The 264069-nt window shown below is 40.2% G+C and overlaps 17 protein-coding genes and 2 non-coding genes across 23 annotated transcripts; 8 read left to right on the top strand and 11 right to left on the bottom strand.

The window, feature by feature from the left end:
• Positions 1–36918: 36918 nt before the first annotated feature.
• On the top strand, positions 36919–50669 carry efna1a (ephrin-A1a). Its single transcript, XM_053334454.1, has 5 exons — positions 36919–37083; positions 47888–48183; positions 48699–48764; positions 48888–48989; positions 49106–50669. The coding sequence occupies exons 1-5, from the start codon at positions 36986–36988 to the stop codon at positions 49231–49233; spliced, it is 690 nt and encodes a 229-aa protein (XP_053190429.1). The 5' UTR covers positions 36919–36985; the 3' UTR covers positions 49234–50669.
• Positions 50670–57304: 6635 nt separating this feature from the next.
• On the bottom strand, positions 57305–58802 carry dpm3 (dolichyl-phosphate mannosyltransferase subunit 3, regulatory). Its single transcript, XM_053333967.1, has 2 exons — positions 58764–58802; positions 57305–58527 (listed from the first exon to the last, which is right to left on the bottom strand). Exon 2 carries the CDS (start codon positions 58486–58488, stop codon positions 58210–58212), a length of 279 nt encoding a protein of 92 aa, XP_053189942.1. The 5' UTR covers positions 58489–58527; positions 58764–58802; the 3' UTR covers positions 57305–58209.
• Positions 58803–71067: 12265 nt separating this feature from the next.
• trim46b (tripartite motif containing 46b) lies at positions 71068–84118 on the bottom strand. Its single transcript, XM_053333966.1, has 12 exons — positions 84056–84118; positions 80851–81112; positions 80508–80697; positions 79443–79641; positions 78417–78563; positions 78019–78114; positions 77180–77433; positions 76134–76255; positions 75564–75902; positions 72648–72877; positions 71655–71722; positions 71068–71527 (listed from the first exon to the last, which is right to left on the bottom strand). Exons 1-12 carry the CDS (start codon positions 84113–84115, stop codon positions 71068–71070), a joined length of 2427 nt encoding a protein of 808 aa, XP_053189941.1. The 5' UTR covers positions 84116–84118.
• Positions 84119–88628: 4510 nt separating this feature from the next.
• s100a10a (S100 calcium binding protein A10a) lies at positions 88629–90475 on the top strand. Its single transcript, XM_053334292.1, has 3 exons — positions 88629–88770; positions 89920–90079; positions 90211–90475. Exons 2-3 carry the CDS (start codon positions 89939–89941, stop codon positions 90370–90372), a joined length of 303 nt encoding a protein of 100 aa, XP_053190267.1. The 5' UTR covers positions 88629–88770; positions 89920–89938; the 3' UTR covers positions 90373–90475.
• Positions 90476–94407: 3932 nt separating this feature from the next.
• On the top strand, positions 94408–96586 carry LOC128374095 (ictacalcin-like). Of its 2 annotated transcripts, none has more exons than XM_053334347.1 (3): positions 94408–94467; positions 95823–95968; positions 96284–96586. In XM_053334347.1, the coding sequence occupies exons 2-3, from the start codon at positions 95831–95833 to the stop codon at positions 96425–96427; spliced, it is 282 nt and encodes a 93-aa protein (XP_053190322.1). In that variant the 5' UTR covers positions 94408–94467; positions 95823–95830; the 3' UTR covers positions 96428–96586. The 2 variants fall into 2 exon arrangements, with proteins under 2 accessions (XP_053190322.1, XP_053190323.1); XM_053334348.1 differs by having other exon boundaries at positions 94416–94463.
• A 3206-nt stretch (positions 96587–99792) lies between these two features.
• Positions 99793–112140, top strand: snx27a (sorting nexin 27a). Its single transcript, XM_053334376.1, has 13 exons — positions 99793–100125; positions 103070–103295; positions 103485–103677; positions 104060–104124; positions 104913–105017; positions 105239–105317; positions 105623–105786; positions 107355–107444; positions 108282–108431; positions 108651–108779; positions 109099–109158; positions 109349–109397; positions 110378–112140. The coding sequence occupies exons 1-13, from the start codon at positions 99815–99817 to the stop codon at positions 110446–110448; spliced, it is 1692 nt and encodes a 563-aa protein (XP_053190351.1). The 5' UTR covers positions 99793–99814; the 3' UTR covers positions 110449–112140.
• Positions 112141–128660: 16520 nt separating this feature from the next.
• On the bottom strand, positions 128661–142624 carry chrna11 (cholinergic receptor, nicotinic, alpha 11). The gene is made up of 12 exons (XM_053334286.1): positions 142573–142624; positions 140578–140717; positions 140111–140155; positions 139653–139762; positions 139469–139548; positions 136395–136562; positions 136108–136302; positions 133257–133343; positions 130917–131026; positions 129247–129398; positions 129088–129150; positions 128661–129003 (listed from the first exon to the last, which is right to left on the bottom strand). The coding sequence occupies exons 1-12, from the start codon at positions 142622–142624 to the stop codon at positions 128661–128663; spliced, it is 1545 nt and encodes a 514-aa protein (XP_053190261.1).
• Positions 142625–147738: 5114 nt separating this feature from the next.
• On the top strand, positions 147739–153841 carry LOC128374019 (small conductance calcium-activated potassium channel protein 1-like). Its single transcript, XM_053334240.1, has 9 exons — positions 147739–148590; positions 149146–149241; positions 149774–150061; positions 150705–150826; positions 151582–151723; positions 151846–151956; positions 152405–152532; positions 153398–153467; positions 153614–153841. Exons 1-9 carry the CDS (start codon positions 147739–147741, stop codon positions 153839–153841), a joined length of 2037 nt encoding a protein of 678 aa, XP_053190215.1.
• A 1020-nt stretch (positions 153842–154861) lies between these two features.
• rps27.1 (ribosomal protein S27, isoform 1) lies at positions 154862–157617 on the bottom strand (the record flags this gene model as incomplete). Its single annotated transcript, XM_053334533.1, has 4 exons — positions 154862–155092; positions 156335–156445; positions 156846–156954; positions 157576–157617. Coding segments are annotated over 4 exons (291 nt in total), but the record flags the coding sequence as incomplete, so codon positions are not given.
• On the bottom strand, positions 155371–155500 carry LOC128374788 (small nucleolar RNA SNORA35). Its single transcript, XR_008323044.1, has one exon. It is a non-coding gene; the product is annotated as a small nucleolar RNA SNORA35 (small nucleolar RNA).
• Positions 156610–156739, bottom strand: LOC128374787 (small nucleolar RNA SNORA35). Its single transcript, XR_008323043.1, has one exon. It is a non-coding gene; the product is annotated as a small nucleolar RNA SNORA35 (small nucleolar RNA).
• A 1079-nt stretch (positions 157618–158696) lies between the features above and the next one.
• lrrc71 (leucine rich repeat containing 71) lies at positions 158697–164019 on the bottom strand. The gene is made up of 17 exons (XM_053334080.1): positions 163947–164019; positions 162647–162682; positions 162412–162546; positions 162038–162145; positions 161503–161578; positions 161325–161411; positions 161085–161153; positions 160810–160969; positions 160636–160719; positions 160438–160512; positions 160254–160358; positions 160087–160150; positions 159917–159990; positions 159780–159806; positions 159560–159668; positions 158925–159016; positions 158697–158816 (listed from the first exon to the last, which is right to left on the bottom strand). The coding sequence occupies exons 1-17, from the start codon at positions 164017–164019 to the stop codon at positions 158697–158699; spliced, it is 1494 nt and encodes a 497-aa protein (XP_053190055.1).
• A 1102-nt stretch (positions 164020–165121) lies between these two features.
• Positions 165122–196069, bottom strand: ash1l (ash1 (absent, small, or homeotic)-like (Drosophila)). Of its 3 annotated transcripts, none has more exons than XM_053333932.1 (26): positions 195861–196069; positions 190834–191636; positions 185625–190050; positions 181858–182527; positions 181510–181683; positions 181274–181368; positions 180667–180740; positions 180459–180504; positions 180113–180218; positions 179731–179937; positions 179389–179535; positions 176898–177006; positions 176625–176774; positions 176062–176129; positions 175176–175342; positions 174875–175027; positions 174085–174139; positions 173599–173731; positions 171665–171931; positions 171341–171427; positions 171086–171176; positions 170603–170741; positions 170289–170461; positions 169995–170161; positions 168938–169424; positions 165122–167626 (listed from the first exon to the last, which is right to left on the bottom strand). In XM_053333932.1, the coding sequence occupies exons 2-26, from the start codon at positions 191437–191439 to the stop codon at positions 167535–167537; spliced, it is 8889 nt and encodes a 2962-aa protein (XP_053189907.1). In that variant the 5' UTR covers positions 191440–191636; positions 195861–196069; the 3' UTR covers positions 165122–167534. The 3 variants fall into 3 exon arrangements, with proteins under 3 accessions (XP_053189907.1, XP_053189906.1, XP_053189908.1); XM_053333931.1 differs by lacking the exon at positions 195861–196069 and adding an exon at positions 194812–194892; XM_053333933.1 differs by lacking the exon at positions 195861–196069 and adding an exon at positions 194812–194892 and having other exon boundaries at positions 168965–169424.
• A 2163-nt stretch (positions 196070–198232) lies between these two features.
• Positions 198233–203585, bottom strand: rnf115b (ring finger protein 115b). The gene is made up of 9 exons (XM_053333934.1): positions 203455–203585; positions 201988–202046; positions 201809–201866; positions 201512–201723; positions 200690–200758; positions 200498–200576; positions 200205–200298; positions 198965–199080; positions 198233–198727 (listed from the first exon to the last, which is right to left on the bottom strand). The coding sequence occupies exons 1-9, from the start codon at positions 203530–203532 to the stop codon at positions 198605–198607; spliced, it is 888 nt and encodes a 295-aa protein (XP_053189909.1). The 5' UTR covers positions 203533–203585; the 3' UTR covers positions 198233–198604.
• Positions 203586–204724: 1139 nt separating this feature from the next.
• scamp3 (secretory carrier membrane protein 3) lies at positions 204725–214288 on the bottom strand. Its single transcript, XM_053334200.1, has 9 exons — positions 213841–214288; positions 213469–213549; positions 210632–210745; positions 210044–210164; positions 209812–209940; positions 208715–208874; positions 207770–207871; positions 207089–207206; positions 204725–205670 (listed from the first exon to the last, which is right to left on the bottom strand). Exons 1-9 carry the CDS (start codon positions 213892–213894, stop codon positions 205521–205523), a joined length of 1029 nt encoding a protein of 342 aa, XP_053190175.1. The 5' UTR covers positions 213895–214288; the 3' UTR covers positions 204725–205520.
• A 5771-nt stretch (positions 214289–220059) lies between these two features.
• Positions 220060–223120, bottom strand: crabp2b (cellular retinoic acid binding protein 2, b). The gene is made up of 4 exons (XM_053334367.1): positions 223018–223120; positions 220646–220824; positions 220246–220362; positions 220060–220128 (listed from the first exon to the last, which is right to left on the bottom strand). Exons 1-4 carry the CDS (start codon positions 223097–223099, stop codon positions 220078–220080), a joined length of 429 nt encoding a protein of 142 aa, XP_053190342.1. The 5' UTR covers positions 223100–223120; the 3' UTR covers positions 220060–220077.
• Positions 223121–227512: 4392 nt separating this feature from the next.
• mrps21 (mitochondrial ribosomal protein S21) lies at positions 227513–229543 on the top strand. Its single transcript, XM_053334369.1, has 2 exons — positions 227513–227612; positions 229063–229543. The coding sequence occupies exons 1-2, from the start codon at positions 227530–227532 to the stop codon at positions 229241–229243; spliced, it is 264 nt and encodes an 87-aa protein (XP_053190344.1). The 5' UTR covers positions 227513–227529; the 3' UTR covers positions 229244–229543.
• A 2883-nt stretch (positions 229544–232426) lies between these two features.
• Positions 232427–237008, top strand: ciarta (circadian associated repressor of transcription a). The gene is made up of 6 exons (XM_053334363.1): positions 232427–232650; positions 234922–235272; positions 235367–235442; positions 235572–235650; positions 235762–235909; positions 236133–237008. Exons 2-6 carry the CDS (start codon positions 234922–234924, stop codon positions 236514–236516), a joined length of 1038 nt encoding a protein of 345 aa, XP_053190338.1. The 5' UTR covers positions 232427–232650; the 3' UTR covers positions 236517–237008.
• A 3129-nt stretch (positions 237009–240137) lies between these two features.
• On the top strand, positions 240138–256413 carry rprd2a (regulation of nuclear pre-mRNA domain containing 2a). Of its 2 annotated transcripts, XR_008322963.1 has the most exons (11): positions 240138–240538; positions 245628–245757; positions 246016–246167; positions 246366–246418; positions 246607–246733; positions 246873–247048; positions 247596–247938; positions 249286–249486; positions 250929–251117; positions 251227–253286; positions 256333–256413. XR_008322963.1 is itself a non-coding variant. In XM_053334353.1 (10 exons), exons 1-10 carry the CDS (start codon positions 240382–240384, stop codon positions 252936–252938), a joined length of 3240 nt encoding a protein of 1079 aa, XP_053190328.1. In that variant the 5' UTR covers positions 240138–240381; the 3' UTR covers positions 252939–253617. The 2 variants fall into 2 exon arrangements, 1 of the variants encoding a protein (XP_053190328.1); XM_053334353.1 differs by lacking the exon at positions 256333–256413 and having other exon boundaries at positions 251227–253617.
• Positions 256414–264069: the final 7656 nt, after the last annotated feature.

The following is a 264069-nucleotide window of genomic DNA, read 5'->3' as shown; positions in this document are numbered from 1 at the left end:
GTAATACAGGACAACGTAGGCTGGCATTAATCAGATTACAATGTTGTGCTTTTTTAATTTATTTACTTTTCAAATGTATTTATTTTAACATTAAAGTATATTATTTATCTACCTAATTTATTAGTGTGCATTTGTAGGCCTTTGCTCAATAAGCTATTGTGCCATTTTTTATCATTTTTTTCAAACGGTGGAATTTTTACTGCAGCATTTGCTTGTGTAGATAAATAGTCAGATGTAATTCAGCCTGACAAAACAAGACAAGAGGGTTATTGGTTATGACTAATCAGTAGGGACATACACTCAGTAACCCTACTCTCATGTAACAGATACTTCTAACCAGATCATGTTGCTGAAGAGCATGTCATAAACTAACTGTGAGTGCACAGACAGAGCTGATGTTGATGGAAGGGCAGCATTCCTCAAGTGCTGTGCTTGCGAAACGCAGGAGTCTGCATTGTAATGTATATTTATAATACATGCCGGTTATGGAATGTGCGTGCACAAGCGTGTATGAGCGTGTGTGTGTGAGGCTTTATCTGCCTGCTTTTCTGCGTGCATGTGTGTGTGTATGTGCGTGTTTGGGAGCGAGCAAGAGTCAAAACATATGTGTGCACATTTGTGTGCGTATGTATGTAGAATGTGTTTGTCCGCGCTTTCTGAGTATGTGGCACTTAGAAATTTCGTACCTGTTAAGGAGTCGTTTGTAGGATCTGAATATGCAAGTGTGTTTGAGAGAATGTGCTCTTCTGTAATGTTAATTACGGGGTTTGGGAAGCGGGCGAAAAGCATTTACTAATGTTGAGGACAACCACAAGAAAATGTGTTTACCTTTGACAAGAATGAATTAAAAAAAACTGTAAATTGAACCAAGAATGATTAAAACAATGCCAATTAAAATCTTTTTGCAAATTTACTTTTGTGAACTTATTTAAAGGTGCATGTCAGTTTTCTTTGCATGGAAATAACACACAGCCATCTTCTACCTGCCTCCATCTGCCCTTTCTTTATGTTAACAGTGACTCCTTCACCTTCATTCACCCTGCACTCACTTCTGTTTGTTTTTCTTGAGCGCTACTTGAAGGCAATACTCTCTCTCTCTCTCTTTTTCTCACCCTTCACTTTTAGATACATTGGTAACAAGCAGACATGTAAACACAGTCCTTGTGCTGCACATACTCTTGGTGTTTAACTATCACTCTTTCTCACATGGCCCATCCTTACAACATCTCGCTTCTTTTGCCGTAAAACATAATGACAGCGTGCAAAGAAAGTCACGGCTCCACATCTCCCACTCTATCCATTTTCTTTTTCTCAAAAAAAAAGAGAGAAAAGAAAAACACCTGCAAGCCATTCATGTCTGCACAAATCTGTCTCCCTCCGTCACTCTCCTTTCACTTCGCCCCTGTCAGCTTCTTTCTAATCTTTCTACGCAGAACAGAAAGAAGCTGACAATGGGGAGGGACGCATGTCTCAGATGCACTAATGTCCATGTCAGAAGGGACAGAGGGGGCTGATAAGATTTTGTCTTTGATGTCACACATCAGGGCTGAAATCACATGAAAGAGAAAGCGAAAGAAGTAGAGCAGATTCTGCTGTCGGCTGTTGGCTTGTACTTCTCACTTCCAGACCTGGGTCAAAGAGTATTTGCGTGTGTGTGTGTGTGTGTGTGTGTGTGTGTGTGTGTGTGTGTGTTAAGGCGTGCTGCCAAGAAATGTAGTAGTTAATTTAATATAGGTTATGTGATTGACAATTAACTTGACATATAGTGAGTCATACTTAACCAGGCAGGTTACAAGGCAACACAATCACATCTATTAATGTCTATTTCACAGCTGTCGTGAGAGTGCTACTTCTGATTCACTCTGACATTTGTGCATTTAGCTGAAAGTCTGATAATTGCTGAATATTACAGTAGGTCTAGGCTTACTGTCCTCTTGCTTACTTATAGGTTTGGACTTGCACATAAACGTTCAGTGTTTTGACACTGAGTGAACAGGCGAAGGGTTTTAGCTTCTGCTCCGGGGCCTGAGTTGACAACTTAAACCATCATTTTTGCAGTAAATCGGCCAGCTTCACGTTTTGGCAGCGAGGATGTGTCTGGTTAGGCATGTTAAGAGAATTAATGCTGTCATATTTACACCTTAAATTCCTGGCTGGAAAAGCTTATGTTTTGCCTGTGCCTAAATGAAACATTAATTGATCTGCTTACTGTTCAAATAAGAGGATCAGGAGTGTTGCCAGCAGATTAAAGATGCCTACCTTTCCCTGAACAACTGACATAGAGCCTTACATTTCTGCCATGAAATAGATAGCTAACAAGTGCTCTGTCCAGAGTCTAACTAAGGAAGACATTCCATTAGCAAAAGGAGATGACCTCTTCTCCGTTTGGAGGCATATTATCGTTTTCCGAATCATTTACCGTGAGATAAGCCATCTGTAGCATGGGCAGGCCTGTGCCGTCTAGAAGAATTCCCCTGACAAGCTGCACCGTCTGGCCTAAACAATGAAACAGATGCCTCCTCCTCAGAGAACTTGTTATAGCTCAGGACATCAATGAGACAATCACTGAGACGAACGCTGCCTTCAAGTACTACTTGGAATTTTCAATTTTAAAGTTGGGAGTAATAAAAATGAATTGTAGCTCATTCAAATGCATCAGACCAGAAAATGATGATGATGATGATCTAATTGACAAAAGGGTTTCGTTTTGTGTTGTCTTTTTTGTTGGTGGGGGGATGAGGGGGGGTTGTTTAGGATTTGCACTACACGAGAAAGAAAACTAGCAGTTGCTTCTGTCAAAAGCATTTTCCCTACACATTCACTCAGGTTGTTCAAAGATTTTGATGTGAAGAGGAGGAACCTGGAAATGAACTACATATTCTGCAGTTAATGAGCAACCTGAGAGCCCACCTGAGATATTTCTTTGCAGAAAATGCACTGTGATCACTATTGGCACAGTTTTTGTTGCCAAAGCTTGTATGACGTACATTTCACAGAGTAAAAATGAAAACATGCTCCAGTGCCAGCTCCAGCTCCAGTGTTTACCTAAAATGTTACTCACATCACAGTCCACTTTCTTTAGTTCTCAGATTGTATTGGTCATATTTATATTAAGTAAAATGCCTTGCAATCACCAATCCAAGCCCCTTTTCAGTGTTCTGTATGTCATTCACTGCCTGTATTTGTGCACTCTTTTTATATTTTTCAGCAGCTCCCCGTTTTTTTGTGTGTGTGTGTGTGTGTGTGTGTGTGTGTCTGTGTGTGTGTGTGTGTGTGTGTGTGTGTGTGTAACAAGATGGTTAACAATTTGATGTGTGTCAAATGCCAAAAACAACATCTCTGCCAGCTGACATGTTGGCAAACAGCAGATCTTACGTGGAATATTTTACTAATATCAGTGTGTAACCAACTAAACTACTTTCCACCCATAGGTGTCGCCAAAGCTTTCTTTCACTCTGTGTTTCTGTTATTGAAGCTGTCATTGAGCTCCACACAGGACATCTGAAAAACATTGTGCAACAGATTTCCTGTAAGTATGTCAACATATAAGATAAAGATTGAATTCATAAAACAAACACTGGGTTGGTTTATGTATTATGCGGTCTGTGTAGCCTGAATAGATTTTGCTATCTCATGTAAGCAGGTCTAAATTATGGGTTAAGCTGCTGGAGTGCACTATGACTAAATACTGAACTCCAGCAGCTGTTTAGTATGACTAAAAAAAGAATGTTAAGAAAAATAAATCAGATTTTAATAAGGCCATCAAAAGCCACACCGTGCCAAATAAAAATAACTTCATAGAATATTGTCTCTTACGTAACAGTTGAAAGGATGTACTGACCTGCAGTACAAAACATTTTTCTTAACCCGTCAGGATTATATTAGTTCAGGGATGATGGCTGTATTATCATGTTATGTCTGTTTTCATGGAAATACAAGTTTGTCCTTAATTTTTCTATTCATCATCAACTGATAATTACAATTAATGTGGATGAACAGAACTTTGTCAGCGATATCACTCGATGCCCAAAGAAGCATTTAATAGGACTTTGTTATTTGCTATACTGATGTTTTTTGTAAATGAATGAATATTCTACATTCATTCCCCAGCCCTGCATTTTTCACTAATGGGATAATATCTTCATTCATTAATATATCAAGAATGGCATCTCAGTCCACTCCTGTGCAACGGTTTTCCTCGAACTACTAGCCACATCGATTAGAGAGGAAGAATTAAAGGAGTTTCTGAAGGCAGCAGGGAACACATTATTTTCTTTATGCTGATAACATTTTGGGGCTGACTCAAGATCCTGCCAACTCTAAAACAGTGCTGCTAGACGTTCCTGAAGTATACTCCAAATTATCTGGTTGCAAAGTTAATTGGCAGAAGAAACATACTATCTGCATTTAATTTTAAATGGTTTGCAAAATCTTTAAAATATTCAGGGATGGAATTGAACCCAAATAAAGGAAACGTTATCACCACTAACATGGAAACACTATTAAACAAAATTGAAGTTAATCTGGATAATTGGAGTAAGTTATGCTTGACGTTATGGATAAAGTGAACGCAATAAAGATATTTATAGTCCCACAGATAAATTACTTAACTGGAATGATACCAATATGTATTCCACAACAACTGCTACTAAGATATAACAATATGATTAAATACTTTCTTTGAGAGAGTTGAAAGCCTAGAATTCATGTGGACAAGCTCTGGCAGCCAAAGAAAGGAGGAGGCCTATTATTACCCAATATAAAATATTACACTATTTCTTTTTAAATGGATGAGCTTGCCAGACAACTGAGATGGAACAAATTCTTAATTGGATTGGATCCTGATTGGCTTACTTCTGCTTTTAAACCTATTGAGGCTCTAGCACAAATATTAAAAAGGGGAAAAATAATATGATGAATCCAGTTCTAACATATTTAAAGATAGCTTGGCAAAAAGTATGTAAAAAAAATGTAAGATCTCTCATAATAATCTAAAAAATATGCATCCATATGGTACACCCCAAAGTACAAATAAGTAATAATAAACAGACAATCTATTGGGCTCAGTGGTTAATACAAGGTATCAGAATCATAAATGACCTATTCAAAGAGGCATATAACAGACTGAGGGAACATTTCAATCTGGTCCATATTTGGAAATATTTACTAATTATATACAATGTATTAAAGGGAAAGTTCACTTCCATCAAGAAACAAACCCAATAAAGTACTACCTATAACTTCCAACACTGTTTCATAAAGCGTCAAAGTAGTATGAGATATGTCCCTGGGTAAAAAAAAACAATGGTTATAAAAACTTGAGGTTGATATGGGGAAAAGACCTGGGTTGTATACATTTGATGAAAAAACCTAGGAGAGGATTCTTCACAACAACGGGGAATATATCAGAGAAGCCAGAGGCACATTTTGTCAATATAAAATAATTCATAGATATTATTAAACAAGACTCAATAAAATGGATCTAATTTAAAAAAAACGTTTAAGTTGGCAATGTAAACAGAACACAGTACATACATACATGCACACATTATGAGAAAGAGTCATGGTTATTGAGTATATGAGTGAATGATTAGAGTGTGAACTGCCTAGATCACCAAAGTTTTGTCTCGTTGTCTCCTTGGAGACAAAACTGTAGTGCCATGGTTGAGTAAATGTGCATTTAGAGGATTAACAACTGGCTTTATAACCTGTGCTGCAAACTCCTACACTGAATATGAGCAGGGGCTAATTGGAAACTGATGGAAACTGTTGCATGTGAAAAGATGCTGGGGAGACTCAACTGGAAAAATGATATGGTTAAAGAACAATAGGACAGCTTTAGTGGGTATATGTCTGGAGGGAGCAACCTAACCTTGACAAGACTCAGATGGTTTGGTACAGTATCTGTAATTATTGTCATGCACTAATGCCCACCACATTATTGTAACCAAACAACTGCCTTGCTTGCCTCAATGTCTGTTTGATTACCTGCCTGTTGTTTCAGTTTTTGTTTTTTGTTAATAGATAGAACGACTTGGCCAAAAGCAAAAAAAAGCTTCTATGAGTATAAATACCCTTTTTCCTCTAAGCAATACTCTGCTTGAGACTCATATTTGAGTAGACAGTTAGAGGCTGGGCAGAGCTAGGAAGGAAGCATTACTCTTTGAATGTCCTCGTGCATTTGTAGTGATGGAGGAAACATTCAGATCCTTTACTTAATAACAACTGTACAAAAATATTCCTTTACTCCTGCATTAAATATTAATTAAGATTTAGGGACAGTGCATTATCATGATAAACCTAAAGTATAAAGAAAAGTACAGTAAGTAAGTAAATGGCAGTTTTAGTGTTACGTATTATATAATTATTTCATTATTACTGATGTATTCATATGCAATTAGTATTGTACTGTTGTAGCTGGTGGAGCAGCAGCTAGTTTGAACATATATATATACTGTTGGGTAATTTGTTTTTATAACAATGCTCCATATCTTTTAGACTCATTAAATGTCTTTACACAAAATCTTGCTTCATAGCAACAAATAATTGCAGTGGCATAAAAGTGCAATATGTTCCTCTTTTGTTCCTTTTTGGTGATGTAGAATATCAGTTGTCATGAATCTGAAACCTTCAGTAAGTAAAAAATACCTTGGATTTATACTTAAAGGAATAGTGTGAATAGTGTGCTTGCTGAGAAGTAGTTAGGGCAGCAACTAATCCATTCTTTTCATTATCCATTGAAGGAATAATAAGACATTGTTTTCTTTTCATGAGGTTGCTAGGCAACCAGTGGAGACTTCAGAAAGTCACTGTGCACAGTCAAGAAATAGCCTGTCACATAACCCCCATAAAACTGCAATTTGTTGTTTTTACACTCTGGGTTTTGTACAGATTAAACAAATGACTTATAAAATGTTGATTTGTGAGCTTTTGAGGATGATGGCAGATTTTTTTCGCTTTTGGACGGAGCCAGGCCTGCTTTTTCTCTCAGTTTCCAGACTTCATATTAAGCTTAATTGACCCTGGCCCGGCTCCTGCTTCATATTTAACAGACAAACACAAAATTGGTATTAGTCTTTTCATCTGACTGTCAGCAAGAAAGCAAATTATTTCTTGAAATGAACTATTCCTGGACAGTAAGCACAGTAATTGAGTACACATTTACATCCCACCATAGCACCTCTCCCCTTAATTTAATCTTCCAATGCAAAGAAGCAACAATCCAGTTCTGTTGATTCTTAGATTCAGCTGGCTAGAAGGAAGCAGCAATCTTCCTGTATCTTCACTGTCAGAGCATTGACTAAACCCTAATGATTTCCATCACATTAACATGTTCACCTGGTTGCAGGTGGCATCTCACATGCATGTCCCCTGCTCTGAAAGTAACCTAATGGGACCTCTTCTAATCTTAGAAGTCTGGATTTGACTTGACACTGCAGCTTTAGGTCCCTGTGAGTCAACTCTCCTCCTCCGCAAATGGAGAGTGACCCAGGTAGAGGAGTTTGCACTGAGATGAGGTGAGGAGACAGTTTGAGATCCAAAATGACATCATTTTCTCCCCTGGGAAATATGATGCCAGCTCCTGCAACAAAGATACGAGCAGAACATGGCAGGATGACGTGACAGTCCACAAGTGACATCATGCAAGCTATCAAAGCAGCTAATAAGTGTGATGTGTCAGTTTTCACATTATTATTTTTCACAGCTGCTTATCTGATATGTGCAGCGCTCATGATGAGAAGGATCTGTGGAGCTGGCATGCAATCTCATTAATAGTCCCTTTTGAGCTGATAATTGGCCCTCAGAGCAACGCAGGTCTTGTTAAAATCTAAATTTCTGTTTGAAAACTAGAATAAAGTAGTTTCCTTGTAAATGCAAAAACATGCATTTATTGAACTTTGAGCCTAAATGTAATGGCAACTTCTAATTTTACAATGACAGTCCACCAATTTAAGGGTTTAAGTGACAACATGTCCAAGACGTTCTTGGGCATGTTGTTGAAAGAGGCAGGGAAATGTGAATGCGCATCTTAATTAGAACAGCGTTAAGCATCCTAGAGGGCTTTGCTTTTGCGCACATTAATTTGGGCTCTTGCCAATCCTCCACAGATCAGTTGACTAATGTGTTGACAAGTGGAGGAAAAGTTATCACAGAATCTCAAACAGACCACATTTGCCGTCTGAAACAGCCTCTAGTACTTGCAGCAACAGCATGTGTGTGAAAATGCTTTGAATATTAAAGAGGGCAGGATATGACTGTAACCCTAGGCTAGAAGAAATAGAGGTAGATATGAGACTGTAATAGGACTTGGGATTTTATTCCCTGGTTTAGGCGGTCTATATGTATTTACATTCATTCATATCAGTAAAGCCCGACTCATATAACCTTCCTATTTCTAATGCAAACCATTATCAGTTTTTTCCATTTAGGCGGCTAAAGCTTCTTATGAATTATAGAAAACACATTTGCACTGTTACTTTGCAGAAACTGTTTTAGAAAGAAAACATCTCAGCCCTCTCCCATGTGTGATTATATTAATGGATGTGAGATTTAAGATGTTTTAACTGCAGCGTCTTCTTGCCGGCACTGACGCAGCCTCCTTTGCAGTCTAAGAAATCAATGAATACGCAATCAAATAAAAAACGACTGTGCGACAGATTCCCACCATGGGATAGTTTTTCTTTTTAACAGTCTTTTTTTCCTTCTCTCCAGCCTTTACTTGTCAAAGAAATTTCTCTCTCTTCTCTTCTTTCTCCATGTGTTCTCTCGCCTTCTCACATTTTCTCTAATTTTCTCTACACACTCTGCCTGTGGCCTCTAATCATTTGTGTCTAATCTTTCTATTATCAGGGTGTATTTCCTCTAACCCTTCTTAACACTTGTCTTCATTTTAGACAGTCTAACCTTCCCTCCAGTCTCCACGCTGTTCTCTAATCACTCCCCTCCTCCTCCTCCTCTTCCTCTCCCTCCAGATTTAGCTGTAATCCCTCATTTCTGGTTGCTACATCTGCACAGCACTCAACAGCTGGGGACCGACTCACACACAAACAGCCACGGACCTCATGCATGTGTGTGTGTGTGTGTGTGTGTGTGTGTGTGTGTGTGTGTGTGTGTGTGTGTGTGTGTGTGCAGATGTGTACATGTGCCCACACTTTGGGCATCTGGTCAAAACTTAAGTCCAGGAATAGCTAATGCTTGTCTCCAAAAAAGATGTTATGACCGAGTATTTATGTCATGCTGAGCGACTCAGGATGCTGCAGACGGGCACAAATAAGAATCAAAGGAAATAGATAATACCGTTTAAAATTTACAGAAAGCTCCAAAGAGAGAACATTTTGTCAGGAACGTAAACAAGCCTTTAAAAGGAAATCTGGTCTAGAGAGGATATGGTTTATTACCAGGAACTTGGATTTCTCACTTTTGATATATGACTGTAGACTCTCTTATGAAGTTAGAAACAGAAAAGCAGATAAAATAGCCATCAAAAGACAAATTCTTGAGCTTTTTCATTCACAGACAACATGAAACTGTCAAATTTCAGTTGTTGGTTGATGCCAGATTGTTTAATATTGATATAGACACATTTTTAGATAATTATTTGCATTATTAATGTCTTCCTTGAGACAAACAGGAATTTAACTGCATAAGACGATGTTACATAAATATCTCATGGTGGATTTTTGCTTGAGTGACACTTTGGTTTTAACACAACCAATTTTGGACATTTGAGCTGTTAAACTTCTCAGGCTGATGACAAGTCACTGATATGAAGGGTTATGTTATTAAAAGGTAAAGCAGGTTGTGTTTCATAGCAATATTTTGTACCTTGTGTGAGCATGTGTCAAATCCGCTTATATCAACTGACTGCTTAAGATGTCACAAGGCATCTTGACTCACTTCCCTCAGGGAATTTTCCCCAAAATGTCATATTGACAAACTAATTTTGCAAAGGTCTTTCAGCTTCTGGGTTTTTTGGGTGGATTTTTTTTTTTTTTTTTTGAGTTATTGCATTTGATGTAAAGTTAAGCAGACATGCTCTGTGGCTTTAAAGTACATTAACAAAATGAAACAGAGAAATATAGGAACCGATTTCATTCATGATTCCACAAACAATCTGTGTGTAAAACTTGTCAGTGTTTTCATCGTGTGTCTTTGACAGCTATGCATTGACTTCAACAGGAAACTATTTCTTATTCTGGAGTATAAATACTCTTTGAGGCTGAAGCCAAACGCCGCACATAAGACTCGTGCGAGCGCCACATGACACTAGCAGCCTACAAAGTTGTAATGGGCACAATGAGAGATGCCATGTTATTACACACTAATGAAGCATTCAGATGAAGTGGAAGAACAGAGGGACATCTCGTCGCCAGAACTTGAAAGTGTTGGAAATACTTGCATCACAAAGTTATTTTTTATAATCAACCATAAACAAAACATAACAGACTTTTCATGAGTAGAGTTGATGTTTTTATAGCAGTAGACGTACAAATGTTTTCATCTGTAGATTCAGAGTTTACAGACTGTGTAGCATACTGTGTGTCCCACCTACAAATGAATGATTTTCCCCAGTTGGCAGCTCACATTCACAGGAAATCCAACATGACATGAACGCAGCATGACTGTTGGTAGGAAGCCAGCAAAGGTCTAGCCTTTAACAAGCCGCACCTGTGCCTAATCAAACCCTTGCTTTTATATCTGTGAGTTTCAGTAAACACTGAGGGAGACTGGGACTGAAATGAAGAACGACTTTTACTTTACACACTACATGTAAAGCTGCGGCACATGTGGTATGTCTCATAGGGTAAAACCTTCCAAACTCAGCCACGGTGTACCAGAAGGCTTATATATACAGTCTATATATAAAAAAACCCAATAAAATCAACACAGATTCCTCTCGTTGAGTCCTTAACTTCCCATTGTTCTTTATCTTCACTTTGGAAAGATGGATCCACTCTATCATCCTATGTCAACGGGAAATACAACAAATTAAAGAAGACAGAATGGATTGGTTTGCAGGATGGTGCAGCTATAATGATAACTTGTTGGTCTGTCAACATATAAGGCACTGTGTGGGTGGGTGGGTCGTCCTACTCCCCTCTACAGCCATCCATCTTCCATTGTGAATTGGACTAAAGCTACGTTTCACCAGCTTGCAGTCTGAAAAGCCTCTTTTTTGATTTACGAACCTTTGCTCTCCAACCTGAAACACTCAGTAATGTTGTAGTAACAAACAGCTATATGTGCAGTATGGAGTGGGTGAAGCACTGAGATAATAACAATACCACAACGAAAACAAAAATTCTCCAGTACTCAAAATCTTATTATTGTAAAAAGTACTGAAGGGAAAAGTACTGTGTTTGCAAATTGGTTCCAAATTTAACAAATACTACATACATTATTGCAATATTAACACTGATTTATGGGCAGCATTTTAATGTTGTCATGGCAGAGCTCATTTTAATTGATACTGTTGGGTAGTCTAATCTGTAGCAATGCATATTTTATGAGATGAACATGAAAAGTACAATATTTTCCTCTGAAATACAAACTACCATAACATGGAAACACACAAGTAAAACACAAGGACCTCATAATTGTACATAAGTAAGTACAATTGTGTCTTAAGTACATAGCAATATGTACTTCCACCACTGTCAGTATCACTAATGGAAGCAAAGTATCGAAACACATAAAGGTTACTCATGTCATGGGAAATATACCAGCTGGTGATTTTACTGAGTATCCTCAAGGTAGGTCAGATGATAGAAAATATTTACATTTCTTTATAAATCTCTATTAAACACCTTTGACATCATATATAGTGTTTGAGTGTATTAGAGCATGAAGATACATTCTTGACCTTCTTGGCAAGTAAAAGCTAGTAAGTGAACTTTGAGTTGAGAATATTTTATCACTGATGCATGTACGTTGTTGTATTTCACTTGTTAGCCCTGGAGCATTGAGACTGTACTGGGAAATTAAGATGTAGCCTACACTATATAATGATATCTTACATGCACTAATATTGTATAATAAAATGGAATTTGTTGACCATAAAAAAGTGAGTGTTTTTCTCATTCATATAAGTGCTCACTGCTCAGTGTAGAATTTCTGTTAATTAATTTAGTAGCATCAGTGTGTCAAAGCTGTCAAATTAAGTGTGATAACTTTATATAATTAAACAAATTAGATCATTGAGGAGATGATTAACTGACTCTGTCTTACATAAGTTGTTAGTGCAGGTTGAAATTAAGGAAGCATTTCCCATAAACGACTTTGTTTCCTGTCACGGAGGACTTTGCTTCTTGTGCATGTGTGTGTTTGCTTTCATTTCACTGAAGACAATTAAGATTTTGGAACATTTTGTTCCCACTACTTTCACTTGTTCCACCAGCAGCTTTATTAGAAATCCTGAAAAGAAGTACAATCTCCAAAGTAATTTTAAAGATTAATTGATGTTAAAAAAGCTAGTTTGCACTTTTAATTAAGGCACTTGGCAATCTCTAATGGAGCTAGCTTTTTTTAACATATGTTATTTCACTTTTATGAAAGATGATAATGACTTCTAGTATTTCTTATTCATTATACTGTATGTCTAAGCCATTTGAATAAAAAAGGCCATTCACAGAAAGCACTGGATTTTTGTGGTTGGTTTCCCCTTAAATGACCCAGAACAAATCTCACTCCCACTGTGGCATCGAGGTCCCAGAATGGGCATGAGAGTCACTGCTGACAGACATTGATGACTTCCAGGCACAGCCTCAGTTTATCCCCATACCACTAATGCTTCTATCCTTAACTGCACCCTATTTGTGAGTTTGAGAGCAGTTTTTTTTAATGAAAACCTAGATATATAAATAGAGAGAGAGTGAGTGAGTGATTAAAAGACCTTAGCTGACCTCATAATCAACCTATAGAGAGGAAGTCCGCATTATGACCTCTGCCCTGATATGCATTGAGTTAAGCCCTCTTAGGCCAGCAGAATGTGTTATGAAATATTGTTGATTTTCCGGAGTGGGATCAAATGGAGGTAAAATCTACACATGCATCTTTACCACTGTGTGATGTGATGGAATAATCTATAAATTGATATTGAAAGTTGTAGATGTAGAATGAGTTAAACATAATGATGTGTGAGATGTGTCTGTGTCAATGGGGTCTTATCCGAGTGCAAATGTGTGTAAGTGTGTGTGCGTGTAGATACATGCTCAAGGCAGTAGTTATTCAACAGAATGAAAACAAGTCAGAACATGGTTACATGGTTCACCTGTCCCGGCAGAGCTGTTACACAATCCCTGCTGATAACAGAGTTTAAAAAAACAACACAGACTTTCAGCTGATATCTACACTGATATTTTTTTGCTTTATTAATTTTAATATTACTTTCACTTAATTTCCATTAGTAGGTGTAAATTGAGTTTTGTTTGAGTAGAATAGCTTTATGTAAAAACTGTATTCTGCCATGGATCATTTTTCTATGCTGCTGTTGTGTTTAGTGTTTTTACCAGAGTCACATTCAAACGACTTATTGATGTGGTCATTACATATAGATCTGAAGTTCATGAGTTGTGACATGTACAATACAGGTATTTTGAATGTTTTTCTTTTTCTTTTTAATCTTCTTTTCTGATGTGTAAATGTACTTTTTTACCACTATCTTTTATTACACAGTCTCCCAAAGGAAATTGCAATTTTGCCACTATAATAATGAATTTAGATTCAATCAATTCCTGTGATTTCTCTGCATTAAGATTTTGACTTCAATATAATCTTAAATTAAGGTCAATACCTTACAATTAGAATGAAAGACAATTGCAACAAGTCCATCGCTATCCTTTATTTTGTATAGATATTGTGTGAGATCAATTTGGATCAAGCAGTTCTACTGAGGATAATACAGCACAGAGTCAGCCTTTCCAAACCACACTTGCTTTATCAACAAAAATAACTTCAAATTCTTCTAGTTAACAAGGCTCTTCAACCTCTCCTGTCATTATCAGAATAAACCCCCATGCCAGTTGACCAGAAAAAACAGCAAATCAAGAAGTGAGACGGTTTATGAGAAATATAGTCTTCTGAGAATTAGGTTACGAATCGTTACCCTCCCCTGCATTAGTTTAATCAAAACAGTCATTGTGACACATCATCACATTGCATATTCAATTGATGTTAGGTGGTAGTTAAAAAATTTGCCTTGACTTGCAATTATTGCCAATTCCTGCAATTTTAAGACAAAAAATCACTCATGCACCACACTGTAATTTTTCTCCACTTTAATCTATTTGTTCTATTTTAGTTTATTTTATGCACAATTTAATTTTACTCTCTCTAATTCTCCTTTTTATATGGTCTTGCGTTTCCCTTTGAATTGGCTAATTGTTGAAAGGTGGTGTACTTGCTCAAATGTGTGGTTTAAAACCAAAGAACACCAAAAAAAATCCCCTACAGCTATTGTGTCATGCCTCAAACCACTTGAATACCAAACAAAATGTAAACTTGATCTCCAATATCAAAAAATACAGCCTCACAAGTTCAGTCTGAAGGCAATAAGACTGCAGGTTAAGCTACAAAACAACATTCCAGACAGCTTGTAGTAGTTGTAGTCATGGTTGTTTGAGCCCAGGTCCACTAAGACTCCTTAACCCTTTGTAGGTTTGCTCAACCGTTTGGTAGAGGTCACTTTGTGTCATGATATTTTGTTAAAAACAAAATCTATTAAATCCAAACTTTTTGGGAAATATTTACCACTTGTATGAGGTATGTTATGCACAAAAGCACCATCAGATTACGTTATGGTTGCTATATACAGGTTGTACTAGTATATATACAAATCACTGCTGGAGACATTTTTGAAGTTGTGTTCCATTTTCTCATCTTGTACACATACAGAATGAGTCTCTAACATTTGTGGTCTGAATGAGGTCTGTAGAGATCTTTAATCAAATTTAGGGTCAATGAGAAAAAAAAATCCATGTTTTATGTTGTCATGGCATCAAAGAGGTAAGCAAAGCAAAGAAATTATTCTTAAATAGAACTTTCTTGGTGTGACCTCCAAGGGTTAAAGGTTTAGGGCTCAGTCACACTAAGATTAAAAAACTGATAACATTGAAATATCAAATCAAGTAATTTCAATAAAATTGTAGTGAACAGTGGTATTGCTTGCAGTGGCACAGTGAAATCATAGAGTGTTTGGCACAAATTTGCACTGTTGACAATACTAAAAACGTCCACCGAGCAGATCCTTGAAAGAACAGTGGAAATTAGAAGAAGTTATGATATTATCTGTGATTCATAATCCACATGTAGTCACTACATTACCAAGCTTCAGTTACATTTCATGTCCATACGTCAATCAGTTCTGCTGTAACACTTTTGGATAGAACTAGGCACATTCTCACTTCACTACATGCCTTTATCCTGCTGCTCCAGACAACAGGACCTACTGCAGCGAGGTCACCAGTCCATTAACAGCAGATCACCAAGAAGGTCTATGAAAGCTTCACAGTACCAACTACCCCACTGAACAACATGGACATTCTGATTAATCCGCCTCTAATACGATTTTTCACTGGAACAGTCAAATTTGCCAATAGCAATGGGATGATTTAGAGCACCAGACTGGGCTGAGCCCCTCATATCTCCTGAGATGAACATAGCTTACTGTACATTCACTAATGCTCTGGTGAAGCCCATTGGTCAAAATCCAAATGAGGGCACATCATCCCAGATAGTATCCATATGTTTCAACCTCACCAAGAGGTCCAGGAGAGGCTGCAAACAGACCATCCAGCTGTTGTGCCAGTTGTGTGGTAAACACCGCAAGGATTAGCCCCTGCTTTTAAGCTAGAAGATAATGATTCCAAATGGCTCCAGGTCAGAGGTCGGTTGCATGTATCCTGTTCTGTGGGCGGCATAATATGCTCAGTGTATGCTGTCTGTATTCATAAATAGAAAGATCTCTGGTCTGGGTCAGTGCCTGAACATACACCATCACACCACAACTGCCAAATTCAGCTGAACATTTTGGAAGCACAGATATGATGAACTAATAAATATGGACCACGTACGTATACAGGCCAGCACACACACATACACACATACAGTACTACACAAAATTTGCACCTCTCTCAATCTTTTGACAAGAGAGAACTGCAGAGAGTGACCTCAGAGGCTCTTTCAATCTCCAGATAAAGCTTATAATTCACACCAGGTCATAAGAGGTCTTAACCAGTATAATGGACATTAATGAGTACTCTAATGTATGAGTACAGATCAGCCCATTAAAGTCAACTGATGAATATGACCTTACCTCCCCTCAAATATTAAATACTATTGCACAATATCAACAGACCAGAATGAATAATCTCTCACTACAGCAGTAGCAGCAACAACAGCAGCTGTAGTTATTTAATATATTTTCTAAGTTAAATTGCTGTGTTCCTGAGCAGGTCCAGAGAAATCCATTCAGGGTTATAATGCACCTTTGCAGGACAAAGCTGCGATTAAGATACTATAGCAATTGTTAAATCGTGGAAAGCAGAATTTTCCCAGAATAAAAAAGCCCTGTTCTTTAGTGCACAAAATCAATCAATAAATCAATCAACCAATAAATCAATCAATCAATAAATCAATCAATTGGTTGTATAGATCTAGTTTTTGCAGTTTGTTGGAGTGAGTCTCAAACAGAGCTGTTAGATTAGCTCTGCGCTGTCCACACTAACACTGAAAATATACATGTCAAACTATCCTGGATAGCTGTCAAGACCAAACTTCATTTCAGTATCATTATCATCATGTAATACTGAATTTATTTTGACCTTGCATAAACTGAAACCTGAAGCATTTTACAAGACATGCTACAGAGGTGAAAATAACACATCACTCAAATCACTTCATTAAGTTCAGTATGAAGATTTGTGGTCACTGACTCTAACTATTTTCAGTTCTGTTCAGTTCAGTTTCTGTTTGAACTGTTTGTCAATTCATTGCAAAACCAAGTACAAGACATGTTTTAGCTCAGCACCCACATGTGATTGTTTCTGTGACTTTGTCATCTTGCCATTTCAAGAAAGCCACTTTGGTCAGTAATGATGATTGATGATGGTGATTAAGAATACTCAGTCAAGCCCGAGGATGCAAAAGATTTGTTTGTTGATATACTGGACACCATCTCTACTCAAGGTCTACTTAGTAGCTTTTCCTCCTCCTCAGTGGATGATAAAATTAAGTCCTCCAACTAAACAAATTCAACTTCCTGATTAAGACTGACTGATGAAGCTGAGAGCTCGCTCTTTTAACAAGTAAGTGATTATTTTCATTATTTCAGACTACTATTTCTGAGGAGAGAATTAACATTGATATTTATATAAAACATATCTGACAGACAGAGCCAAGATTGAAACCACCACTTTTACTGACTCACATCAAATGTAAATAAAAGGAGATAAAAGTTGCAAGTGAAATATGTGGTAGGTCATAGTGTAATACAATTATCCAACTATGTAATTATGTTGTTGGTCCGTCTGGGTTATGTATAAGTTTCTAATAATTTTTTTAATCATTGACTATTTTTCACACTGCTATTGTTAGTCTTTTTTGTAGCTGTTAATGTCAACCCTGACTTTGAGTTATTTGTGTGTATTTATGGACCTCAAAAAGACTAGCAGCTGCATTAGCAGATGCTAATGAGAATCCTATAAGCAATAAAAAAGATATTACATGATCAAATTAAGATCTGCAAAAGGCAGACAACACATGGGAATACACCTCAGCAGCAGCGATGAAAAGTGGAGGAACAGATGAGCTCTTTGTCATCTCTGTCTTGTCCAGTCACTTTCTACTGAAAAACCTGTTCAACAGACAGGATTTGTCTGGCACTCAGCTCACACAAACAGCTTTCCTTGCACAAACATGTTTCTTTTTACAGAGTTTCCTTCTTGCCCGGGGAGGCAGCAAGTGAGCTTGCATATTTATGACGAATGCATGTATTGTCATGTTACAACGAAAGACAGGAAAGCATGTATCCCATAAACCTTTGTCTGCAAATCACTGCAAGGGCTTCTACAGACTAACAAACTCAAATGCATGATGCATAGTGGTGAGGATGCAAAGGAGGCCATGCAAAAGATAGACCTCGACAATAATAAATGCGTATTGCCAGCAGGAGAATGTAGCCTGTTTAAGAATGATAGCTGAAAGCCAAGCCATTTTGGGGGGGGCAGATCCATAATGTAGAAATCCCAAGGGGCAGCACCTGCCTGCTTATAGGCATGAACACACATTTTTTTCCCCAAGCACACACACAGAGAGCATGCAGTGCCAGTAGAGGCTGTTGCTGTGGACGGTGTGAGGTGCAGAGTGGGGCCCCTCTTGGGCTGAGGGTCTTTGTTCCTCTTTCATGGGCTCTGCTTCCCTCTGATGATGGGCCCATTGTCTGTGCTTCCAGCAGACCTGCACCATTCAGGCCTGCTGATAAAGCCCCCTTTCACAAAACCGAGGCAGGGGAAGAAGGAGGCAGAGAAAGGATGGTGTGGAAAGGCAAAGGAGATGGAAAGGCGGCTTGTAGCAGAAAGGGTTAAAGGCAAGAAAGAAAAAGTTGTGATGGAGGAGAGAGTTCTGGAAGGGTGAGCAAGACGGATGAGATTTTTAAAGGCAAGGCTAAAAAAAACATCATAGAGAAAAAAAGGAAAGAACAAAAGAACTACTGGACTGGAGTGGAGAATTTCAAGGTGGATGAAAAAATGAAAGGTTTCACTCGTTTCCCTCTTTCGGCTCCACATCTGCTGATCTGAGATTAGCCATCAGGCGAACAGGAGCTCTTGTCTCTCCAGTTGTTTCCAGCCTGTTAGATCACATACTGTGCAGTCAAAACCAGCATGTATCCAGTGTGCTTTGCATGACCCTGAATGTTTTTCCATCACTGCATGAAACTAAAAAAACTCCTAAGAAAGAAAAAATACACTCAATGAGCTGGAGCCGCTTTTTCTGAATTTCGAGGAGCGCTTTATGCCATCCTTAATGAGAGCTAACATCAGCGCTCGACTCGCAATACTCTTGGCTGCAGTTCAGCAAAACACCACTTATGTAATTATGCAGATTTATTTATTTATTGTGTGTAACCATGCAACTGAACCAAACATGCTCTTTTTTTGCTCAGAAAAGCAGGGAAGGAGGAAGAGAAGGCAAAAAAAAGTGGCCGCTGTCGATGTCATGCAGAGCCGGAGGGGATGCTGCTGAGAAAGTCACACAGCGTTCGGTCATACCAGCAGGGCTTGGCCTTGAGGCAGCCTCACCCCTTTCTCCTCCACAGGATTAGAGGAGTGAGCGGTGAGCACTCATCATGGTCATGTGTTTTTCACCAGTTTGCTACACAAGCACACAGAGGGAAAACGCACAAGCAGAACGCAGTCAGAAGTGGTAAACAGTAGCCAAGAGCCACAGGAAGACATGGATTGAGGCCATAGGCCATTGAAGGACAAGGAAAGAGTGAGGCAGCTGGTCACTTAAGATGGTTAATGATCCAGTCACTATTCACTCTGACTAAAAAGCAAGAGTCCAGAAATAAGAGTTGATCTGAAAGAGATATTAAACCAGATTTGCCCTTAAGACTTAATGAGACCTTTCACCAACAGAGATCTTTGTACTCAGAAGTCCATTTATCTGCTCTGAAAAGTAATAATCTAAAAATAGTTTCCCTTAACGATGAGAACGTGTCAAACAGATTCAGTGCACTATTTTAGGATAAAGCCTCGTGACGTGATGCGATGCAGTTGAGTTGGTCATCATAACATAATCTGTACTGAGCCTGTCCAGAATGCTCCATGTCAAAGTGCAATGGCTTGAGTTAAAACATCACATTAATGCAAATGTGTGGCCGCATAAACACACAAGTTACATAAAATGTTCATAGATGGGGCAAAGAGTCTTCAGAGAGCTAACTGCTCTGTGTTGACACATAGCATGAATATACCCTTGCAATTACTGTAAAGAATCACTTTAAAGCTGGTGATTCAAGCATTCTCATTTGGACTTTTAAGCCTTACATTTCAACCACATGTGTGAGAGAAAACTAACAAATTGCTTTGCATATCCTCATCAGAGGGAGCTCATGACGCCTGATGCGTCACGGCATTTAAGGTCAAACAAGAAAGTGAACTTTGTGAAATGTTAAAAATATTCACCAATGATTACAAAGCACTGCCAAAACCTCTGAGGGCACATTAGTGTGCCAAAGCAATGAGCCATTTCAGAGGTGGAGTGTCCACAGAGTTTGTACTTTAATTTTGTCATTTTAATCCAGTGACTGAACCCATTACATGTCTGATATCACACTCTCGTGTGTGTGCAGGGTCATTCAGAGGGCTAAAATAGATTTAACAGGTATCAGGAAGCTGAGCTGAGCAATTGTGTAAGCAATGACACCCACTAAATGAGCATTTGCATAAATCCTTACACAAATAGACATTCTTTGAAAAAGGCTAAATCTCTGTCGCTCAGACTAAGATAAAAATACTCATTTTGTGAATGGAGAGGGGGTTGCAGATTCATAGGTTACGCTGGTAATTACAGGCGGGCAAGTTGGGGAGACAGGAAGCGCTGAAACTGAGTGGCGAGTAAAGCCACAGGGAGGATATGTTTTTAGAGGAGACATGGATGTGTTCAGGACTTCCAGAGTAACAGGCACAGGGACAAAACAACAAGTCGAAAAAACAAGAAGGGAGGAAAGGAAAAAGATGAGGAGATGGAGTGTGAGAGGAAGAAGAAGAGAAAAACAGAGCATGGAAGAGCTCACATGTTTTGACTTCAATTTGTCATCCTGACATTTATAGTACTGCATGGTGCCTGAAATCTAACTAAATCATATTCAACAAATCCCGCCTCATTCAAAGTCTATTTAAATTCAATGAACCAAAGCAAAATTAAGAATGCAAAGCAGAGACAGAAAGATTGGTGTCATTTGAGCAAGAGAGGCGTAGCAAGTGATGGGGGTGAAGTTAAGAAGGCGGAGGGACAAAGCAGGAGGGGTAGGTTAAGTACAAATTTGGAACCACACAAGCCAACCACACACTGAAAGACTGTAATTTGGATTTTCCCAGAATAGCCAGTAAACGAGGGAGAGAGGAGGGACGGAATAACATAAACTCTTTAGCAGCACGCAACACACACAACAACAACACACTCTCCAGGACAGTCAACATGTCACACACATACACATGCATGTAAAGTATCCATTATAGAGAGCTACACTGGTAGCTAAAGACATATAGTATTGCACATATATGTATGCATATGCCCACATGGCACACCACATTCACATGTACAGGAACATAAGTAGAACTTCATGTGTGTGTGGTACAACTTTCCTCTCTTGACTGAAAACATTAAAGGACTAGTTTGACATTTTGGGTAATGCACTTACTCACTTTCATGCCAGGATAAGAAAATTGATGTCATTCTCACATTTGTGTATTACAAAATAAAGCTACAGCCATCAGCCAATTAGCATAGCTTCACATAAAGACTAAAAAAAGGGAGAAACAGATAGTCTGTCACCCTCCAAAGATAATGAAATCCACTTACCAGCACCTCTGAAGCTCAATAATTAACACATCAGTTTAATCCAAACAAAAACCAAAGTGTAAATGTTGTGGTTTTACATAGGGTTATGGGTGTGATTTTTTTGGCTGGTGACTTCTCCCCAGAAAGTCACCTGCTCTCTAGAAGGTCACCACAACTTGCTATTTTTTCATCATAGACCCACTGAGGCATTTATGTGTATCTTCTGAGAACCATAACTCCAGCCTAAGACATTTCTTTGGCTTTTGCTCCAAAGCTAACAACACACTCCTATTTCATGTTGTTTTTTCTCCTTGTTGCGGTCATTGTTGTTTTTTACTGACATAAATCTTTTTCTATAACCAATCACGCCACTTCTACAAGTGCTAACTAATACCTCTAATACTTCCCCTAACAGCTGAAACCAATAATTTCATCAGCAGTAGTAGTGTCATGGCTGATTTATGACTTTGCATTTAACACTTAGAAGCATGCCTTTATAGGGCCGCACACAGTGCGCTCAAGATATCCATCTCCGTGGAGGTTATGTCCTCATCAAGACACCCTAAGCTGCATGTCAGTTGTGCAGACAATGCACAGACACGCATGGCTTCCATCAGCTGTCTATCAAACTTGCCGATAATTGTAAATATACAAGTATTCTGCATAACTGGATACAGATGTTGTGAAAAAACTCGGCAGTATCTGACATGCTGTCTAAAACACTAACAGCACAGACTGCAGAAAAGAATAAACAGAGTGTCATTCATCAGACAGCATAGAAGTTTAAAGTCTAAAAATCAGTTCTAATATGTCAAGTCTTTCCATAGCTGTTCTACACGCACTCTTACTTCATTATCATTTATCATGCAGGCAGGGGAGGTTATAATAGCACGATTCTGACGAGAAGATAGCTGGTTTCAATTCTAACTCTGCTGGGAAAATGTTGAAGTGGAATTCTAAATTCCAATAAAAGTGCTCACTCAGAAGAATATATTTTTCAAAAACAAAATCTGTCTTAAACAGCCTGTACTTATTACACTGAGGTTTATGATGAAACTCATCATGCCAGTCTCGATGATCCATATCTCTGAGTATTAATGCATTTGGGCTGATATCTCCAAGATCACTCATTAGATACAAACCACATTCAAGATGAAAATTATACTGTCTTGTCTGTGTGGGCTTCATGTACTGTCAGGAATATTTTCTGCTCAACGTCACTTATCTCACTGGAGTAAAACCTTTTATTTAATTTCAACTTGTCTAACTTATTGTGCATTAACATCTGATCACTAGCTCGGACAGAAAATGAAAACAGCGAACAAAGGCGACCGTAGCAATGCCTCAAGCCCTCTGCACCACGTTCTTTTTCAGCAGGTCAAGCGGAAGAACTAGGTCAGCCGTTGATTTAAAATAGGTCACGTTGCCCTATTGCTGACGGCCTGTGGGTATTAAGTGTATTCTGTCCTCATTAACAAACAATAATTTTCACTCCAGGATGATCATCCTGTTATCCTTGTTGATGACTTAACCAAAGTGTCATTTTGACTGTTAAAACTTAAGACTCGCTCAAGGATGGATTTACATTTCATTTACATTTTTTTCCAGATTTGATGCATTCAGCAGAAGCTTTAAAATGCATCACCACAATAAGCTTCAATTCCTAGATCAGCATAATAACATGCAGCCAGGAGTATTTGCTTACTTAATATTCTTGTAAGAATTGGCATGAACTATTTATCCAAACACATCTCAATAACTATATATATTTCTTTGTAATTATTTTGGGAAGCTTCACTGAATTTACTATCTGGATTGCCCTGACATAAAAACTATCCATTATCTGGTACTGAAAGTAGGGTAAAGAAATAATGGTATTTTGGGAAATGCTTCCTTGCTTGACAGTTAGATGAGAATATCGATTCCAATCTCATTTCCGCCTGGTAAATCTGAAGCTGACATCAGCAGTCGATGGGTGTTGGTGCCTGGTTCATAGCTAAGCAGTTAGCTCAGCTTAGCACAAAGATTGGAAAGGGAACAGCTAGCCTGGCACTGCTCTAAGGATAACACCCTTCCATTAAACTACAACCTGATTTTTTCACAAATTAATCGGATATAATCTGTCAATTAGTGAGCTTTAGAGGTGTTGTCAGATTTTGCCACCTGTCACTGCTTCCCATTTCCAGACTCCTAAGCTAAGCTAATCAGCTGCCAGTTGTAAATTCATAATTATCAGACAAATATGACAGTGTTGCCAGTCTCTAATCATCTATCTCTCAATAATAAAGCAACAAAAAGCTTATTTCCTAAATGTCAGACAATTCATTTCACACGTGCTCTAGAGGAACAGTTGCAATGACTATGTGGACAGTGTCTGCCTTGAGCTGTCATCAGTTTGACTAATATATTTAATATTTTCTTTGCACTCCAGTTTGTTGTTCAGATGTCCAACAATGGGTGACTTTAACCACAGAGGAAAGCATAACTTCCTGTGGGGATAGTATTTACTTGCTTAAACACATTTGTGATTTTATTGGCTCAGAGTGTGTTATTACTGCAATGTTCTTCTTTCCTATGGTTTCTGAAAATGCTGCCGGGAGAGCTAGTCACTGCTGAGATGAGTCAGCCCATCAGAGAAAACCAGTATCACCACCAGTCATGTGTCATTATGTATTTTCTGAACTTCCCTGTCATAGCTCTGCGGCCGTCCTTCATGATGTTTCTATATTTTGGAAGGCATTCAACACATCTGTGATTTTCCTCCTTTATCAGGTAAGGCAAATAACCTAAAGGTAGGGCACAGCACTAAACCCTAAGATAGCGAAGCCAGATATGCTTTCCCTTGTTTGGTTTAATATGATTTGAGATTGAATTTCTTATTCTGGGTAAACAAGCTGGAGGCCATTCTTGACATCAGAGGGAAAAAACCTCTGTTGTCATGAAAAGTCATGGAGATTTTGTGGTTTGATGGCATTGTTTTGCACAACGCGTGGGGCATCATCAGCCAAAATGTTGGCAGGAAAAAACAATATCGTTCTTCCTGCTCTTCTGTTCGGCTCTGCATTTCAATGATGATTGCTTGTTTGCCATGATGCCAAAATCAGAGAGGGTATACAGTGGGAAAGGCTAGATCATAATGGCTGTCTGTTAGTCATTTTGGCAAGCTACATTGTACATTCAATAGGGGTGACATTTACCCAAATTGTTACTGAGGACATTTTGTATCCATGTGGGACAAAATTCTCCACATGTAGAATTGACCACATCATTTTGCTGTCTGTGTTATGAAGTGACATTTTGTACTCCAGCTAATGCAAGTCCCCCATATACAACTAATTATTTCAGTTCCCAAGGTCATTTCACTGTTCAGTCCAAAAATAAAGGCATTTTGGCAAGCCCTGAACCACACTTGAATGCGAATAAATCATTCTAATGGTGCACACTGACAGTCAGGATCTTTTAGTGGCTTTCATGCTGCTTTGAGCCAAATGTCCAGGCTAATTATATTTGATCCAGGGATCTCCTCATCACACGTTTCTCTCCTCTTGAAGAAAAGGTGAATAGGGCTTGATGAAAGATTGTTATCACCAAGCTAAATGTGCTCAGGTGTGTTTGTTCTGCCTGCACAGGTGCTGCAGGTCATAAACACGCCCATCAAACGTACACACAAGCACACAAAGCGACATTTAATCACACAAGATCGGCATGCGTGTCCATACACATGCCTGTACGCACACACTCACACTTGGTCTACATTACGTTGGAGAACAGGATTTATTAGCGTCTCCCTTTTTTTCAAGCATGCACGATTATAGTAATAAACATACTGTAGTTTTCAGTTTATTTATGCTGCTTAGCTTGATGTAATTCTATCCAGATTATTCTTGGCAAAAGGAAAACTCCACTCAGTTTTCCACAAAACAAATATTGATGCATCACTTCCAAACTGTGCGTAAAAGTTACGTCCGGTCTTGCTGTAAGTGATTGTTGGCTCTAGTTACAGTCACACCCAACATGCTCCCCAAATCAAAATTGACAGATGAATTGAACCTTTTTTTTTCTGGAACACTCTTTCCCATCGATTTTTACTTTTGCTCACTCCTAGCCCCAAGCAAAGAGTACTTTTAAACTAATTAATATATTCCCTGTCATGTCAATAACGTTTTTAAAGGGTTTAAAGAATAAATCGCATCCTGGCAAGCCTGTGGGGATTCTCTGTGTGAAAAACAACAAGAAATTCTAGGAAAATGCTTTTAGTTCATCCATAAAATCTGTACAAAATTATCTCTGGGCTGTTGTCCTGTTTTCTAAAAAAGACTGAACATGAACTCTCCAGTAATATTCCAGGAGATTCAGTTGGTGTTTTGTCTCCTAGTGACTGTATTTAGATAAGTTGGTTTGCAGTGTTTTGTGGTCTTTTGAGTTTTGTATTACATTGTGAGTGTTTGTTTGAGCATTTGTATTGTGGTCTGTGCTCACATGAGAGATATGTCCAGTAGATGGAGTGGATGGGGGTTCATTGAGAGCGTGTGAATGTAGAATCTAACTACTACTGCACAGTTTGCAAATACAGACTGAACGTAAATATTTGTGTGCATTTTTGTGTTTTGGTTTGTCCAAAATGTATGTGCCCATACCTTTCTAAATGCATGTGTCCCTGCAGTTCTGGGAAGTTCATTCTCTTTGAAATTTCTGCATCTAACTGCATTTGTTTGTATATTTGCATTTGGAGAAACCTGGGAAGAACCAGTGTCTGGACGAACCCGGCAGACAGACGGAGGAACATGCCAAAATGTGACCAAGAGAGAGGAAGGCAACATTAAAAACAAGGGAGGACAAGAGGAGGAAAAGGCAGAGAGAACTCAGATGGTGGAGAAAGTGGAGAGAGACGGGGCCCCTGACCTGACCACACTGACACACTCAAGTCTCTCTCTCCTTGCCAGCTGTGCATTGTGGTCGACTCGGAGAGGACACACTCGCACACACATATACTTATCTACGCATGCTGGGGATGAGGACATACTTGGCCTGTGTGCATGTGTGTGTACGTGTGTGTGTGTGTGTGTTTGTATGTGTGTGTTTGAGAGTGTTTTTGGATGTGACAGCCTATCCATGCGTGCTAAAGAGAGTGCGAATGCCACCAAAAATCTCACCGTCTGTGTTTGTTTTCCTTCCAGCCTTTGTGCCTTTGTGTTCATGTCCCTGAACCTGTATGCACATCTGTGTGTGTATACGTATATTTACACGTCTGCTGGAGAGCGCTGGTGCTCATTTCCATCTGTTTTTCTTGCTCAGCAGCTCCAGCGGGCAGGATATTGGTGTGTAGTGTGTCCCCATGAAGCACTCCATCATCACAGCCTCTTCACCTTGTCTCCACATGTGTGTCACGTCTGCGAGCCATTAGCAATGTCGAGCACAAACGGAGTAATTAGGAATAAGTGCTCAAAGGTGCAATAGTTGGACCCCGCAACCCCCCAAAAGATCCCTTCCCACAATCCTTTGCCGCATTCTGAGGCCGCCGTTCCCACCACTGGAGCCTGACTGTTGCCCAATGTGCACGTCTCCTCAAATAGAAATGGTGCTGCTAACAGGCGATGTGGGCACCCTGTGTTTTCAGAGCGGGCCCCAACGAGTGCTGACTGGCTCTCGGAGGAGTTATTTTTACCAACTGTGGAGTTCCGTTGGACTGGCAGGAGTGTGAAGTGCAGGAAATGCAACATGGTCAAAGAGTCATAAAGGGGAAAGTTCCCTCTTAACACAGCAGTTTGTCTTGTCTGTGTATCATTTTGTGTGTGTAGTGCACATGCTTATGTTTATGTGTATCTGTGGGTGTGTAGGTGTACATTACACTGTAACCAAATGCGGGTGGGCTTTTACAGTATGTGTGTTCTGTGTTTAGTTGAGGATAACTGTCCGTGTGTTTGTTGTGTGTGTGTGTGTGTGTGTGTGTGTGTGTGTGTGTGTGTGTGTGTGTGTGTGTGTGTGTGTCTTCATTTCTAGGAAACAGCCTTTCTTTGGTAGAGCAGGCAGCCAACAAATCCTCTGTAACCTCTGTCACCCCCACCCACCACTACCATCACCACCACCTCCACCCTTCCTCACCCTGCAGGAGAGAAGCTGGGAATCAATACTTTGCAATCTGAGGCAGTGAGTGCCAACATCCGTAAACTGAGGTTTGGGCATGGAACAGTCGGATACACGTGCATGTGAACATACAAACAATTACATATAAACACACGAGCATGCAAGCGCACACACTGCGCACACATGTTCATGTTTGCGTGGAAGCGGGGACTTCCCATTCAATCTCATGACATCTTAATTCAGCAGCACCAAGTGCAAAATGGAGAGAAAAACGAATGGAAAAACTGCATTGCTCCAGCTGAGGTCAGTTTTGGAGACAAAACCCTTGTTGAGTGAGCAAAGTAAAAACCTGAAATATGTGCCTTAATCGCTGTCCTCACTCTGCCCTCCAGTGATACGTGCTTCTGCCTGAGTCAAACAAAGGGCGAAGAGGGAAATCAGCACAAACATATTTGCATAAGCTCACAGTTTACTCTTGAGCGAGTGCAAATGTTGTGTTGAAAATGGATCCAAATAAATGTAGGTGCAGTCTAATTAAGATAACGCTTTTTCCATTGGTTCTAATCAGTTACACATATAAACAAATCTGTTTGCTATGCATAGATTTTATGGATAAACACACTGACTTACACACACACACATGCACAAGCACGCCTACACACAAATGTAAACACACTGGGGCCACCATAAATTACAGTCATCCCATCTGGGAGCATTAAGAAGCTGTTAATGAATAGGGTGCTGGAGCAGCAGCCACAAGTGGAGCGAGGCAGCTGGAGGAGGGAGGGGTGGTGAAGGCAGGGAGAACAGGGGGGTGGGTAGCATCTGGGCAGCAGATATGTGTGTAATCATGTAAAAGAGGTTGTGGTAACAGTGCACGTCTTGGGGGAGGAGAGGAATCAAAAGATCTGTTTTGAAGCCAGTGCTCTCTGTGACCTGCCTGGTAGAAAATGCACTGTATTAATGTATCAAACTCAAGTAAAACTCATAATAATAATCATAATCATCTTTCTTTCTGAAATATTTCTATGGAATGTCAAAAGTGAGTGCTCACATTTTAAGCTCAGACATGTATCATTGCACTACCAAGATCAAAAAGCCAGATATACTTAGTTACTCTACACACTCCACGTACTCCTCTATGGGCTGCAGGGAAAGGGCAGTTCAGCCCTAGACTAATGACTTTGCCTTATCTATGGGAGGTGTCGGAGGAGGTGTGGCAACAGAAGGGCCAGTTATCTTAAGTGACCTTTTAATACCCTCGGCCCTTTCACAATGCCTCCACTGGCGGGCGTTCAAAGTGGACACATGGGCAATATACAGAGCAGAAGTGTGCCTCAGAAGGAGACAAAAGATACCACCTGTATGCTAATGTATTGTGAGGCTTTCAGAGAGGGCAGCGCTGCAGAAACAGAAGGATGAAGTGTGCCGCTCTTTTGGAGTAGGCTTGGGGCTGTAAAATGGAAGCAGAGGCCAAAAATTGATTTTGGCCCCTTTCTTTTTTTTGAACAAGTTGAAAGGGAAGAAACAAGAAAAATCTGAAGTGTGCCACTTTATGGGGGAGAAGGTGCTGTAAAATTGATTTTCTCCTTCTTTAAGGCTGCAAAGGAGAGAGACAATAAGAGCAATGTGGATGACTAACTATAGGATGGTGCTGAGGAGAGAAGAAAGGGCATAGGCAGTAAAATTCATTTCCAATCTTTGTGTTAAGTAATGAGAACGCAGGAGAGTGGCGGAGTGTGCCACTTCAGATGGGGAGGGGGGATGTCTGAGGAGACAGATAGGACCAAAGGCTGTAAAATTCATTCATTTTCCTTTCCTCTCTTTAAGTAATGGAGGAGCAGAAGTCGCTGAGGGTGAGTGTGGTGCCTTTGTCAATAAGCAGAGGGAGGGAAAATGGGGCAGTAAAATTCATTTCCTCAGTCCTTATTCCCTATTTTCTTAAGCAAGAGAGAGGTTTGACTAGCGGAGTGTGCCGTGGCAGAGGGACGCCTGTTCATATGGAAAAAAGGAAGCGAGGTCAGAGGCTATAAAAGTCTTTCTCTTATTGCCTCAAGTAATAAGGCAGAGAGACAGCATGTGCCTGTTTGAATGGAGGGTGGAGTAATTACTATTAAGCTGATTTTTAGCATGGCACACATGCACCCAGACAGTCCCTCCTTTTGCAGCCGTGGACCACACATGCTATACTCTCTGCTCATTCATAAGCAGAGTTATGTAAACACATCCTCAGCATGCACACAGGCACACCATTTGTGTCAGTTGGATTTACTGCTATCTCTGTGCTCCTCCAGACTTTGCAGTAGCAGCTTTTTTTTCACACTATCTTGCTTCAGCTGAAAAGCCCGGAGCAATCTATTTACCACTCTGTCTCTCTGTGTATACATCCAGACCTTTATGCTGCATATTTTTCACACCATCTATTGCTATGTTTCAGCTGCAAAAACTCAAACCATCCTCAATTATATAACGCTCTATCAATGCATGTATTTCTTTTTTCACACTATCAGCAAAACGAGTTGCAAAAAGCAAGTTCAGAGTTGGAAAGTTATACTGTCAGCAGGAGTCAGTAGCAATGCCGCTGTAGCTGTTGCATGTACGTGCACATGAAGTACAATCTCTTGTTAGCAATGGTGTCACTTGTTGTTGTTGTCAACGTGACAGTCAGGATGGCAGTATTCTGGGCAACCCTCAAGGCTCCCCAGGGTTTATCAGTGCTGGAAAGGTCTGGGCACTTTGGACAGATCACTGTTCTTTAGAGGAGGGCAGAGCCTGTCATTTTCATTTCAACATATTTAAGGGGGTAATAAGCAAACAAGGCTTTAGCATCTTTGAGATTGACAGTGTGAGTACATGCTGTTCCCTCTCAAATCTAGTTATGCTAAGTATTCACTGGCATCAGGTGCACGTAGCCTGCAACTTCTCCCAAAAAATAAAAAAACATGGCTCTGCAAATACTGTCATTACTATTCAGCCTCTCCTCCACCTATTTCCTCTAGAGAAAGGTACTCAGCTGGCCCCTCTGAGATTGTTAGCACATTCTGTTGAAAATCCCATTCTATAATTGTAATGTGGTGCTAGGTTGTTTACCAAGTGATATGATTTTGGTTCCTCTTTCACATCAGTCTTGTATGTGTTCAAATGGTGTAATTGTGCTTTGGTGCACCGTAGTAATTTAGTGGGCAGGTTATTCACGATGAGCCTCTCATACACTCTCAGGCTGTTGTGTTGTTGTGTCAAGGAAAAGCAGGGAATGGTAAACAGAGCCTCTGGGTGGTCCCCTTTCTCTGGACTCAGACTCCCCGGACACACTGTAAAGTCTGCTGAGAGGAGAAGAGCTCTTTCTTTTCAACACAACCTGCGTTGCTTCTCTCTCCTCTCCTTTCTGTTCTGTCGCTTGTTTGTGGCTGCCAGAGTCTATGGAACTGCCCTCATACATATTGAAGGGGCTTTTGAGGAATCCACCAGTGTGCGGCTTTTTCATCCACTCTTCCCTCCTCTCCCTATTTACATTTGAGTGTCAATCTCTCCCTCCCTTTCTTTTTTTTCTCTCTTTGCATCTGTCTGTATCTCTCTAAAAAAGTACTTTTGCATTCCACTATTCAATTTCTGTTTTTCTCACTCTCTTCCATCTGCCCACTTCCCTCCCTTTCTCACACCACTTAGCTCCAAATTTTCCTCTGCCTAAATTTTTTTGTCTTTTGTTTTGAAGATTAAAACTCTTGTGAGCCTCACTTGAAGTGTCGCTACCTTAACTCACACACCCCTCCAGCTTTGTCTCTCTTTCAATTTCTCTCCCCACTCCAAATGTTTATTTCAGCATATTTCTGCCTTTCTCACTGTCTCCTTAAAAACTCTGCTTGAAAATTATACCTTTCATCCATCCTTCAAAATCCTCCTCTCTATTCCTGCTCCACATTTCCGCTAGTAAATACAGTAATAATCTATTTCTGCTTTTCTAAATCATAATCACTGCCTCTTCTATTTTGTTCCACCTTTCCAGCTTTGCTCTCACCTTCTGCTTCCCTATCTTTGTGTTTGTGTGTTACATCTCATCTGAACATCTTATTACATCTTGTGCTTCTCCTCTCTCCCTCTGTCCCTCTCCTTGTTTGTTTCCTGTCTATTTCTATCTTTCTCACTCTCTTGCCGGCCCCCTCTTATTCATTTGGCATCCGTCCCTCCTTCCGCTTCTCCTCTGCACTCACTTTCGCCTCAAATAAATGTATGTGTGCACGTTAAGTCTCCTCCTCACCTTTATTTTAAACTTTCATCTCTCATATCACCTCTTCTTTATTAAACTTCTTGTAAATTTCCGTCTCTCTCCTACAAGTCTCACATAGAATTTTTCATGTTTTTGCACTGCCTGAAACTGAAAGGGATGGATGGGGTGGCCTGCCATCTAGCCTTCTTCTAAATTACCCTGCATCTCCCCAGAGAGAGCTCTGTATTGTTCATTTGTTTGTCTGTGAGTCACCTGCAATATCTCAGACACCACTTACTGAATTTTGACAGTCTAAGGGAAATGATGCATCACACCTCTAAAATTTCAATTTGCCCTCGGGAAAGAGCCATAATTACAGATCAGTAGGTAACATGTTTGCTAATTACTGGCCCAAAGGTTGCCTACATCATTTATTGGTGAAAACATATTTATTTTAGCCTCATGGTCTATCCCTCCTTTGCCCTATTTCTACTATATCTTTTCACTTTGCATATTGTCCCTCTTAAGTCCATCTTTTTTAAGCTCTTCACTCTCATCTCGCACACCTCCTCATTTTAGCTTTCATTTTTGGTCTTACACTTTCGTTATCTAACGTTGTGTTTGCATTTCTCCTCAGTCCTCCTCCTCCTCATCCGCCTCCTTCTCAGCTGCTCTTTGTCTCTCAGTTTGGCTTGTACGGTGGATTTGCAGGCGTACATATTTGTGCGTCTGTGTGTGCTTCTCTGAATGTCTAAGCACAGCGACTGTCTGACTATCACCAAGGCCACTCACTCGGATGTCATCTTAATAGTCTTACCTGAACTGTCAGCCAACACACTGATCACTGGTTGTGGCTATGCATAATCAAGCACCTCTCTGTTCGCCTCTGATAATTAACCACGGTTAATTAAGAATCGGCCACCTACCACTTCATCTCTCCTCACTGTAACGCTAGGCTTACTTACTGATTACCTTTGTTTTGCTTTAAATTTGCTCCACCTAATCATTAACTCAGCGTTGCTTTCTATTGCCTCAGGAAAGTCAAAGGAAAATCAAGATCTGTGCCAGCACAGGCAAAACCAAGACCATGAACAAACTTGTTCTTCACAGGCAAACTCCTGACTGAGGGATGGTTAAGCTGTATTTACAGAGTCTCTATTTCATAAGAGGAGGTAAACCTGTGCAATGCTAATTACAGGAAACACTTCACTTCCATTGTTTGCAGAGAAAGAGCTCATAGTTTCAGCAGCAACTCCTGCAGAGAAGCTGCACTGACTAACAATAGAGGAAACAAACCAAGGAGGCCAATGTAGTGAGACACACACTGGACCGAGCGGTGCAGTTCTCTTATGTAAATAGATGTTAGGGTGTTGTTTGGGGATGGGAACAAGAAGACAGTCTGTCATTAAACGTCTCATTTGTATTCACAGTGAAGGTACTCACCACTTCTCCTTTAATGGCAATGTTGGAGAGCAAGGAAGAAGGCAGTGGTAACAAGTTTCAGCAGACGACAAGAAGGCAACTCACTGAATATCTGTTACATACAACAACAACAAAAAAGGAGGCCTGCTTTGGTTATTGAGGTGGACTGGAAGAGCACAACAGTTCAGACATGATGGTCTGAGAAACATTTTAAGCAAAGTTGAAATCTGCAATCATGGGTTATAAGAACCTCCCCGAACATGGAGTGTAGGGTTGTTTCTGTGCAGAGGTATTTTAGTTTTCATAGATTTTGGAAGAAAAAAAACCCTTCTTGTTGTGATTTATCTTCTCAGGATCATGGAAAGTGCAATTCTATGACATCATCTAATTACTTTGGTTTGAAATGGTTGAAAAAAACAAATTATGGACAGTTAAGTTCCCATGCCTACATGAAACGGTTTCCCTATCATTTTCCTATATCTTATTTTCATGCCGCAGAACAGGCTCAGTGCAAATTCCATCAGGATTCGAGGTGGATAGGGTAGTGTTTATATGTGTGTGTGTGTGTGTGTGTGTGTGTGTGTGTGTAGTGTGTGTGTAAGTGCGCCTGTGTTGATGTCTGTGTAAACGTGCAGGCCTGCAGGGACCCATGCATGTGTGTTTTTGTCTGTCTGCCTTCTGTAAAAAATATGTATATATATATATACGTACTATATCAGGCTGCAGTTTTGTTCCAATTCATCTTTCTATTTACTCATTCCACAATTCAGGTTGGTATGAAATTAAAGGTCTTCTTATTTGGCTCCTGATAGAGTTTTGACATCTGCATTGTGGTGAAAGCTTTTCCACAACAATTTTCGATTGCAACGCAAATGACAATTATGTTGGCAGTCCCTCTCACCCTCTTATCTTCCCACCGAGCCAGAAAAAACAATTGGACTCTAAAAAAAATTGATCCACCGGGATGAGTGCTCTTCGTGAATACAAAACACATTACTTAGGATGACCTGCTTGACACTGAAAAGCACACAATTACCATGTATATGTGCCTTTCTGCATTTGCACTGAAATAGTTTGTCAGTTTGGACAGGATTTTGAAATGCAGATTGCATAAACCGAATACTCAAAACCACTGAGCATGGAATATATTGTCTGCAATATATAGAGGACTCCTCTTCACAGGTTTTGCTACATAAACTACATAATAAAAAATAAAAGCTTTATGTAAACTGCTTGACAAAATGATAGTGTGGGTGTCTGATAATGTGATTATTCAAAGATAAGGACTATACAGAAAAGAGACAGACCTGGGTTAACAGGAGATGCAGATAGATCTTAGCATTTGCTTTAAGCACCAGATGAGTGGGATGTAACTGAACTGTGATGATACAATTGTCAGGTTGTATGTTGATTTACCTGACATTTTAATTAGCTATGTTGTGAAAATATCAGGCTGACTGTAAAACAAAAAAGAAGTCAACACACTGCAGCTCCCAATGCAGGTGTTTATTTGGATATCACCAGTGTGACGCTTTGAGAACAAGTTTAGTCTGAAGAAGAGCACTGTTCTCGACACATCATGCTGGTGATAGTCACATAAATACCTGCATTGGGAGCTGCAGTGTGCAGACTTTTTCCTTGTTTTTCATTTGATGTTTGGTCTAGCACCTACTTCATTCGTCCTATGTATCTATGCATGAACCACAAACTTTTTTGAGGTTGACTGTTAAAGCCAGAACTTCCTCTAAATGAATTAATTTTTTCATGTGGCTAATTCAATCTAGATGAGATTAATCCAAACAATATATTCTTAAAGGGTTCATCTCAGGTCTGAATAGAGCTTGAATGCCCCAGTTTGACTCTTTTTATGTGGAGCAGGAAACCTTTTATATTAAGTGTTACATTCAGGTTACATCAGGAGTGTACCCTACACTCTCTGCATTCCGTCACTCCTTTTTTAAAACATGGTCCAAATCCCTGCAGAGTGTAACTGATCGCATCCCTGAATCTTATCCATATCCTGAAATAGAGCCAAGCCTTCTAGCTGTGCAATTATTACATTTTTTAAATTATTATTCAGAATTGTTGCCCTTCTTTTAACTTATTTTTCATTTTTGTTGTTTGGTTTGTTACCTTTGAAAGCTGATACGCTGCTAAGCAGCCATGGCAAATAAAGTGCCATGTCAAGCAGAAGCAGGCTTGAAAACCCCCTCTGGCAATTTGGCTCACCAGGCTGAACAAGCTGCTCGCAGTCCAGATTATCCATGTCAATGGAACCGAAAATGAGATGGATGTATGCTTTGTATCTGACAGCATGGAGGTTATATGTTTCCAGTTAGATATACAACCGTTGCATCCCAATTTCTACATTTTTGATTTTATTACTTCAAAGACTTGCTGGCAACTTTGACAAATCATATTCAAAGTTTATATTATTTTACTTCCATATCACAATTGTGCACCCTCAGATTAAATGTGAAATTGGCAAACAGTGATAGTGGCCACTAATGTTCTGATACAAAAAAGTCGGTTGGGTAACTGCAAGATAAAAACATCAACTTCAGTGCAATTAATCTCTATGCAAACACATCAGATGTTGCCCAACCAGTACTCAAGTGTGGGTGGTGCACTCCGGGGATAGATAAGAAATTCGAAGGAAATCTTACAATTTGATCACATTCGAAAGTGGATAAACCTCCTAAAACAACCGTACAATGTAATGCCACCCCCTGTGCTCAATACTGTTGGGACACTTGTATTCAGGCCACTGTGTGTTGGTACTGTGCCAGAGCTGTTTATTTAAGTCTATATTCTGTTGTTTTATTGGATTGGATTACATTTTTTGTCATTTGTCCACATTTCTTGTCTTTCCCTTGTAGGAGACTGATGCAGATTAAACTTTAACAATAGAGTATGTTTGCAAATACATCGAAAATGTTTAGTTTACTTAAAAACAAGATATCTTAAATTTAAATATATAGATAAAATTATGAACAAATTAAATGATTTGGTGCTACTTAAAGTATTTAAACATTATCTGCAAAATATTAAAGGGAATGACTTTCAATATGGTTTATAACTGTAGCTATTGTATGACCTTTACATTCCTTAACGTGTGACTTTACAGGAAAGATGAAACAAGCATAGGCAAGAACGGTAAAAAAAAATAGAAGAAAAAAACTAAATACTAATATATTCAGTATAACACATCATCATGCATATGAGCGTGATACCGTAAAAATGTTGTCATAGAAATTGGGAAAATATTTTTAAATGTTTTGTTGTGGGTTTATGCAGACAAACTGCACTCTTTGGAGTTGCAATTACAATACGTAAACATACAGTAAAGTACATCCAGAGAAAACCCCCTCGCGTCTCTCGGACAGCCCTCTGATTGGTCTCCTGTGGTACACGAGGCGGGGCTCACGGCTGTGGGCGTTTCACAAAACCAGCCTCCACGCAGCTCAAGCTTTCATTCACTACGGATTTGTTGGGCTAACCTGATCTCTTCACAGTTCTCATCCCCCTACCAATCTACTTGCTTTTTTTTTCTTTAAGAGGTACACGCGTAAATTGTTTATTTTTGTGCGTGCAGTCTCCGGTTGCGCAGCCATTTTTTCGGCAAAGTTTTCTTTTTCTTTTTTTTTTTCTTTTTGCACAATCTACCTGAGTTGTGTGTCTTCCCCCCCCTGTACGCCTCCACTCCTCTCCACCATGGATTTGGTTTGGATTGTGGGCTTCGTTGTGAGCGTCTGCGCCTGGTTTGCTTCAGCGGAGCGACACAGCGTCTACTGGAACAGCACCAACCCAAAGTAAATATCTGCTCTCATATTTGTTTTTACATTTTAATTTTGTGCACTTGAACCAAACCTCGCGTTATTTTGTTCATCAATCAATGACTGACTATTTGGCATCTCAAATATAAGTAAACTTTACCCATATTCTCAGCGCAGATTAGATCATTAGGATCCATATTGCATTTGAATAGTTGCAACTCATGCATATTCAACGAGGTTGTTGTGATGAATTTGTGATGGAAGCAACTGGCTGCTGTTGTCATGATAATGCAAAACGGTTGAGAGCCCCCCTCCTCCCCCCCACTGGGCTCAAACCTGTTGTTACTGTTATGCTTTTTACCTGTAATACTTTGTCTAACCTGTTCAGATTTAATCCGTTTCGCAATCTGTGTACCTTTGGAACGGGATTAGTTATATCAGGTTATGCCATCTATTTATCTTTCTGTGCTGACAGTGAGCTAGTTAGACAGCTCGTACTTTGGAGGGAAGAAAGCTGCTTTAAATGGGTGAAGGTGGGGGGGTTTGTGAAAAGAGTAATGCAGGAAAAGATGGTGATTTCCTTTTTGTGTTGCTCGGGTTTTCATTTTTGGACATTTAAAGGCCTGCTCTGTGAATGCATCTCATTATTTAAAGTATTTTGTACATGTGTTCCTTTTTTACATTTTTCTAAGTTAAGTTATTTACAGAACCACTTGCAGCAGAAATGGAATGTTGTGCCTTGACACAACACTGTTAAAAATGAGCAAATCTGAGCTCTTTTCTGTCATGTTGGTGCTCTATTCATGAGGTGGAATCCTACAGAGGATTGCTTAAAGTTTTCCCTGGGAAGGGTTGTATTTTTTGTCTTGCTTTTCCAGGTCTGACTCACAGCCATACATGTTGAAATATCTGTTGCAATATCCTCTCCATCTGACAGTGTCCTAACCTCTGTGTGGAGTGGGAGGTTACTGTATCCCCTAAATCAAGAGATATCGCATGGGGTTTACGTGGCTGTCAGGGAGACATAAGGGTGTTCATATTTCAGGTGGTAAGACGAGTATTAATGGTGTATGACAGAGACAGAGGAGGTAACTTGAGGCCTGCCCAGTAGGTCACGCTGTGGGAGAGAGATGGATTGCTCAGGGAGGAGAAATTGGAGCTCAAATTGTCAAGGTTAGGGGCCATTCGGGAATAAGTGGGGGTCAATTAGAATTATGGTTGATGATGGCTGGGGTGAAATGGCTCGGAGTATGAGCGGGGTTAGGTTTACATGCCACAAATGAACTTCTTCATGCACCCACAACTTCTTCATGCAACCCACACCCAGGTACACACGCAGGCAGGCAAGCACAAACAGAGACTCCTGGCAGACATCTACTCAATCAGCAAGTAACGCCATCTAAATCAATCAATGTTGGGTTCACACACTCTGCTGTGTAAACACTCAGATATTCGTTTATTCTCTCACAATCTTCAATTGTGTCCCTCCTGATCTTCCCTGTGGTTGAAAGTTCTGCATTTACTGTTCTCAGAAAGGCCATAATTACAGAGACAAAGTCTTTCACTGAAAATCAGAATGAAGTCCCAGATGGAAAGGCGTTTCATTGTGACCCTGCCATGGAACGACAGTGGTCGTTGATATTCCGTAATCCGTCCGTTTGCACTTGCTATTTTTTTCCGGATGACTGTGCTAAATCTCTGCCTTTGGCTACTCTTAATCCTGTATTCGCAGAAAAAGCACAGAGTTTCCAAGATGTTTTCATTTGGTTCTTTCATTATTTCCAGCAATCTGCTTTCCCCTTTGACCTGTTACTTGATACAGTGTGTTGACGTCCATCTCTCTCATGAGATTTTATTTCGAGCCCTGAGTTTATTGTTCCATCCCCATGGGTCGAAAAGCTGTCATCAATCTCATTGATCTCAGATTGATCACTTTGGTCCATGTGGTGCAGCCTCATTTCCTTCTAATCTGTGTGTTTGTTGAGGGATTTAGCAACAGACTCATACATATACATGCACTGTTCTGTTTCCCTGCTCACCACTAATTTGTGTAGCTATGTGTGTGCCGGGGGCCCTGCCGACTCCCAAGGTCGTATCTGCCTGTACTTTAACGACTACTTTGTTTCAGCATGACTGAATCTATTCCTGTCTTTTTTAGCACTTTATGACCTTTCCTTGTCAGGAAAATCTGTCAAAAGAGTGAACCTTTGTGTCTGATTAGCAACAGCTTAATCACCCACACGGCTTGATTCCCAGAAAGAGGCTCACCAGTGTGCCCAGTCAGCTAGGATCCCAGCATGCCAGTGTGTGTACGTGTCTTTTGTGAGTGGAGTGTCAGTATATGTGTGAGCCCTCACATCTTCAACACCGCAAGACCTGAGTCACTCACACACTCTGATACACATTAACCCAGTCAAACGCACATGTGTTATAATTGATGTTAACATTGTCCCCAGAGTCCACTGGACTACTCACCTCCAATGTGAGGCAATAATCTGCTCATTCACTGCTTCTTTCTCCCCTTTCTCTTTTCTCCCTGCTGACAGAGCATGAGTAGACCACCTCCACTACCACCGCCGCCCCCTCCTCCTCCACCTCCTCCTCCTCTGCTTTGTACCTGTCTCTCCCTCTCTCTAGCACATCCCTCCCCCTCTTCTTGGCCAGGTTCCCTTTTCCAACTTGGTTCTGTGGTCTCGAGTTTTTGTGAATCTGTTAACTGTTTCATGGCTGGCTCACACACACACACACACACACACACACACACACACACACACACACACACACACTCACATCTGTTTGAGCCACTGTTTATTTTACCATCATCATCGTCACCCTTTCTGTCATCATAACACATTTTTGACTTAATCCCTTCTTACTCTGAAGCCTTGTTGTACTATGCCTTTCTAATGAGCTCATTTAATTTTAGGAAAAGCCACAAAATAAGCTTACAGATTTCTTTTCGCCCACCACTGCTGGCTCAGTTCTTTAATTTATTTGGCTGAATATGTTTTTTGTGCTGTGTTAGCTCAAATGAGGGAGTTATTTAAGGTATGTTTCACCCACATGAAGGATTTTCTTGGTATTTATCCAGTCAATATGGGTGTTTTGTGGTGCTTCCCATACAAATTGGGGAATGGTCTTCACGGTGAGCAATAGAAAGAGAATAGTAACTGGTGTGACCGATTGAGGGTCAGAGTTCACTATGTGATGAAGTGGCACGGCCTCTATCAATCTGTCAGTCATTCTGTCACGGCGGTGGTCCCTGAATACTGGCTGCCACTCAGGCCAGCCCTTCTTCACACGGCCGTGGCTCTGCCTCTGGGAAACTCTCATTCTTCCCCCTCCTGTTTTTGGGTCCCCTTCGCTCCTTCACCAGCTTTTATCTCAACTTTACAAGCTGTCCCTTTTCAGTCTATTATTTCCTCACCTCCAACTCTGGCTCTCTGAGAACGGGGGAAGGAGGGAAGCATTCTAAGAGGTGTGGAATTTTTTTATCATTCTTGGCACCCATGGCGATCCGTCACAAGGCACTTTGCCCTTTCCTTCACGCTTTTTTTTTCCTCCCTCTGAGCTCTCTTGCTTAAAGCTTCCTCCTTCTACCTCCCTCTGAAAAGCCACTCTAGTCTTCCCAGCAAACCTGCTTCTTTTTTCTCTCTCCTCTTCCTGGTCTTTTCACATGTCTGTCCGTATATTCTTCTGTCATCTTGAGTGTCTTGCTGAAGTAGTGGAGGTGGTAGAGCCAGTCTGAGAACTCATGAAAGCACTGAAAGGACAGGGATTAAATGGCCCAAAAAAAGAAAGAAAACAAAGGTATAAGAAGGTGTACGTGAGCATTTTCCCTCCGTGCATGTGGGCGCATGCATGTTTTAAAGAGACGAAAGATAAGATCGGGTGGTCACATCAGCGGGTATGATTAGGTGGATGCAATAGATAAGGGATTTATGCAATTTCCAAGTAATCTGAACTGGAGCTACTTTCCTTGAAAAACATCCAGGTTTCCCACTTCACTTCACAATCCGGCCTTCGTTCTAAACCCACCACACCACCCCTCCCCCTCGGTGGGCATTCTCTTCAGTAAATTCCTAAGTCCATCTCCATCTTTCTCTCGCATTGTCTGTCCCTCTCCCATCCTACCACCCTTAATCTGGCCTTGTAATCTGTCTGGTGAATTCAATCTGGGGTAAAATACTCTGAGAGATTGACAAACGGATGGTAATCGCCTCTTATAGGCTCAATGATCATTGAAGTGTGTGACGTTTCCTATCTTTACAGTCTGTAATCGTTTGTAAGAAGACTTTACCTCGCGGACCATATTGACGAGAGCCAGCATTTTTTTTCCCAAAAACTCATCTTGTTCAATATTCCCACTTGTTGTTGCAGTGTCAGTAGTAGGAGGCCTTGTTTTATTGGCCACATTAGATAGTGAATCAGTCCAAAGGTTTTAACTTCCCGTAGACTGCCTGCTTGGCGTTACCAAAGTCTGCACGCTGTCTGCTGTGTGTTCCCCTGTGAAGTGCTGCACTTCCTGGCTACGTCTTTTCCCGGGAAAACAGCGTATCCTGTCTACACAATAAACAATACAGTTCTCACACACTTAACACACGCAAGACCATAAAAGTCTGGACTCAGGAGCTGATTAAATTTCCCAGGCTTGTATGAGAAATAAACACGTTTCAACTCCGGCAGCGAGAATAAGTACATTAGCAGTGATTAAAAGTGATTAATTGATTTTATGAGGCATGTACAACTGTCAAGCCTCAAGGAAGATTTAGGATCCGCCTCGCCCATCTTCCCTGCTGTCAAATCTCTGCTTGTCTTTGTTTAGGGTTCTCCTCTGATCAGTGTCACCCCCAGTCAACCCCACCAGCATTTCTCTGCCCCCTGCCCATCCTCATGCCTCTTCCTTATCTTCACAGCAGACTTCCCGTGCTCCTTCCCACCCTGCTCCTCTTCTGCTCTCTGCACTGCTTTACAACTGTTCAGTCCCACGTAGAAACACAGAAGAAGAAGGGCTCCACTAGTAAACAGATGTATGATTATAGTACAATTACAAATGGAGCCTGAACTTTCTCTCTCATGGTGTGTGTGTGAGGGTGAGATAGAGTGTGTGTGCGTGTGTCCTCCAGACTTATTTGTCTAGCTGTGGTGACTTTCAGTATATATGTGCTTGAATGAGGAAGAATTAGGCAGCAAGAGTCAGATATTATCTCTGGAAATGAACCATTGTGTTTGTTTTGTTGTGTAAATAAGGGTCATTGTGTAACTTTTGTTTTGTTCCTTTTTTTTTGTCCTGTTTGTTGGATGGCTGGATTTAGTGTCCCTGCTGTAAAAGCTGCTACCCCCTAGAGGCCAGTTTTATTATTACCATTATTACTACTAGATATCTGTAAGCAAGAGCTGCTACTACTGCTACATTAAATAAATTATGTAACAACTGTGACTTGTACTCACATATTATAAATTCCCCATTGAATTCATTAAGCTATAAGCCCAGACTGTATTTGCAGGAAAAAAAACACTGAGCTTGAAAATTTTATTTTGTGGAAATCAATTCAGCAAAATCGATTTTCTTGTACAGGTATTTGCCCCCTGAGAAATGTGATGTCAGCGGTGACCTTTATGTTCTGGCCCATATAAGATACAAATGGCTCTGGGGACAGTGTGAGACAGTTGGAAAGAGCATATGTATTCATCTAAGCCACCATAGTTCAGTGGAGTCAGCCAATTATTTTTCTCTGCCGGACTTAAAGCTTTGTCGCTTTGCTCAGCGGCAAAAGGAGCTCAACTAGTTCAGCCAAGAACGTTGGCAGAATGACCAATGATCCGGACAGACAAAGGTTGAATGACAGACAGAGAAAGCTGATTGAGATGGATGACAGAAAGTCACACAAAGAATGAAGGCTGGAATATTATGTTAAAAGAGTTGGACCATATTTGTTTCTATGACAACCCTCGACATAACCATGCAGCATTGTGCTCGCCTCTGCAAACCGTGGGTCAAAAAGTTGCATATTTGGAATACCACTAGGACAGGTTGTGATTGGTTCAGCAAGTCTGAGGTGGGGGAGGGACAGAGTTGACATGAGGATCTGGTTTGCTTATTGAGTGATGAAAGAAGGACAGAGAGTGGGAGGGGCTGACATTGATGGATGTAGAGACAAAAAGATGAAACAAAAAAAGAGTTTTGAGCAATAACATTAACTATGCCTGCTTAACTAAGCTCATAATACACCTCAGAAAGGTTTCACTTCTCTCTGATATGCTACCTCCCTCGTGGAGTTACAAAGCTTTTACAGATATATCTTAAAAGAAACAGCTCCCTGGAGTCCAGTGTCTTTCATTATTCTGTTAACACCTCTCACTTTCCCCTCTGCAATCATGTACACACACTTACACACACACACATACATAGTCAGTGTGTCTCTTTTTGAACTACACAACTCCAGTGTAAAGGAGTAATACCCCTTCTCTGTGTGAGAACAATAGGGGGGGGGGTGTCTCACCCCTTACTCTGTACCCAGCCCCTCGGCCCCTGCTCTAGGCCTGCTCTAAGCCCCTGTATTAAGCAGGGTCTGGTGCTGATGAATGGACCCGAGCTCAGCCTCTGCTCCACCCAGTAATCCAGGCTTGGACGAGCCGATTAGGTGGTCCCCACATTCCGGTTCACTCATCCGTGACATAGGCCAGTCACCTTTTATGTCACATTAGTGGCGTGTGTAAAAACATGGGATGAAAATAATCATGCTAATGTGGTTAGTGTAACTGTTTGGGCCCTTGAGAGACAGATCTTCACCTTTTGAGAGGTTAAGTAGACTTGAGCTCTTCTAGTCTGGTCAGATATGAGTAGTTCATCCTACAACAGCCTCTACGGACTAAAATAGATCTGAATCGATCTTTCAAGAGAGTATTTCTTGTCATGGCACCCGTGTATAGAAAGGCAAGTTAGAAAGGCACTTCTTGCTGACTGTCCATGTATAAAATTCTCCAGCGCTGACTTGGCAATAGTCCGACCTTTGATCCACGGTGCACCTTCTTCGCCTCAAAGGTCCAGCATTCCACAGGGCGATAGAGTACAGAGATGAGAGGGTGATGGATGGATGAAAGGAGGGGGGCAGAGGTGGACAAGAAAGCAAAACGCTAGCAACAGAGATTAAAGAAAAGAGATTAGACTCCTGCTCCTGAAGAGGCTCCAATAAATCAGGAATTCCTTCTTAGGAGAGGAGGACGAGTGTCTGGGACAGTCTGTAGTCTTTTTTTCACCAGATTGCACGCTAGCATACACACACACTCACGGATTTGACCACTTGACATTCCCACACTGCTATCATCGCCGTTCATTACTGGCATTCATTATCCACCTTATCATGACTGAAACACACTCCCAGATTCCTTAGAGCTCTATAGACACATCGCACACACACAGACCTCAGACACAAACAATAACACATTTAAATGTCTCGGGCTTAGACTAACACACACGCGCACAGTCTTAGCTGCATATCTGCCATAGTTCCACAAATCATCCTTAAGTAGACAAAACAGCAGCAACTCCATACTGCTGAAGCTCTAAGCGTCACTTTCATTAAAAGAGAGCATCCAGGGATAAACAATGTGAACAAAAAAAGACAGCCCATTGACACGTCAAGAGAAACGGTCTGGAAGGGGAAAATAACAAGGGACACACACTGAGGAAGACAGAGAGAAAGAGGATTGTGTCTGCCAAAATGAAGGTGGCATGACTTGACTTTGTTAGCTAAACCTTTTCACACATAGGCCGATGTTCTCTTTGAAGTGCGTTACTCCAATCAGTTAATTAAGCTGATGATGTGGAACGTTTCAATGCTGGGGCGTTAGAGGGAAACAAAAGGCAGCAGATAATTAAAACAATTTGCCATTAATAAAAGGCGCTAGCCAGCCTCCCCGGGTGTGTATTCAGCCTCTGTTCTGTCTGCTAAGTGAAGTATTCCATCAGCGCAGGCAGATTGTGAATAGAGACACTGTATGAAACAGTGGCATTGATAAAGCAACTGTAGCACTCACATAGAAACTTTTACTGAGAGAAACTTCAAAAGCTATTCCCAGCTCAAGCCCTTTGACCCCCCCTGCCTACCCCCGCCCACGCTTTTCATGCCCTCTGTCTCCCCCCAAACTCTCTCAGCCTAAAGGGGCTGGGAAGTGGGGAGCAGGAGGGCATAATTAACCCCCTCCAGGGCAACTTTAATACCCTTTTTTGTGTTTAATTGCACCCCCCTTCAACCCTCTTTTGATGAACACATTGGGACCATACCACAACCAGTTTGTAATCAGGGCTCAGAGAAGAGAGGAAAGGATTGGGTATAGGGAGTTTGTTTGTGTGTGTTTTCAGTATTTGCAGGGAGATGATAACTGTCAGGAAAAAGCAGACAACAGTGTTTGTTCAATAGTGCTATCGATTCGACTGGAATTGGAAGTTGCAGGGGGAAAAAACACTTTACCGCCAATCTGGTAAACAGAGCATGGCAGGCAAACTGCAGATAAGCACTAAGCTGTCTGGACCATGGCAAAATGATAATTGTTAGACACCCCCCCCCCCTCCAAAGTTGGCTGGAGCATGCTGTTATCACCACAGTTAGATGGAAGTTCCATCAGTATACTAAAAAGGTGCTTGTTTCCTAACAGACCCATGTTGCTGTTGTAATGGTGTGGCTGGCTAATCTGGTCATCAGTATTGAGGGAATGCAGTCAAGCGGAGAGGGGTAAAAGGACGAGGGGGAGGGGACCAGATAGGGAGCAGGAGTCGGGTCCCGGAGTTTGGAGCCACAGCGTCTATCCTGTTGCCAGGGGGTACCAGGGGAGACCCCTGGCAACAAACAACAACACCAGCTAATGAGCGACAGGGGCCTGCGTCTGTGCACTTTGATCGTTAGTCACACATATGGACCTTGTCACACAAACACAAACTCCCCAAATGCTACTTGTTACATTTGGGGTGTTTTACGAGAAAATGCCAGAGTTCTCAAAGAAAAGTTAACTTGTTGAAAGAAATGCCCTTTACTGCAAGATTTTGGGGGGACTAAGGGAGTCAGTTTGGTACCCTGTGGGCAGCTGAAAAGTCCTTTTAAGATCTGTTGATTTGGGTGCTGTGGTGGCCTAATGCTTAAGGCACATACCATATAACTGCAACATTCACCATTGTTACCAGTCACACCCCTCTCTCTCCTTGTTTCCTCTGTTGCAACACTGATCCTCAAATAAAGGCAGAAAAACCCAAATTATCTTTAAAAAAAGCCACAGTTAAATAGCAGTAAGTAACTTGACTCACACTGGCTGCCTCGTTTTGGACTGTTGAAAGCCTGACGAACCGTGCATGTATTCATTGCAAAAGCAACAAAACCCTATATTAGACACACATTCTCAGTGTGTGTTGTGAAAATATTTAAGTCAGTCAAATTTCATCCATTCTCAGGGAACCCCTGGTGATACAGAACAGTAGGAGACGGTAAACTGATAGGCATCGCTGGGGAACTTAGTACCGGGGGAGGAGATGCGTGTGTGTCTCTGTCTGTCTGTCTGTGTGTGTGTGTGTGTGTGTGTGTGTGTGTGTGTGTGTGTGGGTTCGGTGGGTGCAAATAGTAGGTAGCTACTGCTTTAGGTTGTTGATAGATGGGAATTACTGGGAAGTTAGTGTGCGTTTGTGTGTATTGCTAGCGGCCAGCTACCACACCGGGCTGGTGATAGATGGCTTTGGCTGAGAAGAGAGCATTAGCTGTGAGCAGCCCCTGGAGCAGTCAGGGGGAAGGGGACAAAGCTGAAATACCTTTAGTGGTAATTCCCTGGAGATAAACTCATAATATCTCTGCAAGAAAAAAACAGAGGGGCAAGGAATAATTGGCAGTTGGGATAAGGTCAATTTAACCTGCCTCAGAGTTCAGCAACAATTGACTTTGAAATTCCTGTGTGTGGACATTTAAACAAATTAAAACACTGAGAGGTTTTCAGTGGTCACTCTTTGACCTAGGTTAGAGAAGAGAGGGAGGAAGTTTTGTTTACTTAAAGACCATCATAAAGAGGGTGGAGGAGTGAAGGGAGGGATGAAGGGAGGCAGACAGTCTGACTGTCTCTCGTCTCCCTCTGTATTTGTAATGAGAGGGAGTGTGGTGGGAGACAGTTACAGGCCGTCACCAGACTCATGTTGCATTTGTCAGTCTCTTTCTGGCATTAATGTATGGGTTAAAACATGTCTGACCTTTATTTTTATCCATTTCCCTATCTTGAGTAAACCAAGGTGTGTGCGCATGTTTTTCTGCTCCTGTTAAGGTGAATTTGTCATTATGTATTCAGCTTGTGTGGGTGTGGGTGTGTGTGTGTGTGTGTGGGTGTGTGGGTGTGTGTAGCCCTGCAGATGTCAATACTCATCTCCTGTCTTGACAGGCTAACTGACTGCTAATGTTTTTTAGTAAACATCATCTAGCTCCTGAGGGATACAGGATCAATGTACACTCAGTGCTAACTCTCAACACAGCTGCAAGCGGCAGCAGCTACAGTGGCCTCACGTTCATCCATATTTATGCACATGTTCTCTGCAGATCATTCTTCCCCTTATTGCGTTTTCCCTCTTCATTCCACTCCGACACACACATATATCTTCTTACAAGAAACACTCTCTTTATCCTGCTCTGAATCTCTCATTCCCAGGCCCCTCAGTCTTTCCTCTGATTTCCCTGTTGTACACTGGCGTGTAGCCGATCAATATATAATCACAGGTTTTGAGGCTTATATTTATTACCGCTCCGACACTATAACCATGGTTATCAGTCTCCTGCCACTTTCCTAACTGTCCTCCTCTGCCTCCCCCCCGCAGGTTTGTATGGGACGACTACGCTGTGGAGGTGAAGCTCAATGACTACCTGGACATCGTGTGCCCCCATTACCCTCAGGGTGAGGTGCCGTTGCTAGATGCCGAGCGATACGTGCTCTATATGGTGGAGCGCGAGGACTATGAATCCTGCAAGCCCCAGTCTTATGACCAGATGCGCTGGGAGTGCGGCCATCCATTTGCTCCTCATGCCCCTGAGAAGTTCTCCGAAAAGTTCCAGCGTTTTACTCCATTTACTCTCGGGAAGGAGTTCCGCCAAGGAGAAAGCTACTATTATATCTGTAAGTGTCACTACAGATTTTTTTTTCAGATCTGTCACTGTGTTTGCCAGGCAGTAGTGCAAATATTTGAAATAAAACTACCTACAAGGGCAAAGTGCTGTGGGTTTGGTTTGTTTGTCCGCTGACCCTGATATGAGTTTGTTGGACAGCTCTGTGAAACTTCACATGGGCACAAACTGGGGTGTCGGCTTATTTTGCCAAGTTTATGCATACTTACTCTGCTAGAGTGTAACCACAAAGAGCAAGCAATGTTGTCACCCTGACCATGGCTGTAATTAGATAAACGGCAGGACAAGACACACTTCGTCTGGTCACAGATGGCTTCCTAAAGCTTTGTGCCTGTGTCAGTCTGTTGCCAAGTGTTTGTGTGCCTCTCTTTGTGTGTGTGTGTGTGTGTGTGTGTGTGTGCGTGTGCGTGTGTGTGCATGCATGAAGGTGGATTAAGTGGCCAGAGGAGGATAAGTGCATTAGTTAGGATGTTAACGCCTGTGTTGTTTCTTCCCTCTTTCCTGTAGCCAAACCGTTACACCACCATGGACAGGAGTGCCTCAGGCTTAGGGTGGACGTAGTAGCTGCTGACGGTGAGTCTCACCACCCTCCTCTCCAAGAAGGAGAGCAGCACAATCAGTCAATAACAATCGTTTTAAACTATTCTAAGACCCAAGCAGAATAATTGATGGCATTTTTCTTTTCTTTTCTCTCAGGCTCACAAGAGGCCAGAGTGGCTAAAGGAGGCACAGGTGGGACAGGAGTTGGAGCTGGGGGTGGGGGTGGGGTTCACAACCCGTCCAACAGACTGCCTGCAGGTATGTTGACCAACCCTGTGTCCTTTCTAATTATCCCTGACCTTAAAACAATCCAGCTTTACTTTGGGGTGTAAATATGTGGTACTAATGTGTTTTCTTTATCTCCCATCTTCAAGCAGATGACCCGGTGGTGAGCCTGCCAGAGGTCCAGAAGAGTGTGCGGACAAACTCTGCAGTGGCCGCTACATCTCTCTCAATTCTCTCATTGCTAGTCCCATTTTCATTACTGCTATTGTTGCACTGAGAGCACATGAAAGAACTGCTGTTCGCAGACAATTTTTTCAGGGACTACAATGAAGACAGTCCGTGGGGAAGAAACCACTGACTCAAAAAGACAGTTTTCCATGCCCAGTGCTGGCCACAGGGCGAGACATTTGAAGCCTGTAAAGTACAGATGGACTCACTTGCACTAAATGTGCTCATTTAAGACGAAGTATGTGCGCTTCGTCTTAATTTTCAAAAGGTGACAGTATTTTTGCTTGGAATGATCAAGCTCTCCTTGATTTGTAATGTTTGGGGCTTTTTTCAACAACAAAAAAACACAACATGAACCTGTTTGGATGATAACCCCTCAAGAAAAAATGAAGAAGCTGAAGAGGAGGCGAACCTGGCCGAAGAACAATCAAGAACAAACACACAAGCTCTGGTTGAATTCTATAAAATATAAAATTATCCGGAATAAATCCACATTTTAAAGTAATCTACTACCTTTTGAGCCAAAGATCAGTCATCTCTCCAACTTGTACACTATTCCACCCTTGAGTATTGTGTACTATTTGTTGTATTGTTATTGTAATGGTATTGAGTGGCATTGATGTCCCAAGTGATTACTTTCTCAAATGTAGCAATGACAGACATGGAGGCTGTTCTCATGACTACCATTCCTTTGCAAACTCGACCATGTGCTTAAATACTGTAGCACTATTACTGCACAGTAAAAAGACGCCAACATACACTCCACAAGAGTACTGCACACAAACACACACATGCACACACTGACATCAGACGCTGTGTAACACATGACAGACACACTACATTGAACTGTTATATGTACATTCTGTGAAGATAATTTATAACATTGCAGCTGAGACGTTTTACTGTATATACCATGTGCTCACAAAATGAAATGTTTACCGTTGGCAATGGAGAGAGCTTTTTTTCTCTCCTAGTAGACTTAGTGCTTGTGTGAAAGGGAAGATATGTGTGTTACGGTGTGAGTAAGATAACATGCGCGAGCTAGGGAGCGATTGATTGAAAGAGCGATAAGACAAAATGTATTTCTGCCAAAAGCAAACACTGAGATGTTGTGTTTACCACAGAGACGCTGGACTTCTCTGTTTGTTGGATCTTGCCCCTGTATTGGATAAACTGTCCGACATGAAGAGCTGGTATCAAATCTTTAATTACAACAGGACCCCAAACCCTTGTGTATCATTGTGCTTTCCATTCGATTTCCAGTTGGAAAACAAGTGTATACATCTAAACACACAGCAAAGTAATCAGCTGTTCAGAATAATGATCACTGTTATTTGGAAAAATTCTTGTAATCAGTTCACAATAGACACGACACGGCATCAAACCAAGTTGCCAAGCGCATCTTCACCTGACAGACTGGCTTGAACAACAAAGCACAACAGTGTATGACTACCGTTGAAGTCAGTCTTTTTTTTTATCTGAATCCTTGTTTTGTACATGTGTAAGTAAGATAAGTGTATAATATGTATATATATAAATATATAGAAGATTATATAAAAGACCTGTTTGATAAATATGCTAAATGTGAAAAATTCATGTGAAATAAAAAACGATATTTTTGGAAAACCAGAACAGCTTCCTTGTGACTCTATATTTATATAGTTTAAGAATCCAGTTGGGTTTCTAGCATTACTGTAAAGGGAACACCAATTTTTTCCTTGAACCTAGTGTGATCTTGGTACCAGAAAGCTTTCAGGAAACCCAGCCCATTTTTATAAAGAGGAGCCAATATCACAGATAATGGTTCAAACACACTAATGTCACAAAAGTTGAATTGAATCAAGGCCAAGGTGGCCAGAGACGGGAAAAGCAACAATAGAACAATAAAGTAATACAGGAGAGAGTGCTATGTTGTTTACCATTCCCATTAGGACAACCTTTTGGTGTGGAGACAAAATACACAGGTGTGATCCTGCTACTGTCTTAATCTTAGCCTTCTGACAAGCCTCCACCCTGTGCTGGAACATTCCCCTACCAACACTCACACACACACACACACACACACACACACACACCTCTTTCATCCAACCACGATCCTTTACTCCTCTGCAAGTTGCATGACAAGCCATTGTTCTCATCTCTCCTTCTCTTGTCTCTCCCTTCCCAGGGGAGCTTTACGGCCGTGACAGTAAAAACAGCTGTAGCACCAAAAACTGGTGCCACAGCCCCACAACTCCCCAGTGTTTCCAAAGGGGCTGGTCATAAATTAAGGCCAGTGGACAGGCCTCTTAACCACACGACCCCTAGAAAGGGCCCCACTGAGTAGTATCTTGTCAAGAGGAGACAATTCTTTTTATTTACTTGCTCATTCAGCATACCAGCTTGAGTAAATGTGAACTACAAGTGTGAAACCTTTAACGCTGTAGTAAATGTTGAGGGCAGTCAGGAGATAAACAGAGCAAACATGAAGCAAGGAAAACAAGAATATCCTGAGGGCAATGTCGTAACAGGTTTATATGAGGAAAAACTCTATATGTTTGCATTAGATCAGAAGCATTATATATGAGTAGCAAGACCAGTGTGAATCAAAATCTCTGCATGTTGAGAATCAAAGATGGTGGACGTTGTTTCAATGCAGCATTTACATGTATAATGTATCTTAAATCTAACAGCAGCTGGTGCCTCCCATGTATTTCAGTCATGAAGCTTCTTTTTTTTTTAAAAAGAGAAGAAATAATCACCAAAATTTATAAAATGCAGAATATTGTTTAACAGCAACAAAAAAATCTAACCATCTGGGTGAAAATATGTCCTTTAAGCTGTTATCCAACTCCAAGTTTCGACTATATTTCCAGTTCAGGTAGCCAGAAATGACATATGGCCATGCTAATTTTAATATGGCATGGAAACAGAAGTGTATGAAAATATAAAACAATGTAATATTAACATAACTGATATAACTGATAATAAAACTTTACATTTTGTTTCCAGATGTACAATTTGAGCATGGACATAAAGTCATTTCCAGCTGCCATCATTGTTTAGATTAGGAAACAGTGGTGCAACTTGGTTAACAACCTTTTTGTTTTGTTTTATTATGCAGCATATGGAACATTTTTTCATCCAGATGCCTAGAGGAGTTTTTGAGAATTCTTGAAATACCTTCAGTGTTGTTTAACATCTTTTTTTGGTTTTTCAAAAATCTGGATTTGGGTATACTTAACTCTAACTCAGATGTGGCAATACATGAAAGACACAAACCTGGGTTTTATTAATTACATTTTTAATCAAATTCAATTAATTGGGCTTTACTAGAATAAAAGATTTGAAGAACAGTGTTGCCAAAGCAATCAAAATACCATTTGTACAATTATTTGGACAGTACAAAATAGCAATTATATGTCATCAATGATTTGAATCATATGCTATAGCCTTCACAGTCACCAGATCACATCACAGTTGAACACGTATGTTTTGAAAGAATGATGTTCATCCCTCCAGTAGAGATCAGAGACTGTAGAGTCAATGGCAAGGGAGCATTGAAGCTGTTCTGGTGGCACATGGCGGCCCAACACCTTACTAATACACTTTATGTTGGTTTTTCCTGTCTTTATATACACAGTACATCCTTTGCATGTATTTGTGTGTGTTTGTGTGTGTTTCCCAACAAGCAGAAAACCCAGGGCATTTACCAATTTATCATCAAGGGGAACTGAGCCAACAGTGTGTGGAGGCGGAGATGCTGCAGAAAAGATCCACAGTGCAGAGATGGTTTCACACGACCAGCTGGTTCTGTATCTCTGGACTGAGTCAGGCCTCCATATCAGCAGGACACATCCAGTCCCTGTCTGCCTGCTGGCATAAGTTAACATACTCGGAAGAGCCAGGAGTATCTGCCTTACAGGACCTTTGGGAGGTTACCTAATGATATTGTAGCTATTTGTGGCATTTATAAGCTTTCACACTGCCGTAGGATGGGAACCGTAAGTATCAAAGCAGCTGTTTATGAGCAGTGAAAGAACAATGCGCTGACCCCTGAGTGACTTTTTAGCCGTGTTCACATCATTTTTATACAGTGATGATGCACTGAATGTTCGGATTAAATTTCATTTTAATGTAGCCGCATGTTTGGAAGCTCCTTTATTCTCTCCTCTGTTTGAGTCCTGTAAAAGCTTTAAATGACAGGCGGGTCAGACAGGGATGATGGGAAGGAAACACTGGTTATACAGAACAAGCTGGAGCCTCTCGGCCAATCAGGGCACATTTTGGTCCCCTGCCATCGCCAGCGGTCGGGGTGTGGTCTCCTTTTCCCGAAAAAGCCTTGTCACACACTTACAGCCGTCGCCACTGCAAGGGTCATGCGTCTTGTTCCAGTTCATGCTTTGGTTTCCTGCCCGTGTCACTTAGTCACTCTCTCCATTTTTTTTTTTACTACTCATTCTCACATCCATACTTCTATGGCCTGAGTAACCTCTGACCAAGGCTGTGGTCAACTTGTTGGATAACAGGATAAGCAAATATGTAATGCATTTTATTTTAGATAGATAGATATATAGATAGATAGATAGATAGATAGATAGATAGATAGATAGATAGATAGATAGATAGATAGATAGATAGATAGATAGATAGATAGATAGAGACAGGATCAGTCAGGATCTAAAGGTAATTAATCTTCTGTGTTCTTCTAGCCTACACATCCAAAATGTCATCTGTTTAGACACACACACACACACACACACACACACACACACACACACACACACACACACACACACACACACACACAGTCCAGGTTCATGCAGTGAAATGATTTTGACTTGAACAGCCATCCTCCTGATAAATCCTGATATCCATCAGAGCTGTCTGAAAATTTTTACTTCAGAAGCTGAAAGTAGAAGCTGTGGTAATAAACTTGACAGGACAGAGAAAACTCTCCGGGGGAAATAGATTTAAACTTTTGGCTTTCGAAATAATTCTTTTAGATAGCTCTGATGGAACTCAGGATTTATCAGGAGGATGGCTGCTATACTTCAAACACGTTTACAGTATGAACTTGTGTGTGTGTGTGTGTGTGTGTGTGTGTGTGTGTGTGTGTGTGTGTGTGTGTGTGTTCCAATCGTCAATTTATAGACAAAAACAGAAAAGGCATGAGGAATTCAGTTTTTTAAAATTGACACGAAAAACAAGTTGAACAGACCTTTGGACCTTCTACCCACATTTCTTTCTTTCTTTCTTTCCATTTAATTTGTCCTTTTTTCTCTCTGTATCTATCTTATCTCCTGTTTTGATTTGTCCTCATGTCACTCTCTCATCCTGTCATTACTGCTGTCTTCACTCTGTCTCTGTATCAAATCTCCATCTCTTTCAGCTCTAGGCCTCGATTACTGACTCCATCTCTCTTTCTGTCCGTCTGTAGATGGGTTTGAGGTTTTGCTGTGAAATGTGTGGGTGGGTGAAAAAAAAGTCTTTTCTGTGCAGAAAAATGATAACCTATCATTTTTTCAGTCTTGGTTCTCAGCCTGTCGAGATGGATTTGCTCCCGGCAGTGTCACCGAGTGTCTCTAGAAATGTTTTTTTATAGTGTCTCAGTGGGGCCATGCTGCGGGCACAACCCTATGGCCTGCTCCCCTCACTGTCTCTATCCCCATTAGGTTTTTCTCCAGTTTTTCACCTCCTCTTCCAATTTATCCGACACCTCTCAGCTACCCTGTTTTGGAGCAGAAGGTGAAGAGTATTGTGTGCCTGTCTGTCATCTTTGTCAGCCTCCCCCTTACTGTCAAAATCCTCCCTCGCCAAAACCAAAGTAATTATGAAATTCTGGTAAGTGGCTCCAACTTTCCCAAACCCCCCCTAAAAAAAGAGTACCAAAGCGGCAACAACAAAGTTTTACAATCACCATTTAGGTATGTTACATCCCTAAGGGACAAGTGTACTTACCCAATAATAATCAATAATTTAGATACTTCAGAACTAGCTTCATATCTTCAGTATGAAAAACAACTACTGTGGTATACTGTATGAAGAACTTTAAGACATGTTTCCAGAAAGCTTTTAAATGTTTTCTATCAAGACTTTAGTGTCTGTTGTATGTTGGCTGAACAGCATCACTGCCAATGGGAACAGGGTTAACACATTTATTTTAAAAGGCTGGTTCTTTAATTGTTTTTGGAAGGCAGAAAAAGGGTAAGAGTTTAAATTATACTTTAAGGGAATCCCCTGTTTGGTGTTTTCACTTCATCTAAAATGTGTGTTGCTGAGTCACCAGTAAATTGCTCAACGGAACAATTTAGAAAGACTTTTGTGCTCACAGATGCAAAAATTTTGAATACGTGTGTTTGTTTGAGATATGGGATGTGTTTTCGACATAATTAGGAGTTTGGGCTTTTTTGTTTGGTTGGTAATTTTGTTTTTTCCAGATTTGCAGGTTTTTGTTGCCTGTTTGATATTGATCCTGTTTACAGATATATCTCTTCTGAGCAGGCTTCAACTGATTCATTGATCAATTCTAAATAAAGCCAATTTGGGCTCCTGATGTACACTAATATCCTCTTGGAGATTGTATAGTGTTTCATACCTCTGCTTTGAATTGTATGTTGTTCATCTATATCTAATAGAAGTTCTAATGCCTACTTTAAGGTCATGCAGTGAAATGTAATTCAGTAAAAAATATGTTTTTATACTTTTTGTTCAGTCCTCCGAGACAGCTCACTATAGAGGAATAATCAACAGCCCTGGACTCTTGAAGACACACCAACAAGAAACGATCATGAGCTCTCAGCTCCTTACTGCTGCCCTGCTAAAATGATGCGCCTAATAACAGCTCTCTAAGTTCACAACACCAAATCTTTAAGTAGCCCATTGAAATGCGAAGGCAGCACTCTGCAGCTTTACTCACCAGAGGCACAAAAACCTCTCACCTCCAAGTCCGAAGAGTATGCAGGCAGAGACACAGAATTACTATGCAATCATTATTATGGATTTTGCTCAGTGCTTCAAGTTACCACACTGTATCAGGTGCATCCTCTCTTGTGAACCTCTCACCTCATCTCACATTTGCTGCAAATTAAATGCAAGGAGATAAAAAAAAAAAAAAGCTTGAGTGTCTTGAGGTCATTTCTATTGGGTCAGCTTTCATACTCGCTATGCATCCGATTACACTTACTTACACTTGCTATTATGTAAATGTTATGGGCTATGTCTGGGATGAAGCTTATGTACTGTATGTTTGAAATAACGGATTAAATGGAAAAGGCACAAAAATGCTCACACTGTTCACATGCACTATATGGCCTATAATATGTTGAGCTTAATCTGATTCGTACTTATGTCAAACATCCTGCAGAAAAAGATTGAATAGACGGACGCCTTCAAAGTTAAATTCGGGGAGAGTGATGACAAAGAGAAGTGATTAACTATTTCACATGTGGCTACGAGTAAGAACATAGCCGCCTACTGAGGAAAGCATTTGGTGTAATTGCCAGAGTAGAAGGTTTTCTGGTAAATAACAGGTTGCCTTTCATCCAGTCTGCTCTAGCAACAGCTTGCAGACATTCATGGGGGGTGGCGTTGCAAGGCATGGTGGGGCTGCAGCCAAACGGCACAACAAGCAGAGCCTGCACAAAGAGAACTGCCAACTCTTTTGCATTTGTTCTGAAGTTATGAGAGCTTTTGAAACCCTATAATGATGCCTTTGGCCAGGCTATGCTTTGTTTATGCACAGCAGGGATTCGCCGAAAATGAGCATAGGCAGCCTTTTAAGGAGCACACAAAGGAACTGTACTTGCCAACATCAGATTACTTCACGACATACTTAGCTCACATTTTCTGATTAGAACAAACCTCTGTGAGGGAAGAAAAGGAAATGCTGCATAATGTATATTTCCTGCCGTTAACTAGAAAATGGGACAAAAGAGATCTGTGTCTTGCACAGAGGGAGGCATTGAACAGTTGATATAAAGCCCCTAAAGCCATGTGGGCTATGCTAGGAGAAGGAATGCATCGTATATACAAGCACTCATGCACATACTCGCATACCTCCTGGCCCTATCCAAACCCCCAACCTGCCTACACACACACACACACACACACACACACACACACACATTTGTAGCCAGAAAAACTGAAGAAAATAGACTCCAATTTAATTAGGTCCTAGCAATAGCTGCAGGGCACAGTTCTGATATTGGACAATGGAATGTACACGTCTTTACAGATAAAATCTAGTCCATTTACACTGACGAGCAACAGTCTCCAGACATAGACAAGGTCTGCACTGTGTTGTACCATTTTGAAGGCAGATTGAAAGCATCTGAGAATTCCCAGTGAAAAACCGACATTAGTCAGATTGCTCCAACGTGACCTTTGGGTTTCATTTGATGACAGTGATCAGCAACTGGTTACAGATGACAGTTTAGCGTAGCAGTGATATGAACTCAGTGGAATTTAGCAGTGTGCCATGGAGGGTTACGTGTGCAGTTAACAAAAAGACTGCAACATGTGTTTTCACTGTCTCTTTCATCTGGTTCAAGTTTGTGAAACGACCTGATGCAGTGTACTTTAAACAGAAACGTACATACACAGTCAAATCTCATTCAGTTGCTTTAAAAAGAGGTTGTGGTGGTGGTGGTGGTGGAGGTCCTTAAGTGACGGTGACAATGATGAACGTTTAACGAAGGTTCAAACTGTTCTGTTATGATTTTTGAGTGACCCAAAAAACATCCATTAGACCTAACGTATCTCATTACTGAAGACATGCCTGATCAATATCTAATTTTAACATGACAGTGAGTGACATTCTACAAAAGTAAACATAACTCCAAAAAATGATTGATGTAGATATCATGTCTGCTGGAAACAACATAGAGAGAGGTGTACATTCAGAGTTCAGCCACATTTACACATTCAAAAGATCCTCAATAGCAGACACACAGAACCCAACAAGTGTAGACACAGAGGGGAAGAGTGGTGGTCCATGTTTCCCTCCCAGTCTCTCAAAAGTTTCTACATAGTCTTTTCCCTAGCTCTACATCTTCAAGCCCTTTTTCTTCAAGTCCTCTTTGGCTTCTACTATCTGCTGCTGCAGCTCCTTCGCAGCCTCGTCACAGTCATTGAAGGTGGCCACTCTGTATCCAACCGTGGCCAGAGAGTAGCAGCCGAATGACACCAGCAGATACAGAGGCATGGGCCAGGCCACCTCTCTGTAGGTCTGCGGCAGACTCAGGTCCAACAGGTCGAAGGTGACCAAAGCCCAGACGGCGACCACGACCGACACACCGAACAGCCACTCCAGAAGTTTAGTCATGGTGATAAGAGCCACCGGCGAGGATTTCACGGAGACAACCTGAGAGAGAAACACACGGTTTGAACGCCTATTCAATACAGTTAGCTTAGCGTTAGCACAGCAGAGTAGCACCGTATCAACTATGTAGCCAAAACACACAGAAAAGAAAATGAGCTGCTCACCAGATGAATAAAATAATCACAGGAATAAAACAGTTGGGCTCAATTAAACAATTTATGTTTAAAAACGCAATTCGTTCATTAATAACTTTAGAAGAAATAATCCGATGTGTTTACCTCCTCTCTAACGCCAGCTCAGCTCTGCGCAGGTTTATGATGTAGCGACCAGTGATGCCTTCTGGGAAATGTAGTTAATAGTAGTCAATAAAATATTAAGCTGTGATCATTATGTCCATATCACAAACACCTTCTTAGTGTCCAAAAACAACACCCAATCCCTCAACAAAATTAAAACACATTATTACAATATATAAAATAATAGCTGTAGTTAAGTTTGATTTATTTGATACATTTTTTCAATAAAACTTAAATCTAAAATCTATCCTCTACAATCATTCACATACATATGTATTTTAAAGATATAACTTTTGCACATGTTTTGATGATGCATTTATTTTCACATTATTTATCTATTTTATTCCATTCTTATTTACATATGTATTTATATATTTGCAAATTTTATTTTATCATTAATAGATCATTGGTGAAGTGGTATATTAAATTAATTTGTATTGTATAAAGCGTGTTTTTCTGTCACTAGTTTGAAATAGAGGAGTAATTGCTTTTACTAACTTTTTTTATACATCTCAGTAATCTTAATGTTGCTGCTGTCTCTTCTTTCATTAAAACAGCTCTTGATAATGTAAAAAACAAGCACTGCATTAGATTGCCTGATGTATTAACACCACCAGCGCCCTGTCAGCTGAGAGAGAGAAAACAATTTGTTTCAACTTGGTCTCTAATGAGGTCCCCTGTCAGGCTTTTAACTCACATTAAACCTCTAACGGTTTCTCTGTGTCATCCTCTTAATTTAGAAAAGCCATTTTAAAAATTAGATTACCATTAAGCTTAAAGCTATCCATAAATACTAATGTTATTCTAAAGTGAGGAATCCAACAACAATTTCATTAGAGGCTACCGGGAGCACACTGTTGTTAGATCTTGGTGTCTCTTTAGGTGCTATGGGGCACGTCTGCTCATTCAGGGTGGTGAACTATCCAGGTGTAGAGGGCACAGACCTCTCCAGGGTAAAATCAGCAGGAGTGGAAGATGTAAACATCATTCACTTTGCTGGGGAGGAGGACACACCAAAGAGCCACTGTGAAATAAACATTATTCTTTGGGGAAAAATAGGGAGTTATTCTTAGGATGGCTGTGTTTATGTTTGTCTGCACCAGTGTTAATAGTGTAAGTGACGAGTTGCACGCCTGCCAGCTTGTTTCTTCTGTCTATACAGACAGTAATATGCAAAGTTGGAAGATAGTCAGCATTAATGTCTGTTTACAGAAAGTGTAAAATGTTTAAAACCATTAAAAAACAAAACAATTATCCATCCAAACTTTTTTCAACAAGAAGCAGCAGCACATGCCTGGTAGATCTGCAACTAATGACTAATTTCATTAACGAGTTATCAGTCAACTTTCTTTCTTTTTTTTTTGATTCATCGTTTAGTATATGAAATGTCAAAATACAAGGCTGGCCCTGACAATGTTGGTGCCCTAGGCAATATTTTAGAACTGAAGCCCTAAAATATTTGAATCAAAGCCCTCAAAAAAGTGGAAACTGCAGTCCAAGAACTTCAGATAGGAATTCACACTAAAACCAATTGCCACAATAGTTCCTCTAGCTCAGGCAAAGTCCTCACAGTCCTCTAGACAAAAGGGCACATTGGGGTCAAGGACTAAAGATTGTCAAGGACTTAAGACTGTCGAGTACATAAGACTGTCAATGACTTAACAGTAAGGCTTTGTAAAATCAAACCAGATGAAAATCCATGCAAGTTAATGAAGACAAAGGAAAATGTTAAGATGAAGATTATGTAGGTAGGCAATGTATGTCCAAAAGCAGCATACAAGCACCCTCCACCGCACACATACACACAATTTAACACTCATTTGGTGCCCTATGGCACAGGCCGACCCTTTCAAAATATAGGGAAAACCCAAGATGATGTCATCAGATTGCTTATTTTTTTCCAATAAAAAAGTCCAAAACCTGATAGAAAGTATAGAACAGCTTTTGATGAGCTGGAAGCAGTGAATATTTGGAATTTTTGCTTGATGACTGACTTAATAGACTATCAAAATTGTCATTCTTCACTTTCTGTTGATTACTGAACAAATTGCCTCAGCGCTAATGTCTATATGTAAATTTGTCTCTAATGGATTCATTTTGTAAATTAAAAGATAAAGACTCCACTAATTTTTTTTTATTATCTCCTAATTAATTTAAAGAGCACTTTTTTTCAATAGACCCTGGGATTAATTTCATATTGTAAACTGAATCCAGGTGGGATTACTCATCTCATGCTGCATCATTACATACATCATAGTGTATGCTGTGTCCTACTTGTGTTTCATCGCTATGAGCAGCAGTGTGAGAGTGTGTGACGCTCAGTGGGAACAGTCAAGCTGGCTTTTCTCAGTGTATCTCCCTGCCAGCTCCTGTTCCGTTCCAGTACTCAGGAAACCTGTGCTCCAGCCGAGAAGGTCTGGCAGACACAACACAACAGCCTGCGAGCGGGTGGGGCATTGAAATAGGGAGAATGAGAGAGAGAGGTAGAGAAAGAAAGAGAGGGAGAGAGGGACATGCGGAGCGAGACAAAAAAAGGAGATAAGGATGTGGGGTACCAGAGTGAGAGTGGAGTGAGGCAGTGGCAGCAGTTATTTACGTTAAAGAACCAGAAAAGAGAGAGGGATTTCATAGCTGACAGGGCAAGAGAGAGAGAAAGCTGAGAGGCCTGGAATGAAAAGAAGGGGTGACTAAGTGGACGAAAGAGGAGAGGGCAACAGAGAAAAGAGAAGGGGAGGGAGGGGAGGGAACAGACAGAAGAGAGAGGTTTTAGACAGGGGGGTGAAATCAGGGGATTTGCAGGTGCAGTTTGAACAACCAATGACCTTAATGGTGCATTAAATCCAGCTGTTGCTTATCCAGACTTTTCTTCAATCCCCCTAACACCTTCAGCTGCGAAATAGACTGCATGCAGCACCTCAGCCAGTTCCCACAATGAAGGGAGCAGGCAGAGGGAAAGAGAAAATGCATGAAGACAGTTAGAGACTGTCAGAAGCAGAGCAATGGCAGAGAAGATAGTTGATCCTCGAGTGCAGACGGAGAAGTGACTGTGTGACTCCATCCAAAGAGAAGAGATAAGAGGCATAGATAAAAACAGGAAAAGTGGTAATGGAGAGTTGTGTTGACTATCTCTCTGGTTTTGTCAATATTAGCAGAGTGAAAGGTCGAGATAAGGGTGTGTGGTACCAAAGAGCTATATAGGGATCGAGATTTGGCTAGATACAGTAATGATTGTGTAATATCTCAAGTGTGTGAAGCAAGTGCTGTAGAGGGAGAGAAAACCAGATAGAAAGAGAGAGAGCCAGAGAGAGAGTGTACTGTCAAAATGCTGTTCAAGATAACAATAGAGCTTGGAGTCAAAAACAGGAACCCTCTGTTTCCTGAGCTGGCGACCATCGTAGTGTGTTATGTTGTCATTAGATGCGTGTGTAGATGTGTTTGGGAAAAGGAAAGAGTGACTAAATCTGCGTCACTGTGTCCAGGTTCACTGCTGTTAGAAGTGCGAGAACTGATACCGAAGTAAAAAAGAGGTTAGCCTCGAAAAATACAGCCAAAATCTTTCAAGTTGAGGTTTTCACAATGAGATTTTGGTCTGGAAAGCATCAACTCGAATCAAATAAAGCCAGGCTGGTCAGCAAAATATAAGGGAATGGTTTAAGTGATTAGACAATCTCTTCAAACTCAGCAGGCATTGTTTTTAGATAAAAGCCTTATTTTGCAACCACACAGCCTATTTCTCATCATAGATTTATTCAAAAACGAACTTCCATTGTTAGTTTAGAAGAGATTTTACAATCTAACCACAGGTCTTGCTATGTTTTTCTAGTCTGAAAATTGTAAGAATTGACCAATGATTGTTTTAAAATGAGCATGTTCAAGTCAAATATTCAGTCAGTTGATTTAAGTCTATGTCAAATCTCAAGTCTTATCAAAGTCACTCTTGAACTGAGCCTGTGATACATATTACAATAAGCTAGCCAAACTCTGTAAATGTTACTGCGTTCCTGCGCATTTGCAGTGGCGTCTGCTGTACAAGGAATTGCTCTTGGGGGACTGAAAATGTGATTACTGTTGTATTCTTTGGGACTGTTTCTAAATCAACTAACGTACCCAAAACTATCTGTGGTGGAGGAACATGTAACTCAGTGCAGCGGTGTGGCTGTTTTTGGACAATAACGGCAGTCTACAGCACAGAAGAATATGATATATCAGATTTGGATACACACACAATACTTGTAAGTCGGATCAGTTCTTCGTTGGTTTGGCTCTGCACATGAAATTTGTTGACAATAGGAAAAACATAGAAAAGCACACGCTATATTCTTTAAGTCTCCAATCTGAATCCCATGCCACCAGTCTATGACTAACAAAAAAAGAAGTACATGCAGTAAGTTGTGCATTCATCCAACCGACTGGTAGCTGCATGTTTATATCTCTTTTTAATTGTTTACCTACTTGGTCAGACTACATTGAGCAAAGAAAAGTTTGTGTGATGACTTTTCAAGTTTAACAAGAGGTATCTCAGACAGGTGAGGTGACTGCATATCAAAGTAGAAGTGCCAGGGTGGAGGGCCCGAATCCCAAGCATGGCTCCTGAGAGTTTTGACATTGATAAGCTGACTTCTCATAAATAACTTTGGGCCTGGATCATTTAGTGACAGTGAGAGTCTACATTAAATTGCCAAGATAATAGTTGTGAGACCCCCACGCTACTTAAGACCCACTTAATGAAGTCTTGGGCTACTCAAGTGGGTGTAAGGTCAGAGTGTGGTCATGTGTGACCAGTCTGAACCATGTGAGAATAGCACTACTTGCCCTTAGTGCCCTTAGTAAAGAAACACACCTGTTTCAGCTGCGGCTGTGACGGCTGAAGTGAAACTGTGGAGGAATGTTCCCCCTCCTCCCCTTCATCCCCTCATCCCCTTTTTCTCCCTCTCCACGCTCTCAATGCTGTCCTAATGAATCTCATCACACGGCCTGTGTTTGTTCCACTAGTGCTTTGTTTGTTGACCTTTATAAGACGTCATTACTTATTATCTTCATGGGTTGTGTAATTCTGCCCCATAACACAGCCCCCTCAACCACATCCACGGGCCCGCAATATGTGTGTGTGTGTCTGATCAAATGCTTCTTGTCAGTGTAACAGCCATTAACAATGAGCAGCGGGCCTAAGCTTGATGATGTCTCCCTCCTCCCTCTATCTATCCACTCCTCTCACCCCAGAACACAATGTCCTTTAGCATTACCATTATTGACAGTGGAACTAATTGGCACATGGTCATGAAAGTTCCCCTGGGCCATTTTAAATTGGACTGCCCAATTTCCTCCAACATCTGATAGGCGAGTCCACGCACGGGACCTCAGGAGGTATTGATTATAAATGTATTAATGTGGGTCAGTGCAGCACGCTCAGCAAGGGGCGGATGATGTAGGGGTACATGTCTAGACTGGAATAAACTGACCTCATCTTGTGTTTATAATGGATGGTAATGGAGAAAAGAGGGGAAATCTGTCTACTTATCTTATCTACTCACTACATCGTTTTCCTTTGATAGATCTGATAGCTGCACAGTGTGTAGTAGCTACTGTAGAGGCAGCTATAGGTGATTTAAATCTAACTGATAGACGTGTACAGCTACACACACCTTGGCGGACAACATAGCTCTTTCCATTATCATATTGATTTCAGCCTAGACAAATTGCAAATGTAATTGACTCATTTCACTGATATAATGAGGTGGCTATAGAGAAACTGGAGCACCATAAAGCCAAACAGGCCAAACAGAACATGAAGTTATATACAAAAACTCATTAAGTCCATTCGATGGACGCAAGCCTCACTGACTGCATCCAAGATATTGCCTTTGGTCTCTCATTATGTAGACATTATGTCCTTTTCGTGTTCCACCAGATTAGGTTCGCTGGTCAGGGCTGAAGTCATGATCAGAGAAATCACGTGGATACAGCCTGAGTGCGCATCAATACACTGTCGATTGACTCTACAGAATAATTACAACGTGCTTTGCATTTAAACCAGCTCACGAGAGTTTAATTATTGTGCAGCATGTCATGTATAATCAATAACTGTCACTTGGAAAGCACAGGCGCTTATTTATTTAACAATTATGGATCATTTGGGGAATTGAAATGCAACCAATCACACAAATGCATTGTACATTTGTCAATGCCATTGTGGCTGTCATTGACTTTATGTTGAAAATGCGAAAGGTCAAGGATTCAAGGATTATGGATTTGTGGTGGGCAGTGGGTAATACCCTGAAAGCTGATTGTGGCTGCCCCAGTCAGGCGTGGCTGTCTGTCATTGCCCATAAATGAAGTTGATTAGGTGGGACTGCTGGTCTGTGGTCCCGTCCATCTCCTGCTCTGGACACTAGCCATATTGTGCCCCCCTCCCCACTCGTTCCACTTCAAGACCGTGACTGCTTGACCTCGTAGAAATCTGACCCTGACGCTCCTCTCACTGTTCCCCCAGGCACCTGCCAACCTTTCACCCCTTCACTGGGTGAGCATCTGGAAGGTGAGGAGGGACAGACTGGGACGCTGGGTGTGGGCTGTTGTGAAGTATTGACATGGTAACAGATAGGACTAGGAGTTGTCAGACTTCAGAGAGATGATCAGACTGTTTTTTCTCTTTTCACAGATGAAATACCAGCTCCCCCTCCTCCACTTCATGTTCTTTGTATGTCTGAGGGTATCTTTTGTCTTATATCAGACTCTTTCTGTCTGTTTCTACCTTTATTTCTACCTCCCCCTCTGTCTGTCTTTTATTTCTTTCTTTAACTGTACACACAGATCATGCAGACTATGATGTATGCACAGCTGGTCCTGACAGAGCTGCTCAGGAAACGTGTGGTTTACGAATCCCCTGTTGACATTCTGATTTGACTAGCCTTTCACTTTTCAGAGACCTGGAATTTTAACTGTGCAGGGGCTATTGAGGTCCGACTCAGCATGTTTGACCATGGTGGAAAACCACTCAAAATATCCAGCATCCTGGCTGACTGACAGACTGAATGGACATGTCACACAGTACATAAAATTCAATCAAAAATAGTGGTTTCTAACCACACGTGCAATGGTCACACACCTGCTCACACCATTTGTTACAAAGAATTTTGTATCATTAGTCTCGCCAAAATGCTATTCCACACCTTAGTTTTATGGAAACAATAATATCCTAGTTGTTAAGTTACAGACAGAACGTAAAGACATACATCTGATGTTACTCCAGCCTTAAAGTTACACCTTCAGGACCAAAAGCTATGCAATATGTTTTGGTCCACTTCACACACTTGATCCAAAAGACAGACTTCATAACCAGGGAACAGTTTCTTTGGGTGCAATTATTTGTAAAGGATGGGATAGACACATTCTAGGTTTCAGCCTGAAGTAATATTTCGACATTTTGGGAAATACACTTCTTTTCCAAAATGTCAACTGTTCCTGTCAACGAGCAGCCAGTTAGTGTAGTTTGACTGGAAAAAGGAGGAAACAGCAATGTGACAACCTCATATTAAAAACAAGACTCTAGGAAGTCACTGCTCCCAGCAAAGCAAACATACAGCCACTAAAACCACTAACTTATTTTTACACCGAAGATTTTGTAAAAGTTTAAACTGCAATATACTTTAAAAAGCATTTTCATTGATTTATTTATTTATTTCAATACTCTTTGTTCAGCTCAATATTTGCCTAATGATAACATGATAATATGCATATATTTTTTCAGTTAGTGAATGATGCTCCACACAGTGTAAATCTATCATATAAACAATAAGACCAATAAGATATAGAGATAGGTCATGAGTAACTAAGGATTGAATACAAGTACAGATATAAACAGATGCACATGTATGATTAGTGAGCTTTAGATGTACTGGTTGGCAGACTTACTGTAGTTACCTAAAGCAGAGCCAGGCTAGCTGGCTGGCTTTTCAGTGTTTATGCTGTGCCAAACTAACCACTGCTGGCTGTACTTCATATTTGAAAGAGTGAGGTATCAATCTTTTTATCTCACTCTCGGCAAGAAAGCAAATAAGCGTTTTCCAAAAGTGTCAAACAATTTGTGAAATGTGGCTTTTTGATGTCACAGAGGGCTCTAATTGTCTTCTTGTAGGTTTTATGCAGTTTGATTTATGCAATAAACTCCACTTTATTGCATAATAGTCATTGCATCATTAAGCAGAAAAAACAAAGTGCAGTACACAAATCCAATAGATTAGGATATGCCGCTGGAGTGTAAATGTTATATTGAATTAGCCCTGTGTCTTCTCTCACAATTGCAGTGAACTAGGTTACAGTATGTGGCCATATGGGCTCTGTCTAGCATTACTGTCACCCCTCATTTACTGTAGTGACGGAAGATGGCCCCGCTATGCCCCTCAAATCCTCTTAGCCAACATTTAGTTGATTGATTTTTTCTCTTTCTACCTTAATTCAGATTATCAATGTGATAAAAGCAGGAAGTTGTTTATTATTAATGCTATTCAGTCTCACGGGCGGATGGATGGACGAGAAAGAGAAACATAAATGTTTCAGCAACGGCCACGTCCGGAAGAATGATATCGAGGCAACATTATTGAATTTAAAGGCAGAGCAAACTGAGTAAGAGAAATGAATGATGTGAATGTGATTCAATCCCTTCAGCGAATAACCTGTTACATATGGAGAAGGAGAAGATTATCAGGGAAATTAGACTTGTCACTGTATGAGGAATGTGGAGTTTGTGCTCGTCAAGATTAATAATTCATTTACTTCTTCTTCAATCAAATGAAAATTCTACAGCTATGAAATTTAGGTAGCAACTGACAAAAAACTGAGCTTGCAGCCCAAACATATTAATATCCTTTTTTTATGTCACCCCCTGCCTACTTAATTCATACTGCTGGCCTCCGTCACAGAGTTTCACGGTAATGTTTTTGACTCAGTAGAATAGTATTAAACAGGTTGCCCATAAACAATGTTCCTCTTCAGGCTATAGAACCACATAGCGGGCTCAACAAACAAATCAGGTCTTTTGAACATGTGGTTTAGCTACGTGTTGTTTAAGACAGTTGGGTTAACGGATTCCAACAGACTCTCTCCTATGTGTTCTCCAGATGGCACCGCACACTGTCTTTCACAGATTGTATATAGCTCTGAGATCCCTCATAAATTCAGATGATTCCCCCCCTTCATCCTCTCCCTCTGAACTATACTAAATGATGATCATGGAGATTATACATTGGTAATTCCTACCAGGTCTTTAAAAGAATGCCCATGCTGTGTGCTTAATACTTAGTGGAGGGATTATGCAGACCCCTACATGTGGTGTTGTGGCTGCATACCTCCAGTCAGACTAAACCCAATCTGTTACAGATTTGGACTAAAGAAGTGAGGTGCAGCAAGCACATGAGGGTGGGTGGAGGGCTGTGTCGTGCTGTATTCATGCTTTACATTACATTCCACTTCTTCTATATCATGAGGGATCAGAGCTAAACCTCCCTTTGGAGGCAGTATTTTTATCTGTGTCTATTAGAACGTTAAAAAAGAACCTTGGCTTGTGTCAAGGCTATGCAATTTTTTTTCTCAATTCTCTTTTTATTCGACTTTTTTATTTTCCCTTTGTGGTTGAGGCAAACCCAAATCCCCCTACAGTTCCTCCTTGAATGTGGGTCCAATTAAACACATATGCGGATTTTCGTATTGAAGCTCATAAAAGGTCAGCTCCAGCAATGCATTACATTTGCATAAGGAATGCTAAGTACAGTACCTACACATGTGAGGTGTTAATATCCCTACCAAAAGCAGATGGTCATCACTACTCATTATTCTCACCTGACGTGTTTCATTGGGTAAGAATCTCATAGTCTCATATGATTGCATTTAATTAAAGAAGCAATCAGAGAAGGGCAAACATTTTAACATTTCGAGGTGCCTGCGGAGGTCTGCTGAGTCTATTTTAAGGAGTGATTATACAAAAGGAGGCATCCTTTGCACTTTGAAAAACAAAGGAACCATGTAGGACTAAGACACATATATTTTATATATGTGTGTGTGGAAATCATAAAGTTTGATTTACAGGTAATTCCTACACAGACTCTCATACACACAAATCCATATTTCTCTCTCTCTCTCTCTATATATATATATATATATATATGTAAGAGAGCATTTGGCAGTAAATGCTATTCTGTCGAGTTGAAGAACTTGGCATGACTCATTTGTTAAACTTTATGATGGTTGTCCAGATCAGCCAACATCCTAAAACTTTATTTGCTGTTAAATAAGTGACTTATTTCCTTGGCTATGGTGGCCAATGAAAGTAATAGATTAAAAAATATATATATATTTTGGCAGTGATTATAAATAGCTATTCTACTTATTCTACTTTTGCAGAGCTCCTAAGGGGACATTGGGACCTATCTATTTATTTCCCCAATGTCCTATTATGGGCTCTGAAGAGCACTTCTTCTTCTTGCATAGCACATTTTATTGCAGTTAAACAGCATTTTTCAAAGGAGTAAAATGAAAACATAAAAGTCAGATTTTCAATGAGCAGAGCCAGACACTGAACTGTTAATTGGGAATAAAATACCAAAAAAGCAGGTGATTAATAAAAGATCCATAAAAGAAATAGGCCCATAAAAACAAATCTATAAGAGATGGTCCCAGTAAGGGTTTTTATAGTTGCCAATTTTGAACAGCTTCAGAAATCTGTTGCTAATATCCTGTAACAAAGGACTATTTGTATGGAAAATGAGTCCAATTATTCATCTTTTCAAATAAAAAATACTCTGACCATCACAGTAGCTGCAGTCTGTGAGGTTGGAAATGGTGCTTTGCAATGTCTTGCTGCACCCTTGTGGTGAAACAGTGGTAAGGATTCATTCAGTGCAGTTGTTAATTATCATAAGGTGAAAAACCGGTTGACGCGGATTGAATTCTAATTAAACAGAAACAACAACAAAAGAAAACAGAAGGCTTTTTCATAATTTAAACAATTTGTATTTATTCAGTGTTTGTTTCCTTAATCCATTTTTTTTCTTTTGCAAACATTCTGCCAGCAGGTGAAATTTATGGATTAAATCTGCTAATCGTTTCATAAGAAGCACTGCTCATTAAATTACAATCAAGCAAGGTTAAAAACAAAAAAAAACAAGTGTTGTTTGTGTGAAAACAACTTTTTTCCAGCAGCCAATGATATCAATGCTGTTATCAGTTAAACCATACACGCATTCATGCGCATAGCAAAGTAAATACACACATGGTCACACACATATGAGACCATGGTCACTTTTGGGGACATTACATAGACTTTATTCATTTCTTGGAGAATTATCCTTACCTTAATTATCACCACTGCTTGCCTAACCCTAGCCCTTACCCTAACCATTGACCCAAAAAATCAGCCTTTTGCCAATTGGGGACACGGCTTATGTCCCCAATGAAACAAGCTGCCCCCAATTAACTGGTCTTAAGTCTGAAATCCATCCCCAAAAGTAGCCTATAATACACATGCGCGCACGCACGCACACAGACACACACACACACACACACACACACACACACACACACACACACACACACACACACACACATAGACTTGTGTATTTGAAGTAGGAAACACAAACAGAAATGCAGAAACTAGTGATTAGCTGAGCAGCAGAGGTATAATTGGAGCTTCTAATTATAGTATTGCCTCATTGTTCCTCTCTACCACTAATTTACCACATTTACATCCCAGAAAAACAATACCTTTGGTTGGGATCATAATGGGTGAAATACAAGAAAGTATTTGACAGGAAAGAAAATTCATCAACTGTTTGTGTTAAACACACATTTTGTTATAGATGCAATAAAGAAGTCAAGGCCTTTTTTTAACCCACATAATGTTCATATCTTTAAAACATAAACATTAAGCTTTAAACATTAACAGCGTGAGATGAGTTTCTACAGGAAGGACGACATTGTGTGATGCTGCATCTACATTAGCTTTATAAATGTATGCAAGATAGCCTGGCTACAAGTGCAAGCATTAAAGATATAATTACATAGTGAGTGTTGGATACACCAGACACTACTGAAGCAATAACTTTTGCAAAACTGCATATAACCAAAATGTAAGAAACTTAATTACATTGCATATTTGTTGCTATAGAAACATTTTCTTATACAAAGAAAATTAAATACAAAACAAAATCGCTGAGATGTCTAACTTTTTCGCTCTAGCTGAGTAAATACACTTATTAATAACGTTCCAATTTACCATATAACCTCACATAAGCCATCAGTTGTTATTTAAATTAGAGACACGGGTTTGGATGGTTACCCTTCTGACCGGAGTCTGATCTGCGCTGCGATTGGCTACCAACTCTTGCAGCTGCAGGGCCCCTCCGCCAATGAAACAGAAAGCTGGACACACAGGGCCGGAGCAATCTACATGACCCTCCCACAGAGGGCGCAGAGAGTGGGCATCATAAAAAGTGACGCGACCCTTCTCAAAGTCAAGGCACACACCGAGCCGAGGTGGCAGAGGGTAGGTGAGGCCTGTGGGCGAGGAGGGGCCGTTGCCGTTGGTGATGGAATCTCGGATACCGTTCCCATGGCTACTGTTGTGGTGGTGGTGGTGGTGGTAGCTGTGTTGGGGAAGGTAGATTTTGCCCATCCCCATAGTGAGGAAGCAAAAGGGTGGAGCAGAGTCCAGGGCATCCTCTGCTCCACTGTCATGACCACTGTCTGGGTCGTAGCTGGAGAGGGAGCACAGTTTGACAAATAATGATGAGACAGATAACTACTATTTTTTATCTTTTATTACATACCACAATTTCTTTTGTTTTTGTAAGTTAATTTCCTATTCATTCTCCAGCTACTCACCGGGGACTGGCCATGTCTTGTGGAAGATGAAACCACTCCTGCAGTTTGGATTCTAGGCCAACGCCGAGCTGTTCAAAAGACAAACAAGCAACTGATTTGTATGTAACCATAAATTAATCTTGCAGGAAATCTTTATTTATCCATCGAGTTGTCTATATTCCCAAGTGAAAATACCAACATCTTTATTTCCTGCCATGCAAATTTTGGTATGTGCAATGTTACAATCCACACATAACTAAGCTTACCAAGACATGTGTCTGTGTACACTGTAAACAAAAGACATCAAGTATGGAACTGAGCCAGGGAACATTTTTGAAGACCAAAGGCTCACTATAATGTTTCTGATTTGAAGGCATCACTTATCCTGAACATAACTGTCCTCGAGATGCGGCTACATTGGAAGATGAATAAATGCGGTAGCACATCACAAGGACTGGCCATGTTGCATGCAGTCATGATGATAAAGGCTTTGTTACTCAAGTGCTTTAAAGCAATGTGCTTTAAATTACCATATATCCAGTCTGAGCCTTTGAGCTCTGGAAGACACTATAGAGTCCCTGTGGCTACTAAAAATACATTTAAGAAATCCTTCATTCCGAGTGCTGTCAGCATCCTGCACACAGCAGAGTGACTGATAAGATCCAAGCCACAGATATGAACTTTTGTTAATGTGTAATGGGACCTTTTATGTTGTATGTCTACTTTTATGTTGTCTCATGTGTTTGGTGAGCCAAAGAAAAATTTCCAACGTGGTGGACAATAAAGCTTTATTCTATTATTCTATTCTAAATCTATTGATTTGTGGTTATTAAAGACAGATTCTTCCTTCAGCACAGAAGCTTACACTTGCTCACTTGCTTGTTCAAAAATCCTGCATGTTTTGATTGAGGTATGATCTCTATATCTACCTTCCTACCTAGTATCCACATGTAGTATATAGTATTCTGTACTATATACTACTGTATGTTAAGTCCTGACACAGCTTGTACTTGCCTTCACTAGGTAAGAACCAGGCTCCACTGAGCATGCCCAGTAGTGCCGTCCCTGTGTGATGGCCACATCTCCCACCAAGAGGTCTGAGGTCAGGTGACAGGAAGTGAGAGCGTGGTCAGCAGCCTGCAGCAGAGAGAGACCAGGGACGCTGCGGGCACAGCGCTGCTCCTTGCTGACCACCAGCCGGTCGGCATGGAGACCCCAGCGGGAGTCCAAGTAGAAGTTCAGCACTAAGAGAAGACAGGAAGAGGGGACCAGGGGGACACAGCAGTTAAAAGAGCAGAGAGGGAAGACAGAAAGAAAAGGGAGAGCTCAAGAAATAGAAGTGAGGGTAAAGAATAGACAAAGACGGGTGCATTCTTAAATGACTTAAAGGAAGAAGGGAGGCAACAGAAGGAGAGTGGTACAGATTTACAGTCAGAAAGCAGCAAGGAGAAAAGAAGTGAGGAGAATTGAGTGGAGAGACTACGAAAGAGGAACAGAGAGCAGGCATGCACCTCCTCCCAGCAGCACTGGAAGAGAAAAGGAAAATGACCTATACATTGATGACTCAGGGAGTAAATTACAAAAGGTATCGCAAAGAAGCTTTGGTAGGGGGAGGGGAGTTTTTCCATGGTCAAAACAATTTACAGAGGGAACATATGCAATAGCAGGAAGGAAAAACAACCTAAGGGTACACGAGGAATTCACCAATCACTCAATTCGACCATTAAAAGCCCTGGATCGGAATCCGATCCATGTTGTTAAGCCGCAGGTCTTAACAAACTGCAAACCTCATCAGCGTTCAGACAGATCTTGTTAAGAGGAGGTAGGATGGGAGGCAGACATGGGTGTATAGATGGGGTGGATGAATAGAGGATTCATGGGATGACCACAAAGAGAGAAGAAGGCAATAATTATGTAACATGGGGGTACAGAGGTATGGTCAAGAGATATGAATGCACTTCTTACGTTCCGTAGGAGGCATGTAGTTTGGCGGCGTGGAAGTAGCGCGGAAGAGGATGATAAGTACAAAGCTGTGAAATGTAAATAATACATGAAAGTAAGAAAGTGAGGATGAGTCGAAAAGTGGAGGAAGAGGTGGAAAAAATGGGGAAAAAAAGGAATGGGCAGAAAAGAAAGAGAATGAATTATTAACTGCTCACCATGGAAACCATTCTAATGCTTTTGCTGTGACTAATAAATAATAGTAGGTATGAGAAGACGAATGGGCCCTGGATGATAACAACTACAGCCAGCTGTGTGGTTATAATGAGATTTTCTGTAGCTGGTCACAAACTTGATTTGCTCAAGTTTATTTGATTTAGTCATTACCCAAAAATAGCAGAAACTCTTGCATAATTGGGTAGAATTTCTTTTTTTTCTTTTTTTTTTAAAGACATTTATATATGAAAGCATCACATTCATTCCCGACGTCTTTCTTAGAAATCTCATAGGAAAACTGAAGGATAATCCCAGTTTAATATGAATGAAGTCAGATTTTAGTAGTTTAGGACATCTTTTCTAATAGAAAAAAAGATAACAAAAGAAGAAGTTTTGAATAATAGCTCCAATGTAGTCAAAATTATTTAGAAGAGAAAAATACAGTAATGAAATACTGTCTATCTAAATATGCATCACAGTTTACAGATCAACTTCATAGGTCAACTTTGATATTTCAGAGATTCTCACTTACAATTTTACCTCCAAAGTAGTTTACTGGCTTAGATAATTTAGCTGTTGACTTGTGTACAAACTTTATTGTGTTTGAGTGCAAAGTTATCATAACCACTGCCAAAGATAGACAAAAATATGAAAATAATAATAAGAAAATAAGAAAATAATTTATCCTTTTCATCCCCCAGCTTTTACTTTTGGTTTATTGTTAGTTTCATATAATCAATGCTGCATTCGAGTTCACCCCAAAGGCACCATCAACTTCCTGATGAAAATCTTACTTAAAAAAAATAACAACAGACCGAACTTATTCAGAATCCAAGACTGAATTGAAGATTGTCACTGATGGCAGCTTAATGTCACTCCACTATGATGTGTGAGTGAACCTCTATATATTAAGGCATCAATCTACAATATACATCATGTTCTCATGGTGGATGTGTTAACTTTTGACCAACCCTGTGCCAGTACACCAGGGCACTGACACACCAACAGTACATGGAGTACCGCCATTAACAATGTTGTTAGTTACATCCACAATCCACAAAAAAACAGGCCTGTTGTAACCATGCATGGCCTGTCACTTCATGTTGTTTATGTAACAGTTTATCCTGAGGGTGGCAAATGTATTACCAGGAATCATCAGAGCAGAACACAATTTTCATCAACAGCCCATGGCTGATGTGTTTGAGCCCACTGCAAATTCATGTAGTGTAATGTAGATATGAGTGGTAGCATAACCCCTGTAGACAGCAAAAAGGTGCAACAGATGTCAAATTCTGCTGTGATGTGCTTGCACTTGATGACCTCATGTTCCACATTGAGAATGATTTGATGAGGTGACCTGTGTTGATGATTGTATGACTGACTGATTGTACATTTTTGTGATCACAACCTTTAGACGGCCTTGATGATGCTCAAACTCGTCCTCTGGATACAATTGTGCCTTTTTTAAAAGACTGACTCACAGACTTTGTTAAAGCACCAAAGAGCGACCCAAACTTTCTAAACTGATGTTTACAAACTCAAACTCTTGCATTACATGATTCCATGATCAAAATAGCATCTTATTAAATCTGTGTAAGAATCATTTTATTTTCATTCTGCTTTCTCTCTGTTTCATGTAGTGCATGTATGAATCATAATCATGAATCAAGGTGTGTTTGTTTTCCCACACATTGTGCAGTTTCCCTTTGACAAAGTCAAAATCTGTTTACTTGTTAATGAGGACAGCCAAAAAATGTCAGCGTGTACTCTCACCTGGTGCAGGCGGGGTGTGAAGGTACACCTCCTCACTGTACTCCCCGTAGCCTGCCTTGTTGCAGCCTCTCACCCGCAGCACGTACACGCTGTCCATCTCCAGCCTGTCAATGACAGCGCTGGACCCACTCACTTCATCCAATCGCTGCCAGCCCCAGCGAGCAGCTGCCAACCCCCCTCTAAACCCGCCTCTGGATGCTCCTCCTGGTACCACACCCCGACGGCGATACTCCACTGAGAAGTGCCAAGCTGGTGCAGAGTCCGGGGGCAGTCGCCAGCACAGAAAGAGCTGGTCATAGGCCAAGGTACGCTGGGTATCAATCACTGGAGCTAAGGGGGCTGTGACAAAAAGGTTTTTTGGTTCTCATGAATAACACACTCAAACCTAGAGGTTTAACATGTCATATTTGTACTTATATTTCATGGTATCTGCATTAAGTTTATATCTATGGTATAACGGTAAAGTAGTGTGCTCTGAAATCATCAAAAAGCCTCTATTTTCTTCTCTTATCTCTTCCCTTCTACTTTCTCCTTCTCCACCCTATCCCATCCTCTAACTCCCCTCCTCACCTTGGATGAAATTCAATTCTGTGAGGAGTTTGAGTTCTTTGGAGACGTCCAGCTGGAAGTGTCTGAAGGATGGATCGGCAGCCAGAGTGAAATGCTGGAGATTATCAATTGCTTTACTGAACCTGGTGCAGGGAAATACAGGGAAAGCAGCATTAGAGGAATAAAGGAGGATGGGTGTTTACATGATGCTTCCATTAAGAGTGGTGGGAGGGTGAGAAAGACTGCTGAGGAGGGGGGAATGTCTGATGATTTTGAAAAGATAAGGCAGGAGTTATTTTATACTTTTCTTTATCTTGCTGTATTTTACACAGATCCACTTAACAAGTTACTCAGATTAATCAGGTTATCACTCCCACATACTGTAAGTGAAGAGCTAGACAGGTAAAAAAATAGTTAACTAAACATCTTTCTATAGAGAGAGCAAGTAGATTGACTGAGAAGTGCTAATTCACATATAAAGGTATCAAAAAACAGGTGCTCTTTGGATCCACGGACATATCATGAGACCAAAAAAAAAAGAGAGAGAGAAGTTTGACTTGTCTTTTGCTTTGGGAACAATAAGTCCAACCAAAAACCAAACCAAAAAATATATATAAAAAATCTCAAGGCTTAAACTTAAAAAGCCTTTAATAATGAGCTTAGCACCGACATGTTTTTAAACTTCAAGTCTTTAGGGCAAAAAGTGACAGCTCACAGACACAGGCAATCAGAGAGGCACTGGATAATTGAAACAGGTACAGTCAAGAAAGCGGGTGTGTACTTTATTAGGTTAATTACAACAAGCCACCATCATCTTTGAGCAAATAATCAAGGCTTAAACTTAAAAAGCCTTTAATAATTAGCTTAACACCTACGTGTTTTTCAACTTCAAGTCTTTAGGGCAAAAAGTATGGATGGATGGATGGATGGATGGATGGATGGATGGATGGATGGATGGATGGATGGATAGATAGATAGATAGATAGATAGATAGATAGATAGAGAGATAGAGAGATAGATAGAGAGATAGATAGATAAATCATGACAGAGATAAACAAATGGAAAACCTGTTATGAGTCTGGCGAGCAGCCTGCACAAAGCAGGGCTGGTCTGTTTCTTTCAGCAGCTCCTGGGTAAATGCCATGAGCCCTGCATGTTCCATCAGGCCCCGTCTCTCCGTCACTTGAGCAGCCAACGCCTCCCCTCGTTTTTGCCGCGCTGCCTCCAGCGCCTGGGTGAGCGAAGCGTGGCGCTCGGCCAGAGCAGCCGTCAGATCCCTGATGCTCTGAGCCAGCTGCTCTCTGGCTGACACGCTGTTTACCTGGTGATGAAGAACACAGACAATAAAAGTTCAAACACCTGCCAAACTAACACCCACTTGATGCTATCTTATGACACCTTTAAAGGATAGGTTCACAGATTTTCCAGTGTGTCTTAAATCGACGGTAAGGTACACATATGAACAATGAAAGATGTTTTGCTTCCTGTATTTATTCCCGTTTATTCTGGACATGAATTTGCGTTCGATTTAAATGATAGGGGACCAAATCCACAGTCCTAACTGTGCAAAAATGTATTTAAAAGTTCAACTGAAGCTTATATGCAGTCTAAATTAGAATAATGAAGTGGGTGTCATCATATTGGTAGAAAATATTCCTTTTTTTAATTTCCATGCTTAACTAAAGTGAGACTGTAAAATTATGAAAGCTGTAACATGTAGCTTAAGCTCTCTGATAAGTCTACAACAGGTTTTTTTTTTTAAATGTGGATTCTGTGAGTTGGCTGCCTGGCAAAGAAGCTAGTAAAAAAGCCAACAGACAGGAGGCTCAACTGTCTTTAGAGTCTTTAGCAGCTGGCTGGTGTTAAATCCATGTTCAACATTTTGTCTGCCCGAAGCAATAATCACCTCAGTCTGAGTAATGGCACTCTCCAGCTGTGTAATCTGAGCCAGAACTGTGTCCTGGTTGGACAGAATGTAGTTCATCTCCTTCGTAATCTTCTCCTGTCAAATTAACAGCAAAAACACAAAAAACAGTTTAAGTTACACTCAGCATTAAACCATTTACTGCACTGTTTTACACTACTGTGCTTGCCTCTGATATAACATTTTTCAATTATGCAGATTTTATTTTGTTCTGTTTCAAGTATGACTTAGGCAACAAGAAATCAAATTTGAGAGTAAAAATGTTGTATTATTTATATGCACATTGGTTGAAATGAATGAAATCTTTCAAATCTTTAATTTTCAGAATTGTCCTGTGAATAAAACCTCATGCAACTCAGAAATTCAGTCCAGAGTCATACCTTCAGGGCTTGGTACGCCTGGGCCACCGGCAGGATTTTGTGCCCAGTATGGACCCGTCGCAGTTTGCAAAGCGGACAAAGCAGCCGCTGACAGGACCTACAGTAGAACTGCAGCTTCTCCTGGTCATGCTCTGGGCAAGTCAAAACCTGAGGAAAAGAATCAAATTACATCTAAACCCACTTATTTGAAGAATTTTCCACTCAAGGATAGAGAGCAGAGCAGTGTGGAGAGGTATTGTAAAGACATTTGTGTGTGTGTTGTGACAGAGAATCAAATCAATCACAGACACAAAGCAAGTGTAAAGGCACTTTTATCAATTTTACATATATACATATTATACAGAAACAGTATTTTGGTTACTGTTTGCTTGACTACAGATCAGATAAGAAAATGACATTAGATCTGAAAATATAAAATATAACAAATAAAAAAATAAGATCTGTGCTTCGTCACAAGAGCACAAAAACCTAATTTGGGCAAGATTACTTGTAATATGAACACAGGAGCGCAGTGTTACATCTTTACATACAATATAACGGTTTGATGCCACTTCCTAATAAGACACTGTTTAAATAAGGTATATAGAAGTTGTAGATAATGTCTTTGTTAATAACTCATTTATTAATGCTTTATGGACAGTTGTATATCTTTTTTTGTGGTTTGCCAGGTTGTGAAAATAATTAATGGGTTACCAAAATTCATAACAGTATATCACAATAACATATAGAAAAAAATCAAAAAATCAAAAAATCTGACCTGGCAACCGAAATGTTGTTTTTTATTAATGGTTTATATCTGGGCTATTAAATATAATTAAATATAATTCATTAATAAATGTTTGTTAACCATTAATCTAGCCATTGGGCTTGCATAAGAGGTGCTATGTTGCAAAGTGGCATTAAGGATTAAAATAAATGAATAAATAATTGTTTTAATACTGGAAGTATGTGCTATGAAAATTGAGTGTATCATCTCTTATTATTAGATATGTAGATCAACTTGAAGTGGGTGTCCCTGCTTCCTACCTTTGGTCTGAAGTTGAGTGTGGGCAGGATATGCTCATGTTGTGCCCGTGGTGTCCCCCATGGGTGATAGAGCTTGAAACACTCATTACAGAAATTGGATCTGCAGTCAGCACAGCCTTTGGTGGCCTCCAGAGCTTGAGGAGGTTTACAGAACTGGCACATCACTGCCACGCTGCCCAGGCTCACTGTGTGTCTGTACCTGGTGATGGTATAAAGAAAGGTAGTTTTAGCCTTTAATTATCTGGCTCACAGCAGCATGGTTTCTTCATAAAATGAGATACTGCTTTCGTTTTAACACAATCCTTTTCATATTATCATGAGATCCTTTTCACGGTATAACAAGATAGTTTTATGTTACTTTTCTTGTTATTACTAGATACTTAATTATGCTGTTTTGCCAAGAAACTCTTGTAATAACAAAATGCCACCATCATGTTACATCACATAACATGTTACATCACATAACTTATTATTACTTGCTATTTCACAAAATTAAAAAGTACTTTTCAGCTGACATTGGCTACAACATTGTCTCTTTAGGCACTGGCAAGATCTTTTTCTTCTTTTATCAATATATGGAAGGTACTGTTATAACAACTAGCCAACTTATCATGTTATAATGTAAAAACTCAAATAATGAGTCATAACGGGAAAAGTATGTCATTAGAACACGTAACTATCTTGTAATAACGTGAAAAGGATTTTGTTAAAATATGAACTTTCAATTTATAACAAGAAACAGAGCACATTTTATACTGGCTTCTTCCATTGTGACTAAATTTGATTCAACAAATTACATGTATAAAAAAGGTTGTAAAACACATAAAATAAGAGGGCAATGGGCCAAGGGTGATAGAGTGTGACATACAGCATTAAATAGCTGATTAATTAAACGAAAAGCTACTAGAGTGGAAACACAGTCAGCCAGAGTAACTACAATATGTTGCAGTGGACGCTCTGTATGATTCTTCAACACTTCAGCTGCTGATGAATAATTATATCGTGCTTTTACAAGTGTGTGTGCGTGTGTGTGTGTGTGTGTGTGTATATATATGCTATACCCACCTCTCCACTATACGCTCCAAGGTGAGGTTGCGCAGACAGTCAGTAAGACCCTTCTCTCCCAGCTCCACATCTCGACCGCAGGGGACACAGGGGAACATCATCACCAGGGGTGGGCCCTCCTTACGGCGCCGCCCTGGATACGTTCCATATCCTGGAGACCGGGGCATGGATGGTGAAGGCGGGTGGGGACCTTAAATCAAAAATGAAAGCCAGTTAAGAGCGGATGGAGACAGAAATGATAGAGAAAGGTCATTTTTTCTGAGCATAACATTTCAACATTGATAATGGTTTGGTATTTAGGTCAAGGGATTAAATTGATATGCAAAATGAAGTTATTCCAAACCTGCTCGCAGCACACGGTCAATGGGTCGCTGTTCAGCTTTAGGTGTAGGCCTGCGAACTTGTCGGGGTGAGCGGGTGTTAGGTGTGGAGGCTGGAGAGTTGGGCTCTGGGGGGAGCTCTGGAGGTGGGTAGCCATTTGCCACCAAGACCTCGGAGGCACACATGAGGCAGATGCTGTGCAGGCATGGCAGGACCACGGGCTGTTTGACTATATCCTTACACACAGGACAGTGCAGCTCATGCTCCAGGCTCTTCATGTTAGACTGTGGGAGGAAAAGAGGGTGATGTGTTATGATCTACACAGACTACTAAACAAACTTCTTCACCTCTTACAAAAGAGTTCAAATACCTCCAGGCTAGAAGCTGTTTGTGTAATAAAAACGCGTTGGAACATGTAATATGCCAAGAGGAACAATTGTACACAATTAGCCTTTAAAGATATAAAGTTAAACTTGTTTGTGTGGTTGGGAATCATTTGAATATTTTTACTACTAGTGCCAATCTGATAACCAATAATATTTTTTCCTACAAAACCTTTTTTTTAATTTAACAAAAGTAGAAAAACTCCCTGAATGTTAGATATGGCCTATATCCTAATCTCAAATTGGTAACATTTTGAAGATTTACAGAAGATTACAAATTGGACCAGGCAATTGAAGCCAATTTTTCTTGCATGTCAGTTTTTGATACTCCACAAACACATTGTGGTCAGGCTCTAAAACAGTACTGAGGTTTCATGCCCAGCTAAACTTGCAAGAATACCCAAGAGGAGATACAGTATAACTGGAAATGAACAGGCTGAATGGAAATAGAATGGACAGAGGAGCCAATGTGAAACGCTGCTCCAGACAGGCGACATGGGGCATCATTCTTGTTAAATATGGATAAAGATCATCCATTAATTATTCAGTCTTTGCACAAAGTCCCTCCCTTAAATTGCAGTCTTCCATATGAGCAGGACTCTTTAGCCAGTAGCCACATCTGTTGGTTTTTTCCACTAAGACATGTTCTTGTATTTTTCTGTTTTTATTAAATCTTTTTTGAGATTTTACTTTATTCATGCAGCTTTCATACAATGTAAAGACAGTAGCTCAGACAGTGCTCACTGGCACATGGCACAATGGGGAAAATAACTTAATATGCATTGAGAAGATATAGTGGATTACTCATATCATGCAGAGTGGTAATTTGATAAATTTCACCGCATGATCGCCAATTTATTGGATTTATTTCTTGGTGTACCTCACTGCTGACCGAGCACATTCTGTCTATTTAGCTAAGAGCTCAGAGCTAAGTGGTGGTGGCTGAAAATCTGAACCTCTGGAGCAGTAAGTGTGTCACTGTTCTCCTCAAGGACATGTATGTGACGGAAAAGGACACACTGGGCGTTGCAGAAACCTGTGACTTCACACCTACAGTCACTCTAACTACAACTACCTCAATGAAAATGAGATGGTCAAAGAGAGTTCCATTGTCTATTTTAATCTAGTGGTGATGTGTGATAATTATTCAGCGTTTGTGGTTCAGTCAGTTTATTACATTTTCGATCATAGTCAGGATGGTCTGCTTTGCTTTGCTTTCACAGATGCCCTTGACACACAGTCTCAACCAACAGCCAAAACTGTTACAGGGCCAACAGTAGCACATCTTCATCACTGACACTGCGAGTTAACTTCAGAAAAACCAGGACAAGAGAAATGGGGGGTGGGGGGATTGGGGATTTGTCACTATGCTGTGATGTAGCAGCACAAGAACTGCTTACCACAGCACACCATAGACCAACTGAAATTACAGGTTTTATAATAAGAAAAACGCACTGATTGTGCAAATTTAAGTAAAACAGGATACAGCTTGCTTGAGAGGTTAAGAACCCAAACACAATTACACAGCTGGATGGCAAAACATACACACACAAGCTGACTGATGCAAGTAATCTTCCCTTAGATTTAACCCATTAAAGAAGAAAATACACAGGATATTCTAGTCAAAATAATACAGCTACTTTTCCAGATGACAAACATAGGCTGCTGCTGCTAGACCTATGTTGCATTGGATTAACTTAATTCATTAAAATAACCTACTTTCTCGCTTGGTCCACCTCAGTCCCAGTGTCATTCTCCAATGTCAGATCTGGCCTGTCTCTCCTCCTCTAGCAATCAGCCTATCACAATTTCAGGCTATTGAAATTATAACAATGCAATTCCAGCAGGCTGCTGTGCAGGCCTATAACACACCTAATGGTGGGCCAGCTGTGTCTATTCCAAATGGATAATGCGCACAGTCCGGCGTGGATAGGGGCTATAACAGGCGTTGCGACAGCGCATCCTTACCTTCACCTGGAATCTAGGCGCCATGACAGTAGACTATGTGCACATTTCCAGCATCAAGAGAGCGCTATTTCCATAAAGAGGGGAGGAGTTTGAGGCATTGCAATAGGCTACATTACACTGCCAGCAAACGAGTCCACCGCATCGGTAAGATGGGCCCTGGAGGAAATCACTATCGATGGCATGAAAAGATGCTGCGCCTTTTTTCCTTTCTGCAGTGTGATATCTGCCGCAAAGTGTGCAGGTGTCGAAACTCCAGACCTCTAGTCGGCCAACCACAGTCTATTGTTACCGTCTCTGCACATTTCTAATATATTTTAACCCTATAGCGACGGCACAAGCATCATCCTCTTGCCTCAGCAGCAGCCGAAGCTCCTGCATCTCGTCTCCATGGAAACGACCATCCAGTGAGCCCAAAAAAGAAACGTGTCATTTCTCTCTGAACCCACACTGCGTTTAGTCATTGGATGGTTTCTTTAAAAAAACACCTTGGTATCTTATTTAAGGGTATATTTTCTTCCAATTCTGTAGCTCGAGTTTGGTTACCGAGACATAATAAGACATCCATTAATGTGGGTTTTTACCGTCCAGAAAACGCCTAAGCTTGAGCTATTGATTTTTTAACAGTAAGGACAGCAAATATATAAATGCACATGGAATATGTGTAATTTTAATGTAGTTTGAATAAAGAAGAAAGGGCTGTTAATAATATATAATAAGAAACCTGTTTGCCTGTTTTACACACATTAATTCGGTGCTTCACTTATTAATTGTTGTTATTTATTATTTGCCTTTATATTATTATATTAGTTAAAGAAGAACAAGAACAAGAAAATAAATTTCAACACTGAGCGTTAACACAAGCACAGACATACTCACACTGATACGAGCCAAAGCTTCCATCGTTGATGTGGCTGTTTTTAAATCCATCTCTGCCATTTTAAGGAAGCAAGCTACCCCTTGCCATCACCTGGATATAAATCGCGATGTGTTGAGACCAGGACATGTTAAACAAAAAAACAAAACAAAAGGTCAAATATCTGCTTTCTAGATAATAAAATCTTTGCCGGTGTCGAGCGTTTCTCCTTTTTTCTTTTTTTTCTTTTTTTTAGGTCTCTTGAAAGACAAGCCTTCTGGACATTTTACACACGCAAAAAACAAAAAATCCTGATAGAGATAAATATGCTCATTTGGGAATAAAAAATAAAGAAACCGATTTCTAAATGTGTGTTAATGTCAATATCCACGATGAATACTAACAAATGCCTGTGGCTTTATTCCTCACACAGACATCCCGCCCCCCACCCGCCCATCCCGCACCGGAACCTCTCAAATGATGTTGCACACAGCAGACTGAAAGCTAAAGATGTAATTGGAAGGGAAAAGCTGGTCCGTATCCTCTGTTAGAACAAAATGTGTATCTCTGATTAAGCCATATTGTTTACAGTAGGCTGCATGCCACAAAGCAGTAGACTACCCTTTAATGGGGATAGTCGATGTTTCCAGGCCTTTCCTTATAGGCTACAGCTACTAGTCCATAAATGTTCCAGGTGAATGTGAGGGCTGTACATTAGCTTTAGCCAGACGCTTAAGTAGTGTAACACATTCACCTCACTGGCCTCTTTATTAGGTATACATGTGCAATCCAACAGCTCTGCTATAAATACTACATTGATGCTTATACATTTCCAGTTTTTGTTGACATCGTCATGAAGGTGATAATTCTGCTTTATGTTTAGTACTGAGGTCATAGTGGGTGTTGGTGGTGTATTAGGATGCACTATATTAAATGGTGTTCCTAATATTTTGTCCACTCCATTATCATACATGAAGGGGGCAAAATATTATGAACACCAATTAATATAATTCACCCCAGTACACCGCCACCACTTAATACGACCTCAGTAATAAACATAAAGTTGAATTATCACTTTCATTGACAATATTTGAATTTAAAGCAGAGCCGTTGTATTGGATTGAATTTTATTGTACAGGTGTACCTAATGAATAATGTTGCACTGCTTATCTGTATGTAACAAGTTTATCTGTGTGGTCCCTGTTAAATAAAATAACAAAATAAAACTCAAAAGTTGAAGGAAGTGTTCATAATTTTTCAAGTGTGTCTTGAAATAACAGGTGCCCAAATGAACACTGAGATGTGTTTTTATTGCCATAATCATTCCTCCTGCTTCCTCTCACACTGGCCATTAGGAGATCCCTTCAAAATGCACTTAGGGCCCAAAAAACAAAATACTCCTTCTGTGCAAAAAGTTCTTCTGTGCAAAAGGTTTATCCGAGGCTAATATGAAACGTCAGCCATCCAAATTAGTTAAATCAAGTAGATATCTTTAAACATTGCTCTCTTTTTAGTGCCAAAGTCCTGCCTTTTGTTTATATTCTTTTATACAAATAAGATTGTAAATGTGACAGATATACAGTTGATTTGACTAACTCAGACTGATGAACTAGAGGAGGGAAACCGGGTGGTTGGACAGATGGCTGAGGTCGTTCAGGTGGGCAACCGGAAGATGGCCAGTGTCGCTCCAGAGGATGACTAGAAGGAAGACCAGACATATTGGGCAGCTCTGGAGTTTAGCGGCAAAAGGCTCAGCTGCTCTGGAGGTCAACGGTGAAGGCTGGGTTGCTCTGAAGGTTGGTGGAAAAGGCTGGGCCACTCTGGAGGTTGGCAACAAATCTGGCAACGCTCTGGAGGTTGCGAGTAGTTGCGCTTAGCGTCTAATGTGCAGCTCCCACATTCACCTGAGGAAGGGCAGCCAGCACCGAGGCAGGTCGAGACAGGATGCTGAGTGCAGAGCAGGGGTGGATAACTGGAGACCTGGCTTGGTATCAGCCAAGATGGCTGACTGAGGATCTGGAGGGTCTGTCTGTGAGTCAGTGGAAACAGCCAACTGGAGCTCTGTTTGAGTGTTGGACACGATGGCAGAGTGATGGTCTGTAAGGTCTGGTTCTGGAGACTGCTGACTGGAGGTCTGACTTGGTGTTGGCAGGGACAGTTGCCTGGAAGTCTGGTAGTATGTTGGCAGAGACAGCCAACTGCTGAAGGTCTGGTAGGTAGGCTGGAGAGGCCAGGAAAACAGGATGCTGCTGAAGTTCAGGAACAGGGGGCTGTCATAGTCCAGCAGGAACAGGAGGTTACTGCAGGTCAGTCAGGACAGGGGATGCAGGAAACAGGGCCGCAGGCAATGTAGCAGGCTCTGGGGGTTTGGGCTGCAGGGGAACCAAGCAGCGTAAATGTTCACAATCCCTTTCAGATTAGGCACAAGTTCCAGCAGCCACCGCTTGGATGAACAAGTGCAGAGTATCAGAGAAAAAGACTAGAGGTAGAGGTAGACTAGAGGCTAGCAGGCCCTTTTAAGCAGATTGAGGTGTAGGCTGGGATTCACTAGTGTTTAAAAAGTCCTCCACTCTGTCAGGTAGCATTTTCTTTAGCCAGGGCGTTGAAGTCACTTCCCGGCATGCAGGCTATAAAACTGCCTCTCTGTCCTCACTAGAGGCGTTCTTCCAATCACTGGAAAAGCACATTAGATTAAAAATCACCTCATGTTGTTTGTCCGCTGGGTCCTTGAGTGGTTGAATCCTTCTTTTAAGGGAGCAGCAGGAGATGGACCCAAATGTAGGACAAAACAGCAAGAATTAACAGAAAGAAGAAAATATTGTGCATATTTCACTACATTTATTTCACAGCTACAGTTACTTGTTCCTTTAAAGATCAATATTTTATTTGGAAAATAGATTATGTGCTCTATATTTTTTAAATATTTGTAATGAATTTAGGTCAACTTGTAGAGATCTGTTTTCATCTCATCATTAAAGGGTATTTTTCTGATGATCAGTGTCAAAAACTCCATGTATATCCTCATTTATAATAAATAAACACTGAATAGGGTTATTTTGCAACTCATACTTTTCAACATTTACTTAAGTAATATTTTAAGAGAAGAACTTTTACTTGTAATTGGGTGTTTTAAAGTAAAAGATTTCAATACTTCTTCAGCCACAGACTATTGTTATGTTCATGATGTTTTAGATAAAATAGAAATGTATAATTTACACACAGTGGTGTACACTATGTAGACCTTCAGGCAGCTTTACAAAGAAAGTCCACCAGATGGCGCCTATAGCACACAGAGCACTTTACAGGCATCTTTCAGCTGCAGCAGGAATGTTAAAGATTCCCTTCAGACATGTATTAACAGATACAAAAACCCTCTATGTGGAACTGCTCTGGTTGACTTAAAAAGCAGTGAGAAATGAGCACCTACAGTCTATTTTAACCACGCCTCAGTCGGTTACTAAGCAGGAAAGGAGACTATAACTAATGTAACAAAAATGCAAAGCAAATATGTTTAATGAAGAACACAAGTCGATACTTCACAAAAAATGACCAGTTTGAGCACAAAAACACTGAGACGCAGTGTCAACTTGTAATGCCATATTCTGTCCACAAGATGGAGCACGACTCCAGTATTAAAGACAAGCACACTTTAAAATGAACGGAGAGCAGTGTGCAATAAGACAAAAAGACTAAAAACAAGAGGTGAATATAAAATATTATATTATTATATATATAATATTATATTACATTATTATTCACACCCTCAGGCACAAATATAGCATGTGTAAAGTACATGTCGTTTTTAAAACAATTATAAAATATAGCAGGATGAGTTGGAAATGAATTTGTTCATGTAGTTATGAATTATGATTGGTGTTCGCTGACCATATTTTATATAATAGAACTGTTATGAAAGTAATAAATAGGGCCAACGTGTTGAAGATAATATAAACGCTAGGCTACCACACACACTGTGAGAACTTCTCAAAGGAACATCAATGAAAATGTTTTTGATGGTTTTGCCTAAATCTAATCATCTGATTGCATGTATTGTCAATCACTCACTGAGGTGCTATAGTGGTTTTATCTGACATTCTGTGGGAATAATGGGACTGATTGGCTTTGTGTGCCAATTGTGAAGGAGGTGTGTGCTGATAATTGAATTCCATTCATGAATTCCATTGTGGTTTGTTGTTAGTTCAGGCTCTCCAATATTTACTTTAAATGACTCCTAGTGGCTGCTCCTTGGTTTCTGCTCTCTGTGATGATGTCATCCAGTGAGCAGTCTACAAAGGAAATCTACAGTGGATGAATACATAGAAGGCACTAAAAACTGACAGGAACTAACTTATACTGCCTGTAGCTACATCACTTATTAAGATTAGCTTGGGTTATTTGTGCAATCAAACAACAGCCATCAAAAACTGCTAAAATGTTATGCCGTAGGTTAGGCTGTTTCATTAAGTATTTACATGGCAACCAAAGTGAAGAGGAAATGAAAGTTCGTCGAACTAGTGCCCTGAACTACAGTTTATTACTATGATGTTACCGCCCACACAGTGAGTCCAGCAACAGTTTACTGTGGATAGGGTCCACTGTCTATATCACAAATATCACCCTTGACTCATACTCCACAGCAGTCAGGGCGGCGCCCGACTATAAAAATCTCTGCTGCACTTATTCACAACTTCTGAACATTCCCACCTCTCCTCCACAGACACCGTCCCAGCTCGAAACGGTAAGAAATAACGGAGCTGCTCCAGTTTAGCTGGAGTCTTTATACATCCTATAACGCCTGCAGGTATTGGCTGTGAAAGGCAAGGATCATTTGATTACCTGCTTGTAATCTACTCTTGGTGGTGGTTCAGGGGTTTTTTTCAATCTCTTTTACACTTTTTCTGGACTGTTTTAAATACTTTGTCTCTCTTTATTTTTCAACGATGCATGTTGGATTGACGATTGTCCCAACTTTACTCTCTTTTGTCTAAGATTTGAACTTTTACATTTTTTTTACCAATCAGAACTAACTATAATTAAGAACTGTTTTAAGATTTTTATAAGATTAATACATGCTAGTAGGATACATCTTGCTTTTATTCATTCAATACAAATCTTATTTTTTGCTCATTTGATCATATTTTACTCTCTTATTCTTTCTTTTACTCTCATATTCCTATACTGTGAACCCAGTGGAGTCTATATGGTGTAGGTAAAGGGTGTGGTTGGACTGTTTGCATGTACACACATGTACTCTGTTGATTTTAGGGCCCCCTATCATTTGCTGCATTGAATTCGCCATCTTGGGCCTCAGCACATTTTTTCCCCCTCATTCAGCTGAAGTTTTCCATTCCCTCTGACAGAAACACACAACGCCTGTTTTTCCTCCCACTTCTCCTTTTAACTGTTTGGACCCTGCAAGAGTGTGAGGATGTTCAGTGTGCTAAGAACAGTTTGAGTGCTGTGATTGTATTTTAATCATGTCAGTTATGTGTGATGGTTAGTTAAGCTTAAGCAAACATTTTTTTCACATATCATGAGTATTTACTCATCACTAACCCTAACCCTAACCCTAACCCATCCTCCCTAAATGCTAAGGAGCTATCCTCTTTGACTAAACAGTTTCTTACCTTTTTGTCAACCAAATCCTATGAATGAAGCTTAGGCTGAACTTCATTCCATGGAAGGCTACTGTTTACATTGAGCTCCTTGACTTTTGAGCACTCTCATGCCCTTTCATATACATAAATAAGTTTATCAACATGGTTTTGTCACTCCATGAGTTTTCTCAAGGCTCACAGCCAAAATAAGTGATATGAGTCATGTTTTAAATTTGTGCTTTGTTCAAATTAATCAATTTCTGCTCTATTTCAACATTTTGCTTTCTCAGTTTAAACACTTCAGCAACCATGCCTTCAGAACTGGAGACATCCATGGAGTCCCTCATCAAGGTGTTCCACCGTTACGCCTCTAAGGACGGCAAGGCCGGCACACTCAACCGACGAGAGCTTAGAGAGTTGATGGAGAACGAGCTGTCTAACTTTCTTAAGGTGAGAAAGAACCAATAAATATTTAAATTTAATTCATGTGTTACCTGTATGTAAAGAGTAAAAGGAAATATCTTTTATCACATTATGCAGTATAACTTAAAGCTCTCTTCTTGATGTCTCTCTCACATCAGTCTCAGAAGGACCCTGCTGCTGTCGACAAGATCATGAAGGACCTGGACACAAATGGTGATGGCCAGGTGGACTTTGAGGAGTTTGTTTCTCTGGTTGTTGGACTTTCCATTGCCTGTGAGCAGTGCTATCAGATGCACATGAAGAAGACGGCAAAGAAGTAAAAGGCGACCGCATATAAGAGAGTAGAAGATACCATAAAGCATTCCCGTTTTTGTAAAAATAGTTTTGTCCATTAAATACACTGAACAACTTCAAACCCAAGAATTGTGTGTTGTGGTTATTGTGTGCATAGTAAAGTGATCATACATTTCTCCTAAAGTAAATACAAATCTACCTCTTTAGAGTGTTTTTTCATTGTATACATGTTATTAAAAGCCCCAAATAATAGAAATCCTAAGTATCTACTCTGCAAATTCCACCACCATTGGTTTGTTTTCATTTTATGCAATGGCAAAACTCATTCTAGAGATCACTGTGTACTCATTACTCTCTTGGAAACTCGCCAGTGACACTAGGTGTGACAACGCTATTCCCGACTATAATTCATGCTTCCCTGGGTGTGAAAGGGAGGACAAACCTCTCCCTCTCCATTTGATAAAGTCACTCTTATCGTTATCCTGAGGAATCTGTAGAATGTTCCAGCCATGAACACACCCCTCTCACAAAGCTGATGTTGCAATTCTCTACATTATGAAGCATTCATGAGCAGATGCATGTGATGATAGGGTGCTATATAATGGAATAAAGTTTGTGAAAATTCCAGCCAGTTTGATTTGATTAAGCAAGACAGCCCAGGGCACTGTGGAGAAAATCTCCGGTCCTGAGTTATAGGGCATCACAGATCAGTACATCACTGTTTTTCTATGAAATTCTTTTCATTGTGTTTCATTGTGTCTGGTGAAAGTGGGATATTCTTTACTCTAAAATCCGGTCTCCCAGGCAGTACTTCTTCACAGGCTATGTGCGGGCACTCACAAACTCTGCCAATCATATGTCTTTGTCATAAATGGGAAGGGTAAGACTTTGTGGGTTACAGTTGGGGCGCTGGTTGTGGTCTCCCTATCCAAGCAAAGTAGGAAGAGCTCTTACTGCCCTAGGAAAGTCTGCCTGGAAGGCAAAACTCAGGGCTGGTACATCACATGAGCATCATGATCCCTGTACACACCCCCTTGGGCAGGGCCTGACTTAGTGGCCTACCATTGTTCATAGTTACAGGGTAAACACACATGTTGCTAGGTTACAACGTGTGTGTGTGTGTGTGTGTGTGTGTGTGTGTGTGTGTGTGTGTGTGTGTGTGTGTGTAAGCACCACGCCCATGTGACCCACAACTGAGTTAAGTGCCAGGATTTCCCATTTTGCTCACTGTTTTCTAAATATACTTTATGATCAGTTGATGTATTTTCTGTGTTTTTGGAGAAGTGAGCCATTACTGCATTCATACAGTTGCTGTTTGGATGTCACCTGTTCATCATGTGGCTTAAAACAACACAATCATTATTTGTGAAAATGATTAAAATGTCCTAAAGCATGAAACAACAAACCAGAGTCTGATCTGTGAGGACGCTGAACAGGCAAAAGCTTGTCCCTGCAGTAAACAGACAGACAAGTTATGACATCATGATCTGTGTCTCAACCTTTGTTTAACTGAATCATCATCACATCCTCTCACCCTATTATGATTTCCCAATTCATTCTGTGTAAAAGTGTGTATTGGTGTAGCAATAGATGAGCAAATATTCACTGACGCCTACCACACCTTTAGACTCACACAGGCAGAGCGCCCCCCCCCCCCAGCAATGTCATAGTTCTGCACACACCAACCAACTTTGATTGACATCAAAGGAGGAATTTTGGGGAAATGGATTCCAACTTTGGCCACACTTCTGGTTGTGTAACAAACATGATATTGGTATGAGATTTATGTAGCTCTCAATTCTGTTTTCAAAATACAATTCCCAAAAAAACCATCAGTTGCTTTACTGGGAGTTATCCCCAAAGGGAGCCAATCATATCTTCTTCGACTCAGGGTCAGCAATCAAAGGAATCAATGTAAACTGGTTAAAACCCACTGTCCCAACATTCCAGTCATGGGTAGAGCGCTTGTGGATACTCTGTAATATGGAAGAAATGCCACATAAATTGTGGCCTCTGAGGAAGAAATTCTTGAGAAGGTGGAGCCCTGCTATGACAGTGCTGTTATGAGCACAACATCCCTCCTCCCCCTTTGATCCCTGCTCCCTTCCCTGCCACCCTTTTTTCCCTTTTTATTTATGTATTCATTATTTTTGTGTCTTTAAACCAATGAACAATTAGTTCACCAACCAAAAAAGAAATTGCATTTAGACATTCATACGGTGGCCTTGAGAACTCAGTGCAACTTTGAAAACATGTAAATAGACAAAACATAATCAATGATGACAATTTCCAACAATGTGCAGTATTTAAGGAAAAAAACGTGAAGTGAGAAAACACAACCAATACAGAAAAGCACTGCAAATACACAAAACACACAACCCAATACACAAATCACAGTTGGGTTGCGGCACCACTTTATTACAAGAAAGACACAAGGCAGAAAGTGAACATTATAGGCAAATGTTTTCTGCTTGACCACTAGATGGCAAAATAGCATAACTGTACTGTAAAACTGCAACATGGGAGCTGCGTTTTAGATAAGTTATTAAACAGCTCCCCCTGTACTACAAACAGTTTCTCATGAATCACTGCTGGATATAATACAGAGTGTGATTTCCATGGATACTCAGCCTTATTTAGTAGATCTGAATGAGTAAGATGGGGAAGGAAGACGGCAGGAAAGAAGTTTGACCAGTGTTTTCCACACTGTGAAAAAGGACAGTAGATCAAATATCTCAGATTGAGTTTCCATTATAGATTCAGCTGTAGACGAAATAAATAGCGACTTGACTTCTAGCCTGTGATCTGTTTATTCTGCTTTGATGGACTTTGACTCAAGTTGCTAATTAGAGACCAAAACAATTCTAAGCTGACCAAAAGAGGAAAGACACGAAAAGACGTTTTGATATCTAAATCCAAGTTGTCCAACAGACCACACACACACACACACACAGAAAGAGAAAGAGAGAGAGAGAGAGAGATAGAAACACAGAGTAGCCACAGTGCTGATTTTCATGTCCCTGATTTCTGGTCTTGGCAGTATGACGCATTAGCTTTAGGAACATGACTATGAGTCACAACCTCCACCACCAAATTGCAAAGAGTGGACCCACTCAGGACCATAACAATCATTGCTGAGTGAGTCACTTTACCCAACGTTTTCATTTCAGAATCAAACATACACAAATCGAAAAAAGTCAATTATATACACAAAAACACCAGAAATTAGTTACTGTAATGTATAATTAAAGTATCCTCTAATACATGAGTGCATAGGAAAAAAATCCAGATTTAACTCGTGCTGATTGCGCTAGGCAGTAAACTGGCAGGAAGGGCATCACAGTCTCTTCTTCATCTTCTAAAATCTCAGAAAAATGTTTGTTATAATAATAATAATAATAACATTGTGCAAGTTTTATGATAAAATGTATCTCATTGGGGAGAAATGAAGAGAAGAAGTTCTTAGAATTTCTTTTAAAGGGTTAATAAGAAAGTAACCCCTAGAAGGATCCGCCCAATGTGACTGCACAATCCCAGAATCTTTTTACATGACTCTGGGTTGGCTTTCAGTAACAAGCATGAACAAGTACAAAACATCCAATTTTGCTTTGGAAAAGACTCTTAAAGATACAGTACACTCTCACCTATAGTCTACTTTCTGCATGACAAATAGCACTAAATGCAGCCTCGAAATCATAACCTTAGAAACCTATTTATGACAAATGTTAATTTGATAAATGGTGGTTAAGTGTTCCTGAATGCTAATGTGTTCACAATGCTTACTGGTTTTGTTTTTATTTTTGTTTTTTACATGTGGTGTAAAACAGTTCTGAGCAGACCTCCTGGCAACCAGCAAAGTTATTTATTGATTATTGTTTCTAAGTAACAATACATAAATTGTGTGTTTGTCAGATAAGTTGAGAAATAAAACAAGTAACAGGACATAGAGGAGAGAGGGAGGGGGAGTGGTTGGAAATGAAATGAGAATTATTGAGGGAGGGATAAAGGTTGTGGTGATGTATAAAGCATCCTTTGCATCCAGTTCTCCGTCACTGCAGCTCCTCAAAGGCTCCCGTTCACTCTCTAAATCTCCTTGAATCGCAACAAATCAGCCTCGGTGAGTAAAAAAACATATACAGTGTGTTGTTTGTGGCTTGATTTCATTTACTGACTTGGAAAATAGCACTAAAACTTTTTACAACGTGGAATTACTTTAAATGCAATCACTGTCATACCATTTTAATTACTTTTATCTGTGCAAAGTTACCAGTTTTGTGTGCATTTAGCATTTTTTGAGTTACATTTAACTTCTCTCTATTGCTTGTGAAACTTAAAATTGCACAAGATATTGTTCACTTTGGTCCAGTGACAGTTATTTGGCTAACTCTAGTCTGGAATGTCCTTTTACTGATGCATTGCACATTCATGAATTGGCATCAAGCTTTGACTCTTATATTTAATCACAACCAAATCAAACATCTAAAATGGTTGTTTGAACGTTCTTCATTTTGTGCTCTCTTCCTCCGCAATTCCCATCTGTTTACAAACTCTCACAGTTTCCTCTGACTACCACACCCTAGAGAGGGAACAGCACCATGAGAGTCAGAATGCAACCAGAACTGACTCTCTTGGGTTCATGGAGTCAGTGGAAAATACACATTTCAGGCATACAGCGTTCAGAAAACAAACATTAGACATCACAACTGGGACTTAAATCAAGTCTTGACCTGCTACTTTTTTCCTAGTTCAACTGAGTTACCTAGAGAGACTAAGCTGTTGTCATAACAATGTCCTGTCACTCGGCGGCAATGCTGCAATAGAGACTGGTGACAGGGGGAAATGAGAGTAGCTGGGCCCTGGTGGAAAACAACGGTTTATTTTAACGAGCTCTATGGAAAACTGAGAGCAAAACACTAGCAGAGACAAAAGCAATGATGTCAGCCAGCTGCTTTAAGCTAAAGAGCTCTTAATGAATGAAATTAGCTGTCATTCCCTTATGTTTCAAGCCAATTATTATTATCTTGTTATAACCAAAATGTAAGATTTAAAAGAGCAATGCCCAGTCTTAAAACAATAAATAAATAAATAACTTCTACCTCAAATGAGTGAATCTGTTCAGTTTGCAGTGCCTTCATTCCTCTTACATGTGAGCTCAGTGGCTTGTTACCCTTCCTTCCCCCAACAACCACTCCCTAAAGTTGAAGATATAAATGATGTCCTTTATTAACATTCCAAATTTAACCACAGCACCACATGATCCACTATAGTGCACATCAGTGAAGGTTAACAGTCTAAGACTCTGCCACTAGATGGAGTCGTAGCAACTGAGAGCATCATCCCATGTGAGCAACTTCAGTTAGTATTATGAAAATATGTAAGGGAAATATCAGGCCAATCTAACCTGAATCCACTCTGTCACAATGTATGAATACTGATGACATATTGTAAAATTCAATTTGTCCATGTTTAACTCTAGCCAGCATCATGTCTGACGTGCAGAAGGCTATGGGTCTCCTAATCACCTCCTTCAATAAATACTCTGGCAAAGAAGGGGACAAATACAGCCTGAGTAAGGGGGAGCTGAAAGACCTTCTTCAGAATGAACTGTCAGAGCTTCTGCAGGTGAGTGACCTCTGACCTCTCAATATTCCAGCAATGCAGGATCATGAGTGCACTGCTATACAGTACTACTACATGTGTATTATGAAGCTTTGTACAGAGGATGGTGAATGCTTCTGATAGAGTTTCTGACTTGAGATTACAGCTTGTTCTACTTTATGATAGTGATTATTCTTTCCGCTTTATGATGATGAGGGTCATGCTGAGAACTAACCGACACATGACTTAGAATAACCATCTGCAAAACTGAATAATGTGTATTTCTGGAATTTGCATATAGCCAATCAACATGTTTGTTAATGCTTCTCTAACCTGCAGAATGCCAATGACAAGTCAGCAATAGACCGCATTTTCAAGGACCTGGACACAAACAAGGACAACAACGTGGACTTTGGTGAATTTGTCACCTTGGTGTCCTGCCTCACTCAGTTGTGCCATGAGTACTTCGTGGACAAAAAATAGGGATCCAAGCGCCACCTTGGGGCAAGCATAGGAAGCCACATACCTGTGAAAGAGCAGTGTGTACCTCCAGCTTTTCTGAAGGACAAAATATTTACAACTGCTCTAAAGGCACTAACAAAAAATTATAATATCAAATTATGTTGTATCACTGAATGCAATAAACTCTTTTTTCCTTGACTTGTGCAATTTGTGTGTCACTGCATGGCTATATTATTTGTGCCAGATTTTTTATAAGGAGTTGCACAGACATGTCAGCACCATGGTCTCAGTAAGCTCATGATACCTGTGAAGTTTGTCCCAACACACAGTTAGTAATTTAATTTTGTTGACACTGGGCTGTGCCTACATGATTAACCTTGGGAACGGAAAAACACAAATGCAAGTTATGACAAGAAGGATGTTGATACTGTATGCATCATGCAAATGTAAAAAATCTCAACTGTAATTTTGTAGTTTTAAGACACTGTACCTTTACATCATTGCAGTTAATGATTTGCAGAGCCAGTATGATGGTTCACCAATTGATGCTGACACCTCACAGCTCAGGGTTTATATCGGACCTGGTCAGCTGCACTTTTCTATGCAGGATATGCATGTTTTTCTGTGTATGTGGTATTCTTATTGGTGCCCCAGTTCCCTCACACTGTCTAAAGACATGCAGGTTAGATGAACTGGAAATTCTAAATTGCCTTTAGGTGTGACTGTGAACGCAGTTGTCTGTGTGTGTTAGCCCTGTGATAGACCAGTGATGTGACCTGGTTGGACCTTTCTGTCGGAGTAGGCTACCATAAAAGATATAAGTAGATGGGTGGATGAATAGCATCTATAGTTGAAGCCCCAATAGGGATTACCACATGCATGAATGCAAGTAGGATTTAACATTGTGGACAAATTAATACTTTTATTTGTGGTACATCAGCACATTTTCTGCTTATATTCTTCCAGTAGAACTTTGAATAAGACTTCAAGTGTTTTTACACAGTGGCACTATTACTTTAAAATTTGTAATTAGTTTCTTTTATTGCACACATTTGCCCTTTCAGCTTCTTTAATCAACATACGTTTTTTGGACTCTAGTCCAGCATCCATATCAGTGATGTGTTGCCTTCTAAGGCAGTGATAAGCTCAAACACCAATAAACTTTCAACGTCATGCTTCTTGTCATTAATGAGTAATTGTGTGCCTGCAGGGCTGACAACCAGCAAGTTTTCATTCCAACCAAATACATAGCAGAGCAGGTGACTCAAAGGTTACTTCTCGCTTTCTGTTTTTAAGTTATCAGCACCTTTATTGCACATGATTGCCCATTAAAGGTCTAGATGGATTACGCAAGAGAACATTGTGAACATTGTGAAACAAAACACAAAGGCACAACTGCAGGAGGAATTTTGGGGAAATGGATTCCAACTTTGGCCACACTTTCTGGTTGTGCAACAAACTTATATGATATTGGTATGAGATTTATGTAGCTCTCAATTCCGTATTCGAAATACGATTACCACAAAAACCATCAGTTGCTTAACTGGGAGTTATCCAGCAGAAGTCAATCATATCTTCTTCGACTCAGGGTCAGCAATCAAAGGAATCAATGTAAACTGGTTAAAACCCACTGTCCCAACATTCCAGTCATGGATAGAGCGCTTGTGGATACTCTGTAATATGGAAGAAATGACACCCTTTTTTTCCTTTTTATTTATGTATTCATTTTTTTGTGTCTTTAAACCAATGAACATTTAGTTCACCAACCAAAAAAGAAATTGCATTTAGACATTCATACGGTGCCCTTGAAAACTCAGTGCAACTTTGAAAACATATAAATAGACAACACATAATCAATGAAGACAATTTCCAACAATGTGCAGTATTTAAGGAAAAAAACATGAAGTTTTTAAACATGTCACAAGGCAGCAGTGAGAAAAGATGGAGAGAAAAGAGAGAGAGAGAGAGAGAGAGAGAGAGAGAGAGAGAGAGAGAGAGAGAGAGAGAGAGAGAGAGAGATAGGGAGTGAGTGAGTGAGTGAGTGAGTGAGTGAGTGAGTGAGTGAGTGAGCACTCAAAAATGTGTTTCTTCTCTCTCAGTTGGATGTTTGAGTTTCACTGTGCATAATGATTTCGGCCTACGTGCAGAGTTTGACACTAGACGTCTGTTTTCACATTGATCTGCTGAAAGTGAAACATGTATCTGTATTTAATGAAAATCAAATTTTAAGGGGCTGGATCTACAAGCATGATATGTGACAACATATTGTGATGTGGAAACTTGAAGCCTCTAGTGCACATACACTGAGAATGGACTTAACAGTTAAGTGGAAATTATCTTGTGTCCAACAGGGAAACTTCTGAAATGAAATGTATTTGCATATATTACAAAGGGGGTTACAGACTTTGGAGGGGCTTAATTGGTACACTTACCCTAACAGCTGAAAACATTAGTTAGAAAATTAGAAAAGTAATTAAATCTTTTTCAAGATCATGTCTGAAGGCCTATAAGTACTGATATTGCACCCTGCCCAATTATTGCCATTTTTGGAGTTCCCCTGAACTATAGAGTTAACTACACGGTAATTAAATGTTTTATTTTTTGCCTCTTTGATTGCCCGTAGATGTATCCTCTTAAACAGGAAGTCGACCAAGCCCCCAGCAGAACACACTTGGCAAATTGATAAGATGTCTTTCCTTAAACTGGAAAAGATGAAATTTTGCCTTCAGCGGACGACTCACACTGGCAGAATGATTCAAGATACCAGAAAGATTTAATAATGCTAACAATGTGCATTATACCCTTTACATGCTTTGACACATTTGACCATTAAAGTAGACCAACTCGAGAAGTGAGGGTGGGAGTGGATGGTGAGGGTAGCTTGTTTTTGGGGGGGGGTTTTGTTTTTGTTTTTTTTTTTTTGGGGGGGGGGGGTTGTTTTATGTGTAGGTGTTATATCCTTGTGTTGTCAGTTATTCCTACACAAATATTATACTGGACACGATTATGCCTGTATCGAAAAGATTTGTATGGTGAAATGAAGTCCTAATAAAACAAACTCTTTTTTTTTAAGTAATCTAATGTAATAAGTCACATTAGTTTGATTAGGTAATTTAAATAGTTACATTACTTATTATATTTAAAATGAGGTAACTAGTAACCTATTACATTTCCAAAGTAACCTTCCCAACCCTGCATATAACTTTACATACATACCTACTACAGCACAGCACAGCAGACCTGAACTTCAGTGATGCCTCCGGAGGTCACGTTGCGTGGCCGTGTCCCGTGACGCTGCCGAGGGGCGTGTTATCAACAACAGAGTCGGTCTGTGCACAGAGCTCCAGTGTTGTTTTGAATTTGCTAGAAGACAGCACCGACTGGAGGGGGGTAGGGCCTGTGGATAAGATGGCGGATGTAGAAGGCGATGAAACTCGGTCGGCTCTCCCTTCATCGTCCCGTAACGGCCCGGTGGTCGGTGTGTCTGCGGGCACACCGGGCCAGACTGCAACCACGGTAACGTCCGGTCCACGGACGGTCCGGATCGTCAAATCCGAATCGGGCTACGGCTTTAATGTTCGCGGTCAAGTTAGCGAAGGAGGACAGCTACGGAGCATCAACGGGGAACTGTACGCTCCTCTTCAGCATGTCAGCGCTGTTTTGCCCGGAGGGGCAGCAGACCGAGCCGGGATTTCTAAGGGTGACCGCATCCTGGAGGTGTAAGTCCGCTTCTCTCTTTTCTGCTAGTTAGCAAGTAACGCTAGCTACCTAGTTTAGCTGGTGATCAATGCTCAAGCACTTAGCCATCTTCAAGGTATGCGTCAATTGTATGTTGTGATTACTAAAGTGGATGTTTACTTAGCTGACTAGTCATTTGTCCACCCCGAAGTTATTTATTTAACGTTGCCGGGGAACAGGTGTCTAAATATGTGGTAGCAACGTCAAGCTAATGCTAGTTGGTTAGCGGTGAGTAAAAAGCTAACCAGCTTACATAAGTTGGACAACAGGCTGTGCATGTTGATTAGCTTTAGCTAGCTAGCTAACCAGGTAGCTAGCGTCTTGTTTGCTAACCCTGTTTGCGCAGTGTCTGCTTCAGCGTGTTTGTGTGGACAAAATTCAAGTGACAGTCCTGTTGACATTGCATTGTCGTATGAATAATAGCAGGGGATGTGTGTTATGACCCCCGCTCAAAGATAGTGGATGGCAGTGTTGTCGCTCAAATTCAACATCCTATAATGTGTGATACTGTGTGCGCTTCTTGTCTTGACGAGACGCCGTTTGACAGACCAGCCGTTCTTTTCAAGTTTCACAGGACAGCTGCAGGTGTTGTCTGTTGATTTTTGTGCTTTATCAAGTATCAGTTTTCTTTGGTGTTTTTGTACACACAACTGGATGCTGGTGATATCTTACAGAGTTGAATTTTTTTGTTTTGTTTTGTTTTGTCGATCTCTTTATAGGTCAGTAAAGGGAAGCAGTGAGTGAGCTGCCACTTTATAATGTGCAACCTTGTTTTCTTGCCTTTAGCTTTCAGTAGATATGTAGCTATTAGTTTCAATAGGTAACGTGACCACATATTGCTTTTCTCAGTTCCTATTTGCAGACGTCTAATAATGACAGCCTCAAAACACTAACAATGTTGAAAACCTGGAGGTTAGAACAGTGCAAATGCTAAATATGAAGTTAATGTTATTAAGCAATAGTGCACAATTATTATATATGTTTGGTAGAAGACTAATATATATATGGGGACTAGGTTAAGTGTCAGGATGACGTCTGAGCATTCAAAACATGCTGATGTAAACTCCTAAACCGGTAGAAAAGGGAGAAGAGAAACAGAGAACAAGGAACGCCACTCATAATGCTACAATGCTGAGGCATCAAAAAGGTTCTCCTCCCCAACCTGTGTTTTCACAATTGCAGCTGCTAAATCTCCCTCTGGTCATATGACAGGACCTGTAGATATCATGTGACTTATTAACCAGCTTGGCCTTTTCGCATAACACAAAAGAATCATCCAGATAAGTATGTTTATAAGTCTGTGTTTTACTTCAGAGTTTTAAGAACAAGAAAAGGAAACAATATACTTCAACTGTGATAACCTGCTTATGCACAGTATTAATTTATTCTTTGTACGGTGCTGCTGGAGTAAGGTTTTAATAGAACATCAGATTTTTTTATAGACATTTTTAAAAAACATAACATTTTATTATTTTATTCACCATGTTCTATTACTTCCGTCTTTATCTGTGTGCTTTTCATTGTTTTAATTGTATCTGTCTTGTTTGGTTTTATTTCTTCTTTAAAGTGCTTTGTAACATTGTTAAGGAAAGTGCTATTTAAATAAAGTTTATTATTATTATTATTATTGTTGTTATCAGTATCAACATTAACTGATAACTAAAGTACACAGTGCTACTTCAGTGTTAACATTGCCTGTCTTAGCTTAATTCACATACTACCAACTCCCTTTGTGTGCTGATCAGCGGCTGAGACGCCTCTCTTCCTGACACTGCTATGTTTCTGTTTTGTCTAACGAGAGGATAATGGGATCAGAGCAGCGTAGAGGGAGCGCTGTATCTTCACATTTTTGGTCACCTCCTGCCCCCTATTTTGCTGCTCAGATGAACAATTAAGAGGAATGCTGTCATGTCGATCTCTCATAACACAAAAAACCTTCCCGTCTCCCAACTGTTGACTTTATTCTCCACCACCCTCTTTATATCAGTTTGTGCGATTCTCACTTCGATGCATGATACTACCAGTGATTATACTACAAAATGGACACATGGCCTGTAGTTGACAGACTCATGCCCGCACTCTTGATTGCTCTCTCCTTTCCTGTGTCTATCCCGCTGTTTCTCATAGGAAGATTAGCAGAGACACCTGATGCTGGTGCCATCTGGCCATAGCAGAGCCAAGAAAGGAGGCGTATCACAGCACAAAAAGAAAGGGAGACATTAGATCTGATCTGGTTACTCAGCACTCCCGACATTGTATTTATCAATGGAGGACGCTGATATTACCAAACGTCACAATAGGACGATGTGCAGGACGCATATTGATAGTATAAATACTTTATAATCATGCAAGACCTCACATCAGAGTTAAATAATCATTATTATTATTATTTTTATTATTATTATTAGGGGTGCATAAAATTGGTGCCGATTCTGACCTTATTTAGTGGGTTAGGTATCGGCCATGACATGAACGACCCACATTAAATACAGTTTGTTTGTGAGGAGTCATTATAAAATAAGTGTTAATTATTAGTCCCATTCATTCAATCCCCGTGGTACTTTGCATAAAAATGATTATTTACTGACTTTTAACTGTGAGAAAAGAGAGCACAGAGACACTTGTTGTGGTATCAATATTGGTAGAGGTAAAAGTTGGATCGGCGCACACTCCTAATTATTATTCCCACCAAAGATGCTACCAGACTAGCATGGTAAATATCTGCTCAAGCTCTGCTGTGGTTCAGTGCTGAATGCTCGATCTGTTCGCTCACGCAGGTCGCGAGAGTCAAATCATCTTGACACATAAAGTGGGAAATGTGAAAGGCACTGTGAAAAGACAGTTTCACAACTCAGAGCTAATTTTCTTGTCTTTCTCTCCCTTCCCTTCTTCCTCTGCTGTTCTTTTGCTTCCACTTCCCTCCAGTAATGGGGTGAGTGTCGAGGGTGCTACCCATAAGCAGGTCGTGGACCTGATCCGCGCTGGAGAGAAGGAGCTGGTTCTGGCGGTTCTGGCTGTGCCGTCCCAGGAGGCTGATGGATTGGAAGGCGGAGAGGATATCCAACCAAACTATGACTACAGTGACAAGCAGGCCGTGCCCATTTCCATCCCCACATACAAACATGTAGAGCAGCACTCCGAGAGATTTGTGGTGAGTGCTGATTTTACATTTTACTTTCTTTCTCAAAGGCAATGGGCCATAAAATGTCTCTCATATATATGTATACATTTACAGCCATTTGTGTGTTTGCGTTTTAAAAAAGAATTGCTCTTTTCAGTCTGTCCTTCTACTCTGATTCACTCTGGCCTTTCTGTCATGTCTTTGTCTTAATGACCACAGGTGTACAACGTGTATATGTCAGGCAGACAGCTGTGCTCAAAGCGCTACCGGGAGTTTGCCATACTACACCAGAACTTGAAGAGGGAGTTTTCCAACTTCAACTTCCCAAAACTTCCTGGCAAATGGCCCTTCTCTCTTTCCGAACAGCAGCTGGATGCTCGTCGTAGAGGCCTGGAAGAATACCTTGAGCGAGGTAGGCTGTTTGGAAAGGTCACTTGCCTGTAAAGTGACTTATGTGTCGATTTTCTGTATGGGCAAAGACAAAAGGGCTTTCAAATACCAATCAATATGTTGTTCATGGAGAATTATGGCTTTATAGTTCAATCTAGACCCACTGACATCAGTGTGTACACACCAAGGAAAGAAAAGGGGAAAATATAGGCCAGGCATTAGTTGTGATTGTGTGCTGTGGATGTAAATCAGTTTTTTTGTACTTTTAAACAATTTTCCATCGTACGTGGACAATACTGTTAATGAGAGCACACAGGACACAGGCAACATGACATTTAGCCATCCTTTGTTTATTTGATTTACTTTGACCTCTTCCTCTCCTTTCTCTTTCTTTGTATGTGTAGTTTGCTCCGTGCGGGTGATCGGGGAGAGTGACATCATGCAGGAGTTTCTCTCTGAATCAGATGAGGTATGCATCACATTTGTACATGTAGCAGTAGCATTATGATTCTTCTATTCTTGGGTAATGCAATGTTGTCATTTCTGAAATAATAGACATTGTTATATGGGTTGTGCTGGATTAAATTTAGCTATTTGTTCTTTTAAAAGTTGTGGCTTTGGCTGGGGAAAGTTTTCCTGCAAATCCTTCAAAACTCTCTCTGATGTGCAACTTGTGTTTTATAAGACAAGGAATCTGCACGGCACCACAGAGTCTTGTTTACTATACTACCCAATGTTGTTTCCACAGATAGATCAAAGCCAGTGGTTTATTTTTGCAATTATAATTGAGGGGTATTAGGGATATATTTAGCTGATGGTCTGTATCTGAATTTGACCCTAATCATGGAAATTTGGCGGAATTCCAAACTTAAAATTGAATTAAGAATATATTTATTTAATTCTCTGATCTTTTAAGTAGAAAAAAATAGGCTAATTGCCATTTAAAAAAGCATCAGTTGCTTGAAAGTAGCTGGCTGGTGATCATATCTGTCAGTCTTGTGTTTCTGTTAAACTGGAAAGCAAAGGCAGATAAATAGTAAACTGGGTTTCAAGATGTATAAGGAAAGCTAAAACAAATATAATACTATTGATTTAATCCAGCACTTGAAGAACAAACTTGTTTGCCTTGATTATCTATAAGAACATAATTCATTACAAATATATGCTTATACAAGCATGCCCACACCCTTATTAATCCAGTCATGAGTTAATGTTAGGTTTACAACAGTTCTGACTACATTTTGCTTTGCTGTGCAGAACTACAATGGAGTAACAGATGTAGAGCTGCGAATAGCCCTGCCAGACAAGACCACCATCTCCGTCAGAGTCCGCAAGAACAGCACCACAGACCAGGTGTACCAGGTAAGAACACATACATTAACCACATCTACTTGAAAATGTTCTTATTGTTTGGACATCTGCATCAGGTGTCTGTAAATCAAATCATGTGTGTCATCAAATGCATATATACATTAGTGGGATATGTACTTTATACTACAGTAAAAGTCCAGTTTTAAAGATAAATGTTAATGTAATGGTTTATTTTTCTTTGCTTTGTTGACTCTGTGTTGTTCCTCCTGTAGGCATTAGTGTTGAAGGTTGGAATGGACAGTATTATGGCCAGCTACTTTGCCCTGTTTGAAGTCATCAACCACTCATTTGGTAAGAACACTGTATTTGATGTTTTATCAGTGTTTCACATGGAGATTTCCAAAGCACTTTCACGTACTTTCATGTGTTTCATTTGAAAGCCATCTCTGGGGTGAATTCATCACATGACCACTTTTTTTTTTCTAAATAAAGACCTGCATCATCCATCTAGTCAGTTTAAATACATTGGGCCTCAGGTTACGTGTGCATTTTTTGGACAAGGGCAGCTAATTTTGTACAGACTGGAATTCATTACTTTTTAAATAACTAAACACATCCCTTGTGACCTTCATCCCTCTCCTCCTCGTTTGTTGTAGTGCGGAAGCTGGCACCTAATGAGTTCCCTCACAAGCTTTATGTGCAGAACTACACATCGGCAGTGCCGGGGACGTGTTTGGCACTCCGCAAATGGTTGTTCAGCTTCCAGGAGGAGGAGTTACTCAGAGATAACCCGCTGGCACTACACTACTGCTTTCACCAGGTAATAACAATAATTGAATCCCACATGTCTTCTTCTTAAGGGAACTCAACACAGCATTAGATCTACTGGGATTTTTTTCCTTCGAGATTTTTACGTCTTTCTGAGTTGACACACTATTCAGACGCGTGGATATTTCATCATTGTTGGTCATGGATGATTTCTGTCATAACCAGAGGAACATTTTTACCCTTTCCTGTTAACTATTTTTACCAGTCCTCCATGAATGTTTTTATTCTTTACCCTTTGCTGGCCTTTAGAACATATCCTGTCATTGAACAGAGAGTTACTTTCCCAACATGCTATAACACTAACTGGGAATAGGCATTAAATGCAAGGCGTGAGCAGCGCATATGTCCTACCGAAGCATCTAGCCTGTTCAATACACGCCAACTCCTTCAGGCCGTCCCCGTCCTCAGAAGCAGCACAGCTCCTGAGGCTACATTCATTCTCATTTCTGATAGACATTATGGTGAAGCGAACTATTAGATATTTCATTGTTTTCAAGTTGGCTCCATGGGAAGTATACTGTAAAAAATGGGATTGGTTTAATTTATTGCCTAGAGCAAAATCAGAAAGTACATACCAACCCCGGGGGCCTTGAACAATAATTATGTTTAGCATTAATAAGCACACAACATATAAAGACCTGGAGATTTGTGGGATTTTAATGGCTGGCTGTGGGAAAATTAGGCTTTACTACGCCTGCCAATGTAAAAAAAAAAACTTAGCTTGGAGTTTAAAAAACCACAGAGGGTCCTGTGGTGGGAAGAGTCACATATGTGTCAGAGTCAATGTGGATTGATACATTTGATAAAATGGAGGCCTGTATGTTCTCTGAATTGAGGAAGTGATAAACCTCTAAAATGCCTTTGAGGCTTCTAGTGTGGAGTTCCCATTATACAAGCAAATTCTAGCTTAGCAGTAGTTCAACTCCTGCCAACTTGGAATTCATAGGTAAATAATTAACTATGATACCAGCTTTTCATGCAGTGTTTACCCTGACTAGCAACTAAAATCCTCCTAAAATACATCCTCAACCAAATATCCAGCTACTTCCAATCAGAAAGTCCTTCAAATGACCCAGAGAATTTAAATCAGCCTCGTGTTTTGAATTTCCTCCAGGTGCTTAAAAAAAAAAAAAAATTGAGAAACCTGGATATTCTTAAAGCTAGCAAAACTCCACAGTTTTCGCAGTACAAAGTGTGAACTAGAAAATGTAATCTTCTAATGCAAATGCACTAAAAATAGCCGTTGCTGCAGCCACCTACAGGCTGTGCATTGACCAATAAAGGTCATTACCTGAAGCATTTCAGGCCTGTGAGGTTCAGCAGTGACCTATTAAAACTCTCATTTCTAATAGCAAGTTCAGCACATGCTAAGCATGAACACCAATGTATCCAAAATACTTCAAATATACACAATTATTGCTGTTATTGAGGGAACTTCGAATAGTTTCCTGTTAAATCGCCTTAATGGATAATCATGTTTTATTCTTAGACAAATGATGAATGGTGTTGTATCTCTACATGCCATCCTAACCCCCATCTATCCCACCCCTGTCTGTCTAGGCACTGGATGATGTGAAGAAGGGATTCATAAAAACAGAGGACAAATCCTACCAGCTGCAGAAACTGGCAGAGCAGCGCAAGATGGCCACGGTCAGTCCCACAGACCAGTCTTTGTTTGGGGAGGTGATTGGGATGACTCCACTCTTTGCCTGCTTACCAGAGCCATCACCAAAATGTTACCAAAGATGAACAAAAAGGGCAGAAACCCTTTCACATTTTAGAATAATATCGCCTGTGATATAAACAGTTGAATTTAAATGGATGTTTGCAGAGCCTTTAGTGAAAGTGACATGTGTGAGCGTGACACCCAGTTAAAACTCTATTCACAGCTTTGTTACCACCCAGCAGAACACTCTAGCTAAATGTTAAATTGACTATGGTCAGCATTGATATAGCACTTTTATCCAAAATGTCTTTCATTCACACACACACACACACATACACACATGCACACACACTGATGGCAGCTGGCTACCTTTCAATCCACTGGCCTAACAACACCCAGGAGCAATTTGGATTTCAGTGTCTTGCTCAAGGACACTTGTGTTTGTGTGTAGAAGTAGCAAGGGATCAAACCACTGAGCCTGCAATTTGGCTACATGCACCCATACGTGTGTCTCTTGAATGTTCACAGCCCAACAGTTTTTGCAAATTAAAATAGTTTTGCTTATCTAACAGCAAAATCTGTCCACTCCCATAAGGCCATAACGTCTATTAACAACAGAGACGTTATGGCTTAAAGGAGCAGTAACACTCTTACAAATATGCCAGTATTGTTTACTTGCTTACTGGCATTTTAATTAAGTTATATAAACATGTGATCTGATTTTCTGCCTCAGTCTGATTGCTCACAGTAAGCTTGAGTTTTGTTGTGTAATATTCACTTGTGTGTGTGTGTGTGCGTTTCATCATATTTGTGTCTGTTAGTACCTGAGCCTGTTGCGGTCATGTGAGGGCTACAACGAACTGTCGTTCCCCCACTGCCCCTGCGACTCCAGGAGGAAGGGACACGTCATCACAGCTATCAGCATCAATCACTTCAAGCTGCACGCTTGTACTGAGGATGGCACACTGGAGGTGAGTGTGTGTGTGTGTGTGTGTGTGTGTGTGTGTGTGTGTGTGTGTGTGTGTGTGTGTGTGTGTGTGTGTGTGTGTGTGTGTGTGTGTGTGTGTGTGTCAGAATAAAGGATCCAACGCAGTCACCAAACACTAAATTGTGAATCCAATGTGTGTTAAACTCAACATGAGCATGCATAGATACTTTACATACTGTCAACTCTGCTGTCCCTCCATCAGAATCAGGTGATCGCTTTTGAGTGGGGGGAGATGCAGCGCTGGGACACTGACGAGGAGGGGATGGCTTTCTGTTTTGAGTACGCCAGAGGAGAGAAGAAACCTCGCTGGGTCAAGATCTTCACTCCATATGTGAGTGTACACACACACACACACACACACACACACATACACACACACGCCTGCACCATTGTAAGATTAGTGTAGCACCTCTATTATCTTTATGTATTCATCTGTTCACTGAGGAATTTGTTGTTTTAGAGTGACAGACTGTGATTTTTTACAAGTGGAGGTTGTAAAATCCAATCCCAACACTTCATAACTCATGTATGAATAATATAATCAAAGCCATAGTGAAAAGGAGCAAAGGAAGCAGATAGATGGCTCCTTGTTTTTAACTTTCTACGGTAAAGGTGCTTGAATAACCTTTTTTTTTTCTTTTTTCTTCCAGTTTAACTACATGCATGAGTGCTTCGAGCGGGTCTTTTGTGAGCTGAAGTGGAGGAAACAGGTACAGACCACTCCTTTCCTCTTTCATTCTGGAAGGCACATGGCTCCATGCCAAATCTAAATTTAGCGTATTATTACGTTTATCTTAACAAATGCAATAAGAACTTTTACATGTTTTTTCAGGCTTTTGATTATGATTTGTTTTTTTTATATCCTGTGAACTAATTATGTTGCTTTCTGTTGTACATCAGGTTGAAGAAGAGGCATCTGACAAAGACAACAAAAACTGCAGTAACACTGGTAAGCAGCATTTCTTACGTATTTTTTTGTCCTAAATACAAACCAATATTATTCTTAGTAACCCTTGATAATACAACACCAGGACTGAAGAGTTGGAGGCAAGATTTCAAATAGGGAATATCATAAAGGGATAGGTATTCAGATGTGGTGCTGTGGTACCATGAATTATGCAAACATTTCCTGTCTGACGAAAACTAAAGCAGCAAGGGGAGGGAAAGGATTTCAAGTCTGCCACCTTCCTTTATTTCTATGTGTTTTTAAAGGCAGAAATATGTGTGAACGTTTTATTGGTTTACAAGTAACTTGTGTTCACTGACATTAAATCACTGCAGACCTACAAAGGCTGCATTCAGATAGGCTTATATTGTTTTATTATCTCTTCCGTTCAGCTCCTATTGCATTACAAGGCAGTGAACAAAGTCAAAGGGTAACTACAAAAGAGAAAGAAAAGAGAAAAGGCTGGACTTAATAGACAATTCACCCCAGCTTCACAATATATTTAAAAAGCTTTGGAGAGTAAATTCTCCTCCGGTGCTGTCAGATATCTGCGTAAAAACATACTGGTGCATTTGTGTTTAAATGGGGGGGGATTAGAATAGATGCATGTATAGACATGTGACTCACTATCAGAGCCATCTCAAAAAAAACCACACAGTAGAGGGAAGTTAAAACTATTTGGCCCACGTGAGAGAGCACAAGACCAGTAGTACAAGTATTTCGACAAACAACTTCAAAAGAAGGCAAGAACAGACTTGGAGTTACAGGAAAAGAGACAAATAAAGAAGAACTGAGGAGTTGAGAAGGACTTCAGAGTCACCCAGATACAAGATGAGGGTTCAGCATGTTACAAAGCAACAGTAGCAGTAAGCAACTCAGGGACATCTGTGTTGTGTTTTACTTGGGTTTTCGTAAGTCACATGACATACAACAAAAAAAACATTATTCAGATTTGCCCCCTGAACAATCTCTCTGTATTCCAGAGTATCTGCCTCCTCTGGAGACACAGCAGAAGGGATGGCGCCACCTAGGGGGGGAGATTGCGACTTCCTAAAACTATTGGTCTTCACTCCAACTAGAACTGGTCCACTCGCATCATCACAGCCACTCCAGAGAGCGCCCATCGACAAACACAGAACTGAGTGACAGACTGAGGCGATCCATGCCCCGATAACAAACTGGAATTGACCAATTTGGGAAATTGGAATAGTCACACTTAACCAAACCCAGGGATACACACAGCAAGAAGAGCAATGAAGGAAAATAAACAAAAGCCAACATTCATGTCATTTACTAGATCTCCATAGGGTGTCTGTTGTTTTCCTCAATGCATTCGCTCCATGATGTGGAGCAGGACACAAGCAAAGTCTCGCTAGTGGTTGAGATGTAACATGAAGTGTGTGACTGGTTAAGGTTACCACAGCGCTGCGGCATCATTTGCGCAAAAGGGAGCACCTTGATGAAACGCCACTTGACGAAGGAGCTGACATGCGGGATGGGACTGTGACAGTCAGTTCTCCAACACGATCTGCTCAGTCTAAAGCCTTCAGCTTGGCCCTCTGCTGAACTAGAACTGAGACGACGGAGATGTAGATAAGAAGGGAGGGATATAGGAAAAAGGGGGTTTTCACGACCCTTTTCACAGGCAGTGATACAGAAAGAAAGCAAAAATCTTGCTTTACACAGATGCTGGATATTAACAAAAAAAATGATGTTTTCTATTTGTGGGGTCAGAAGTATTCTGTCTTTGTCAGAAAACACAAGCGATGCAAATGTAACTAACTGACAACATAAGGGGGACATGTTCATAATTATGTGTATGTTTAACAATCTTATTTCTGATAAAATATAGATTAATATAAGACCTATAATTATTGGTTTCTTGATCTAACACGATGAAATACTAACTGAGTTGCATTCAAGCACCAACTAATCTCCATGTTTCGCCTCGTTTTCTGGTCTAACTACTTCAGAACGACGTCTGTTGGCAGTCAGCCGATAATGTCAGTATCTATTTATCCCCCTCGAAAGTGTTATATTGTGGTGATTTCGCAGACCTTGGAAGTTGAGAGGAAGAAGCGTTCTCTTTCTCAAATCTGTGCTGGGATATCTTGAACAAAAGGTTGTCAGGCTAAAGGGTTGATGCTTCTGAAATATCACACAGTCCCCGTGGGGAATCTGACATATTGCAACCACAAGGAGAAAACAGCAAAGTTTTTAAGAGTATCGTCTGTCTAGCTGCAGTTTTCTGAGCCGGCAGCAGAGAGCAGCAGAGTGTAAGAGAGATTTAGTTGTAGGTTTTGAGCAGGAAGAGAAATTGTCTCAGAGCTTCTTAAAGAGTGATCCCTCGGGCTTTGTAAGTCACCCACCAAAGTATCACTCTTCTGCAGTATGTCCATTAACCACGTCAGGAGGACAGATGGTGTGTGAGTGTGTGTGTGTGTGTTATACAGACAGTTGATGGTGCATGAAGTTGTGTGACTGCGACCACAGCCATCAGCATACATAGCAATGCAGACAGCATAGCTCACCTACAGAATACAGGACACAGTATTATTTGTGTGTTTATGCACATGACAAAAAATGATACAACAGTTTTACGGACATTTAATTTTTTTCATACAGAGAAAACAGGGTTAATTGTGGGTTCATTTGTCTCATTTTAAATGCGTAGAGCACATATTAGTTCAGTAAAGGTTTACATCCTGACAGAAAATGGAGACATTATGTGTAAATGTATTGATTTTTTTTTTTTTAACCTAACTGCAATAGAGTTTTGTTTATCCCACTAAGGGTTACAAGTTAATCTTGACCGATTCATTACTGTCTGATCAGTGTGTTGTGCTCGCCTTCAGGCAGCAACAATAGACCTGAATCCGAGTGTCATGTTAGTTCACTATTTTTATTCACACAGACTTTTAGAGCACAAGTTCTAACTTGAATTAATTTTACAGTTGAGCTTAGCTTTCAATTCAGTACATTTTGATTTTATGCTTTTCAGTCAGTTACCTTGGAGCACGCTGTTCTGTGTGTGTCCTCTGTGTTTATAATTGACATTGCTGATAAGCTTTTAGGCTCTGATTGGATGTGTCTGATGAGCTGTCGGCGTGAGAGCCAGCAAATGAAGATAGGGTTTTGTATCTGTACGACAGTGGAGACGCCAGACAGATAGAGACAAATGGGTGGTGTCTCCTATTGTCTAGCTAACATTCACAGCCTCTCACATGCTTTTTCAGCATGACACACACACACACACGCATTCCTGTCTCCCTTCTCTGTTTTTGCAGTTGGACAAAATTAAGTGCAACGTCACAAGATATTTTGCTATTTGTCATCCAGTTGTCTCTGTTACACAACATCCTATAGCAATACATACCTTACTGTAGTAGCATATTGTGTGTTTTACTGGCACACCACAGATAGCTGGATTGAGGAGAGGGGGGGGAAAGAGGGTGCAGTGTGCATTGGATTGCAGAATGGTCATTTTGACAGCCAAAGTAATAGCCAATTTAAAGATGGATGACATAAGAATTGGACGTGCTCAACCATGACATGTTTTTGTATGTCTTTTTTTTTTTTATAAGATGTGGATCCAGAGGCAGATAGAGGTTGTGTGTTTGTTTGTGTGTGTGTGTTGGCTTGTCTGTCCTCTGCTCTTACACTCTCCAGGTTGGTCTCCCATCATCACAAGGGGATGTGGTTGCCGTGGCAGCACCACATTGGCTCAACACGCTCAGTACAGCCTCTGTTCCTTTTATTCCCGTCAGCCGACTGACTCACTCCTCCCAATAATGTATTCAAAGCAGTGTTTTTTACTGTTTGATGTTTGTTCTCTGTCCCTGTGGCTCGTGCTGCTGTGAATAGGCTTTTAGAAAGCTGCTGTTTTTTTGTTTAGTTTTTTTCTTTTTTAATTTTATTTGTGTGTCTCAGTTTGTCTTGTCTGCGCCAGGTGCCATCTTATGCTCAGTCTCAGTTGTCGTCCGTTTCTGCCATCAGTGAGGTAAACGTCATAGTAACAGTGTTTAGGTGAAAGCCGAGCGATGACAAGAATGTTAAGAAGCACGTCTTTTTGTATGGTTGACCCATGTTTGATGTTTTTCCGTTTGTCAGTGTACACTGTGCTGTGTTTGAGATGCTGGACAGCCCGGACTTGTTAATGAATGACTCTTAATGAAAAAGGAGAATGAATTTCACACAGATGAAACGAATGTTGGATTGTACAACAGACGTGGCCGCTGTAGAATATAAGATGAGCAGATCCGTGTGTGGACGGAATGTGAGGCTCAGAAAGTTTCTGTCCGTCACAAATGCCAATGAAACGCTCATCTAAATGATACTGTTGCTATAGTAACACACCAGTTTCCTGAGTCTCGTGTATTAATTAATTAATTGAAAGATTTTCAATGTTAATTCAACGGCATTTCACAAGGCTCTGACTCCAGTGTTTGAAGTGGTGTTTATGAGGCTGCTCAGTCAGTCTCTGTTTCTTTGACACTGTTGATTCGGTCAGAGCAGCTACGCTAGTCTCGGCAGCAATACTTTTGTGTAGACCTGATTATTTGTTGACCTCTGGAACGCACATCCAGCTCTGAGGGCCTTAGCTGCTGGCTTTCCCCCGTGTCAGCTGACGTGTCCTACCAGCGACAAATACTAAGGGTGGATGTAAGTGCTGTTTAAAAAGTGTTAGCCTTTGTGTAATTAATTTCTGTTCATTGCTTTGAAACACACAGGGCTTTTCCATGGCAAGTAGGCAGTAACATGAATTAATTAAAAACATAAGCCTTGTTTATTTGTCTTCTGCATAACCTGTAAATAGTTGTTTTAAAAAAAAAAAAAAAAAAAGGATATCCTTTGGACAAAAATGCACTCTCGTTTCTCCAACTCAAAAACTTTTATTTATTTAAGCAGAGATTATAAAGATTGGGGAAATGATGGTGTACAACGCTAGAGCCACCGTTGATCATTAATTTTGTGTGTGGTGAATGGCTGTATGGAGGATTAGATAACTACATAATGAACTGAGCTGTTTAAAAGAGAAGCAGTGTCACATTTACAAAGTGTCGAAAGACATCAATTAACACCTGACGCTGAAGAGTTTTATATCTTAAAAATACAAAAAACAAATGAAGGTTTACTAACCAATATAAGAAAAAGGATAAAAAAGGTTTGAAAATGTTGTGTAGAGTATTAAATTGTAACAATATTTTAAATAAAGTTATATATTGGGAAAAATGCTGTTGGTCTACATTTATTTACTCCCTGTGAACTCTTTTTTTTTTTTTTTTTTTTTTTTTTATGTCTGTCGTAATGTGAATTAGCTTCCAGGAGGCTTTCCACCAGCTCTTAAATGAAAAAGCACATACACTGTTCATCAATGTATGGATTCTGGTCCTGTTCTAAGTCAAGAATGTCTTCCTATAATGACATGAAGTGATAAAGCAACAGCAGTGCTCATCTGGGACCAATTAGCCTCTTGAAGGAAGAAGACAAGTGTACCTACGGTAACAAGGTTTTAAATTAAGTGAAATTTAAGTTGGTCAAAATATTACAGTCATGCTGAATACATTGCTTTAATGAGTGTTTCTTCGGTGTGATGTCAAGCAAGGTGATGCACATTTTCATTCTCAAGGTTTTCTCTAACCGCCTCCTGTTTGGAGAGACAAGTTCTGTAATTTGTACATGTGTGGGAGGCATTTATGTGAATATAGTTCATATGAAGTCGCTGGTGGAAGAGTTTCAATTCTGAGCAAAATTGAGAATCTGGAGCTGGTTCGACAGCCTTTTTTGTTTTTCTCAACACGTCCAGCTGCTCTGTGCAGCATGCTGGATGAGGAGTGAAGGAAGGACTGGTGATCATGACAAGGAACAGATGTGACAGTTGGCTGGCAGGAAACATTTCAATTTCCCTCCTCACCACCTGAAATGGTCTGAGACAAATCATGTTGTCTGGCGCTATATAAATAACAGAATAGTGTTTGAGGCCTGATTAGTAGATATCTCATTTATGGTTGGTAGAGGCATGTGCTTTACTAGTTCACTGTCTAGTTCACTGCATAGATGGTTGTCATTCTTTACTGCTTAGCCTCTTTATAAAAAATTCCTGCATGAAAACAGCCTCACGTACACAAGAAAGCGAGTAATGTTGTACAGTACATAATGTTTCCCGTGGCGGGGGAGCACCGGCACCGATAAAAGGTCCACAGGCACATTATTCTGGTAGAAAAACTGACACAGTGACATTTTGATGGTCACATGCTGCACAGATCTTTATGTTGTTCACTCCACACACACAGGCTGTTGCAGGCAGAGGGGGGAAAACTGAGTTGAGGCGTTATTCAGACCAAAAATACAGAAACTGTTAATGCACCCCGTGGAACCAAGCCCATAAAAATGTTGTGTGCATTGGCACCGTCGAGGTGAAAATACTCATCTCGTTAGCACTGTCTGTCTACGGTGCTGTATGCTGACTGCTGGCTACCACCCTGACTTAACCACTTCTCCTCACTTTCCATTTCTCTCCATTATACTATATGAGCAATCAGGTTTGACTATTGAGTAACTCTGAATCCTTATCTTAGATCAGCGTGCAGTATTAATACTTGTGAGATGACTGTTACCGTTACCATAAGCACAACATTGCTACCCATAACCCCACAAATTAACAATGTCATTATTGTAAAACTAAACTGATAGTAAGATGATATGTCAGTGTTACCATTGACTCCAGTAATACCCTGAAAACATTGATTTGGTGATTTGCAAGTCAAGATATCTAGATTTAAACTGGTTTAAATTTAAAGTGACATTCATGGCACAATTTCAATGAAGCCCCAAGTGACTTAAGAGGAAGCGTCAAATCTGAATGGCTTCTTGAATCACAAGAGCAAGCCAGCCCACACCAAACTGACTGGACTGTCCTGTTTCACAGTTAGTGTGTTTGCAGGCACATTAGAGACCAAATATATACACACATGCAGTTTTATAATAAGGCTCCTTTAATCACAAATTTGAGGTGCTCACACTTTACTTATTATAGTTGTGTATTCCATAACATTGTATATTTTATTCCACTTCATCTATTTAACAGCTACTTCACAGATTAAGGATTTACAAATGCATGATTGTGTTTCATTATGCAACATTTTAATAGATTTAATTGCCCTCTAAACTGGGTAAAATGAGCTCAGTCTTAGCCAGCTAGAACATTAAAATGATGCTTACACATTTTGCACCAGTGATCATGATCCATTAATAGAATATATATAGAATTATACATAATTTATTAATATGAATAATGCCTTAAAGGTGCTATTGAGCACATTTGAATTTTGCTGCTCATAATTCTTTTGTACTTGAACTTACAGATCATTTTAAATGTAGGATTAGTTGGTTGATTCTACTGCAAAGGAGCATCTTTACATCTGAATACAACCAGCCATGGAATTAATACTCACTTTAGAACTTATCATTTCCGTTGCAAGCAGAAATTCAATTAATTTTCTGGTTCCAGCTCTTTAAATGTGAAGCATTGAGCCTTTTCTTTTCTTTTCTTGTCTTTTCTTGTCTTTTCTTGTCTTTTCTTGTCTTTTCTTGTCTTGTCTTTTCTTTTCTTTTCTTTTATACACTACCAGTCAAACGTTTTAGAATACCCCAATTTGTCCTGTTTTTTTTAAAATATTCTGTTCATCACGCAGGAGTTTTGTACGCTGTTGAGTAGGCGAAAGGATGGTTCCTCAGTGTGTGACATTAACTGTCAAATATGGAGGAAGCATGATGGTCTGGGGCTGTTTTTCTGGATCCAGGGTGGGCTACCACAGCATTCTGCAGCGCCATGCAGTACCCTTTGGTATGAACGTAGGTGGTCAGGGGTTCATCCTACAGCTAGATAATGAGCCAAAACAGCCCAAGCTATGCCAGAACTACCTTAGGAAAAAAGACCAACATGATAAGCTTGGACACATTTTTTCAATAAAAAACTGGAAAAATTGGGGTGTTCTAAAACTTTTGAGCGGTAGTGTATATTTGGATTTTGGACTATTGATTGAACAAAACAATACTTCTGAAGATGTAACCTTGAACTCTGGGAAACTGAAAGACATTTTTCACAATTTTCAAGCATTTTATAGATTGATTAATCAAGAATATAATATGCAGATTGATAGCTACAGCCCTACATACAACAGTCTTAGTAACATGAAACTGGATCAGATGGATCAACAGCCACTGAAGAGTTTGAAGAGAAAGTGAGCTCCTTTTGTCGTTTAATAAGAGCAACAGAAGATCACCCCTCCCCTGAGCATTAAACAGGTTTTAGCTGTCAGGTTGAAATAATGTCTTTATTTCCACAGAGTGGCTTGTTACCCAGTAGTCACACTAGAGGGAAAATGTGTTAAGTCCACTTAATGTCCACTTGTATTGAGGCTTCAATGAAAACGGTGCAGGAGTCTCTTCAACATGTCATTGTCAGTTTTACACAGAAGCAGCTGTGGTGGTCTTTTGCTAGATTTATTCTCTTTATTCTTTGCTTGCGTGTTAATCCACTTTTCAAAAGCTAATGGCTGTACTGTGTCTGTTCCTGCTCTGTATCCGAGAGGAAAGTGATAAATCTTGTGTTATATAACAAATATTGTATAATTACATAATGTATAATTAACAGGCATAACAGTTTCAAATCAAATCTCCTAACACCCTCCATGCACAGAAGTACTGGATTATCCTTATGTGTTTACTCACTTTTTAGTCCACCCATATGAGTTGCACTGAATTGCAACATTCTCCAGAGAGGTGCAACTAAAGATGATTTTAGTTGTGTAAGATATAAATATGTCCTACAAATTGGAGTGGTGTGTTATGAGATCTAAATGCAATTTCATGCTTAATTACTTACTCAGAAACACAGTGCTTTAATTTGTGGAGTAGTTTCAAATTACGTTTGCAGATATTCTTCGCTTTGAAGTACAAAATACACATCAGCAGTTTGTGGCACACACTTTATTCTTTTTAGTTACAGGTTTTTGATATGATTTACTGTAGCTCTGTAATTGTGAGGAAGACAATAGAAGAAGAAGATAATCACTGTCTGCATAAGGCAGGCTGCAGAAACCTCATTGGTTTCTGTCAGGCAGAACCATCAGATGACATTAAGGCACAAATAACGGCTCAGCTCACATGACATTTTCCCCCTTCTGACTCCATCATTAGACTTTGGAGCTGTTTAATTAAACTAAGACAGCCGTGCTGCTGTAGCGACTCCAAGGGACTGTACTTCAGCACAGCTGTGCTTTGAGCTGATGTCAGCATGCTAACATGTCTGCACTGACAATGCTAAGCTGGTATTTTTTGTTCACCATCTAAGTTTAGCTTGTTTGCTAATTAGCACCTAATACAGTTACATCTGAGGCTAATGGGAGTGTCATTAGCTCTGCTTTGTAGTCATAGATCAAAGTATTGGAAAAATGTAAATGTTGACCGTATGATGGCGGTAGATGAAAACTTACTTAGTTATTACAATTTACCCTATGAGATACATGAATGTCTGTAACAAATTTAATGGCAGTTCATCAAATATTTGTTAAGATATTTCAGTCTGGACCAAAGCGCTGGACTGACAACAGACCGACTTTGACATCCATAGAGCTGTGCCGTCATGGCTGAAAAATAAGGAACAGATGAGTTTATTCTTAATGGTGCAAATAACTAGGATAAAATAAAATTTATCCCTGGGTTTGAACTTTTAGTTGTTCCTGGCTGTAGGTTTTAACTTGAGTGGAAATCTGTTGTTGATGTCTCTACTAAATGAAGGAATCTCTGTATGTACGCATGTATGTGCGTCCTTTGCATATCTCGAAAACCATTCATTCAATCTACTTTATACTTGCTGGGGACCCAACAAAGCACAGTGGGAAAATTGGTGCAATTTGGACACGTGACACAATCAATATTAATAAGCGTTGAATAAACAAACGATCAGATATTCCACGCTGCAACAGTGGGGCAGAGCCTCTGGGCTCTGTGTCTGCATGTCATTAGCACAGGCAGCTGTGTAACCCTGTCATGAGAAGATTAAGGGAAGGTTGGCATCCTCCCTCGTTTCATTACCTGAAGTTAGGCTTTTGTCATATTGTCATATTCCTGACTCATTTTTAAAAAAGACAAAAGAAAAGGAGAGATAGAGGGCATATGAAATGAGAGCACATGCGAGCAACAGAGAGACAGTGAAGAAAGACAGCGGCAGAAAGCTTTCGCAGTAAGAGAAAAGACAGAAATACAATGTTATTTTCTAATTGTTTCACAGTGATTACGCTCTAAAGCACAAATAATCAACCATCAAACACTTGAAAGATGATTTACTAGAGATTAACATTCTGAGTTTCATTTTCCTCCTCTGTATTTCTCCTTTTTAGTCATTTATTACGTCTAACTAATAGAGCAGTAAATACAGAGAACAAGAAGTCTGTGTTTTCCTCATGTGTGAATATTGTGTTTCAAGCGCATGAGCTGAGGAGAAAGAGAGAGACTACAAGACTACTACTTCCTCCTACAACGTTAAACAGTCAGTGAAATCAGGAACATTTACTTTAAGAAGTACATTTCAGATGTCAAAGAGCTTAATAACGTCTCAGAGTTGAAAAATACTCCAAGGAGAAGGAGACAGGGCATATCTTGCTGCCCAGTATGTATCAACATGTCACAACCTGGGGGACAGTGAATGACCTAGAGACAAACTTTCATGCCAATAAAGTCCATTGAATCGAAAAGACAGCGAGCGTGGGAGAGAGAGAGAGTGCAGAAGAGTGAGGAGAGGGAGTGGTGGCTGAATGGCTGAAACTGATACCTATGAATGAGATAAATGACTGACCTATCAGTGGTCTGAAGTGTTTTCAAGTCACCTTTTAGTATCAGCCCAGCTTGAGAACAGTTTTTTCACATGGCGTGCTCTAAAAAGAGCAAAGTAGTGAAAACTGAGCTTTTAATCTAGAATGAACAGATTCTTCGGCTACTTTGCAAAGTTGAAAAGCAGCGCGTCTCATACTGTATACGCACAAACCTTTGGAGCAAACATACTCACTCAGATGATTCGAAATGAGGCCACTGAAAAGAAACTATCTACAAACCCAATGTGATCGCTCCACTATATTTTAATCTTCCAATTTGAGGACGACCGCTCTACCTCCTGAGCCACAGCCGCCCCGTTATGTATTTTATTTTTAGATACATTCCTCGTTATACATGAAATGAGGGAAAATTCAGTTTCACAGCTGCAATTTTTGCTTTTAGACATTTTATGACAGAAAGTATATGAAACCCATGACCAAGGTAGTCATACATTTTGTCATTGTGTTACTTCTGGGTGGAATGAAAATAGATGAATCCCCTTTTCACTGGAGATCCTTGGAGAACCACTGCTATAGGTCATGGAATATATTACAGTACTTAACATCTGTGTATAATATAATGTTACTTGTTTTATGTTGTTGGAACTCATTCAGACTTCACATCAACAGTATTATTTTTTATATGCATGAAAGCAGCAATACCAGAGGCCAAGCAATCAGCCCACTTTTAATGGACACTGTACTAGTTTATGAAAAACCTCTTCAATGAAGTTAATTGTAGCTTTGTGGCATGTTGGATGCATTTTATACTAATATCTCAGTAAACATAGCTACAATAGTGAGCTAGTAAAGAGCAACCAACCATCCTTGACTTGTTGTTTAAGAGGCCTGTGTACCTCAGGGCGAACACCTGGTGTCCACTTAACCTTGTGACCGCAGCGGCACAGTCTGGTTAAACGGCGGTCGGTGAAGTAAGTGAATGTGGCTTGGCAGGATTAATCAAGCCTAACGACACATCCGTAGGTAGGCATGCAGGGAGGAGTGAGCATCAATCACCGTCTGGAGCATCTCTCTCCATCTCTCTCCCTCCCTCCCTCCCTCCCTCCCTGCCTCTCGTCAGCTGTATCGACCAGTGCTTTGGGCCCTTGGTAATTAAAAAGCATTGATCGGTTCAGCCGCAAGATGTCGGGATGCGATCTTGCAGCACAGCACACTGTTGGTACCCATAGAGAGCGCAGGTGTGCATGCACATGGGTGGATGCATCTGAATGTTTCCACGTGGTGCATGTATGTAATTAATGTGTTGTGAAAGTGTTTTAATATAAATTATGATTTAATGTGTTTGAATGCAGCAGGTGATTTTTCCTTATGTAAGATCTTTACAACGTTTAGTCTTTTTTTTTTTTTTTTTTGGTTTTTTATTTCTGATTAATTTGTATGCTTTCCAGTGATGATGTCTTTTTCACTTTTATATCGCCACCTCTTTTACACAGTCATAGAGCTGTGTGAAGTCTAATATGCCTCCAGTGAGATTCTGTTGAATAACCCATCTGGTAAAATGGCTGAAGCCAGAACAATGCCATTAAATGAGATCTGGGGAGGAGAAACAACAACAATTGATTGATTATTTGCATACAATGAACCCAGAGGCTCATCTTCCCCATGGACACACACACACACACATACACACACACACACACACACACACACACACACAGAGTCTTCTCACTTGTTCTCCCTCTTCTTTTATTCCAAATGAGTGAACACAGTAAATCTAAGTGCTGCTAGATTGCTGGCGCTGCACATTTTTCAACCTCGGAGAGAAAGCGTGTCAGCCCGTTAAACAGGCAGCCTTGGCTGAGCTTTATAAGGAGCAGCACACTACTATAAATACACTCCTGACGCTTTACTCCGTCTGACACACTGACTGAGTGACACAGTGAAGGCCACACTCCGACCAGTCCCCACCCTTGATGGACATACAGTTGCATGAAAATATGTCTATAATTTCTGTAGCATATATTTCCCCTTGTGGTATGATATAGCGCAGTGGCCTTTCATTTGATGTCTGTGACTGAGTTATGCTTGTCGGAGGACCCATCTCCCCTGCCTCTGTCCCTCATAAATCCGATGAATTACCCAGTATGCCCCCTTCTATCCTCTATTAACCCTCCCCTTCCCTCCTCTCCCTCCCATCCCATCCCATCCCCCCTCCTTCTGTCCTTCCTGAACGAGTGATCAATTAAGGCCCTGTCCAGCTCTCCCGGCGCGTCAGCACTTTCTCTCCTCCTCTTATCCCCTCGCTCTGTCATTTTCTCTTGTTTTGGGGTGTTGGGCCAGCCACTGTCAACACAGAGAAATAGGGAGCAGACCAAAGGTAGTAGAAAAAAGAGAGAATCCTTTTATTTCAGGATGAGAAATCCTCCGTACAGAAGTGATTGTTTTGGTTGCAGTGTGTGCTGGAAGGAGAACATCCTTATGCAAACCCTCCCTGGCAGGAAGTTTACTTTATAGAAGAAGAGAGAGGAGACAGATGATGAAGAGAGGTACAGAAATAAAATGTATAACTGCCTCTATACACTATATCAATTCACATGGGAAAATGTATTTGTTCAGACAGTGTATTTGAGAAAGACAGTGTCAGTCAGGAATGTAGTAAACAATATATTTAGTCTGTTTGGATCCTTGTGTAAAAGCAAATATTTCAGTAATAATCTCAAAGAGTTTCATTTAAATAAATGTTTCTATTATGAACTGGGTGTTGGTGGCAACAGTCCTGAGAAGAATCACAAGCAGCGCACAGTTAGTGACATATTTTCCGGCCAGCACTGGTTGCCAGCGAAGGTAGGCGGAGCTAACGCAAGACTCTCTCCAACTCATTTGCATGTCTCTGTGTGACGGGTGACGGGTGCTGGCGTCACACAGGTGACACTGTTTGGATCTCTGGGAAGTGAAGTACAAAAACACACCTGGAATTATTGCTTATTGCTATAGGTGAACAAAACACAGATCATCATGATTTTTACTTTGAGGATAAGACAGGCCACATATATTTTTCTTGTTGGCATCAAATCTCATAAAAAGAATCTAAAGTATTGCATTTGTGGTGAAAGCTTGAAATAGCCCCTTCCTCTGCCATAAAGCTCAGTTGTTGCCCAAGAATTTAAAAAACACATTGATGGGGTGGGAATTCTGAAAGTATTGAAAGATAAGTCAGTAGACATCTTATTTTAAGATGGTGGTCGAAACGAAAATAAATGGTCTTGACTTAAAAGATATAAATTTTGAATACATATTTTTGCAGTAAAAAAACATATTAAGTTAGTGCAACTTGTATATCTAGTGAACATCTTTTAAAGCTAAATACAAGCCTGAATTTTTTGGACTTATTTTGCTGCCAGATGCCTACCACAAGAGAAGAAAAGGGGAGTTTATGTCCGATATCCAAATTAATCAGTAAGCAACTATTTTTGCTTTGTTTCGATAACAACTTGCTACTAAATGTATCAGCACACAGGGCTTTATTAAATTACAGCTTGAATGTTTGATAGCATGGTACTTTTAGCGAGGATAAAGGACTCAAAAGTAGTTTTTTTTTTGTTTCATTGATATACAACCTGCAAGGCTTCGAGGCTAATGCTTCATTCTGATTTGAAGTTGTCAATAGTTGATTAATATTTGGTTAGCAACAGTTGCAGGAGCTGGGACATTTAGTATTCATGACTGAGCCTAGCTGTAACAAATTTACTGAATATTGCCTATCGTTAATTATGTTTTAGTGTGAGGTTAAAGTAGCTTAATTGAGCCGCTGCTGAAAAGAATAGTCTGTGTCCAAGTGCAATCATCATAAACACGGGCCGGGAAGCGGACACCACGTTGTGGAAAATATACAATATTTTATTTAATCCAAGATGTCTTACATCATTACAACATCATTACAACATTTAATACAACCCACCCTCCCCCTTTAATAATCTGCTGTGTAGTTTGACAGGTAGGCAACAATAGCTAGCACATTTCAGTTAAGGTAGCAGTCAGTGAAACAGGTCTCTAGTCATCACAACTTCTGTCTGAGGTGTTTTTATTGCTTTTTTCCCTTCATTTCACATTTTTGGTCAGGTATTTGTGAGGATTTATTAGCCAGCAATATATTAAGACAACAATATTAACACAATCTAAAATTATTTTAAAATGTTAATAATTGGCACAGTCCAGGCCTCATTAATCTCACTCCTCAGTATTCTTTCCTAGTGACATTATTAATTAAAAAAACATCATTATGGAGGAGCAGTTTTAAGATTTTTGTTCTCCTACACAGGATGATTTGGTGGAAATGTCCGTTGCCTAGTTGTGTATCTAATCTCAGAGAAAAGGAGGATTGCTTTAAAGAACGCTCAGATACTTGCATTCAGACACACATCCTGTGAGAGGATCCCTCTGTTGCTCTTCCTGAGGTTTCTTCCATTTCTTCCCTGTTACAGGGGGTTTAGGTCGCTTTTTTCTTATTCGAATCGAGCGTCTAAAGACAGATATTGTATTGCTGCACAGATTGTAAAGCCCCCCATGAGGCAAATGTGTGATTTGTGATATTGGACTGCACTAATAAAACTGACTTGACACACTGTACATTATGTTACTCTTGTTTTTAGATATGGTGACATAAAACACTGAAATGTTGATTCTGACCATCTTATGCCAGAATGGTGATATTATTGATGAAGTGATGAAGATCATTGTCACCAGAGGTGTTATAATAAATGATCCAGGCAGTGCAAGGCTGGATCGAGGGAACATGGGACCTGGTGTGTCCAGAGCCTGTGCCTTGTAAATGGGGCTGATATACACACTTAACCTCAGCTACCCAAAAGAAGTGAAAAGTACATTTGAGGTATTTCAAAAGATATTCATTGAGCTAGATAGAAATGTTGCACTGTTAAGTAAGTAAAGTTTTGTTTATGTAAAGCCTGGCAATAAATCCTACTCTCATCAAGGTTATAATGTTCAGTGTTTTTAAGACAGTTTTAGAGTCAGTTTGGATTTTGTAGTTTTTTTGTTAAAATGTTTTGTGTTGACATTTTTAATATTTAGTTGCTCACTGATATAAATGGGGTGGACTAATAAGCTCCTCTGTATAATACACTACACTTTTGCAACGAACACAATGCACAAACAATACAGTGTCAAAATGACAATAAAATTGAATTAACACCCCTCTAAAGCAGTTTCAGCAAAAACTGAACCAGATTAACCCTCATAAAGAGAGGATTTATTGCAAGGCTGTTGTGATCGCTGCATTAGTTTTAGCTAGGTGCACCCAATAAACTGGCCATTGAGTGAATGTTGTTAACATTAATTTCTGATGTTTGTTGTAGTTGCTCTTAATTAAAACAGTTTGGACTGTTTTGACATTTTATAATAAACAGTTTTATCATAAAAAATGAAATTGTTCTGACTAAAGTGAAACAAATGACTAAAACTCAAAAAAACTAAGATAAAGATCTACATGGACATTTCTGAGTGGAATGGAAGTAAAATAAATCAATTAGAAAAGCTTAAATTAAGTAATTAGACCACTTAATATCGTCACAGCTTTTGAATCAATATGAAGTCAGAGCAACTTAATTAAGCTTTTAGAGGTCAAGCAAATCATGTTGATTGTACTAAACTAATTTAGTTAGTCTGACTCTAAAAGACTCTTAGAATTAATAATTGATGAGTTGGACTTACTTAAAAAGATGCACTCAAATCAGTTTAAATAGAGCCAGTGTATTCCTTAGAGTTTTGACAATAAGAAAAATACAGTCTTGTTCCTTTAAGGGATTGTTGGGGTTTCTGAAGGATTTTTCCAAAGGTCAGGATGCCTGTTTATGCATCTGCTGGCAGTTTGAATGTATGCTTGAGCTTCGCTTAGTTTGTTCATTTCATGTGTATCTATGGATGGAAATGTGGGGAAAGCAATGAGGCTTTAATACTAACACATCTGTTTTCACCAGTTATGTTCTTCTCTGATATAAAAGCAGTGTGTGGGCTGTGTTGGCTGTGTTGGCTGGGGTCTTGTATGTGCATGACACAATAAACAATAACACCTACTGCTACTGTTTTCACAAAGACCTAAAAATCCTACAGTTGGAACTATTTCACCTGACATCTATATTTATCATCTGCGGCTATGCACCGCAGCAGAATCCACACTAAAATTAATGTTATAACAAATGAATTTGATACAATCTTTGAAGCAGTGAAGCACTGGGAGACTCAGCAATTACCTGTGCTGCATTGTAAGGAGAACAGTTGTGCTGGGCTTTGTCCAAAACCCCTCCTTAAACTCATTCACTATTCTATATATGATAGGCAATCAATAGTGAGGAGTAAAATGAGATTTTGCATAGTTCTAAATCACCTTTGTGTTGTACTAATGTAATTTTCATATCTTCATCATATACTGTGTGACACAATTGTATTGAGGGATTATTGATTAAACATTACATGCCATGAACTCAAAAATTTGATATAATCTAATTACTCTATTAATTTTGAATCGTTCATACCTATTACAACTTGTATTTTAATCAGACAAGACGGTCGTGCTTAGAAAATCTTAATTGTGCCTTTCCCTTTATTTGATACAGCACAGCGTAGGGCTGCAGTGACTTGTCGATGACTCTATTAGTCAATTGACAGAAAATGAAGTATTTTAATAATTGTTTTGGGAGTATTATATTTTTAAGGGTAAAACATGGTTACAGCTACTAAATGTTTTAGAGACCAGTCATTGATTAATTGAGAAAATACTTGTCAGATTAATCAATATTGAAAATCATCATTAGTTGCAGCCCTAGATAGGAGCAGCTACTTGAGCCCATACACATCAATCAATAAAGGCAACTTAGGCAAACCTTACATTTAGCATACATTCAGACTGCATACAGAGACAAAAGATGGTCATCCTCATGGTTGTCTGACCATGTAAGAAAGATAATAAGTTTAATTACCTCACAGCTAAACTCACTGAAGCTTCATTGTATTTGTGTGGCTGCTGTTAGACACAGATCTTAGGCTGAAGGTTGTAGCTCAATTATTTAAACTTTTAACCACTTTACCAACTGGAGTCAACTTCATGAAAATGTAGCTCTATTAAAATATCATCTCTCATTTTAGATAGATATGAAATCACTCATGAAGCTGTGAAACCCCTGAAGGGATCTGACAGAAATTTGATGGGGTTTTGCTTCTCGATATTAATTTGGGGAATTTTAAACGATCTTTTCCCTCCCTTTGTGCCTCCTGTGTTCTTATAAAGACCTGACCTCTCCTCTCGGTTATTAAACCCCTAAAGATCTGTTGGTATATCAGAATTTGCCAGATACAGTTATGTTACTGCTTCATGAATTATGATTAGGTCAGGGCTCCACTGTGGTGCAGCTACTAGCCATTGTTTTCTTGATGACCAGTTAATTCAGTTTCCCGGTCGTGATAAGCACTGCACACTGTGCCCTTTGCTCAGGAGCTTTTGATCTCTGCTGATTGTTGCAGATTGGCAATCGTCTTCAGGAGATAAGGCCTTGGAAATTTAAAGTGGTTTGCAAGCAGAGTCTTTTAAAAGCTTATTCGTCCTAAAGATTATCTGAGGTCTTTCAATTTGACGGTCATTAGATGGATGAGATTGAATAATAGATGAGATCCTCTTCTGTGTCTCTCTGCTGTGATATTCTTGATCTTCAGTCCACTTTGTATATCCGAGCATCAAGCCGGTAACCAACTCTGCCACAGTCACAAGGGATAAAGTTCCTTCACGACCACTCTTTGTTGTCTGTCCTTATAAATGTCTCTTTCTCTCCTCCTCACTTCACTTTAAATGATGCAGTCTTTTCTCAACGTGTGGGAATGAGGGGTTGTCTTCCCTACTCGAGTAAATAAAACAGCCGAACGTCTGTCTTATTTATCTGGCCCTTTTCTACCCATCTGTCTCTTTCTCCCTCTTACTCTCTCAATCTCTTCCCTTTATTTAAGAGCTTTCTTACTTGAGGTTGCATTGGACTTCTCTTGCTTTTTCAAACTCATCTTTCCTGTAATTTTGGGTGAAAGTCTCTGAATTAACCACAATCCATATCACCTTGTCAAGGATTTGATAAAGCACCCTGCTCACCTTAATCTCATTTTAACTTCATTCTGTACCCCCTTTCTCATCTGCTTTCTTCTCATATTTCAGTTACAAAACAGAATGTATTGCAAAGAAAACCATTTGTTGTTTGTTTTTTTTTTGTTTTTTTCCTTCCATTTCCCAGTTCCTAGCAATCACAAATCACAAAGCTTACAGTCCACAGGAAATTGGGTTTCTTTGGATCCAGGCCCACTCCATCCTTCATCCTATATTTAATTCCTCCTCACCCATTCCTTCACGCTTCTTCCCCTCATTTTTTCCTCTTAGCTTTCAAACAAAGTCCTTGGACATAGCTTCCACAAAGTTGGGAGCAGACATGAGGATTGAGATGGTGCAAATTATGTTGAAAACACTGAACGCCACCAGACATAGGCGGTCGATTACAGCACCTGCAAATTTCCACTGGTCGAGCATGCTCTCTGTCTCGTCCTGCTCCCTGAAACGATCTGCCATGTAACGCACTTCCTCCAGGATAGCCTGAAGCTGGGGGTCTCCTATCCCTGTAGCTGAGCACCCTCCTATCCCTCCCGGTCCACCTCCAAAGCCTCCACCACTGGATACAGTGCTGGGACATCCTACAGTATCCATATTGGGAGTAGGAGGTGGTGGGGAGCTGCAGAACTGAGATGGTAGGTGCGGTGGTGGGCTCCCTGCCACTCGCGGAAGCCCAGTGGCGGTGTTATTCCTCTGGACAGACTCTGAGAGCATTGAAGGGTCCTCCATACTCTGGAAGCCCATGTAAAGAAGGTTCCCGTTGTTGTTAGCGCTGGATTGGGCGTGGAGGTGAGGGTGTCCCACATGAAGGGGCCCTGTTTGGAGAGGAGCCAGATTCTGTGGGTGTAAGGGATGAAAGGTGGGATCTGGAGGGTTGGGGATGCTCCCACTCTGGGAGCCTGAGGAGCAGCGTCGCAGATGGGGAGCACACGGGGGCCGCTCCGGGTCGTCGTTCTCCCCGGGCTGCTTCATACGCAAAAACCAGGCCACCCACTGCAGCAAGACGAGCTGCACCTGTAGAGAAAAGAAACAAATGTATGTAAAGATGAGAGGTGAGCGGAGTGATAATATAAGCATGAGAGAAAGCGGAAGAAACATAAGAAAGCCGATTCCATTGAGAACCACCCACGCATCGTGACCTCCACATAACTCCAGTTAAGCTTGGCTAATAGCCTGATTTGTTGTGGATTGACATCGGTGCTGTTGCCAACCTTACATTTGTGTTTCAAAATGCAACCGCACTTGTCTAAGTAGAAGTATGAGATCCTCGCCAGGGACGCCCAGTGAAAGCGCCTGAGGCAAAAGAGGGTTTTTGCTTTAACTGGATTCCCAGCAGAGATGATACTTACAAAGGCAGCTTTAAATTCAAACTGTGGGATTATTGAAATTGACTGTCAGATTACTTTTTCATGACTGTAATAAGCTTGCAGTAGTGTTTCAGTAAACTACCGCATTAGGCTAAAGAGAAGATTATCTACTCACAAGTTGGAACAGAATTTAAACCTTGTTCTTTTCTATGCTATTCTGACTTTTTCTAAACTACATGTCCCCTGAAAGGGCTTATTGGCCCAACAGCATCCAGATGGGTGTCTGGCATCTAATGAGAAGCTAATGTCCAGATGACTGCTCAATTAGTCTCCACCAAGTGTGTTTAGTGGCCAGGTAAACGTGCCTATTGCTGTTGCTGTTGATGTTGTTTTTGTCCGGGCTGCAATTATAAACTGTGCTGGTTCGATGCCCTCCTCTGAACCACATCAATTAGCTTGTTAATTGGCCATTGGACTGTCTGAACAGACCTTTCATCAACACAATGTCCTTGCATTGTATTGATATGTGCAGCATCTGCACTCTCATAGAACTGAGCTATTTGTACAGTTATTGATAAATGCAAGCCTCTGTCAATTTCTCTCTGCAGTGGAAATATAAATCATTAAATATCTTTAAATGCCAAACACGTATTGATAAACAAGAAAGTGTTACTGTTTGCCAAGAGCAGGTTTTAAAACATTATTCTTAATCATTCTCTTAACTAAATGTGTATGTTTTTGTATTTCAGTTGTATTTTCCCCCCCATATTTCATATTTTGATATCTCATTTTGGAGCTAAACTTTTGTAAAATGTCTTGATGCATTTTTTAAGCATGAAACAGAGGGAATAACAAGAAGAAGGAACAAGTCAAATCGAATCCGCCCACATATCCAGAGCGCTTTGAAACACACTCCTCTGTTAGAGTCTGTGGCGAGGCATTTGATGAACGCACTCGAGCAGACTGACACTGCCGGATGAGTCACAGCTGAGGAAGTCAGAGAATGAAAAGAGAAAAGAAACTGGCAGAGGAGCACAGGTAGCGCACCAAGAGATGGATCAAATATTATTGGGAATGGCAGAGTCGAGGAGTGACATTAATGCTGAAATTGAGATTAATTAAATGAATGAGTGATATGTGAGACTGGGAGACCAACTGTTTACAAGGTTTGATAAGCTGGAATGTGTGATATATGTAGAGATGAAGAGTGTGAGCTCAGCCTCACCCATTTAGGCATGTTTCCTCCGTTTGGATCGTGATGATGATACTGCAGAACCACCACTGTGGCAATGACTGACATCCCAACGATGATCATTATACTTGCAAAGTACTGGCCTAGGAGAAGTAGAGTGGGGAACAAAGTTATATTTCATTTTATTTAATGACGTTTTACTTGCACTGTAATTCCTACTGTAGGTTATAGTGGTTATAGCAGATTCTGGTTTGTCACAAAAATGCCAAAAGGTATCTTTGTTTTGATTACAACAGAGAGACAGAATGCAAAGTTCTTATAAAAACACACATTTACGTTATTCTCCAGCATCTTCTTATTCTTATTCTTATCTTCTTACATGTAGTTTATGATAAGTACTTCTGTGTCTATCACAGCAAGAACAGTGAGAATAAATTATTTTACAGAAACGTATTCACAAGATACTCAAGAATAACACACACAGCTTATGTTAAATATCTTAATACCAAACTGGGACCTGCTGCTGACACCACTGCCTACTTATGGGGCCAAAACAGCTACAGTTACATTTTGGCATCGGAAATCAAATCAAAATCTGAACTGAAAAAGGAAACATTGGCATTGAAACACTTTCACTAGAAAATGTTGCATTGGCACTAAAACATGGTCCACTGAAAAATAAAACTCAGCCATTAAAACAAAATTAACTATGTAGATAGAGGCTCTAATGTCTCCATAGCTTTTAGATATATGCTCTAATTCCTTTTGGAAGATAAATGTTGGTCTTAGATGAAATATGTGTGAAATTAGTTATAGCTGTATTAGTTTGCCTGAATGTAAAGTAAAGCTTCATGTGTTTACTGGATAGAACAACAGTGCTGCCTCTGGGGCTCAATATGTACAGATATCAATACATCAGTACATTTTGTTTATTCTATTAATCGTCCTCCTGTCATTAGAAGTTTGTACTTGAACTTGTCGAGTACTCAGCAAACCTGCCTGACTGTACTGTGACAAAATAACTTCAACTCAAAGCTCCACTAACACTTTTTTTCCTCACAAACCCCCCCTATAAATAATGTCATTCAGTCTGTCATGTATAGTAAAATCCAAATTGTTATGTAGCTTAATAAAAGATTTTTTAAATGCCCACATTTTATTTTTCAGTGGATTTTTTTCAGGGCCAATAAACCTTTTTCCAATAAAAATGTTTCAAAGCCAGTGTTTCCTTTGTCAGTATATGTTTTGATTTCAATGCCAAATTTAGTTTTCAATGCCACCAACACGTTGTCGTTGTGGCCTCATTCATACTACTTTGTGTATGTAAAACCACCTAACAAATTAAAACATACAACTGCATCAGTGTAGCTATTTTTAATTAATACAATTATGCTGAGAGCTGCACTTTGTTGATTATGACTTCATTTTTTTCATCAAATTTTTTTATGGCTATTTTTATGTCTTCAGGCAAAGACAGCCATACATCTGTCTCTGGCTTGCAGTGGTAGCTCACTAAACCTTCTTTCAAGCAGTGGCCCCACAATCAATTTAGTCAATTAAATTTTAGGGTGAGCAGATGGTTAAAATAAATACAGTTTTTTTCTAGTACATGATGGTATGTTGTTGTTCTGTATTTCTTTTAGTTTTCCTCATTCAAATTGAGGGTCTTGCCATGCAGGGTACAAACTGCAAAGCCCTCTGGGACAAACTGAAAACATAAACATGAAAGATCAAATGTTTATTATCGCCGTCAGCTGGAAACTTTATACAGTATCTTCAACATATATTTACTTTTTTTTAGGAGCCAACCCTTATGAATTTGCTGTTGACACTCATTAAATCATTTTTGAATATGTGCTTTGGGGCAGTGTAACAAGCTTTAAGCCCAATATTTACTTGCATGTTGATACTGTGTGACGGACTCATTAGCAAATAGTTATTTACACATCTGGCAGACACATAGCAACTTTATCATTAATTGGAAGTCGTGTCTATGGTAAGCTGATGAATATTCACTCTTCTTTTAGCTCTGTTTTGGTCTCCATCAACTCCTGAAGAAAATACCTGACTCTTTAGCTTAGTCTGCCTTTTTTTAATGCCTGCTGCAGCTGGTGTCAAGTTGATGAGAGTTTAATAAAAGCATAAAACCAAAACAATGAGCTGAAAGATGATGAAAAGCTCCTGAAGGGAACGTCGGGGTTAGGAGATTACTCTCTCTTGGTGCTCTGTTGGTAAAAGCGACACCTTTCACATTATGCACAGTCATTAGATCCACTGCTAATATAAAAATATTGATTAGCAGAGCTTTATGAAGCCTGAAAAGTCCATTAAAAAGTATATAAATCACCCACAAAAACATTCTCTCACACATACCTATAAGTGGGACGGAGTCAGATGTGGCTGGCATGATCTCTGCGACCAGCAACATGAAAACAGTAAGAGACAGCAAGACAGTGATGCCTGGAAATAAACAGATGGATAGAGGTTTATGCTGGAGCCACATTTTGTTAAAAAATCAATATCAAGGATTAGTCTCCTCCCTTGAGTAGCAGCAGCACTTTCTTAGGAGAAACCACATTAGTGTGTTTTGGTATTTTGATAAATGATCACACTCAAGATGAGATCAAGTTCGATTTATGTAAACGACGTCGGCTAATGTTCATACAGAGAATTACTTTTTTTTTACATTCTGTACCTCTCTCACAAAAAGCACTTCCATGCAGCAAACAGCCATTATTTAAGTTGTCAAAGCTCAGTCTCAGCCATGCATGTGAACACATCCGTTATACTCGGCTGGACTGAAGCTCATCTCCATCTTAATTCACCCATCTCCATACTATCTGTCTCACTTCTCCAAAAGACAGAATTTCAGGAGTGCTTTGCTGGCATATCTGTCCCGAAGCAAAAGCATTCAATTATACTACTAGACAGAGAGATAAAATATGAATGTCCTTTAAGGATATTAAGAAAATTAAAAATGCTTCTTTTGTGTTGCTTTTTCCCCCCGCAGACATGATTAGACACTTATTCTTTTTAAAAGCATGCTCCTGTAGCACTAAAGGACCAGCCACTTGGTCCACAAGTCTCCTCCATCAAGCCAAGTGACAGTATTTTCCTGGAAGGCAGTGTGTAAGCTCTCTCCCGTAATCAATTCACTAGCCTTAATTACATCAATAGGTTAATTGGCCGTGTGTGTAAGGCTTAGTATTAATTTTTTTTCTGTAGAGAAATGCTGCGTAATGCATCCTGTATTTAGGTTAACAATATGCTTTGACAACACTGTCGCTGTTTCCTTTGTTCCTTTTCATCCTTCACTCCCACTCAGACACGAGCCACGAAAGTTACAATTCATCCAAATTTTTGGGTGAGTTACATAAATAGGGTTGAATGATACAAAGACACACAATACACAATTAAGCTGCAACTTTTTCATCATCAGTTAATCTGCTGATGATTTTCTTCATTTATTGCATTATTCATGTTGTAATTAAAATGTCATTAACAGGAAAATGCTTGTTTTGTCCAAACAACAGCCCAAAATCTAAAGATATTCCATTTACAATTATATAAATCAGACAAGAGGGTCTAATTCTCATGTTTGAGAAGCAGAGTGTTTGGATTGCTTTTTGTAGTTGAAAAATAAACAATGAATCAATCATAAAATAGTTGCATATAAATCTTCTATTGATTGCTCAATTTATTGACTAATCTGAAAGGTCAGATGTGGAATATGTATTGTGCGGCGTCTTTATTATCCCAATGAGGTGAGCATCGTTTATCTTGTGCTCTAAACGGTTCGGAATAAATATTAGAATTTACTTGCAGCTGCTGCATGATCGTAGAGCTGCTTCCTCTCTCTTCCAGCTTATTATAGTGCGATTTGGTTGTCTCCCACCTTTCCCTCCTCATCATTCCTCCCTCTCCCTTTGTGCTGTCCTCTCTCATCCTCTCCGAATTCATCTCCTGTCTATGCTTCTTTTTCACCGCCTTCCCACACCCATCTGTCTCTGTTCCTCCTCCCTCTCGTGTTTCTTAACTTTCTATTTCATCCTATAATCCCTTCTTGTCTTGCAGCTCCTCACCCTCTCCCTTTGCTTCTTTTATCCCTCCCTGTAGTCATCTGTGGCCCTACTTTATTTATTTATTTTGTTTCAAGCAGTTGTGCACTACACGTTCAACTGAGAGCACCCCAGTTGGAGATTTGATTTGCTCATTGGCACCCCATGAGTTGTTTGGATGTTGAGCCGAGCGCACGACTCTTCTTCAATACATCACAGCATCATCTTTAGTTCTTTGTTAAAAACACTTTCTACAAATTACCACAGTTACTCTTGCTGTTTTTATATGTGGGGTTTTGTTTGAACATCCACATAATAATGCAGAGACACGATGCACATTTATTCAAGTAGTTTCACACCAGTCCACTGGTCTGCAGTTGGCACCAAGAAACAACAAAGTAAGAAAAAGACTGCTGGCAAGTAAGCCTGAATATAAATAATGCATATTTAAAAACGTTTTTAAAAAATGTATTCTACAAATTAAGTTTATTGGATCTCAAGGGCACACACCATATTTTAAACAGACACTTGTTTACAAGAAACCTCCAGTGGGACACCTTTAATGGATACAGAAACATAAATGACAATAAATACAAAGCATACAGCAAAAGACAATAAACATATTTTTGCATTTATGCTCATTTATGTTTCTTTTTTACATTTTTACATCCACTAAGGGTGAATATGGTCATTTGGGGGGAAAAATTATAAATGATGATGTTCAACTAGTATTTATAATGATCTACCAGTCACATGATTGAATGAACTGTCACTGGTTTATTCAGTTATGTAACGAGTACAGTGAGGGATTGTAATTTGAAATTCAGTAATTACATTACAGATACTAATCTCAGTAGCTTCTGTCTATTTTCCTTTTGCACATCAGACCCTCAAGACAACCATCTGTATACAAAGTGTAAATTATTCCTGTTTCCATAGATTCAATGTACAATTAATTCTGTTTAAATACATCACAGTGCTATGAACTTATCTACTTGACACACACTGTCATATACCATATTACAGTTACCATTAGTGTACAGTGATTATTTATCAGTGAAACAACTGATAAACTGGAGAAGAGCTGTATGATGTGTTTTGATTTGATGTGTTTTGATTTGATTTTGTGTGCAGTCTGTGAATTTCCTGTTTTATGATCCACTTACCCAGTGAGATCTTCTCCCCAGAGTCAGCTGGTAGCACAAAGATAAGCAGGGTCATAGAAGACAGCAGCACGCAGGGGATGAGCAGGTTCAGGGCGTAGTAGAGCGTCCGCCTCCTTATTGTCACCACAAACGTCACATCTGGATAGGGCTCTTTACAACAATCATAGAAAATCTCATTTCTGGTGCCGGGAACTCCTGAAAGGATGGAAACAGAAATAAATTGACACAACCTGACATGAAGTTGTTGAGATAAAGATGAATAAATCCCAAAAGTTGACCCAGCTCACCTATCAGGTCCCACTCTCCATTGGGCATGTAGCCTGAGACGTCAGCGTCATTCATCTGGAGGTCCAGCAGCCAGCCGTCATATGTCCAGGAACCAAACTTCAGCTCACACTTCTGAATGTCAAAAGGGAACCAGCGTACGTCCACGTTGCATGTGCTCATGAAGATTCCTGAGAAAAAAAGCGAGGCACAACAGGACAGGAAGCAGAGAATTGATGCCACGCAATCAGCTGAGTAAATGACAGTATTGACCGCAGCTTTCAGTAGGCTACAAAGGTGACGAGAGAAAAGAGTATGAGAGGACCACTTGAGCTCTTGTGATGCTGAACGTCTGGTCTGAATATCAAGTTGCTTGGCAGAGAGACTCATTCATTCATTCACTTCATATCTAAGCAGCCCTCAAGACTGACATCTTAACTCAACTTAAATAATAGCCTACAGAGAGCAATATCGCATTGCTATTTTTATTAATATTGTGCATCAGAGAGTTTAGAGCTTTCAAATTGAATTCTGAGGCTGAAGAAGTGAAATCAAAGACTAGATTAGAAACCTATCAAAGAAAAAGTTTGCAGCAGCACTGTCAGTCAAAACTTTCAGATATTCCCTTCTGCAAACAAATGCTGCTTCTGCGCTCTGCCTGCGTACACAGCTGTTAGCTATAAGCCTCAGCGATGGAAGAAAACATGAGCGGCGATACTGAAAGCTGAGATTCTCCACAGCGCCCTAATCAGATTACCATTTATATTATGCGAAATGAATGCACTCGCACGCTTATGCATAGACACACGGAAGCACAAAATCATGAAGACACACTTGTATCCATCCAAGAATCCAAGAATCACAGTGATCCTCACGGTGATCCTCACAGTGATCCTCAGGCAAACTCCAGCCCTTTGAGTAACACCTTGTAACAAATATTTACTTGTTTCTTTGTTCCTGGGTAGTAATTGTTATTTCCTAATTGCTTAAGCCTAAAAAGTATAGACACTGACTTTTATTCCCTTCAGATTTTGTCTCGTGTGTCTCTTTTGACCAGGGCAGTGAATAATTCAGCACTGAGTAGCTGATACAGAACTTTTGAGAACTTTCTAGCCATATACTGTAAATAGTATAAATACACTTCACACTATCCCAACTACTTGATCTGTGATCTCGCTCTCACAAAATCCAGTGATGAGCTTTTGACATCTTGGTACAAGCATGGGACATTTTTAGAAGTGTGCAGATCAGAAGAAGCTTTTTCCAGCTTCTTCACCCATCACAAAAGACTCTGCCGCTTTTGTATAACTTATAATATAAATACAGGTAATTTTGTGTTTTTCTTACTTTATGTTAATGAAAATGTTCATATTTGCCCGTTTTCCCATTGGAAATATGTACTTTTCAAGACGTCAATTACAGGTTACAAAAGCAAAGTTTAAAGACAATAATAGCTATTTTCTTTAGGCATAAGTAATTAGGAAATAACACTTACTACCCAGGAACAAAAGTTGTGTTTAATTACTGGAATGAACGAATAAGGCCTATTGAGACGTTCAGACGCACGCGGAAGCAAAATGCCAGTGAAGCTTTACAGCCCTCAAAGACATTCATTATGAGCCTGCCGACATGCAAATCAGCCTTCAGAGAGGAATGAAAGCAGAGTCTGGAGAATAGAGGAGGCTAGCAGGATCAGTGCTGTTTACAAAGGAGAGATTGATCACAAAAACACCACGCAGAATTAAATAGCAGCTATAATTTATTCTTCTTATACTGTCTCTGCTCTCTAAAATTCAGTTATATTCTTGTAACTTTGCTTCATGGGGATGATGTCTTCATAATTACTCCCATTATCAGCTCCTGAGGCACTAAACCCTAAATTACACTGATGAGAAAAAAGTGGATCTCTCTGCCTTAGCAGTCTCCTGCTTTGTGCACCTTTATGCACAGTATATTTTCGTAACCTGCCTCTCATAGATATCCAGTAAGCTTGAAGTAGCACTCACAAACAAGACACCTGAATTTTTCTGCAGCTTGGAGCGATCTCTCTGGCAGCAGAGCGCCCAAAATAAAACTCCATCACTCTAAAAAAGCATATCCCAAGAAGGCATTTTAAGACTCAGAGTCAAGATTACCTTGTTGCAAATGTCAACCGATCCAGATTTTAGCTAAAACCTGCTACATCTCATTGCCTGTCTTACCATTAAACCCAAAGATAACACCTTTACTTCAGAAGATACGAGTAGTATGCAGCAGACACCTGAGATCCTCCTCTGCCTTTGAATTACTTACCATGTGTCAAGCTCGTGCTCTGTGCCTGCCACCCACAGACCTGTTGCCTTTTATTTACTGATAATAACCAGCCCAAAAGACCTCAGGCATTGCAACCCAGCTTGTACAGGCAAATACAGGGATAAAAAAGCTGTTTTGCTGCTCTTTATATCCTTTCTCTCCTCTCCTGCTTTCTTTTTGCTATCTTTTTCATCATGTTATGGCAAAACCTGCCCACTTCTTATTGTACCAAACTGAAACACTAGTTTTCTCTTCCCCTAATTGGCTCCAGTCCAAATCACAGTATTAAAGAGCTGTGTTTACATTCAGCAGCCCCCTATTAATAATCATGGTGGAAGGATAGAAATGATTGGGTGGCTTTGGCAGCCTGCAATCCTCGACTTTTACTTCAGAGGGCCATTTCAGCTTAGCACCCCGTAACACCAGGGATTCAGTCTCAGACAGCTGTAATCTGGTGTATAAAGAAATGGTTGAGAAAATACAAAGTAAAGACCTGTGGATACACTGGGGAGCTGTTACTTCACAGGCTTGCACGGGTCTTGCGTTTAGGCTGAAACAGGAAACGGAGGAAGCGAGCGTCTCCTATTTATAGGTGATACTCACAGCAGTGGGAATCTGTAACCAGTGAGTAACAAGGGATGCTGTTTTACACTAATAAAATATTAATGTCAAGTATACAAACAACGGAGAGACATGCAGAGATTGCAGAATGAGATGCTGCCGTTGGGAGTTGAGGAATTAATGGGAAGGAAGAGAAAGAGATGAACGACAGTGAAAGCATCAATGAGAACGAGTGATGACAAACCTGGAGGCAGATACTCAGCGTATCCACTGGAGTTCACCAGAACGTTGGTCTTGAAGGTGGAGTCAAAGTCATCATCTGCACTGAGGAAGGACAGGGGAGGAAGGTGGAACTTAGCACACTACTTGTTGAAATGCAGTGCAGTGCATGTGTGTGTGTATGTGTGAGTTGTTCATGTGTGTTTTACCTGTTGTACAGAAGGATGTCTGGTGTCCAGATCTGGTCTGTGGTGAAGCGGAGGTTTTTAACTCCGGGATGTTCGCTCTGATTCCACTGGAGATAGTGGTCGAACCAGCTCTTAAACACACACACACACACACACACACAAAGTAACAGCCTGAATCCCAGTGGACTGCAAACAAGTTATCTCCGCCGTGCTGCTGTGCACTGAACAGGATATGATTCAATTCAAGAAAAACATTACTCCCTTATGTCTTTAGTGTGAAAAAGCAAGATTTTCCTGCACAGCCTTGCTTTCATCTACAAGATTTTACCATGGGATTCACGGATTGTAGGTCAAGAACTTAATTTACATGTTAAACATCATGTAAACTAGTTCACTAAAAACATTGAAAAACACCTCAACCTAGAAGAGCAGCAAATTCATTATCACCCGAAGCATTCGGTCTCCTCAGGGGTCCTTACCATCCGCAGCCACATGTTTGAAGTGAGCACCTGGTTCTTCTCATCCTGCAAAACATTTAAATCAGTATTACTGTATCTCCTCTTCTAGGAAAACATTTGCTCCGTAAATCACGAGGCGGGGAGTAAAATCTTAGGATTAGGTGTTACATAAAAAAACATTTTTACTTGCAAATCCATAAACAAATCCACAAATATGAAAGAAACCCTGCTGTTATCAACATTATTATCATTTTTATCACAGTTTCAGGCATAAACAAACAGAATACTTAACACCAAAGTATGTTTTTAATTTCCATACTAATTACCTAAACAAAACTGGAGGCTGTAAATGCTCAGTGATCCCTGGAAAAAAAGCATCGTCATATATTCAAATACTAAAAATATATTTAGTCACACCTGACAGGCATCTGGTGGATTATCAACATGAGTTTGGGAGCCATTGCTGTTGAAGAAAGCCTGACACCTACCACATCCATGATCTGTATCAAACTGAGAGAGAAGACGACAGTGAGAGGGTGGGAGTCGTTGCCCACCGGCCGCTCCATCCGGTTGTAATCCTTCAGGAGGTTCTTCAGCAGGTTCCTCTGGTGAGGACCCTGCAGCGACACTGGACAGAGAGAAAAATATGAGAGAGTTCAAATCTAAAAGAAAAAATCTTCCAAAAAAAGCTACACTACAAACTATAATAATTAGTTCACCTATAAAGCTTCTAATAACACGTTATTCTGTGATTACTGTGACATGAATGAAAATGAAAGCAATCATCAAGGAAAACCTGATTCAGATATCAATGTGGGAAAGCAGACGTGGATGCTGAAAATTCTCTCACATTTTGCCAATTCAATCAGGAGATCGGGCGACTTTCTTATCTATAAATTCATCCAAAATGAAAAGATTAGCAAGAGAAGAAGATGTACAAAAAGAGAGAGGGAAACAGGAAATGTCATGATGAAATTCGCTGAAATGAAAACAGACTTTTTTTGTCACCATGAGTCACACTTATCTCAACTTTTACGGTTTAAGCTTTGCAAATTAAATAGGGAGGAGAACTTTGACATTGATATTGAAAATAGCGAGGAGAAAGAATCAGAGTGGGCGAGGAGAACACCTCGTAAACAGAATCTAATTACAAATAGTGGGAAACCTCATCAGGGCATAAATGGCACTAATAAATGTCTAATTAGGTTAGTTTGAAATGCTCTGCGGTAATACACATAGAACATTGAATTAAGATGCTCATAGACTTTGAAAACAAATAGACTTAGAGGCGGAGTGTGATTAAATGTATCACTCTTTCTTCTTCTGTTTTCCATCCTGTCAGTTTTATCCATATTTGTAGAATTTCCTTTTATTTCCTGGTCAAGATCCCAAGGTTTCTACATATTTTATGTACTTCATATTGAAGTACAGGGTAATGGTTAGAAAATGATGCTCAAAACATCCACAAGACTTCCCCACTCAGTGCAGTAATTAAAAGATTTCACTCAGTCTGCTGTTATGTAACCTTCATAAAGTGCTGGGAAAAGCAGATGCAGAAGATACAGTATATGGGACATTGACAAAGTCACTTTGAATCTTATTTTAGGGAAATATAAGGCTTCATGGTTTTGTAGTACTATGTTTTTTCATATCTAGTATCTATAAAATTCAGTCTGCAGCAATTTATACTGAAACTTTTGCCTTCTCTTGCCTCCTTTTTCTCTTATTTCCTTTGCGTCCTGCTTTAAAAGCTCCTCTTGAAAACAAACAAACTGAATACAGCATTTCTCTGCTTGCTGCCATGCCTAAAGGGGAAAGTTCACCATCTCTCATCCTTAGCTCTGTCATCCTCTGTCAGCCTTTTACATCCCGCTACGACTTTCTGCCGCTCTGAGCTCCGTCAGCTCGGCTGCAGCAACACGTCCACAAGCACAACAGGGGAGGCGAGATGGAAGAGACGATCTATACATGCAATTCAATTGATCTGTGACCTGTTTTTCTGAGGGGTGAGATCTCCTGACACGCACGGAGAATTGGACCGAAAAGAAGACGTGAGGATTGTAGAAAAAGGAGGGCAGCGAAATGTTACGACTGCTGCAATCAGATTCTTTTACACACAGTTCCTGTCATACGCCTCGCTGCACAGTCTGTCAATGTGCCTGTTAAAACATCTAACTCAGAGGCATCCAACCTATAGGTCAAGTCAGCATGTATATCCAGAAAAAAACACAAAAAACAAGCTACAAATCTTTTAAAAACCTCAATAATGTAAACAAGCAAGCAAACAGGTGAGCCAGATTCTCACTTTTCCACTCCTGGAGTCGTTTTTTTAAAGATTCTACTACTAAATTCTTATTGTGTTTCATACTTCACAAGTAAATCACGCCAATACTTGATTTCCTATAAAAATAACACTTTGCAAATTAAGTGCCGTTGCTGCATTCTGATTCTTAAAGATAGGAGACAGAGAGGGGCGGGCTCACCGTGGATCAAAGCAGAGAATCCAGAGAGGAGCAGAGCCACCGAGTGCCACATCCTGGTTGTGAGGAGCAGGAGAGGAGAGGAGAGGAGAGGAGGCAGAAGAGGAGAAGCTCCGGATGTTGGAGGAGGAAGAGGTGGGGGGGGGAAGGAGAGGGTGGACAGAGTCAGAAAGCTGCTGGCAATCCCCCGGTCTGCATCCACTCGGCATCAGTGGGAAGGAGTGTGAGCATGTGCTGGAAAATGAGGGAGAAAGACAGGGGGTGAGGGAGAGCAAGAGAAGGAGATGGTGGCTGTGAGCTCTCTCTCTCTCTCTCGCTCTCTCTCTCTCTCTCTCTCTCTCTCTCTCTCTCTCTCTGTCTCTCTCTCTCTGTCTCTCTCTCTCTCTCTCTCTCTCTCACTCTGTCTCTCTCTTTCCCTCTCCCTCTCTCTCTCTCTCTCTCTCTCTCTCTCTCTCTGGCTCCCTGTCTCTTAGAGAGGTGGGACTAAAATGGAGAGTGTGAGAGAGAAAAATGTCAGGGATGGGGTTAGGTTAGGTTTTAATTAATCTGTCGCTATGAATTGACCTTATTGTACACAGCAGAAACAGGTGATGCACACGACAATAAAATTATATTAACTCTAATAGGGAATTGATTGGAAAAAATGTGAAGTGTAAAGAACAAAAAGGGGAAATTAGGCTTCCCAAACAGGTCAGCAGTAACACATTGGGGGATGGGGGGGGGGCTGTTAAGTGCAGAGAAGTGACCAATTTTTGCATAAAGACATGCTCCCAGAGGCAAAGGGAGCTTGATTTCCAAACCTTTTTTGGATGCTTGGTGAGTGTTTTTGTGCCCAATTAGTGCATCCCTCCCCTGCTTTTTATGTGAAAAGTAAAATTGTAGAAGATTAATTACTCTCTGAAAACCTTGCTCACTCTCACATATCTTTCACTCTCTGTGTGTGTGTGTGTGTGTGTGTGTGTTATGGCTGGTTAACATTTATGTTTGACATGTGTCAAAAATATATGCCAGCTGGTCACACATGTGATAACACACCACAGCAGTGATGGTCACGCACCGCTGGACTGGAGACCGGGTGTGCTTGTGAGTGTGTTTTTGTGTGTGAGAAAGCTTCCCTTGGTCAGCGGGGGGTAGGCTTTGAATCAGTGGGGCAGATGGACTCCAGTTTAATTGAGAAAGTGCTGGGCTCTGCAGGAGGGCAATGGGAAAGTGCATAGTTAAACTCTACTTCTCATTTGTCCTCACAAAATGCTGATGCAAGGGCAGAGGCGGTGAGAAACCAAAGGAGAGAGAGAAAGAGAGAGAGAAGGAAGGAAGGAAGGAAGGGGAGGGGGGAGCAAGAGAGGAGGAAGAAGGAGTTGGACTGTATAATAGATTACCCTATTACTTCTACTGCCCCTCGGAATTACCCCTTTCCTAGGCAGGCTGTCAGACATCCAGAGTAGTCCCGAGCTACAGATTCATGCTTGGCTGCACACAGAGGATGGAGAGTGGTCCTTGGAGGCGAAAAGAAGGATGGCTAAGTCACCAGTTAGAGCAGAGAAAACTGCACCAAGCGTGGCATGAGGACAGGCGGTGTGGCTCAGCAATGTATCATCACAGAAGAAGCATCCTGTTGCTGCTGCTTTCCTGCTATATTGCTGCTTAAATACATACAAAATTGACTTTTAGTTCATCTCTGAGCATAGGGGGAAAAAAGCTCCCTGTGTTGTTATGCACCACGCACCAGTGTGACAGTGTGCCAAAAAAGAAAATTCACTAGCTTCATAAAATACAGATTGGAGGCACTGAGGCGTGGGTGACATCTGGTGGTTTGTTAGCCAACTGCATGCTGGCTGGAGCTCAGCAGCACTGACATTACAGTGTTGGTTTTTTTGGAAGGGTAGAGGTGATGGTGTTAATTAAGGAGGATGATTCTGGGCTATGTGAAACAAGAAGATGAGCCAATGCCATAAAGAGAGGGCTAATTAGGAAACAATAGCATCAGATGAATAAAAACACTGAGCAGGGTGTGGATTAGAGCCATATCCATGACAGCTGGAGGAAGAGAATGAGGTTTAGGCATATCATGTTGGTAATAATATGATGCCACTTTTTTCTACTTTTGTTGGTCCCGATTGAGGCTCTAATTGCACAGCAGCAGTGATGGCCATCGCTCTGACCTGGCATGACTACAGCTTGCCCCTCTCTGTGCTAAATGCTGAACACCGCCTCTGACAATTCAGCCATTAGGGCTGCTGTGCTGTGTTTTTTTTAATTACTCTGCTGATTGGATTAGGCTGACTCTCACGCTGACACGTCGCCTACACTTAATAGGTTGCTATTGACAAAAGCAGCACATACATCCACTCGCCTGTGACGTCTGATTTGCCAGGGTGGACCGTTTTTTTTGGTCTTGAATGAAGTTCTTCTAATTGACCTTCATATTCTGCCTCAACAAACCCTGTAGCAGTCTGAACAAAAGTCAACTGTTATCCAATAAAATGTGATAGCTTAGCGTTTACTTTAATTCTAGGAAATACTACTCACTTTCATGCCAAAAGCTAGAAGAGAAGATCCATCCCACTCTCAGGTAAAAGTGGTATTAATCCTCTAACTCACAGCAAGAGAGTGAAAAGCATATTCTCCAAATTAATTTAACTGCTCCTTTAACCGTTTCTGACATTTGGCCTATAAAATATAGAAATTAATAACTACTGCTGGCATCCAAATGGGACTCTTTTATCTTTTGACCCGTGCACCTTATGGATCAGACTTAAGCAATTAATATTCCAACCAGAAGATGAACTGGCACTCACTAAAGATTCAGGGCAAGAAGCAGGAAATTGCCATTTACCAGCCACAGCAATTAGTGGACTCAAAATATCCAAATTTAATTCCAGTTTCTTAGCAGCCAAAGGATGATTTGCAATAGAAAAGACTTATTGAAGATGCGCTGGCTACCGGCCACAGAGGGAAGAAGAAGTGACATACTTAGGTACCAGCAACAGCCAGGATTTACAAGCACTTGGCTGTGGGCTTGAATTAATTTGAAGCCTTGCAGATGTGCATATATCCTCTCAGCATGTTGAGGACAACATAATTTAAGCACATTCTCTCTCAGCAATGTCGATTTTGTTTTGGCTTTGCTGTATTTTTGCAAACACCAAACAGTCATATTTTACAATCTAGGTCCCTGCAAGGATGTGAGATACAGTCTGTATTTACCATCCACAAGGATTTGGTGTTGACAGACACGCGCCGAGGCACAGACAGTTGGGAGCCTCGTGTCTGCAGAATATCAAAAACAAAAGATCCAGACAGTGGCAGCAGCAGCAGCATCTGGCTAAATCTCGGGGAGTGGAGTAGTTTTAGCATAATTAATCTACTTTACATCTGGAGGGACGTCTCAAGTAGTAAAAATCAGAGTGGCTTATCAGACTATGTTTTACCCTCCCACCTGTGCACAGTGACGTCCTCTACCTACCCCTGCCTCCCTCTCTCTCTCTCTTTCTCTCTCTTTCCCTCTCTCTCTCCCTCGCTCAATCTATCTTTAAATACATGTTGTCTTCAGATTAGATAATGCTTTTCTTTATCCCGACACTATCCGGATGCGCTCCGCCCACTCTTTGCTCCTTGGGTCTTTCCATTTGGTAGGAGCTCTATTATCTGTATACCCATCTGTCACAAGGATTTAGATAAATAAATGATGGTGAATGTCATTGTTATGACTTTAATGCTTAATACTCAACCCCACTCTGTGCATATTGTTTGGTTAAGGGTGACATATTTGATATTTCATAAGCTCATAAGTATCCGATCTCTGTCTCACTTGATTAATCTGCAATACTAATCTGCTGAATTGATATTGAGGAGTGTTATATTCCCCTTTGAAGATTAGGTTTTTTATTTTCATTTGTATAACCCACTTGGAACTCTCCCATGACCATAATGACACCAATTGATAAAATTGGACATGAAAAGTGATATAATAGTCATTCGTTTCAGACTATGAGGATCAGTTCAGGCTGACTTTTGACACTAGGGCACCCACACAGTATAAGCAGACGCTCCCTCATGCACATCACCATGCACACATACAGGGAGGAGGAAATCTGACAATCCGGGCTCGAAAACCTCTAACAGATGACTCACTCTTTGCCTTTGCTCCATGCAACATCTGCAACTTAGAGTCTTTGCAGTCATTAAGCCCCACACAGCTTTAAGGAAGATGCCCAGATTGTGGACAATGGTAAAGCAGGAAATGGGGCCAAACAAGGGTATAAATGCTTGAAAATGTAATGGATCTACATGGGTATTTACCTCACGTCGTCATATGCAGGAGAAGTTCATAACCTCTGCTTGTATCTATGGGAGGGGCTCCATGATGCTGAAGCTGCTAATGGATTGCAGGAAAGTTCTTACAGACAGAGTAAGGCCGTTTGGAATATTATGATCTGATCACACCGGTGGACAGTTTTGCGGCTGGATTCGTTTTTACTGTATTTGACCTTACTTTTGGACAGCCCTCTGATTGAAAGTGCTTGAGTCTTTGGAGTTGCAGCAGGATTTTATCTCAAGGATTTCTTTGCGATTCAGGCAGATGTGACATTAAGGAAGACGATTCTATACTGGAATACTTCAGGAAAGATACCAGATAAAACATTGTCTACATAACAGTTAAGGCCTCTTTTCTTCTTGTGGCAGATTTCTTGTAGACCGGGAAAATCTGACTCAAAAGGTAAGAATAGAAATTAACTTTGTGGAAATGGAGAGAAAAGATTTAACCTAAAACATTTTTAGGTTACACATCAGTACAGGTGGTGACCAAAACTTTTATTTCATATGAAAACATTTGTGATTGTAAACATTTGTGAAGAGATTTTGCATCTAAAAAGAAAAATCGTAAAATTGTACAATTGACAGATTAATACAAAAGAATACAATTAAGAATGCTACTATGAACCTTTTTTCATTCTATGAGTATAATATAATATTCTCTGTTGACTAAGCTACTAAGGATTGAACCTTATCCACAGTTTTGCTGTTCTCATTTGATTAAACTACTTCTGTGTCTAATATTGGTATCTATTTTTGCCTCTCTCTTTCTCTCACACACACTCTATCTCTCTCTCTCTCTATCCATCTTTGCTCAAAACATTTGTTGAATTGATGAAAAGCTCTCTCATCATGGAGCACTCCGCCTCTATGAACTCGTCAGTGGTGGATGGAGACGAGGTGGAGGACCAGCGTCCCCTCCTCCCGCAGAGGATGGCTCCTCCACCTCAGGCCTGCACCCCGCAGTGTGGGATACACCACAACATCCAAACAGTAGATCACCCTGTGTGGCTGGATAGAACCCAGGCCATGGCCACCACGCCTTTATACAACGGCCAGCTTTATGTCACGCCTTCACCTCGCTCCAACAGGAGGGTGGACAAAGCCAAAGGCAAAGAGAAGAAAAGTGACAAAAGATCAGGAGGGGGTAGACAAAATCCCGGACACAAGGATCGAAATCATCAGTGCAAAGCCAAATCTCACAGACCCCAGGAGAGGGTCACTTCTTTCACTGACATCCCCGTTTCTCCCTGCGGGTCACCTTTTAAAAGCCCTTGCAGGTCACACTTAGACGTCAAGGATGCAGAGAGCAGAGGGCGCCGGAAGTCAGGTAACGTTTCGTTGGAGATGCACGACTGCCAGAGCCTCCCAGAGATCATCATCACCAGCAAAGATGACGACCTCCAGTCTCACAATGAGTCTTCTCAGTACTGTCAGGACCCTGCGGTGTCTGAGGCCAGAGGCCTGCTGCCAGGAGCTGAGTGTTCCTGTCAGAGCACCAGTCCGCAGCCCAACCCAAAACATAAGGTGGACACCAAGGACGACCCATACTGGAAGACCCACAACATCGGTTGGCGTCTGGTCCACAGGAGGGCTCTGTTTCTGAAGAGGCAGCAGCTGAACGACTGCGCTCTGGCCGTGGGGTTATTCGGAGTTGTGTTGATGGTGATGGAGACGGAGCTCTCCTGGAGCGTCTACAGCAAGGTCAGAGCATCAAAAGAAAACTTGTCTGTGGCCTTGAAAAAACGTTTGAAAGAAGTGGAGTCAAATAAGGTTTTTAAAGAAAATAAAATCATGCTGCACAGCTGCAGTTATTATCTTGAGAAAAGAACCCATCACTATTGTTGTTCAAAGCCTCGGCTTTTTCATATCTGAGAAATAACAGAAAGCACTGTTGTCACTGCATTTGTTATGTGCTCTCATTGTATTCACATATTGTACTGTGCTTCTTCTCAATACATTTTAAATGTACCTTTTTTTCCACAATCATTATCATAACTGTTTGATTGATCTACCAGCAACTACAGGAAAAAGCAAGCACAATATGCCCATAAAATCATTTTATTATATCAAGCAAGTGGATTATCTAAATGTATGTAAGATTATAAGATTATACAGGATCACTGTAGCCATTTCATAGATTGAGATTTGTAATGACAAACAACATCCATCAGCTGACAATGATATCATGTGTGTGTGTGTGTGTGTGTGTGTGTGTGTGTGTGTGTGTGTGTGTGTGTGTGTTACTGTCACCCACAGAGCTCCATCTACTCTCTTGCCCTCAAGGCAGTCATCAGTTTGTCTACAGTCATCCTGGTTGGCCTTATCATAGCATACCACTACTGTGAGGTGCAGGTAACTCGTCTCTTTATAATTACATAACCTGGTTTGTTTTTGGCCCAAGTTTCTCCTCCAGTGATTAAAATGTGTGATTAAAAGTGTCTGGAAAAGTTGTTTTTTTTTGGCATGCATGGTTAAAGTGTCCTTGATGTTTGGCTAGTCACTACATGAGGAACTGAAAATGTGTTTTTTTCTTCTTTTTAAAGAGCAGATTTACATATAAAGGAACTGAAGTTTCTCTATCAGTGACTCCAATACTTTTTGCCTGTTGGCCTTTTGAATTTGAAGCAATTGTTATTCCTCTCAGCTTGTTTAATTTGAGGGATTTATACTGTCTTGAAATCTTGAAAGGTGGCAGTGTCTGGTATTTACAAGAAAAAAGCAAAACTTATAGGAAATTCAAGAAAATAACATGATTGTGTGAAACAGAAATAGTTTTTTTCTTTCATCCCTTTAGTAATCTTTAGTAATCGTACAGATTTATCTTGGACCTCGAGGTCAGCTTCTCAGTTTCATCAGAATGCATTTTTTCTTATCTCTCTGGTAGCTCTACGTTCACGACATCGGGGCAGAAGATTGGCGGATTGCCTTGACAACTGAGCGTCTGGCTCTGATAGCGTTGGAGCTGACAGTAGTGGCCATCCATCCGTACCCAGTGGGTCTGCAGTCGTACTTCCAGCAGACCGTGACGCGTCCGTCGCTGTCAGAGACGGAGCTGGAGATCATCCTGGCTCTGCCCATGTTCCTGAGGCTCTACCTGCTGGGCCGGGCCATGATGCTGCACAGCCGCCTCTTCACTGACACCGCCTCCCGCAGCATTGGGGCGCTCAACAAGGTGGGGGACCACCTGTTGGTCTGCCTTCAGAATCTGGCTTTGGCCTTGACTTTGGTTTTTGGCCTTGGATAGTACTGTGATAAGATCATAACACTTTTGATTAGAGAGAAAATTAAAGTTTTCTGACCTGCTTATGGGATGTGATTCATGGGATAAATGGGATAGATAATTTATTTGACAATATGATTTGGACTTCTGGGCTTCTATTATGAACATTTCATGCACATGTGTTTATGTCTTATGTCTAGGTGGGCCGAGAGGTCTGTAGACGTGTGACACTTGAGGTGTGACTATCACAGTTTCCCTCCCATGAATCCCAGTGGTTTCACATGCTGATTATGTCCCTCGCTAGCTCTCCTTTGTCTGTCTGCTCTCTTTTCCACAGTTGATAATATCCACCTGGCTAATCCCTTCCCTCATTGATGCTATTTAAGAGTGACGAAAATGACCTTTGTCTCCCCGCCGCAATGCCAAACCCGCTATCCATGTATCAAGCCAGATGAGAACAATTTTTCTTATCCCTCATCTCCTCTGTATTATATAATCATAATCTGACAGGTGCTATCCTAAATAGTCTCACTAAGTAGACTCCTACTGTCAAAATTATGATGTAATGCATCAGGGTTTTTTTTATGATCTTCAGATACACTTCAACACCCGATTTGTGGGGAAAACATTAATGACCACCTACCCTGGGACTGTGCTGATGATTTTCAGCGTCTCTCTGTGGATTGTGGCAGCGTGGGGTTTACATGTTTGTGAGAGGTATGCGATGCAAAGTCAGACTACAGATGAATGTATTGTGAAGTTTGTAGTTAAAAATCTTCCAAATATTGGCAGATACACAAGTTTACTATTTGTACTTAAGGAGTAAAAACCAATGTTTGCTCAACTCATGAATGTATTTGACCACTGAAATAGCCTAGTCTCCTGCAAAAATTGAAATAGACTTTTGCTGTGAATGCATACAGTGCCTGATATTTACATTTGAAAAAATTTGAACCATACAACAAAAAAATAAAGAAACATTATAAGACACCACATCAGTAATGTGATGACTTTGAGGTGTGCTTTTATTTGTTACACTTTGGGTTAATATGACTTATAATCCCCGTCAAGGGGGCAATGGCAACACTCTGACTTCTTGCATTAAATTTAATATTATAGTCTTGTCCTTATTAGTGAAAATATAATACTAGTGCACATATACATGTCTCTAATGTCAAAACATGTCAAGCATATTCTGTGAGTTAAGAAGGAAAATGTAAAAGGTGTTACAACTTCCCCCAGCCTCCCTACTGATATTCATATACATCACAGTAATCAGTAATATGAAAGTAGATTCAGCTTCAGCATTTAGGACTAGAGGGAACCAAATATGAGCTAACTGAAAATATTATAATGAAACAAAGTCCTTAGGAGTCATGTCTACTGTCATGTCAAGATATCAATATGACATCAATGTCAAAGAAAAAATATCGCAACAGTCAAGTTTACTTTAGTTCATTTTGATCCTGCAGACATCACAACTACAGAGACCTGAGTAGTAACTATATGGAGGCCCTGTGGATGGTCTCTGTCACCTTCTTGTCCATCGGTTACGGAGACGTGGTCCCTCACACCTACTGCGGTCGGAGCATCTGCCTCCTCACTGGGATTATGGTAAGAAAGCACATACTGCACTGATAACATAAACAAGGATGAAAGTTTCCTCTGTAGGGATCTCAGATTTTTTTTAAACTAACATCAGATTAGTTCAGATCCTGAATACAAATCTCTCACAGGGAGCAGGCTGCACAGTCCTGGTGGTTGCCGTGGTTGCCAGGAAGCTGGAGCTGACCAGAGCAGAGAAACATGTTCACAATTTCATGATGGACTCCCACATCTCCAAGACAGTAAATACACATTTCCAATCTGTTTATGTTGATAAATGAATCATAATATGACGTATTATCAACCAGGCATTGAGAATTGTGATACTGTAGACCAATAACAGCCATCAGATACCACACATCAACTCACTTCTCTCAATAAATGTAAATCTGTGTGTGTAAGGCATAGAAATCTTGTGAGTGCAAGGAGTTCATTTTACCTTGTCGTCATACAAACCGTCATACAGCAGCTTGTTTCCATCATTTTCCAGCAGCAGGTCTTTGTTCTTTCAAGATATCGACACTCATTTTTAGAAAATGTAAGAACCGGACTTGAAAGCTGAGTATAAGGAAAAAAGTGAATTTAATGTTGGTGCTATTCAGCATGTGCAGTAAATAACAGGGCTTTTAGGTTATGTCCATGAACATAAAATAGCTCTCCTGAGTGATTTTTCTACATCTTTGTCACCAGATAAAAATTGCAGCAGCAAATGTGCTGAGAGAGACTTGGCTCATCTACAAACACACTAAGCTGTTGAGAGAGAAAGACAGCTCCAGAGTCCGCATGCACCAGCGGAAGCTGCTGCTGGCCATCCACCAGTAAGACACTTACCCTCATTTAAACCTGTTTCTACTCAAGTCACAGTGCAAGAACAGTTTCTCACTTTTTTCACACAAAAATGTTAAACTATTTTTTATTGTTCAACACCTTTTGTAGTATTTTTTACTACACCAATACTACTGAAAATAATATTTTCCTCCTATCTTGGCAGTAATCTGAAGGAAAAAATTATCAAAATTAGTTGCATGAATTTAATGTGAGGCAATAGGCTTAGTTCAAATTTAATGACCAGTCACTGAAAAAGGGTTAAGGTTAGGGTTAATTTACCCCAATCACTGAAAAAACACATTAACGTACCCATAGTGGTGCAGTAGCCAAACTTAAATGTTTTTACTCTAAAAGGTTTCTTTGTAAATCTGGATCATTCACAGACATTACTGTGAACACTTTCTACCGTGGTAACTGAGTATATTTACAGTACTTAAGTACTATTAAAAAAGTAAGACCTGACTTCAGTGTTCCCGTTTCTTGCCGTCATTATACTTTGGTATAATTCAGAGGGAAATAGTGGACATTTTCCTCCACTATACTTACCAGTTACTGGGTACTTTACAGACTACATTTCTAAATACAAAATGTATGATCAACTTCTAAAATATGAAGCATTATTATTGACTAAACTAACAATGTATAAATTACTTCAAATCAGCTTCACCATAACCAGCTACATCAGTGATTGTTGCAATATTATAATAGTGAGGGAGCCTGTAGCAGATCTGGCCATGATGTGGGTCAAATGACCTTTTAAATTTCTCTTCTCATCACTTTTCATATTTTATAAGTCGTGATTGTATTATAAAACACCTCCTGTGCCACCCCCTGTCTAAGTAGTTTTGTCTCCAGGCTGCGGAGGGTGAAGATGGAGAAGAGGGTCCTGGCAGACCAGGCCAACACACTGGTAGATCTCTGCAAGGTGAGAGAGGCAAGTGAACGCATCATTTCACATCCATCCTGTAAACGTCTTAACTAAGCATCGTCTAATATTCTCTTTCTGCCTCTTTCTTTTTCTCCAATACGCGGAACTACAACGCACCACGTGGGACATCAACCCCAACACAGATGCAGAGTGTGATGGCTGACGTCCTGTCGGAGGTGCAGGGCTGCAGGGGGGAGCTGGACTCGCACATCCACAGCCTGGAGAAGAACGTGGAGGAGTTGAGGGAGGGTTTCAGGAGTCTGATGCCTCTACTGTCCAGCACCCTGTCAACGCAGAACTCCTCCATCCGCCACCTTCTCAGGGAGCGGGAGGGGAACACAGAGACTGCCAGTGTGAGCGCAGACAGGTAGAAAGAGGCCGGGGGACAGGTGATGGACAACAGCAGAATGCTTTGCAAGATGCTCTCTGAGGAGTTTGCTGCTTTTTATGCAGTGAAACTCTTTCTGGGGTAGACAAATAAGTGTTAATAGAAAGGAAGAGTGTATGTAAGAGTGTAGATTTCTATTAAAAATAGGTAGCAGAAATACCAGAAAAATGTAGAAATTCTTTCTGGACAGATGTGAATAGACTTGAATAAGCTTGCCACTAACTGGACATAAATCAATACTAGAGCTACAGTGAGTTCATTAGTACATCAAAAGAACATTCGTCACCAACTTCTTCAATAATTCAGTTTTAAGAGACTTTACTGATGATTCCAGGTTCTCAAATGTGAGAATTTGCTGCTTCTATTATTATATTGTATTTTGTTTTGTTTTTCCACTGTTGATCTTATAAAACATTGATAACACCACCTTGAGCTATTGGATGACATTTTCACTCATTATGATTTATAGACCAATTGATCAATTAGTGGAAAGAATTAAGTTGACTTTGTCTCACTCAATCAAACCTGATCAGTTTGAGGACTCAATCACTCCCCCGCCTGAGTAGCTTCATCTGTAGTCAATACTGCACTTTTTTCTCATCATATAGTATAAAACTGGTGAAATGTGAATAAAGTTTGTATTATTAACCCTGCTGTTGTCTTCTTGTTGACCATACAACTTGTCACCCCAGGTCAAAATTGACGTAGTCTGGTTTAACTGTTTATTTAGTATACGGTAGAAATCATCACCCAAGTCCACATTATACCTTTTTAGCCACTTTACCACAGGTTTACACATATTTTTGAAAATGATCAACGGGCCTCATTTAAATGTAATTATAACTTATTTTTGAGTTAACCCTTCTTGTCCTGTCCAGGAGTGTTACGGTTTAATATTTCACATTGAAGATCATTTTTAATAAAGATGCTGTTTTATTAAATGTTTGACCAATCCTGATGAGCACAAAACATTATTTCCCAAAGTATGCACAAACACCATTCATTTAGCCAAAACAATATTTTATTAAGAGAGACAGGGTTGGAGGGTGGAATTACAGCAACATCTGATCTGTCAACACTGTCAGTGGAGCTTCCCTCCGCTGTCCAGTTCATCTTCAGGTCTCATAGATCAAACTGCTGGCTCAAAGGCGCTGATATCAACCGGTCCATCCCCTCCTCTCCCTTTCAGCTCCGGCGGAGAACAGCTAGTGCTGCTTCCTCCTGAATGAGCACCCTGCCGTAGGAGACAATGACAGTTAGACAACCAATGACAAAACAGAAGCCTTACAGTACAGAAATAGTGCGGGCGGTGCACACGCGCCATTGTCCTACACAGCGCTGACACAAGGGTCATAGTTTTCCAGCATGTGACTGATTACACCAAAATACTATACATCTATTTTACATACAGAGGGGTGACACTAGGCAGCTTTAACAGCAAAACTCACCAAAACAATTAGAGATTTTTAAAATTACAACATGAACTACACCACCAGCAGCTACATGAAATATGTTTGTTCTCAGCCTTCGAAAGGGGGGAGCCAGTGGTCTAGCTCAACCCTTCTGCAAACTGAGGTCACTCTGGCACTGGAATGAGATTAGAAGACCACGATAGAGGAAGTCCAGTCACTTAGCAGTGCGGTCAAAAAACTACTGAACGCTTCACATGAACACAAATACAAATAATCTGTTCAAGGTTTGAAACACCAGCTCAATGCCACAAACCTGTGAAGCTGTTCTGATAAATTAATGTGTTGTCTGTCACCGTAGCTGGTAAATGACTATATAACTTTTTGAGCTAAGTACTAAGTATTTGTTAGATTGATCTCAAAAGAAACAGGATCTTAACAGGGTTGACTGATCATCATTCAAGAAATAAAGAGTTTGTTTTCTTGTTCTTCTAATATTCTATTTTATATTTAATGTAACACCCAATGTGAGAAATGTAGTTTTCACTTGGTCACCTTGCAGCTGAATAAATTAAATCAGTGACAATAGATTTCACTTTCAGTCCTAAACAGGTAAGCCAAAAGAAAAGAGGCTCATTTAGGATTTACACCCAGGACCGCATTCAGTTTACAGCAATTCTGAAGAGCTTGTGGTGAAAAGAGACTAAACACCAAGTAACAAAAACCTTAATCAGTCCAGTCTGGTGCAGAGAAATAACTGATTTGGAAAACCAAAACCTGTCAGTGCTGTGTTTATTTTATTCTGAGCTGGTTCTGACAGTTTCAGAAGAGCTTGAACATGTTGCCTTCTGCTGCTTGAAAACAGCCCCATGACAGAAGTTGGTGTAAATAGAATAGAATATAACAGACCAGAGGGTGTAAATGACATTTCATATTTCATTAACTGAAGAAAAAAATGAACTTATCGCCTCATTCAAGTACTCAAACTGTAAAACATCATAAGACCCCTGTTTTGGCACCAGATGTTTCAACTGATAATATTATATGATAGTGCAGGTGATACTGACCCTCTGTGAGACGTGCTTTGCCGCCAGTGGGCTGACACAGGACTGTTGAACAGCCCACACACAGAACAACTGTCTGAGCGTGGCTGAACACTGTCGTGATCTTGTAGCATCCTGTAAATTAAACGAAAAGGAGAAATTTACCCCCACAGCCAACTTCTCCCCCTGTAAAAACATAGGTGACACTGGGCAGCTTTAACAGCAAAACTGACCAAAACAATTATAAAGATTTTTAAAATTACAACATGAACTACGCCACCAGCAGCTACATGAAAAATGTTTGTTCTCAGCCTTCGAAAGGGGGGAGCCAGTGGTCTAGCTCAACCCTTCTGCAAACTGAGGTGGCTCTGGCACTGGAATGAGATTGGAAGCCCATGATAGAGGAAGTCCAGTCACTTAGCAGTGCGGTCAAAAAACGTCTGAAAAGGACAAATTTACCCCCACAGCCAACTTATCCCCCTGTAAAAACATAGGTAGGCGTCCATTTTATTTTCAGTTTTAAAAAAATATGTACCTGGACATTTCACATCCATGAAGTAAGAGTTAGGACTCTGAACTAGACGCTTCTTCTTGTGCCTCCTCTTCTCCTCCTCAGGGGATGGGTGCAACAAGTCTTTTGCGAGCTGCAGAAATGAATTAAAAACAGTAATGAACAAAAGGAAACGTTACTTCAACCTAACGAAAAATGTTAACTTATTTAAAAACACGACTACACACAAAAATGATAAACCGCTATGTTATCGTCTTTTTAATATATCAGTTGTTTCTTAACTACTATATTCAAGTATAAATATGATCGTTTTGTCCTGATGAGACGCCTCTAAGGCTGCTGGCCTACATCTCATGGATTGGGTAACGCAGGCTAACGTTACGTATTTTAATCAAAAACTGACAGATTCCTCAAACAATTGATTATAAACCAGACAAATAATCACGTTTTCAACCCAAGTAGCGTAAATTAACAGCCACGTGTGTGTAATCTGGTGTTAATGCTCATATCCTCCGCTCAACTGGCTCCATGTTTGCGGTGTGTGCGCAGCCATCTTGTGTCACAATGCGCTCGCAACGCGCTCAAATGTGCAGATTTATTCGAGTCAAACTGGGATCAAAACTCAACCAAAGCGACCAGAACTGGCACCAGCAGCATCGCTAACTTCTTACGAAAACATTGAGCCGTGTGGCGACCCCACAACGCTTCGTTAAATGGTCAAAATGTCATTTTGTAAAGGCCTGCGGATACTCACTGGCATGTTGGCGAGGAAATAGCCGCTGCCGAAAAGGAGGCATTACCGGAAGCGACGGGTAGATATTGGTGGTTCCTTTGAGCTAGAGCCGGATGTGACGACTTTAACACGGCGCAGCGGCCATATTGGTGAGGTCGGGACTCCACGCTGTTCAATGTGGTTAACTTATGGATGCATTAGGACATTTTAAATCGCTTTTATTTTCTTTAGAAAGCTAATAAACACACCAAACCTCAAAATATGCACAGCGATAATCAAATATTTTATACTTTATTAAAAAGAAAAAGTACAAACAAAATCATCTTTATCAACTTTATCAGTATGTGCTCAAAAAAGGAATTATCCAATCTAATTTCATTATAACTGAGTAAAACAGGTAGTAGGCTACTTCGAGTTGATAATGTTCACTATTGGTTATTTACAGAATAATGGCTAAACTGTCAGGTTAACATAAGATTCAAAATTCAAGATTTATTTTATTGTCATTCCATTTCAGCAAGGATACAATGCAGAACGAAATTACGTTGCATAAGCTTCATCATGAAACAAGAAAATATAAAAACACCTTCAAGTGAACAAGTGCAGCAGTTAGCATAACTCATTAATACAAAATAAAAAACATAAAATACACTTTTAATCTTGTTACTGTGCTAATCTGTTATTCCAGTACTACACAAAATTTTACATTTTAATTTACAATTAGCCTACCACTACATTTTATGAACTTTTTACTTACCTCTATTTGTCTGTAGTGTTATTGCTAGTTAGCAGGTAGCCTATGTGTACGTTTTTATTATTTTATTATTGTCTATCAGTGTACTTCAGTTAACTTAAGGTAAATTACTATTACTATTATTAGTTTTATTTTCTGATATAGTTAATTAATAATTTAACATACTTAAAGAATGAGAGGAGTTTTCACAAACCGAAGTTTTTGGTGGGAAATCTGTTGTCAGTTTAATTTCTCAATCTCACGATGTACAAAGCCACAACAGCTGTAGAAAACATTAAATGTTAATATTAATACATATTAATGTTTTTTAAATTATTAAATAACTGCAAAAATATACAGTATTGTGAAGTTAGTTAAAAAGTCTGTAAAAGTGAATGTTCTCCCGACACTACGCCCCCTCTCCCTCCTCTTCCGGCTGTTCAGAAGTGTTTTTGTTGAGTGGATCTTTGAGTGCCATCAGCTCTTTGATCTTCACATAAGACTCACACTCTGGAGGGAAGTGGTTCCTCTGAGTGAGAGAGAGATCAGAAATCATAATGCAAAGCATCTTCATAGTGTATAGGAGAACATACTTTAATTAGGTACTATTATACAGTCCACTTGACATGAACCCCACCTGCAGACAGAGACGGAGCAGACCTCCACCCTCGGCCTGCATCTGCAGTGACGACAGGAACAGAGGCAGCGACTGCTCCGTTATTCTGTTTCCTACACAAATACACACAGCACGATCATTACAGTTTTACTCAAAAGAGAAACTGCTTTGTGAAAGCCCTTAATAAGGTTCATAATTTATTTTGTACAGAGCCCAGAAGGAGTAGCTGCTAATTAGCTCACAGCTTGCCTGGGAAAATCAAATTAACCTGAAGTGACCTGTAAATCATAAACCTCTTGTGAATCTTTTATCTGAATAATTCACAATATAAAAGGTAAAATTATTATATATACTTAGCACTTCTCTAAAAGTATGGTAAAAAAAAAGAAAAGAAAAGGAAAAAAGGGCAATACAGTTTAATCAAAAAAAAAGAGGGATGGCATTACATGTTTAAAAAAATAATATAAACTGATGTAAATGCAACTCCATCTGAGGAAACCTTTGCACAATGATTACTGAAGAAACTGATATTCACAATTAATGAAAGCTAAAAAAAATATCCCTGCTGTCAAACTTAACTGTGGTTGTGCCGTAAATAATTAGGATGATAAGTGTTTTAGGATTTTATTTGTAAGCTGATGTAAACAGTCACTGACCTGCCAGGTTGAGGGAGGTGAGAGTCGTGTTTCCAGGCAGAATGAGCTGTCCGTCCCTGTGCTGCACAGACTGGTCCAGCAGGGGGTTCACTATCTCCACTGACTCGACCTGGTGGCGAGAAAGAGACAGCTGAAGGAGAGCATGACAGGCTGCTGTATGTTTAAATCATATTCATCACCAAGAACATTGTGTCTCGAAAGAAAACTGCATAAAACAAACCTCATTCAGGGCTGCGTTTGACGTTTCCTGCTGCAAAACAAAGTATAACATAAAAAAGTAAAAAGATTAAACCTTTAAATGGATAATACTGTGTGTGTTTATATACATAAGGTGCAGAGATTGATTGTTTCTGGTACCTCCTGTGTAGATGTTTGTTTCTGTTTTCCCCCCGACTTTCCACCTTTACTTTGAGGCACCTTTAGCTCAGAGGCTAAAAGAGATTTACGGAGACAACATCAAAAAAAGTGAATACCTCTGCTGTCACAGGATAATAGAACAAGTGTGTATCAGTAGCAGGAGAAATAACCTTTCTTGTTAGATTTTGGGTTCTCTTTGCTGGCGGGCGCTTTCTCTTCTTTTTTGGCTGCTTCCTGTAATTTAACAGATACCAAGATTACTTGTCAGAATATTATTGCTCATTAACATCTTAACTTTCACTTTTACTGTCTGTTTGACAGATTTTAAGCATATTACCTTTTTTTTGGAGGTACTTTTGCTCTCCCCTTTGCCGCCGGGTGCTGAGGGAAGTTGGTCAGAGAGCAGTTGATCAGCAGAGGATTGATCAGCCTCAAGAGCTGCCTAAAAAAACAGAGTGAAAACAGTGTTTATAGTCAGGATTCATTTTCGGGTGTTAATATTAAGACATCGTCGCACTTACAGCCTGCATCCTCTCCAGGAGCAGCTTCCTCCTCTCCACAATTTCCTCGTGAATTAGAGCAAACTCACCAAGTATCTGAAAATGGACACAGTGAAGGGGTGGAGGTTTATCACATTACATAACATCATTTAAAACAACTTAACAACTGATTTCAACACATTATCCCCTGAGTTAAAATCTTGAAATGAAAATGGATACCGTAGCCAGATGAGCGGCTCCTGAATCTCCAATCTTATTGTTGGACAGTGAGAGAAGGAGCATCGCACGATTCAACCGCAGGCCCTGAGACACAAAAGAGGATGGAGAAAACACCTTAGCTGTCATGAAGGTAACATACAGAAGGTTAACACAGCACAGTAGACGAGGCTTTACCTGTGCGATATGTGCAGCGCCTGCATCGCCAATACAGTTGAATGCTAGGTTGAGTGAGCAGAGGTTCTTGTTAGCAGATTTGGTCGTTGAGAGAGCTGACCCGATCAGACGTGCGCCCTCGTCTCCTATCCGGTTATTTCGCAGGGACAAATGAGTGAGGCTTGACCAAAAGAAACACCCAAAATTAATCTGGCATATCTGTGTATCTGTATGTATGAACAGGTGTGTTGGAGTGTTGGGCTTCATGTGAGATGTGTGACTGCTCAGTGACTCACACGCTTTCTTCAGACAAGAGAAGGTGGTAGCTCTGCTCAGGAAGAGGGTTACCCTCTAATGTCACAACCCTGCCACAAACACAGAAGTGTGAACACATCAGTAACCTTGCAGTGGCTGATGCCTCTCCCTGCAACTTTGCCATTTTTAGACTCAAATTTAGCTCCCAATGCTTTCGCTCAGATTGATTTACTGTGAATCTGAGTGGATTTGCTGTTCGGCTGACAGGAGAATCCACTCACCTTAGGTTTGAGCACAACGATATTGTGTTCATGAGGGAGATTAGCATTCGATCTGTCAGGCCGGCCTGCCAAAACCTGCAACACGGGGTACAATATTACACAAACAAACAAAACAGTGACAGATGCACCAGGCACTCTGTAACATGAAGACTCTTTTCTCCAGCAGCTCATTACTTACTGAAGGCTCTGCAGCTTGCTCAAGGAGGGAAGCATCTTGTTCAGCACACGGGCAATCTGCCCATCTACTTTCCATCCTGTGTATTCATGACAAATTATATAATGTATTTACAGAAGATACAGAGCTGCTGTGAAGTTTCAATGACAATCCATGTCACTTAATCTCTGACATGATACACAATATGATATTTACATCATTTAAGAACATAAATACTGAATGACATGATTACAGATAACCACAGTTGGCTGCAGAAGGCTCAGAAAGCCAAATGAGAAAGCAGAAAGTGAGACATTTGAATTTCAAATAAGAGTAATTATTTCAAGATTTTTTTAATTGAATTTTCTTTGGATGCACATCAACATCAAATTAACAAAACAACATTGTGAATTTGGTCCAAAACATCCATAGTACAGGCAGGTACAGAGAATCAAGAAGTCACAGTAACCAACAGAAAAGCAGAAAGCAAGTCACACACACACACACACACACACACACAAAGGGGAAGGGGTGGGGGAGTGTTGTGTTTTATTCTCACCAAAAACCTTCATGCTCTTGGTGCTGAGTGAGTCTTCATTCTCCAGCTCCACTTGGAGGCAAGGCTTAGGCCAGGAAGGTTCGACGTTTATCTGGGACTGGCTTTCCTCTGAAGGTACATTTATGTTAATTATACATAGCAGTGATAATATAAAGCTGGGATGACAAAACTGTCAATTGTTGTGTATTTAGATTTCTCACACAGCATTAATTTCACAGACATCATGCTTGGACTTATTTCTATTGGTGAACAAACTCTCGAGTTAACAGCCATAATTGTCCAATTTACTATAACTGAAAAACCAACATTGAGAAATAAGCAACAAGCTTTTTAACCATCTGTCTGTCTCAAATCACAACGGAGCTCTTCTTTACCTGTGTTCCCTCCTTCAGCTTCAGTGGTGGAGGAGTCTGGTTGCTTGGTGCTGACATCTGGGATATCTTTCATATCCAGAAGAGCACAAAGCGCAGGGAAGTCAATCTCCACATTGCCCGAGCACTGGTATTCATCTGTGGGACAGCAGGTTTAATAGCATTTATTTACCATGTGAACATCGATCATCACAGAAGACCAAAACAGAGGACACACAGCCTCGATACTGTTTCTTACCAAAAGTTTGAGCAGGCATTTCATTTGGAGTCAGTCCTGGAGAACAACAGAGAGGGCAGATATTTAGTACGCAACATTAAGCAGTTTGACTGATGTATTTTGACATTTTACATGCTAAAATCAAGAGTTTCCACGTTTCTCAAGTGACAATAATGTGAGTAAAGCTAATGAACAAATGCTTTAATGCTTGTTGTAAAGTCACAAGTCATTAAAATGTACTCCTAAGTTGTCATTCTGCAGACAGACATCTAAATAAAATGTAAACAATATGATCTCATGACATCCCACAATGAAAAGTCATGTAGTAGTGTTAGGAAACTGACTATTTGATGGAAAAACTACATTAAAATTCAAAAGCTGCACATTTTATAACCTGTCAAAATGAAATCACATTACTTGGTTTTAGTGGTATAAAGTATTTACAGTTTATACATTTACTGTAGCATAAGTGAAATTGTACTTAACTACATATTTTAAGGTAATTGTAGTAATACTGGAGTATTTCCAGTGCACATGTTACTTTATATTTCTACTCTGTATCAATACATGTTCCTCCACTGCATTTATTCAACATTAAATTGTTTCTAGCTACTTTACAGAGCCATACTGCACATGTTATAGCCTCAATGTCAGCTTATAAAATATGATCCAGTGTGCATTAAGTAGTATGAGCATTACAATACTTGGTGGTACTCTGTAGGAATAAGGCATAGGGTGGATTGAGGTAATGTGGGACATTGACTAATGTTGGACAACTAGCTCCAGTGCATTTATCTCTTTTTCTATTCAATTCTTTTAAAGCTAACTAGTATATGCAAACTTTGTAAGTTATATTGTTTAACATTACACATGTGAACATACAGGCTGCTTGTTTGTCTGATGCAGAAAGCAAAAAACATGTAGGTCAACAAAATTATATGCTAGTATTTCTAAGCCTAAAAATAGTGTCCCAGATTACAAAATCTACAAATTCTGAAACAATTTTCCTTTTTAAGTACAATATCTAAAAATAGTCTTCTGATTTAATAAAGAAACATCTCAGTGATTTCATAATGTTATTAGGTGTTTATATAATGTATTGGATTCATATTTAAATATGTTGAACAAGTCAGAATTGCAAAAAGTGTTCCACATTACCCTAATCTACCCTACTTTTTGTTTAGCAGTGTATGAATTGTAATGGCTTTCATACATTTATTTTGTACTCTTCATTCTGTAGCTCTTCTTTATTTGCAGTCTATTTGTCCTCCTCAGTGGACCGCTAACAGTTTACTGCTGCTTTTTAACATCTACGTCTAACCTGCATTTTTCGAGGCTCCCTCATCGACTCCAGTCTTGTCTGTCTTGTCTTTTCCGTGCTTCTTTCTGGACATTGTTGTGTCTTAAAAGTTAAATGTATATAACCCACATATAAGCACGCTAACGCAGTTGTGCTGCTGTAGACACAAACGTAGTGGTTGTCAATGGCGTTGCTATGGTAACGCCGAGTCCAACGCGAGACTTTGGCAAACTCTTCATGTCTTATCTTTTTTGGGGGGGGGGACTTTGTAGCGTTTAAGATAAGCTTTAGTAAATGTTTGTAGATAAAAGTGTAAATAGTTAGTGCGATAGTAGCATAGACTGTATAAAAGAAATTTCAGAGGACCAGAACCCCCGCCTGGATAGGATAGTAGTAGTAGTAGTGTAATCTCGCGAGAGTTGCTGTAAATTGTTCAGTAAATTGTGGTTCACTTGAGAAGAACTTAAATGTATGTTTTTTGTTGTTTTTTTACTCTAGTATGACAATCTATGCTTATATTTCATATTATCTGTACTAACTGAGAAAGAAAGGACATTTTAATTTTCCAGCCTTTCAATTCAGACACTACAGGACTGCATTTTTACTAAAAACAGCAGCAGTTAACAGACTTATATATAAAAATGAAGGAATCTAATTTGACTGATTTGATCAAACAATGGCAAATATTCTCTATATCACAGTCAATATTGGCCTCTCAGACATATTGTTTTGTTTTTAAGTCATATGGGCAGCATTTTATGTATATTTGATCCTTTTTCTTAATTCAAGTTTGATATATGCCTTTATTTCTTTTTTTCCCCCTTTATGGTAATTTATGATTTCATTCCTAGTCACATTTACTGTTTCAGTGCCCTGCTGTCATTTATTATTATACCATAAACCTTATTATAAGACTGTAAAATATCATGCCTCCATTACATATCTTTTTCAAAAGTGTTTGATTACCACATTGTAGGGATCGTGGCAAAATGTGTGTTTATATATGTATATTTTCTGCTATATTGGAATTTCTTTAACTCCCTAAAAAGTCTGTATCACTCAGACTAACCTTATATTAATGTGTGGATTTTCTGCTTTTCTATCACTACAGATGTCTTACACACATCACAAATCATAGTTTAGGAAGTGTCATGTATTTGTGTTAATTAGGAAAACATAACGACATCGAGTGTATTCACAATAATGTAGTGCTTTTTATTAAAAAAACAAACAAACAAAAAAACAAATATAAAACAAAAAGTAAAAACCAACAGCAATTTTTTCCATGACTTAAGAATCATAATTACAAACTTTTAACGAGTGGAAGAATTTTTTTTTGACAAACTGTACACATCACAAAATGTCCGCCAGTCTGCCATTTACAATGCTTGCATCTTATTTTGTGATTGTCTAAAAATAACTAAACAAATCACACAAAAACACACAAATACAAGTACAAGCATCATACAATGACCGCTATCACAAAACGGAACCATTTCCTATTTGAAAAGAAAAAAAATAATAATAATAACATGATATTGGGCTGACAGCTTTACTTTTGTTTCTGTCACCTTTTAAAAATATCATAACATTTTTATGTTGGTTTGTTTTTTTAGTGTTCAACACTTTGCAGCAAAAAACAAGGAGTACATTTCTCCTCAAAAAGTAATATTATTAACAATATTCAGTGACAAAGGTGTTGTTGCTGAGTCACCGTCATGTCCCAATGCCTTCTGTGTCCATTTGACATTCTTCTCGCTCATGCAGTACATAGATGAATTTCATTTATAGGCAACAAAACTCAACTTAAGTTTTTACGTCGTCAGGACAGTTATGGTGGGATTTTCTGGACATTTAAAAAAATCATTTTTCCTCCGAGCTTAAGTGTCTTCATTATAGTAATACAAACAAAAAATTTAATATTATTATTATTATAATAATCATAATACATTTAGGGCTGAGTCCTGTACAGTAGAATAATAAACAAAATCCATTTTCGATATTGCTTTTGGAGACACTCCTCAATGTAAAGTGTGTATATATACATTAACTTGGCACTGTACAGCTTTCCCGTTCCCTCGCTCTCCCTCTATCAGTGTCTCGTTCTCGTCACTTCTCTGTCAGTTAACCGCATTGGGACATTGCAGGTTGTCCCTTTTTAGCAGAGGCATTTACGGGGGAAAAAAAGAAAAAAGAAATCTCATCAAATATCACAATTTCTTTTAAAACATTCTCCATGGCAACCAGGAACATAGTTGAAAGACAAAAAAGGAAAAATCTTAAGTCCCTTCCCCTCCCAATATACAGTATACACCGCCCCACCCGTCTCACAGAATATAAGAAAATATGACCATCACGATACATTTCATGTTAAGTATTGTTTTCCATAGTTTCTTAAAACTGTTAATTGCCATCGAGCCCTTAATTTTTTTTTTCCATTTTTTTTTTAAAAAGGTATATCTTCAAGAAATCTGGTACAGACACACGATAAGTGTGTACGCACGCACACACTCACGCAAGGCAGTCGGAGAGCACGGCTGTGTAAGGCGTTACAGTTAAAGCCAGTGTCCCCCGCCCGCCTGATTTAGTTAAGCTGGTGAATCATGTTACTTCAAAAAAGAGGGGCGAAGCTGACTGCCTCACGAAAAAAAATAAAATTAAAAATTAAAAAACCTCAAAAAGACACTTTGACTGACAAAAGCGCACACTCGATCCTCCCTCCCCTCCCGTTCCTCTAAAAACAAACACACCCCTGGCCTCTTCTGTTCCTAAATGAGTTACTACATTATAACAGTAAAAAGATAATAGACTTTTTAACTCGCTTTTTTTTTCAGACTGCATCATCCAATACTGTGAGAGTGTTAGTGTGTTTTCATAATAGATACATTACACAGAGCTTCACAATATCCATGGTACCAAAAGTGCAGTTCACTACCCTCTTTCTCATGAGCAGCATCTGAGCACACTGCTCAACTTACATTTCTCCTATATCATCCTCCTCCTCATCATCATCATCATCCCCCTTCGGTCCAGGCGCAGATCTTATTTGTTACATCTTGTCATTGCAGCTAGGTCACACTAGGGGGAGCAATTCTCCAGCATTTTCATCCCCACTAACTGAAACCAACTAGCCATCGCCTCTCTCAGTCTGTCCCTATTCAGTACCACTTGTTTCATGTCTGATGCTTGCTAGTGGAATTCATCTACCCATGTCTGTAATGTTCAATGCATTTAAGTGCATGGGTTATTTCTCCTATGTTCATTTTCCCAAAATGAGAAACAACACAAAAAAAAGAAAAGAAAAGGTTTTGCATCACACTACTTAAATAAGCAAGAAGTCTGGGTCGGCTTCCTCTTCGTGCTCCTTGAGAACTCTTAAAAAGCTGAAATTGCCATAAAGTCAGCGTTTCCAAACCCCCTCCACTCTCTCAGAGTTGAGATGACAGTCTTGGAAGAGGTAAGCTGGAAGAGGCCCCCAGGGATGCATTGTGGTCCTTTTAATGGTTGGATAGCCAACAATGCTCATTTCCCTTTCTTGCTGTCTCTTCATTTTCTGCCCCCTTTGCTCACAAAGTGAAAGGCAGTGTGCTTGCCAGGCACATGGCAACGTTATTTTCTGCCAACAAAATCACCGAATCCAAGCGTCCGTCGCCGTAGCCGCCGCCCGGCGCCCTCCTCCAGGAGATAAGTGACATCTATGGCTGTTGGAAGAACACAGAAAGAGGGGGAGCGCTTAGGAGCTTAGACAGAAATAGCTGACAGGTGAGGTCTCATATCAAAGAAGCAGCAAAGGTAAAAGGTAGGCAAAGGTGTTTCTTCTGCTACTGATGCTTTAATCTTCAAAGTGCTCAAAAAAAAAGTCTGATAGAGTTGGCAACCTTCTTTCGAACTGTAAGCCTGGGAAGCTGTGTCCAAAAATGTCTGTGACTTTCTGAAAGCACCTATCGGACTTTCGGCAGGCGTGCTCAGGTGTTCAGGTGACATTTTGGGGCGGGGTTGGTCTAGAGTCCTTGTCATTCCAAGTTTTGTTACACTCCTTTCTTCCTGTTCTTAATATTCATCTACAAATAAAAGCCTATTGTTTCTTAATCTGTTCCATTGCAACGCTTTAACAGCAAATTCTTCCTCCGTGCTTCCTGCAGCTGCTTCACGCTTGACAACAAGACATGGTGGTGCACTTGGATGGCTTTTATTGTAAAGCAGCTGCAGGAGTTTGAGACCAACAATGCTTTAGTCTTTAAATACTCTCTGACCATTGGTTCCTCCTAAACAGCTAACACATCTAGAGTTTCATTTTTTAAAAAGGCTCAGTAATTTCCTCAAACAACTGGGCAATGTAGTTTCTAGCAGGGGCAACTAGTAACTTTGTTCGGGGACTATTTTCAGCAGCGGATTAATACACATTTGGTGCTCTAGTGAGTTATTCTGGCAGAAGGATCAAGTATGTGGGGTTGACTCAAAGGATGTGTTTTAAATAGCTTTTATGGCTCAGAGAAAAATGCGATATCAAGCTTTGGAAAGACAGACGGTACTTGATAATGGAATCAATTAATAGTTGGTTTTAGTTTCGGGGAATTTGTTGACTATGAAGGAAAATACAGAATATCACCAGAGCCACAGTGAGTTACTGTTAAAAGTTGATTGGAGATTTTGTATTTTTTTGATGAGCTGTCAGCAGATTGAAGCAATGAAGCAATACACTGCAACGCTGCATGGGAGGAAGAGACTTCACTGCAGTTTGGACAAAGCATTGAGAATCAGCAGATGAAGAAAAAAAAGGGAGGGGGGGGGTGTTCCCATCTGTTAAGAGAATTGCTAAAAACAGTATGACAAAAGTAAGAATTACAGCAAAATCTGAAGTGCAGATAGTGCTTCCTCTTCATTCCCAACTCCGTGTAATGGACAGTTTCTTGCCACTCAGAGAAGGTACAAAAAATGCTATCCGATATGTTAAAATGATGCGTCACAGCAAGCGATCTGGAGCTTTAACCCTTATTCGTCTGTTGACCTACCCCCCTGCTTCGTGCTTGGTCCCTCACCATTCTTGTTGGGTGTTCTGTGCAGCAGATCCAACAGAATCTTGTTGAGCCGTTCCCTCTGTGCCTCCCTCCTGCCCAGCACTGGGTGGTGTAGCGGCGAGGAGGCCGAGGAGGACGGGAGCTCAAGCATCTCTCCTATCCTCTCTGCTGTACCTTCCTCCAGCTCCTTTCGCTCTTCAGCCTCCTGTCCATCCTCTTCCTCCTCCTCATCGTCTTCGTCCTTGTCTCCCTCCCCTTCACGTCCCGTTTGTCGGGGCTTGCCCGATAGGAGTTCAGGATCCTCTGGAGCCATGTCCATCTCATCCTCAGCTCCTCTCCTCTCTTCAGCCTCGGCTGGGAAGTCGTCACCCCGGTCGCAGGAAGAGCCGTCGTCCTCGCAGCCCTCGGCTCCTTTGGGTCGTTCGCTCTTCCAGGCCGAGCGGCCCCCGTTCCTCTTGTAGTTGTCAGGAACATAGTGAGGCTACAAAAAAATGTCACCATCAGAAGTGCATCAAAGACGATTCAGAAATACAAGGCATGGTTTCATTTAGCCAAGTTAGGCTTCACATGGTTAGGGTTAGCAAACGGACAATCAGTGCCAGGAAATTCAGATCACAGGCAAGTTTTGGAAAATCACTTAACCTAACAGCGACCTGTTCCTCTGTGGAGTAAGAAACAAAAATAAACACAAAGCTAAGAACTACCACAGACTAGGATCAGTCTTTCATTAAGTCTACAAGCATTCTAGTTTACACTGTGCTAAAGTATCCATGCCAAATATAAAGCTGTAAACGTGCAAACACAAGTGACGAGCTGTAACTAGCATAAATCAGGTGTGGTTTTGTCTCATTTGTTTCTGCTTATCTTTGCCCTCACATGCGAGTATTCTGAAGGCCGGCTAAACACTGAGAGCAAGAGAAGATGTTGAAAATGTGTCCTAAGTTGTAATAAAAACCTCCTCTCTCAAAATATATTGAAGTGTTTATAAATCAGTCGGTAGCAGTAGATCCTGGCACTGCAGCTATACCCTGTCAGAACCCCCATCACTCACCGAGAAGTCTCTCTTGGGTGCCAGCCGCTTGGGGAAGTGGTTGAAGGCATATGGCTTGGTGCAGACTGGGTAGCGGTTACGATGGATCTTGTAGAACAGGTGAGCCGACTTGTCCAAGCGGTAATCACAGATGTACACATCCTGCTCTTTCACACCCTTGGGCCGTCCTGTAGGAGGACATTAATATTGTAGTAGTCAGGAAATGCCACAACTGGGAGATATTTGAGAGAATTCACTGACGATTCAAACCGTCACCCTGTAATCACACGTCCACATCAGCATGTGTTCCCTTACCCTTGCAGTAGGTGTAGAGATCGAGGACACAGCAGGTTCCCACCACTGCTTCCAGGGGGATGATCTCGTAGAGCGGCATGCGGAATAACTCGTTCTGGTAGAACCGCCGTGATGGAGAATGGTGCGTCTCATGAGGACGGAAGTAGTGGTGGCCAAAGGCAAACCGCTCACCCCTTCAGAGTTTGAGTAGATATACAGATTACACAAACTGATAAACACATCAATAATCAGAATCTATATTATACATAATATGCATATTATCTATATATATATATCAGGTGAATTGTTCAGAAAGCAACATCTGAGTGATTTACTTTTCATTCTTCCAGAGTTTCTCAATTCGGAAGATGTCCAGTTTGTCTCGGTTGATGTGAGACAAGAGACGGTAAGACTGTCTGACAGGCTGGCCCTCAGGTGTGCGTCTGCTGTCTCTCATCAGATACACACAGTCACCTGTACACAGAAACTCACAGGTTACTTGTCCACACTGGTACAGTTTAACAAGAAATTGATCGATTCATATTTAACTTGACAGGTTGGTTGTTTGAATCTTTACAGAGAATCACAGTTTGACAAGTAAAAATAATTAAAGGCTTTACACAGCAAACTGAGTTGTTCTAGGGTCACTTCACCAGTGTGACACTTCCCTGTTGTTTTTCCATGAAAAACGTCATGTTTTAATGACAAGCTGTCAACGAGTGGCTGACAAAGTCTAGCCTTTACCACAACAACATCCACTTGAACTGCCTTAACTAAACAATTACAAACATGTGTAACTGCTGGTTTCTAGTGTTTACCTTGGTGTAGCAGCAGGTCATCTCTAAGGAGGCAGATGTAGTAGACAGAGCCGGCTTGGGCGTAGCTGGGTTGGGGTATCATGGGAACTTCCTATAGAGACAACAACACGTGTATGTAAGACTTAAATGGAAAAACTGGTGACAAATTATTAGGCCTTGAAAGAGACAAAGGTGACATTAACTTCAGTGCCCTAAGAGGGAAAACTGTTATGGATACAACATTATATTCTGGCTGTTTCAGGGGAATAGACGTACCCTGTCCATAGGACGAGGCTCACACTGCTCACACAGATAGTGCTCCACCTCAGTCTCCAGCCGCATGCAGTCAAAGTGCTGCCAAACCTGGAAAGACACAAAAACAAATGTTGAATCACATAGAAAGCAAAGAACAGATTATCTAATCAATCCCCAGCTGGTACTGACAGTGATTCACTCTTTTAAAAAAACAGTGAAATGAATGGATCACATCTGTATCAATCTCCTCTGTACTAGGTTTTAATCCACAGCTGTGGTTTCTGAACCTGGGCTCCATCAATATTTGTATTTTCAGCAACATGCCTTTGTCTCGTTGCTTCTTACCATGCACTTTTCACACTGGATCATAAGGCCTTCGTCCTTGTACATTCCACAAATGCAACGGATGACGTCGTCGTCCTTGTCGTGGGAACCTGGTCCACCATAGTGGTGGCCATGGTCTCGCTCCAGCGAGTCTGAGCTGTCGGCCTCGCTGGCTGTCTCGCCCACAATCTCATCAATCTGGACAGCAGCCTCGTTACGAGCACTGTAGTAGGCTTTCCGCAGCCGACACACGTCCCTGCCTACCGATGACTTCCTGCCGTAGTATTTCTGGTGGGAAAATAAGATCAAAACATAAATTAATAAATTAATCATCTTAATTCATCCCACAGTCATTCAATCAATACAAGTTGTTGAGCTGATCAGTGACACAGAAACGTACATTCGAATGTGTTTTTGCAGCTGTCAAAAGTTCATGAGCTAGTCTACCCGCCATGGCTCTCAATTGAACAATAAAACACATTTTCCCTTTTTTCAGTGAGCCAAAAGGGGCTTTGGGACCAAAGGGTGAATCTAATTTAGATGTCCACTTCAAACTTGTGACTGGAGGAGTAAGCTCCTCTGAGAGCTCTCAAGTGGCACTTGTTTAAACGACTAAGCTATACAGATGTAAATCAAAAGGGCCTGCAACGTGTGTGCAGGGGATCAGCAGTCGTGAAGTTACATCCCATTTAGGTGGAAGAAAGAAAAGCATTCAGTGAGTTGGAGGAATAATGTGACAGAGCTGCACAGTAACAGCTTTAGTGATCATTTTGATGAGGCTTTTTGATTTTGGTTGGCTTTTGAGAATTGTGTATCATAATAAAGAGACTCACAAGTGTTCTTGTGATAGATGGTTTTCAATGATTACTGGATGCTGTAGTAGCTTTAGCATATATTGTTGACAAAATGAACAAATTCATAACATTGATTTAATTTCTGGTTTACAACTAAATATTTTCAAATTATGGACTTGAATTGTATAATAATGTTGTACAAATTCATTAAAATTAGGTGTCCACCGGAGGAAAATTCACAGTGGACCAAGAACTTTTTGAGGACTCAAGAACATCAACACCATCTCAACTGGAGGAACCAGGGGCTAAAGGTCAGTTATCTATCAACATTAAAAATGTTTTAAAAAGAGAATGACTGCAAACAAGCTGAGAGCAAGCGAGAGATCATGAGAGGGAGCAGCAGTAGAGAGAGCTAGAAAGAGGGAGAGAGAGTGGGAGAGCAAAGTGAGTTGAACGAGAGAAGTTTTGTGATAGTTACTTTACCAAAGAGATATATAATCAGAAAACACAAGATCTGAAGTTTTCATTCTCCTTTTACACCTTTGTCTCTTCTCAATCCATTCATTACAATTAAAATAGCAGTCATGCAACTGCAACTACAAAGAACACCATGACTCTGTTCCTGTTTCCTCACGTTTCAATCACCAGGTAGCACTCTATTTTATGCCCCTTATTAAGCATTATACCAACATTTAATATATGCTTTGTACTTATATCTGCCAACAACTTCATTATAATGTGTCATAAACTATTCATCAAATGTTTGTATTCTGCTTATAAAGGCTAAAAAGTAGGACTTTCTTTCTGGCAGGACTGCATAATCTTCATGGTTCTTCGGACAAAGTGGAAACTCAAAGAGTAAATACACAAAGGGGAATTTTAGTTCCTAGTTTAGGTCTTAAATTTAGATCCTCTGGTTCCACATTTCCTGTAACTTTATGGGGCTGTTAATTGTTCAGCCTCAGTGAGTAACATAACTAAACTACCCCTAGTTTAGTGTTCAGCCCTTAAAATACTCAGTTTTTCATGTGTTACTTTACTGATAAAGCTATGAAACTGTGGGTGTAAAAGGCACAAGTACACTACTGTTCATTTAACAGCTGCCTCTGCTGCAGTTCTCATTGTCAAATAATGGGATCACTTGACGGGACACCTGCCTACCTCAGCATTGCGGAACACTTTGAGCATATCAGTGTCAAACGCTTCAACAGTCTTGTAGTGGCCGGTGAGGATTTGCTTTTCAATGGTGCTCAGGTCCAGAGGGTCAGACACCTTCTCATAGTACTGGCTGTTCCTGATAGCACACAAAAAAGCAACACCGTGAGTCTCTGCAAGTCTGGTTAATCAGCAACAGCAAAATCAACAACAATTTGAAGCATTTGGTGTTTTTAAGTCTGTATGTATAAAACACACATAGTCCCAAACAAGTAAATGAGCTGTAATTGTTTTGACACAATCTGTGATAACCATCAACAGTGGATGAAAATCAAAGCACAGACTGTCACGGCTGAAATGTGCGGCGGAAAGATAAAACTGTTACACTATGTGGGTGCTGTACACTGACAGGACAGATAACATTGCAACACTGCTGTCTCAAAAACAAAACATTATGAATGAACCAGGCGCTATGCAGGTTTGCACTCTTACCTCTTCCGCGATGGGAGGTTCACCAGCGGAGCAGCGAGTGTCTGGCCAGCTGAATCTGAAGTAGAGCAGAATAATAAAACTTCTGTCATCGTTTTTCAATCATGGAGGCTTGATCCTTATGTGAATATTAAAGCTGTGTGTAGAGGCACTGACAGATATGTTTTAGAGACCTGATAACACCTAGAGGTCATACTACTGAGGATATAACAAAGAAGAGTGGAGCATCCAGTAGGCTGCATGTTCAGAAACATAAATCTTTAGAGCAATAACCCAATCAACAACTAATATTTAAATGTGGGTCACATAAATCAATATGCTACAGTACTGTGATAAAAACCATGACTGGAAAACAGTGATGTACAGTAAGTGGACCTCATGCTGAGCAGTTTTGTTCTACTACTCTTTCCAAGGTCAATAATGACGCTTTTTGTATGCTTATCATATATTTTTACATCCATACTGCAGTTTAACTGTGTGCATGTGAGGATAGACACCAACTGTTCGGCAGTCTTTCCATTACATTGTATGTAAAGTTCAACAATCTGCTTTCTCGGTCTGGCACCTGTTTCCAAGTAAAGAAAGAAAGAAAAAGCTGCCTGTGGTTCTGGACGTCATATGTGTTGAGTTTGAGTGTGTGTGCATGCCAGGGATCAAGTAATGGATATGAAACAAATGTGAAACTGCATAGAGGGCATAAGAATAAACAGACACAGCTGTGAATTTTTTTTTTGGGCTATCAAAACACGTAGATACAAAGGTGCATACTTTAATTCTTCACATAGAAACTAACCCTTGTAGCTGGTGATCATGTCACAAATCTCCTTGAAGATGTGTGCCAGGCGAGCAGTGCGTGTGACTTCTGTGTTTTCCTCTGCGGCGGCGAGTCTCCGCGTGCGCACCGACCGCGACGTCTGCAGGGCTGAGAACTGCGTCAGGAACACATCTGGAAACAGAGCATTGATATGATTCATTACCACATAGATTTTTCCCCAATTATACTTCAGTTTTCATCATTTACAGTTAAGTTACATCATCAGGTCTTTTTAAAAAGTACAATCACTTTTTCTTTAAATTCTTCAACTTGTACACACCTGACTTGATGTTGCCGTCGTCACGGATGACTCCTCCCCAGCGGGTGTATATAGACAGGCTGCTGGCGTCCCTCTCTCTCTCACCTTCTCTCTTGAGCAACTCCTGCTTCTCCCTCATCTTCTCCCAGTTCCTCAGGAGAAACACTCGGTGCTTGAGCACAAAGTTCCTGATGATTGAAGGAAGGAGAGAAAGAGAGAGAGAGAGAGGACAGGAGAGAGTTAACATCTGTACGTCTGTGTTGTAAAGACAGCGCGTATCCATAATTAACACTCACACCTCACACTTTATATGTCAGATGTACTTTGCTCTCTGATGGAAGTTCTTCTTTTAAATGGGGAATCTCGGTTACCACTACACCATTCTGTAAAGGAAGTACTCAGGTTGAGAAAAACTGCATGCATCGGATTTATTTCAATTGATTGAAATAAATTCATTGAGGTCAAAAATTGTTTTTATGCTGTAATATTTCATCAATAAGTAAAAAAATATATATTTGAGGATGCACTAATGTGTTGGCACACTATATGGAAATTATGGAACTGGCATTTTTCTGAGCGTCACTCATTACATAAATAAGCAATAAAGTAAGATTTCCTTGAGGCATGCATGGAAATCTTTGCTTTGCATCTGCTAGTAAAAATGTAGGCCGACATCAGCCAAATAAATATGAGGGAAAATAATAAAAAATTATGTGTGTGTTGTAATATTTTATAACCTGTGACCACATTTTTATTAACTTCATCCCAGAGCATTTGACAAAAGGACCCCTGTGTAGAAATCTGCACACAGGCATCTACAGACTGATTATGATATATAAGATCAAGCATCCTCCATCTATCGCTTGTTTCACTCACGTTACTTAAATGTGTGTTTGTGTGTGCATACCTCTCTCTGTTGGACATGGGCTTCATGAGATGAGGGTAAAACTTGTTGCTGTCACTCGACTCTTCCTCCTGAAGAAAAAGAAAGCCACGTTAAAGCTGGAGCTGAGGAGACGCTGTGTCCATCTCAATGTTAAACAGTTCTCAGCTATTTAACAAGTTCTATGAGAATTTGGTGACTTACTTGAAAACTTCTTACTTAAACCTATAATGTATTTTGCTAAAAGCCAATATTCAAAATATACCATAATATACATATGCTTATATTTTTAGGTCACACCATTCAGCCCTAATTCAACAGTATACCCTTTAAGGTATTCAGAGTTGCTTTTTTAGACTTTTAGTGGCCCACTAAGAGTTCCTTTGAGACACAGAAACATTTAATGCCCTACATAGACACTGCACCTGATATTCAACTAGACAGTGCCAGAGTCGGACAAATCTTTTATCAACCAGGAAGTAACTGAGGCAGATAACAGTTGGCAGTAGTTTTCATTTAACCTGAACCTTAACTGAATTCATACCAACGCAAGCTTCTCAGTATTTCTATGAACATTCGTCACTCACTCGTTTTTTGAGCTGGTGTTTGGACTTCCGCTTCTCCTTGAGTCGACCCAGTCGCCGAGTCCCACCTGTCTTTCCGGGCAGGCCGTTAATACGCTGGCTCTTCCCTCCGATGATGCCCCTGCAGCTCTCTGAGCCACACTTACACACTTGCTGTAGGGCAACAGCACAATAAATAAATGATTATTATTGTTGAGGCAAAAAGGTCACAGTCTTGTCCTGAACATAAAATATTCTGAGTATTTCTCAACGAGGAGGTGAGAGATGATGCTTCACCTGCTCTTCCGTGTTGAACGAATGGAAGTTGTAGTCGTAGGTGAGCTCAGTACCGCTGGTGATGTCCTTGAGAGCAAAGAGACCGATTCTGTACACCCCATTCACCGACCTGAAGGAGGGAAGTCACAGAAAGGTGGAATGAGTGATGAGTGCAGCATCCACACGATGAATTTTACACATAGTCATAAAGCACAAGGACATTTGTTAAATAAACAATTGTTGAAATGTACTAATATAAATATGCCAATTTGAAGTTAAAGGAATGATTGGTTTTCCCTTTCTGGCAGGAGTGCATACGCTGTTAGTTTACTTATCTTACAGACTATGTTCAAAAGTTGTAGTTTAGCAATAAATCTTCAAAAATATATCATAAACATATATTGATGTTATCATGCAAAAAGGTTCATAAGAATAATGTTGTTAATTCACCTCAGAAAACACAATAAAGGGAAAATATCAGATCAAATAATATTCAGGTAAAGCTTTCTGGTATCTAAAAAGAGATTTTGACAATGACTGAGGGCAAACACATCGTACTCAACGTTTGTCCATGGACCAAAGAGTCACACTGTTTCACACACCCGTCTAAAACAAAACTATTAGGAGGTTCATGTAAAAGGGGCATTTGGGGTAAGAAAGTGATATTCTCTGCCTGAAGCTCCTCTCTTGTTTTCAAGCACAACTTTTTACTATCACTATCAGAATGACAATTAAATTAAGACCTTATAAATTGGGACAAAAAGAGAAAAGTCTTGGTTCTCATTTGCTCTACTTGGCGACCACTCAACACGTTTTCTCCTCTCCGAATGAAGCAGTGCTCCAGCTTTTCTTCTAAGAATAAAGCTCACTATTCTATTTGCCAGCCTCTTGATAATTTATTCCTTCTATAGGGGTAAAAAGCTGGTTCAGCGCATTGTCTTCAAGCACTACAGCTGTATCTAAGGCCCGGTTGCATGTAATCTCTCTTCTGTGACAAGATGGATGACTCTTTAGGCTTTGTGCTGAAAATCCTCCATCCTTTTGGAGTCTTTTATTTCAGCCTGGCCACTCTACATTACACACACACACACACAAACACACACGCACGCACTGCACCGACCAGTGCCCTAGATTATGAGCTGGTCTATGCTGGAGGGCAGAGGCTACGATTTCATAGTCGTCTCAGTGAGGTCATTAGCTGTCCTCAATCAAATCCTCCGAGAGTTAAACTGTGATGACACATTTGTGCACATTCACCATATTCAGGCAAACCACAACAAATCAAGTAGGTTTTCACTTAGAAAAGTCAGGCCCAGCGAGGCCGGCTCATCCAGGTCTCCAGTTGCAGTGGATTTAACCACGCTGGGAGAACAATCCCTCAGGAAACCGGTGAATTGTTTTGGCGTAGTGCAAGGCCTTTAAGCCATTTAGTTCTCTGAACACTGGCAGAGTGGCTGAGTTGATCTCATCAGATTACCACCACACAACCAGGGGTTTAGAGGCAGAGTAGTCTCATTTACAATGAAGTGCACCTGCTACACGTGTCCCTTTTAAAGGTATCATGTAAGACAACCAAACTAGGGCAGCAAACTAGTGATTAATATATACTGTTACTTTTTATCCGCGCCTTTGGTTACAGTATCTTCACTGTATAGCTGTGATGAATAAATGAAAAAAATCTAATATGTGAACCTGAAGCTGAAGATGCATGAAAATACACACAAAGCTACACGATTCCCTGCAACCTGTTCTGTAACCTCTGTTTTGTCATCAATGGAAGTACTAAAAGAGTTTTCGCGGTTTGGCTGGCCTCGACTCTATTTTTTTATTTTGATCAAATCATACCAAAATAATCATTTCTATGCTCAGTATCTTTCTAGCCTTTCTAAAACGTTCACTATACTCGGTTTGCCTCCTTCAGAACAAATAACACATTGCCTATCTCACCCAAATCATCAGATATGGGAACAGCAATTTAGGAAATTTTATAGGCTTGTCTATTTTCCAGTTCTTTAACCAAATGACATGACTCCCACTCTCTCCTCTCCCAAAAAAATATAGCGCTCTCAGCTTCACTTGTTCAACAGTGTGTCTGCCTTCAAGTTATTCTTTGTGACTGATGATGTACCAGAGTCTAATCATTGCAATGTGGTAAATCCTACTAATCTGGTTTTCCTAATGGGAATCTGGAGCGCTTTACTGGACTAAAAAGGCAACGTTTCGTCCGTATTGGCTCTTCATCCGGCTTCCACAAACGCACCTTTCTGACACTCCTAATGGGGACACCGTTACCATTTCCATTAATTCTACATCCCGTGTGAGTCTAAGCGGTGCTCCTTCTTTTTCATCACAGTCAAACAGGTGCAGTTTGTGCCTCAATTATCTGACATGTGTGACAACCACTCAGGCTCTTTCCTGAATAGGCTTAGCCAAATCTGGACTTTGGTGAGAACCCAAAAGCACCACAAGGACATTAAGAGGAGAACTGGCTTAAAGCTGCCGTGACACTCACCACTTCTGCATCTCACAGTTGGGTTCACAGCTATGGTTTATGAAGCGTGCCTCATTGCCCATTCTGTAGCTGTCAATCACCATGCCGCTGTCCAGGTTCAGACAGTATTGGCCACTGTGGGAGAAGTACTGCTCCATCATACGGCTCCTGAAACAAGGCAATGTAGAGGAAGTGGAAGATTAAAGGAAAAAGGCAACACTTCATTCATTTACATGTGCAGATAAAGAATAACTGAAGTCAAACAGGCAGAATATGCTAAGTCTTCTCACATCTCCATACTTATCAAAGCAGAGCTACCAACAACAACAATTTCTTTCACAGTACATGACCAAATTGTCTCACCTGAACTCCTGCTCGCTAACCACTTCCCCCAGGTACTCAATGATAAACTGCCCAGAGCGGAGAGTCTCCTTGGTGCGAATGCCCCAGCCTTTGCCCTCGGCTCGGAATCTCTCCAGACACTGGACCCATTCGTGTCTCTGGATGTGCTGGTTGTCACACTGCTCGACACACGGACAGGTGCTGGGAGAGCACTCAGCGAAGCTCATCCTGGAGAAAAGACATTTGTTAACTTCCACAAATGTATAACAAGAACTGAACTGTATTAGTGATAACATGTTATGTTTTTAGTTGTATAAACTGCTAGCTTGTTGATCAATTTGAAAATACTGATTCCTGAAAGACATTTATATGAGCTCTACTTCCAACATTTGTGTCTTTTTACCTGTTCAGACAATCATCCAGGCAGCCTTTTTCATTCATGCTTGGAGCTTTGCAGTTGCATGTAGTTGTCTCATAACCCGAGAGAGGCTTTACATCCACATAGACATCTGAGACACAAACAGGGGATTATAAATTTAGATTAACTGTTATCAACACTCTCAAGAAGTGTGACCAGCAATGAGAACATCAAATACTTTTAATTCCTGTTTTGCAAACAGTGTATATAATTAACAACGAGGAAGAGTCAAAACCACATCTGCAAGGCAACAATAAAGTGGAGGTAAATTAATTGATCTGGCTACAATTTACATTCTGTCTGGATCACAAGAGCAAAGCTGGATACTCACTTGATCTGATCTTTTTATAAAGGGGGACATCAGGCCTCTTGTAAAGCTGAAAAATAAAACAGAACGGTAAACACAGATCAACTTAAAGAGAGAAAAAAAAACTTATGAGGGCCTCCACTGATGCAATAACTTCTGAGACCACTCATCAGTGTTTTACTCTGACGATGGAAAAACTCTCCAACACTTGGTTCTCAACATGATTGATTACCTGATCGTGTTTCCACAGCCATAAGATGTCATAAGGCAACTGGAAATCAATGCGTTTCTGTCTCAGGTACTTCCCTGAAAAAATAAATAAAAGAAAAGTTGGGGAGGGAAAATAAAATTGAAACATAAAAGAAGAAGGAACATTATAGTCATGATTAAATATGCCAGTAGCAGAGTAGCATGATTCATGAATATTCAATAAAAACAAATGTTAGCTTCTTGATGGAAAAAAAGGGTATTTTGTATGTTTTTCATCAGGTCAGAGCTAAAATTATAAGCCTGTAGAAAATGAAAAAGTAAAGTCTTGTACCCAAAACCACATTTATTGGGTTATCTGGGTAACTTTGCTAAGAGCTTTTCTGGGTTCAACTCAACAAAGTTCTCCAACCAACTTAATAATACAGGCTCCTGTTTTTACTTCTGCATATGGAAAACATGACATGTATTCAAACCTTTGACATCAAAAACATCAGGAAACTTAAATAACGAAGATCTGTTTTAAGTTTAGCAGTCAATTCATTTTGGTAGTGATTACATGCTCAAATCCTGTGGTTTTTTTAAATTAGAGATGCTGTTTAAAAAAAAAAGTGATCCACACTGAGACTCACCAACATGTATAGGAGCTGGAAACAATCCATACTCATGTTCCCCAGGTATGTACTCTAGCTTCTCTTTCTTTAGCTGCAGAAGTTGACTCCGGGGGCTAAAACGTACAGAAACAGTGAAATGTAAAAAGCACTTCAAGAGCAGTGCAGAAAAACTCAATATGATGTTTTTGTTGGTAAAATAAATATCTGAAGAAGAAGAAAGAGATGATTTTGTTTAAGATTTCTTTAGGACTCACTCTTCAGTCTTGTACACATCAGAGTAAAGCCCCGCCTTCTGAAACTTCTTCTTTGGAGGTCTGGCTGCTCTCTTCTCCCGTTGGTTGGGTATTGGGATGGGTGGAGCTTGTTCCCTGGAGACGGTGCCGGGGCGTTCTGGGGAGCAGTGGCCATCTGGCTTGCCCTCCACTGAGCTAAAATTAGAACCATGACTTGGTTTCTAGTGACGACTGGACTTAATAAATGTTCCTATATATAACAACACTAAATTCTAACACTACTACTCACTCTGAATCTTTGTCTGAGTCCCTCAGTCAAGGTTAAAGTATAAAGATTTAACAAAAACACTGTAGTGAAAATCTGCTTACCCCCGAAAGTGATTGAGCTCGTCCTGGGTAAGCCAACTCCTTCCAGACCCAGTTCTGGACCTTGCCACCAGGTTCCCCAGGTTCTCCTCTCCTCTGTCTTGCAATCGCTCCTCAGTCTCCTCTACCTCCCCGTCCTCTTCTGCCTCCTCTTCTTCCTCATCCCCATCTCTCTCCCAGTGCTTCCTCTTCTGACCTTTCCTACGCTGGCCCTGAACTACTGCCTCAATAGCATCTGTAACAGTGTCCCCCTCCCACGCCCTGCTCCCCGCTGGCCGCTCTGCCCCTCTGTCCCTGTGTCGGGTAGGATTCAACTCAACTACAGGGGGTGGAGATGGCGGCGGGGAGGGTAATGGGTGTTTCCTGGGACGCCCGGGGCCCCTCTTCTTAACCACGTTGTTTCCTGTGCGAGCTTGTCTCTGTAGTTTCTTTGCGCGCAGGATTTTGTTGACGTGGTGGAGGCTGTGTTTGGATGGCTGTGCTCGATGGGAGTGGTGGGGCAGGGAGGCATCCAGGCAACAGTCCTGGGAGGGGGAGAGGCAGGCGGAGGAGGCAGAGCCGTGAGAGTGAAACAGAGAAGGTTGGTGATGGTGTTGCTGCCGGTGGTGCAGGGATACGTCGGGCCCTTCAGGGGTCGAGAGGACACCGCCTCTTGTCTGAATACCTGATGACCCTAGTCAAAGAAACAGCGATATTAGCTTTGGGCTACAAATAACACACCTTAAGCAAGTCATTCTTAGCAACGTTTTTATGTAACATTAAGACTGTTTAGACAGCTGTCAATCGCAGGGAGCTGTAGGATACCATTCTGCGATAATCTACTGTGTGGCCCAAAGAATACTGAGCACTCTACAATTCACACTTTTCACACCTAAGATGAATATATGACAAAATAATCTATTACTGATTTGGACATCGAACCTAAGAAAACCACATTGAAGCTACATGGAGGCAACAGCAGGGTGTGATTGGCACCTTCCAATAATAATGTCAGCATTTTCCACAACATAAATGAACCGCCTCAAAGCTGCTATTTTCAACAAGCATTCGATGGTAAATGAAGATACACAGAGTAGCTTACTCTTATCTTGTCACAATCTCTTAGCTGTGATCAGTTTGCAACTTCTCTTTTCTTCTAAACTCATCAATCTCTCGTTTCCCCCTAACTGTCACCTATATTGATCATCGCTGCCTCTACAGTTATGTTATTGCTACAAGCCTCTTCCCCCCCAGCTTGCCCTTCACAGGAGTTTTTACATTTATCTTTCTAGAAATACCTCCTCCATCCTCATTTACATTTTTCTTAAACATACTCCCATGCTCTCCCTTTCTACCTACCCCCTTTTTTTTGACATTACAAGATTCTGCTTCACTTTTGACGCATTCTTCACAACCTTTTTTCCCCATTAACACTGTGCTCGTGTGCCCCGACCCCCCTTGTCTGACCTTAGAAAACTCCTCTTTTTGTTATTTCTACTTCTTTCAGCTTTTTCATCCTTGTCTTGAGAGACAACCCCAACCTAGACCCCATATTCCCCCATACTTTCAAATTCAATGACCTAATGACATTTATATTTCTGTAGCTTGTTCACACTTGACAAAGTGTTATTCCTGTAAACTGCTCCTCCTTTTTTTTTCATTGTTCTACTGACACATTAAGAAAGTTTCCATCCAACTATTTTGAGCACATTCAATCTGTTTAGTAGAAATTCTCAATGAGAATTCACCTAAATATTACATAACTGTCTCAACACTTGGCTGAGGTAGAAGAGTTGGTGTACTGATACCAAGAAGATGTGCAAAAAGGGTAGTGACAGATTGAATCACTTAAGCGCACCTTTTCTGAGAGAACTGTTCAGGACATTAATACTTTTACTAGTTATATTACTGGTATAAGTCTATCGGCACCATATGGTATGTGTCAGGAATGAGTCAAGGCTCAGTGAAAGAAGGGTTTCCCCCCTGTCCAGTGACCCATGTGGACTACCCACTGTAAGATCAAAGAGCGCACATGTAACCCAACTGAGCAGGTAAGAGAGGGTCGATGTGGGATGACAGATTAACTGGCTAATCAGAGCGGACGAGTTTCACCCATTGCCTGACCCGTGTCCTATTAACATGTGTGAATGGTTTGACATGTGGTCGTGATGGGTTATCATGTGTGGTAGTGTGAAACTCTACCACACATCAGTCAGTCAGCGCAGTGTTCAGGCAAAGCAGGCTGAATATATGACATATTACAGTAGTTGATAGAAACACTTCATTTAATTACATTTTCTTTTGTTTTCACTTAAAAAAGAAAAAACTTAAAATCTGCACATTTTGGATGGAAACATACTTAACACCTGCTTTCTAATGCTACACCCCATCCTGGGCCTCTCTTACAAATCCTGCTGTTCTGTCCCAATGTGCATCTGTCTTCCTCCATCACTCCTTACTTGTCTAATGTGCCAGCCCCAGTCCCCACTCATGGCCTCCTCTACCTCCACAGTGCTGTCTGTGACTGTTGGTTGACCCCAAGTCCTGAGCTCTAATCCAGGATTACCCTGGCTTGGTTTGAACAACACCATGCTGCCTCAACATGGACCTTAGAGCACGCACATAAACATTAAGTAATACTCACGCAGAAACATGCACCCTACAACTGCTCACACGCACACACACGCACACACAAGCGCATCAGTCACAGAGATGAAGCGAGAGCATTGCTAATGGGACAGTGTCTTACATTAGCAATTTTTGAGCGCAGGTGCTTGGTGTATTCGAACGACAGGACTATACCTCACACTGGGGGCTTTAAAGGGAAATTTCTACTAAATATAGCATGTTAACAAAACACTCCACCCCTTCAGTAAGATGAGCTCTGGCAGAAATGTTATATCAACTGTGGTCATCCACATTCACAGTGGAGTCAGTAGAAGTCATTACTTTTTTTTTTTCTTTTTTTTTCCTTTAAAGCCTGTAACCACTAGTAAGCGCTACCAAATGTCAGACAATGTATTTCAAAAGGAAAATAAGTGGCCTATTCCACTTCGCATTTTCTTTCTTCAGATGGAGGACAGCTGGGAGGGCTAAAGAAGCAGAACATATCTATTTCCAGAGGCGTTTGATCCGACCACAACTGAGGTATGGATGGTTCTAGAGGTAACCACTACGTTAATTATCAGTTTCTATGAATGTTTTTCAAGAGATACGCAGGCTTCAGGCTGAGGATAAAAAAAAAAAAAGGTTTCACAGCTCACTTGCTGTGCCATATGGCAACGTCTGAAAGGGGTTATTGCCTAAATACATAGTCCTGGAATCAGTGCCGGATCAAATTGATTGCACACTGTGCCAGTTTTCACCATAGCTGTGCCGAGCCATAAAGCTCATCAGACATTGGCCAATAATATTTAGCCACAGGATTCTTGCTACAATGTCATCCGAACTATTTTTGGAAAGTGAATTTGGTGCACAACTTACTCCAATAACCTTTCACAATGTCAAATTTAATTTGGGTCAAAAGATTTTCTGTGCAAAATATCTCATTGAGCTCAAAAGCTTAGAGGGTGACATGAATGATATGGGATTTAAATGCAGTGAATGAAACGTCTGTGTATAAATAAATGCAAATAGCTCCCTGTGAGTTACTGGTTATAAGACAGTCTTTTCTCTATTTTAAATTAACTGCAGATGCTGTAGTAACCTGTGTATCAGCTGATTAGTAGATGCTCTGCTGTGGGCATTCATACAAATCCTTTTACAAGTTAAGTCAACCAAATCAGACCTACCTAATTCTCTCCTCTCAGCTGATGTTGCACGGTCCTTCCTTATCGGTCGGTCCATGCGGGAGAAGCCGGAGTTCTCAGGGGCTACCTCAGTCTTTCTGCTCCTATTCCCCCTCATGGTAGTGCGGGTGAGAGCAGAGGCAAACAAATTTGTAAGGTTTGGAGAATCGTGGCCTCTAGGCTCTAACTCCTCTGTGGGCGAGAGCGGCTCCTCATCCTCGCTGTCCGAGCAACCTGCGGGGTCTTCGGCCCGTCCGTCTGAGAAGGGACCCTGACCAGGCACTACATGACTCCGTGAAAGCTTAGAATAGTCTGCTTCAGAGTTGCCCATCCTGAACCAGGACTCTACTGGGTGGTGGCTTTTTGAGCTGCTACCCAGTGCTAGTCTGGAAGGCCCTAGACAGGACATTGAGCTCTCTTTGCGCTTGTACCTTTCCGCAGATGAGGATGATGAAGAAGAAGGGGAGTTGGCAGAGGTGGTAGCTGTTTGTTTGCTGGCACTGTTACTGGGGGTGTCTCGTCCAAAGCGGCATCGTTGTAAAGACTCTGCCATTCCCAAACTGCCTACCCGCTCTCCTTTCCCTGATGATCCACCCTCAGAAATCCCTGCACTAGCCCGGCTCGCCGATCCTCCTCTCGGTGCTTCCTCCCGGTCCTCCTCGGCACAGCGCTCTCTGTGTTTGTGCCTGTGTTTGTGTTTGTGGTGCCAGTTGAAGGAAAGCTCAGAGGACATGGGTGGGTACAGCACAGGCGACCTTCCTCCTCCCAGGTACTCCTGCCTAAGCAGCTTATGTTTCTTCTTATGAAATTTGGAGGGGTTCAGCAGGAGATGTGAAGGGTGGTGATGGTGCATGTAAGATGTTGGGGGAGGAGGGGGGAAAGTTGGTGAATGGTGGGAGTGGTGGGATGGGGCTGTGTGGGGTGACTGGTGGTGTGGGTGGGGATACAGAGCGCTAGCTGGAGGAAAGCCTCTGTAATACCCCAACCCCAGGGGCCCAGAGGAGTAAGGAACGCTATAGGAGGGGTGATAGAAGCCCCCACTGGAGAGCGGGAATCCAAGCCCAGGTACAAAGGGAACCTCAGACATGGACTCTCTCAGTTTGGGAGGCCGTCCTCGTTTCTTCTTCATGTCTGGTTTACGAACATAGTGCAATGGGTCACAGGAGTACGCAGGATGAGAGTAGAAGCTGCCAAAATTAACCCTGAAGATTGTAGGCAGGAGGTCCCTGTGGACATAATGATGTGGTGGAGGGCCGCCTGTGCCTCCCATGCCACTGCTGGTCCGGCTCCCCACTCCTGGCACTCTACTTGTTCCCGCAGCCATACCTATTCCACTGCCAAGGCGGTGCCCCGTGGTACGGTGTGCTATCCGTATTTCACTCAGTCTCACAACAATCTCATCCAGCTCAGCGAGAAAGTCTGGGTCGTGCCGCCGAGAGCGCAACTGCAGGTACTTCTTCTTGCGTTTCCTCTTCTGTCTCTTTAGCTTATCATAACCAGGGCATCCATGGCTACGGCGTTTACACTTGTGCTTATGTTTTTCCTTGTGTCCCATTAAGGAGGAGGCGGGAGCTGCTGGGTGAGGTCTCCGGGGATCGGGTGATGACCTTGCCCCGTGGGGTGATGGAGAGGGTGAGGGATGTTCCATAAGCACAGCGGAGTGTCGCCGCCTGCCTCTGGAGTTGAGGCCGATCGCTGGGCCCATCGCTGAACCGATGACCCCTGGCATTAATAAGCCACTGCCCATCCCGGGTGGCATCCCAATTCCACCCAAGCCACCTGCACCTCCAGCTTTCTCACCACGGTCAGAGGTGCTGTTGTTGTCTGTTCCTATACCGCTGTCACTGGGCACTGTCTCCTCACTGTGTGACTCACTGACCGGTGATGGAGTGGCTTCTTTTAGCTCACTGAGGGGGGCAGGAGAGGTGGGATGGAGCGGCCTGGGAGGAGAGAGCTTATGGTAGTGGTAGTGCTGCCTGTAATGGTGGTGGTGATGATGATATCCACGGCAAGACTTTTTCTGGGAAGCTGCTGTTGCCATAGATGATGCCGTGGAACCCAGCCCTGTGTGGCGAGGATTAGGGGCTGAAAAGGTTGGGGGAGGGAAGGAGAACGTGCTGTGGCTATGATGGGGGTTTGAATAGTGAGAGTGACCTGCAAAGTGCACTGAACCTGGCTCTACAAAGCTGGCATCGCTGATGGGACTGTGGCCTCCACTAGACTGTGAGAGGGAGGGAGAGGGGAAGACCTCTGAAGAGGAGAGCTGGTGCTGTTGCTGGGACTGTGACTGATGGTGATGGAGAGGGGAAGTGGTGTTTGGTGATAGGAAGGGTTCTGGTGGCGGTGTTGAAGCTGAGGCATTACTCATAGCTTTTGGTTTACGGCCTCTCCTCTTACCCATGTATATTGTGCCTTTTTTGCTAACATTAATTTGGGGCCCAAGTTTTCCCCCAAAAGAAGCAGCCAGGGAGGACAAAGATTGGGTTGCAACTTCTACAGAGCCAACCACCCCACTGTTGGTCACTTTAGGGGGGTCTTCTGGTCTCGGGCCTAACAAGATTTGACTGAGAATACGTTTCCGTTTCACACTTTTCATCTTGTTGATCTTGCCTATGATAGTTTTCATGATAAGCTGCCCGTTTCCTTTGCTGCGAAAACGTTTGTCTCCCATGTCCCCTGCCTCTGGAGCCAGTGTGGGAGGCTGACCCTCCTGGGGTAAGGTAGGGGGAAGGCGCTTAGGGCGTCCACGTTTTCTAGGCATAGGTTTAGGGGGATTCAGGTCCACCTCTGGGTGAAGAACAGGGGGGTCCTGCTCTTCTTTGGACTTAAGTAAAGATGAAAAAACCTTGGAAGGAACCATCTTACTAGGGGGGCGCCCATGAGCCGGGCCATCAAGTCTCGGCATTTTGGACTTTGGCCTTCCCCTTTTCTTGGGCTGGGGGGCAAGGGGGAAGAGCTGTGACACTGGACTTTGTGGCACAGGATTTGGTTTTACCTTATTTGGATTGGGAGGCCTGCCCACAGGTCTTTTAACCGGCGGTGGCGTTTCCAAGCTTAAAGATAAAGGCATGGTGGTTTGGTCGAAGGGACTGTCCTGGCCTGCTCTCTGATTCTGCGCCTTGTTCATAACACGGCTCCAGCGGGGTTTTCTTCCTCTGCGTTTTTTAAGGGGTTTGCTGTCCTGCTCTGCGGGAGAGTCTATGGATGAATCAGGAGAATCATCTCTAAGAGGCGACTGTGGGCATTCATCATCATCATCATCTGGCTCTGGTGGGGAAAGTGCCCTTTGTCTCATGGGCTCAGGGGGACTGCCAGTCCGACCAGGTCGGTTACTATCATGGTTGGGACTGCGCTTACTTGGACTAGAGCTCTTCCCCCTCTCAATTCGCAGTGACTGATTACTAGCCCCCCTATCTTTCCCTTCTGACTTTCCTGTTCCTGTTAGAGGAGGGCACTTGGTTAAGTCTCTGGGGCTGTCCATGTCCTGCTCTCTATCACTTGCACTGCTTTCCTCTGCATGGGCAGGACTCTCTCGTGCGTGGTGTCCTTGTGAGGGAGCAGAAGAGCCCAGGTGACTCACTGCACTCACTGTCCTCTGCTCAGCTGATGTGTTGGAAGAGGATGAAATGGGGCAAGACAGCGAAGATGTGGTGTGCGGTAGGCAGTGACTGGGACGTGACTGTTGTTTAGAAATGCTAACGTTGCTGTTGTCGTTGCTGTCCTTTGACATGGCTGACAGCCGGTTATTGCCATAGGTGAGTGCTGGGCTGTTGCTGCGACTGCTGTTGTTGCTGCTGCTGTTGTTGTTGTTGCTGTTGCTGCTACTAGCTTTCCCAGCACCATCCATGTCCTCCCTCCTCAGTTGTGTCATGGTAGGTACATTTTCCATAACATTGTCTTTGTTCCGAGAACCATAGGGCCGACCAGGCGGCCGTGACACAGGAGGTGGTGGAGAAAGGTGGATCATTCTTGAATACGTGTTCCTATTAGCCATAGCCCTGTCTCGTTGCTTGGCTGTGGGGGCCATAAAGCCTGAGTTTGGTAGAGGAGGAGTGGGGTCAGTCTTTGCAGGTTTGGCTGGCTTAGGGGTCTTTGATGGTGGGCAAGTCGCTATGAGTTGAGCCAATTTCTCAGTGACTGTTGGGGCTCCCCAACTTTGAACACCTTTTTCCTTGTCTCTCTGACTTTCAGTGCTGAAGGTGTACTGAGGAGGTTTAACACCTTCAAAGCTGGGTTCCTTTGATGCAGGTAGTGGTGGTGAAGGTGAAGATGTCCGAGGGTTGGGTAGTGGAGTCGGTGTTTTCTTCCCAAAGGGATGTGTTTTGCTGTCTGGTTGAGGGCGGTGAAGATTAAGGGGTCTCTCAGATGTGGTGGAGGCTGCTTTTGTGTCTGGCTTTGTATCAGACTTGCAATCCATCTTTGGTGGACCCTAAAATAAAATAAAAAAACAGACAAGATGTGATTAATGAGAGTTATTAGGGGGTAATTGGTCATTAATTATTACATATAAGAAATACATTTAGCAGTTAGCTTTTGTCTCTCAACATTTGAACAATTTATTAGGTGGTTAATAAAATGATAATCTGATATCTAATGACACATTTGGAATGAATGTGGCAAAGTTAAGAGCAGCTATGACCCTAATGCCACTCAACCTAACACTTTTGCCCATAAACAGCCACAGCTAGAAGTACAAACTCATCACTCAGCGACATACGTTTTTTACCCTTTACAAACTGCTATTCATTGATAGGATTTTCTGTCTGATGCTTCCTCCTGAGCCTGCCCAGGGGGGGAAGTTGCACTCAACTCAATAACACTTATCAGGGTCAGATTGGGGACAACGAGAGAGAGCCGGCGAGAGAGGTCATGTAGGGGAGGGGGGTGGAGAGGACGTGGCCAGGCAGAGACAGAGGATAGACGACACAGACAGAGGGAAATTGGGGTGGGGGGTGGGGGGTTGTGTGTGATGAATAGAGACAGGCCAACAGAGAACACAAAGAAAACTAAAGAACAATTTATGCTCCACTCTTAATCTGTGCAATAACATGGTGATTACTAGGCTAACCTTGTTGTGGACCGCTGCCTCGCAGATGACTGATAACAGTTTTTAACAGTGCAGGCACAGAAACTTACACTGGTGAACATGCTGGCGGTGTCTGAATCCAATGCATAATCAAAATACATAAAATTCACTGTCTTCCCTCCTTACCCTTTTTGGAGCGCTCCCATTCACTTGGGAGGGTGACAGGGTGGTAGTGCTGGCGGGAAGAGGAGCAGGAGGTGGTGGCGTAGCAGCTTTAGTGGAGGGGGTAGATGAGGATGTTGGGGCTGGTCTGTTGACACTTGGACTCTGCTCTCTCTCTTTTTCCCTGACATGTGAAGGACTCTGGCTCTGACCGCCGGGCCCATCACCTGTTGCTGCTGCGCGGTTTCCTCGCGCGCCACCTCCTCCGCGGCCTGTGTGCCTCACGGTGGCCCTGAAGGCTGGTCTGCAAACATAATTCTCCAAGATCTTCGGGGGTTTCTTCATGCGCTTTGCTTGGAGGCCAATCTTAAGTTTGACATTACCCTCGGACAAGCTGCTCTCCTTGATGGAGAAGTGGGACTGGTCACTACCGGCGCCTCCTGGTCCACCTACTCCCGCACCTCCTGCGCTAGCGGAGACAGTGGCAGCTCCCTCCTTCTCCCTGTCCCTCTTCTTGTCCTCATCCTCTTCTTTCTTTCCACTCCCCCCCTCCTTCTCTCGCTCCCCTGCAGGAGCACCTGAGAGGAGAGGGGGTGGAGTTGCAGTTCCCCCCTGAATCTTCTGATCCATCAGAACTTTAGGGACTGTGCAGGTTTACAAGGGAGGGGAAGCTGTGGATACCGGGTAGAGTTTTTGTTAGGGAATGGGATAGGGGGAAATGGGGGGAAAAGGGGGGAGGGGGATAACGGTGAGGGTGAAGCTCTCCTTGTTTTGAGGTGGCTTCTCTCCCTTCCTCAGCTGTCCAGCCCTCTTTCTCCGTCCTTCAACTGTAGTGGTAAAGAAAGGTAGAGCGGGGAGAGAGAGAGAAGGAAGGAGAGGGTGGAGGGGGCAAGAACAAATTCCACATTAGTCATCGCAATACAGACCATCAACTTAAAACAGTGCCCTACAACTGAGAAGTATAAAATTACTTATAATGAATGATGGTGTGGAGCAGACGAAGGGGGCAACAATTTTTATCATCTATTTGGTTAGAGGCTGTCCTTCATCCTGTCTGGGTGACTTTATATGGTGTGTTCGTCCTCACAGCTACAACAATCTGTAACAATCTGTGACCTATTTACACAGCCTCAGCTCCTCTACCTGAGAAATCTAACCTTAAGGCTCAAGGACTCTGAATTGCCCACCTGAGAACTTACAAAGCTCCCAAAAAGGTTCAGAGTCAATAGTTAACCTCACAGTGCTGTCAAATCCTAGCAAGGTGTTACAGGATAAGATGCCAAATGACTAATCCTCTAACTTTCCTCATTAGTTGCAGTGAAAACGGGTGCTTGTAATAGCGGCACAGCAGCAGCAGAGAACAGCAGTTTTCCTAATTGTGCTCCTTAGAGGACGGCCCAATTCAATGGAGTCGTCTACAGCTCCCTGTGTCCACTGAGTGATTTAATGCAGATTCGCCCCCAAGCAGGTGCTTTCTCCGGGTGAAGTCATTTTGAGGCAATTCAGAACTGTGACCTCAGCACTTTGAGCCCTCTGGGACTAGACAGAGGATCTGGCTGCCTTTCGCAGCCTTTGCCAGCAGCAACTGAGAGTGAGTGATAGAGCGTCAACGTGCCGGCGGTTTCTCTGCGCCCTACATTAGTGGAGAGCACTAAAGGAGCCACTTAATGGAGCGCCGGGAAAGTCATACTAGTCGTCACATCGGTAAAACGTCACAGCAAAAAAAAAAGGAGGAGGGGGGATCTGCCCAACAGAGTCTTAGACTGTTTGTTTTGGATTATGACTGTGGAAAACAGTAGTAGAGATTTTCTGTTGAACCACACCATAAAGAAGGCAGCCCAATTTTTTTGGAGTCTGGCCTGTATCACCCCCCCCCCCCCCCCCCCCCCCCCCCCCACACCCTCTTTTCTGTGTTTACTTCAATTACTCACCCCATTTCGCCTCAAAACTGCACACTCCCCCCCAGCCCCCTTGCTACACATACCACACTCAAATCACACCTCCCTCTTTTCTTGAACACTCCATCAATCTCTGTGTTCTTTCACCGTTTTCTTTAAGCTTTTCCGTTTCTATCCCTCCTCTATTTCGCAAACTTGGAGAGCAGCAGGAACAGCACACAAACTAAAGTCACTGTGGTCCTACTTTAATCAAAAACACATTTCACCCACCATCCCCCTAAACTCCGGTCTGTGTATTTCTCACAGAGTGACAAATGCTCTCCTTATTCTTAAATACGAAACGCTTGCTGTGATACTAGCTACTTCCGCTGCCTTAACAGCAACCATGCCAAAAAACAAGCCACTGTGGCACCTAATTCTATGAGAGGATACTGACACAAATCTAGAGAAAAGCCTCTCAGAAAGTCAAAACATTCCTCTCACCTCTAACAAGCTCAGCCAGGCCATTTACTGGCACTTGTTCTCCTGCAAATTATCTGATACTAAGCTGAACGGCTTTCTATTTTGAGATTGATAAGCTTCAAGACTACAGGATATTGTTTTCACGTTTAACCTCGACATACTTTTGTATTTGCGCAGCAGGTGACACATTACAGCCGTTGCCCTTATTACAGTCATAATGCAAAACAACAGAACAACAACACTACTGGTTTCAAAAAGGCAGATATTACTCATGACTCTCTGTTGTTTGCTTTCACTTTCTGAATTATTATAGCCAAACCAAGAAAGAGGTTGGGGAGAATAAATGGCATTGAAGATGAGAACAAGCTGCAAGAATTGAGTATGAAAAAAATGCACAATCAATAATCAATATCAGACCAACAGGGCTAAGAAATGGCAGCGCAGACAGGAACGTAGTAAACAACTTCCCGCCCCCCCCCCTCTCCTCCCCTCCTCTTCTTTCCCCTTCCCTTACTCCCTCCCTCCCTCCTTTACACTCCCTCCTCACTTTTTTGCACACGTTGTTCATAACTGCTGATTTCCCTTTGGCCATAGCAATAGTATCCAAACCCACCCACCCCCCACATCATTCACATGAGGGCTGGCGTCTCCGTGTCACTTTCATGAGCTTTTTACTCCATCGGCATTAGCAAGGGGGAGCCAAGTACGGAGGAGGGCACGCAGCCAAATTCCTTCACTACTACCATTAGTTCTGTATCATCCTCCAGAGGAAGTGCTCAAACATAATTGTATACCAGATCGTGGCTTTAATGTAAAGAGGCTACTATACTGGTTGCTAAATCTAAGACAAACAAGCGGCTAATTGTTGCAGTAAAAGCTGCAATAAATCGGACAGGTAAGTACTGTATGTAGGCACTGTGTTTGAACGCTTTCCCCACACGCAGTCGTCTTTTTCAGATGCCAATTTTAACCCTAAAAGCAACTTGTTATCGCTGCTAGACTTAACCTGAGCCCAAACCCCCCACTTCAAAGCATGTGGCTTATAAAAATATCGTTTGAAACAGGAGAGAAATGAAGGAGTGCGGTTTGAATGACAGGTGTCAGTCTGATCAGCGGCATGCAAAACACCCCCCTTTTTTAATGCATGTTAGGAGCCCTCCTTGTGAAGCTTATCCCCTGTTGTCAACTGGCTTAAAATAAAGTGCATGAAATCAATTACGGTTTCCCAGTCATGCAAGAAACAAGAGAAGAAAAAAAACGTGGTTTACAAGCGGAGGGCTGCACACAAACCACATAACGTTATCTGCTTTCGGTTTCCTGTGCAGTCAACAATTGCCCCTCATGCTTCGCAATCTTTCACAGCAACTACAAATTCATGATTATTTAGTCATAATCATAATACCGGTCTTAATCGAAAAGGAAACCCAGCCTTTGAGGCATGCTCTTGCAGTTATAAGACGCCCTTAGGGGGTTGACTTTAGCATGCAGCCGAGAAATTATTTTACACACGGTGTTACTCGTGCTATTCAAAGTCAAGTTTTAGAGGGCTCATAAAACAAGACATTATGTCAGCAGTAACAACAGCAACTTTATAAAATGAATAATAATAATAAAGAGTGTATCACACCGGTATTGCACTCACCTGTGTAAATGTCCAGAAACGGTGTTCACATTATTTGGCTGTGTCTTCCCTTCGTGTGTATCAACGTGGTGGCCACATTATGTTCCCCCCCAAGTGCTGAAGTGACAAAAAACCAAAACACGAAGAAAGAAAGAAAAAAACCGTAAGATAGTGTTGATACCATGAGCTAACGTGACTAACCTGGCATGTGTAATTTGTCTAACATTTTATGACACTATATTACAACATAGCGAAAACGTGTGTGTGTGTTGTTTTCAAGTGGTAATGCTTTAAAGTGGCCGCAAAAATCTCAACCCGAAATCAATGCACGGAGCTCTCAGCTACCTGCAAATATTGATTAACCTGAGTTAGAGGTGTTGTAAGAGGAGTGCAAGCATGCAAAAGCATCCCCCCACTACAAAAACATATTTTTATCATATTGTATAATAATAACAACAACAGTGGTTAGATATCGAGGATGGTCGCCGCAGCTTTAGTGATAAAATATAACGCTACAACACCATGCATTGTGAAAAGATGTGTGTTTATTTTGTAACAAGCTAGTAGCTACCGTCCACTGATAGACAGCCTGAGCTACATTATGCATCAATGGCTAACTAGCCATCTATCAGAGGAGCCCTGTTTGAGGGACGATTTTAAGGTGCATTTTCACACCGCAAGGCTTCAACTTATACAGTGTTTGTGTAGGCTGCAAAATGTGTAGTAAACGCCTACAGCTTTTTATCTACAATATGTGTAAACGGAGCGATTATGACACAACACGAGTAATGTAACATCTCCGGTCACATTATCGCAGGCACTCGTGTTAACATTACTACATCTCAGCTACGGCGGCTAACGATGCACTAGCAGGGTCAGCTAAAAAGCAAGAAAAATACCCCCCCGAGGTCGCCTTAAAAAGACAAGCGTAATAAATTAAAACGACTGAAATATACACACGTAAAAAAATAAAATGAAAAGGTGGCGAGTTATATTAAGGTGGTGTAAAAAAAAATAACAAATGCAAAGCGCCCTGTAGGTTATTAAAAAAAAAAAAAAAAAACACTAACTGTCAACAAAATGGCGGCTGCGTTGAATCAACAGAGACCCGAAATGGATCTTCTATTTCTTCTTCCTCGCTGCTTTAAACATAAAATCCACTTTTCCCTTACAGCAACTGGTATCCGTGATATGTCCCCGAGATGCTCCGATAAATCCCACTTCGCCTCGGTGTTTAGCTGGGCCTGGATGTGTCAGCAAGGGCCTCTCTCGTTAGTCGGGCCTCCATGTCTGCTCAGCCCCGTATCGCTACTGTGTCAGTACAACACGGGCATACTCAGTCCCGGAGAGAGGGAGGGAGGGAGGGAGGGAGAGAGAGAGAGAGCGAGGGAGAGAGAGCGAGAGAGGGAGGGAGAGAGAGAGAGAGCAAATGTCGGTTGTAGGCTACGCGGTTGCTGCGGTTCCCTGCTCATTGACAAAAATGTCTGTGTTCACATTATTTCACTATTTTCGGTTGCCGCGGAAAAGCTGTGATTTGGGGAGGAGGAGGAGGAGAAGAGGAGGAGGAGGTGGGGAGGAATGCAACAGTCAACTGTCAAAGTGCCTGTTCTCTCAGCAGCCACAGTGTCAACATCACGTTACAGTACTGTATACATATATTTATATATATAAATGTCCAGCTTGTGTATATATATATACAAGCTGAAAAACATTTGATCTGTAAGTAAAACATCACGCTGCAGTATGTGAGAGCTGAGAGACTGTAGTTGAGCCCAATTAGTTTGGAAAGGAAAATGTATCTTATTGTAAGCTATTCTAATATAATCGATCAAAGAGAGCAAACATGTCAAATACTAAATCCTGGGTTTCTTATCTATTCTTACTTGATTGTTTATATGTGGGGGTTTTGAGTCCAAACCCGACCGATATTGGCCTGTCAAAAAAAGTTATATACTTAATTCAAGTTTTTTGGTTCTGTGTGCTTTTTATTTAGGCTATAGTAATTTATGAATATATTTCCTAGTACTGTTTCACTGCATTGATGTAATGTTTATACAATAAGGTTTAATGTTAATCTGAAATGTAATAAACTAAATCCTGTGTTTCTTATCTTCTTTCTTATCTTACAAATTGTATCTTTGGGGATTTGAGTCCAAGCCCGACTGGTAACTGTCAGCTGGTATGTAATATAACTTATATAAGCAGCATTTTATGTATATTTTATTACTTTTCTTAATTCAAGTTTTAATTTTTTTGTATTCTGTGTGTTTTTTATTTACAGTAACTCAGTAACTTATACATAGGCTATTTCCCAGTGAAGTTTACTGTGTCAGTGCACTGATGTCATTTTATACCTACAATAAAGTTTATTGTTAAATTGTAAAATATCACCCCCATCACATATACTTGTAATAAGTGTTTAATAACCACATTAGAGGGATCATTGCAAAAAGTGGATGTTTAAAATGTAAGTTCATGTACTATGTGTAAGATTATCAGCCAATATATCAATACTGGAATTGTTTGACTTGCTAATATCAGTATCAGCATCAACCCCAAAAATCCAGTATTGGTCAGACCTCACTGGACTCAGTCTTCTGACAATTTATTTAAGATTTAAGATTAATCCCAAAGGTAATCAATAGGGAACATAATAATGTAATGCAGCACTCTTTTCCCACTAATCATTTTGTATGGCACATTTGTAAAATGACCATACACACACACACACACAAACACATAAAAAAGGGAATAAAATATCGACCACAAGTTCCCAGATCCAAAAGTGACACATCGCCATATTGTCTGCACATTAGAGAAACCAAAACCAATTAAGGTTTGGCACTTACACTTCATTAATGATTTAACAGTGGATCAGCTATCAAAACTGTTGACAATTTTCTGTCATGGACAAATAGATTTCCTAATTGTTTCAGCAATATACTGTATGTTGCTGTATTCTGCTCTGTACAATTATATTCTAGTGAGTATAGAAATCAAGATTTGCAGCCTATTTTCTCATCTATGATACTGTGTGTATTCCATTTAATTATTATCTATTGGGTTATATTCTGCAGTATTATATGTGTACTGGGATATTTGACTCATCTTTTCCACTTCATTACATTGTGGTCTGAGATCAGCAGAAAGAACCAGCTGTCTATTAAACAGTTACAACAATGCACTGCTGGTCACAAAACACAACTGCCAAACAGAAAAGCTTCAAATGTGTAAAAAGTACAATTTTCAAGTACAAAGGTTCAAACAAAAGTTAACCCATCTTGATTACTGAACAGAGAAGGGAGAAGAACAGAGGGGGAGAGACTGAGGACCACAGGGTTAGGCTTTAATAAAAGCTTTACATTAAGAGGAGGATGATGCTGAATCACATCAGGTGGAGAAGGGTACATTCAACCGTCAGTCTTCGTACAAGAGTATAACTCTGTGAATTCCCGTTATTTTGAAAACAACAGCAGCTCAGTGGTGATTAGTTCATGACATCTGAATCAGCCATTCAGAAAACCACCTAAGAGAGCAGTGTAGCGAGAAGGACACATCACCTCCACATCTTGTCAGCAAACTGCCAGGTCCTTTAGTGTGTAGTGTAGCGTGAAAATGGAGAATATGATGGAGGAAAAAAACACATTAAGGTCCTTAGCAGAGATGCGTGAATCAAATAAGAGTTAAAGATGCGTGTAATGTATTTTATCTAAAAAGCAGTCAGCTCATATGGAGGGAAATCTGAGGTCTGAGGCAAGAAAGAAGCGTGTCCTTTTGAAAACAGTTAAGGAGGTAGAGTTGCTTGGCCCGTTTCTCAGATCGCCTGTCTCTCCTGTTGCTCTGTCCTGATGGAGCGAGCTTCTAGGGGATCTGATGTGGGCGGGAGGCTGTTGTCGATACCTTCTAGGCTTTTGCGGCACACTGGGCAGGTGTCATGCTGTGAGAGGGAAAGACAGTGAGCAGTGTGAGCCTTTGAAGCCATCAAATCAAAAATCAGTAGTGCAACTGTAATGTAATGTATGGTACGCCCTGTAAAAACATTGATACATTTTTTAGTCACAAAAATGTTTGTGGGTTGCGTTGAGGATGTATGACACACTGTTAAAACTTTCATGACAAATCAAACAGGATTTCAACCCTCAGCCCACTGACCACAGCCACTCCTCATCCTTACCAGCTCCAGCCAAGGCACTATACATTCACTATGGAAGTAATGGAGGCAAGGAAGCTTCCTGACAGATTCCCCTGACAAATACTCCTCCCTGCAAACTGGACACTCTAGTCTGCAGGCTGGGAAAAACACAACAGAAGACATAGAAACAGAGAGTGTGAGCATGTGCGTGGGACACAGACAGACAGGGAGAAGTAGATCAGTCATAAAGTTTTGAATGATTCATTACACCTCAGATGTGCAAGACAAGGGCAGGTCTAGTCTATACGCTATCACAGTGTCACAAAGTGATACATTTGTAATGCAGTCCTCCATCATTTTGTGTCGCTGACCCAGTTTAATGATACATGAGTAAAGATTTAGCAGCTTTAGTACAACAAGTAATCTCTCTACAGTCTTCCATGAGTTGTCACCTCAATGTTATAAATAGTCAGTATGTCATTTTTCAGAATAATAGGTAATAGAATAATAAGTCATTTTCATGCATCAATAACATTTTTCTCTTGTCAGGTCCAAATTTAAGTGAGTTGCATCTTTCACTTTGATCAACAGAGCTTGCTTGGACTTTTTTTTAGCAGCTCCTTATTAATCAAAGACACCTCCTGTTTAAGACAGTTTTATTTCAAGCAGTCTCCAGCACATCCAGGACTTTAAACATTTGAAAGGTTTCTGATGAATCATTAATGTTAATAATGACAGTCCTCTTGGCTGAGTGTTAAGTGTACGATGAAGAGAGGAAAAGGTATAAGAAGGTGAGGAAACTTAGGGAATATAATAGGAGTTCTGGAGAGATAGGTGGAGGAGGACAGGAAAGATGGGAAGAGACTATGAAAGATAGGAGGAAGGAAGAAGGATGAGGAAAGGCAAGATGGGGAAAGGGAATGAGAAACTGGAGAAGGAAATTTAGGGGTTAAAGGAAAGTTTTCAGAAGGGAGTGAATGATAAGAGGAAGAAAGCAAAGGTGAGGAAAGAGAGAGAGATAGAATCAAGGAGGATGGAAGGAAAAATAGGACAAAGACGGGAAAGATAGGAGGAGAGAAGAAAAGAAGATTAAAGGAGGAAAGATAAAAGGGTAAAGAAAAAGGAGGAAAGGACCAGATAGGAAAAAGATAGTCTTATAAATTCCTTACTGTTCACCATATTATACCAACAAAGGATTTCAATGTAAAAACCAACCTGAGCTACTAATAAGAGATGTATTTGACTGATCATGTTATGTAGTGTGTAATGATGGGATTCCCACCTGTCTGTTCTTGAGAGATGCAAACTGTAGGCAGGGAGGAGATCATCTCCTTCTCAGCAGGAGGTGGACCTGTGTTCTCCAACTGTCCTAATAACTAGGTGAATGGCAAAAGAAAGAAAGATTATGGATATATTGGTGGAGTTATGAAGGGGAAACCAAAGAAAGTTTGTGTCAAAATCAGGAGAGAAGATGGTAATAACTGCTTTCTAGTTTGTGCCTCATAAAATGTACAAAAGGCAGAAGGAAAGAAAACCAGTAACGCTCCCACAGTGTCACAAATCACCATCTCTGACCTCTGTGATGACAGCGTCCAGACCTCCCTGACCCCAGGCATAATCCCCAGGGTTTGAGTGCAACTGTAGCATGTTGGATCTGAGAGAAGAAACAGAAAAAGAGCGGGGGAGGAAAACGAGAGGCTGTTACCCAAAAGTGAGATGAAATCAAAAGCAAATGATGTGAATCGAAAATGTAAAAAGCGCGTTTACAGTGCAGCTGGTGCAGCACCGGGGTTTCCGTTGTTGGCAAACAGGCCGGCCAAAAACTGCTGCACAATCCTTGGAGAGGGCAAAAACAGAAAGTGTGCTTTCAGAAAACATGGTTTACTCTATATACAGTCACTGTTCATGCCATGCCTGCAGGATTTTATTTGGAGGCTGTAAATCATCGGTTGCTTGCAGCTGCTGCAAGTGACTATGCAAAGCACGCGTCAGATAAAGAGCGTTATACAGCATATATACACTGTAGTCTGATACTGAGCCAACTGCACAAGTACTCGTGACCCCACACTTACACAAGAGAAAGAATCATGTTTCTAATTATTACATAGGGATCCTGACATACTGAAGCTTAATGCATATATGATATAATAACTGGTAACTTATGTTGTATTGAGCAGGAATTAGTAAGTCTGTTTAGAAAATATTTCAACCATCAGAAATGTATAACTTGTTTTAATTTGAATACTGACACATATTGAGGGTAAACCCCTAATACCTGGCTTGTAATCTTTATATGTGTATTAAAATGTAATATTAACTGTGGGAAGTAAATCAATCCAATATAAACATTTGGAATATGAGTGTCAAACTTGTAGAAACATGTAGTAAACAAACCTATAAATAAAGCAAAAATAGTTTTGTTCTTTCTTTCTTTTTTTAAATGTATACTGTAAGTTGGTGGTTTTATGCGTCTTCATTTATCACAACACAATAATAGAAAGTAATATGGAAATAAAAGGCATACTGAGGGATTTTTACACTCTCAGAGTTAAGCATGCAATGCTGATGTTGCTGTGTCTATCCACACACCCTTCCACTGCAGGCCTTTGCTCAGGCCGGGTTGACCTCTCCTGTTCAGGTTGAGAAGGAGCCTCCGGTTCTGTGACCTCAGCAGCTCCTGCCAACACCGGCGAAAGACGGCTCTGACCAGCAGATACCTGCTCACTGTCATCTGGGTCGGACTCTGAGGAGGGCGGATGCGACAGCAGGGCAGAGCGCTCCATAAACAGCAGCTGCCATAACTTGGAGGGAGACCAGAAAAGCAATGTGTCAAAGCTTTAGAGAAAGAGGAGTGTTCTTATTAAAATGCCATTTGTCAGGACATACTTCTGAGAACAACGAGTTTGAATCATCACTCGCCACTGATGTGCTGTTCTCCAGGAGGCTGAGGACCAAAACAAAAATCTGTTTTAGTATAGTGAAAAACAAGAGCCCGACACTCTAAATCACTATTTTTTCAAATTATTATAAAGAACACTAAACTAGAGTTAAATACCAAAACTGACCTGGAGTCTTCTGTCACCTCTTCAATGAAGCCAGATTCACACCTGGGGCAGATTAAATCCTTGAAGATAAAATAAATGTACTAAATGGCCAAATGTAGGTGGACAAACTAAACATAACACACACATCTGATTACTAGACATTTCATATTAAAACTATGGGCAGTAATCTGCTTTCATTACAGCTTCTGAGCCTCCACTCTTATTGAAAAAATACGGAAACTTGATTTCCCAGATTCGCTCCCATTCAGCTATCAGTGAGGTCAGGCACTAATGTTGGAAATCCCATGTCTCCAAGTCGCCATTCCAGTTCATCCCAAAAATACAGAATAAAGTTTAGGTCAAGGCTCTGTGCAAGCCAGTCATCATCATCCACTTCTTTATAGGCCTTGCTTTGATCATGGGAGCATTGTAATGTTAAAACAGGAAAGGGCCTTTCCCAAATTGTAGCCACAAAGTTGGAAGCACACTATTATATATGTATGCTGTAACATTAAAAGTTACTTCAAATACATTTTAAGGGGCCTTGCTCAAACCATGACAAGGAATCCCAGACTAAAAGTACTCAAATGTTGTGAAATAGTGGTTCCAGGTGCACCATCATCACCATTTTTATGCTGGTATGCACCCCCACTCCCCCTCATGTTTCATGCCTCTACTGTCAACTATCAACAATGGTTGGCCCAAAGAAAAACATTTCACAGTAGTAAACAAAAGTATGTAGACAGAGGTATTTACATAATTTTAGCCATATGGTGTTGACATTCAATCTCTCACTTACGCACACAGACACGTGCGCTACTGGTCTTTCATAGGCCACAACAACACTGGTGCGTAAAGCATGCCATAAGTCTCAGTTGCACAACAAATGCGCCCCAGCAGTGATTTCTATAGTGCCTTTCATTCAGGAGATATACTGAACATCTACAGCAAAATAAGTCAAAGTTACACAGTTATGTCCTCCTGCTGGGCTTCAATGAATGACAAAAACTGGGGGAAATATTTGGCTACAGGAGTTAAGACGCATCTATTTGCGGCTCTGTGGTATAGGATATATGAAGCTTTTTAAGTGCTGGTGGCGCATGTGGTGACACCCTGCCAGCCAGCCCCCCTCTGACGTCTCTCACACGCAGTTGACAGAAGACAACTGGACACAAAAGTGGCCAACAGTGGTGCTTCTAAATATGGCAACGTGAATCGCCAGATTTTACTCTCTCTCTCTCTAATGTAACACATTGGCGCATGTTGTGCGCACATTAACAGTCATCAGCAGCCTGTCACATGTGTGCGACTTTAATGATCCCAGCAGTTACATATTGTTGTAAAACAGTTTAAAAATAAATCAAAGTTACTTTTGCGTATCTTAAAAAGAGAAAGAGATCGTAAAGTCTGGATTCCTCCCTCAGTGGGCCATATGATCAATCCCAGTCCAGCATGTGTGGAAGAAAAACACTCTCCAAAGTGACTCACCGGGAGTTTGGGGTTTGTTTCACATTTACAGCAGTGACAGAAAAAACGGTGTTGTGGTCTATCCGCTGCCTCCGCCATCTTCACGGTGAAGCTCAGTCCCTGACGTCGGTGTGCCCATAAAAGTCTCAGACGCTTGTCAAGCGGGCCAGATCAGCCCAGGAAGGTTTGGTGCCGCAGATGACACATTAATATAAGATATAATGCTGCCATCTAACAGCAAGAAGGCAACACAGCATCCTCACAGTCACTTTATAGCTAAAGTTTAAAAAGGATACATGTATATATATATATATATATATATATAGGCTATAGGACTTGCTTTGGTCTCAAGTTGCCTACTACAGCCACAGGAGCAACAAGTTGTCAGGATGACATCACGGATGCAGTGTGCTTCAAGTGTGTTGGGTGTCGCCAGAGAATAAAAAATGCTTACAGAGGGATCATTTCTCTCCCAAGCCAAAATGTGGTTCAAATTCATACCCGGATCACATGAACAGCTATTTTAAATGGAGAGGGAGCACAATACTGGACCCAAGCGGTTTCCTAGCAACAGAATTACAGTCAAAGGTGCTTAAAATGGGAGGTTTGACTCAGTTAAAACATAACTACAATAGAGCTGCAACCATTTTGACAATCAAATCATAATTTTAGGCAATTTTTCAAACCAAAAACCAAATATTTGCTGGTTCCAGCTCCTCAGTTGTGAAGATGTAATGCTTGTCTTTGTCATAGATTGCAGTAAACTGGTTTTGGACTGTCGGTTAAACAAAAGAAGATATTGGAAGAGGTCATTTTTGACTCTGGGAAATTATAACGGGCAATGTTCATTCTTTACTGAAGTTTTTTTTAAATATGGGCTGTCTATTATTGTCTTTTTCCTGCATTGAATTGGTTTTTACCCATCAAAGTGTTTTTATTTTGTTTAAAATGTAAGTATTTTATCATTTGTGTATTTACTGATTTGTGAAGCACATTGTAACTTTTTGAAAAGTACTCTATAAAATAAAGTTTATTATTATTAATATTATTATTTATTGAGAAAATAATAGGCAGATTAAATCGATAATACAAATGGTTGTTAGTTGCAGTCCTACAATAAAACACACTTTAAGTTTACCTTAGATAAACATATTGGTGAGATTTAAAAAGTCTATTACATAACATAAAGAATGTGACATTAACATGACATAAGCATTTCAGTCCGGTACTACGGAGAGGATCTTTTAGTACCTTGTTATTGATCAGCACCATACTCAAAGACTGCAGCAGACTCTGTAAGCATGACAGTATATTTTTATTAAAACCAAGACAGTGACATGTAATAATCATAATAACCACAAACAGCACCAACGAAAACAGTGACAGAGATATTGTAACCAAAACAACAGATATTCATTACAGTGTGAGAGATTTTGGCAATAAGGTAAATAGGCATTCTCATTTGCAATAACAGCAAAAAAAAAAAAAACAACAACAACAACATGTTAGTTTAACACTTAATGCAACAAAAAGTAGCATTTGGGTAAAGTTGAGCCACTTAGTTATGGATCAAATGTTAAAATGGCAATAATTCAGTGTTCAGCTCCTCTTACACTTTGTTCTAGACATGGCTCCTCGTGAACACAACGTACATCCACCAGCCATTTAGAAAAGGGAAATATCCAGGCTAGTACTGTCCAAACATGATCGACTTGGCACACAGCTCGTCTTTTTATATAAAAACCTTTTTTCCCTGTGTTAACTGACACTTGGTTTAACCGCTCACAGCTTATAGTTTTTCACATCTCACACCATCTTTCCGTGCCTCGAACCAACACTTACGATATGTTGACTCCTGGTTTGGCAAAGTAGCTAACTTGTCCTGTACACCTTTACATATTACACAACCCCACTTCTGTCTCATGCACGTGCCCTGGTGTTAAATTGCCCCGGGGTAATTATATAGACTCAGATTCCACCCCCCCTTTTCAAATTCTAATCACCAGTGGGGAAATAAATATCAAACAGATCCTCTATCAGGGTGAAAGGGCCTTCCCTCCTCCCCTTCTTACCCTCCCTACCCCTCTCTATCGAGGTGCGGTGAAGGCCCCCTGGGCAGCCGTGGTGGCAGCGGTGGTGGCGGCCTGGCGTACGGCCTGATTGGACATGACTCCAGTGGCGAACTCGGCCTGGGCCTTCTGAAAGCTGGCATCGGTCTGCCTGTACATACTGTGGACCTGAAGAAGAGGAGAACACAGTGTGTTGACATCCGATACACACACCAATTCATCATCTTATTATGCACATTGTGAGGGTGGAAAAGATACCCAGAACCTGATATAGTGGCTATTCTTTGGATCGTTTGTTATCTACTGACTGCTTCACGGTAGGTGGACCAGCTGTGGCACAGCGGGTGAACGGAGCAGGTGGAAACTGCAAATAGAGCTTGACAGTTTTGATTTCCCTCTCTTCCTTTACCTTATTTCAGAAAGTATGACCAACTTGATCATGTCAAAGTATTTTCTGTTTTTTACTACTTAACATAACTGACTATATTTACAAGCACAATGCACATTAGCTTAGAGTATTATTTTGCCTGGATCAACTAGTCCTTCAATTAAGGGCTGCAACTGATGATTATTTTCATCATTGATTCTGACCATTATTTTTCATGAATAATCAATGAGGTGTTTGATCTATAAAATTTTAGAAAATACTGACAAATGGTGATCATTGTCTGTCAAATCCTTAAATACAACCTGGAATGTCTTGTTTTGTCCTGACCAACAGTCCACTGTACGGAAGATAGTCAATTTAACATCATAAGGGAAAGAAAATATTCATTTAAAAGCTGCAATCAGTTCATTTTTTCATTTTCTACTAATAAATTAATTGTTGTAGTTGTACAACGGCAGTTGCCTTCATTTCAAAAACTACATTAATTGAATCAAGTTTCTATCTTTTAACTTTTCAGGAGTTTATTCATTAACTAAGTGTGTTGACATCTGGTATCCTTGTTGTTATTGGGTTTTTAGGGTATGCTGGTTATTGAGCTGCACATGTAATCATCACATCCTGGTTCCAGAGTCCTGGTTCTGAGAAACCTGGATATGCTGGCTGGAGCAATCTCATACTTTAGCAGGTGAAATACCATATCCAGGTTTCTGATCATTGTGTGTAATGTGTGCAGGTGAATTATCAACTCAAGTTTGTTTTCCTTAGTTTTACTGACAAAGGTAAAGGAAAACTATAGGATGCATTTATGCTCTTGTGCTCTTTTACGTATGATCAAATGGAGAGATTAAATGCAGCAAGTTGAGTCGGCCAGAAACTAAACTTGTTTCAAGTAATCAGTTGCAGACATGTTGAGGATTTAAGTCAAACCTCAAACCAGGTTTCTTTATGCTTCATGTAATGAATCACACCCTGAATTCTGGCAGATTAAAACTAGGATAAAACTCTAACTCAAACTAAATCTGGACCCAACGTGCATGTAGATGTGCTCAATCACACTATACAAGGCTTATACTCTGTCCCAATTTACCTGTACATATACTTTATGTCATTTGTAAACCTGTGGTCGCACTCTAAATATCCAGTATTTGTCACAAATAAAATAAAACCTTAATCCTAAACAAATAAATTCAGCATTCACCCTCTTCAGCATGACAACCCCCATGGCAGTTAGGGCAGTGAAGCAGACGGCATTGATCAACATGATCGCACCAACAGCGGTATTGTTCTTCATAGCAGCCAGGCTCACGATCCACCCGCTGAGGCGAGACAGAAGTATGGAAGAGATTTTAAAAAGATATGAGGGGGAGAAAAAGAAAAGGCAATTAATATCCTCATTTACACCTGGAAATGAAAAGCTAGTCTACAGTATGTGTGAATAAAGTTATCTAGACAATGACATTTAAAGCTGGTATTAATTATGTGCTCTCATTATCTTCATACACACACTGACGCCAGGCCGGGTTAACGAAATCTCCAGTCAGGTGACAAATAACATTTAAGTGCCATTTTCGACTTGTGGATATTTCCTGAAAGGACGCGAGCAAGCTGTACAGATGGCATTTACACTTCACACTGACTGTGGAGACCGATCACCTCCACCTGAAGTCTGGAGGATCTGATCACTGCTTTTTTCCCCCCTATGACACTGATATATCACAGCAGGAAAAGCACAGGTAGTGATTTATAGCATTAATGATGCATTCAAATACAAGGTCCTGGTTTTGTGCATACTGGAACAACTAGGACATTTTAATAAAGCAACGCCACCATTTAGATGATTAATTACAACTGTGCTGTTCCTGCTCATCACTGGTCATACCTGAAACCCCATCCAGGGATGCCAATGGTCATGATGACGAAGACGACCACTTGGGCAAAGAAAATGAAGAAGAAGGCGAAGAAGTTGAAGGAGCTGTCAGTCCTAGAAACGGGACAAAATAGGCATCACTGATCAAAATGAGGCGATAACTAAATACCTATTCTAGTTTTGCTTTAATAACAAACTTATGCACTCATGAGAACCCAATACCCTCAATAAAAAGTTAAATGTGAGTGTGCTATCATTAAATCAGCTGGTAACTCTCTCTTTACATGACACATATGAAAAGGATAGGGTCATAATTCCTCCTGTTGATTCTGGCCCATTGAGAGATCCCTTCATAATGCACTTTCAATGTAAGTGAGTTCACTTAAAGCTAATATGAAGCTTCAGCAGTCCAAAATAGTCAAATCATGTCAATTTCAAGTCACAGATGGAAATTTGTACTAAAAACTGTAGAAGATATTGACTTTATTTGACTAACTCAGACAGCTGAATCCTCATATTAATAAACAGATAAACTTTTAAATACATTTTTGCTCAAAACAAGGGCTGCATTGTGAGTGCATTTGGATCTTTTAATGGTCAGGAGGAATGATTACAACAAGAAAAACCTGTTTTAGTGTTCTTTTGAGTACTGAATATATAACTATTCTAAGGTCTGAACAGGTCTGAGGTGCTTTTAGTGTTTTTGGAAAATAAAAGTCTCTTTTTGGGGGCATTTTGACTTAATTAGACAGAGGATAGTGAAGTGGAAATCAAGAAACAAGGGAGAGAGACATATGATATGCAACAAAGGGCCCTGGCTGGAATTGAACCAGGGACATTACAGATATGTGACAGACACAGTAAGCATTCAGCTACCAGGAGGCTCCTAAAAGATGAAAGTTAGACGGAAAAGTTTTCCTCAACACGTTCTTTTTCCCTAAAGACGGTCATACACACCGAAAGGCTTTGTAGACAGGTCGATACCAACAGACGAAGGAGCAGGGGGTGAAGAGGAGGGCCCAGAGGATGGCGAGGCCCAAGCCAACACCACCGGAGGGGTCCACACAGAACATAGCCAGGGAGGAGATCAGGTTGAAGAGCAGCGTGCAAGTGCAGACTGGACATTGATAGACAGGGATAAAAAGAAAACAGTGTTCAGAAGATGAACAAGACTGGTAGAATAAAAACACAAAGTCAAACTGCCCCTCTTGCATCCAAGAAGAAAACCCTTGTCAGGAAAAGGTCAGAAGAATAAGCTTTACTTTTTGTATGTATATGTTTTATAACCTGCTTTTATGTCACTTTTTATTCGTTTTACACCTGCTAACTTTTCAAAATCCTGTGCTGGTGACATTTTTGTTAATTTCATGATCATGTTTCCCTTTGTCTGTGAATGTTCCGATTCACGCTTCCCTTTACGACTGAAAAGCCATTCTATACAAAAACACATTGTTTCTACGGATACCACAACCAAAATAAAAATGCTTCAAGGTAACTTCTGTAGTTGTGGGACTTATTACTTTATGACAGATTTAGCATTATGTATAGTCTAGATATTGAAATTAAATTATTAAGATTAAATATCAGTTCTTTCCACCTCAAGAATTTAATCAATTCAATCTAAGTACAAGTGATTAATAACAATTTGAAATGTTTTTTGTGCACATGTCTGAGTTCAACCTTTAGTGGACGATGATTCCAAATGGTTCCTGCCAAAGTCTTCAATCTCGCAGTTAAGTGCCAGAGTCTGCACAAACATTACAACTCCAGAGAGGAGAGCGGAGGACACACAGACGTGAGTCAGCTCTTAGTTCGCGTGCATAAGTGCTTCTCTTGCTTTAAAACGATACTACCCCACCACTGATAGATCTTCAGTGTCAACATGTGCAGATTTTATCGTTAGTGTAGTTTCACTCCACATAACCCTCCTCCACCCGCGCCGTAACAAAAACCCAGAGAGAGCTACAAGACTTCATTAATATTACATAATGATGCCAACGTTAAGACTCCATTATATGCTGGGAATTCACATAGTAGGAATTACAGGAACTCACACATCCAGAAGTAGTACATGATGGTGACGGTACGCTGGAAGCGCTGACTGATCTCCACATTGATGTCCTGGTAGAAGCAGGGGCCCACGGGGCAGAACGAAGGCAGCGGGGGCCAGTTATTCTGACGAGCTGAAACAGTGAACGGAGGAGAAATGTCAAGATCAAAAATCCATCATTAATAAATAAAATTTAGATTCTTTATTCCCAAAACCCTGTCTTTATCCCCTCTTACTGGCTCCAGGTCCCAGGCTGTGTGACTCAAGCTCCCGCTCTCTCCTCTCCAGCTCCCGGGCTTTCTTCTCCAGTTCCTCCTGCTTCTTCAAGAGCTCCGCTGTGGTAGCATTTACAGCAGTCTGACACGGTAAGACAAAAGTTAATTAATGTATCAGAACTGCATGTCACGCTTTAAAGAGAAAGCTTCTGTTTGTGTCAAAAATAATGAACTATGTGAAAGGATTATGTGCAAAACTACACAGACGAGTTGCTTTTAAAATGATGAATTAATGTGTTATGTCAAGTGTTTTCCATTTAGCCCTCATGTTTAGGTACAAGGTAAGAAATGTTTCTGTCTCTTCCCATAATCATAATGGGATCCATGAAAAACCTTGCAATAATAAATCATTAAAATTAAGTTCTGCCCTGCTGAGGATTTTTGATTTCCAAGATTGTCCATCTAGAGTGGAAGTAGTGAGTCGAGTCATTTTCATGTTCATAAAAACACTTCCATGACACCGAGGTTCAAGGATCACACGCTTGACCCTCGATCTAAAGTGTCAAAAAACGTGCAGCAACAAGTGTCTTTACGTAGTAGGATGTGTACCTGGGAGTTATAGGAGCCATAGTTGCGCGGCTCAGTGGGAGTGGTCCTGCTGGGTGGGGTCTGCGCAGGCACAGACGGAGCAGAGGGAGAGGTGGCTTCATACGGTGGCGGAGGCTAGAAAATATTTAGCAAAAGACAAACATCATACATTAGTTTTGGCATCATGTGGCACAAGCTTTGGGCTAAACCTGGATTTATTTGGTTGAGCGCTGTGTCATAACGTCAGAGCCTAGAAGAGAGATGCATGCCCTACTTTCCAGACAGAAACTGCTCTTCCTTTTTAACACACTGACAATATGAGTAACTTCACATGTAGGAAGCACAGTAGATGAAATAACTTTAAAATGAATGAATAACCTTAAAAATGAATGAAGTTTTATTATTCTGTTATGCATACAGCTATGCCCAGACACTTTAAAGACATCAAAATGTGTATAAAACACATCCAGACAGCTGCGAGTATATATTAAAACAATATTTAGATTATTTTATTTGCACACATATACATAGGCTTATACAATCCTTGGCTTATCAGCTTACAATGCTGCAAAAAATAAAAAAAAATAAATCACATTTTTAGACCTTAATGTCTACAACAAACTTCATAAATCAAGGGAGAGCTGAGAAATACAGAGTCAATAATCTATCTCGTCTTCTTTTCCAGGCTTCTGAGATAAGAGCTTCCATCTGTACACCAAAATACTGCAGAGTTAGACACTTTTGGCTCCCGTGCAATAACATTTAGAGATTTCAGGGATAACTTCCCTAAAACTAGAAGCACAGATTTATTCTAACACAAGTAAAAAGACTACGTATTGTCCGTCTTTCATCATCATAAATTCGCCTTAACCATGTGTCATAAGTCATTACGCTGTTATGGCTCACAGTCACAACATGTCATTGTAACTAATGGAGATATATATAACTGCTAGAGGACAGTGACAGTCCCAGACAGAGAACAGAAACTGTGGGTGAGTCTGCGTTCTGTCAAAACATCGTTACAAAAGGGCGTGCTGCAAAATTAACGGTGGATAATTTGGGGAGTGGACACGAAGCTTCTGCTCATACACAGTTTCACAATGACTGCAGACCAGCTCAATGTCGATCAAACATCCTCACCAAAGTCAGAGTTTATTTCCTGTCGCCGTGGTATTTGGCAATACTAACAGATGACAGGATGTTCACTTGGATCCAAGCTGTCTCCTAGCAACAAAAGCACTCAGTGTAATATATGAAATGCAGCTGAGGTGTACCTCACATAACAATGTGTATACATCAGCTTTTCTGTCTGCTTTCTGCTTTCATGGCACCTGACCCTAACCCTAACCCTTATATTTGTTGAGTATTTATGCAACTTGTACATTAAAGCACAATCCAGTCTTTATACTCAAAGCTGGATGACCAACCAAGTGACCCCTGAGAGCTTTTTACTGTGTGTCAACTGATTTGGGCTCATTTAATTTGAATTTTCTACCACTAAGGCACAAGATCAACTGACATAAAACATGTGTTAAGGTGGGTCCTGCTCTCCTACTCAGTCTTGAGGTTTTTGAAGAGGACATTCTTTATTTTTCTACCCTGGTTTCAGACCTCTGAATCGCTGCTTCACATCTCTGATTTGTTCAGCGATTGAAATAGAATAAGTGAGAGAAGTGAAACGAAATGGCGATTCAGTCAGATTATCAGGCTAATAAAGCTCTGCTGTGACTTTACAAAGTTAAAAGCAGTCGGCTCTTTTAGTTGATTTCTATCCCAAATAGAACAAACCCCCTTTGTGTATCATCATTTTTATGCATTTCAAGTGAATTATTCCACATTTTTAACCCTGGTGTGTGTTGTTTTTTCATTTTCACCACTCTACTTATTTATTGGTTTAATTTTACAACAACAGGTAACCTTTATCAGCCTGCAGCCATGTTTACAGCTGAGTGGACACTTCAAACATAAAAGGGAGATGAACAACAGACAGGACACAAACTCTTTATATGGAACAACAATACAGTCTCATTATCAGCTACATTTTTTCCAGTTTTGTGCTTACGTGTCACATTATCTTAAATATATTTAATAACTTGGGGCCATGTACTCTTTGGATCATCAAATAGTTGATTAAGCTCATTGTTTGAGTAGAAATGGCTCACATTCATTGGTTCTAGCTCCTCACATTTGGCAACCATTTGTCAATGAATCGATTAGTCTATTGCCAATTATTTTGCTGGTTCATTAATTATTTTGACTTCATGTTTTTAAGGAGAAATGCTCAAATTATCTGATAAGAGCTTTTTTAAATGTGAATATATCCAGTTTTTTTTAGTCCTATGTGAGAGTGAACTGAATATGTTTGGGTTATGGACCTTCAGCTTTGGGAAACAGTGATTGACATTTTTGGACATTTTATAGACCAAACAACTAATTACTGACAGATTAATCGATAATGCAAATAATTATTAGTTGCACCCTATAGTTTATACCCCTACTGAATGTTTTTAGGTTGTGGATGTCACCTTCGGCTTTGGAAAACAGTGATTGACATTTTTGGACATTTTATAGACCAAACAACTAATTACCCACAGATGAATCAATAATGCATCCTATAGTCTATACTCCTGATCGTTTTAGGGTTGTGTACTATGGTTGGACAAAACAAGATATTCTGTGCACTTGCAGCATTTTTCACAATTTGCTGACCACACAAATTACTGATTACTCATAAGTGATATAAAGGTTACTTCCAACCCCACGTGATAGTATAAGAGAGAGTATCATCTAACATTATCTGTGCATTACCAACAATTATCCTCCTATTATCTCATAGATAAAGCTCAAACGTTGCTCACCCCAGTGGTTTTATCAAATGGGTTGTAAAGGTCCAGTGTGGCATATCCTGTGTTGCTGCTGTGTTGAGTCACTGCAGGGTCCTGTCAGACAAAATAAACAACACAATTATCAATTTAGCGCAGCAATAACAAACATTAATCCATCATTTGACAAAAAACACTTTCTTAATCATGCGTTCATTGTTAAATAAGAGCTACAAGTGGAACAAAGATTAAGACAGGCCCAAGAAAAAAGGCACACACACACACACAGACGTCACATGAGCAACAACACGCCGGTTATTACACAGATCCAACATGAGTGCCTTTCATCGTGATTACAGACCTGCTACATGCTAATATTAGCTTTTTTTTAAGTCACATATCACCTACCTGAAAAGGGTTGGGGTCGTCCGTGGGCTCAGGGAAGCTCGTATATTTTGACATATTGTTGTATTGATGGAGACAGCGCAGGGGGTGGGGGGCACGGAGCTAATGTCAAGTAGCCACCACTTGCTACTGATGTTAAGGTTCCTCAGAGGAAGATGAGAGGAAGGAATAAGGGCCGGCGGGTTAAATTGGTCTTCCTTTTGTTGCTGATTAAATCTTGGCGTTTGTTTCCTTTCTGAAAACGAAAGGACGGGCTGCGTCGGTCAGTGAGTCCAGTCAGCTCCAGCTACCGGCAGATGTTCATTTCTCCGCAGTTTAATTAACAAAAACAGGTGAACGTCGATTAAAACGCTACAGACAGGTTGTGTTGGTTGAGTTTTTTTTTTCTTTTCACGCCCCCCTCCTCCTCAATTACGATAGACAAGGGTCTGTCTGGCTGGTTGGTCTCTTGTTTTTTTTCTCCGTGGTACAGGAAGTACTGAGCTAAAGATGCGGTCATGTGACTGCTGCTGCGGCAGAGGAACACGTGGGGGACTGGCGGGGGGCGGGGCCACACCTGCAGACCCTTTATTAAATAAAAGCACTAATACAGCAGTGTAATAATACCTAATTACAAGGAAAAGTGCATGAAACTGCATGAAAAATCCTATTTAAGTATAAGTATTATGAGCTTGATATAGGGAGGATTATTAGGGTAATGTGGGTCAACTAGACTCCAGTGCATTTATCACGTTTTCTATTCAGCTATTTTAAAGCTAACTAATATGCAAACTGTGTAAGTTATATTGTGTAACATTACACATGTGAACATACTACAAGCTACTAGTTGTTCAACCTTTCTGATGAGAAAGCAAAAAAAAATAAAAAATATGGTGAACAAGTCAGAATTGCAAAAAGTGTCCCACCTTACCCTAATCCACCCTAGTTAAATTATTGCCTACAGTAAAAGTAATGGTTTGGTCCCTCGAACTCAAATAGTTTATTATTATATGACATCATTAGATTATTAGCTCATCCAGTGGTTTCCAATCTACAGGTCGGGCCCCTCCAAAGGGTCACCAGATAAATATGAGAGGTCGTGAGATGATTAATGGGAGAGGAAAGAAGAAAAAACCAAGTTCTGATACACAAATCTACAGTATTTTCAGTTTTTCAGCTTTGTCTCCGACCTTTACCTTTTGGTGAATGTTAGATAATTTGAACATTTATTGAAATGCCGTGAGAAATTTAGAGGGAAAAATCACTATTTGGTGGAGCTGCTAACAATCCATAGACATCTGAAATGTGAGCCCAGCTTCACACTGCTTTTTGTAAGACATGAAAAAAGGTTGAAAACTACAATGTGTTGTATTTTAAAAGCTTGTTATATTATCCATTGTGTGTCAATGGAGCAGCAGGGGTGTGCAGGTTCTTTAAACAATACAGCTGATAAAATAGTTCAAATTAGCTAACAACCAGCTACATTCAAATGCTGCTTATATTTTAACTTATCAATAATAACAATAATCAATTAATGTCATAATATTAATATGGAACGACCAGAGTCCCTGCAAAATGAGATGATAAAATGTGCGCACAAGATAAATGTTTTGGACACTCTGTACTTTAACACTCTCAATAATTTAAAGTAATTATTTCTGGTAATAATTTAAATGAATGCAGGACTTGCACTTGTAACAGAGTATTTTACCACTGTGGTAGCCACTTGATAAAGGGTGACCCAACAGTAGGGTTAAAACCACATGTCGTGTGTGTCTGTTTATCAGACATTTCACAATGGCCTCCCGTGTGTCGGTTAGTTATGCAAATTAAAAGTCAGGATCAGACTTGCAGGTTTAATCAGTAGCTCACAATCACAAGGACTTCCTCTTTTTTTCCTATTAAAAATGAAAGAGACACGAATGGGAAGTGAGACAAGGCAACTGTCTTCTAAGCTTTGAGATAATAACACAATGCAGGCTCTTCAGTTCAATGTCAGAAATACAGCACAAGATAATATCACCTATTACACACTTTTCCCTTAAACACATTATTTTTTGAGAATAGCAAGTTAACAGTATGCATGATTGTTTTAACATCCAAACCACTGTGTTTTCAAATTAACGTTACGTATAATTTAATATTAATTTTGAATTTGAAGTGTTCAGAGTTGTCATAATAGCAATGTGTTAGGAAAGGTTAAAGGTTAACACAAATTAACACACAAATCCTGACTTAGGCATCAAACTCTAAAGTCTTACTGAAAACAAAAGCAAGCAAGATTTTGCCTTTGTGTGGCTGTGTTTATATAACTGTTAGCTAATTATTACATTGTTTAATGATATAAAGATTTTACCTTTTCTTCCAGTAGATGTCACTCTTGTGCCTTGAAGGAATAATTTCACACTGCTTTGACCTCTGAAATCCAGAAATAGGATTTAAACCTCAGGTAACTGAGAGATGCAGCACCTCTGGTGATACAGGAGAATCCCTTTCTCATGTCTTGTTACATTTGCTCCTCATACTTTACCTGCAAGAGTTATTAAATGTGACTTTCGTGGAATTAATAATGTGGCACAGTGATAAGCACGGCTCTCGTTATCCTATGATCATGGCTTGTATACATAATAAATGATTAAAGGAGCACTTGATCCTTTTTTCTTTGTACTTCTCATACATGGTACGAACCTGCACTCACAGGTTGAGCTGCAGCAGGAAGGATTACACCTTTAGTTTCACTGGTTTATACTTATGTCATGGCCTAATGCCTTCGTACAACCCAGGCAGGACTTTAAAAAAAAAACTTTTCTCCTACAAGTCACATGGGGTCACATGGATGAGGGCAGTCATATGATTCCATTATAAACACATAGGCCAGACTGCTTGACATGCACACATACAAACACATACCTATTAGTGCACATACTGTACATTCCCTGTTACTGTATGCCGGATCATCCATGAACATATCCGCACACATATGAACAGTGCATTTATGTATGAAAATTCACATATTAATTAACACACTACACATTAATACACTACTTGTAAATTAGTGCTATACATCATAAAAACTAGAAGACCTATATCATCTAACCAGTGATATTCATAATGCTGTAACATCCAGTTTCCTTTGACTTATCTCGACACTATCCGACTGTCAGATTGATATTCTTTATCAGCTTGTCTTTCTTTATCAGCCTTAATTTATATATTTACAGTGAATGAACTATTCAAACACAATACTCCATGTTTTTTATGGCTGCACCATTACCAAGGAATGTTCTTGATGTCTTGTGCATCACTGCACATCAAGGTTCAGCCTGACATATTTGGTATCTCCTTAAGACTTTAGGATCTCCACTAGAGTCTAAATCAAAGTTCTTTTGACTGCACAGTATGTGTCTGAACACTTTCAAAAGGATAAAATGGAAACCTTATGGATGATTTAATGGAATGTGGAAGAAGAAAAATATGTTTATACTACACAAGCTTAATAATTATATTTTTAGACCTTTTCTAATACTTTATTTTCTTGTAAAATAAGGCATATCTCTACATTTCAGGTGTAGCACACAATCTGATAAAGGAATAAGGAAAGGAATAAGTCTTATGTTAAACTGCTCACTCATAATGTATAAGTAACCCATGAGATGAGGTCCAAAGTAGACACTGTTTTGCTTTTAGAAGAACCATCTGGTATGTCTCGATTTTCAAGGATTACAGATTTGTATTCATCACATAAATGCTACAGAATGTACACTGACAAGTAAAGTGACAACAAGCGTCATGATAAAAAGCAGCAAAAGACAGTAAGAACAAAATTTGCAATCTGTACTTTTCACATTTGTAATACTTTTTCTCCCACAAAAGAGACAGTATATCTAGAAGGTATAAAGTTTGAATAAACCTAGGCGAACTTGTGTTTAATGACCTATCCAGTGCTCTTAAACTGTGTGAAATAGGAGATGTTGAAATACACTGTATGGAAAGAATGTGTACATTAAGTGTGCATTGGAAGGAGTAGCAGAATAAGGGTAATGTGTCTGCCAGTTCCCCCAATTTGGGTTTTTTTGACTTGGGGGTCCTGGCAGGTTAAAGATTATTCATTCGTCATGATATTAAGGAAAAACAGAAGAACTAAGAAGTCATGACTAATTGGTGCTTCTGATACTGGCCTGAGTGATAATAGCAAAGTCAAAGGAACTTTTATTTAAGAATCAGCACTTTAAAGATCAGTGCAACCAATGAGATTTTCTTGATGGACAGCCATAAAGAAACAAAGCCCACATGTGAAAGCTGGGGTGGAAATAGCGGTGACACGCATACCAAGGAATGAGAAGCCATTTTGACAGCCTGAACAGATCGCATAATTAATGATGAAGGCCTCGGCATGTATCACCACTTGTGTTCTCTGCCTTGGCCCGCTTGGCTTGTCGGTTTCGCGTCGTTTATCATCATGCCCTCTCTCTCTAACAGCATCTGTGTTTGGCTCCTGACTCCTTTGACTCATCATTTCCTCTCCAGGCCATGTCACGATTGGTCCAGATGGCCCCAAATCAAAAACTGGAGTCGGGGCGCCTCCTGGATCCAAAAACCGCAGCATTCCTCAGCCAATCAAGTAATGCAATGCTCCATGACATCACTGCCTGAGGAATGAACTGGCATAACAGTTGTGTGTGGAAAAGTGACCCGACTAAGAAGGAGCGACTGGGTGGTTTCGGACTGCTCCTGTGAGGATAACAACCCTAAGTCAAAGGGGTCATTCAGACTTAGAATACAGTGTATATGGATGATTTTGATGTGAATATGTGTGTGTGTGTGTGTGTATGTGTGTGTGTGTGTGTGTGTGTGTTCAATGCCAATTTTCTTATTGAGCAAATAGCAGAGAACTTTCCATCCACCCCAGAGTGCAGTTAAAGTGCTGCGGTTTCGACAAGCGCTTACACAATAACACAGGCTTCACTGAGGCCATTGAAAACATACTTTCTGCCTGTGAGACAAAAAAGAGCATATGAGGGGAAGTTGTGTAAGCCATGCATACTTGGTCACACATAATGTTTTCACTCTCCTCTTTCTCTCTCACACTCTCATAAGGACACGTATAAACTCTGTGCAGACATTTGACCGACGAGGTTATTGAGAGCATTCATCCTGGAGGAGGCCCGGTCGTTCTGCTGCTTGCTCAGCGCTGTGTGTATACACTGGAAAGCACTTCACAGGTTCGCTTGTCTGCACACTGTTTGAAAACCTGGGAAAACCATCACTGCCTGTGAACCGTCGCAGCACTCTCCTCAGGAAGTGCTTGAGAGACCCCTGAAAGTCCATTTTTCACAGCAAGGTGAAGTCCGCACCAGAGTGAAGCATGGTGTTGAGTTTTCGGCCTGTAAAGGATTCTGGAGGCTGTTAAATCTATCATTTTTAGCTCATGGTTACAACTTCTCACATTTCAAAGACTGCTGTTTCTGTATTTTATTTGCATCCATCATGTTGAAAAGAAAGCTTCTCTACACTTTATACCTGGGTGCAAAGCCAGAAAAAATGGGAGAGGGACTTTTTTTTTATTGAGCTCGTTCAGTAAGTAAGTAGGTACAGCTGGGAACGGGGAGGAAAAGAAGCAGACTTTCTCCTGATGCTATGAAATATTCTCCCTCTCTTTCCCTCACTCATTTCCTCTCCACTCCCTGTTTCCTCCTCGTCTTTGCCAGACGTCTCTCAAAGTGGCGTCAATACAAAATATGAATTGTCTTTGGGAGTTTTTCAGACTAATTGAGCACACATTGTTGTGAGCTATGATGACAAGAGAGCACACAGAGGACAAGGTGGGCTGGACAGATGGAGATGGAGCGGAGAGGGTGTGGAATAATCAAGAGAGTACGAATAGCAGACAGTGATGTAAAGTGATATGCAAGAGGGAAGACAAGGGAATAGGAGGAGATGACATAAAGAATGCCTGAAACATGAACAAAAAAGAAAAAAAACAGAGCATCATGGAGTTAAGTCATATAAAACAGTTTATTAACAACGTGAGAAAGGATTTAGACACTGCAATAAACCTTTTTAAAAAGAGGAATGTATGACATGTCTATATTACACATAAAGAGTAAATTGGTGACTGAAGCCTTTCACTGTTTGAGCAAGATCTGACCCCAAAAAAATCTGACTGGCGAGAGGAACCAAAGACAAAGAGGAAAACAAGGAGAATAAATGTAAACCATGCGTGAGGCACAAAACAGGAGTTGAGACAGTGTTGAGATTTCCTCATTCCCTTTCGTAAACTCTGGTGCAGACAACGTCCCCGGCAGTCATTGTCTGAAAGAGTAGGAAAAGGATTTTAATATGGTAAAACTCTCAGACTAAACAATCATCTTAGTTTAAGTGTCTTTTTGAACTCTTATATAAATTCACTCTCCAGAAAAGTCTCATTACCAGTATCAGCTCCCCATCGTTGGTCAGTTCTCGGGTCCACGATGTCTTGGGTCCCTCTCCTTTCTGTAAAGTCTGTTCGCAGCTGATCTTGCTGTCTGTTTCCCACTTGGGAATACTCTGCAGGGATGGATTCATATAAGAAGAATGTGAATAATTGACATCGTTGGAGCACTTTGGACACTGTGAAGGTTAGTAAATCTTGGCCTTCACCACTCACTTAGTATTGAAAAAATGAAGAACAGATCCCTGTATTATCATCAAGACTCAAGTTGCACTGAAATGATTTCCACATGTTTTTTTTCCTGTGCAGAAAAACTGTGTCTGAGCTGCTGTGCTTGGCCAGGCAGCCCAGTGGTATGCATGCATTGACATTATATAGGAATGTAACAGCGATTCATACCGTGCAGGGACGTCCATCCACTGTGGTCTCATTGAAGGACTGACCCACAGTGAAGGAGACGTTGGTGGTGCGGACGCTGGTGGACGTCTTGATGGACAGACTCTCTTCCTGCTGGGTGATTTCCACTGCTGGGCTGGAGGCCGCTGTCACTGCAATCTTCCTCAGGAACACATTCACACCTGAACACAGGGGACCAAAGACAAACAGAAATTATATCAAACTGGCAGCTATGGGAGGCTTTGCATTATTATTTTCAAAAAATGTCCCACTTTCTCTCTCAGTATGAACATTAAAGTGCAGAGATGTTATATTTTCTTTAGATAAGTAACACAGCAAGTTTAACTTTTTTCACATGTACTTTTTTGTTACATTTTTGTGATTGTCAATGCATGTAAAGATTTTTTTTTTAATCAACCGATCAGGAAATGGTGAAAAATCTAGATAACTGTTTTGCAAATCCCATCCTAATGTCCTTAATTGTCTTCTTTTGTCCAATAGTCCACAACCCAAAGAGTTTGCTGTCATAGTGGGCTAAAGACACTGGAAAATAGTCACTTTTCTGAAGCAAGAATCAGAAAATTTGGGCATTTTTCCTTTAAAAAATGCCTAAAAACGATGAATCAATTATCAAAATAGTTTTCCTGTGGATTGATTTTCCAACTTGCAGCTCTACTGTTAATGCAGTTATAAGCAGGGAACATTCAGAAAAGTGGTGTTCATTGAAACTATCCAACATTTCAGAGCAACCTTTGCACAAGTTAAGAACCATATCTACCACATTCTTTTCGCATTGTCCATGCTTGCTCATTGTTGTCATTATCTTTTTATTCCCAACAATGCAGCTTGTGACTGCAAAGCTTTTTTGGCAACCATTGAATTTACTTGAATGCAACACCAAGGTGGAGTGGTCAGAACTGTTCACGCTGCTGAATTGCCACACAATGAAAACATGATAAAAAAAAAGAAAGAAATGTTTGACCTGATTAATGACTTGTCTTTGCACCTTAATCCTGCACTGACTGAGTGAGCTGAAACCAAGGAGATCTATCTTAAAATGTGTGGTATGCTTCAGAAAATGGTTGCCCGTAAAGCAAATGGGATTTTTACAACATGCAAAACCACTGGTATGATGGTTAAACCGCTAATTACTGTAACATTATTAAAGTGTTAGTTCACCCCAAAATGATTGAGTCACCATTCACACAGCTCTTTGTCAGTAAAAACTCAAGTGAAGTGGGTATGTTGTTTATTAGCCCCATATTTGAAGTGTCATCTTGTCACAGCTGCAAAGAAGCTTTTTTATTGTTTGGAGCTGTAAATAAATGACCCCAGTAAAGAGGAGGAGAGCTTTGTAAAAGGCTAAGATGGAACAATGGCAACTTGATTTGTGTTTGATAGAAACTTCAGTGCTGTTTTCTCCACATTAACATACACAGCATGGGATTTATGCATCAAGAGAAACATGGGTTAAAACTATCAACATCTGTGTGCTGGGTGAGTAGAGATGATGTGAAACAAATGTAAACTACCTGGTGAACATTCAGTTTTTTGCCATTACTCATGGGAGCTGGACTCACTGCAGAGAGATCAGAGGTAAACCACAAATCTCATTCAGCTCGGACCATATTTGCTCACGTAGCGTTACTAAAGGAGGTAATACACGCATATACACACACACACATATACACACACTCACTCACATATACACATTCACACAACCCTAGATTGGGTCATGGAGGCCCAGGGCAGTGAAGGAAAGTCAGTCTCAGAGCTGGCTGGCTACAGGGGCCCATGTCAAGGCTTAGTTCCGTTTACACTGGCTCTAATTACAACCGCATGAGGAGGACCCTGCTTCAGATGAGTCTAATCTACCATTCCTCCACAGGCTATTTGTCTTCAGATTTTTAATGGATGCCACTGGTTGGCCCTCACCTGACCCCTCTCTTTCTCTGTCTCTCTCCTGCTCTCCCCGAAAAAGGATTTGAGCCCATCCAGCCTCATGTAGGTTAATAATACCAGTGACATGAGTTAACAGGGAAAGGTACAGGAGAGCCACTTCAGACCACTGTTGCACCTCATTTAACATCTAAGCCAGCTGGATTTCCATCTGATAATGCAGCTGACAAAATGATTGGCAGGTCTTTGTGCAGAGGATGCATTCATTTCCTTTTTCCCCCTTTTTTGCATTACAACAATAGACGTGAAGGGTTGATGATAAACCAGATAACAATATGCTCTTTAACTGCAAACTTGCATGCACGTTAGAGGAGTTTTGCATGTAAAGAATGACTGAATGCAACCATGTCTTGTTTAGTTTTGCCCTATTTGGCATTTTCATCATGCAAGTGAAAGAATATTTTTTTATTACTCACCCAGTGCTTTCAAAAGTTCCTCGAAATTTTCCGAAGACTTCATCTTCCATTTTCCTGAAAAGTCTGTGGTTTTCTTCTCCATTTTTATACGAACGCTTGATTTTTTTTTCCCTGCAGAAGATTAGAAACCTCTGACTTTGGTTGCCTCTTCGTGTCTGTCCTCCACCGTTAACCGGGACCGGTCTGTGGACTCTGTCTCCTCTCTGCCTGCATGTGCGCCTCCCTCTCATTGGCTTACAGCTCGCCTGAATCCGATGCTGGTCCAGCCAATGTAGAGAGCGCTGTCAGGGAGGGACTTTCCCCCCAGACCCTGTTGTCTACCCTCCACCCCTGTCAGCATGGTGAAAGATTTGGATACGAGATGGAAATATGCACTTCCAGTAAGTCGTTTGATGTTGATGAGCAGCGTGTTAATTGTTTTTTTTTTCTTGGATGATGCTATAGTGATATTACTTGTCAAGAAGTCCAGAAAGTTAATGATAGAGTAGATAAAACAGATCATTAAAGGACTAATTCACAATTGTTCAATGCTGTCTTAACAGTCAGGTGTCCAAATGAACATTGAAATAAGATTTTCTTGCTGTGATCATTCCTCTTGTTCATACTAACAATTAGAAGATCCCCTCATAATGCATTTATAATGTAAGTGATGGAGGACACAACATCCACAGTGCTTCTTATGTAGAAATATGTATTTTAAAGTTAATCTGAAGTTAATATGAACCTTCAGCCCCAATATTTCACAATAGTTTTTTTAATGGTGTTTTATCAGGTAGAATAAGTTGAATCTCATCACTCATTGGCATTGAACAAAGGTAAATCTAATGGTTTTCATTGCGTATTTGCATATAATTGTGACAAACACCACACCATTTACCTCATTTACACTTTGTTTCTAACCATGCATGTCATTTGTTTGTTTAGCCAATGTAAAATCTTTATTTGTAGAATTGCTAGTGCATACTATTAAGAGTTTGGTTGTGTTTAGCGTTGTGTTTTTTCATAGTTACATCACATTTCATCTGTAATGTATGTGAACTGCAAAGTATCTGCTCATCACCTGCAGACATGGCCAGTTTCACAGCCAGAATAGCTGCCCTCATCCATGCTGATAGCAACAGGTGTCACTGAATCCTCCATAGTTTGAATATATATTTGTTTTGTGCCTTCAGCATCATTTCATTGACAACCAGTAACCAGTGTTTTCAGCATTGGAAATTGACACAACTAAAGGTACTGACTGACTCAAAGCAACAAAAGCAGAGATATCCTGACTTTTAGTCCCTGCGATGTCCCGAGCCTATGGATTAGTATCGGGGCCAATTCAAGTATATTCAAATATATAGTTTAAGACTCACCTCTTTGCATTGTCTTTTAATCCTAGTTGAGCTTGACATCCTGAATTTTATTGTGTAACTATATTTGCATTTATCTATTGTGTTTTTATAATTTTATGTATTGTGTTTTTATAGTTTATCATACTCATAATTGTTCTTTTATTTTCTCTTGTGGCCTGAGCTTGCACAGCACTTTGGTCAACTGAGGTTGTTTTAAATTTGCTATATAAATAAACTTTGACTTGACTTGACTTCACCCTTAGGCCTCTGTATTCAGCTGTCCAAACGAGTCAAATCAAGTAGACATATTTTAATTTCATAGGCTTTTACTGCCATACTTCCACCGCAGCTCAACAGGGAAACACAAAGAGTAAGTTTGATGTTAAAAAGACAGATATCCATTTGATATGATTAACTCAGACTGCTGAGGCCTCATAAATGCTTCAAATGAACTTTTAAATGCATTTTTGCACAAAATGACTGTGTTGACACACTGTGGGTTTTGGCCCCCATCACTCGACATATTGAAAGTGTTGTTTTAAGACAGACTTGAAAAATGATGAAACTGTCCTTTAAATGTTCTTCTTCTTTTGTTGTTTTTTGTTGTTTTTTTTACTTGAAGCTATCTGTTCAGTTTTCAAACATGTGGAATGTGAAATCAGATAACAGGTTAATGTTTTCAGGTCCATGGGGGGGTTGCAAAGCTGCTAATGAAAGAGCTAAAGATAAGAAATCCAGCTGGAGGCAACCATCCAGCAAATCACCATTTTTGACTCCTCAATTAAACAATCAAGAAACCAGACTGAGGAGACATACATAGTTTATTATAATCAAACAGCATATTAGTTTTATTAGCAACACACTGACTCCTGCTGCTATCTCTATTTAAATTAGATGATGCAAGGTTCATATCTTCAGGGCTACATGTTACGTTTATAAACAAACAGAGATATGAGACATGTTACTTCCTCACTAAAAGTCTCCTGAGTCACTTAACTTGTAATCTGTTGTGTGTGTAACTCAGAATTCATGTTAATTTATACAAGAATAGCAGGGCTGCACCTAATGATCATTTTCATTATCAATTAATCTGTCAATTATTTCTTCGATTAATCGATAGTATAGTTGTTTGTTCTATAAAATGGCCGAAAATGGTGACACGTCGTTCATTATTTCCAAAAGACCAAAAAACTATCTCTAATGTCTTGATTTTTCAGAAAATATTCACATTCAAGAAGCTGGAACCAGATCATTTATTGGCATATTTTATTTAAAAAAAATCTATTATAAAAAACATTGTTGGCACTAAACTTTCTATTGATTAACTAATCATTTCAGCTATACAGAATAGATCATGCTAATTCTGAAATCCTTCAATTCTGATATGAATAATCTATTTACAGTGTTTGAATGTATCTTCTATTGTTGCAGTGATGATAATGTAAATATTAATTCAAGATTGCACAATTGAACTTAAAGCCACCAGTAAGACTCTTTATCACAAGCCATCCCATCACTATACATGTGTTGTAATCATATATATAAAAAAACAGGTCAATCATACATTTTAAGACTTAATAATACTATCACTAACTATGGTAGATGGTCAAATTGGAATAACAAACAAAATAACCAAAACAAAATAAAGACATAGGAACAAATAAAGTTAAAGTAAATTAATAGATCATTTAAATACTATATCAGTAAAAGTATATCAGGGAGACATTTTGATCCCCAAATGGAATAAAACTTATAGTCTGTCTGTCTGTCTGTCTGTCTTTCTTTCTTTATTTCACGCATACTTGCATGCTGCCAAGAATACCTCATCAGGTCTGGATCAGAGGGGATGTCTCTGGAAACATGATGCAGTGTATTCACCCAACAAAAGAAGTCATGATGTTATCTGCCCAGGTTGTCTCAGCCTTCCTCTCCGTGGCACCGTGCAGATACAGTACAGTATAGAGTTACAGCAACATGGGAATTAACCTCACTGAGTGTTTCATACAAAGAGAAAGGACATTTAAAGGCACTTTTTAATTCAAGTTAGATGTACTATCCAGGCCAGCATTCACCGTTGGCTGACCTCAGATGGAGAAAGGACGAGGACAACAGCAGCCCAGGAATGAGAAGAAGAAGAGAATGGCCCCGATGAAAGGATAACACTGGACACCTCTGTCCCTGTTGCTATGACAGCAGTTTCATGAAGCTGTGATTCGACTGAAAGCTATCTCCTTTTACTTGGTTATATGATAACTGCTGTTTGGTTCCCTGTGCTAAACGGACCTGAATATTTATTTGTGTTTCTGTTCTGTCTTTCGCTGTCTTTACTCTTTATTAGTGTCACCGTTTAGCATAGAAACGTCTTTGAACCTCAAAGCATGTGCCTTCTATCTCTTCAGGAGTTATATGCTATTTCCTTTTTTTTAGTATAGAAACATGTATCCAGACATGTGTTGAGACATCAAAATACTTGTCTTGGATCAATAATGTGTTTCTGATGTGTCCATTCTCAGTGTTTGTGCACTGGAGGGGTCAGTTTTCCACATCACACCTGTAGTTGAATATTGGACCAGGAAACTAGTTGTGACATCATAAATCATGCTTGTAGGTCCACCTCTTAATATCTGATTTTCAGAGAGCACAGAGATATTTCCACTTTCAGCAGAAGAATGTGAAAACAAGCTTATAAATACATCATTCTCCACAGTGGACTCCATTTTAAGTGGAGGGGGACTTTAAGATTATGTTACATAGGCTTACAGTAGAGTCTTTGAAGCCTTGGGGTTGTCAGAGTGCTAAATGACTTGGATTAAGTATTGCAGTTCATTTTTCCAAAAGTATAAACAATTTTTTTTTCTTTTATAATATTTACTTTTATGAATCTGAAATGTTGGCATAGTTTAGACTTACGAAGAAAGCTTTTTCTTATGTTCTGACTTGTAAATTAAAAAAACAACACACAGATCTCTAAATAATAATAAAAATAACAAACTTCACAACGAATAAATGTGGAGAAAAAACTATAAAGGCAACTCTAAAACAGCACATTTTATTTCAGAGAGCAGTTGAGTAAAGCGTCACCTAGCGTTGATTTATGCAGGGTTTCTTGTAAGCGGAACTCTTTACATTTAGTTGTTTCCCGTCGGTCAGTATTGCTGCTCGCACCGGTCTCGTCATGGCGAGACACCTTCGCTTCGTAGCTCGGACAGTGATGGTTCAAGAGGGCAACGTTGATGCTGCGTACTCAACTTTAAACAGGTGACACGTTTGTTGTTATTCATATTAAACTAGATACATAAGATGTGATGTGTTGTTGAGAAGCTAACAGTGGCTATCATTAGATAAGTTAGCCTTCCGCTCAATGTCACAGAGGTGCGCATGCGCTGTGGTGTTTAACTTGGTCTGATATTTACAGGAGTATGTTAAAAAGAAAAGAGAATTGGTTAAAATATGAAAGTGAAATGAATCTACGACCTTATAATTACTGTTACCTGTAGTATCACACATTTAGGTTGCACCAGCAGCATTTGTCTGGTTATAAAAGTCTGACATCAGCAATGTTATGTTTTTAACACAGCTCAAGAAACCAGTTAATGCCAAAATAACCAAAATGCACATTTTTTAAAAACAAATCCAAATTGTTATGTGAAGGAGAATATTCATGATGACTATATGAACCAAACAGAAAAAAACTCCATGACAGAGAGTAGGAGTCATAAGTGGAGACTGCACAGGCATAATGTTATAATAATATGCTCCATCTTTATTTTATAATATAGTTATTTCAGAGTCCTTAGAAAAAATATTATGGGGTTATGCTTTCTGTCTGTTGGTAAGAGGGTACCTCAACCCTCAACAGGGTTTTTGCTGTGGATCAAGAGCCAGTGATTTTCACAAGATAGGACAGCTGTGTTACATTTACTCATTAATAATTTCACTTTTGGGTTTAAAAAAATTGGCCCATTGGTTGTCACAATCCACATTTTCATGCAGGTGCCAATTCAGAATTTCTAACAAAAATACAAGATTGTAAAGCCTTGATTTGTTGAAGGAAAAACTCGGAGTGCTTTTTAGACTGTGATTATGATGTGTTTGTAAATAAAGCTTGTGATTAAATAAATAGGTTGTATATAAATAAATAAAAATTCAGAGGTCTAAACATTATTTCTAAGTGTGTAAGGAATATAATTCTTTGTTTGGATTTCTGTAAGGAAGTGTAGTTCGGAAATTCATGCATACAGTCAGGTCATTTAAAGAACTATGCTTTCAGTTACATTTGTGTTACTTTTTATTTATAGTTTTAAGCGTCCTGGATGTCTGGTTGTGTCAGTGCCGTGCAGATGAAGAAGTGTCACCATTTGTTTATATAAATTTAGATACATTTATTCCAGTTCACTGCATAAAGCTTTAACACCTCCGGCGGTATGTTGTGGCTAGATCTTGAAAAACATTATGATACAGTCAGTATGCATTTAGCCTCTCTGTGACTGGTTATAGCTCCATTTTATATCTGGTAATTCAAGCAGGTTTGGGTCTTTTATGCTTTAAAACTGAAAATAATTTCCTCTATCAATTTTCAAGATCAAGAATCTAGAGATTTAGAATGAGGACTGTCATTTATTTGATATTATTTATTTACTTGTTGAATTGACAGTCTTGACCACAACTCAAGTCCCAGCTATTCACACATTTTCTCCACATATTGCAGGATCTTGTCCCAGGATGGGATTATTGAAACAGTGAAGCGCAAGCGCTACTACGAGAAGCCCTGCCGAGAGCGACAGCGGAAGAACTTTGAGGCCTGCAAACGAATCTACCACACTGAAATGGCAAGGAAGATTGCCTTCATCTCCAGGACAAACAGAGAGGACCCCTGGGTGGGTTGCTAGTGAAATGGAACATGATAAAAGAGCGATTTTATCAGTGGACTGGTTAAGACGGACGCCAGCAAAGTGGAAGAAGTGAACAGAATCAACACAATGTCACCATCATGTCTGAATGAAAAGTAACTTTCATGTTTTGGCTTGTTTAGTAGAAAGAAGACTCATGTTTTTTTATGTTATTTTGTTTGTGCTTGAAGAGAAATATTCACACTTGGTTATTTGAACATTTTATTGTCTTTCCACATCATCTTAGTGAAGAAGCCAATAAATGTATAACATGTTCTAAAAAAAACTGCAGTTGGTGAAGAAATATTAATGAACAAAAAGGTAGCTTTGGTTGCTTTCAAAGTCAGACATGTTTTTTGTGTGAATGTGGTCTCAGCTCAGCAGGAGTTTGCAGTCAATCAATTAAGGGTCACTACTCCCCAGTGTGGTGTTAAAATATACTGTAGATGTCAGCCACCTCCTGCAAATTCCCATATCAGCTAGAGCTTTCACCTCAGAGGGCTTTACTGTGTGCACTTGCTCTCTCTCCTCTCCCACAGGGTGAGTTAAAGATTTGCACCATGCTCACTTGTCTCAGATGTTACTAGTTCAAGCTGATATCCTGTCCTGAGGCTTCAGTCAGCGGGTGAGGGAACAGTATGGTCAATAAGGGATATTTTAAACTAAAACAGAACGACTGCTGGGGTCTGACCCCCTTTTTTTAAAGGGTCAGTTCACCAAAATTTTGAAAATCCAAAAAAGTCTTATATACCTCTAGTGGTATGTTGCTGTGCAGCTAGTTTTGGTTTCATTTGTTCAGGTTGATAGATCAGATAGATAGACCCTTCACAGGAAATTGCATTGTTTACAGAAGCTACATCCACTTAAAGCCTTGAAAAATTACATTAAAACCAAAGTAACGTGTCTTTCAAGAAATGTTTGGATAATTCACAGACCTCACTGGTAACAGTTTTCATGGGAACTACTATCTTACAAAGAGACAGTCCTTATGAAAACTGTTCACTGCGTGTCCTGTGCTTTATTAATACAAAGATTTTTAAATGAAAATGTTCAATGCTGTGAGCATGACAACCAAAAATCCAATTTATCTCTGTTATTGTGTCATCTTTAAAACTATTGGCATGTAAAATGAAAACAATCTGCATGATTACATACTGAATTTTCCTACAGATATCGTCTACAAAAATGCCATTTAGCAGACTTATTTGTAGCCAAATGCTCATTGCATAAGCTGGCTAACAGCAATAGACACATGTAGTTAAGCATCTACACAGTCATACAGCAGAACCGTCCATAACTGTTCTATGGATCACAGTTCTGCACAGATAGCTATTGGTATTAGCCACAGCTGTTTCCATAGTATCTCTATGAGCAGATAGTATTGACTGTTGCTACCTATATTAAATAGGAGTATGTACACAGCAAAATCAGAGAGGCCAAGTGCTGGGCTGCAAGTGAGCAAATCAAGAAATAAAGTAAATAGCTTGCACACTGCAGGACTCCAGAATCCACTTAACTTATTTAGACTAGCTGGAGAGCAGTGGTGCTCAAATATCACCTTGGTGCAATAAATAAGTTGAATTATTTTTAAAGCAATCAAAAAATCTGAACTTCAGAAATACACACTTAGCTTGTGTTTATATGGTACCAAAACAATCTACCATATAAAGAACATTACTGATAGGCCCTTTAGTACAGTGTGGGCACTCAGCTTAGATTGTTTGGAGCCCTGGGCCTTTGCCTGTCTTTTAATTAAGTCATTAAGTCATTTGTGGCCATTTTTGAACACATATTTAGGTTTAAACCAGTCTTCAAAGATGCTTCACCACCTGGCTGAGAATCAAACTCAAACTGACTCCCCTCCACAGCCAGTATTATGGCATGCAGCATCTGATTTGTTCCATGTGTTGCATTCACTGACAGTCCCTTCTTTATTCTGCCATACCAGCTGCTCACTAACCTTAAACTTGTAATAATAATGATGATTGTTATTATCAACATTATCATTATCCCCCAATAAGCAGCCGTCTCACTGGATAATTATTACATCCTCCTGCAGGTGGCAGCATTATAATGTTTGCATGTGACCAAAGAAGTGATTCACTCCTGAAGGATATAGCAATCTTGTTATGCAATTGTATAATGCTGTTTTCAAAGTCTCTGGATGTAATGTGTCTCTGATCCGACATCTCATAATCTTTGTCTGTCTCATCTACTTGAGCATTAACAAGAGCACAAACAAAAACTGCTTCAGGATAACATTTGCAATTAGAAACCTATAAGTCACATGTGGCTCCATTTGCTGAGGGTGCACACTTGCTCCTTAAAAGTGTGCAGCCATGAATACATAAAAAAAACAACAACATGTAGTTGCTCTTTATGTTATGCTGGACAAAGGACAAAGATATGTGCAATCTAATTAAATCCAATACAACAGCTCTGCCATAAATCGTACCATAAAGAAGCTTATATATGTTCAGTTTCTGTAAACATTAATAGAAAGGTGATAACTATATTTAATGTTTATTATTGAAGTTATAGTGGGTGGTGCTGCTGTACAGGAGTGCATTATGCTCTATGCACAGGTACATTAGGTTGTGCAGATGTACCTGGCTGGGGTCCTACCCTGGGTCATCTTAATAAGGATGACAAGGTGGTTCTCCCACAGTCAGATGTCAGTATTAACTGAGAAGGGCCAAAACAGGAGTTGGTATTGTTGCAAAAAGTAAAAAATCAGGTGACAGGAATGATTAAGGAGTTATTCCCAGACATCATGTGTGTGTTTATTTATTCCTCAGTAGCTTGACCTGTAAAGATATTGTTATTTCCCTCTCCTTAAAGTATTACTGCAGATGCATTAGGGTCTGATACAGAAAGATAAACGTGATATAGCCACTACAACAGATGCCAGCAGCCTGACATGTGCAAGCCTGTCTTGTTCTGCAGCCACACCATCAACACGTGCGGCTTGTGGAGGCGCAGAGGGCTCCACGCTTTTACCCGCCTATCAGCTCCGAGGTGGCCGGCGATTGGTCAAGCCTCCCAGCGAATCAGAAAACATGGAATTCCTCATTGACCAATCGCGGCGCTGGAGCGTTTCCCGCACGTGTCACGGCCGTTGTACCGCTTGTGTACTTTGTGTACGGACCGAAGGAGAAACCCGACAAAAGTAAACTGAACAGGAGTAGAGAGGAGAAGAAAGGAGGAGGAGGAGAAAAAGCAAGGGAGAGACACACCACACACCGTAAACAAGCTAAGAAGAGTAAACGTCCGTGCCCACTGACGTTATATGCTTTGGTTTTGAAGTAACTTTTGAATTTATTGAACTTGTTGAAGAAGCGTTTACGTGCCTTCCTCTTTATCGTTTTTCGTCGTTTTCGTGAATCAGCATCTGCTCAGTCTTGAAGGTAAGAGCTCTCTCTTCACTAACATCTCTTCTTTCCACATTATATTATATTAGACTTAAGTGCTGACTTGTTTTCTGTTAAACGTTAAGCAGTGGCTTAAATAATTGACATTATTATGGTTTATGTAATAGGGAACAGATACACTATACATAGACAGGCTAGAACAACTGTCTTATGCAACTATCACAGTGTTTACAACTAAAACATTTTTTTAAGGAAAAAAGGAAAGTACGTTGCATCAGCACAACAAATACAATATAGCACAGAATACAAACGTCAAACATGGGGCATTGATACTATAATATAGGCTACACATTAAACTGGATATGAGCACATTGTTGTTGCTGAATTAACCCAGGATTTGGTGGACGTGGTGAAGTGTGCATAATATTGTATTACATTTGTACCGCACGTGTTATAGTAATATTGAAATGATGACGATGAAGATAAGATAAGATAAGATATATTAATCTCACAGTGATGAAATGTATATGATTGCATTAGCAAAGCGGATAGCGAGAGTAGAAGAGCATCAATAGAGATAATAAGGAACAACAAATGATAAGTAAACAAACAATAGTAGCAAAAAAATTATGTTAAAAAGTTTTATTGGTGTCAAGTGATGATATACCTACGTTTGATATTGTTATTGCACTTATTTTAAAGTGAACATATACATACATCTATATATTTATATTGCATAATTGAACTGAAGTAGTAGAATATCCAAAATAGTGATATTGCACAGTTATGTACATTGAAAAAGTGCAGTTTGTCAAATTGTGCAAGTCAGGGTGGGTCGTGTGGTTTTACTGGGAGCAGTGCTGGTTTTACTGGGAGCAATGCTGGTTTTACTGGGAGCAGTGCTGGTTGTACAGTCTGACAGCTGCAGGGAGGAAGGACCTGTGATATCGCTCCTTCACACACTTTGGGTGAAGGAGTCTGTGGAAGTGCTGAATATAATTAGAGGAAAGGAAACATTCACTAATATGTGCGCAGAAATGCGCATATATTTACTCTCTGAAAAAAAAAGTGCTCTCTGAAAAAAAAAAGTGCTTGTGCAAAATCACCATCGGATTCATGACACGTGCAGCCAATTTTGTCTCAGCACCGTGCGCGTGTTAGTGAATCAGCATCATTTTAAACTGACAGGCGCGTGTCCGTTTTGTGCAATCAGCATACCGCCACGCCTCCATTGCTCTATATAAGGACATCCGTGTGGTGGATCGTGAAGAGAGCACCGTGCTGAACCTACTGAACAGAGAAGTTGAGTTATAAGCAGATGAACCCGAAAGGTACAAATCAGAAGAATTTAACAACAGCAGGGATATGAAATAAATGTGTCGGGGTGGAAGTCAGAAAAAGCTGCAACACGTTTTATGTAGTGTGTCATCCAGAATGACGATGTTAAAAAAACCCAACAACAACAACAACAACAAAAGAAGCCTGCTGTGCAATAACTGGGTCGAGGTTTGGACGGTGACACAGTTAAAAAAAAAAAAAGCTTTGACCACAAAGTTGATACCAAAACAGAAATCGCAGACCAGAAAAAATAGGGAAACAGGAGAAGGACAAGAAGCACCAGATCTGACAGCCCAGGATGAGAGACTGGCAGCAATTATTCAGACTGTTTCCATAAAGAGGAATTTGTTCAAGGAATGAAGGCGATAGTGGTGACATCCACACCCAGAGGTCATTTATGTCATAATTGTTAAGATATTTGCAAGTTTGATTTTTTCATAAAGATAGTTTTATAGCTTGTTAGAGAAGTATTTTCTTAATCTATGACACATTGCTCTAGAAATGATGCCATTCATCACAAATATGCTGAAAACAAGACTTCACATATCAAATTATATATCATGTTAAATGTTGATATTACTATAACTATTATTGGTCACACAAGGGAACCACTTCATCAACAGTGGGTATAAACATCTCTTCCCAAGGAGTTTATGTTGGAACCACACATTTGGGTCAATTTTGGGGGTATTACACAGACTTTAGTTTAATTTCCAGGAGACTTACCCTACCACTACTTTACCCTACAATTAGTACAACCACTGACCCCAAAATCAGCTTTAACCCAATTGGGGACATGGTTTTTGTCCCCACTGTCTGCAATTAATGTCCCTTGAAAGTAGGCTAAGTCAGAACAACAGTTGGAGAAAATGACTTTTTTAAGGATTTTAGAAAGAAAGAGGAATCTGTAGATTTATCTTTATTATCTGAGTCTCAATGTGCTCTTTTTTTATCTTTATTTGTCCACAGATGAATTCACTGGACCGTTCTTCCAAATGGCCATCTTATGATTCACTTCCCTCCACTCCGAGCTTTCTCCATAGCGAGAGTGAGCACACCGAGGACGAGGCGGACATCTTCTCCGAGGGAGAGGTGGACAGTGGAACACACAAATCCTTCTCGGCCGATGAAGTGTTGACATTTTCCGGGAGTTGCCATGACTTCCCAAATCATTCAGTTAAGTTGTTCTCCGGGTCTCTGAATGACCAGTCTGGACACTGCACCGGTCAGACTAAGCATCCGGACTCAGCACCTTCTCCCATAGTCGCCACGATAGGTTCATCATCGGCTACACCTGGAGATCTGGCCTTCGCTCAGAAGGTGGGCAAAATCTACGCATTTGTTAAAGTATTTTTGTCAGAAGAATAGCCGATCAGTTGTAGTAGTAATCTAATACTTTTCCTTATTTTTACAGTGTGCAGATTTGCGCAAGTTTATCTGCCCTTTGCTTGAGCTTCTACGTGGACTTAAGGCTGGGCGATTTGACAAAGGTACGTGTCTGAGAAATATCCAACAGTCTGATTATCTCCTCATGTTTTAGTGCACAACATCTTGTAATCCAATCCCTAAGAGTCTATTTGACTTGATATTTGAACGCTATCTTTTTGTATTTTTGGCAGGTTTAACCAGTTTCCAGCAGAGTGTTGCCGTGGACAGACTGCACAGGATTCTGGGAATTTTACAGAAGCCTGAAATGGGGTGAGACCAAGGAGCAAGTCTAATACAAGTGAAAATTGGGCTATTATCATTGTCACTAATAACCAGCACTTCTATTAATGCTTTTTCCTTCACTTCCTTTTTTTTCTACAGTGAGAGATACCTTCATAACCTGCTGCAGATAGAGATGATGCTCAAAATATGGTTCCCTCAGGTGGCACTTCAGCCCACATTAACCCAAACCATCACTCCCAGACTCTTACCACGCTGGCGCCAAAATCAGCTCCACATGCCAGTTAAGGTGAGTCTCAAAATTTATGTCGATACCATCAACGAAGCATACAATGTGAAATATATTAATACAATTAGATATAGGAGTTACATAAAGCATGCTGACAACAGGGTTACAGATTAGATTTATATTCAGACTCCTCCCGCCTGTTGTTCAGCTGATAGCTTTCATAAAGTGTATAAGACCTTGGTCTGTTATGATAGTTATTTTTGGCTTTATTTTCCCATTCCAGAAACGAAAGCCGGCCTGGTCAGACCCTGACGACCCTGGCACGGTCCCACCCAGGCATACACACTATCAACATGAAAAACAAGGGAGCTGCCAGCCTGTGACGTCACTTGATATCACATGTTTACCCGGAGCACCTAAAAAACGGAAAGCTCCCAAAGAAGAAGTAGTTGAAACACCTGTAGGCTGCTGGGCAGCGCGACTTGAGTTTACAAAGACCACTGGTACATTAAGCAGACCATCATATTTATGCAGCAAGACGGAAAATAAGAATTCGAAGCAGCCTAGGATTGATCCAGCCTCCCCTCGTGGCAGAGTGGCTGCTACCCAGGAGGGTTCAGTATCCACAAGTGCCAACATTACTACAGATCACCTTAACTGGCCTTAGCTGACCTTGCTACCACATAGAGGTGCCACAGCATGCCAGCCAGAGTCAGGGTAAAGCATGGTCTAAATTACATAAGCATGAATTTTGACGTGGAGCCAGTCTGTGATGGCTGCAAGGCACGTAAAACAGAAGAGGAGGAGAAATGCAGAGAGACATTCATTAACCCCTAACTACCCAGTGTGGCTTACAATTACACTGGATGTATTGCACTATTTTACCATGAACTGTACGTATATTATGTGTAAGTTTTTTGTATTCACTAAGTTAAAAAATGGAAATACTTATGTTGTTTGTTAAAGCAATCAGTGCTCTATTTTATATGTTTTTCATATCATGGAATACAGCACAGTACAAGTACAAGATTTCATGGCAGTAGTGAAGAACAGATATAACTAAGTCAGATAAAAAAGGTAATTTGACGAAGTGACTAAACTTTTTTTTTTTTTTTTTTTCTCTCTCGACCAAACGACTAATAGAGAACATAATTGGCTTATTACTCAACCATATAAATAATCCTTAGTTGCAGCCCTGGTACTGTTACATAAGATCGACCGTTGGGGAAAGAATTATCACCAGTGGTTGAACATATGGTCAAACAAAGGTATGTACCTGCTGCCAAAAAGTGCCAAACAAAAGCATTTTGCATTTCCATTGTCCAAAGAATAATTCTGTATTTTAGAGCCCTTAACAGCACAACTTATTTGACTCTATTTAAATAAGAATAGATGTAGTTGCACTTCTGATAAAGCAGTGAAACAATGCACATGTGAGATGCTTGGAAAAATGTAAAATGCTTGACTGGATAACTGTAAGTTAGTCCAATGAGTGAACTTGTTTTTTATATGAAGACTTGAAAACATAACATTTTATTAAGGATGTGAGTTTTCAGTAACTCCTTTTTTTAAATTAAAACTTATAGAACAAATAGAAAATAGAAAATATGTTTAGTCTCGTGTAAATTGGAATACAGGTAGATGTTTCTGCACTTTGGATGACAATGAGGAAATGTTGCATATCTATCAACGCTTCAGAGTTGTGATAGTTATATCTGCTTACGAGGATCAGTACTTGAAAACTGATTTTTAACAGCAGACATATGAAGTCAAGCGTTTGTTACCCCTTAAATGAGTGCTTTACAGTTGCTTGACTCATCGATTTTATAGGCAAAACCTGCTTATTTTATCTTTTTTTTTTTTTTAATTTGAAAATGTATAATTTTGGCACTAAAGATGGGAGCTGTTGAATTCCCGGGCTTATTGTTACCATGAAGCGTTGCTTCAGAACGCTCCAAATGAGATCTGTGTCATTACGAGGGGGGAAAGAAGCTTCTGTGTACTATGAAAATGGATTACTGACTTACTGTTGTAAATTGTATTAGTATCACTCCAAGTGCTTTACTATTAATTATGAAACATGGAATAGCATGGAGACATGATGAAACTATTTCCATTCCTGAATACACACAGTTTCTTCTTCATAATAATATTTGGTTTTTGTATCATTTTTTAAAAATTACATATCATTCATGTTGAATGGCTTTTCATCTCTGGTGTTTTGTCACCAGTCAGCCTTACATATATGTAATACAGAGAGGTAATCATGAATTTGAATTCAATCATGAAAAGTTATTATTATTTGAATACGGATGGTAAAATTGGGACCCCAGCCACATATTACATTGCAAATGAAATGTGCTGCTGTGTAGACGTTCCTCATGCTTTGCCGTTCATTGTCACTGCACTAAGTTATAGTATTTAAAATTGACATTGTATTCATATGGTGAAGAACAATGGTGTAGTGTTGTTCTTATTTTTTTTTTTGGTACAGAAAATGTTGCACCTTACAGTACGGGCAATGAGCTTTTACATCTTTTTAAATTGTGAAAACTGAGAGTAAAAAAAACATCTTATTTGTGAGTCATGTGTCTTCTCTTTCTTGATGTTTCCTTTTGTTCTTGGATAATGTTACTTATAATGAAATTGCAATTACTGTTGATTGAGTGAGAAATGCAGAGGCTGTATTTTTATAGATTCAATAAATGATGTGATCAACTAAAATTCAAAATGCCCCATGTTCATTGATTTCTGGAATGAAATACATTGACAGATTAATAAGCATTATATTAATCAAGGATAGAGTTATAATAATGCAATGCAATAAATCTACTGTAATAAATCACTTTAATAACTTTGGCTAATTGCTGTATTATCATTAAACAATTTAAAAATCTATAATTATTTTTGTGGTACACTTAGAGCTCCATAAGACACCATCTTGGTGCTGGAAGGTAACTAATTACTACTTTTCATTATTAAAGAATTGTAATAAAAAACACTTAAGTTGAGTATTTCATTTATTTATTTATTGGGAAAAAAATATTTTAAATTCAAAATAAATCTGCTTACAAAATATGAAACATCCCTATAGATTAAACTATTCTACCAGTATGTAACATAGTAAAATTAATCAGTATGTAATAATCTAATGGTAGCATGTAACTGAATATGACTGAAATGGGCCATCACTTACCCCCTGTGTTACAGATAACATACAGCAGGTGGCGTTATCAAGAGAAGCTTTTTTCTGTTTCCTTACACCCCCAAAACTTTCTGTGTTTACAACAAAAAGGTAAAGCAATAATTGTCATACAAAAAGAGTAAGAAACACAACCCAACTTTGTAAAACCAGAATCATCAGCAGGGAATTTGAAAGTGAATTACTTTTAAGTTGAAATCAAATCAAATAAAACATGTAGACACATAAACAACATTTATTATGCTCAACTTTGTCTTTGTCATATTTGTTTATTTTCCAACCAGGGTTATTATTTTATTTTATTTTTATTTAGTTTTTCAGTTTGCTTTTTTATTTGAGTTTAGGTTAGTTAGTTAGTTAGTTAGTTAGTTAGTTAGTTAAAGTAGTTTTAGTTTAGTTTTTCAGGTATTAGGGGGAAAGCCTTGATTCGTAGAAGCTGACAAGGATGAAATGCTGACCCAGAAGTAAAATTTGCTGTGTCTGTGGTCTCTTGCTTCTCTGTGAGAACTTCAAAGGTGGACTTTCACTTTTTTTCCCTTTTAGCTGTATCCGACAAATGTTTCCATCACTCTTCATCACCACACTTTTACTTTTATCTACTGCGGGTTTGTAGTCTAAATATTTCCATATTGGGCTGGGACGTTTTCTGCCTGGAACATCTTCTTTCTGGAAAAATCATAAATTGCACATTAAGCATTTTCTTCTTGTGCGTTATGCCGCAGTAGATTCTACTGGTAAGTAAAATGGAGGGAGAAAATGAAAAGAAAACTAGAACTAAGCTGGTTTTATCTGCAATTCAGTTTATTTTTAGTTATTTTTGCATTGTTCGTTGTAGTTTTTATTTAGTTTTTTTTTTTTTTTACAAAACTCACTTTTTTTTTTTTTTTTTTTTTTCAGATAACTCAATATTTTTTCACCGCTAGTTTTAGTTTAAATTTAAGTTTTAGTTAACTGTAATAACCCTGTTTCCAACTTTGCTTCCTCTTTCAGGCGGTGTTGAAGCCTCCGCTGCAGTAGGTGGCGCTATACTCGTGTGGTGTTTGCGGAAGCGTCCTTCATCCATCAGCAGCAACGAGTAAACAGACCTCCAGGATGTCGCACGGCGCTAAGTTTTAGCTTCAAGTATTCAATTAATAAAAACGATTAGCTTTAAAACAGGAGGTCGCTGGGGGTATTTTCTAAACATAGAAAGTGATTAGAAGCAGCTAATTAAACATTTATGCTTTTTAACGCTACAATGGTGGCTGAATGTGACTGTGTCTGCGGTACGTCAACCTGAGCGGGCTAAGCTACGAGCTAGCCGCGGCTAATCTTCAGCTGGTGTTTGGACATGGCAGCGGGGGGCTCTCTGGAGTCCACCTTAGACAGGAAGTTTCAAAATGTGAGCAACACGATGGACTCAATTCAAGGACTGTCAACGTGGTGCATCGACAACAAGAAATACCACAGCCTGATCGTACGGCACTGGTCCAAGTGTCTAAAGAAATGTGAGTAGTGTTAGCTTTGCCTCTCTAGCTGCTGATGCTACAGTGGTGTTCTTTCTCGGGGCTAAAATAGGGATGAAATTATATTTAACTGCTCAAAATCAGGGTTCCCACGGTCATGAAATTCATGGAAAGGTTATGAGATTAGAAAAACTGTTTTCCAGGCCTGGAAATGATTTGAAATGAGGTGAATGTTTCGGAAAACTTTTGAATGAGGGATGAAAGATGTCAGACATAAGACAGGCTGCATGAACTTGGACCCCCCACTTTTACCATGTCATTAGATTCATTTAATATGAATATAGAATATATATAGAATATGTCTGTCCTTCAGTTGAAGATATTATAAAATGTTGTATCTGATTGCTTCACTTTCGTAGCGTTTCATAGAGTGGTTAATAGATTGATAGACAGTGAGACTTGCCAGCGTTTTTAGGTGCGTAGAAACTTTGGCAGATCTGGGATGTTAAGTAGAACATTGCTTCTTGATGTTTCTTATATACAGTCTATGTGTTAAACATGTAATAGTGTGATTAGTTAGAAAAGACTGAGAATATGAATATGTTGTCTAAGATTCGGCTTTCCTCTTTGACATTCCCGTGCATTGTTTCTGTTGAGATGAGGCAGTGATTGGATATGTTTCTGCTTTGGTTTGGTTTCATGTGCTCATCATAAAGTTTGTTGTTGGTCTTTTGCTGAGCGAGGCAGTAAGCTCCGCTGTCCCCCTGCAGTCAGTGTGTGAATTTATAAACGTTAACACGTCACTCTAGTTGCTATGGTGATGTCTTTATGTTGGTTGTAGTTACATCATTTTTTTTTACAATTAGATTGAACTGTTAGATTTATTTACTCTGTAACATGTTGTTTGAGCCTTTGCTACAAGATTGAATAGTATCCTACTACTACAGTGAGTTTGTAGTGTGTGTCACCAGTCTGGTCCAGCTTGTCTCTGTAATGTTAATATCTGTGGTCAACATTTATTTCATTAAAAATGTTGATTTATGGGTCAATGACTTAATGCAACCCAGTATCAATTGGTGTAACCACTATTTATTCATAAAAATCTGATTTTATATATATATAGGAAAATAAATGTATACTAAAATGTGTAATAAATTCACTTTTAACAACGCAACATTATGGTTGTTTTTAGGATATGTCCTGCTCAATATTGACAAAATGTATTCACTTGAATACACTGTAGGTGGATACAATATTTAATATGTATCATTCTTTTGTTATTATGGACGTTTTCAGGAGCATCCAGTCTTACTGTTGGTTAAAAAAAGTGCAAAGGTCATTTCAAATGACATAAAGCCATCAAAGATACAAAATATACATTTTAACCAAACTGATGCTGCTTTAAAACTATTTTTTATTTTTAATTGCTCATTTTGCCACCCATATTTGTCACTGACCCATATGTGTTGCAAAAGTCTTTGATACTAAATGAATAAATATGGTGAAAGAGATGTCCATTAAAACTGAGCAGGCTGTGATGACCAACCCCACAGAGATGTTTGGATGTTACATTTATTTAAGTGTACTGATCATTTTTACATGCATACTATTGTATATAAACTATTTTCAGTGCAACTTTCTTCATCTCCTATCCTTCATTTGATGGAAAGTTTACGTGGTTTTAATGGTCATCCTTTTCATGTCACGTACAGCTGCTTGCAGTCGAACAGACATCTATGTTCTGCTGTTTTTAGAAAAGTTTATTTATAGTGTTATTATAGCAGCTTGAGGAGATTCTTGTATTGTGTAGAATAATGGTGGTTTGTCTGGTTTCTCCTATGTAGTTGTTGGTTTTCAAAGAAATGAAATAAATGGGAAATTGATTTGCTGGTGTAGTTATTACCAGTGTTTCCCAATAAGTTCTCAAAATTTGCTCATATTGTAATTAAAGCTGGACATTTTCTTTCACCTGTTGTAGTTTGATAATAACAAAAAAAGAAAATGAAAGTTCTCTGATAAATCTGAAGAAGTTGCTGTCTTTGACATGAATAATTATGAGATGAAAGATTTTTCATGGTCTCTTATGTTAAGGTTTATAGTATTTTGGCAACATTGCTCTACTGATCATGGCTCATTATTACCTGCTTCTTCACACCTTTCATTACTGAGTTGTGGATGTCCTCAGAAATTGAGTTGCAGTTATGAAAAATCCAAATTTGACTAAGAACAGATCAAAGTAAGACTTGTTTTTTTTCACTGCGTTATGTGACTCACCCATTTAAACTCTAATGTCAGTGTAATTCATGACATACATGTAATTATTAGTTTGTCATAAGATATTATGGCTGCAGGCTCCTCTGTGGAGACACTTCTGCTGCAGGCTCCTCTGTCAGGACAGGAAATACCATCAAATAAAACAAACCATGAGACATGACCTCCGCTGTCTGGAAATGATCAGCTGTCACAGCCAATACATGCTGCTTTTTAACGTGATTTTACCTATTTATATATATATATAAAATAATTCTGACAGCGCACTAATGTTATAGTATCTATGATTATGTGAGATACAACTGTCAACATTGCATGTAAAGTTATTGACTTCCAACATAAGGATTTATATTCATTTAATAATTGTAGTTATTGATGTAGCAGTATTATTTAAATATTGAACATATTGGATTTATTGTGTTAATGTAGCATCAACACATGTACTGTTCTCCTTTTATTCACAATGTCTGAGTCATCATTTCACTTTGCAGACAGACCTTTAAACTGTAATCAACTGAATTTAATACGAAAAGCTGACAATTCCTCGCCTGTCTGTTGATATATGAGAAATCTAGCAAAACAAGTTTTCTATTAGTATAGCATATATTGAAAAAATAGCTTTTTGTGTGTGTGAAATTGACTGTTGGAGTAATAGATATCCTGACCAGATAACGTTCAGTATTTAATGTGATTTAGATTTACACAAGCTGATAACATTATGTAAGCTATTAGAGCAGCACAACTAGTGCAGAGCCAAACACTGAGACCGGTTTGATGTTGTGGATGCAAATGTGCCCGTCACTGTTGTGTAGAGGAAACTTCAAATCAAGAACAAAGCAGGTGTTGTTCAAACTGAAAAGAAAGTAAAAAAAAAATATGCTCACGAATATGACTAAAGACAAAGTATACGAGTAACTTCCTTGAATCATTGAAATAAAAGCATCTCCGTAAGTAACTTGAAACTATGTATTTTCAGTGTGTTGTCCAAAGTAATATTCAATAAATACCATTACCAGGTTTTTCACACATTCTCACATTTTCTGTAAAGACTAAATTTAAGCTACCAAGTGTGAAAAGCTCCTAAATTAATCATCTGTGAGTTGAATCAAATAGTTTTTAACTGATTTTAAACAAGATAATCAGTCTGTAGTGAATCCTTTGTTAAGTAGCACCGTGTTTTGAGGAATTGCCAGGTAGCAGAAGTTGGCACAAGATGCTTGGTCCCGTTTTTAGTGTTGTTTATTATATAATATTTGCATTCATTTGTTAAGACATGAGGTTTCTTTTTAGTACATTTTATAAAAGGGAAACTGTGAGTAAAGGTTTGGTTTGGTGGGTAATGAATTGGTAGCAGTATTGAGTAATTTGTGTGTGTGTGATTCTTGCAAACTCGGTCTTCATCACAACACACCGGAAAAACGTTATGTGTTCGTAATGCTGTTAAATTCAACTTTTAAAACTTGACTCAACAACTGCAATCTGTCACCTTCAGCTCAGCTGGCTGAAGCTTCAGGATGGTTGTTTTGATTATTGTGTAATTTTATGTCACATAGCTTAATAAAATATGTTGACTTGCTTTTTCCTTAATTGTTGTTTCTTGCCCCTCGTCATCACTTTGGCTCTTTGATGAATATTGATGAAACAAGTCAATTGATTAACAGCTAAACTATCACTAGTCTTTGTATTTTTCATTTGTTGTTTTCAGTTGAACAAATTCACAGTTGATTCAAATTTTTATAATTGATTCATTATTAATAATCGTTTATCAAGCAAATCAAGTTAAATGTTAAGTTTAAAGTTATTCCAAAAGAAACAAAGTGAGCAGTTTTAAGGATGTTTAGTAAATGATTAGTTGATTGATCTTTAAAAAATAATCACTGTATGTATCACCTTTTCACACTAGTGACATGTAAAATGATTATACACACACGCAGTATGTATAACATTTCCTGTGTGGGGTCATGTATGAAAGGGAGCAGGGATCGATATTCAGGGAAATGTCCGCCGCCAGTTTCTCATAGTAGCATTTCAGAATAAAAGCTGGTTTGGCTGTGAAATGAAAGCAGTAACATTACATGGAAAGGCATGTGAAGGGTTACATTCATCTGATGAAAGACCTGAAAGACCCTTTCATGTGGAGCAAGTGAACCAGTCGCTGATGATGTGTTTGAATATGTTTTGCCTTGTCAGTGCTCTCGCAGGTGATTTGATAACTAACAAGAAATAGAAGTTCTTTTGTTTGCAAAAAAAGTGGACAGGAAATATCCTCTCAGTCTGCACAGAGGGTACAATTGAGTTAAATTTCTTGTCTCACAAACTTGTTGAATATTAAATACTTCAGAGGAACACTGGCACCAAACAAAACTAGCTCCTCGCTCTCCATGTTCGTCTGTTGCACACGCGTCCATTCAGCCTTTCTCCTTTTTCTCTTTCTTCTGTTGCATTAACACCATCTGCTGGACTGTCTCTTGCGTCATATAGTCCAGCTTTGCCACTGCATGTGTGAAAAGGCGCGGCACGGAAATGTTCCTGAATGTAGCTCTGTGTGTGAACAGTGAAATCACTAACAGTGCATGAAGGGTGATCACAGTCATTTCATAGTAAAGGAACTGGCCACTGATCTAAAATGAGCAGGTGAATGTACCTGAGAGTGACATTTTTAAAAACCATCTAAAGTGGCGTTTGTTGTTAATTGACAAACATGGATGTCGTATCTCCTTACGAGCTCTTTCTGATTCACTGTTCTCTTATTAGAGTTCAGACTGTATTCACGTTATTTGGACCTAACTCCTCCTAAATCATAACCTCTACATTTCCGTTCCAGTCAAACTGATGTTCTTGTCTCTCTTTCCTCCGACAGCTGACGCCCCACACAGGCTCAACCTGATTTACCTCGCCAACGATGTCATTCAAAACTGTAAAAGGAAAAACGCCATTGTTTACCGCACTGCGTTTGCCGAGGTGCTTCCTGAGGCCTTCTCGCAGGTCAAGTAAGTCATTTATGAGGATGTGATTTTTATAGAGGGGTCACCTCCGTCAAAAAATTACTGTCCTTATTATTCTATTATGTCAGACAGTCTTGATTTAATGTATTAGAAGCAATGAAAATGTTTCCTTCTCTCTCCCTTCCTTCATTTGTCCTTGCCGTTTTTTATTCAATCAAAGAAACGTCTCACAAATAAATAAAACAGCTGTCATTGCACCAAAAACATAAATCTGATTCCTGTCTTCTCCTCTCGCTCTCCCAGCATCGAAGGTGACGCCAAGGTGGTTAAATCGGTGGAGAGGATACTGTCCATCTGGGAGGAGAGAAATGTTTATTCAGGGGCGCTCATTGCCGAGCTCAGAAGTAGCTTAGTCAAAGAAGAGTCTCCTCCCGAGACACCTGTGGAGCAAAAAAGTACGTTTATTTGGGCTTTAATTGTTACAGCATGTTGTTATATTAGCTTAGTTTTATTTTTATGTAAACCCTTTTTAAATGATCTTTCTATTTAATGTCTTATTCATCAAAAGAAAATATGTTGCACAGCTGTTTACGAATGTTTTTTATTCTGCTATTTGATATGAAGTCTAATTTTTATTTTTTTATTTTCTAAAGCTCCAGTTGAGTCTAAAGCAGATCTGCAGTCCAAGATTGTTGCAGAGTTTGTGGTAAGCAACATTTTAAGTATAACTAGACTCCTCCCTAAAGCACACTTAGGTTATTTTACAAGTAACAGCAATCAAATCCAAGTATATGTTGTTGTTGTTTGTTTTGTTCACTCAGTTTATCCAAAACACCAATTTTTATGTGAAGAAGGCTTCACTCAGATATATTTGTGTTATTTCCTCTGCTTCAGCCGCAGGCACTAATAGAGCACCTGATCAAGTACAAGAAATCTCTGGAGGAGGTGGACCTGAGAGAAAAACAGTTGACAGCTATGAGGGTTGATATCTGCAGTTCTGAAGCCCTCAAAAAACTCAAAGGTGCCACTGTTGTATAATCTAAGCTTCTCTAACACACTGTTATGTAATATTTTTTCATGTCTTTGTTTTTTTCCTCTCCCTTTCTTTTTTTTTACAAACCCTACAACAATAATAATCCCTACATCTTTGATTCTTTCAGATAAGGCAGGAGGAAAGAAGTTTTCTAGAGACTTTGAGGAAGGAAGTGCCCAGCTACAGGAGTTTGTGAAGTTCTTTGACAAAAAAAGCAAAGTGGGACCTCCTCTCATGGAGGCCCTGAGCAACGCAGATATCTTCTATGAGATGCAGTACAAGGAGGTCAAGATTGTTGCAAATGTATGTGACTGACGGGTTTGTAGTATTGTTTGTATATTAGTGCTCACAGCTTTAGATGATATATTCACTCAGTAATTCTATCATTCAAAAACGACCTGAATCTTTAGTTGTTTAGTTTTTTACAGTTCTGATTTAAAGCTAAACTTACTGTCCTACATGCTTATACATGAAACACACTGACTGAAATTGAATTGTGGTTGTTGGCCCAACCTGGAAACAATTATTCAGTGTACTTGCAGAGAAGCACTTTAGACCCGCGTATACATCCAGAACAAACATGACAATAATGTACGTCAACAAATTTGCAGTATGGACATAAATAACATTCAAGATGCGATGAAATGTACAAAGTTTATGTGTAAAAGCTCAAGTGTACAAGGAAAAGGTTAAAAATGAAAATGATCTGTGGTTTACAAGCAGTAGATTATATACAAACAAAGTTGTAAAACATAATGTAACAAACACACTGATATAAATATATGCAGAATTGTTTTATGTTTTTATTGTTCTGTTAATTTATTGATTCTCTCTTACTTTTCCCCTCTAGGCCTACCAAACATTTGCTAACCGGGTGTCCCACCTGAAGCGCAAGCTGGACAGCCTGAAGGCCACCTTACCAGACCTGGATGATTCACCCATTCCTTCACCCTCTGCAGACGCACCGTCTCCAACAGGATCCGAGTCTCCTTTCCACGGTCTAGAATTGGCTAGTCCTGATCCAGATCTTGATGGCTCTGCTATGGATGATGAAGCAGAGCCGCCGGCTCCGAGTCCTCTGTCCTCACCCGGAGGATCCCCCAAACGCACAGCGACGCTCGGGGAGAATGATAATCGTGAGGTGGAGGACATGGAGCTCTCTGATGAAGAAATGGACGGTGGGGGTATTATAGGTAAGCCAGTGTGCTGTTAAAAGTGACTTAATGGCAAGGGCTTCTTTTAGATATTCTTCTTCTTGGTTTTCTGTAGCAGAAAATATGCTAATAATTAAAATAATACAGAGAACAGGCTGGACACTGAATCAGTCACAACCTCCACGTATTAGTGAAGAAAATCAAAGCATTGCACTTCAAATCTGAGTTGCAGCCATATTCCATCAACACTTTTCACCACCCGCTGACCCCTTCTAACCAAAATGAGACATTTTGAAGATTTGAAGTGGCAGTAAAATCAACCCTGCTGCTGGACCATAGTCACTTCCAACCTCTTCCAGGACTAGGGTCCCTATAACCCACCCCCCAATCAGACTGCTATAAATGTTTTACTTTCTATTGGCTCAGTTTGACACACATACAAACACTCCTGTTATTAGTTCAGTTATTGATTATACTTAAGTTTATTTTTGTACTTTTGACTTACTCACATTAATCTCATGTAAAGATGATTTACATTTTGACTAAATTAATTCAAGGGTAACTTACTAGCTTTGCCTGGGGCTTTCAGCCAAATCTCTTGCGCTTCATCATTGGACCTAGTTTGCTCATAATTGATTAATTCGATGTGCTTTGGAGTGCTGTTTACCTTTCATGCCCAAGTCATAATGTGAATATGAGTTCAATATCAAACAGCAATATCTTGTTTAAAGGGGATTTATCATGATTTTGTGATTATTTTTTCTATACTGTTATGATGTTAGATTGTTTGTTCACGCCCACAAAGTGCTGCCTGTTCAGTAGCCTTCGTTGTGAAGGTTGTTTTCATGTCTACTTGCATGTTTCTGATCAGATTTCCTTTTAGAGTAAAGAATGAGATAAAGGAGTAAAATCCTCCTGCTTGTGTGTTTATTTTGCCTCCGAACTGCTTGAAGTCTGCTGTGGGGCAGCTTTCAGTCGCTGGCCAATTAAAACAGAGTGGGCTCATTTGGAGGGGTGCCATAAAAAGAGGGGAGGTAAAATGGCCTTTTTCAGACAGAGGTTGAACTGAGGAAGTGCATAAAAGGCCAGTGTAAGATAAATAAGGAGTATTTTAAGTGTAAATCACTGAAAGATAATCCAGTAGAGCCCTTTAATATAAATATAGACTTAGAAATGTGCATGATACGTCCCCTTTAAGACGAATTGTCATTCATTTATCAGCAGTGACATCTCTGAGCCTAAAAATGACCTTCAGAAAACAATAACAAAGTGATTTGTGCTGCCTAACAACAAACATATAACAGCAGATGGTGTAGTCTAATACTACAAGAGTGCTTACATTAAAACCACTAAACTCTGCTCTCATTGCCATATTTTGTTCTCCAGTTGAGGAGCAGATTGAACAACCCACCCACACAGAGGTCTCCATTCCAGTCTCTGCAAACACTGAACCATCAGTAGCATCACAGCAGCCTGTGCCACAGGCCATGCCCCTTGAAGCAGCTCCTGCAGCAGGTGTGGAAGGTGTTGACCTGAGTAAAATTGGATCCATCCTCAACAGTTTAAATTCAGTCATGAAGAACACCGGTGAGTACTGGTAAACCTATAAACCTGCTGAAATGTGAAATAATAAAACTGAACTGATGTTGCAGTTGTTCCAGTGTCACAGCCATGCTTCACTAAGACATCTAATGTTGAGTTCATGATTTTAGCCTTGATTTTCCTCTCGCAGGCAAAACCCCCAAATTTAGGGCAAATCGGCTTTTGCTTGGCACTCGATCACTTTGTGTAAACTGTTCAAAGACCAGATCCGATTGCTCGCCAATGCCTCACAGACGGTGTAAAGATATTTTAAATTACTGGACCTGTCAGGGAGTTCAAATCCTGTAGTATTAAATGTATTGTTACTCACAATCAGGGTGGCAATCAGCACAAGTCAGCAGGTGATGACAGCAGAACAAACTACTCTGCTGTATAATATAGTTTCTATCAGAACACAGTGGCATACACTCAAGCTTGTCAGTACTTTGTAATCTGTATTTAACCTTGTCGTCCTTGCTGAACTACTGTACAAGCAGGCCTGTGTCACAGCTCACGTGTTTTTGTTTTTGAGGACTCATTGGGCATTCCTTCTGGTGAAAGATCTTGTGATGTATGAACCCGTGTTGTTGATCAGTACGGCATTAGACACAGAATGCCTTCATACCCTTCTCTGATGACATAAAATGTAATAAAATAAAGTGTATCAAGTAGTTTATACACAGTATTCATTATGGCATTTACCAGGAAACTAGACTTAAGAGTCTCTAGCCTCACTTTCACCTAAATGCTAACAACAACATGCTAGCATTTTCAAAATGATAATGTTAATATGCTGATGTTTATGTGTATAGTGTTTACCATGTTTTTTAAATTGGCCTGTTACCATGCTAACATTTGCTAATTGGAATTAAACACAAGCTAGCACTCACTGAGTAGTTTTGTGAGTATTTATTCATAAATTGTTAAATGATAAAGATTTTGAGCTGATGATGCCATTAAATTAAAATTTAAGGGATTTACAAAGTTACTACAGAACACAAATGTCTGTTTTTCATCATGGTCAACCTCATGGTGGCGCTAGACAAAAAGTCAGGTGATTACCAAAATCAGAGGAATTTATCTTTCGGGAACCATTAATGTCTGTACAAAATGTCATTGCAGTCCATCCAGATATACGTCATTCTGGACCAAAGTGGTGGACCAACCAATGTTGTAATCCTTAGAGTCTTGTCACCTGTGTGGCTAAAATAAAACAAATATGAAACTATTAAAACTAACCGGATATAATTGTAGATATAATGTGTGTTGGGATTAAAACCCAAATAATTTGTCAATATAGAACTGTATGGGACTGAATTTTATTCAACTTTTTTGTTAATCATTATCTTTTCTTTGAAACTTCAGAGTGCTATCACTAAACTCTTAACATCTCAATGATAACTTGTGGGGATTAATTATTAAAGTGAGTGTCCTTCTCCGACATGCAGGACCATTAGTAGAGAGTCCCTCTGCAGCTGCCCTCACTGGCTCCTCAGTGAAGACCAAGCCAGCTGCATCTGTGGCCTCTCAAGATGCCAGTTCTCTGGTCAACCTCCTTTCCAAGGTGGATGTGAGTCCCGCAGATCTCCTCGGTGCTCTGTCCAAAGTCCAAGGCCAAAATCAAGGCAGCCTTGAGGGTGAGAATAAGGACTCACACAGCAACAATTTTATAAGACAGATTACGTACCTATTTTATATCATGCATCACTTAAAATGTGTTTCTGTATCTCTGCTTTCTTCACCCAGGCATTACTTCTCTTCTGAGCAGCTCAACTACAAATGTCTCTTCAGACTCTTCAAGTACAGGCAAGATTCTTCCCTCTTCTGCATCTGCAGTGCCCTCTCAGAGCCTGTCTGTCTCCTCTGTTGCCCCTGTGCCTTCTTCATCCACCTCCACTGTAAAGCAGACCACAAACTCCCGCGTTCCCCCTCAGTCTGCCAACCCAGCCTCTGCTCTGGTGCAAGCTCTCCACAGAGACATGGATTTGACAGCAGAGACAGAACCCTCCTTGTCTTCTAAGAGTTTAGAGTCTAAAATCCACAGCTTTCTGCATGGTAACCCTGCTTTCAACACCTTCGACTTGGGTATCTCAACAAACCCAACTGTTGGAGGGGATAACCTGAGCCCGGTACCTGGAACAGATACTCAGGATGGTACCCCAGTGCGGGATGAGGGTGGAGGCACCCCAACTCAAGATGAGATTATGGACAACTCAGCGGGGCTCCCATTCGCTTCCAGCACAAAGCCGCCATCTATTGTAGATACTGTAAAAACAGTTCCCGTTGCCTATAAAGCCGGAACTCAGAAGAACCCAAACAATCCCCAACAGCAAGCCCACCTACAGCCGGCTGTGACTCAGAACGGCAATCTCTACCAGTCGTACCCGTATGGTGAGCAGGAGATGTCAGAGCATGGCATTACAACACCTGTTGCACATTACCAACCAATTCCTGCACAAAGTGGGGGACCTGTGCCTGGAGAAAGAGCCCCAGGCAGTGCCAGTTGCAGACAGACAGTTGGGGGTTTTCAGGGGGTAAATGAAGGGGGTTGGTATGGTGACACTTACCCAGAGGGGAGCTCTCAGCAGCCCACAGGCTACAATGTGATAATGCCTGGAGGGGCTGGAGATAACAAGATATCAGGACACTATCCATACCAACCAGAACAAACTCAGGGACCTCAAGAGTTGGCGTCCCAGCAGGGCTCCGCCTCATCCTCTGGTTTCTATAGAAACACCCTTCCTCCTGTCCCCAAGTTACCTCCCCCTCCTCTTGTCTTTGATGACCCAACTTCCGCAAGCAGTGGTGCAAGGATTCTCCCAAAGCAGCAGCCAGCGCCGAGCAACAACACAGGGGACAGTGTAATCAGCGGGATGGTGGTCCACGACCATCAACACAAGTCCATGTTTCATCCAGGCGACCCGCCGTTCGACCACGACCAACCACGGCATCACCCTGCAGATTTACACCCTCACGCAGACGACAGGCGTTACCAGGGGGATCTTGAGCGGTACCATGATGACCTGCGCCATCGTGATGGCGGTTTCTATCAAGACGATCCTTACCGCCACCCAGAGGATCCGTACTACAGGCCAGGCAGCCCTCCACACCACTACCCCCAAGATCGAGGGCGCTTCACTCCCCCACACTCACCCTCAGAAGATCCTTACTATGCCCCTGATTACCAACGACATAGCCCCCCTCCTCCTCACTACACTCCTAGGAGACCACCACCTCATCTCGAGATCCGTCATCCTGGCATGCGGCCTCCACATCGGCCCCCCCACCCAGCACACCCAGCACACCACCCTCACCCCAGAGGGCCCCCACGGGCACCGTTTCCTCGGTTCCAGGGGCCGGATCCAAGGTTAAGAGGCAAACGTCCAATTCCAAGAGGACGGGGGAACCCTGGTCCAATGTTCCCCCCAAAAAGACCCTTTCCACCCCCACGGTACTGACTGAGCTTAAAGCTTTGAACTCTTTAAACCGTTGCGGGTGTGGTCCAGGACTGTGCTCAGGTCCACATCCTGGCATTGAAATAAAAATCTGAAAAGTAAAAAAGGGGGGCGCATAAAGGTGCAGAGACTGAGGTGGAGGATGAGGAGGATAAGATTGTACTGACGAAGAAAGAAACCAACAGCTACCTGAAGGAAAGCAGAAACCATATGACCGAAAAAAACCCAACGAAGAATAAAAGATGTATAGACGGCAGCGGACGAACACCGAGAGAGATGTAAAAGAAACCGGGGGCTCTGAGAGTGCTGCTGGGCTGAAAAGTGAAGACAGAAGATGAAAGGAAATAAGAGGTGGATATATATAATTCACTTTTTGTGTTATTTGCTCCACTATGAAGCATCGCATTAAATGTGTAATTGAGCATCAGTTTGACATAGGTCAGAGTGTGTGCATGGTATGCGCGGGTGCATGCGGTCAAAGTGTAAGTCAAAAAGTCACAGACCGTTCCTCATTTTTAGTTAAGTCCGAAAATGTAGTTATTTTTGCTAAGCGAGTAGCAGAAGAATGTAGTTGCTGCAATGTTCCTGCTGTCATTTAGTTTTTCAGTGACTACTTCTCTTCCATATCAGCAGTATCCCAGCAGCTAAAAAACATCAATTTAAATTTAACTTTTGGGGGGGAGGGAGGGGGGCAGTGTATATGTTCTAGAGTTTCTTTTCCTTCTACTATACACGTTATGGGGGAAATTATTTTTCATTGTTCCAACTCCGAGTGTTATATTTGTGAAGCAGTGCTTTCTCCACTAGTGCGCAAGATCCCTTCGGCGGTAGTTTCACGTCTCGTTAAGTTCCTTTTTAAGGAGAGCGGCAGAAGTCTACCTAAAGGGAGCGAGAGGTGTGAGAGGTTTGTTGGGGAGTTTTTTTTTTTCAAACTCCAACACCGTTGCAGAAGCTGCATTTTGCTTTGGAGGGGATGAGGATACTCTTCAGTCTTCAGTTACGTTTTAAATGTACTGACTAATAAAAATCTGAGTTTGAAATGTGGTGTTGTTTCTTCTTTCCTCTGATCCTTGGAGTTGTTACCCATGTTTGAAACCATCAGCCATCAACTCTACACAACATTTGAGAGTGCCGAAAAACTAAAACATGATCATTTAAGAAGTCATTAACAGATAAATACCAGACTACCAGTCTATTAAAAGTTTGTAAAAGTGAAAACACATTACATCCAATTTAATGCATTTCATAGAATTATGCACTGACATGCGAGTCAAAGAAATATTCAATTTGAATACTTACAAAAATAACTGTAGCAGTCAAAGGTCAGTGTTTGATCCACCAAAGATTTCAGTAACGTTTTAATAAGTTGGCTTCACCGTTTGATTTCCCACAGAGGCAGAAACAGATCTAATTCCTCTAACGTAATGACATATTTAAATACTAACTAGTAGTTGAATAATACGCATTTGAAAATAGATTTTTGTGCAAATTAGGAACTTGCTGTTCCTGCTAGAAGACATGACCATTTACAAAGGAGTTAAAATCCTCTAAAAAGAAACCTGAAAATTGATTTAGCTCTAAAGAAATGATCAGTAAATGAGTGTCTTTTAAATGAAGCAAATGAGATATACATGTATGTAAGATAAGACATGACACTTAACACCTGGAGGGAATGTCCACACTAGAGTTGTGTGCTTCAACCAGTGTGAACATTCCCATTATTTAATATCAGTGTTTGTTTAAAGAATTAAACTATTTAATATGACTTCTCAGATATCGGTTATCTTTCAAATTTGACAGTGAGTAGTTTATTTAACCGACCCTAAAATTGTAATTATTTTACTCTGTGTAGTAAACATTACAGAATATGTAGGAGGAGTCACCTGTTGCAGTATGTTCCAGAGTCAAAGCTCCTTTTTATCAATGCATTCAAATGAGTACGTTTCCAAACTAGACAGGAAACAAGGGTAGATATGTGCATCTGATTTCACTTTGCCTGATATTGTACATGAAGTTATTTCTCCTCTGACTAAATAGTTGTAAAGAAAATGTAGAAGTGAAGTTCTGTGTCAACAAATAGACTTTTTAAAATCATGGATTGTACTTTGCCTTCAAGCAGTCGGACAACTTGGAGCACAAATTCTGTCATTTGGATCCAATTTAAAATCCTTCACACCGCTTTTCTCACATCCTCCTCACTTTTTCTCTTTTTTGGAGATGTGATCAGTAAAGTGCTGGTTGAGGTTTCATCTTTAGCTGTCTGATTCCCTCATGGCACAGAAATATCTCTGCCTCCTTAATCCGAGAGTGGGGGAATGTGAGGGGTACTTAATCTGAGGGTTTAATGTGAGAACAAGTTTGCGTGACAAAGTGATTATCAGTAAGATTAATTAGGTCATTAAAGAACAAGTCTTAAAAATACTCTTGATTAATCCATCTGCTAAATATCAAATGTAGTTAATTAGGCGTTTGGCCTTAAAAACCGTGACTTAAACTGTCTTACTTGATTATCAATAAGACTTTTTTTTTTTTTAAATGACATTTATATATCTAAATAGAAAATACTGCGTTTTCTACTTTGAGTTTCTAATTAATTAAACCAATATTTTTTACCCAAGTTGTACTAATTGAAGCCTCCAAAGTTTCATTGATATGGATCAGCTCTAATCGAAATAACCAAACTTGCATGACTCTTGTTTTTCAGTTCACATTTTAGCTGATTGCTTTAGAGAAAATATCAATTTAGATAAAGTTCTCACTGATTAATCCGCCCGGATGAAAAAAGGCTTTAATTAAGATCTACCTTTTTATCATTGCAGCCAACTTTTAAGAGGGAGGGGGGAGTGGGAGGGGGGGTAGCTGCAGGAGTTAAAAAGCTTCTACAGCTCCTCAGAATGTGATGTTAGATTAAAGTGTTGGGAGAGAAAATTAAGCAAAAAAAAAAAAAATCAACACATTTTAGTTTACTCGTGATTTTTATGCGTAATAAAGTAGGTCGGATTTTTATTAAGACTGATGAGCTGTTTCTCTTTAGTTATAGTCAGCTCAGGTGAGACAGCTGTCCTTAGATGTCAGTGAATCTTCCTAGGAGCACTTTTCATTTCTATTAGGATTATTTTTTTATTTTTTTGTTTAAAGCCCGACATTGAAGATATTTCCTCATTCAGATTGTGTGCGTTTTCCTGTTTGTCTGGGAGATTGTTTGATGGCGTTTTCGCGCATGAAATCCTTTACTACGCCGTATTTATCAATATTTTATGTTTATTTATGTATCTTCTGCGCTGTGTGAGAAATAATTTAAGCTTTCTTTAATGTCATCCTGCCACATATTTATTTTTCCCCCGTCCTGAATGAAACCTATTTCCCGTTTCATCCCTCCTCCTGTTTTCCTCCTCAGGGATCCGGAGCCACACTTTGATGTGTCTGATGTGATGGGAACCTTTTCCACATGTTAACTCATGCAGAGGAGGAGGAGGAGGAGGAGGAGGGAGAGAGAGGCTGATGGCTGTGGTGGCTCTCCTTCTTTGAAACCTGCACCGCTCCCACTGATGGCTCTTCTTCACGGTCTGACATGCACTGCAGCAGCCCAGTAAGCCTCCAGTTTAATGCATCAGAAGCTGAAATGACTGCCAGCAGCAGGAAATCAAAACGATCAATACAAAGGGAGGGAGATCATAAAAATGTTGAAATTGTTTTTTTTCTTTCTCTTTGTGTGTGTGTGTGTGTGTGTGTGTGTGTGTGTGTGTGTGTGTGTGTGTGTGTGTTTTAGATGAATCGCAGGAAAGCAGAAAAGTTGACAGATCAGCTTGAGTAAGTACAGATAGGATAATTTAATACTTAGGAGAAATACCCAAAAACTCCATAATAATATTCCCTCATTCACATACAAATGCATCACAACAATCACAAGCAAAGCAATAACCAAAAATGTTCATTATATGAATTTTTTTTATTGCAAAATAAAGAATTATTGCTCATATCAAAATGAAATAATGCTGTGTTGTCTGTTTATTTAATGTGCATTAACGGTTTTATGTCATATGGAAATCATGCCTCTCCAAAATATCCTATTTCCACGGAGCCTAGAAGGACTTTGTGACAGTCTGGTTGCATTTAGAAAGAGTTAATAACTTTAGTTGAACATTTTATAATCAGAGAAACATGTTTTCCCATATAAGATAAATAATCCTGATGACCTTTGTCCTCTTTCTGAAATGGAGCAGACTATTTTGTGGTGCATTTAAGTGCTTCTGTAAACACGACTTCCATTAAATTCCTACAGTTATTTCTACACACAGTCACAACATTACATTTAAAAGCAGAAAATAACATACACGTCACCACTCCTGACTTTAAATATGCGCTTGCTCGTCACCAGATGTCGTCGTTGGTCACATTCACAAATAAAATTAAAAAAAAAAAAAAAAAGAACGAGAGAGAGAGAGAGAAAATTACATCCACATTGTGAAAATGACACAAATCAGTGAAGCGCAGTTTTACAGGTATAGACCACCCATCTGTACCTGAACAAAGCCACATGAACTAACCCTCTGCCTAGCCTGCACTGTGGGCTTATATTGAGGTTGAAGGGCGGAAAGGCAGATAGGATTTAGGGACAGATGGCATGTCTTAACATTAGAGACAAGCCGAGGAGATATTCTGCTGCTGGAAATAAAAGGAATTAATGGTGAAGCCGTGGGGAGATCTGTGCCTTGGAGGGTTGCTAAATAAACACTACAAGGCCTGATATTACTGTCATTGCTTAAGCCAAGCAGGTCCAGATCGTGACTCTTTGAAGTGTCGATGTGCGCATGTCGGGTGTGTGCAGCCTGCTGTCATGTGGGCTCATTGTTTACATGCTGCCGAGCTCTCAGAAAGGGCGTGTGTATGTGTGTGTGTGTGTGTGTGTGTATGTGCTGTGAAATATACACGAACACACCCGTCATGATCATTTATTTTTTTCCCTGCTCAGATGTTATATAATATTATATGTGATGTTGTAGCTCTGATAATGTGAGACACGAGTTGCGTGGAACCATTTCAGGACCACGGTCAGCTCCACGGCGAGAACAAAAGGCGGATTTGCATCTCTTGATGTCAGGGACCGTCTGCGTTTTGTCTGTCAACCCGAAAAACGAAAAATGGAGTAAATCTCTCAAGGTGTATGTCTGCTGCCCTCTTAACCCTTATATACTGTGCAGGTTACATTTGAGAGCTTTAAAAACACTGCATACACATTTCTTTTACCTAAGTGACTCACAGTATGCAAATATATAAATAAATACAACTTATATATAAATATAAGTGCAGCTTTTACACATTTTTATATATGCAAATGTATACATTTGACCTATATTTATTAAAAAATATACAAAAATTAGCATTCAAGCATGTTGTATTCATATTCTGTAAACTGTTTTCCTGGGTCATAGAATAGTGTTTGTGAAAGTCATTTTTTCACAGAAGGATTAATCAAACATTTATTAATAACTAATAGGGGGAATGTGAATTGTTGTAGAGACTAATTATGAGTCAGAGTATGAACAGTAAGGGTTAAAGGTCTTCTGTTATTGTTAGAGAAATAGGCTTAATTAATATTTGACTCCCTCTTGTCTTAACATAAACCCACAAATGAATATAAATGTATTTAACGTGCTCTGAATCAATGGTTCTCAAACTGTTTCATGTCAAAGGACCACTAAACTGACACAAATTAGACCACAGACCCCCATTTGATAAGATTTTGTCTCAGGATCCCACATATGATATGATTTTTTTGTATTCAGATGTTTTATTGCAGAAAGTGTACAAATTCCATGATCAAAATAGTCATACATCCTGTATATATTGAAAACAACTTATTCCCCTTTTTGCTAAGGAACCCCTCGAAATCCCCTTAAGGACCTCACTTTGTGAACCACCACTTTATAAATTCTTATTCTTATATTCCATTTTATTTTACATTAATGTTGTTCCCTCTTTCTTTTCTGTTATGATTTTAACATTGTTTTATGCTCCTTTTATGTGAAGCACTTGGTCATTTCTTTTGGTGTAAAGCACTTTGAGCTGCATTTATTGTATGAAAAGGGCTTTACAAATAATGTTACTAATATAATTATAATAAATAAATTCAATTGACTTGACAGTGAACTTTGCCAAAATGCAAGTTAGGACAGTTTTATAGTATAACGTAACTTCAATCATCTCCTAACCTCAACTCAGTGGTTATTATTGTAGCCATGACGATGAAGGTCGCCCTTAACCAACACCGCATGTTTCTCTAATCTTAACAAAATGATCTTTCCCTAAACTCAAAGGAAAGGTGACAATTCAAAGTCATTTTTTATAAGATATAGGCATTAGGACGATACATAAAATAACTCTAAGCCAATATAAGAAGACACATTCACAACTTTGCTTTTAAAAAACACCTCAGTGGAATAATATAAATATAAATACATAACAGTTCAGTGAGAGGTATGATCACATAGCCCCTAATTTAATTTAAAAAAGAAAGAACATTGTGTGATAAGTCTGAAAGGGGAAAATATACACTGTGGTTTTGGAGAGAAGGTTTAAATAATGAATGACAGTAATGTTGACTAAATAAATAGAAAGTAGATTAAGGTGCCGGGATGTACAAAAAGAAAGAAATAGAGCAAACACTGATATATGTACTCTGATTTTCCATTTTTTGCCCTTCCGCTTGTCTCCGGGCTGGTAGTTTAGCGACGGTCCCTGGCGGCAGACATCACGCCTCGTACAGCCCAGGGGAGGGATGGAGCTGGGATGGACAGGGAGGGAGACACCGGCTTACGACGTCAAAGGAGTACAGACACACACTCACACACACACTCACACACACACACACACACACATACAGAGAGAGGGAGAGAGAGGACAACCAAGCAGACTGCCAATTCCCCACGGTCTACTGAAGGAAGCCTAAATATCCATCTATCAAAACACTCTTCATTCAGCAAAAAAACAAAACAGTGAGAGATTTGTTTATTTTTTATTTTTTTTTGTATTTGATTTACTCTGAAGAAAGAAAGAAAGAAAAAAAAAATCACGGAGCATCTCACAGGAAAGAGCAGAAGGGGGAAAAAACAACAAGCAGATCAAGAAAAACACGCTCATGCCGAATAAAGGACCGTCGCTGGATGTTACTTGTGTTGTTTTAGAGGGGGTGCAGGCCTAACTTGTTACAGGATTCAAAGACGCTCTTACAGACAAATGAACTGAATAATTGAGATTTGATAACTAAATAATAGCGGGCGGGAAAGAAGAAAGGCATCCGCTGATTACGCCGATTCTTTGCCACGAACAAGCACCCACAGGTATGATATATATATACATTTCATTAACTCTTGATTGTTGTGTGTGTTGGCTCAAATGTGTAAAATCATTGCTCAGGTCATTGTTGTTGTCACCCTGTCTTGACAAAGAGAGCGCAGGTCTCCAGCTGTGTTGACAGACACACTGTCATGTTTCTGTAGGGGATTGGACACAGGCGGCCCTTGCAGACACGAATTAAGAAGGGATTGTGTTTACTGTTATTTATATAACTTGTCTTTTTTTTTTTTGTGGTTTATGTGTTTGGCAGAGACCATACATCCTGAGCTCTTGAGCTATGAATCATGATTATCTATTCCTAACGTTCATGTCATGCCAAGAATATGAAATTGAGGGCATTATAATTTTATTTTCTGCTATTTATTTGCATTTTAATTGTGTTGTATGTAACTAAAGCACAGAATCATGCTTGTAACTGCTTGAAATTATGTTTAAAATGTGTGTTATCGCATTTGAACCCCTTTTTAATAACATAACATCACTATTCCCACAGGATTTATGACATTTAAGGGTCTTATAATGTATCTGTGATAGTCAACACTCATCTCATAGTGGGCTTAGATCACTTAGAAAGCATTTGACCAATAATATATCAATATAATAATGTATATAGTCCATCTGCTGGGATATGTGTTATATGCTCCTAAAATCTACCACAGGATTAGGACTACCATATCTCCAAGGGTGTAGAAACTATTATTTCACCGAACGCTCCCATCTGCACCTCCATCCTCAGGCCTCCTGTTTGCACCTCCTGTGCAGTGTGAATTTAAGCCCGCAGGCTCCTGTCTGCTCCTCCTGACCGCCTCCACTCTGTGTGTTATTATTCCTCCCCAGACTTCTCAATGAAGGAGCCTGACGCAATCAAGCTCTTCATCGGGCAGATACCCCGAAACCTGGAGGAGAAAGACCTGAAGCCCATCTTCGAGCAGTTTGGCAAGATCTATGAGTTGACGGTGATAAAGGACAAGTATACGGGGATGCACAAAGGTAAGGGAGACATCAAGATCAAGACATGGAGCCCAATATGGAAAACTATGTAGATTCATATTATTATGTGATGGGAAGATAGTGGTCAGAGCAGTGGCTGTAGTATTAATATATCATCTAGTTTAGAGCCCAGTAAATATCAGTGAGGCTGAACTATTCCTCATTTAGCTGTTGTCCCTCTGGAGCCTCTTTAAAGACCCCTTGGGAGGCCACAAACCCAACATTTAGCACCACTGATCTAAAAGAGAAAAGCAGATCATCACAGTTGGTGGAGAGTTTGATTTGGTTTTTTGAAGCCTTACGCGTACAGACACACACACACACACACACACACACACACACACACACACACGCACACAAAATATAACCATGACTCAACTTTTTTTTTTTTTTTAAACATAATGACTCACATTCAATGTCCTCAAGGTGAATCAACATTATTCCATTCATCTCACTGAAACTGAACAGTTTTAAGTCAAGGCAAACCATTTCAGCAGAACTGGGCAAACGTTTTAACCTTTCTTTATAAAGATAAATGACCACATCTAAGAGTGCACTGTTGTTTTTTCAAGCTCTGGCCTATTTATCATGAGCAATTTAACGTTTTTATTGAAGACAATAGACAGACTTGTGGTTTTCTGCCACCTGCTCAATTAATGGATTTCCAATAAACTCTTAAACCTTAGTCTTGTCAATGTATTAGTCAATATATTAGCACTAACATTGGGAAGCTAACAGTGATGAAACTGTAGAAATCATTGTTGGACACAATATAGAACACAACAACTACCAGCAGTAGCAATCCTTAAAACACATAATATTACATGCATGAATCTGTCCATCCTGAATACAATATAAACTCAAACAAACCAATAAAAATGTTCAATATTTGTTCTCCACTGCCAACTTAATTTGATCCAAACATAATGAAATAACACTTTGGTCAAGCTCTGAAATGAAAAATCTTAGACTACAAGAATAAATGAATAATTGTAGAAACATAAAGACAGAATGAGCAGCATTGTTATATTTGTTTTCTTCCCTGTGTAAAATCAACTGTTGAAAAATTGTCATTACAAGAGAGCCAGTTGTTTGAAATGTGTCTAAAACAAGTGTTTTGTCACTACATAATTGGTTTCATGTCGTCCCATCAATCAGTTTGAGTGTCACCTACTACTACTACTACTACCACCACCACTGTACTGTAATGTCACGTGGCGAGCAGGCTTCTCACAGTTTGTAAGAAAACTCCCAACACCTTTAATGTACTGTTTGACAGATGGACTAAAGCTGGTAAAGTGATCTAAGCTAAAACAATGACTGTCTGTCATTTCTAATGCAAATCTGGGCACAGAAAACAAAGGCTTTTATAAATCCACATAAACCATCAGTCATTTGGGAGACGTATAGGCCAGGTGGTATCAGTCCTCTAACACCTATAACACCTACTCTGCATACATTTACATATTCATGATTTGTGGGAGCCCTAAAGGTTAATGAAGGCCTTTCTCTATTATGTGGGACTGCATACATTTTGCTTGAACAGCGTGATATTAAATACTCATCCAGCCTGCTTGTCTCTGAATGGTTTTCAGGTATTATGATTTAATAATCCCACAGATCTCCTGTGCTATTTAACAAAATGAGAGTTGTTTTTATTTCATGTTTCAGCAACTAACCTTAAATACATATTAATAATGACGCCCTGATTAGAGGTTGGAGGCATTTTTTAGCAAATTTAAACACACGCTGAGCCAGACCTGTTGTTAAATTCAACCAAAGTACATGGAAGATTTATAATAGGACAATGAACCCGAGCAGCATGTTTCTGCCCCCGGGCATTTAGGGCAAATGGATACTTAAGATTAATACAGTAACAGTGACATCACTAGCATATGTATTTGACATTAGAGTGACATGAATTTACAGTTGGCTGATCTTCTACCGCTCGTCTTTGTCTCCAGGATGTGCCTTCCTGACATATTGTGCACGTGAGTCCGCCCTCAAAGCCCAGAATGCACTGCACGAGCAGAAGACATTACCAGGGGTGAGTGTCGTCGTGTTCTCCGAGTCCTCCGCGGCTCAAATGTATGTAAAAGGAGCAGAATAACTGGTACGCTGGGCCCCTTTGTGAACGCACACGCAGACGCAGAGTGACACAGGGAAATGAATCGAGTTTGACACGTGGGCCAAACTTCCCCTTTAGCTGATACGCTCCAATAAAGGTCAGAGGCTGCTCTCCCTCTTATGTTTCATATGTGATGCATCCAGACACATCCATCCAGTTAAGGCATGAGTCATCTCGCTACATGTCACGGGTCGAGAGAGACAGCTATAAGGCTCGCTGCTGGAGTGACTTTGCCAGTTCTCGTTCTCTCTGATGGCTTTCCACCATTCGCTCTCCCTTTCTGTATCTCCGTCACCCTCCTCTGTTTCTATCCATCGCTCCCTCTGAATTCTAATCAAAGTTATACCTAGCTTTATTAGCATAGCCAGGCAGCAGGTGTGCTGCCAAATGACATTTCCAGAGCTAAATATGACATGACAGCCGCGTCTCTATAATAACCGACTGTATGAGAGACAGGGCGACAAGGCAAGGAATTACTGAGACAGAGTGTGCTCCCAGACTTGCTGCTGCTTCCTCTTTTACTAACAAGGCTTCACCCCTGTTTCCTTTTGGTTATTTTTGTTGAAATCTACATCATTCACTTCTTTTTTTCCTTTTTTTTTTTTTTCTCCCTGTCCTGAATGGCAGCTCATGGCCACAGCTTTTGAGAGTAGAGCGAGG

This window comes from Scomber japonicus, chromosome 15 (assembly GCF_027409825.1).
Source record: "Scomber japonicus isolate fScoJap1 chromosome 15, fScoJap1.pri, whole genome shotgun sequence".
Lineage (NCBI taxonomy): Eukaryota > Metazoa > Chordata > Actinopteri > Scombriformes > Scombridae > Scomber > Scomber japonicus.
Note: the sequence above shows the minus strand (reverse complement) of the source record. Positions and strands in the feature narration are given on the sequence as shown.

Excerpts from the sequence above, each read along its gene's own strand:
- efna1a (XM_053334454.1), top strand. The coding sequence starts at position 36,986 with ATGGATTTGGTTTGGATTGTGGGCTTCGTTGTGAGCGTCTGCGCCTGG. Across the intron at positions 48,184-48,698 it reads AGAAAGCTACTATTATATCT|CCAAACCGTTACACCACCAT; the intron begins GTAAGTGTCACT and ends TCTTTCCTGTAG. Across the intron at positions 48,765-48,887 it reads GGACGTAGTAGCTGCTGACG|GCTCACAAGAGGCCAGAGTG; the intron begins GTGAGTCTCACC and ends CTTTTCTCTCAG.
- dpm3 (XM_053333967.1), bottom strand. The coding sequence starts at position 58,488 with ATGACTAAACTTCTGGAGTGGCTGTTCGGTGTGTCGGTCGTGGTCGCC.
- trim46b (XM_053333966.1), bottom strand. The coding sequence starts at position 84,115 with ATGGCAGAGATGGATTTAAAAACAGCCACATCAACGATGGAAGCTTTG. Across the intron at positions 80,698-80,850 it reads TGACCGTGTGCTGCGAGCAG|GTCCCCACCCGCCTTCACCA; the intron begins GTTTGGAATAAC and ends TTTTGATTTAAG. Across the intron at positions 71,528-71,654 it reads CAAGACATGGCCAGTCCCCG|CTACGACCCAGACAGTGGTC; the intron begins GTGAGTAGCTGG and ends CTCCCTCTCCAG.
- s100a10a (XM_053334292.1), top strand. The coding sequence starts at position 89,939 with ATGCCTTCAGAACTGGAGACATCCATGGAGTCCCTCATCAAGGTGTTC. Across the intron at positions 90,080-90,210 it reads AGCTGTCTAACTTTCTTAAG|TCTCAGAAGGACCCTGCTGC; the intron begins GTGAGAAAGAAC and ends CTCTCACATCAG.
- LOC128374095 (XM_053334347.1), top strand. The coding sequence starts at position 95,831 with ATGTCTGACGTGCAGAAGGCTATGGGTCTCCTAATCACCTCCTTCAAT. Across the intron at positions 95,969-96,283 it reads AACTGTCAGAGCTTCTGCAG|AATGCCAATGACAAGTCAGC; the intron begins GTGAGTGACCTC and ends TCTAACCTGCAG.
- snx27a (XM_053334376.1), top strand. The coding sequence starts at position 99,815 with ATGGCGGATGTAGAAGGCGATGAAACTCGGTCGGCTCTCCCTTCATCG. Across the intron at positions 100,126-103,069 it reads GGTGACCGCATCCTGGAGGT|TAATGGGGTGAGTGTCGAGG; the intron begins GTAAGTCCGCTT and ends ACTTCCCTCCAG. Across the intron at positions 109,398-110,377 it reads CAAAAACTGCAGTAACACTG|AGTATCTGCCTCCTCTGGAG; the intron begins GTAAGCAGCATT and ends TCTGTATTCCAG.
- chrna11 (XM_053334286.1), bottom strand. The coding sequence starts at position 142,624 with ATGTGGCACTCGGTGGCTCTGCTCCTCTCTGGATTCTCTGCTTTGATC. Across the intron at positions 140,718-142,572 it reads ATTCTCTGCTTTGATCCACG|TGTCGCTGCAGGGTCCTCAC; the intron begins GTGAGCCCGCCC and ends CTCTCTGTCCAG. Across the intron at positions 139,763-140,110 it reads CAAACATGTGGCTGCGGATG|AGCTGGTTCGACCACTATCT; the intron begins GTAAGGACCCCT and ends TGTGTGTTTAAG.
- LOC128374019 (XM_053334240.1), top strand. The coding sequence starts at position 147,739 with ATGGAGCACTCCGCCTCTATGAACTCGTCAGTGGTGGATGGAGACGAG. Across the intron at positions 148,591-149,145 it reads CCTGGAGCGTCTACAGCAAG|AGCTCCATCTACTCTCTTGC; the intron begins GTCAGAGCATCA and ends TGTCACCCACAG. Across the intron at positions 151,724-151,845 it reads GCCTCCTCACTGGGATTATG|GGAGCAGGCTGCACAGTCCT; the intron begins GTAAGAAAGCAC and ends AATCTCTCACAG.
- lrrc71 (XM_053334080.1), bottom strand. The coding sequence starts at position 164,019 with ATGTCCAGAAAGAAGCACGGAAAAGACAAGACAGACAAGACTGGAGTC. Across the intron at positions 160,513-160,635 it reads GAGCCGCTCATCTGGCTACG|ATACTTGGTGAGTTTGCTCT; the intron begins GTATCCATTTTC and ends GTCCATTTTCAG. Across the intron at positions 159,991-160,086 it reads CCCAAAATCTAACAAGAAAG|CCTCTGAGCTAAAGGTGCCT; the intron begins GTTATTTCTCCT and ends AATCTCTTTTAG.
- ash1l (XM_053333932.1), bottom strand. The coding sequence starts at position 191,439 with ATGGATCAGAAGATTCAGGGGGGAACTGCAACTCCACCCCCTCTCCTC. Across the intron at positions 174,140-174,874 it reads CATGATCACCAGCTACAAGG|ATTCAGCTGGCCAGACACTC; the intron begins GTTAGTTTCTAT and ends GCTCTACTTCAG. Across the intron at positions 170,742-171,085 it reads TGACCTGCTGCTACACCAAG|GTGACTGTGTGTATCTGATG; the intron begins GTAAACACTAGA and ends TTCTGTGTACAG.
- rnf115b (XM_053333934.1), bottom strand. The coding sequence starts at position 203,532 with ATGGCGGAGGCAGCGGATAGACCACAACACCGTTTTTTCTGTCACTGC. Across the intron at positions 200,299-200,497 it reads TGGACGCTGTCATCACAGAG|TTATTAGGACAGTTGGAGAA; the intron begins GTCAGAGATGGT and ends CCATTCACCTAG. Across the intron at positions 198,728-198,964 it reads TAGTGCCTTGGCTGGAGCTG|CATGACACCTGCCCAGTGTG; the intron begins GTAAGGATGAGG and ends TCCCTCTCACAG.
- scamp3 (XM_053334200.1), bottom strand. The coding sequence starts at position 213,894 with ATGTCAAAATATACGAGCTTCCCTGAGCCCACGGACGACCCCAACCCT. Across the intron at positions 208,875-209,811 it reads CATGTACTACTTCTGGATGT|TCTGCACTTGCACGCTGCTC; the intron begins GTGAGTTCCTGT and ends ATCAATGTCCAG. Across the intron at positions 205,671-207,088 it reads GGGTTGTCATGCTGAAGAGG|GTCCACAGTATGTACAGGCA; the intron begins GTGAATGCTGAA and ends CCTCTTCTTCAG.
- crabp2b (XM_053334367.1), bottom strand. The coding sequence starts at position 223,099 with ATGGAGAAGAAAACCACAGACTTTTCAGGAAAATGGAAGATGAAGTCT. Across the intron at positions 220,825-223,017 it reads GGAACTTTTGAAAGCACTGG|GTGTGAATGTGTTCCTGAGG; the intron begins GTGAGTAATAAA and ends CCCTGTGTTCAG. Across the intron at positions 220,129-220,245 it reads ACGATGGGGAGCTGATACTG|ACAATGACTGCCGGGGACGT; the intron begins GTAATGAGACTT and ends CTACTCTTTCAG.
- mrps21 (XM_053334369.1), top strand. The coding sequence starts at position 227,530 with ATGGCGAGACACCTTCGCTTCGTAGCTCGGACAGTGATGGTTCAAGAG. Across the intron at positions 227,613-229,062 it reads GCGTACTCAACTTTAAACAG|GATCTTGTCCCAGGATGGGA; the intron begins GTGACACGTTTG and ends CACATATTGCAG.
- ciarta (XM_053334363.1), top strand. The coding sequence starts at position 234,922 with ATGAATTCACTGGACCGTTCTTCCAAATGGCCATCTTATGATTCACTT. Across the intron at positions 235,443-235,571 it reads GGCTGGGCGATTTGACAAAG|GTTTAACCAGTTTCCAGCAG; the intron begins GTACGTGTCTGA and ends TATTTTTGGCAG. Across the intron at positions 235,651-235,761 it reads TTACAGAAGCCTGAAATGGG|TGAGAGATACCTTCATAACC; the intron begins GTGAGACCAAGG and ends TTTTTTCTACAG.
- rprd2a (XM_053334353.1), top strand. The coding sequence starts at position 240,382 with ATGGCAGCGGGGGGCTCTCTGGAGTCCACCTTAGACAGGAAGTTTCAA. Across the intron at positions 246,168-246,365 it reads GACACCTGTGGAGCAAAAAA|CTCCAGTTGAGTCTAAAGCA; the intron begins GTACGTTTATTT and ends TATTTTCTAAAG. Across the intron at positions 246,419-246,606 it reads AGATTGTTGCAGAGTTTGTG|CCGCAGGCACTAATAGAGCA; the intron begins GTAAGCAACATT and ends CCTCTGCTTCAG.